This window comes from Sorex fumeus, unplaced genomic scaffold, assembly GCF_029834395.1.
Source record: "Sorex fumeus unplaced genomic scaffold, SorFum_2.1 ptg000018l, whole genome shotgun sequence".
Classification (NCBI taxonomy): domain Eukaryota; kingdom Metazoa; phylum Chordata; class Mammalia; order Eulipotyphla; family Soricidae; genus Sorex; species Sorex fumeus.
The window spans coordinates 5,027,499-5,315,856 of record NW_026606075.1 but is presented as its reverse complement, the minus strand read 5'-3'; the positions used below and the strand labels follow the sequence as shown (position 1 = coordinate 5,315,856).

Genomic DNA, 288,358 nt, shown 5'->3' with positions numbered 1-288,358 from the left:
TTATATTATCATGACCTAAATATAAATATCATGGCTGGAGCCTGTGAGGTGGAAGCACAATTTATCCTACTGAAAATAGAGGCGGAAAGCATCAGCCCTAGTATCCTTGATACTAGAGTAGGGTTGCCATAGCAACTGGCTGAGTCACTAATGAAAAAAGAACAGTTGCGCGATGACTGGACTGACATTCTGTGACATTCTCTTATTTTACTGTAGCGCTAATGATGTCTTCAGTAGGAACGACAGAGAGAAAGGGTCTGACCTCTCTATTAAACCGGCAACTAGCTTGACACGCTCTGCCTTTAGCCTAATGAATGTGAATGTCTCTGTGAAAAATCTGCCATGGAGAAAAGCACTTTAGGAATTCAGCCTGATTCGTGGATGAAGCTTGTCGACTTCATGGTTCCTTCAGCACTGCCTCTTCTCTCCCCAAGTGAAGAGAGCGAGGAAGCAAATGAACCCCCAAAACAGAACAGGAAGAGAAAACAAAATGAGGGGAAGGAATGACAAGATGAGGCTAACCCATCACCAGTGATATGAAATGGGAAAAGCATAAAAAAATAGGAACAGCCCCTGCCCTCTCTGAAACGGTGGATCCACAAACAATTAATGCAAGAAAGCTGGGACTCGAGGAAGACAAAGGAAGCCTGAGAGAAACATGATTCAAGAGCTTCGTGATCCACACAGCCATGGCCGACCTGTTGCTCTCTGCAGAGCACTGAGGAGGCTCTTTGAAGGGCTGGAAAGAAAGACTCTGCAAGAATTGAAAGGTCTAGTGCTGAGGAAGGTGTAGCAAGAGTTAGCAGCTGAATAAAAGCATAGAGCTGGCGATGGCCACAAACCAGGTGTGCAAAAACCAGCCCATAAAGTACCACACACAGCAGAACCTGAAATCGATCCAATGAAAAATCACCACAACTTTGAAGTGCATATATGATTCGTCGATTGCCTCGAGCAGGCCCCAGTAACGTCTCCTTCATCCTAGCCCTGAGATTATATTCAAGGCTCTTTAGGAGAATGAGACCCATCATGTTACTGGTATTTGGCATATTGGGAACGACACAGGGAGTTTGCATATATGATTATGGTTTAAAAATAGAGGTCATGAAGGCACTGCCATTGAGTTTGTACACACAGCAATAATTTTTCATTTGTTTATGTTTGTTTTTCCAATGTACGTGCTTGCAAACATATAAACTTGTTTTGAGCCTAACATCATTTTGCATTCATCGGCACCAGAAGAGCCCCCAAGAAATGGCATCAGCATTTGCTGCAAATTACGTGGGAGTTTCTGAATTTGAGTGGAGGCATATACATCTCCTTATCAGCAGGTAAGAAGAGAGCTCATTCATTATTAAAAATGCCATGCAGCTACTCGCTTTCATCAGCATAGCACTCATTTTTCTCCCTCTCTGCTTTGAATCATGTTATTCCCCTCCTTGGGATCTCAATGTTCCACCTTCATCCTGCCACCCTCCCAGAGAAAAGTAGATGATGGTTCCCCACTGCAAATCAAATCAGGCCTAATTCTGTTCTGGGATTCGCCATGTCCTCCACAGTTTGGCCTCAGCCAAACATCCATCCACACATTTATTTATTTACCTCCTCCACAGTTGGGTCCTTCCCTCCTGCGAGACAGTCTCCTTGCCACTGCCATGGTGCCAACAACAGCCTGCTCTGGCAGGCCTGCTGCCTACATTCCCTTAAAAAAGGTCAAGCACCAGATCCTCCATAAACATTCCTTTAAATGGCTGCTGCTTCCGTGAATAGGAATTCTATGTGTTCTCGAGTATGTGTGTGCAAATGTGTGTGCATGTGTGCGTGCACATGTATACCTGTGTACGTGTGTGTGTGTGTGTGTGTGTGTGTGTGTACCAGAGAGCACAGGTCAGGTCCTATCTCTCTTGCAGGCACTGCATCCACCACAATGAGTTAAAGTATCACATCCCCCCAAAAAAAATCAAAAAAATAATAAGAAGAAAATAAAGTATTACATTCCCAGCTACAAAGATAGTCTGGAGGCATTCTAGGAGCTGCTCAGTTGGCTTATCTGCATGAGGTGGTTTGGAGCCAGACAATGTGGATGTTGTGGAGACCCCTGAGGATCCTGGAGTCTGGCTGAAGCCCTGGTTTGCAGAGCTGAGGTCCTCTGGAGGGCTACGTAGGGGAGGACTTGAGTCCTGGTTTAATCAGAGATGCTTTGCTCTTCTCTTTTCCATGGATTTGGACTTGCTGAATCTGGGCTAAAATTTCTTCTGGAGAAAGAGCAGGTTTATGATGGCTCAAAGTTTGGAAGTCTCTGTTCCAAACTTTGAGCCTGTAGCGTTCGAAGTGGGGAAGAGCAAGAAGACCTTTGGTTCTAAATGGAAACTGGACTGAGGCCAGAAAGTCCAGTGGATCGCTTTGTCCCCCGGAAGCCCTTGACTACCATGAACCCTTGACAGATGGACTTTCATCTACTTGTTTGCTGTTAAAAGACGGAAGGTGAAGGTGGTTGGTTATCACTTACATAGAAGAACAGGCTGGGAGAGTGCCGGCATTACATGCTGCATTTTACTCAAAAGCAAAGTGCTTCCTTCTTCCTTCTCTGTGCTTTCATCTTGTTGTCGTGGGGTTGTTTACTTTTTCCACTTGCTGCACTGGGTGGGGGGGAGGGGGGGCGTTGTAAAGCACCTGTAAACAGGCATCTGAAACGACAGAACAGCTCCGAACCTCTCTGATAACTAAATCTATATCTATTTAGAATGTTGTTAGCAAAAGCCAAGCAGAAGGGATCCTGGGAGTTTTATGAAAGGGAATAATATATGTATGAGACATCGGCTCAGAAACAGCCTTTGTTGTTGTGTCAGAGCCAGAAATAGAAGCCTTGCAGGCACAAAGCAGCAGTGACACTCTGTGCAGACCGAGTCTGCTCCGGACACCAGAAACCCCAGACTACCCCCGCCTCAGCTGTGGCTGCTTCACATTTGAGGCGAATGAACAAAAGACACTCCCCCTGGGCTGCCCGATGCCAAATCGATACCAACCAACACCATGGAAAAGCTCCCTGCTGAAATTGACGTTCAGAAAACATCTCTAATGTTCCAGATCCATAAAGGAGCAACTCCGACATGGCTCTGGCTGGAGTCTCTGCTCCTGCCACTGAAGTGTGACATGAATGGCCACAGAGTCTTGTCAGAGTAGGGACACACTGAGATTCCCATGGATCTAGGTGTAAAGTCTGGCTCAGCCACTGAAGACAGATGAACAGTAACCAGGAATGATTATTCTTTTATTCCCTGCAACTCACACATTTGTGACACATTTACACAGTGGGACACGAGAACCACGTCCACAGAGGCCAACGGGTCCTGTTGCCTTTGGCAGCCATGTCTTTTGGGCAAGTCCCACTGTGTGTTCCTTGCTCCAGACATGCCTATTAGACAGTGCCCCTCCCTGAACATTCAGTTCATCCTCTCCATTTCTGCTCCATCTTCCATTTCCCCTTTTATGATTCTCGGTGTCTTGGGTTTTACTAACTGAGGAATACGAGGATTTGGGAAGGTATCCTTCAGAGGAACTAAAACTCTCACAAAGGTCATAAATATGTCCTAGATAGTGACAGCGCAACCTCTGCTCCAGTGAACTATCTCCTGACGCCTATATAAGCAGCCACAGGTGTCTTCCTTTGGGCACCTGTCAGCACTATTTGACTCTGAATAGAACCGTTCACTGCCTGCCTACCCTCTCATATGTGCACAGAGAAAATTTCCCCTATGAGTCAGTAAACTAGACAGCTGATTATGGCTCTGGGCTGACTTCACCTGTTTCCTTCATGAAAAACAGGTGACACTTGGCTCTCAGTCACATTTCTCACTCTACTTCCATCTGACTGACATCACAGTGACAAGTCATATCTTCATATTCAACAAAAGTACATTTATGACTTGGTCTAAAATTGGAAGCTCACTTGTGAGTGTTGAACAGACTGCAGTTGGAAGCCACAAGTGTATTGACTGCCTGCTTCACAATATTGTGATACTTTTAAGATCCTTGCGGGAGGGGGAGGCAGGGAGGCGGGAGGGAAGCTTCGATCCTGTTCCCTATTATATGTCAGCTGCTAAACAGTACACACTAGAAAAGATGAATAAAGTCCATTTCAAGACCCTTAAGAATAGCAAATACTATTAAAACATTCACAAACGCACAAACACACACACACACACCATCTTGCTTGCTGGTGAAGGACTGACCTTTGTTGATCATAAAGCGAAGATCTGGAATACTGCCACAGGGGACAACGCAATAGAACTGAGTTGGAAAACTCAGGAGAAAATATTGATTAGTTGGCTTTAGAAAGACCTGAAACTCAAAGGACCACTGATTATCAAGGCAAACTTAAGCAGGGAGAGGGAATGAGGGGAAAACTCAAGGGCAAATATAGAGGGATAAAAAGGGAGACCTGGAGGTCAACTACTTGGTAAGAACCATTCTACATTAAATACAATATAAAGATTAAAGGGACACAAGACATGTGTTAAGTACACTACAAGTGTCCCCTGTAGCACTTCTTTATGCAACTTCAGTAAAGGTTTGAATTGGATTTTATTCCTTTGAGAGAACTATCAAAATGGTTTTACTTTTGAAGACAATACTGTGGAAACTGACCAAGGTGACCCAAGTTTATATGGCTTAAATACAGAAGGTGTTTTATAATATCCCAGTAAAGTGGAGAAATAAGTCTAGGAGACCCATACACCTATGCTATCATGAGCCCAAAATTTCTGTGTCAGACCAGAGAAATAGTATCGCTGGTAAAGCACTTGACTTGCATGTAGCTGAACCAGTTCCATCCCTGGCACCAAAGCCCCTCCAGGAATGATCCCTGAGTACAGAGCCAAGAGTAAACTGAGCATGGCCATGTATGGCCCCAAATCAAAATTAAAAATTCAATGTCAATAAAAAAAGATCTTTAAGTAGCAGTGTCTGGTGATTCCCGTACATTTGAGCAATGCTAGGCATCTGAGGGCTTAGGGGTTTGAATATGAGGTCGACACGCTGGGCAAGCCTACATTCCAAAACTCAGAGTAGAAGCAACAAAGCTGAACTCCCACAATCCATTGTGCACATACACGGGTCTTTCAAAGAAGTAGCTTGGTAGTTTGGTGGTTTCAAAGTGTTCTAGGGCCAATCTGCTTCCCCAGGGATACTTGAATTGCCTAAGCAGTCATTGAGCAAAGTCATCTTACAGGATAAATTTTCTGATGCCAATACCCAGCCTAAGAAGAGAAATGGAATGCCAATCTCGGATCTCCAGAAGATTGCTTGCTTCCTCACATCCTTCCAGTCTCTTCAATGGTACCCTTCACTGAAGGGTATGTTCATTTTAACTAAAGCAGCACCTCATGGCACCCTATGTGTCCCTTCTCCATTTTACTTCCTTTATAAAGCACTGAAAGTCTCTTTCATATTACACATATTTTCTGGTTTCTTAGTCACCTCCCTACAACGAAAGTAAATTAGACAAGCAATAAAATTGTTCTGTTTACTAATGCATCCAAAAACAGTGGCTACCATTAGAGTAGTTGAATATAATAACCCAGGATTAATTTGTAAATAAATTATTGATTGGAATTAATGAATTACTAATAAGGAAACAAATGAAAGAGTAGAACAGTTATACTATAGCACCAATGGCAGCTAGATGTTTTTAAAAATATTTAATATGTAAATCTAGATCCAACTCTATCAGGTTAGTGTTGCTTTTTGAGCTGATATGTGGAAACTGAAGATGAGGTTAGCTAAATAATTTTTCCCAAAACAATACTGGATGAGGAAATGCACTGTAGTAAAGGGGGAATGTCTATATCACTCTTGACCCTTGTGCTTAGAGAGAAGGACAGTGAAGGAAATAAATCAAGCAGGGGAGAAAGAAAAAGAGAGCAAGACTTAATGGGGGAAGGGCTGGAGCAATAGCACAGTGGGTAGGGCATTTGCCTTGCACGCGGCGGACCCAGGTTCGATTCCCATCATCCCATGTGGTCCCCTGAGAACCGCCAGGAGTGATTCTGAGTGCAGAGCCAGGAGTAACCCCTGTGCATTGCCAGATGTGATCCAAAAGGGGGAAAAAAAGAAAGAAAAAAAAACAATTGATGGGAGAACAGGGATCTGGTTTTAGTTACATTAGTGATGTGGGAGAGTGGTATAGCCATATATAGCCATATATTCAAAACACAGACTCAATGACATTGAAAACCTTAGATCTAAGATGGAATTTTTTAATGTGCCTATAAAGTTGACAGGCAGGGCATGGGATGGGGGACTGTGGAAGTGAGCTATGTGAACATTGGTGGAGGAAAGCGGCATTGGTGATGAGATTGGTGTTGAAATATTATATGCCTAAAACTCAACTATCAATAACTTTTTAAATCACAGTTCTTTAATTAAATTTTAAAAATTATTTTAAAATAACCTAGTTCTTTCAGATCATATGATTTATGGGTTTTTCCCCTTTTTTTTTCTTAGGGGGACTGGACTGGAGTAGGTAGGCAAAATCTACTCCCTGAGATTCTCAGCTGTCATGTCTGTGGGTAATGCTGGGAGACACTAGGGTTTCACAGCATGGTACCTGGGGACCCAGGAGGTTCTAGGAAGCAGACTCAAACATGTGCTTTTGTTTGAGTTATCTGTTTGGCCTCAATTTGCATTATCTTTTTAATGACACTTCGCTTCATACAACAGCTGTAGGTGAGTTTATTTAATATCCATCAAAGCTGCAGCCCTGAAGATAGGTTTAAGGGAAATCATTCAATGACCTTTTTGAATGTGCTGAACTTTGGTATATCTAGATCATAGGGAACTTCAACAACCCCTTCCAGCTCCATCTGATGTGCATGTCAAACAAGCTTGCTTTAGGCTGCCTGGTTGAGAAGAAGGCTTCCCTGCTTGTCTTTTCCCTCAGACAGGTACCATCCATGGGGCAGCCATGAGTCTGTCAGAGCTGAAGAGTGGTGGGTGGTTGGGAGATCTAGCAGCAGACATAGCTCACTGCCCCTGCACAGGCTGATGCGAGTCGGTGACAAAATAAGCAAAAAGTATTAACATCTAATATTCACTATCGTGAAATGAATAACAAGTGTGTTCAGGACAATACAGAAATCGGGCAGGGAGTTGAGTCGTGGCAGGAACATTTTTCTTGATAATTAACTGCTAAGGATAAAGCTATGATACTAGAGGTCAGAGGGACCAAGCTGGTGAAGATAATTACTTAGTTGTCAAGTCTATCTTACAAGGTGATTTTTTTTCTAAAACCTGCTTGGTTTATGCCCTTGGACTGTGCCCTGGTGGTGATGACTCAGAGGGGTGAAAGGCAGATGGTTCTCAATCACATCTTCAAGGGGAGCTCCCAGCAAGATGGAAATCTGAAACTTGAGGCAGCTGAAGTTGCCTTGCGATGATTTAACATCTCTTCTTTGGCTTTTTTATTTGTTCTTACTGAGGGATAGTTTCCATTAGTTGGTAGGCACAACTCATTAAGATTCAGTCTGATGAATGTGGACAAATGCATAGACCAGTGTGCAAACAAGGTGAAAAATATTGAAGTCAACTTAGTCAACTTGACTTCGACATTTTTCATCTTAGGCTAAACAGACAGAACAGTGGGTAATGGGCTTATAGTAGAACCCTGGTGCCATGAGTGGTTCCTTGAGCATCACCAGGCATGGCTCTTGAGTACAGAGTCAGGAGTAATCCCTGAATGCTGCTGCTAGGACCAAAAGCAAAAACAAGCAAAACTGACAAAAAACTTAGAAAGCTCTTTTCTCCAGGATAATCCCACCAGCTACTTCCTCAAGTACCACTATTCTGATTTCTATCACGTTAGTTTTGTTTTGATTGCTCTTGAATGTTCTATGACTGGAGTAATTAAGAATATACTTTTGCATTAATACCCAAGAATAGCTGAGATCAACACCAGGAGGATTACTCCATAGCTTAGAGGCCAGCCAGGCATTCTAGGGGAGAGGGCAGCTCAGATAGAGAAGGGAGCACCAGGTAGAGGGTGTTTGGAGGATCCTCCCAGGAGGGGAGATGCATGTTGAAAGTAGACTGTGGACTGAACATGTTTGCCACTCAAAGCCTCTTTTGCAGACCAAAACACTCAAAAGGAGAGAGAGAACACAAGGGATTGCCCTGCCACAGAGGCAGGGTGAGATGGGAGGGATGGGGGTGGGAGGGATATTATCCATGGTGGTGGAAAATGGGCACTGGTGGAGGGATGGGTATTTGATCATTGTATAATCGAAACCCAAGCACAAAAAATTGTAAATCTATGACTGTACCTCATGGTGTTTTACTAAAAATAAAAAATAAATTAAAAAAAAAAGAATATACTTTTGCTCTCTCACCTCTTTTAATCATGTTTTTGAGATTTTTTACTTATTTTCATAATTTCATACTTTGGACAAACTTGCAGGCTATCGAATGTAGCCTGCCCACAGGGCAGCGTCTGGCAAACTCCCCGTGGCCTACCAAATATGCCAAATACCAGTAACAATGATGGGTCTCATTCTCCTAAAGAGCCGTGAATATAATCTCAGGGCTAGGATGAAAGAGAGGTTACTGGGGCCTGCTCGAGGCAATCGACGATTAACAGGATGATGAAATGAAAAAATGAAATTTCATAATTATACATTATTTCTATTTCATTTGTTTAAATTCTTAATAAATTTAGAATAAAAATAATTTTTATTATCCAAACCTTCATATAGTAACTTATTTTTAAATTAGACCAATAGGCTCTACATGTTGGTAGTTTCTTTGTATGGGGACACTCCCAGTGTTGCCTGAACAGGAAATACTCTGAGACCACCAGGGTTCCCTCCCCTGGGTGGTGCTGGGGTGGGTATATGTGCTATCAAGGATCCAATACAGCACCTCAAACATTCAAGGCTTGTGTTCCAAACTGAGCCATATTCCAAGTTCCAAACTGGGTTTTGGTGGTTTTCCTCTATTCTAAATATTAGTCATTGTAGAACATAAAGTTTGCAAATACTTCACCTATTTTATTGCTCCTCTTTTCATCATTAACCATGACTTTGACAAAACAATAGTTTTTATTTTGATGAGGTACTGTTTGATTAATTTTTCCTTTTATGAATTTTTCTTACTGTGTCAAGTCTAAGAATTTTTTACTTAGCTCTAGCCCTAACTGTAGTATTATGTCCTGACTCAAAAATTTATCTCTTTGCTTATGAATCTCCAATTGCTTCCCCAACGTTTGTTGAAAAAGGCTATTGTTCCTCCATTAAGGTGTTTTTGTCCCTAGTCAGAAAAACTAGGTCAACAAAATTGTGTGAGCCTATTTCTAGATTTTCTGTTATGCTGGTAGACATAGTTAACTACCTCTCTCACCCTGCCTTTGCTTTTCTAAATAAACAGTAGAATAAGCTTGTCTGTCATTAATTAGCTAATTTTTCATTAATAAATTTGATAAAATTTTTCTAAAAACTGCACCAGACATGGAAGGAATTGCAATATTTATTGTTGAGTTTTCTAATTTAGAAATACATAATCCCTCAGTGTATTTGGGTCTTTTTTTTCTTTCTTTTATCACATGCATATTTAAATATTTTAAGTGGAGGGTAGGCTACATTAGGCAATGTTCAGATGGTAAGTCTGCTCTGTGCTCAGGCATCACTCCTGGAACTAAACTGGGGTTGGCCACATCCAAGACAAGTGCCTTAACTCCTGCTCTATCTTTCTGACCTCAAGGATTTTGATTTTCAAGTAAATATATTGCATTTTATTTTAAATTTAGCTTTATATGTCACTTTTATGTTATAGTACATAAAATATAGTATATTCAATATGTTATCGTATATAAAAATGAGAACATTTGTGGCTTAAGGTCATAGATTCTTTCTTCCATGACCTTATTTACTCACTAGTTTGGGGCGGGGGGAGGAGAAATTGGATGACTTTCTCAATATTCTCTACATAATCATACATCATCTGCAAGCACAATTAGTTTCATTTATTCCTTTTCAAATATGTGCTCCTATTTTATTTTCCCAACTTTTTGAAATGGCTCAAAGTTTTAGTAGTGTGTCATGTCAGCGGGCTAGAGCGATAGTACAATGGGTAGGGCATTTGCCTTGCAAGCGGCCAACATGGCCTTCCCGAGTTCCATTCCTCCGCCCCTCTTGGAGAGCCTGGCAAGCTACCAAGAGTATCTTGCCCACACGGCAAAGTCTGGTGAGCTACCTGTGCCGTATTCGATATGCCAAACACAATAACAATTGTCACAATGGAGACGTTACTGGGCCCACTCGAGCAAATCGATGAACAACAGGAGGACAGTGACAGTGACAGCGACATATGTCAGTACTGAGAATAGATATCTCTTGCTTGGGGTCTTGGAGGGAAAAAACATTTAGTTCCACACAAGTAATATGCCAGTGGATTGTTGTAGATTCTCCTTGTCAAGTACCCTAACTTAATGAAAGTTTTTACCACAAATGGGTATTGGCTTTTGTCAAATGCTTTTGTGTCCCAGATGACACGACTATGTGATTTTTCTTCATTTGCTTCATTTTTCTTCATTTGCATCAAATGGGCTGGAGCGATAGCACAGCGGTAGGGTGTTTGCCTTGCACACAGCCAACATGGCTGACCCGAGTTCGATTCCTCTGCCCCTCTCGGAGAGCCCGGCAAGCTGCCAAGAGTATCTCGCCCACAAGGCAGAGCCTGGCAAGCTCCCCGTGGCGTATTCGATATGCCAAACACAGTAACAACAAATTTTCCAATGGAGACGTTACTGGGCCCGCTCAAGCAAATCAACGAACAACGGGAGGGCCTTTACCTTTACCTTTACCTTTACCTTTGCATCAAATCTATTAGTATGATGGGTTATATTAATTGAATTTGCAATGTAGAGCCAATCTTGCATACCTGGAATACAGTCATTTGGTCATGGTATATAATTCTCTTAAATTATCTTTAGATATAATTTTCTAGTATCTTTCTGAGGAATATTTTAATTTAAATTTATTATAGTTTGGTTTATAGTTTATTTTTGTACTGTTTTTGTCTGGATTTGCTCGAGAGTAATAAAACTGATAACAATGAGCTGAAACATACTACTTATTATTATATTTTATAAAAAATAGTGTGTAAAATTGTTTTTTGATTACCTTTTAAGTGTTTTTACAACTCTCTAGCTAAACATACAAATATAGAGATTTCCTTTTACATAAAACTTTACATTATGAATTAAATTTCTTTCATGATTTTGAAGTCATTCAAATCTTTTATTTCATTTCTGTTAGTTTTTATTAGGTTTTGAGAAATTGATCAATTTATTTTGAAGTGTCAAATTTACGGGTATTAAGTTGCTTCACTTAATTTTTAATTCACATATTGTTTTAATGAAGCAGGACTTGAGTGACATATCATTCAAATATTGCCTTGCCATCATGTCTGAAATTTTTATTTAAAAATCAACTCCAAAAACAGTCTTTCATAAGCTGTAAATGGGGTCAGCTTGCCTGTGAGGTCTGGGCCACATCTGACAGTACTCAAAGGCTATTCATGTGCTCAGGAGTGATTTCAGAGAATGCTTGGGGGACCAAATGTGGTGTTGTGACCAAAACTGGGATTGCCCATATCCAAATAGAGCACCTACTCTATTTCCTCTCATTGTCTCCAAATTGGGAAGAGGAGTCACTGTGACAGGATCATCCTATAAGTACCAGTGGTCCAGTTACTATGGGCAGGGAGCCCCTGGTCACAGACACTTCATAGACGGGTTATGACCAGATCCTTCTTGCCAATCCTGTGTAGAAACCTCGAATCTGCAAGGAGGGTGATCTTCAGCCCTGCAGAGCAAAGTACTTCTGGGCCACTCTTAATTGTATTTTAGGTACCATGGTGATAAACAGTGTTAACTGTCTTGGGGTTTTTTGTGTGTGTTTTGTTTTGGAGCCATTCCCAGCAGTGCTCAGGAATCACTCCTACTGGGGACTATATTGGTGCCACGGACTGAAGCCAGGTCAGTCACATGCAAGTCAAGCACTCTACTCACTGTACTATCACTCTGACTCCAACTGTAATGGTTTTGATGAACAAATTCTTATGCCTTCACCACCACCAAAATACCCAAGACCCTCTACCACTGCTCTATGTCTCCTTTAGACTGTCCTTTCTTTGAATCTTACTACCTGCATTGTATGTTAATCTCAGTTTTGCAATTAAAGGCCAAGATTTGTCCTTATTTGATAATGTCTAGAATAGCATTTTTCAACTTTGTGCCATGAGGTCCCTCATGGGCCCTCAGGATATTCCAAAGGGACCACAGGTGAAGATTATATAAATGGGGAGCTGCACATGATATAGGCCAAATAGTAGGCTAGGGAGTCCACAGGAATAAAATAGGAAAAGAGGGAGTCACAGTGGAGAAAAGGTTGAGAGACATCTGTGTATAACAAGGACCATTCAAGAAAATCATGAAAAAATGAATCTGCAGATATGATAAGACAAGAGAGTTTGAGCTTAGACACTAAGCTTTGAATGGTTATAGAAAGGTTAACCTTTAATGAGCAAAGATCCCTTCAAAATTAATAATATGACCATTCAAAATTAGTTATTTAACAATAACCACATGCACACATATGGGCGCATACACAAAACACAGAAGACCACAGGGAATAAACATATGAAAGGATGTCTCCCCACAGCAGGAGTCCTGGCATGCAAATCAAAACAACAAAGTGAGTTTATTTTCCCCTCAATTAGTGAATAGGCAAAAGTTCAAAAGCTTGATAAAACCACTGAAAAAACAGGCATTGCCTTACCTTTTTTGGAATATATTTATAATTTTATTAATACTATAATTATTCTTTTTTTATAAATCTCAGAAAAAGTTTATTTTTTTTAGTGAAACAACATGAGGTACAGTTATAGACTTACAAATTTTTGTGCTTGGGTTTCAGTTATACAATGATCAAGTACCCATCCCTCCACCAGTGCCCATCCTCCACCACCATGGGTCCCAGCATCCCTCCCACCCCCAGTCCCCCCATCACACCCTGCCTCTGTGGCAGGGCATTCCCTTTTGTTCTCTCCCTCTTATTGGGTGTTGTGGTTTGCAAGAGAGGCATTGAGTGGCAATCATGTTCTGTCTATGGTCTACTTTCAGCATGCTTCTACCATCCTGGGAGGATCCTCCCAACACCCTTTATTTGGTGCTCCCTTCTCTATCTGAGCTTCCTTTTCCCCTAGCACATGTGGCTGGCCTCCAAGTCATGGAGCAAAATTCCTGGTACTAATCTCGGCCACTCCTGGGTGTTAGTCTCCCATTTTGTTACTTTATGTTCCCCAGATGAATGCAACCTTTCTGTGTCTATCCCGTTCTTTCTTAACTCATTTTGCTTAACATGATACTTTCCATGTAGTACCACTTGTATATAAATTTCATGACTTCATCTTTTCTAACAGCTAGATAGTACTCCATTGTGTAAATGTATCAGAGTTTCTTTAACCAGTCATCTGTTCTTGGGCACTCAGGTTTTTTCCAGATTCTGGCTATTATAAAGAGTGCTGCAAAGAACAAACGAGTGCAGCTGTCACTTTGACTATACGTTTTTGCCTCTCTGGGATATATTCCCAGGAGTGGTATTGCTGGGTTAAATGGGAGATCAAATTCTAATTTTTTGAGAGTCGTCCATACTGTTTTCCAAAAGGGCTGAACCAGTCGGCATTCAAACCAGCAGTGAAGGAGGGTCCCTTTCTCACCACATCCATGCCAGCACCGGTTGCTTTTGTTCTTTTGGATGTGGGCCAGTCTTTGTTGTGTGAAATGATATCTCATTGTTGTTTTGATCTGCAAAACAACAATGAGCATTTTCTCATGTGCCTTTTAGCCATTTGTATTTCTTCTTTGTGAAAGTTTCTATTCATTTCATCTCCCATTTTTTTTATGGGGTTGGGTGTTTTCTTCTTGTGGAGTTCAACTAGTACCTTCTATATCCTTTTTATCAATCCCATGTCGGATGTGTATTTGGCGAATATCCTTTCCCATTCTGTAGACTGTCTTTGTATTTTGGTCACTGTTTCTTTTGAGGTGCAGAAGCTTCTTAGTTTAAGATAGTCCCATTTGTCTATTTCTGTTTTCATTTGCTTGGCCAGTGGCGTGACATCTTTGAAGATACCATTAGCTTCAATATCATGGAGGGTTTTGCCAACTTTGTCTTCAATGAACTTTATGGATTCTGGTCTGATGTTGAGGTCATTAATCCATTTTGATCTTACTTTTGTGCATGGTGTTAGGCAGAGATCTGAGCCCACTTTTTTGAATGTAGCCGTCCAGTTTTGCCAGCACAATTTGTTAAAGGGGTTTTCCTTGCTCCACTTCACTTTTCTTGCCCCTTATCGAAGATTAGATGATCATATGCTTGGGAAGAGATGTCAGTATATTCAACTCTGTTCCATTGGTGTACAGTTCTGCCTTTATTCCATACCATGCTGTTTTAATTATTACTGCTTTGTAGTAGAGCTTGAAGTTAGGGAGGTTGATTCCTCCCATTTTCTTTTTCCCAAGAATTGCTTTAGCTATTTGTGGAGATTTATTGTTCCATATAAATTTCAGGAGTGTTTGCTCCAATTCTTTGAAGAATGTCATGGGTATCCTGCCCACAGGGCAGAGTCTGGCAAACTCCCTGTGGCCTACCAAATATGCCAAATACCAGTAACAATGATGGGTCTCATTCTCCTAAAGAGCCGTGAATATAATCTCAGGGCTAGGATGAAAGAGACGTTACTGGGGCCTGCTCGAGGCAATCGACGATTAACAGGATGATGAAATGAAATGGGTATCCTTATAGGGATCGCATTGAATTTATACAGTGCTTTGGGAAGTATTGCTATTTTAACAACGTTAATTTTCCCCAGCCATGAACAGGGGATATTTTTCCATTTCCTCGTGTCCTCTTTTATTTCCTGAAATAGCGTTTTGTGGTTTTCTTTGTACCGGTCCTTTACTTCCTTAGTTAAGCTGATTCCTAGGCACTTGATTTTCTTGATTCACAATTGTGAATGGGATTGTTTTCTTCATGTCACTTTCTTCTCTTTCACTATTTACGTATAGGAAAGTCATGGATTTTTGGGTATTGATTTTATAGCCTGCCACTTTACTATACAAGTCTATTGTTTCTAGGAGTTTCTTTGTAGAGGTTTTAGGGTTCTCTAGTCATAGTATCATATCATCTGCAAATAGTGAGAACTTGATTTCTTCCTTCCCTACCTGGATTCCCTTTAATATCTCTTTTCTTGCCAATTCACTATTGCAAGTACTTCCAGCACTATACTGAACAGTAGTGGAGAGAGTGGGCATCCTTGTCTCATCCCTGATCTTAGAGGGAAGGCTCTCAGTTTTTCCACATTGAGGATGATATTTGCTGTAGGTTTGTGGTAAATGGCTTTAACTATATTAAGGAAAGTCTCCTCTATCTCCATTTTGGAGAGGGTTTTCATCATAAATTGGTGCTGGATCTTGTAAAATGCTTTCTCTGGATCTATTGCTATGATCATTTGGTTTTTATCTTTTATTTTATTGATATGATGGATTATGTTGATTGACTCCCTAATGTTGAACCATCCTTGGATCCCCGGGATGAATCCCACTTGGTCATGGTGTATAATCTTTTTGATGAGTTGCTGAATTCTATTTGCTAGTATTGTGTTGAGAATCTTCGCATCTGTGTTTATCAGGGATATCGGCCTGTAGTTTTCTTTTCTTGTGATGTCTTTGTTTCCTTTTGGTATTAGAGAGATATGGGCTTTATAGAAATTGTTTGGGAGAGTTTCTGCTTTTCCAATTTCCTGGAAAAGCTTGAGAAGAACTGGAAGTAGGTCCTCTTTAAATGTTTGGAAAAATTCACTAGGAATCCATCTGGACCTGGGCTTTTGTTTTTGGGAAGACTTTTGATTACAGTTTCAATTTCCTTGATGTGAATAGGTCTATTCAGGTATTCTATATCTTCTTGATTCAGCTTTGGGAGATGATAGGAATCCAGGAATTTATCCATTTCTTCTAGGTTCTCTTGTTTCGTGGCATAAAGACTTTCAAAGTAGTCTCTGATGATCGTTTGAATTTCTTTGGTTTCTGTTGTGATATCCCCATTCTTATTTCTGATTTGATTTATTAGGGTTCTCTCTCTCTCTCTGTTTATTTGTGAGTGTTGCTAGTGGTTTATCTATCTTATTAATTTTCTTGAAGAACCAGTTCTTGGTTTCATTGATCTTTCGGATTGTTTCTTTGGTTTCCATGTCGTTGATTTCTGCTCTAAGTTTTAGGATCTCTTTCCTTCTGCCCAATTTGGGCTCTTTCTGTTGATCCTTTTCTAAGATCCTGAGCTGTGATGTCAAGTTGTTTATGTGCATCCTTTCTTCTGTCCTGAGATATGCTTGCAGAGCTATAAATTTTCTCCTTAAAACAGCTATCGCTGCATCCCATAAGTTCTGGAAGCTCGTGTCTTTGTTCTCATTAGTTTCCAAGTATCTCTTGATTTCGTCCTTGATTTCCTTCCTTATCCACTCGTTGTTCAGCACTGAGTTGTTTAATTTCCAGGTGTTTGATTTGGTTCTCCGTGTCTGTGTGTGATTCACTTCTATTCTCAGTGCATCATGGTCTGAAAAGATTGTTGATACTATTTCTATCTTCCTGATTCTATTTAGGTATGTTTTGTGGCCTAGGACATGGTCTATTTTGGAAAATGTTTTGTGTGCACTGGAGAAGAATGTGTATTCTTTCTTTTGGGGGTATAAATCCCTGTTTAGGTCTATAAGCCCTTTCTCTTCTATTTCTTCTTTCAATGCCAATGTTTCCTTGCTGAGTTTTGTTCTTGTTGATCTATCCAGAGGAGATAAGGCGATGTTGAAATCTCCAGCTACTATTGTGTTGGTAGCAATGTCCTCCTTAAAATCTGTTAGCAGTTGTTTTAAATATTTAGCTGTTCCGTCATTAGGTGTGTATACATTTAAGAGTGTGATTTCTTCCTGTTGTAGATATCCCTTGATGAAGAGAAAATAGCCTTCGCTGTCCCTTCTAATATTTTCCAATGCGAAATTAATGCTGTCAGATACTAGTATGGCCACTCCAGCTTTTTTGAGGGAGCTGTTTGCTTGCAGGATTGTTTTCCATCCTTTAACTTTGAGTCTGTGTTTGCTCTGGCTATTGAGATGGGTTTCTTGTAGGCAGAAGAATGTTGGGTTCTGTCTCTGAATCCGTTTTTCCACTCTGTGTCTCTTAATTGGTGAATTTAGACCGTTGACATTGAGAGAGATTATTGTTATGGGGTTTTGTGTCATCTTTCTTTGAGGGTCTGTTGAGGTTGTAGGGTTTGTCTTGTCTTATAGTAGCCCCTTTAGCCCTTGTTTTAGGTTTGGGCTTGAATCAATGAAGTTCCTGAACTGATGTTTGTCTAGAAAATAATGTACCATTCCTTCGATTTCGAGTGAGAGTTTAGCTGGATATAGTATTCTTGGTCAAGCATTCATTTCAGTGAGTTTTTTCACTATATCTCGCCACTGCCTTTGGGCCTGGAGGGTTTCCTCTGATAGATCTGCTGTGAATCTAAGGGGTGCTCCTTTGTATGTGATTTCCTTCTTTGCCCTTGCTGCTTGCAGTATTGTATCTCTATCAGCAGCATCAATCATTCTAACTATGATATGTCTTGGAGTTTTTTTTGTTGGGGTCTCTTTTAGCTGGTACCCTTTGGGCTCCTTGAACCTGAGTGGCTGCATTATGGAGCTCTGGGAATTTTTCAGCAATGATTTGTTTGACCATGTTTTTTTCATTGGGATTGTTTCCCTGAGCTTCCGGTAGTCCAATGATTCTAATGTTGTTCCTCTTGGAATCATCTCCTAGGACTCTGATTCGTTCTTGAGCTATTTTGAGGTCCCTTGCCACTGTTTGTTGTTGCCTGTTGGCTTGGTGCAGCTGATCTTCCAGCTCACTGATTCTCTTTTCAGCTACGGACATTCTATTGTTGAGAGAAGAGACTAAGTTTTTCATTTCATCTACAGAATCTTTTAATCGTGACAATTCTGCTCTCATTTCTTCACGTAATTTGTCTATTTTTTCTGTCATGTTACTGGATATCTGTCTGACTGTTTCATTGAGTTGATTGAACATCTTCATGACTTCATATCTGAATTCTATGTCAGAGTGGTCCCTTAGGTGAGCAGTATGGACAGAGAATTCTGGATTCTTTTCATTGTCCTCCCAATGTGGTGGGGATTTGCGTTGTTTTTTCATATTGCTGTGTAGGTTGGGGACTAGGTTCCTTAGGGACTAGGTTCCTTATATGGCTAAACTACCTGCGGCTGCATGGTGGCTGCCCCTGAAAAATAGGCCACGCCCACTTCCACAGAGGTCACGCCCATTGGTGAAGAGGCCACGCCCCCACAGGAACCTGGGTTTGGGAGGAGATCAGCACAGCGTGAGGAGTGAAGAGAAGAAGGCAGAAGGTCACAGCTGCTTTTCTCCAGGCGTCTAGGAAGACGCCTTGGGTCCCGCAGGGAGAGATCCAAGTCCCAGGTTCAATTACCGGCGAATGAACTGACCTGGATTTGGGATGAGATCAGCGCAGCGTGAGGAGTGAAGAGCGCCTTACCTTTTTGATGAAATATAAATTGCTACAATATTTTTTAAAAAGTAACCCAGCACTCTATTAAAACTCTAATTCCCCTTGTAAGAATATTCTCTAATGAAAGAAATCCCAAGTAACAGATGCACTCAGGTGTTTGCTGCAGGACCGTTAGCAGGAGAAAGTCCGGGAAATAAGCCACATGTCCATCCACTGGTAATCAACTAATTGTGCCCTGTGCCATGTAAAAGAGTATTTTTTTACAGTATCTTAATAATTTATTGTATTTGTTGCTATTGAGTGTTTTTTTTTATTAGTGAAACACCATGAGGTACAGTTGTAGATTTACAATTTTTTGTGCTTGGGTTTCGATTATACAATGATCAGATACCCATCCCTCCACCAGTGCCCATTTTCCAGGTCTCCAGCCTTCCAAAAGCGTGGGCAGCTAATAGGGAGCATCTCTGCTTCCAGGGGTGCGGTGATGAGAGGAAGCTCTTGGGCTGGATTGCTCATCAGAGATGATCAGAAATGTCCTGGGACCTTAGAGTGCGGGACTTCTGTCTGCATTATCTCTGGGCCTCCCTCCCACTCGAAAGTTCTCTAAGTCTGAAAAATGGAACTGTAACCCTCAGTGAAAGAAGTAAACTGTAAAGAAGAAAGGCAAGTTTTCCAACATGTTTGTTTTGGTTTTTAATCTGGTCCCGAGTTTTAGAGCTGGGCCTTGGTAAGCAGCTTGATGGGGAGGAGGAGTGTTTACTCCCACGCAGAGAAGCCACCGATCAAAACCATTTCGTGTGGACACATACTCAATTTTAAAAGATGACTATTGGTTAGCTTGTCCCGAACTGTTCAAACAAGATCCATATTCTGAAAATGCCTCTTTTATATTCACAGTCACTAACGGAAAGTGACTAATTTGTGACTGGGCAGGAGCACGGCGTCAAACGCCCTGAGCATATGGATAAGTGACTCTCTGTGTGTCTGAGGTGGATGGCGCTGACGCCTGGACCAGCCCCAGGAGCGTGGGCCAGCATAAATGTGCTCAGGAAGGAGAGATGGGCTCATTATGTGCACAGGGGAGGGAGGCCCACCCGCATCAACCGCCCTCTGTGACCTGCCATCTGTGACTCTTCCTCCAGGGGCTCAGAGACCCCAAAGCCATTATTACATGTGCTTAAAATATGTTTCAATGGTCATTTAAAAACTCTAATGAAAGAATCTCCTGTAAACATATTCAAATGTGATTTCTCCCAAGTCCTAACATACTGGAAACCAGCAAAGTAAGAATGTGCGTTCTGTTTTGGCTCTTTAGTAAGTAAATAGTCTACGTGGACAAGCATAAAATAAGTATGTAGATAAAATTCTGGATCAGATCAGGGATGTGGCTCCACAGAAGAGCATGTGCCTGGCAGTGTGTGGGACCCTGCTTACATCCCTACTCCTCAGCATGTCCTGCATGTGGCCCTGGTACAAACCCCGACCCCAGCCACTGGGGGTAGTGCTGCTGACCCCAAAGCATCACTAGAACTGAGGCCCACAACAAGCATTTTCTAAAACCCACATCACTTACCTTACGCTCACTCCAATTTTTAGAAAATAGGGCTGGAGTGATAGCACAGCGCGTAGGGCGTTTGCCTTGCATTTGGCCGACACGGCTGACCTGAGTTTGATTTCTCCACCCCTCTTGGAGAGCCCAGCAAGCTACCAAGACTATCTTGCCCACACGACAAAACCTGGCAAGCTACCTGTGACGTATTCAATATGCCAGACACAGTAACAAATCTCACAACGTTACTGGGCCCTCTTGAGCAAATCGACGAACAATGGGAGGACAGTGACAGTGACAGTGAAGGAGATGTAGAAAGTAGGGAATTATCCTACCACTTTTGATCATCTCCAACCTAAATCACATGTCAGGGAAGACAGAAAAGCTAAAGAGGAATCAGTGAAAGCCAAGAAATGAGAATAGTTGATAGCTCTGTTTCTCAATTCTCTAAGTGGTCCTCACTGACTTTAATTGAGTTTGGGAATAAAATATGGTTGGGGCCGCACCCAACTGTGCTTAGGATTTGCTCCTGGCTCTGTGCTGAGGGATCACTTCTGGCGGGATTCAGGGGACCACTTAGGATGCTGCCTTGTGCAAGGGAAGTGTCCTACCTGCTGTATTATCTCTCCAGCCTCCTCAATTCCTTTAACTTTAGATCAGCCCTCCCACCCACACATCTTAGAAGTAAAGGAGTTTTTCATTCCCTTTGTCACATCATAGTTACACATTAAGTCATATCTTGTTCCTTTCGGAATCTGATCTTCTTTCATCTGTGTTTGAACCACACTGACTCCTGGCTGTGCACAGGGCTTACTCCTGGCTCTGCACTCAAGGATTACTCCTGGAGAGCTTGGGGATCATATGGGATGCTGGGGATCGTACCTGGGTCAGCTGCACACAAAACAAGCACTCACCTGCTGTACTGTCTCTCCAGCTCCAGAATCGGATCCTCTTTTCCTTTCTTTGGCCTTACGTTTGACTGTTATTTTGTAGGGAGAGGTAGTTGAGAGTTAAATGGAACATTCTTGATTAATGCAAAGTTTGTAACTTCCATGGAAGCTTCTGTTCAAGGGATGAGTTCTACTAAAAACACAAAATTATTGTTTCACTGCAAGCATATGTTGATAATTAAATGAACTCTTAGGAAATGTTAGGCACAGGGTCTGAAATTTGAGTCTTAAAGTTCTGCCATCTTTAAGTCAAGTCTAGTATGAGTCGCCACCACTTCCCTCTCTGAAAGATGGGGATTAAAACGGTACTGTTAGCAACATTGGTGATACAAATTGAGTATGAGGACGGCAAGACGAAACATAAAACTCAGCACCATGTCTAGCATCTCGCCAACGTTAGTGGGAGACACTATAAGTTGTTACTGTCATTTACTCTGAGAAGTAGGGTTAGCAAAAGAAATCTGAGGCCCCCAAAAAAAGGAGTTCCAAGAAGTGCTATCATGTATACCAGCAACATGGCATATGACTTTTTCATTTTTTATTTCATTTAAAAAAAAAACTCTGTAAATAGAGGCCAAGTTTTGAGAAGGTATCAAACAGCAAGTAATGGGAACAAAGCAATGAGGGAGTGATTAGGAGCCAGTATTTTTTTACCCCAATAAATACTTTATTTCCTGTCATAGTTGTAAGGCAGAGCTATTAAAGTTAATAAGGGGCTTTCTTCTCATTGCTTTAATAAATGCAAAATTCTTATGTTCCCTAGATGAACATTCCCCATGCATTCAACTCCTCTAATGTTTATTTTGTGTAAATATGTAAGACAATTCGCTGTGCCTGCACTGTGAAGTAGATAAGGAAAGGATCTCAGCAAAAAGGTGTTAATTGAGCAAGAAAATGAAACAAAAGCACCACAGATATTTTAACAGACAATGTAGTCTTGGTAATCAATCACCCAGCTGCCAGAGAGCTGAGGCATCATAGAGAAAGGAGCTGAGGCATCATAGAGTAAGGCAGTATGGGAAATAGCTCTCACATCTGGACTAGGGGATGCCAGACTGACTCTATGGTCCCCAGAAATAAACTGGAGTTAGGAGGAGACCTTGAAACTAGACCCACTGGAAGAAACTGGGGGTGCTGTTGGCATTTACGAACCAGCATGAGGAACCTGTTTCTATCCAGGCTGACTCTAAAGCTGAAAACAGGATCCCAGGTGGGAGAGTCAAGCTTAGGAAGCACCTCTGGGGTCAAAGTGCATGCCAGCAGGCAAATACTCTCCCTTTCAGACAAGTCACTGTCTTCTATCACCCCCTTCATAAGAACTAGCTGGTGAAATATTCCATCACTCTAGATGGGTTTGGAACTGAAAAAGAATAGTTGACTACTATTCCAAGACATTTTATGTCTTAGAGGGTTGATATCAAGAAGTGAAATTGTTTGATCATAGGGTAACTCTATTCCTACTTTTCCGAGAACTCTCCATATCGTTTTCCAGAAGGATTGAACCAGAAAACATTCCCACAAGCAGTGGATGAGAATTCCTTTCTCATCACATCCCCACTAACACAGATCATTTCCAATAAACATATATACAGAAATATACATGTACATGTATATGTACGTATACACACACATATATATACATATTCATGTATGCACACATATGCGACATTCTCACTGGTAAAAGAAAATATCTCATTGCCATCTTGTTTCAGATTTCCCTGATGATGATGAGCATTTTCATGTTTCGATTAGCCATCATCTTTCATCATGTTCATTTTCTTCCCCAATTTTTTAAATTTTTTTATGAGTGCTTTATATATCTTGAATATTAAACCCTTATTTGATGTGTTGACCACACATTCTTTCTTCCCACCCATTTAGTTAGCTTGTGTTTCTTTTGCCGTGCATTTCTGCATTTGATGTAGTCTCATTTGTTTATTTTTGTTCTGTTAACTGTCAGTAAAGTCAGATCACTGAAAACAAATTTGAGTCCAAACCTCAGAGCACCTTTTCTTTTAGACACCTATGATTATAGCACCATGAGTTACAATTCATATTAGGGTTTCATGCACAAACATTCCTACACTACACCCACCAGCGTGTCTGCTTCCTTCCACCATTGTCTCAGAGTCCCCCAGCAACCCACTTCTCCCTCATCCTCCATGAATAGCCCAATTCAAGTTCTACAAAAAAAATCATTTCAATGAGTTGTGTTAGACCAGAAATAACCATGACAGAGAAGTTTTAAATGTTGCAGCTGATAAGAAATATCATAATACAAATGGGTTAAAAAAGATTTTGATAAAACCATAAATGCTAAATCCATAAAGAAAAATGGAAAATATATGTCCCAGTGTGGGCTTTTGTTATTAGAATCCAGGTACTCAATAGCATCAGAAAGAAGATTTTGCTGTAGCAACAGTGTGGAGAGGAAGATAGCTCAGGTGAGGAAGTTGGAAACCCAGGTACCACTTGGCAGAAGATTCATAAAAGCAGTCATTCCCACAGAAACACCATCTCCATTCCTATGTTCATTTTAGCACTATTCACCATAGTCAGAATCTGGAAGCAACCTGAGTGCCTAAGAACAGACAAATGGATAAAGAAACTATGGCACATATATGCAATAGAGTACTATGCAACTGTAAGGAAAAATGGAAGTCATGAAATTTGCAGATAATTGGATGGAGATAGAGATATTCTGAGTGAAATGAGTCAGAAGAAAAGTGATTGCATTCATTTGTGGTATAGGACGTTTGCCTTGCACGCAGCCGACCCAGTTAACCCGGATTCAATTCTTCCACCCCTCTCAGAGAGCCTGACAAGCTACCAAGAGTATTTTGACTGCACGGCAGAGCCTGGCAAGCTACCTGTGACCATTCAATATGCCAAACACAGTAACAACAAGTCTCAAAATGGAGACGTTACTAGTGCATGCTCAAGCAAATCAATGAACAATGGGAGGACAGTCCTACAGTGCTACATAGTAGAAGAATAATATCCATGGCCTGGAAAATTAGGGGTTAGGAGGACTGGTCAATGGTTGGAACTAACCACAGTGTGTGGGGGGCTGAGAGTAGGTAAGATAGAGAAGAGACCAGTATGACAATAATAGCTGGGAATGATCATGTTGGACAAGATCTGAGAGTTATAAGTAGGCAAGGGATATTCTGATAATCTTTCAGTATCAATGTTGCAAACCACAATGCCCAAAAGAGAGAGAGAATGAGAGAGAGAAGAAGAAGAAGAAGAAGAAGAAGAAGAAGAAGAAGAAGAAGAAGAGGAAGAGGAAGAGGAAGAGGAAGAGGAAGAAGAAGAAGAAAAGTGCCTGCCAAGAAGTAGGAGGGGATGAGAGGTGGGGAGTGATGGGAGGGAACCTGGGGCCATGGTGCTGGGAAATGTACACTGGTGGAGTGATGATGTACACTGGTGGAGGGATGGGTGTTGGAACACTGTATGATCAAAATTCAATCATGAACCGCCTTGTAAGGTTCTAGCTCACGGTGATTCAATAAAAAGTATTTTTTAAAAAGCAGTAATTCTTCAAGGAGTCCACATAGCAATCACCCAGATCCTACAACCATGATCAAAGTGATGAACAAAAGATTGCTGGTCCAAAGGAGTAGTACCGATATAAGTCACTGTAAATAAATGCCTGTAGAAGTAGCAGGGTTAATTCAGCTGGCGAAGAGGACGCTAACCTTTACCAGGTGACTGCTATGTGGTAATCAGTTGCTATACATGTCAATTCCTCTCTGTATTTCTTTCTGGTTTCCTCTCTGTTTTCCAGTGTTAATTCCAAACACAAACCCTGACTTATTTTGTACCACTATACAACAGATGAGGAAATAGAAAGTAAATTGGGCTATGAAACATGTTCAAGATAACCAAGCTTAAAAGAAAAAGAAAAAGAAAGAAAATCTACCTTCTGGGCTGGAGCAATTTGCCTTGCACACAGCCGACCCAGGTTCGATTTCCAGCATCCCATATAGTCCCCTGAGCCCCGCCAGGGGTAATTCCTGAGTGCAGAGCCAGGAGTAACCCCTGTGCATCGCTGGATGTGATCCCAAAAAAGCAACAACAACAAAAAAAGAAAACCTCCCTTCAGATCCAGATTTATTGGAGTTTAAAACAAAGTCTTTCTCCTGGGTTGTGTTGTCTGTGACTTTATGCTCGTTTCTTTCCATGATTGCTCTGACTGTTTAAGCAAGAGTTTTGTTTAGAGAAAATAAGATAATCTTTCTCAATTCACCACATTAGATGGAAAGGTTTGTAAAGCAGCTCTTTGCTATGAGAAGATTTAAAAGCCATCTATTATGCTATTGGAAATAACATCTCGGTGGCACAATTTGGATTTGGCAGGTGCTTAGATTTGGCAAAATCTCTACCGTGCTGATGAGACTAAACATTCTGTTACTCAAAAGGCAAGAAGATAAGGCTGAGGGCCCTAGACACTTGCCTTGCACATGAGTGACCTCAGTTTAAATTCCCAACACCACATGCAGTCCCCTAAGCACTTCCAGGAGTGATGTCCTGAGCACAGAGTTGGAAGCAAGCCCTGAGCATTGCCAGGCATGGTCTCCCCCACAAAATAAAGCTAGACTTGAAAGTAGTTTGGGGAAGAGAACAGATTAATACCTCCTCATTAGTGAAAGGATAGTTATGCTGGGGAGTATCACTGTATCACTGTCCTCCCGTTGTTCATCGATTTGCTCGAGTGGGCACCAGTAATGTCTCCATTGTGAGACTTGTTGTTACTGTGTTTGGCATATCATGGGGAGCTTGTCAGGCCCTGCTGTGCAGTTAGGATACTCTCAGTAGCCTGCTGGGTTCTCTAAGAGTGAGAACTAGACAATAAGAGCTCGCGCCCCCGCATTCTGGGAGCCTGGTTTTATAGTCTCTGGATCCCAGCCGTTGAAGGGGTCACATGGCACTGGGGGCAGTTGGTGGATGTAACTACCTAGCTACTGGACCATGGGGGATCTGGGTTGAGAAGGCCTTGTCCTGATCCATTCAAGCTTGGAGATCTCAGCCTCAGGTTCCGCACACCTGTGTTCCTCTGCCGGTTCCTTCATGTGGGGAGTATAGTAGAGAAAAATTAAAAATATTTCTGAATTGATGCGTCCGGACCCCGCAGTAGGTTACAGTCGCCGGGCCACCCCAGGGGGGAAAGGGTGCTGTCCCTCCGCCTGCTTCCCCCTGGCACCTCGGTGGCCATCATCCTCCAGAGGCCATTGGACAGTCAGGTTTGGGCCTGCAGTGACGAGACATTTTGGGCCTCACAGGATGGGAGTGTAGCCGGTCCTGTCCTCCCCACCCCAATGAGACCCCAAGTCATCATCCATGAACGGCCTTTCTGGCTCCTGATCAAGCTGCTTAACAGCCATGATCACAGAGACTCAGGAGAAAATCTCGGAACCCAGCAGGTTTTGGAAGAAATCCCTCCAGATTTAAGTGTTAAAATTTCGGAATTCAAAATCGTGCAGCCACTACTGCAGCCATGCAACATCATATGTTATTCATAACCAGCAATAGAAAACAAATTGTCTACTGTTGCCTTTTCAGCAGATCTGAGTGTTGGGGTAAAATCCCAAATAATAATGGTGGGTCTGGTGTCAAAATATTGAATGTGATCAAAGTAGAGAGAGAGTAATGTGGAAATCATCTGCCCCACAGGTAGGGGGAGGGTGTGGGATGGGGGGATACTGGGGTTTTTGGTGGTGGAGAATGGGCACTGGTGAAGGTACGGGTGTTTCATTGTATGACCGAGACTTAGACCCAAAAGCTTTGTAACTGCTCTCATGGTGATTCAATAAATAAAATTATAAAGAATGAAAAAAAAAGTAAGGTGGAGTTCATGCACAATTCAATCAGCTAATCAGTGGCTGAATAAATGGCAGTACTCCTACATTAAAAAAAATTTAAAAAAAGAAATATTTCTGAATTGTTACTTAGGTAAGTTGCTAAATGTGTTTCAGAGTAATCTCTATGATCAGAGAATCATAAGACAAATGATCATTTCTTTGATTTATAATAAATATTTAGCATTAAAAAGATATATAGAAAATTAGTAAGAACAACAAGCAAAATTAAGATCATGAAAAACCTAAAATTTTAGCTCTGTGTCCCTGTTTCTATAATTTTTATTTGTATTTATATCTATTTTTTTATGGAGACCTCACCAGTAGTTTGGGATGGGGAAACCAGGAAACAATCCCAGGGTACTTAGGCAACACAGTTCAATTCTCAGACTCAGTGAAGCCAACCAGTGATACACAAATCTGGAGGGTGCTGGAGCCTGCCAGAAACAAATCCAGTTTGTTCAGGCCATAAGGTTTCGGGGATCAAAGTGGAGGCCTCAAGCATGCAAAGCAGACAGGATCAGTAGGCTATTCCCCCTGGTCCTGCAAGTGAGCACGGAATAAAATAAGAAGTATCTAATTCAAAGATTCTTTAAAGAGATGGTGATTTACAAGGGAAGAGGATATTGTGGGAGGAATGAGTAGGCAGGTCAAACTGAGAGTGTGCTGACAAGAAGCTTAGTGGTGGTAAGTGGTAAAGCAAATATATATATATATATATATATATATATATATATATACATACATACATATATATATATCTCAAGGTGTAAAACTAAACTGAACATAGACATATTGTGAGCCAATGCAATAAAATGTCATGAAATAAATAAAATTAGAAATATTATGGAATCTCTGCTTAGCTATTTCAGAAAGTTCTGTTTTTGTTGCTGGTTTCTTTTGTTTGTTTGGTTGGTTTTTGGTTTTTTTTTGGGGGGGGGGGGTAACACCCGGTGGCACTCAGGGCTAAATCCTGGCTCAGTACTCTGTGACCATTCCTAGCAGAGTCAGGGGACCGTATAGTGTGCCAGGGACCAAACCCCTGTCATCTGCATGCAAGGCAAGTGCCCTACCTGCAGTACTACCTCTCCTGCCTCAGAAAAGCTCCTGCCCCCAAAAACTTCAAAGATTTTTATGATAAATTGTCTTTCTAGAGGAACCATCACTACGAGGGCCTGCAGGCAGTTCGGTTGTCACGGAACAGGTGGAGCTCAGCTTTCTTTTTCTTATTGGAGCTCAAGCTGTCCAGACTTTTGTTCCATCATCCAGCCAGATACAAGCATAATTACCTGAACTGTAATCACTTCATAGAAAATAATAGGCCCGCTCCTCTCTGGAAAGAAAGATGGCAGCCGCACGGGAGCCTTGTGGACAGCAGGTTTGAGCCGGGGGTGGTGGGAGCGGCAGGGACCTCATGGGAAGGGGGACGTTGTGGGCCGTCCCTCACGCCCGACTGAGGTCGCCAGCTGCCCCCCACGAGCGGCTCTCCGGCACGGCCACGACTCCAGAGCACAGAAACCAATCTCTTAACTATCTAACTTTTAATAGAAATTCTTCCAGGGTCAATAAGTAAAATAGCAGAAATCCAAAACCGCACGGCCACTATTGCGGCCGCGCGACATCATTTTATTCTTAAACCAAGCTGTAGAAAGCAAATCATTTCACAACGCTGTTTCAGCATATCTGATTGGGGGGGGTCGTAAACTCTAAACAATAATTGTGCATCTTCTATCGAAACAATGTATCTAGTCAAAGTAGATAGAGTATTAACTAGAACTCATCTGCCTCACAGGAATTGGGAGGGGTGGAAGGTGGGGTTCTATTGGGGTTCGCGGTTAAAAATAAGTATTGGTAAAGGGAAATGTGTTTGATACTTACAGGACTGAGACCTAAACCCGAAAGCTCTTTTCCCACAGTGATTCAATAAAGAAATAAATTATAAAAAAAAAAAGAAAATAATATCTCCTGAAGTGCTTTATTTATTCTCCTAAGAAAATCTTTACAATTAAAGTGCATGTTATAACACATGCTCAATTCTTATTTTCTTGATAAAAATAAGATATAATTCCATGGGGTTTTGTTATTTGATAACTGTAGTACTCTGTGTCTGATTTTTTCAGTGCAGATTATTTTAAAAGTTGCCTTTTACCAACTAGATAAACTAGATAAAATTATAGTATGGCAGTCAGAAAATGATTTACATTCAGTTCCCAAGAAAGTAATAAATTTACACTCTGAAGCATGAAATCTGATTGCCCTTTCCTGTAATGTAAAACACCATGTACTACAACTTATTGACTATCAAATCACTCAACCAGAATCAAAACATTTTGTTCCATGATATCTCTGTACAGTCTTCAAAGGAAGGATTGATGTAAAATCAATCAATTGTTTACTTTGTACAGAGAAAACCCTGATCAATTTTTCAGTTCTGTTTAGACAAAGTATTTCCATAAACAGGTAATAAAATGCATGCTTCACTTTCTTGTTTGAGGTTTTGGGGTCTTGTTGTTGCTCTTGCTTCGGAACTACACTGAGTACAGCTCTCGGAGATTGCTCAGAAGACCATGTGGTCCCAGAGACCAGACCCAAGGATCCCTCATGCAAAGCAAGTGCCCGCATTTTGAACTATCTCACCAGCCAGTGCACATCACTTTCATAGTTACTAATTAATTTGTTGGGTTATTTGGTTTTCTGGAAGCATCCATCTGTGCTCAGGGCTTACTCCTGGCTCTGTTCTCAGAGATTACTCCTGGAGGACCCTTCAGACCACAAGGGATGCCAGGAATTGAACCCAAGTCAGACACATGCAAGGCAAGCACCCTACCCACTATCCTATCTCTGCAGACCCTCACTCCCATAGTTTATTTTACTCACATGCCTCACAGGTTTTAGGCCTCCACATTAAATTTGTTTGCCTTCCCACATGTTTTTTTTATTTGGTGAATTATGAAGTTAGACAACATTTTCTTTTCCAGTTTTTCAACTTATTACTGCTACTACCAAAGATATTTTAATTCAGAAAACTTTATACTACTTTAAATATAGCACATTTCTAAATAATGTCAAAGTGACTCCCTACTTATTAATTTGTATTCAAACCTCTAAAATTTATGCTCATTTCATAAAGATTGATAGGTTAAATTGCTAAATATTCAGTAACCTTTCAAAATGATTGAAGGAATGAATCTTATGTATATAAACACATTTGTAATAATGTTACAAATTGCCATAATTTGAATTTTGAGGTCTACTTCATTTTAAATGTGATAGCATTGCAATGTGCTCTTCTTAAAAATCATTATACGTATATAAAATATATACATTTTTATATTTTTATTTTTAAAATGTTGGGAATTTATTTCCTCTTAAATTATAATGTTTCTGAATTTATCTTAACTTCACTTTTGGCACTTGCCTAAGTCTTTTTTTCACATTTTACTTTAAGTTTGTTTTCATTTGGAAATGGAATATAACACCTATAGTCTTGAACTTGCATTTATTGGCAATTGGATAGAAAAAAATCTAGAGCAAAAGTTTAAATCACAATGTAAGGATAAAAGGATATTTTGTTTAAACACAGTACCCAAAAGAAGAGAGAGAGAGAACAAGGGGGAATGCCCTGCCACAGAGGCAGGGTGGGATGGGGGGGTGGGGGGTGGGAGGGATGCTGGGACCCGTGGTGGTGGAGGATGGGCACTGGTGGAGGGATGGGTACTTGATCATTGTATAACTGAAACCCAAGCACGAAAATTTATAAGTCTATAACTGTACCTCATGGTGTTTCACTAATAAAATAAATAAAAAAAATTTTAAAAAAAGAATATTTTGTTTAAGGTCAAGTGATTCTACATTAATATAGCCTCTATATCAGGGACCAAAAGAAAATAACTACTTAAATTATGTTTTCTCTGAGTACAATCAATCTCGTACATAAGACTTGCTCAAATTTACTATTCTCTACAAAGAACAGAGTACTCTACACTCCAAAAAAGTGTTGTTTGTAAAAGTAACTATCACTTATAGTCACTTTCAAATAGGCTCTTGAGTGTTTTCAAGATCATCATTTGAAACTTTTAATAATGGATATATATATTTATTTACATATTGATCCAGGGCAAATTTCATCAAATAGGACGGTTGAATTCAAAATAGATTGTATTCAGCTTAATCAATGACTGAATAAATAGCAGTACTCCTACATTATTACAAAAAAAAAAAGAAAGAGAGATTGTATTATAATGTTTCTGATATCCTGGTAACTAATACTCAAAGTGAAGAAATGTCATGAATGTTATAATGCTTTAAAATTATATTGTTCTAATTATTTTGTAGCGCAAGTTGGTTAATAAATCACCCACTCCCTTCTTATACAAAATCGTAAAATATGGTCCGTGAACCAGAGTGTCTTCATAGGGAGCTTTTTAGAAAGGCAGAATCTCATGCCTACTCAGTCAGAATAAAAATGTTTGTTGTTATTTCTTGTTTGGGGCTATACCTGACTATGCTCAAGAATCACTCCTGGAGGAGGCTGGGGACCATATTTGGTGACAGGATAGAAATGTGGTTCATAGAAAGAAAAGCAGGTGCCTTCACCCCTGTTATCACTCCCTGGCTCCATGAATTGGCAATGCAAATGAGATTCTTTGGTAATTCATATGCATATTAAGTATTGTCTTTGTGTGTGCTTGACGGAGGAGGGTGTGGTACCCATCCAATACTGGGGACCCTGAGGTCCCAGAGATTTTAGATCATCTGGGTGAGCAGCTCAACACAAGGTCCTGAGGATACCACAGTGTGGCTCAAACCCTGCAGTGCAAAAATTGCCATGCCCCCTGCAACCCTTAAGCCCCTACCTTCCCCCCAGCCCCACATCCTGCCAGTGCCCAGGGTCAAACCAGGGTCTGCAGCATGCAAGGCATATATTACTTCTTTGGCTCCCTGCATATTAAAGTTCAGAAACTGTTGGACTGGTTAGTATTGATCCTTGGAGAATGTTCTTCTGTCCTACGGCAGAAGGAGGCAAGTGCGCTCCTGTAAGGACTCAGTTCTTAAGGCAGAGATTCAGACTGGTGAGGCAGAATTCCTAAGTAGTCAGCACGTTAACCCCAGAGTGCATCTATGCCTTGTGATTTTCTGTGGATGGTACTGTGTTGGAAAAGATAGCAAATCATCACTCCATGATGGAACATTCTGAAGAAAAGTACTAGAGAAGAAAAGTAAATAGAAGGAAATAGAACTGGGGAAGTTAAAGCTCCTGAGAACAGATCAAGGGTGTGGAATCTAAAATGCACTGTCCTCCCATTGTTCATCCATTTGCTCAAGCGGGCCCAGTAACATTATGAGACTCGTTACTGTTTTTGGCATATTGAATACAACACGGGTAGCTTGCCATGCTTTGTTGTGTTGGCAAGCAGAGCAGGTAGGGCGTTTGCCTTGCACACAGCTAACCTGAGTTCGATTCCTTCATTCCTCTTGGAGAGTCCAGCTAGCTACCGAGAATATCCCGCCCGCACAGCAGAGCCTGGCAAGCTCCCCGTGGCGTATTTGCTATGCCAAAAACAGTAACAATAAGTCTCACAATGGAGATATTACTGGTACCCGCTCTAGCAAATCGATGAACAACGGAAGACAATGCTACAGTAGAATCTAAAACAAGGTGGGAAATTTGCTTCAGTTCTCAAACTCATTGTAAAGTTGGATATAAATGGGGCCGGAGACATCTACCACAAGCCTACAGCAAGCATCATCCTCAATGGGGAAAAACTGAGAGCCTTCCCTCTAAGATCAGGGATGAGACAAGGATGTCCACTCTGTCCACTACTGTTCAATATAGTACTGGAAGTACTTGCAATAGCGATTAGGCAGGAAAAAGATATTAAGGGCATCCAGGTAGGAAAGGAAGAAATCAAGCTCTCACTATTCACAGATGATATGATACTATACTTAGAGAACCCTAAAACCTCTACCAAGAAACTCCTAGAAACAATAGGCTTGTATAGTAAAGTTGCAGGCTATAAAATCAATACCCAAAAGTCCATGGCTTTCCTATATGCAAATAGTGAAAGAGAAGAAAGTGACATGACGAAAACAATCCCATTCACAATTGTGCCCCAGAAAATCAAGTACCTAGGAATCAGCTTAACTAAGGAAGTAAAGGACCTGTACAAAGAAAATTACAAACCGCTACTTCAGAAAATAAAAGAGGATATGAGGAAATGGAAAAATATCCCCTGTTCATGGATCGGGAGAATTAACATTGTCAAAATGGCAATACTTCCCAAAGCACTGTATAAATTCAATGTGATCCCTATTAGGATACCCATGACATTCTTCAAAGAAGTGGAGCAAACACTCCTGAATTTTATATGGAACAATAAGCCCCCACGAATAGCTAAAGCAATTCTTGAGAAAAAGAAAATGGGAGGAATCAACCTCCCTAACTTCAAACTTTACTACAAAGCAGTAATAATTAAAACAGCATGGTACTGGAACAAAGGCAGAGCCACAGACCAATGGAACAGGGTTGAATATACTGACATCTACCCCCAAGCATACGAGCATCTAATCCTCGATAAGGGGGCAAGAAAAGTGAAGTGGAGCAAGGAAAACCCCTATAACAAATTGTGCTGGCAAAACTGGATGGCTACATGCAAAAAAGTGGGCTCAGATCTCTGCCTAACTCCGTGTACAAAAGTAAGATCAAAGTGGATTAGAGACCTCAACATCAGGACGGAATCCATAAGGTACATTGAAGACGAGGTTGGCAAAACCCTCCACGACACTGAAGCTAACGGTATATTCAAAGATGAGACACCACTGGCCAAGCAAGTGAAAACAGAAGTAGACAAATAGGACTATCTTAAACTAAGAAGCTTCTGCACCTCAAAAGCAACAGTGACCAAAATACAAAGACAGTCTACAGAATGGAAAAGGACATTCACAATAACCATCTGATAAGGGGTTGATATCAAGGATATGCAAAGCACTGGTTGAACTCCACAAGAAGAAAACATCCAACCCCATCAAAAAATGGGGCGATGAAATGAACAGAAACTTTCCCAAAGAAGAAATCTGAATGGCTGAAAGGCACATGAGAAAATGCTCAGGGAGATGCAGATCAAAACCACAATGAGATATCATCTCACACCACAGAGACTGACCCACATCCAAAGAACAAAAGCAACCGATGTTGGCATGGATGTAGCAAGAAAGGGACCCTCCTTCACTGGTGGTGGGAATGCCGACTGGTTCAGCCCTTTTGGAAAACAGTAAGGACAATTCTCAAAAAATTAGAAATTGAGCTCCCATTTGAACCAGGAATAACACTCCTGGGAATATATCCCAGAGAGGAAAAAAAGTACAGTCAAAATGACATCTGCAATTCTATGTTCATTGCTGCACTGTTCACAATAGCCAAAATTCGGAAAAACCCCGAGTGCCCGAGAACAGATGACTGGTTAAAGAAACTTTGGTACATTTACACAATAGAGTACTATGTACTGTTAGAAAAGATGAAGTCATGAAATTTACATACAAGTAGTACTACATGGAAAGTATCATGTTAAGCGAAATGACTCAGAAAGAAAGGGATAGACATAGAAAGATTGCATTCATCTTGGGAACATAAAGTAACAAAATAGGAGACTAACACCCAAGAATGGCCGAGATTAATACCAAGAATTGTACTCCATGGCTTGGAGGCCAACCACACATGCTAGGGGAAAAGGGAGCTCAGATAAAGAAGGGAACACCAAATAAATGGTGTTGGGAGGATCCTCCCAGGATGGGAGAAGCATGCTGAAAGTAGACTATGGACCAAACATGATTGTCGCCCATTGCCTCTTTTGCAAACCACAACACCCAAGAGGAGAGAGAGAACAAAAGGGAATACCCTGCCACAGAGGCACGGTGGGATAGGGGGGTGGGGGGGATACTGGGATCTGTGGTGGTGGGAAATGGGCACTGGTGGAGGGATGGGTATTTGATCACTGTATAATTGAAACCCAAACACAAAATTTGTAAGTCTACAACTGTACCTCATGATATCTCACTAATAAAAATTTTTTTAAAAAATGGGCCCGACGAGATAGGAGAGATAGGACAGCGTGCTTGTCTTGCAAGCAGCCATCCTGAGTCTGATCCCCAGCACCCCAAATGGTTTCCCAAGTCAGCCAGGTATAATCCCTGAGCACAGAGCCAGGAGTAAGACTTGAGCATTGCAGAGTGTGTCCACCCAAAAACACAACAGCAAGAGCAACAACAAAAATATATAGGACTTATACAAACAGCAAATTGTGTTGGGAGAATAGTTCCTGACTGATTTTCCTTCTGTAGTTCTTGCTTTCAAATAAAACACTTTTACCCAACACTCAGTATAAAATTGTTCAGTCACAAATCCCTGACAATACCAGAAGGATTACTGAATAATAATAATAATAGATTATAAAACAAATTAGCAAAAATTCATTCCTCCTAACCAAATTTAGCAAAGCATTTGATTCATGTTCAGAGAGTATGGCTTAGAGGTTGATACAAGGACCCAACTCTATAACATTGACAATCTCATTGACACTGTGCTTCAAATTTTCTCAGTTAATATTTTAACTCTCACATCTTTCTTTAAGGTTTGCCTTTCTGAATATGCACCTTTTTCATTTTAAAGGGACCAGGGAAGCAATCCTAGTTGATCTTACCTCAGGGCGGAGAAATGATTTCAAGTTTTCTGCTGGAGCTTCCTTCCACCAATTCCTCCTCCTTATAATTATCAGAGACCCTGCAAGAGTGCAGCCCTTTCATGTTGCTTTTCTGCTTATGCTGCTCAAGTGTAATCACAGGCTTTCTAGTCAGCTCAGTCTTTCTTTTGGCACTTATATCCCTTTCAGATTTTGTGAGACTCAGATTCCTTTGCTGACCCATGCCCAGCTGCATTACAACCACATCAGAGAGTTGGAGTTCCCCCCAGTGGGAAACGCCTTATTAATTAGACCACTCTATCACTGCTGTTTCAACTATAATGTGCTCCTCCACTCCCATGGCTTAACCTTGGTCATCCTGAAGCTGACAATTCAGCATCATCTTCACATGAAGACCTTTCTCTGCCCTTCTAGCGAAGTGTCCTATGGACTCCTGTGTATGTTTTTATCCTAGGATTTCTCCAGGGCTACTGGGATGGAGCGATAGCACTTCGGGTAGGGGGTTTGCCTGCAGGTGGCCAACCCTGGTTCGATTCCTTCATCCCTCTCGGAGAGCCCAGCAAGCTACTGAGAGTATACTGCCCGCACGGCAGAGCCTGGCAAGCTCCCCATGGCATATTCAATACGCCAAAAGTAACAAGTCTCACAATGGAGATCTTACTGGTGTCTGCTTGAGCAAATCGATGAACAACGGGACAAGAGTGCTACAGTGCTACTGTCACTTAATCACTTACTTAATCACTTAACTTCCCGTTAGTCATCGATTTGCTCGAGCGGGCGCCAGTAATGTCTCCATTTGTCCCTGTCGCGTGCTAGTGTAGCCCAATGGCATCTGTTCGCTCTGGGAACATGAAGAGCCTCAAGCCGATTGTTCATGATCTTGATGAAGAAGTCTGACCATCTGGTAGGTGGGCGGCCATGCAGTCTTTTGACATCCCGTGGAATCCAGTCGGTAACAGCTCTAGTCCAGCGGTCGTCTTTAAATCTCATTACGTGACCAGCCCATCTGATTTTCGACACCTTGGCAAATAAGACAGTGTCCCTGATTCTTGATCGTCGACGGATGTCAGAACTCCGGATTCTTTCTCTCATTTGAGCGAAACGTGATATTCCAAGCATAGCTCTTTCAATTCCTCTTTGGGAGACCCGAATAGCATTCTCATCCTGTTTGCATAGGGCCCAGGTCTCTGAGGCATATGTTAATGCAGGAAGAACAGTGAAATCAAAGAGATGTGCCCGGAGCCGGAGGTTCTTCGTCCTCTTAGCTATTTCTTCGACGTTCTTGAAGGCGTTCCAAGCCGCTCTCTTCCTCCTGCGCAGCTCGGGTGCCAGGTCATTTGTCATGTTGACTTCTCGACCTAGGTACACATAGCTGTTGCATTCGGAGATGGTCGTTCCATTGAGAGCGAATGGGGCGTCAGGAACAAGGCTGTTTCTCATAAACATTGTCTTCGTAAGATTCAGCTGTAGTCCTACCTTTCCATGGTCAAAGTCGGCCAGCATTTGTGCCGCTTGGCTGATGTTTGGTGTTATTAAAACAATGTCATCAGCAAAGCGGAGGTGGTGTAGTTGCCGACCATCTATCTTCACTCCCATTCCTTCCCATTCCAGTCGTCGCATGATGTTCTCGAGGGTAGCACTGAAGAGTTTCAGTGAAATGGTATCACCCTGCCGCACCCCTCTCTTGACATCAACAATCACTTCTTTGTAGAATGGTGAGATCCTGGTAGTGAATCTGCAATAGAGCTCACGGAGGATCCTGATGTATTGGGCTTGAATGCCCTGATTGGCTAGGGCTTCAATGACCGCTTCCGTCTCAACAGAATCAAAGGCCTTCTTTAAATCAATGAACGTTAAGCAGAGCGGCATCTTGAGCTCCCGAGTGGCAGGCAGTGGTGGCCACATTATGGCCAGGAAGTGGTGGACAATCTGTGTGGTTGCACTGAACCCTGTTCTCTGAAGCCCTCCATGCTTTACGTTAATGTCCTGCTGTCCTTACCGCAAGAATTTTAGTAATTTGGAGTACAGACGTAAGGTGCTTGCCTTGGTTGTGGCCTACTCAGGTTTGATTGCCAGCACTGCATATGGTTCCTTGAGCACTATCAAGTTGAAAAATTTTGTCTTTGAATTTGTGATTTTAAGTGAAACTCAACAAGACATAGGGCATTTGCCTAAGCAGAGAAGCTTTGTGCCAGCCGTTCCTTACTGCCCCACTCAACCAAAACGGGTATATCTCATGGGACTGGAGTCACAGTACAGAGGTTAGGGTATTGGCCTTACTTGTGGCCGACCCAGGTTCAGTCTCTGGCATCCCATCCCTGAGCATAGCCAGGTCTGGCCCCAAAACCTAAATAGATACATAAATAAAAACTGGTGCATCACCGGCACAGAATCCCAGTGCCTTTGCAGTCATGAGACCTTAGGCAAAATCAAAATAAATGCAAGCTAATCGTGTTACATTAATTACTGAACTGACAGTGACACTTACAAGCCCAAGAGAACGCTCTTTTTATCCCAACTGACCCTCGTTTTGAATGGGGAACAAAGACAAAGCCATTCAAAGAACCAAAAAGGGGCAAGGAACGCAATTGTTCCTTCTGCATCAGTCAGTCACTTATATAGAAAATGATACCAAAGAGGTAGGGAAGCTCATTGTTCCACTCATTTCAGTCATTATCTACCAGTAAGGTGAAGGGAGAGAGTGTCGGTGAGGGCAAACATACCAAGAAAGGAAATGAAAACTGTGAAGTTATCATGTCTACTTTCAAGTAAAAACAAAATGGTACAATTATACAATTTCAGTGATTTTGAATATGAGGTAAATGCTATCATATTTTCACTTAAAACTGGTAATGCATAATAACATATAGATGGATGAAAAACTTATGATAATAATTTAAATGTTTTAATTTTTCTTTACTTAGAATGATATTAAACACTTTAAAAACATCATGCAGAATCATTTTTACATTTCAGTGCTGGTAATAGGTTGTCTAGACTGCTGTTTTGAACAGGACCTTCAACACTTGCATTTTTCAGCAGAATCTTCACACCAAGGACCTAACCCTTATTATAATTTGTTCACTATTTATATACCAAATTACATTGAAAAAATTTTGAAGCTAGTGACTGTATTTTTATCTTGATATCCCCAAGGCTTATTTGTCAGACTCTCAAAAGACAGAATTAAAAACGACAATTAAAGCTGATTTTTAGATCTTTTAAGGACTTATTTGCTTCTTTCCTTATGAAATTTCAGGGAGGGTTCAGCTTCATAACTCTGTATGCATGTGGTATCACATTTCCTATCAATAAAGTCCCAGCATTATTTCGTAGCTGACTCTCATTTCCTGCTCTTAACAACTACCTCAAGTTCCATCCATTTTGTCCCACAAAGCACCCTTTCATCTTTGTAGTGGATGAGTAAGAGTCCATTGGACATATATTCCAAAACTTCTTCAACATTTCCAAAAAGGAGTGAAAACAGAAGCTCATTTATTTCCAGGATATATTCCTATCAATATAACCCTCATCAAGCATATCACATCTTGAATGTACTGGTGTCGAGTAAGAGAGTAAAACCCGTCCCCAAGCAATTGGTGTTGATTTTTGAACACCTGTTGGATTTGTGCTAGGTTTGGTGAGAGATTCATACTGTGCTTTGGAGTCATTCCTGAGACATGGCTACTCATGTAAAGACAGAGGATAAACTGTACCTAAGGCCCAGGTTTGCAGGAGACACTGCACTCAGACATCCCAGGGGCCAGGAGAAGTAATCACGATGCCAGTGCCAATTCTTATCTAGGTAGAAAACTTCTGTTCTTCATGGGTATCTCCTGTGGCTCAAGGTAAGCCAGGATAGTCTTAACATAACTGGCCTTAGCTACCAGCCCAGGCAGTGGCCTAGTTCCTCAGAGTCCCACCAAGGATGTACTGTCTGGAAAGTATTACACATGTAATGGGCCCTGGGGAAATTGGGAATCAGCAGAACTCCAGGTCCAGGAGAGAAGGCTGAAAACACAATCATGATCCTAGTCTTGCTTGCTGGAATCAAAGAGTATTACAGAATCAGACTTCAGGCTACAGGACAGTTGGTCCTCTGAGAGGCTGATTTTACTTCTCCAATCCTTTTTGACTTCTCGTGACACTTAAAATAGGAACACCATTATTTGGCTTTTATATGGTGGGCGAATCCAATTCCATTTTGTGTCATATGAATTGATCTTGTCTCAAGCCAACTAAAAGTTCCCTAGGTTTGGTGAATTCTCTCTAGGTTTGTCCCTCTATCCCACTGAAATCATTTCCTTGGCATCAGATCACATTCTCCTCAGCTAAACTTAATACCCAGAGGTCCTGTGTCACTCACCAATTTAGTGGTTCAGCCCTCCAAATCCTTGCATATTTGTTCTCCATTCCACTCTTTACCTGGATGTTTAATGAGGACAGACTCAGTCCAGTACTTATGAGACCACAAAAAGGCAACAAATAGGCATATTCCCCCTAAGAGTGTGGAATGGAGGGAAGACCAGTGTGGTAAACTGACTAACACCCCTCCAATCCTGTCCATGATCGAATCCCTAGAACCTGTAACTATCACCTTCTTTGGTCAAAGGAACTGCAGATCAGGTGAAAGTTGTGGAGTGCGAAATTGTCATGCCTAATCTAGTGGTATGGAAGAAGCCCTTCTAAAAGGATACAGGAGCCGGAGTCAGCATAACAGTGGACATGAGACTAAGTGGCACACTCTGAAGACAAAGGTAGCCAACACAAGAACCCCCGAAAGCTTTTTTTGAAAAAAGGTAGAGAAATAGATTCTCCCTTCAGAGCCTCTGGAAGGAATCACCTTGACAACATTTTCACTTCAGGACAACCACACTGAGTTTGGGCCCTTAAGATCTCAAAACAATAAAGGAATAGATGTAAGTTGTTTTCAGCCTCTGGGTGTGCAGTGATTTGATTCAGCAGCAAACAAACAGCGGCACTAAGAAACAGATGCTGTGCTGAAAGTAGACTATAGAGAAAACATGACTGTCATCCATTGCCTCTTTTGCAAACCACAATACCCAATAAGAGAGAGAGAACAAAAGGGAATGCCCTGCCACAGAGGCAGGGTGGGATGGGGTGTATGGGGGGTGGGAGGGATACTGGGATCCGTGGTGGTGGGAAATGGGCACTGGTGGAGGGATGGGTATTTGATCATTGTATAATTGAAACCCAAGCACAAAAATTTGTAAGTCTACAACTGTACCTCATGATGTCGCAATAATAAAAATTTAAAAAATAAATAAATAAGTAAATAAATAAATAAAAAGATACCCCCCGCCCAAAAAAGAAAGAAACAGATGCTGGGCTCCAGTCCTCTTGGTGATTACTGTCACCGTACCTCATGACCCAACGTTGCCAAGCATTTGGCAGAACTTGCTGTGAGGTTCTCTTTCTTCTGTGTTCCATGTGAATCACAGCAGCTGCTTCAAGACAAGCCACAGAGACTGGAAGTTCAAATCAATGAGCCCTCTGTTAAAAGCCCTAAGATGCCAACAAGCTTTGGATAGGTCAAGGGGCGCCCCACCGGGCTTGGTGTAGTGAGAGGCTTCTCTTCCTGGCTGACAGATGGCAGCCTTGCCCTGTGCTCTCACATGCTGGATCATCGCAGCTGAGTATTTGTCTCTGAATATGGATGCAGTCCTATCAGAAAGGACTACTGTCTAATTAATTTAGGTTTAATTAAATCCTAAAAAAAAAAAGGTATATCCAGGGACAGCGGGACAGCTCAATGGGATAGAGTGCATGTTTTGCAAAGAGGAACTGTGAAGAGGGAAGAAAAAAAGAAAGAAAGAAAGAAAGAAAGAAAGAAAGAAAGAAAGAAAGAAAGAAAGAAAGAGGAAGGGAGGGAGGGAGGGAGGGAGGGAGGGAGGAAGGAAGGAAGGAAGGAAGGAAGGAAGGAAGGAAGGAAGGAAGGAAGGAAGGAAGGAAGGAAGGGAGAAAATGAATCAAGATGGGGTCACCTTTTACTTTTAGGGTCAGTGACTTCATATTAATCATCATTATAAAGACCACATCAGCAAGTATTACAAAAAATACTTGCTGAACGCTTTCTAATTCCCTTACATTCTCATACGGTCTCAAGGTTCCTAAAGCAACAACCACCCATGAATTTACCCATCTAAGAAAGAGGAAACCAGGATGAACCTTCCCACCTTTTCCTCTCTGTGGGTAAAATGCTAATTGCAGAAAGTATGAAAGAGAAAATATCTTTGTTAAAAGACATATAGGGCTGCAGACTAGATGCAATGCCACAAACTGGAATGGGTCTCAGGCAGTCCGAAGGCTCCTGTTCCAGCTCCACGCAGTGCCAAGGGAGGGCCTTTGATTACCACCGACTGGAGAGCTTAGTCTTCTATCACTTTCAGTGACGTCAGCAGCAGAGACAGCCTTCGCCTTCCAACCTCACACTCCTTCATTAGTTTGCTCTGACTCACCCTCCTCATATCCTGCAACCTAATAAACCTTCCAAGGGCTGATTTATCTTTCCACAGACTGTTCTAACACTAAGCCACTGTCTTCTTCCTTCTTTATTTCTTACCAAATAATTATCGAATGCCTCCTCTGTGCAAGGCCATTCATACATGCTTTCACTCAGGCCTCCTTGTAACCCAGCTTGAACAGACTTCCTTCCTCTTTAAATGGATCAAAGCAAAGATCCCTCTTTAAATAGGTTTGGCACTCTTTTTTTTTATTGAATCACTGTGAGATAGTCACAAAGCTTTCATGACTGAGTTTCAGCCATGCAATGATTGAACACCCATCCCTCCACTACCACTGTACATTTCCCATCACCAATGTCCCCAATATTCCTCTCACCACTCCCACATAACCCCACCCCCTGCCTCTATGGCAGACAATTTCCCCCATACCCTCTCTCTACTTTGGGGCTTCATGGTTTGCAATACAGATACTGAGTGGCCATCATGTTTGGTCCTTTATCTATATTCAGAACGTATCTCCCATCCTGAGCCATCTCTCTAATCATCATTGGCACTCTTGAATTCTCCCAGTGCGTACTGGGAGGGAAGAGAAGAGGAAGCAAGGAGGAAGGAGGAAGAGAGAAGGAAGGAGGGGTAAAGGCGGCATCCATCGTCTGAACCACTTCCAGCTGATCCTCCCTGTCAGGCCCTTCTCATTCTCTAAAACAAATGTTCAGGGAATTGGTTGTCATTGGAACTTGTACAATTTCCTTGGTGAGAACTGGCTGCACCAGCTGTTTGGTTGTACCTAGCATAGAGAAACTGTGGAGTGAAATCTTATAAACTCTTGTTCCTTGTGAAGTTCAGAGTCAGCTGAAAGAAACTGAAAACTGAAAGAGATTTTCCTTTGCTGTTGATTTTATTTTGCCCCAGATGCACTAGAAAAGGCTTGTTCAACATGGACGAGGAGGATTGGTCCCCAGTTGAAAGCCCGCTCAGGTGCTGGGGGAGAAGGCAGTTGAGACAGAGAAGGAACCGCCATGGCAATGATCGTTGGGAATGATCACTCTGGGTAAGAACTGTGTGTGCTGAGAGGAGGTAAAGTAACAGAAAGGATAATCTCTTGGTATCTGTATTGCAAACCATAATGCCCAAAAGATGAGGAAGAGGGAAAGGGGGTGGGGGAAGTGCCTGCCATGGAGAGAGCATGGAGGTGGGGGTGGGGGTGCTGGCAGCAGGAAAATTGGAAACCTTGGTGTGGGGGTGGGAAATGTACCTTAGTGGAGGGATGGGTGATGGAACATTGGAGGACTGAAGCCTGATCATGAACAGCTTTGTAACTATGCATCTCACAATGACTCAATTTTTTAAAAATGGAAATAAAAGACCCCAGAGATTTGTGTCACCTTTCTTCCATAGATTTCTCTCCATTCATTATGAGGCAGGCCCCAGTTCGGCCCATGGGTCAACTAGTGACCAGCACTGCCAGGCCAGAGAGGGCCATCAGCCCCACCCATCACAGCACTGGAAGAACAAGCACTCTTCCTGCTTCTTCTTCTTTATTTTTCATTTTATTTTTTATTAGTGAAACACCATGAGGTACAGTTGTAGACTTACAAACTTTCGTGCTTGGGTTTCAGCCATACAATGATCGAGTACCCATCCCTCCACCAGTGCCCATTCTCCACCACCAATGATCCCAGTAGCCCTCCCCTCCCCACTCAATCTCCCCCCACCCCACCCCGCCTTTGTGGCAGGGCATTCCCTTTTGCTCTCTCTTTCCTTTAGGGTGTTGTATTTTGCAATATAGGTATTGAGTAGCCATTGTGTTCGGTCTATAGTTTACTTTCAGCACGCATCTGCATAGAACATAGAAGTGCAGATGTCATTTTGACTGTACATTTTTGCCTCTCTGGGATATATTCCCAGGAGTGGTATTGCTGGGTCAAATGGGAGCTCAATTTCTAATTTTTTGAGAATCGTCCTTACTGTTTTCCAAAAGGGCTGAACCAGTCGGCATTCCCACCGCCAGTGAAGGAGGGTCCCTTTCTTGCCACATCCACGCCAACACCGGTTGCTTTTGTTCTTTGGATGTGGGTCAGTCTCTGTGGTGTGAGATATCTCATTGTTGTTTTGATCTGCATCTCCCTGAGCATTTTCTCATGTGCCTTTCAGCCATTCAGATTTCTTCTTTGGGAAAGTTTCTGTTCATTTCATCGCCCCATTTTTTGATGGGGTTGGATGTTTTCTTCTTGTGGAGTTCAACCAGTGCTTTGCATATCCTTGATATCAACCCCTTATCAGATGGTTATTGGGTGAATGCCCTTTCCCATTCTGTAGACTGTCTTTGTATTTTGGTCACTGTTGCTTTTGAGGTGCAGAAGCTTCTTAGTTTAAGATAGTCCTATTTGTCTATCTCTGTTTTCACTTGCTTGGCCAGTGGCGTCTCATCTTTGAATATACCGTTAGCTTCAGTGTCGTGGAGGGTTTTGCCAACCTTGTCTTCAATGTACATTATGGATTCCGGCCTGATGTTGAGGTCTTTAATCCATTTTGATCTGACTTTTGTACATGGTGTTAGGCAGAGATCTGAGCCCAATTTTTTGCATGTAGCCGTCCAGTTTTGCCAGCAAAATTTGTTATAGGGGTTTTCCTTGCTCCACTTCACTTTTCTTGCCCCCTTATCGAGGATTAGATGCTCGTATGCTTGGGGGTAGATGTCAGTATATTCAACCCTGTTCCATTGGTCTGTGGCTCTGCCTTTGTTCCAGTACCATGCTGTTTTAATTATTACTGCTTTGTAGTAGAGTTTGAGGTTAGGGAGGTTGATTCCTCCCATTTTCTTTTTCCCAATAATTGCTTTAGCTATTCGTGGGGGCTTATTGTTCCATATGAATTTCAGGAGAGTTTGCTCCATTTCTTTGAAGAATGTCATGGGTATCGTTATAGGGACCACATTGAATTTGTACAATGCCTTTGGGAGTATTGTAATTTTGACAATGTTAACTTCTCTTTCTTTAGAGGAACCCCTTGATTTTTCCAGGAAGGCAGCCAATGGTCTGGTTCTACTTCCTTTCTTTCTCCTGGTAGTCTTTGAGCTGGACCACAGGAGCTGGGTACCTCAGGGAAAAAATAACAAATAGTTTCTTATTCTGTTTTTTCCCCTTTTTTTTTGCTGTTGTTTGGTTGGTTTGGGGGCCACACTTGGTGATGCTCAGGGTTTACTCCAGGCTTTGAGCTCAAAGAGCACTCTTGGTGGTGGTGGTGTTCAGGGGACCATTTTTAGTACCGGGAAAGAACGGGCATAGAAGGCAAGCCCTTTACCCAAGTTCTCTGGCCCTCTATTCTGTCTTTCTATGAGGGAAAGTGAAAATAATCACTGTTATGGAGTGAATCTTTATGTCCCTCCCTGATTCGTAAGTTGAAACTTTACCATTTGATGTCTTAGGAGGAGAGAGTGTCGGGAAGTAAGACTGGGGGCAAGGGGTGGGGATTAGATGGAAGACCAGGATAGTTTCCCCAGCAGAGAATTACCATCTCCTTTCTGCCCTCTGCCAGGGGGCACAGGACTAGAAATTCTATCCTCTGCCAGCAGTGAAGGGTACAGAGCAGAACTGCTCAAGATGATCTCTTGACTTTCAGCCTCTGTTGCATGGAAAAAGACCTGCTGTTGTTTTGAAGGTATTTTGTTATAACAGCCCAAGGTGATTAAGAGAATCACTCATCTACAACTCTCACGAGACTTTTCAAGTTATGGTTATGTTTAGAACAAATGTTTAAGTTGTCAAATAAATGCATGATGTTAAAATCATTTCATTTCATTTCATTTCATCATCCTGTTATTCGTCGATTGCCTCGAGCAGGCCCCAGTAACTTCTCTTTCATCCTAGCCCTGAGATTATATTCACGGCTCTTTAGGAGAATGAGACCCATCATTGTTACTGGTATTTGGCATATTGGGTACGACACGGGGAGTTTGCCAGACTCTGCCCTGTGGGCAGGCTACATTTGATAGCCTGCGAGTTTGTCCAAAGTAGGAATGAGATAATAAGATGTCATAAAAGATGTCCTGATAAGATGACGCGCGGCCGCAAATGCTAAATGTTAAAATCAGGGTTTAATAAAAATCTGTCTTCACTTAGTGGCTCAGAGAAGAAAGGTTTGGGGACTCATGTCCAGTCTGCCTCCGTGCTGATTTGTAGTCACTGCTGTTCCCACTGTTGAAATCAGTGTAGGTGGGAGAATTTAGTCTCTCAGTGCAGGACTCAGAGGGATAACCACTTTTAAATTGGCTTTAAATCTGTGAAATCTGAATTAAAGCACATATCTAAGTCAACTCAAAAGAAACCCATCTGAGATCATATTGACCTACTTCTCACTCAGGTTCAATGAGAAGTTGGAATCTCACATATTATTTCCAAACTCTATTCCCCACCTACTCTTCTAGAATCTCCACCGCCAATTCATTCTAGATGTCTCTGTCTACATTGCCTCCACCCAGAGCACTCCCCAGAGCCTGAGAATTTAAAGTGGGGTCACATGGGAGGTAAAGACATGTTTGCAGAGTCTGGGGGTACCCCTCACCAGCATCTCTGACTTATGGTCAGCCAGTAAAACAGGGAGCCAGAGACAGAGTGACACAAATTTCCCTTCTTGTGCACCAGAGGGAAACTTTCCTCTTCCTTTGTATTTTTTCTTTCAAAGAGCTCATTTGATCCTGGCCCTTCCTCTTCTCAAACATTCCACTTTATATTATTGCTGTACTGGGCTTGGGTTTTAAAAATACTTCAAGACTGCAGACTGCAGGTTTGAAGTGATTCAGATCATTTCTTGCAGATGAAATGACTAAATCTGGCTTAATGAGGATGCACAGGCACTAGTGAGACCAAATATCCAAGAAAAAATAATCGCGGTGTCTGATGGTCAAGGGTAGAAGACACGAGTCTCACCTATATGCATGATGGCTGACCAAGAATAAAGTCTCTCTATACCAGAAGGAAGTTCTTCACCAGAGAGAAATTTCTTAACAGGAGTTTGGGGAGGTGAGTCGAGGAAGTAGCAGAAGCAGAGATGGAAAGTTAAGTAAAAGGAGGAGGGGAAAAAAGTAAACAATACATTTGTATTGAGCACCTAGATTTAGGATGCCTGGCGGCTGAAACTCAGTCACATTTATCTGGAGAAAAGCTTAAGGCTTAAGCGTCAAGGAAGTTAGAGGGGAAAAAATTCATTATTCACTGATTATTGGATATTTCAAAGAGTTGCAAATTTCAGGTGTTTTTTTTCTAAAGCTTGAAGTCTTAAGCAGTCCCAGAGAAATTGTGAACAATGAAAAGATCCCGAAACCTACTTGCCCCGCACCTTCTTTGAATGTTAGTCTCTGTATTCCTCCAGATTTCTCTTACCATTTTTGTGTATCTGCCCCATCTCCCCTTTAGCTCTTCATCTTTTCCTTCGCATTTCTGCCTCTTCCCCCTCTCTCCCTGGCCTCTCTGTTGTCTAAAGGGTTCTCTCCCATTTCTTGAGGATACTTCTCATTCTTGGGCTTTTGCTTTTGACATCTCCTCCTTCCCAACCTGCCTTCCCTTCCATTCTTCTCTTCCCTTTGTCCTTACTTCCATTCTTTAATCAGCGCAAAATGGAGAGGAGATGCATTTATGAGAGTTTACTTTGCTTATTGTATTTTGTTCTATTTTCATTATAGATGTGTCTTGAGGCTTTCTTGTTTGTTTAATGAAAGGAAATAGCTAAACAATCTGGTCTTGCCTATGTCCTTCGGTTGATTGTTTTCTCCAGTGTTCTGTAGACTTGGTAGAAAATAAAGGCTCTCCAAGCCCAGGATTTTGTGTAGATGGTTACCAGGGAAACAAAAGATTCTCTGATAAGTTTTACTTGAAAGATTTGTTTGAATCTCCCTGGTATTTAACTGAAAAAGAGAAAAGAAAGAGAAAAAGTTACAAACAGTTGTTTTATAAATTAGATTATTAATCAAAAAATACAGACATATTACAGTGAAAATAGAAATTTAGCTTCATTATATAGAATTTGGAGATGGTTTCCTGGAGCTGACATTGATCTTTCTATTATATTAGTTTTCTAATGTGCCTATATTTCACCTTTCTTTTGTGAATCTGAAAGTTCCAGAAAATATATTACTCTTCATAAACCAAATTCAAAGCATTTATCATAGTTCTTACTGTCCTGTCAAATACTAAAGTCCCTGTTGACATCTAAAGTCCATTGAGAGGGGCTGGAGCAATAGTATAGTGGGTCAGGTGCTGTCCTTGCATGTGGCCAACCTGGGCTTGATATCCAACATCCTATATGGGTCCCCAACAGCACCACCACCACCAGGAGTAATTTCTAAGTGTAAACCCAGGAGTAACCACATGAGCATCATCGGGTGGGTTCCAATAAATAAAACAAAAAAAATAATTTTAAATAAAACTAACTGAGAAACTTACCAGCATTTGATGAGCACTATAATGCGAATTACTCCTGTTTCTATCATAGAGCAAGGATTCCTGCCACCTAGCGTCTTAATAAAGAACTGTAGTAAGAATCCACTTGGGTTCTTTCAAACTTCTCTTTCAGTTTCCAACTCTTCTCCATGGCAGGCAACTATGAGAAGTGCTTCAGCTGACTGCTTCCTTGCCCAGCAGAATTCTGCCATCATTGTTTTCAGGGGCCCTCCCCACATAGATGTAAGAATACCCAAATGAGCTCTGACACAGAATTCCATGGGAAAGAAAAGAACAGCTGAGAGTGCTGGAAACCAGTACATAAAGTACGTACAGTGAACGTGACACTGTCACCTCAACATTCATTATATTTAGAGATTCCGACCACATTTTTAATTTAACATTTCAAAAATGTTTGTATACTACTAGTTGAACATGGAGAGAGTGGTGTCGTTAAAGATGATCAGGGTAAGTTTACCTGAACAAGAGGCATTGAGTGAGACCCAAATACTGAAAGCATACCATGTATAAAAGTATGGGGGAAAGCTCCCCCAGATAGAGGCATAAAATAATGCAAAGACTCTACAAGAAGGGGGTCCAAACTGCCCTTAGGGCTAGAGGAAGGATAATGTATATTCTCAGAGTTGCAAAACGATGAATCAGAGGTAGAATGGTGTTTTGTTCACTAGAAATTCAGAGCATGGAAAAAAAATCTACCTGCAAGGTTTACATCTGGAAATCAGTGCCTAATGAAAATAGATTTACTCGAGTTCTTTCTGGTTGCAGAAATCTAAATAAAACCCAATTAAGATGAAGCAGTGGTGAGGACAGAGAGGGGCTCTTTCAACACTTCCTCCTGATTCCTTGAGAATCAATGCTGTTATATTGCTTCGACTAGCTGTATGGAATCATCCTCAGCCTGAAAATAAAGATTTAGGCTGGTAATTTCATTCCTACCCAGAGGAAAAGGAGAAATATCAAGAATACAAGCCATGCATACTTCATGCTCAGCTGTACAAGCAGGATTCTCTGGAGGATTCTCTGGAGTACAAGCAAAGTAAGTGTGCATTTGTTCTGACTTTTAACTTTTTCGAAATGAATAAAATGTTAACCTTTTACAAAACAAATAAAAAATGTTTATTGGTGGCAGGATTTGGGCCACACCTGGAGGTGCTCAGTTGCTGCTCGCTCGGTGCTGGGTGGTCACTTCTGTTGGTGCTCAGGGGCCATGCACTGGGAGGGGCCAGCCTCTTGCACTCAGACCCATGCTTCAGCCCACTCAGCACCTCCCTGACCAAAACATTTTTCGAGTGAGAAAATAACCACGAATTCCCAAGAAACTATGTTAATAAGTATTTTGAAGATAAATATCTTCATAAAAAGCAGCTCTTATTTACAAGAAGGTTGTAAACAAGAAAATTGGATATGCATCATCATCCATCGTATGTTAAACAGTAGATTAGGTTTAGAGACTTTGGGGCTTTACTTCTACTATTATATCTAGTTACTGTGCTACGTAAACTAAGTGGGCTGTTGTTGTTGTTATTGTTTTGGGTCACACGTAGCATTACTCAGGGCTTAACTCCTAGCTCTCTGCTCAAGGATCACTCCTGGTGATACTCAGGGTGGTTCTGGTGAATGCCAGGATCAGCAACATACAAGGGTCCTAACCCCTGTACCAGCTCTCTGGCTCCAGATTTAGTGTCTCAATAGCATCATCTCCTGACTATGCTAATTCTATTCATTAACTTCCTTAGTTCAGCTTGTTAATAACATAGCTTTCAGGTATCTTAGATAAAGTTGCTCTTGTGGGTGAGATTAAAAATTATGAGCCTCTACAAGCATAGCTCGAGTGTGCGGGAACCAGGACTTTTCCTCCAAACTGCCGGGACCTTCCCGGCTCCCAGGTAACCTCTGATTCCGGAAGTCATGCCCACAACCCGCCCCCCAGCCCTATCTTTACAGCACACAGCTGCATAGAAGAAAGGCTGGGGGGGGGGGGGGACTCCACAGCTCCCAATAGGAGAGAGAGAACAAAAGGGAATGCCTTGCCACAGCGACAGGGTGGGTGGGGGTGGGGGTAGGTGGGATACTGGGATCTGTGGTGGTGGGAAATGGTCACTGGTGGAGGGATGGGTATTCAAAATAAATAAATAAATTTTTAAAAAAGATTTAGGAATGCACTAAAAAAATACAGTAATACTTTTGAATAAAGAATACTCTTTGGCACAAAAAAAAAATTATGTCCCATTAGAAAGACTGCACTCATCTGGGGAATATAAAGTAACAGAGACAAACATGGCCCCTGCACTGGGAGAGACAAACACCCAAGAATAGCTGAGATAAGATAATAGATAAGATAATAGCTGCTCCACGACTTGGAAGCCAGGAGCACATGGTGAGGGGAAAGGAAGCTCAGATAGAGAAGGGAACACCAAGTAAAAGGTGTTTGGAGAACTCGCTTGGGATGCGAGATGCATGCTGAAAGTAAACTATAGACCGAACATGATGGCCACTTAATACCTCTATGGCAAACCACAACACCCTAAAAGAAAGAGCAAAAGGGAATGCCCTGCCACAAAGGAGGGGTGGGGAGGAGATGGAGTGGAGGGGTGAGACGGCTACTGGGATCATTGGTGGTGGAGAATGGGCACTGGTGGAGAGATGGGTACTCGATCATTGTATAACTGAAACCCAGGCACGAAAGTTTGTAAGTCTACAACTGTACCTCATGGTGTTTCACTAAAAAAAAAATAATATATATATATATATATATATATATATATATATGTCCCAAATATCTAAGATCAATGATCATTCTATCATTTATTTGGTTTTTTATTTCATTTTTTTTAATTTTACTGAATCACCGTGAGATAGTTACAAGCTTTCATGTTTGGGTTACAATCAGAGAGAGAGAGAGAGAGAGAGAGAGAGAGAGCGCTTTCAGCCCCAGGAAGCCCTGCAGTATGGATTTTCCTGGGCCCTGGAAAGGCTTCCTTGACCCAGGTGCCGATGGAAACCTCACTGACGTCTCACCCTTACTCTGCAGTGTGATATGCTTCCTGTGTGGTCCTGCACCCACAACCAGCAGCATCAGCATGGTGGGGACACTGGTTAGAAATGCAAAACCTGGGGCCAGAGCCACAGTACAGAGTGGAGGGTGTTTGCCTTGCATGCAGCTGACCTGAATTCAATCCCCTGCATCCCATATAGTCCCCTGAATTTGCCTGGAGTAATTCCTGAGCACAGAGCCAGGAGTAACCTCTGAGCATCGCCGAGTATCACCCCCACAAAAAGCAAAAACAAAAAATGCAAAAGCTCCCCAGATTTGCTGGATCGGAGGTGGGGCACCAGAAGCTGTTTCCCCTCCCACCCCCTCCGCCCTGCATGATTCTGCTCCAGTTTAAGAGACTCACTTAGCACACGGTCCAGGGGCCTCCCCAACAGAAGAGGTCAATGTCTGTAAGAGAGTCACATTCTTTTCTCACTCATCAGGATGAGGTGTCAGAGTTCAACTCCTAACACAAGTCTCCGGTCCCCCTCAGGAAAGAAATTCAAGCCAACTTCTAGGCTGTACTTGTTAAATCTCTGGGGCAACACTTTTTCCACATTTACATTTTAGCTGCATATGAATAGATTCTTTCCTTTGTTTAAGTGCTAACTCAGGAAGGGATCAGTTTTGTTTGTTTGTTCATTTGTTTTGCAAGGAATTTTCTCAATCTCTTCAGCTAGTATTTGGAGCAAATGACTTCATTTCTAAGAGCTTTGTTTCCTGATGAATGAAAGGGCATGAGGTTACCTGTGTCTGCCTTATTGGATGTTTGCAGTACATGTCTTGTAATCAGTATATAAACACTACCCAATAGTATGCTGGTCCCCATTAAGGTCTCAGCTTTTAATGATAATATAAAACCCTTGCAGATTTTTTTTTTTGCTTTTTCGGTCACACCTGGCGATACACAGGGATTACTCCTGGCTCTGCATTCAGGAATTACCCCTGGTGGTGCTCAGGGGACCATATGGGATACTGGGAATTGAACCCAAGTCGGTTGCGTGCAAGGCAAACATTCTACCCACTGTGCTATCGCTCCAGCCTTGCTAGCAGATTTTTGAAGAAGAGTAAACCTTGAGTAAAATCATTGGAATTTTGTGGGGTTCTCTATAAAACATTCAATGCAGGTTTTTCTTTCATAATTTAGCTTGTATATAAATCACCCAAGGATCTTATTAACTGCACAATGTCAAATCTGTGTATCTGCAATTGGAAATTGGAACTATGCATGTCCAATATTCTCCCAAGGGCTTCCCCCTCCTTGTCCAATTTAAAGCATTACGTTTTTATTTTGGAATCATTCCAATGTCAAAAAGCATTAGCTGTTGGAATGGGAGACTAACACCCAAGAACAGTAGAGATAAGTACCAGGAGGATTACTCCACAGCTTAGAAGCCGGCCTCACATGCTGGGGTAAAAGGCAGCTCAGATAGAGAGCGGACCACCAAGTAAAGGGTGCTTGTGATGTCGGTGGGCCCCACGGGTGACTTATGTGAAGTGGGGAGGAGAAAGACGGTTACTTTCTCCCCACCCGCCTCTGCCACCCGGGACCCTGGGTAGGCTAGGACCGGTAAAGTCTGCAGTGAGCACCTGCTCGGCACGGGCCTAAGCCCCGCCAGCCCCACAAGGTGGCCGTCAAGCCACACCTGAAGTCCGCTTGATCTTCTCGGCACGGGAGTTAATCCCCGCCACCCGATTGCTCGGGGAGACACGGACTCAAGTTGGGGCGAGAATTTGCTCTTCGCAGGAAAGGAGAGACCAGTCCCAAGCCTTACCCGAGGTTTCTGGGGTTCTTGTCTCGCTCGCAGAAAAGAATTTCAGGAGTAGACGAGCAGTGAAGTAACAGGTTTTATTTGGAGGCTTTTGGAAAGGGAGAGAAAGGGATAAGCAGATAGTAAGAGAGAGAGTAACGCGTCCAGAGGGAATGCGGGCTTCTCCGAGGGTGGAGAGAGCCCCAGGTGGGCTCTCGAGTTGGCTCTTATAGATCCTTCTGACTCAGAATGTTCTGGAATCTCCTTGGGGCTGGGTCGCTGGAGTTAACCGGATTGAAAGAGGGGTTCGAGAATCTTCTGACTTGGAATGGCCTGGAACCTCCTTGGGGCTGGGTCACTGGAGTTAACCGGATTGAAAGGGGGGTTCGAGAATCTTCTGACTTGGAATGTCCTGGAATCTCCTTGGGGCTGGGTCGCTGGAGTCAACCGGATTGAAAGGGGGTTCTCGGAAAGGAGGAATTTCATGGGGAGGAGGCCCATATCTTCAGGGTCTGGGGATGGTCTTATCAAGTCTTTATTCTCTGTGTCCACAGGGTGGGTCGGTCCTAGAATTCTTCTTCTATGAGACTTTGTTTCATTGCAGAGAGCCTTTCCCTATCTACCTGCCTACATCACTTGGAGGACCCACTAGGGATGGGAGATCCGTGCTGAAAGTAGACTATAGACTGAACACGATGGCCACTCAATACGTCTATTGCAAACAACTACACCGAAAGGAGAGAGAGAGCAAAAGGGAATGCCCTGCCACAGTAGCGGGTGGGGTGGGGTGGGGTGGGGGGAAGGGTGGGAGTAGTGGGAGAGATGCTGGGACCATAGGTGAAGGAGAATGGGAACTGGTGGAGGGATGGGTACTCAATCGCTGTATGACTGAAACGCAAGCATGAAAGTTTGTAAGTCTGTAATAATACCTCACAGTGATTCACTAATAAAAAAATTTTTTTTAAAAAATTAGCCGTTACATTGAGACTCCCAGAACCCCTTTGTTTTTAATAACAAAGATTTTAAATACTTGGAGAATTCTGAAGTAGGTGGAGAGTAAGTGAAATCTGTGTCTTTCCAAAGAGTTCATTAGGAGATGTACCTATTCTTAGTTGCTTTATTTCAGTGTAAAGCAGACAGGGATTATCTTTCCACTCATTTTAATGAGCAGCTTCCCCTTCATCATCTGTGGTTTTCTTCAACTGTTCCCACTTCCCTTCTACCTGAAATACCCTTCCTTCTCCTCTTTATTTGCTCAGACCCTAGCCTGATCTCAAAGCCCAGCTCTTTGGGGAGCTATCTCGCTCTCAACACAGAATCGCTCATTATACAACGTTCACTGCACAGAGGAACAGCAGCAACCCAAAACCATTCACCCGCCAGTGACCATTAGCCTTCAGTACCACTTAAAAAGACTATGAGTTTATTCTAATCTCATGTAGTAGGACAATATGGGCCTTGATTTTTTGGAATCGACTCTGTAATAGTCAGAATATGTAAGGCTATTTTGCATGTTTTTTTTTTTAAATCTCCAGATTTCATCATCGTAGAGTTGTCAAGGCTTGTTTCTCACTTTCATCAAAATTAAACACAAGACCAGGGACTTTCATGAAGGAGCTGGAGAGACAGTACAGCAGGGAAGGTGCTCGCCTTGCATGTAGGTGACCATGGTTTGATCCCCAGGTTTTGGGGTGGACCCCCAAGCCTTGCGAGGAGCAAGCCCTGGAAGGTCCCAAAATAGCAAACAAAAAGACTAAGCTATCCTGAAGTCTCTGCTTCAAACATCAATTCAGAGCCTCAGGGTCCGCTGACAGGGTGATTACAACATCCTGGAGCTCTTTGCTAGGGGCTGAGGATGAGGGACCCTTGCTTGGGAGGCCTATGGTCATGAAAGGAGTAAGTTCCACGTCCCTTCAGCCAAACATAGTGCTGGAGGACCCATCAGTGGCCTAGAACAGCTGCCTCACGAGGAACGCCCATGCACCTGAGTCCACTGCATGCCCCAAACATGATTCCAACAACTATTGTATGAGTTTGGCGGCTCTGCGCCTGTAGTCCCCTGGGCTGCAAGTGAGTTCCACCACGCAGTACCCCAGTATGTGCGAGCCCCACCAGGGATGCACTCAACAACAACAAAAACTGCGAGTGCTCTGGCCAGGAGGTGAGTGTGGGAGGCATGCCAAGCCCCACTGCAGGAGCTTCAAACCCTGGTTTCTGATTCAGCTGAGGAGAGCGCCCCCTGGCGGGGTCGTGTGCAAGCGCAACCACTCAAGAGAATGCAACTTGGGTCTGACTTGGGGGCGTCGGTCAGCCAACACACCTGCAGTGCACCTACTCTCCACTCCATACCTTGGTGTGCCCCCTCAGCTCCATGTCAGGCGTGTCCCAAATATTGCAGCCACACAGACAACAGTGATGGGCAGGAGGAACGGGTGAGGAATTAAAAAAAAATAGTTAAATAAAGAGGGACTAAAATCAATGAAATGAAGTAAAATAAAATCAGTGAAATGCAGATGAGGTCCAGCCAACTACAAGCAGGATCTAGCCGGTCTGTGTGCCAGGTCCACAGCATCATACCTGGGGGCACCAACCGGCCAGGTACATCACTTAATCACTTAATCACTTAACTTCCCGTTAGTCGTCGATTTGCTCGAGCGGGCGCCAGTAACGTCTCCATTTGTCCCTGTCGCGTGCTAGTGTAGCCCAATGGCATCTGTTCGCTCTGGGAACATGAAGGGCCTCAAACCGATCGTTCATGATCTTGACGAAGAAGTCTGACCATCTGGTAGGTGGGCGGCCACGTGGTCTTTTGACATCCCGTGGAATCCAGTCGGTAACAGCTCTAGTCCAACGGTCGTCTTTAAATCTCATTACGTGACCAGCCCATCTGATTTTCGACACCTTGGCAAATGAGACAGCGTCCCTGATCCTTGATCGTCGACGGATGTCAGAACTCCAGATTCGTTCTCTCATTTGAGTGAAACGTGATATTCTAAGCATAGCTCTTTCTATTCTTCTTTGGGAGACCTGAATGGCGTTCTCATCTTGTTTGCGTAGGGCCCAGGTCTCTGAGGCATATGTTAATGCAGGAAGAACAGTGGAATCAAAGAGATGTGCCCGGAGCCGGAGGTTCTTCATCCTCTTAGCTATTTCTTCGACGTTCTTGAAGGCGTTCCAAGCCGCTCTCTTCCTCCTGTGCAGCTCGGGTGCCAGGTACATCATGTCCTTGGAAACCTAGGCAGCACTTCATTGAAGAGCTGGGAGTGGGGCTTAAGGAGAAATTGTGCACAGGGGACACACTGGGCCTTCAGCGCAGCATATGGAGTCTGTGGCGGGCAGCGCTGCCCATAACCAGCTCATAACCAGCCTCAACCAATTCTGTCAGCTCCCTAGGTGCAAGAAACAAAGTGAAGCCCGACTCAGAGTCCGCATCTTGGCAGAGACTCAGCTCAGAAAGCCTGGTTTCTGAAAGGGGGCCACCGTTTGTGGCACTTGGCCAAGATCAAGTTCTCTCCCAGAGAGCGTCCTCATGCTAGCAATGCAAGCCAGAAAGCAGTCTGCTGAGGGTGATGCTAAGAGGGGCTCCCAGAATACTTTAGTTGTGTTTGGCAAGGCATGGTGGGATTGCTTTGAAGGGGACGACCCCTGATGCAGACTTTGTGTTACACAGATTGTCTCTCTCCTGCCTCCTCTTCCTGACTTTCCCCCCCTCTCACCCCACCTCTGTCTCTCCCCTTTTCTTCTCCATTTCACAGATGGTAGGAACCAGGCGTTCTTTCCTTTGTAAAACCTCACACCACCTCCAGCAAGAAGATTTTTGCCCAACCACTGAGAGTGCCAGGATAAGTCATCGGTTGATAAATATGCCTTGTAGACATGTTGATAAGAGGAAATGGATTAAGCTGATGTAGCAGATATTTCAAGGCGAAACATTTTAAAATTCCCTCCCAATGATATTGAAGATCAAAGTCAATTCTTTGAAAGAATGGCAATCCTCTTCCATCATTAAAACAGGCATATTTAAATATGTACCATTCAGTTTATGTACTTTCCTTCTAAATTATTTCAAATGTATAAAATTCCTGAAATGTTATTTTTTAAGTATCCCCTGTTAACCTTAAAATATTAGGCAATAAAGATTTTATTCAATTATCTGTGTATTCTTATAGGAATGTCATTGTGCCAACTTTTCCAGAAGTAACTTCTATTCTAAGTTTGAGGTTTGTTATTCAGATTGCTGTATTATTTTTCAATTCATATGAATATATATTAAAAAATTTTAATTCTACATTTTAGGCTTGAAAAAGTTATAAAAAGAATTTTGTTGATTGTGCCTTTATTTTACCTCTCATTAGACTGAGATGTGCCATTTACTATTAGGTCCAGAATCTGCAAGACCACACAAGGCAACAAGCTTTGGAGTATAAAGTTTTATTTGGCACAAGTCAAGCTAGCTCTGAGTTCAGAAAGCCAGGAAAGCTGGAAAAGCTGACCAGTCAGGGTCATCCCCTCTAGTAAGAGAGTGACCCCTTTTTTGTTCTCAAACCTTTTTATCCCCAATTTCCACAAGTTGCCTAATTCTTGGTGGTCTAGGTAACTTCCTGGTGACCTTTCACTTGATTGGCTGCCTCCAACTGGTTTGTGTTGGGCAAGTGCCATGTCAAAATCCTATTGGTTGTTATCATCTAGGGGTTCATATCTCATCTGTCTCAGAACTGACCGACCGCAGAAGGTTTCCACATTCTGCTGTGTATCAGGGTTTCTAGCTAATTCTGTAATCCTGAGATATGCCTCAGGAGATTTGTACACGGTCATGGCTGTACAAATTTTACACGAAGCAAGCTTTGGGTGCAGAATAGCTGCCACTTCAAAATGGGGGTGCTTCTGCTGTAGTACTGTCACTGTAGCACTGTCCTCCCCTTGTTCATCGATTTGCTCGAGTGGGCCCAGTAACGTCTCCACTGTGAGACTTGTTGTTACTGTGTTTGGCATATGGACTATGTCGTGGGTAGCTTGCCAGGCTTTGCTGTGCTGGCGAAATACTCTTGGTAGCTTGCCGGGCTCTCCTAGAGGGGTGGAGGAATCGAACCCAGCTCGGCTGGGCCGGCGGCTTGCAAGGCAAATGCTCTACCACTGTGCTATTGACTTCTAGAGGTGCTTCTGCTATGCTGAATAATACCTATTTTCTCTGGCAGTCGTGGGGAGGGCCCTACACTACTCCATTTATTTCAACTGCATATGAGAAAAATCAGGGTGGAGGGAGCTGGCGGTGCTTGGGAGCTCACCTGGTCATGCCCGGGGACCAAACACAGTGTGGTGACTTGAACCATTGCCGTAGCTGCAGCCACAGGCATGGCAAATGTCTTAACTCTCTGGCCCTAACAAATGTATTTATTTTGCGATATTAATAAACTTTGAAGCTGTTACCAGATTTTAATTTTTATAAGAAAACCTTTAACAAAGTTCTCCTAAGTTCTTGAACTTTCCAGCAAGGCTGTGGCATCCAGAGGTGAGGCTTCAAATTGCAAAGCCAGAGCAAATGGCCCTTCAGTGGTGCTCGGCTGCTTTTTATCTGGCACTGGCATCCCTAGGGGATTCTTAGGCTTCCATACCGGCTATCGGCATACCTGAGCTGGTTGTGCATTTACTACCTTATTTTTGCTTCCATTTTCGGTGGGAAGGGAGGCTTGGGGCCACACCCTGCAGTGCTTAATGCTTCATCTTGTGTCTGCCCTCTAGGTTCATTCAGGGCAGGGCTCAGGAGACCATTTGTTGGTGTTGAGGGTTGGGGGGAAAGGGGTGCATTGATCAAACCAAGGCTGTGTGCAAGGCAAACATCCTACTAACTGTACTGTCACTCTTACCTTTTTTTTTTTTCTAAATTTGCTCTCTGCTTTTAAGTGCTAATACAGAGCATAACTATGAAAATCTGTGTGCCCCCCTCCCCTCACACACACATTTATAAAACTATTTTATGTACCCTTTTTGTTTTGTTTTGAGGCCACACCCAGTGGTGCTCAGGGTTTACTCCTGGCTCTGTGCTCAGGGGACTAGATAGGGTGTCAGGGGTTGAACCTAGGTTGGCCACGTGCAAGGTAAATACTCTACCCCCTGTACTATCACTCCAGCTCAGATTTTATAAATTCTAATCACATCCTTTGTTCCCTAGTAAAGTAAAAGTAAAGGCCCTCCCGTTGATCGTCGATTTGCTCGAGCGGGCCCAGTAATGTCTCCATTGGAGACTTTGTTGTTACTGTGTTTGGCATATCGAATACTCTCGGTAGCTTGCCGGGCTGCATTATAAAACCTCCTCTCAAATTATCTGCCAAAGAGACAGGGAGAGGGTTTGGCTGTGGGGGTTGGAATATTGGGGATATTGGTGCTGGAAAATGTGCCCTGGTGGACGGACGGGTGTTCGATCATTGTATGACTGAAACTCAAACATGAAAGGTTTGTAACTGTATCTCACGGTGATTCAATTAAAAATTAATTAATTAAGTAAAGCCTCCTCTCAATCTGATTTTTGTCTTTTCACTCCATTGATGGTGTCTTCATTCACATATATTCTAAATTTTAAAGTAATCAAGTGCATCAAAATTTCTTACTTGGGCTGGAGCGATAGCACAGCGGTAGGGCGTTTGCCTTGCACGCAGCCAACATGGCCGACCCGAGTTCGATTCCTCCGCCCCTCTCGGAGAGCCCGGCAAGCTGCCGAGAGTATCTCGCTCGCGCGGCAGAGCCTGGCAAGCTCCCCGTGATGTATTCGATATGCCAGACACAGTAACAACAAAGTCTCCAATGGAGACGTTACTGGGCCCGCTCGAGCAAATCGATGATCAATGGGAGGGCCTTTACAATAGTTTTGACTATTGTTTAATATATTCTTCCCTACCCTGAGATCATGGAGAGACAATTTTGCATAATCTCCAAAGTTTTCAGTTTTGCTTTATATCTTAAGATCTTTAATCAATCTAGAAATAATTTAATTTTGTGCGTATCACAAAGAGACTTGACTGCATTTCTGTGTATGTGCAGTTTTTCCACGGAGATAGCCGATTATTGTCGGGACACTTACAGATTAGCTCAGACACTTTCTATTGACTTATAATGCCACCAGGTCCTATGTCCAATTGCCTGAGCTGTGTGCCCTTGCCAGTGTGTCCTCCTGGTGCACTCACATGTGACAGCACACTGCCTTCACTACTGCTTCTATAGTCAATAATAAGTGTAGTAAATGCTACTAGTTTTATAGTAAATAATCTTACTGTCTGAGAGGGTGACTCCTTCACTGGTTATTATCTTTTAAAACTATGAAAGCTATTCTTATCCCCTTTCTTTTACCTAAATTGTAAAATCAACTTGTCAAGCTCAACAAAAATCCCCGCTGAAGTTATAATTTGAATTGCATTAGAGCTGGTTCATTGACAAAGACTGACAGTCTTACTCTATTCGGCCTTCCTTTCCTTTCCTCTCTCAGTCTTTGGAGCCTTTTCAAATGGTTTTCAGTAAATTATCATACTTTTTTCATCAGTGTGTACCTTTTGTTAGTTTTAATGCTAGGCCCCTTCTGTTCTTTGTCACTACTGTTTATATCAATTGTGTTTTCAGTTTAAGCTCTCATAATCCTAAGAGTAAAGGTAAAGGCCCTCCTGTTGATCGTTGATTTGCTCGAGCGGGCCCAGTAACGTCTCCATTGGAGACTTTGTTGTTACTGTGTCTGGCATATCGAATACTCTCGGTAGCTTGCCGGGCTCTCCGAGAGGGGCAGAGGAATCGAACTCGGGTCGGCCATGTTGGCCGCTTGTAAGGCAAACGCCCTACCCGCTGTGCTATCGACAACAAAGTCTCCAATGGAGACGTTACTGGGCCCGCTCGAGCAAATCCTAAGAGTTGGGTATTTTCATATCTATTGCAGAGCCTGGCAAGCTACCCAGGGCATATTCTATATGCCAAAAACAGTAACAACAACAACAGGTTCTATTCCCCTGGCCCTGAAAGAGCCCCTGATACAGCAGCATTGGGAAAGACGAGTAAGAAGAGGCTGCTAAAAATCTCAGGGTTGGGACGAATGGAAACGTTTCTGGCGCCTGCTCAAGTAAATTGACGGATAATGGGATGACAGTGATACAGTGATTTGATATGTAATAATCGTCAAGTTCAGCAAGACAATGTCTCTGAGTTAGAGACCCACATGTGACAGGGATGGGGGACAGCTTAGCTGCTGTCTAACACTGAATCCACGCACAGAAGCCCCAGTCTGCACTGTCAGGTGACAGCTGATTTCATCTGTAGCATTTGTCAATAAAGCAGCAGAAGCGAGTGCAAAGGGACGAAGCTTGACAAGTAGCAGAAAGCTTGTCTCCTAGGAGAGACATGCAGAACGGTGTTCTCAAATGCTGATGTCTACATCACCAGCCAAGGGATCCGAACAGGCTGATATTAGATCCAGTCGGTCTGACACTCCAGTTTTCCAAGTTTTCTTTCACTTGGGGATTCACAAATACCCTGCAGCAAACTCCGGCATCTTTTCCCAATCACACACATTTTGTTCATGCAATATCAGGTGCCTTATAGTGTTTGTCAGTATTGTTGCTCTCCTCTACGTTTGCTATTTAAAGCCTCATGATCTATCCATCGTTGGTTGACTGAGAAAGATCGATTCATTCAGAAAGAGTAGATATTTTCGCAAACGTCCAGGAAGTGCCAAGATCGCTGCTCCACGGAACCCACTTTGAGAACCATTGCTCCAGCCTCCTCACACTCGTGACCCTTTCTCTCATTAACTGTGACTGAAGGCAGTATCGCCGGCAGAGGGCAGCAGATGCCCAGCTTTCCCCTGGCTTCTGACAGGCCTGACAGATGATTTCCAGGGCTGACCTGTCCCCTGGCTCCCACAGCCGTGGGCTTTGCTACCCTCTGCAGGATTCCCATCAGGAGCCTCCAGCTGGGATCAGTGTGAGGCCTCAGGCTTCCCCCAACGCTCTGATTTCAAGAGGCTTTTAAGTGCCAGGGAGACTGTTTTTCATCAATGTTCAGCTGAGATCTTCAGGAGAGGGAGGCTCACTCGGACCTGCTGGGCAGGAAGCAAGAGGAGGAAATGAATCACGGCTGGAAAGGAAGATCCTTCAGGCCCAGAAAGTCTAAGCGCAGCTCAGAAGTCCAGGGAAAATCTGGCTGTGGCTTCGTTGCAGAGCAGGTCCAGCTTGTACCAACGTGCCTCTCACCCTCCCTGCTCAGTTCTTCCTTTTTCTTTTCCAACTGGGAAAACAAATGTCTATCATGAAAAGAAAAGTTCATCCTCTGAGTTTCCAAAGTGAAAAGCTCCACCTCGGTAAGAATCATGGACTTGGACCCAACTGGGCAGTGAGCCAGAGTGGGGCCTTGCAGGGGGGAGGCTGGGTTTAGGCCCCACCTTGGGGCGTGTGCGGAGCAATGCCAGGAACCCCCCAGGCACCAAGCCAGGAGTCACCTCGGAGCAGTGCCAAGAAGGTCCCCAAAGTCAAACAACAACATTAGACTTTTGACTCTTAAGTGCTCCAAAGTATAGGCCCAGAGAGGTGGGCGTGGGGTCAGCATGTCGACCTTGGGTTTTCTTGAAGCTAACTGAAGCTTTTGTGTCCTCCACCATCTCCTGAGGACCCCCTCCTGGGACTCGCCCTCACTATGCCTGTACCACCTCGGGCTCTCAGATGGTCCCCTCAGGAGGACAAAGGAACACATGGGGCAAGAGCTGAGCAGACAGAAGGAGTTTGGGCTGCATTGCTGGACACAGACAGAGGCCCGTGGAGGAGCTGGTCACTGGGGGGGACACTTGTGACTGTGTCCTATTACAGACTTGGAAAGTGTTTGCTGAGAAAAGAAGAGAGAATCTGTGTCCCTCAGGCGCAAGAACGTACAGGGGGCCAAAGTGCAAGGGCCAGCTCATGGCTCAGAGCAGGACAGGGCTCAGGTGTGTGTGTAGCCTGCAGTCTGCCTGCTCCCGCCCCAGCTCGGAGCATGGTCCTCTGAAACTCATTGGCTGCAGTCCTGGGGGGCTCCCAGTGCCACCAAGGGCTTCCCAGGAAATCTTGGGCACCACAAGCCTGAAGCAGCACTATATCCTCTGTGCCCGACTGGGACACTAACCCAGGAGACAGAACCACAGGGAGGGCCCCAGGCCTCCTGAGCACTGCTGGGGAGCGTTCCCACTGACCCCTGCAAAGGAGGCAGCTCAGCTTCCAGTGGTCCATCTCATCTTATAGCCAGACTGTGCCCACCTCACAAGGGAGACAGGCCTCTTGGCAGAGGTCTGGTGTGTGGGGACTTCCTCTCAGCCCTCACCAGCTAGGCCGGCATCACTGGGTGTTTCAGAGTGAGGGCATCTGACTCCCCAGCAAGACCGGGCAGCACCTCTCAGGGCACGTCCTCCTCCCAGGTCTCTGTGAAGGACATCCTGAGGTGTTTCAGATAGACAGAGCTGGGGGACAGAGACGGACACTTCAGCAGGTCAGCAAGCTCAGAACTGAGGCTCTCCACCACTGGGTGTCCACACTCAGAGTCTCCAGGCTTCACTTCGGCTCTGTGAAAACATGACCAATACCCAAGGAAAGCACCCGCAACGAGAAGCCAGCACCTAGGAGGGCCAGTAGCTCCTAGAAGAAGAAAGCCGGGCCCTGTACTCTGTGAGCCGGTCCTCCCCTCATCCTCTCAGGTCACCATTTCTGCTGCAGGGCTGCCTCACGCTCCTTCTACCACCCTTCGTGACTTCCCATGGTTCTTTGAAGGCTGCAAAATCAACGCCTGAATCACAGACTAACACAGTGGTTAGGTTGCTGCTATGAAACTTAACATGAAACAGTACACTTTTTATAAAGAACAAAAATTCTGAATTAATTAACCAGCGGTTTGCAACCAATTTTTGGTTCATAGACTTCCTCGAGAACATAGTAAAGATTGCAGGCTCTGTATCTCATTCAGGAAAACACACACACACACACACACACACACACACCTGATTTAGGCACCTCTGACAGACCAACAAAAGAAAGAATGAGAGGATGTGTACCAGTGGGTGGAAGATTTGAGTTCAAGTGCTAGTTACTGGGTCCGTTTCCAAAGGATATTGTATGAGGATTTAAAATACCAAGAGCATGGGGTTGGAGCTATAGCACAGCGAGTGGGGCATTTGCCTTGCACGCAGCCTACCCGGGTTCGATTTCCAGCATCCCATATGGTCCCCTGAGCACTGCCAAGACTAATTCCTGAGTGCATGAGCCAGGAGTAACCCCTGTATATCGGCGGGTGTGACCCAAAAAGCCCCCCCGCAAAAAAAATAAAATAAAAATTTTTAAAAAGACCCAGAGCAGAGGCCAGAGTGATATTTCAGAGATTTAGACTGTCACCTTACACACCGCTGACCTAAGTTTGATTTCCCACTATCACACCCCTGAGCAGTGACAGGAGTGATCCCTGAGCACAGAACCAGAATTAATCTGACCACCAGAAAACAAAAATAATTTTTTAAAATAAGAATAAAAAGACCTATAGCATAAGTTTTTCACCTGATGGGGGTTTTGTGGTTTCCTTTGTTCTTTTAAGAGTGTGTAACTTCACAGTTGTTTCTCAACTCTATATTGAAATTATCTTCTGAAGACAGCTAAGAACACTGAAGAACAGAAGCTGTTCTTTTTTTTCCTGCATTTTTTGCCCATGACTCACATAGGAAATATGGGATGAGCATTGACCTTTCACCTCCTGGCTTAGAAGAGGTGATGTGGTAGTGATTGATTGCCAATGGAAAAATAAATCTTTCAGGGTAATTTCCAACCTGCCCAAGAAGGAGTAAATCATTTTGGCCTAGTTGCTATCTGCAAGCAGGAGCTGAGATGTCTCATGAATATTTTCAAAAGCACCTATAAAACCCCCGCCAAATATTTTCTCCCAACTATTTTTCTATGGACATGTAATTCTCTTAAAGATTCAGGTTCATCTTAGAAGGATAATCAATAAACTAAATAACACTTTCAGCTAAAAATAGCAAGAGGAAGTAAGCACTGGACTTGGCTACCCAAATGAAAGCTCTGAATAATGATGAAAGTGAATCTCATTGATCAGATAGACCCACTTCCTACAGGGAACCTGTTTACTTGGGGAAAACACTGAAAACCAATGAACTGGGGATATATCCTTTTTTTTTTTTTTTTGGTTTGCTTATGTGTTTGTTTTTGTTTGAATCTGTGCTCAGGAATCACTTCCTGGTAGGGCTGAGAGGATCATATAAAGTGCAGAGGAACAAGCTAGGGTTGGCCAATTGTCAGGTAAGCACCCCACCCGCTTGCCTATCATTCTGGCCTTGGTATATTCATTTTAAACTGAAAGAATCAAGCGAAGAATCGATTCAAAGGGGGAAAAGCAAAATTTGAAATGAATAAGCAATGCAGAGCCTGGCAAGCTACCCATGGCGTATGCAATATGCCAAAAACAGTAACAAGAATGGGTCTCATTCCCCTCAACCTGAAAGAGACTCCAATACCTTTGGGAAAGACAAGTAAGGAGAAGCTGCTAAAATCTCAGGGCTGACGGGTATTCTAGGGGAAAGGATAGTTCAGATAGAGAAGGGAGCACCAAATGGAGGGTGTTTGGAGGATCCTCCCAGAAGGGGAGATGCAGGTTGAAAGTAGACTGGACTGAACATGTTTGCCACTCAATGCCTCTTTTGCTGACCACAACACCCAAAAGGAGAGAGAGAACACAAGGGATCGCCCTGCCACAGAGGCAGGGTGGGATGGGAGGGATGGGGGTGGGAGGGATATTATCCATGGTGGTGGAAAATGGGCACTGGTGGAGGGATGGGTGTTTGATCATGGTATGACCGAAATCCAAGCACAAAAATTTGCAAATCTACAACTGTACCTCATGGTGTTTCACTAATAAAAAAAAAAAAATCTCAGGGCTGGGACAAATGGAGATGTTACTGGTGCCCGCTCGAGTAAATCGATGAACAATGAGATGACAGTGATACAGTGAAGCAATTGCCACTTGCTGGCTCATCCTTTGCAGAGCTCTCTATAAAGAGATGACCCCCTCCCCTTGCCTCACCCCACCCCCAACCAAACAACAGCAGCCACTGGCAGACATAAGCTCTGGTGGAGAAAAAGCACTTAGGGTTATTTCCTGAATTCAAAGAAGTCGTTTCCAACTGCATCTCTTAGTGGAATGCCTCATTACATGAGCAATGCACATCGTTTTCCCCTCACGTACTGTGTCTCAGCTCTCTCACAAATTGCATCATTTCCCATGCATCACAATCATTTTTGATAGCCTGATGCACTTAACTTCTGGAGCTGTGTCTTCTGACAGGTCAGAGTCTAAAACTCAATAATAACATTTATTATTATATATATTAGCTCCACAGCAATCAGCAAGGTGAGCATTTACAGTTAACAGACGATGCAAAATTGATAGTACAGCGCATGCATGGGGTTGAGTGTGAAGCGGTTCGATTCGTTCTTTCAAAGGTCCATCCAGATCATAAGAGCAGTTCTCAAATGGAGGGCCCACTTTGAACCAGACACTCTATACGTAGCTAATGCTCAGATTCTCATTTAGTTCTCCCATCAACACTCTAGGGGAATGTTTATACCCCCATATTCTGAAAGAGGACAGTACAATTCACATTCTTACTGTGGAACATCGGTGTTTAAATATGGATCTGTCAAATAAAAATCAATTCTCTTTTTCCGCCCAGGGGTAGTTGTCTCCTGAAGCTCAAGCAGAAGGTCCGGATACCTTTATTCTGACATTGTTTTGGCAGATCTGCTTGCAAGAAGAGGAGAAAACTATTAGAGTCTTGTTTCTAGGATCACAATAATTTTATGAGTTTTCAATAAAATCTAAGCTATAGTATTTTAGCCAGATCAACCCAAAACTTTCTGTATATTTTTCTAGCTTATAGCTAGAGCCATATGTTACCTATGTTCTGTACAAGGGTGCTTTACAAATGTTTATAGGAATAATGAGGATGGAAAAAACAACATACTCAAAGAAACTCTCTTCTGATGAGCTGCCATATGGTATGAGTGTGGTGTGTGTGTGTGTGTGTGTGTGTGTTTCTGCCCATATGTGTGTTATAAGCAGACCTTTCTTTGGAAAAGAGGCAACTATTCTTAGTAATGTCTCAAAAAACATGACAGTGAACAAGTTTAGAAAATTCTGGCAAAATACATTTGTCATTCCAATTCTTTAACCAAACACTCTGCACATATCTAGTTTGATTTTTATAGATGTATGTGATGATCTGGAAAGAATTATGCCAGAATTATAACAGGAGTAGCCAATGAGTGATAGAATTCCAAGTGATTTTTTTAGTTTTTTTCGTATTTTTTAAAAAATAAATGACTCTAACAATATAATTCCCCTCAAAACTAGTATTTCTAGGGGTTGGAGAGTTAGTATAGGGTTAAGGAACTTGCTTTGCATGGGAAAATGCTGGTACAATGCCAGCACCTCAGCTGGTCCAACAACACACTTAAGTGTCACTCCTGAGCACCAATCCAGAAACAGCCCTTGAGCATCACTGGGTTCCCCAAAATATAATGTTTTTGGTGGGCACAAGAATTTCCAAAACATGGAATGAAACTCTGGAGATACAGTCTCTATCACTGAATCTCTTAGTATTATATTTGTCATTAATAATAAAGACAATGGGGCCGGAGCAATAGCACAGTGGGTATGGCGTTTGCCTTGCATGCGGTCAACCTGGGTTCGATCCCCGGCATCCCATATGGTCCCCCGAGCACTCCCAGGAGTAATTCCTGAGTGCAGAGCCAGGAGTAACCCCTGAGCATCACCGTGTGTGACCCAAAAAGCAAAAAATAATAATAATAAGTAAAAAATAAAGATAACTAATATCTCTACCACCTTTTCATTAGTTAGAAAGATAAATTTGTCTTTCAAAGGGGAAATAGTCAAAGACTTAATCAGTATGACTCAGCATCATTTAATAAACATTCTCGTTTCTTTGTCTGACTTTGTGTTCCCTTGTTGCAGAATTATTTCTAGACATAGGACTTCATGGTGTCATTTTGGTTCTCTATTTCCATGGCAACATGGATTCAGGGAAAAGCTCTCGCTGTCTGTGCTCTTTGTTATTTGTGAGCTTTACAGATGCTCAGCCCTTCTAAGTTAGTAAGGTTGTGTCCCTGTGGGACTGTCTCATTTGTTATAAATACTCGAAGCAGGAGTGAGATTCAGTTTTGGTTCCCAGAATTCAACATTCATGTCTATGATTCTATTTAATAACAGGTGCAATTTTGAAAAATAGAGTATTGCTAATCCAAATTCATCTCATTTTCCACAATAGTTCTCTCTTCAAAGATGATAGAGAAAAAATATTTTTAGGAATACTAGTTAAACTGAGGGTCCCAAACTTACTTGATCCACCATTGCCTTTTCAGAAAACCACAACAACAAAAATCACTCTGCCTTCTCCCTTTTGGAAATCAATCTCCTTTAAAACAACAAAGAGAAAGTGCCCCTACCCAATCACACCAGAGGATCCCCAACTGCCTGGAACCATTCCTGAACCCCACAGGCAGAATCCCCACTCTGAAAAACAGGCTTAGAGCAGGATGATGGCGATGCTTCTAGGCAAGGGTCTAAAGTCTCAAGCCCACCATACCTGGAGAATAAAACATGAATATCCTATCATTCGAACTCAAATTGGATTGAGCAAAATGTGGTCCAGGATTCTCTTCCTGTAATGTTTTCCTGTTGAAAAATAGCAAGGAAGATATTTTAAAAGCCATGAGGCAGGTTTCTAATCTCATTTTAAAACAATCTCTGTCATCGTGAGTAATTCCCCCTCATCTCTATGCATTCAGTTTCTCATCAGGAAAATACTCTGAGCTAATAAAAGGAAAAAAACAGATAGAAACGTGAGTGAAAACACACATACATATCACAGAAAAGAAACATTACCTCTATCCCCACTCAAATTCAATGTCTCAGAAAGAAAAAGTAATGAGGTCACCTTGTCATAGACCAAGAACTCATGTTCTTAGACCCCAAAGCACTTCCAGACTATCATTTACTTGGGATTAACAAAGTGTGTTTCTAGCCCCCCATATCCAGATGGCTGGGAGAGACACAAGCTGGCTTATCTTGTGGTTCATTAAATATGACTCACATTCCTCTAGGCATTCTGGATGTGGTTCTGGAAGTTCAGAATAAAACAGCCCTTCTGTTGGTACTTGGGTGGCCAGCATAGTATGATAACGTACACTTTGAAGAGATGTAAAATCGTACCCCCTTAATATATACATTCTTATAAACCAATATTACCTCAATTTAAAATAAACAAACAGGGGCTGGAGCGAGAGCACAGCGGGTAGAGTGTTTGCCTTGCACACGGCCGGCCAGAGTTCAATTCCCAGCATCCCATATGTGCCCCTGAGCACCGCCAGGAGTTAATTCCTGAGTGCAGAGCCAGGAGTACCCCCCGTGCATTGCCGGGTGTGACACAAAAAGGTAAAAATAAAATAAAACAAACAAACAAATTTTTGAAAAAACCATCTCTCTCTTCTGCCACTCACTCCAGTCGATTTTTTGAGAAGAAAAGAAATTTGTTCGGAAGTATCTGGGGTTTGGAGACATACTTGTCTCCAAAGGATTTAAGGAGTTAAGACACCTGTCCTTACATGTGGCAGACCCCAGTTTAATCCCAGACACCACTTAGGATCCCCGCAAGTACCACGGGGTGCAACTCCTGAGCACAAAGCCAGGAATAGTCTCTAAGTACTATATACATATATTTATTCATTTATTTATTTATTTTTAAATAATAAAAGGTATTTGGGTATTTGTGTGAATCCCAAGTAAATGATAGTCTGGAAGTTCTTTGGGGTCCAAGAACATGAGTTCTTGGTCTATGACAAGGTGTCCTCATTACATTTTCTTTCTGACATTCTAAGAGGGCCAGTCTTGAGAAGACTATCTATTTACATTTTATTTTTTCTGGAAATTTCTAAACCAGGGGGGGAAATAACTATCACAAATCAATTCTGCCAGTTAAGAAAGTGGGTCCTAGGCTATAATTTGAGCAATTAAGGAAAGGCACAGGGGCTCCCGGGTCCTGGATTTGGAGAAGATCCCTACAATCTGCAGATGAGTCTATAAGGAACAAAACCAGCCACACCACCCCTGCCCCTTCCTGTTAAAACTCCAGGGCCTCAGAGAAAACTGGTTACAATCTCTTTTCTGTGGTTTTTCCATCAAAATGGAATATTCTAGTTCTTTTAGCTGTCAATTTGCTATCAAGGAATTCCAGTCAGCATCGGGTTTGCAAATGACCAATTCTGCGTTCATAACTGGTACAATTTAAAAAAAAAAGCAATTCCTGATCTGCTTTATAGTTAGTTATTTGGGATGGATAGGTGGACCACACCCAGAGATGCTCAGGGGCTATGCCTGGCTCTGTTCTCAGGAGTGACCCCAGGCAGTGCTCAGGTGATTGAATGTGATACTGGGGACTCTAACCAGGGTGACAGCTGCCACCGCCACATGCATGGCAAATGCCTTCCCTCCTGTGCTCTCTCTCTCTCTGGTCCTACCTATATTAGATTTTGCTAAGGAATATATGACCAAGTCTTTGCTCCACTAAAGAGAATGGCTAAATAAAGGATGATATTGTGAGTCTTCCCCCAAACCAAGGCTATTCTTACACTTTTAAGATAAAAAGAATGACCTTGTTGCATTGTTAAATGTATGTCTTTTTTTTTATGAACAATGGCTATGGTGCATCATTTTATCTCTTTCAAATATCACTACCTTACAGAATTCTCTACTGATACTCATTTTTGTAGAATTTGGGGGGCTTATATCTGGCATATCGAATACTCTCGGTAGCTTGCCGGGCTCTCCGAGAGGGGCAGAGGAATCGAACTCGGGTCGGCCATGTTGGCTGCGTGCAAGGCAGACGCCCTACCCGCTGTGCTATCCAGACACAGTAACAACAAAGTCTCCAATGCAGACGTTACTGGGCCCCCTCGAGCAAATCGATGATCAATGGGAGGGCCTTTACTTTACTTTACTTTACTTTACTTTATTTTACTTTACTTTACTTGGGGGGCTTAACTTACTAGTCTGGGAAACTCCAAAATCTGGGATCTTCCATGTGAAACATACTTGAAAAAAGTAAAAAAAAAAATTTGGAGATCTGCCCTGGGCATCAGGATGCCCTCCTGCATCCAGCCCTCACACACCTGCCCAGCAGAGTGGACGCGGAGCTGAGGGCCAGCTTTCGAGTGCTTTCCTTCCCATTCCACTGACTTTGGATGTCTTCCCACCAGAGGAGAAGGAAAGATTTTTATTTCCTTGATTGCCATCCAAGACTCTGCTGTGAGAACGAATGTCTGCAGAAAGAGAAAGTAAAACTCCCCTTTCTTACACAAACTTTAGAAACGAAACAACACATCTCTTTCAGCCTGGTCATTTTTTTTCCTCCAAGAAACTCTCCTTTTAAAGGAACTGAGTAGAACACTGAACTTTTCCTTTGTTTTATTATTGGTATCTCCTTCACCACAGGAAGCTCCCATTTGTAAGGGGATGCACTAGATGATTTTGGTGGTTCAAAGACTCTATTTTTTTAAGAAATGAATTACTTTTGCAGATCAGATCCTTACTAAGGGCTGCCTTGCCTGGAATTCCAAAGGGTGGCCCTTGCTTCTGGGAAGAGATGTCCTTGGAGGTAGATTGGAGTGGCAGAAGGCCATCTTCAGCCGGGCAGTGAGTTGGAATTGGGTCAGGAACGTTGCTGTTTTGGGTTTCAGGAGGAAGAATTGGGTCTGAGGAAATCCAGTCTTTGGACAGTGAAGGAGAGTGTGTGAGAGGGAAGAGAAGCTGCTCTTTTCGCCAGGAGGGACTCAGTCAGTACTCACAGGGCTGGCTGCTCCCACCATGGGTGCACTCTTACTGACTTCGAAGGAGTGCAGCCTCCGTAAAGAAAGTGTGACTACCCTCTCGTTGCAGGGAGGCTTGGGTTTGGCCTGGTCTTTGCCAGGCCTGCACCATAGCTCCCTCTGCTTCTAGCCACAAGTAGAACCTTTTGGTTTGGGGATCCCTTCAGCTGTGCACAGAGGAAGCTATTCCACTGGGGCTCAAACCTAGGACCCCTGCACCTATTGGAGACATCTCAACCCACACAATTGCATCTTATAAGTATCTCGTTCCACAAACTGCCGCTCCTTTTCTGAGAATAGAAGCCGCTCCCAAAGCATCACACCTTCTGCCAAGAGGGCGGGTTGACACCATGCCTCAGTTTCTCTCGGCTACTTGGTAGCATAGTTTAGAAAGGCCAAGCCAGACCAGCCAATTTGATTTCAGACTCTGAAATTTCATTTTTCCTCCTCCTACAAGCCTTCCCTCAGGCAGCCCGTTCATTTCCTGTCTTTATAATCCTCTTTGGGGCAGCGAAGGCAGAAACGGGTCAGGGGTTAAGGTGCCCTCCTTGCGCAGAACCAGGAATAACCCCGAAGCACTACTTGGGTGAGGTCTCAAAAGCCCAAATAATAATTTATTTTGTTTATGGCCACACCAGGTCATACTCAGGGCTGACCCCTGGCTCTGTGCTCAGGGTTTATTCTTGGCAGGCTTGGGGGCCTATATGTGGTCCCAGGTCAGCTGTGTGCAAGGCAAACGCCCTGCCCACTGTACTATCACTCCAGCTCTCCCAAATAATCCTGTCACTATCACTGTCCTCCCGTTGTTCATGGATTTGTTGGAGCGGGCCCAATAATGTCTCCGTTGTAACAATTGTTACTGTGTTTGGTATATCGAATACGCCAGAGGTAGCTTGCCTGGCTTTGCCGTGTGGCCGAGATACTCTCAGTAGCTTTCCAGGCTCTCTGAGAGGGGCAGAGGAATCAAACTTGGGTTGGCCATGTTGTCCGCTTGCAAGGAAAACGCCCTACCCGCTGTGACATCACTCCAGCCCTGTTAACAATCAAAGTATACAAATAACCTAAACGTAACAAAATAAAAAAAAAATAAAAAAAATAAGAAGAGTATTTGAATAGATTTTTCTCCAATAAAGTCATCCTGGTGACCAGTAGGCATATGAAAAAAACCCATCATTGATCATCAGGGAATGCAATAAGACATCACCTTACATCTGTGGGAATGGCTTATACTGGGGGTCGGAGAGATAGCGTAGCAGGAAGGGCACTTGTCTTGCACACAGCCAACCCAAGTTTGATCCCCAGCATCCCATGTTGTCCCCCGAGCCTGCCAAGAGTGATCCCTGACACTGGTGGAAAGATAAGTGCTGGAATACTGTATGGCTGAAACCTGATCATGAACAGCTTTGTAAGGGTCTCACAGTGAATCAATAAAAAAGTAAATAAATAAAAAGTGATCCCTGAACACAGAGCCAGAAATAAGCCCTGAGCACAGCTATGTGTGACCCAGAAAGCCATTAACAACACAAAAAGTTTAGACTGAACTTAGATTTCAATTTTCTTCTGATTGGTCCAATCATAAAAATACATCAGTATTCACCCTCTGGTTTACCAAGCACAGCGGTAGGGCGTTCGCCTTACAAGCGGCCAACACGGCTGACCCGGGTTCGATTCCTCCGCCCCTCTTGGAGAGCCCGGCAAGCTACCGAGAGTATCTCGCCCACACAGCAGAGCCTGGCAAGCTCCCCGTGACGTATTCGATATGCCAGACACAGTAACAACAAAGTCTCCAATGGAGACGTTACTGGGCCCGCTTGAGCAAATCGACGATCAACGGGAGGGCCTTTACTTAACAATAACAATAATAATAATAATAATAATAATTAGAAGATAAGAAAGAGCCTGCATGACTGCCTTCAAGAAATTCCCCTTCCCTGGCCCTTTGTGCAGCCCCGAGCAGGTTAGCCAGGTACCGCAGGCTTATCCATGTTGACTTTGGCACATACGGGTTTCTTTTGCTGTAAATCATGGACACAGAGTTAAACCCTAGCAGAGTCTGACCAGTGCAGCCCAGGAATTGTGGATAAGGCTAGATAGGATCTAATTCAGAGCAAGACCAAGCCAGACTGCTCTGGACCTGAGGAGACTTGATCTGCCTGTCAGATGCTCTTTCTGCTGCTCGATTCAGCTTTCCGAAGCGGGTGCAGAGATCAAGACCGGGACTGGAGCTGGAGTACAGTGGTAGGACATTTGCCTTGCACGCAGCTCACTCAGGTTCAATCCCCAGCATCACATATGGTATCCTGAGCACCTCCAGCAATAATTTCTGAGTGCAGAGCCAGGAGTAACCCTGAGTATTGCCAGGTGTGACCCAAAAAGGGGGAAAAAAAAATAAAGACTGACCTGAGAAATGCCCAAGTCCTCATGTTTACAAAGTTATGCTGACTCCCTGGCTTTGAAATTGAGATTTTGTGATTGTGTGAGCCTGGGGAGCTGCAGGTCAAGTGTCCTAGAGCTGCCATGTCACTGAGGTCCAGCCAGTCTGAGCCCTGCTGGTATGGAGTCCAAGTTCATTAGGCCAGAGCAGAATCTGGGAATTGTGGTCTGTGTGTCCATTAACAGCTACTGGTAATCTGCTTTTGGTCAGCTGGGACTTGCTCTCACTACTGATGGCCAAAGTTCAGCAGAACACAGTATGGATGCTCATCCTGGATTATGGTGAGCAAAGTGGCAGGTGGAGTGACTATAGACCCTGTGTGTTTGAGTGTGGCATTTAAGCAGGTCTGAGAGATGTTAGGTGGCCATAGGGCACAGTCCCTACTAGCTCATGTTTGAAAAGGCCTCTAGGGCTATCTGTCCATTGATTATCTGGAGGCCACAGGTGCCTTTGCACCAGCTTTGAAGGATTTGAGTGGCACAACCCAGAGCCATTGAGCTAGTGTGTGGTCAAGAATATCTCTAAGTCAAATTCATTTAACCAAGGTGACGAGGTCTCTCTCGATCAGAAATGCCCCAGAACCCTAGATGAACTGATTGGAAGGTTCTGGCTGGCCATCACTGTCACTTGGAAGTCTGACATCTGTCCAACCCTTGGCTGGCTGCCAGTGTTTTGGGAGCTGCAGTGGCTGGGCTCAACTGAGTAAGAGGCTGGGTTAAGTGAATGTCAGCCTGAAGACAGTGCTTAGCTGCAGACCTGGAGGGTGGGCCTTCCCGGGAGTGGCCCCTGCTCTCCACTGCACAGTTCCCACTGTGTTGTCAGGAACAGCAGATACTACCTGTGCCAGGCCTGCATGCTCTCACCCTCCCTTGCCACACCATGCTTGAGCTTGCGTGGGGCTCTTCTCTGGGTCCTCCTCTTCATTGGGGCCCTCCTCCATGTAAGCACTCTGACTCTGGACTCCCTGACCATCTCTGCAGTGCTTCAAAGTCACCGAGCCCCCATTTCCATCTGTCCACTGCTGTCCTCAGACCCACAGAGTTGCCCGATTGCGTGACAGACAGACAAGTTCCATTTACTTCCCTGCTAGTGCTCGGGTCAAGGTCTGCACTCAGTCCTTCCCTCAGTGTAGGGTGGGCGGTGGGGGAATGTTCACTCTCCTCCTTTTATCCCCGAACAATATTTTAAAGGTCCATCAAAGTTCACTGGAGTTGTGGCATGATGACGGACTTCCTTCTTCGTGGCTAAGCTGTAGTCTACAATATATATCCACTAAGTTTTACTTGTCTTCTGATGGGCATTTGAAATTTTTTTACACTTTTTTGACTACTGTGAATAATGCTACCTGAAACATTTGTGTACAAGTTTTTCTATGGATATCTGTTTTCACTCTCACAGGTGTACATCCAGGAATTACTGAGTCACGAGGTCATTCTATGGTTCTGGAGGAACTGCCTACGTAGTTTCCACTCTGGCTATGCTATTTTATATTCCCACCAATATGTGTATTTCACCTTCTCCACATTCTCATTCACAGTTGTCATTATTTATTCATTACAATTGTCATCATTGTTGTTATTGTTATACCATTTTTATGGGAACTCGGGTCGGCCATGTTGGCTGCGTGCAAGGCAGACGCCCTACCCGCTGTGCTATCGCTCCAGCCCTGCTATCGCTGGAGCGATAGCACAGTGGGTAGGGCGTTCGCCTTCCAAGCGGCCAACATGGCCGATCCGAGTTCGATTCCTCCGCCCCTCTCGGAGAGCCCGGCAAGCTACCGAGAGTATTCGATATGCCAGACACAGTAACAACAAAGTCTCCAATGGAGACGTTACTGGGCCCGCTCGAGCAAATCGACGATCAACGGGAGGGCCTTTACCTTTACCTTTTATTTTTATGGGAGGAAATTATTCACTTCACAGTCCTGACTTGTATTTCCCTAGTGGCTAATAATGTAGACCACACATTTTCATTCTTGTCAACTGTATAATCTTCTTTCATTAAATGCTATCTAAGCCCATCACTAATTTCTTAGATTTTTAGGTTTACATTTTTGCTTATGTGAAACTTGTCCAGCCCCTCACCTTCTTCAGGTGAGAATCAATAACATACTGTTATTCAGCTGTCATATACTATATACTTGTATTATAATAGCCATCATATTCACCACATATGCCAAAAGGCTAAGTCTGGATGATGTCAATTTCCCTGACTTATGGGCAGACACGATGTTCCATTCAGGTTTTTAGTCTCTCGGAACTAGGACGTGTCACACAATCGAAGCTCAGTGAACATCATGGAATTTATACAGAGGAAATAGTTGACCACATTGAGGCTTTTCAGTAAGACAGAAAAGCTCAGTTAGGAATGCGAGGGAGAGTAGGGGAGACAATAAGACTGGAGATGTAAGTGAATCTTTCTTTTTTTCCTTTCTTCTTTCTTTCTTTCTTTCTTTCTTTCTTTCTTTCTTTCTTCCTTCCTTCCTTCCTTCCTTCTTTCTCTTTCCTTCTTCTTTCTTTTTTCTTTCCTTCTTTCTTTCTTTCTCCTTCCTTCCTCCCTTCCTTCCTTTCTTTATTTCCTTCTTTCTTTCCTTTTCTCTTCTTTCTCTTCAAATTGAATCACCATGAGACAGTTACAAAGTGTTTCAGTTCTATGATGTTCAAGCACTTCTTCCTTTACCAGTATATATTTCCTGCCACGAGTGTCCCCAGTTTGCTCCCACACCCCCAAGTCCCAGCCTACCTCTGTGACTAACATTTCTCTCTCTCTCTTTCTTTCTTTCTTTCTTTCTTTCTTTCTTTCTTTCTTTCTTTCTTTCTTTCTTTCGTCCTTTTAGGCACTGTGGGTTGCAATGCGGTTACTGAAAGGGAATCATGTATATCACTTTACCTCCTTTTAGCACCCAGTTCTTGTCCAGAATGTTTATTTCCTACTGTCATTGTCATAGTGGTCTCTTTTATGTCCTAACCACAATCCCCTGTCACAGTCCCTTGTCCCCCTCCACATGGTAAGCTTACTGCTATGGACCAGTACTCCTTGACCTCATTTCTATTGTCTTTGGATATCATTCTCATACTACTCTTTTTTTAATATCCATAAATGAATATTCTCTGTGTCCATCTATGCATAAGCAAATTTTGTTACTTCATTTTTCTAAAGTCTTTATAGTATTCCATTGTGTAGATGTACCAGAGTTTCTTTATCCACTTATCTGCTCTTGGGCACTTGTGTTGCTTCCAGATTCTTACTGTGACTAGTGTGTAGGTAAATATTCCACCTCTAATATTTTCCTCTCCACATAAGTGGAGGAAAATGAGAGGAAGTCTCTACCAGCATTTGGGGAAGATTATTAAAGATCTAGTCTCAGGGTAGTCAGCCATAAGATTTTCTGCAAGGAAATTTCTGAAATTTGGTTGTGAAGAAGTGAGTGTAACATTGATTGATATGTTCAAAAATCGTAAAAAAATAAAAGAATGTGAGAAGTGTTGGGAATGAACGTTGCTTGGGACTTAGTAGCTTAAGTTTTGAGGAAAAACAATAAATAAGTTGGTGAGATAGAACAGCTAGTAGGTTGCTTGCCTTGCATGTAGTAAACCCAGATTCAATCCCCAGGATCCCATATTGTTCCCCGAGCCCACTAGGAGTGATCTCTGAGCATAGAGTTGAGTAGGCCCTGAACAATTCCAGAAAAATGGCCCAAAACACAAGAAAAACAAAGTAGGTGGGATGATATTTGAGTTTTTAGACATCAACAGCATAGACCAAAATTGCAAAGTATCGGATATAAAGAAAGACTATGTGATTTGAGGAGATAATTTAGCAAAAGAATTAGCTTCAGTTCAAAACATGTTGTACCTTGGTCATTCTGGAATATTTTAAGTGAGGTTCCATTGAAAAAAATCTATTCCTGTCTTTTTAATCCTAGTCAGTCTTCTCTAGTTGTGTAGTTAATTGGAATAACTCATAACTCATTCTAATTCATCCTAATCCCCTCAAAGCAGTTAGGCAAATGAAGAGAGATTATGTCTCTGTTTCTTTAAAATGTCTAAGTTCAGACTAACTTGGTAGCACAAATTTCTTGAACAAATTACAGTTAATGCCAAGGTTGTGTTGACTATATTTAGTACTGATTTCCTAAAGAACAAAAAACAAAATATTCATATCAGATATACACACATATTTATAGCAGTGTGTACATTTTTTCATTTTCTTCTTTATTGTGTTTTTGTATAAGTATAATGTTTGTCATGAGTCATAAAAAGTAGAAAGGCCTCAGAATATTCTTTATACCTTGTTTTGTGCTCATTATCTGTTTTTCAGAAAATTTAGCTTCTACACTGTAGATTGCTGTAAAAACTGTATGGAAATATGGACTGAGATCTATCATAGGTGTTGGCTGTTCCTTCCCTTCTCTTTCAATACACTGTTTGCCTTGCAAACCCATCAGTTAAACTGGGTCAAACAGGTTGAACTCTTGGCCTTTAATAGGGAACCACAAAACTGAAATTAACAAGGAGAGGAGCTCCTTTTTCTGAATGCAAGGCTGTATTCTGAACCCTAAAAGTAAAATATTTTAGTTGTCCCCTCTTTGAAAATGAGATGCAGTGAGTCCAGCACAGTTTACATGTTTGGTCAATTTCTAACAGTCTCCCAGTACTATAAGCTATTAATCCTTTTAAACTTTTAGGAGTAATTCGTGCTTTTGATTAAGCTTCGAGCATAAAAATAAGGCCTTTATTTGTAGTTAAAAACAAATATTTTCATTCCACTTATGCATTGTGCACTTAAGTGGTGGGAGTAGTTTAGAAATTCATTGGGCAAAATTTCTTTACTTAAAAAATTCATTCTAGTGCATAGAGATGGCTCAATAGATTGGACACATGCTTTGCATGCCAGAGTCCTGGGACTAATCCCCAATACAGGATGGTTCCCTAGCACTGGTGGGAGCAATCCCTAAAACAAAACAAGAATTCCACAGTCTAGGCTAGGAGTATTGTCAGTGCATCTCTCACATGTGTGATACTCTGAGTTTGACACTCAGCAGCACAAAATCAGCCATCCCCATCCTCCCAAACAATCCACTTAGAAATATGAATAGTAAGGGTGGAGCTATAGCACAGCGGGTAGGGTGTTTGCCTTGCACGCGGCTGACCCAGGTTCAATTCCCAGCATCCCAGATGGTCCCCTGAGTACCGCCAGGAGTAATTCCTCAGTGCATGAGCCAGGAGTAACCCCTGTTCATCGCTGGGTATGACCAGGAAAGAAAGAAAGAAAGAAAGAAAGAAAGAAAGAAAGAAAGAAAGAAAGGAAGGAAGGAAGGAAGGAAGGAAGGAAGGAAGGAAGGAAGGAAGATGGATGGTATATTGTGCTATAAATCACAGAGCAAGTCTTTGATCACTGGGTAGATGATGACACTGTGGGTGGATGGATTCCCTAAGAGGAAGACTATGCCAGGCCAGAACTGTTTATATGAGGAACCAGGAAGATGTCTCAAGTTGTGAGTACATACTTAGTGTGTGAGCTGTTGGGCTCAATACTTGGCTCCCAGCCAGAACAATGGGTGTGACCCCTCGTAAATATTTTTAAATGGTTAGAGAAATAGTTCAATGGGCTGAAGTACTTACTTTGCATGCAGGTTCAATTCCTAGCACTGTGGGTCCCTTGAACACCACCAAGAGCAACTCAGGCAGCAAGTTAGGAGATCCCCGAGGTTGGCCTCAAACAAAAAAATAAAATAGAAAGGAAGAAAGAGTCATATGAGCAGAAACATAATACATGGATGTAGGTCTTGATTTTTAGCAAAGTAAGGCGTTGTCAAGGGAAAATTTTTGACCTGAGTGAGGCATTTCTGTTTGGGAATTATGGGGAAACAATAGGGACAGGAACTTCAGGCTTTCCTGTTCTGTTCGTACAAGTCCAGGCTGTTTTTCAGTTTAGTTTGGTTTTGAAGAGGAGATGGAAAAGCCTAGACACAATCACTCTCTGCATGGATTGGGAACTAGGTACTATTTTTAGAATCAAGATGCTGGTGAGTTGTTGAATGGTTTGATTTCATCGGCTAGGTTGTAGCAGGACAAGATGGTGCAAAGCATCCCAGACTGGTTTAAAGCTATATTTTAAAGTTTCCAGACACAAAGATTGCTATCTCCTTGGTAACTCTACAACTCCAAAACAACATTCACATCGAAAATCTTCCCTGCAGTGCACTTACGTTGTTCACACTGTGACTGAAACCTTTAGCATTTGTTTCACCCTCTTGGAAATCAGGAACAGCTGTCCCTGCTCCGTTTCACTAGCTACCCTGAGACCAGGCTCCTGCCATTCAGATGTCTTTCTCAAATATTAAATGACCCACAGCTGTAATTACTTCGAAAATCGCTTCTGCTTCAGGTTATTTGAAAGATTCTTCAACTTGGTTCTTAATAGATTTAGCTGGTTGAAAGTTTTTCCCAGCGTAGATTCCCCATTGTTTCCCCTATCATCCTTTCTTCTCCTTGTCTCATAAAAGTCTGGTTTCTCTCAATACTCATGTTTAATCTTAGAAATGTAAATTCCTGTTGGCCTGGGGCCATCCAACCCTAGATGAGGCTTCAATTCTCAGCTTTATCTCACTATGACTGACTCTTCTTATCTGCAGAAAGATAATAATAATAATACAAAGTTCAGAAATATGCTGGATGGGAATTATAAGAAGTACTGCCTGTTGAGATGGTCACATAGAAAGCAGTTATTAGTCGCTATTAAGGCTTCACTCTATTATATGGTGGCCCTGTGACAGCCTTTCTCAGGGTATTTTTTTTCCATCTGCTAATAAATACAAAACCTGTCTTACGGGTCAGTGTAAAATTAAATAAATCAGTTATGTTGAGCTCCTGACACAGTGGCACTCAGTGAATGGGATTATGATGTGGGGGAAACTAGGGCATTCATAAAGAAGTATCCATCCTTATACCAAAGGGAATTCTGATTTTAGCTTATTTATAAGCATTTTGAAGTTACAGATGGTGGGAGGGGGGACATCTGAGGGTAGGAAAAATGGTTGGGAGTGGCCAAAGTATTAGGCAAGGCAGGTGCCTGTACCAAAAATAGGCTGGACCTTTTGTCCAGGCGTTTTAGCGAACATATCCAAGACATACCTCTAAGAGGTATAATGCAGGATTCTGTATCTCTAGTCCAGCTCTTCATTGGAAAAGAACTTGACCTCCGTTAGAGGATCTTGAGACTACCCCAAATACCTTGAGTAATTTGTGTCAAAATATAGCATATTGGGTCTACACAAGGCAGATAAAGTTTATTCCTTTCCTTAATTTTAAAAATAAGTTTGGAGCAATAGCACAGCAGGTAAGGCATTGCCTTGCTCGCAGCCGACCTGGCTGACCCAGGTTCAATTCCTCCGCCCCTCCAAGAGAGACCCGAAAGCTACGAAGAGTATCTTACCCGCATCGCAAAGCCTGGCAAGCTACCTGTGACGTATTCGATATGCCAAACACAGTAACAAGAGTCACAATGGAGAAGTTACTGGGCCTGCTCGAGCAAATCGATGAACAACGGGAGGACAGTGACAGTGACAGCTACAGCACAAACTGGGGCCCAGCCAGTCTTTGCTAACAAACTCAGTGAGGACACTAAAAGCAGCCCAAGTCCTCACGGCATCACAGTGAACCTATATAGACCATCACCTGCCCTAAGGAAGAGTCTACTTTCCAGGGACTCTTGGGTTCATAGGCTTGATGTTTCGCATCAGCTTCAGCTAATTTTACAGTTTTATTCAAGTAAAGACACACCTTTAGCCACTGCATGTCTCTCTAGCCCTTCTGCAGATCATCTGCACTCTACTACAGCTCCCGGGGAGATTTTTAACCAAAATGCAGCAACCTGACACTGAGGATTTTGTTCCTTTCTAGGCACCCTGTCATGGTTGAGGGGCCCCAGTTGGAGCTTTTTCATCCTTTAATATTTAATGTACTTCTAGGTTCTTGGTCCTTTCTCGTTGAGGATGTCCACATCCATCATCAGTAGATGCTATAGTCCCCGTTATGTAACTCCTAGCTGGAACGGTTCATCCAGAGGGTTTTCTCGGTAGTATATCAGTCTAAACACCTTCTAGTTAGGGAACAGAAACAGTCATCATTGGGTGAAAGATACATTGATGGAACGAATGAAAATGAGATGCAATGGAAATGGAAATGACTGGTTTTTGTGTGGTAAGCCATATCAGGATGTACAGAAAGCAAATGAGGACTATGAAAAGCAGCATTTCCGAGGAAGTTCTGCAGTTTCAACTGTAGGCATTAACTTGGGATCAAGTGAGAGGGCACCAAGATCTCTCTCCAAACTCACAGAGACCACACTCCTGCTCTATTCTGGGGGAATATTCCAAGTCTCCAAGATTCATTTGTGATTCTCAGGACATATAAAACCATGTTCGAAAAAGCAATGATTTTTCTTGGGTTTTTTTCTGTGGTCTGTTTCTTTGGATTGGCTTTCTTCACCTATGGGCAAGCACATGGTAACAGCAGTCAGAAGACTTATAAAGGACCATTTTCCCCGCATCCTGACATTTAAGGAACTACTGTTTGGGCATTTTCACTCACAAAACAGAACAATTAGTTTTGCAGAATTTCCTGAGGACATCTGGATGGGCACTATTTAGGTCTTGTTAACTGAGAAGAGGACCACCTGGTATCCAACAGCTTAAAATAAGTTTGTTTTGGAAAGTACCAGACAGAAATGTGATGGAAGTCCTTTAAATGCCCAGAAATGTCCTGGAATTCATTTCTATGCCCATAACTTCTATCAAAAGTTGCCTTAATAACTACCTACAGAATCATTTCTTAATCTTCTGCATGATCTCTGTTGATCATATTTCTTTTTCAATATTACTTATAGAAATACGTAGGTACAGATATAGTTAGAAAAGGTAAGAAATGCAGGCTCAAAATATTAACAGCAGTGAATATAGTTTTCCAGAAGGTTTCTTAAATAATTTTCTCTACTTTACAAATATACAATGTTTCATCTTATCCATGGAATATATCTAAAGCTACCCAGTGGATTACTGAACCCTAATAGTACCAAATCCTATGTGTATTGTGTGTACAATTTTTTCCTAACCATAATGCGTACAATTATCTTTAATTTATAGATTAAGCACATTAAACATTTTTAGTACAGTAATAAGTCATGTGAATATGATCTCTCTACATACATATTTATTTTGCTGTTTATAATATTTTCACAACACAGTTCAAGTAGCTGAAACTAGAGAAAGCAATGTCATGTATTAGGGGATAATACAGTCTTCAACAACATATTCTTGTTTTTATAATAAATAACTTAAAAACTGGGGTGTGACGGGTTTGGGGCCACACCTATTGGTGCTCAGGACTTACTTTTGACAGCACTTTAGGGACCGTACATGGTATGAGAGATCAAACCAAGGGCCAGCCACATACAACCACTATGCTCTCTCTCTCTCTGATTCCAATAGAACAACTTTGGAAAGAATTATATAGAGTTGGAAAACTGCATTTTGACTAGATCCAGTAAGTATCAGATAGATATAGAAAAGACATATAAATTGATCAAGAATTCTGAAACTGCTGCACACAGAAGCTAAGACTGAATGAGTCAATAATGGTGGCAGATGATGGGATACAGTTTTCTCATTTTTGTACTAAAAAGTTATAGATAAGCTAGGGATAAGACTAGAATGAATCATGTGCTGTGATGTAGACTAGGTGACAGCTGTACGAACCACTTATACTCAATATAGTTACAGGTGGACACTGTCACACTGTCCTCCCGTTGTTCATCGATTTGCTCAAGCAGGCCCAGTAACGTCTCCATTGTGACAATTGTTACTGTGCTTGGCATATCAAATATGATATGTTCTGTGTTTGGCTTATTGAATATGTCATGAGCAGCTTGCCAGGCTTTGCCATGCGGGAGAGATAATCTCGGTAGCTTGCTGGGCTCTCCGAGAGGGGCGGAGGAATTGAACTCGGGTCGGCCATGTTGGCTGCTTGCAAGGCAAACGCCCTACCCACTGTGCTATCGCTCCAGCCCAGTTACAGGAGGACAGATACAATAATGACAGCAGGCATGACCATAACTGTGGATTAGTATACATGAATATATTTCCAGCTCTGCTCTGGACACAATGGCACCCTGGCAGCAATGATCAAAACCAGCTTCCAGATCATGGTATCAAATACCATTTTCCAACAAAAGGAATCAGAGTTCAGGCTGGAGAGATAGTACAGGGTTAAAACAATTTTGCAACAGCCAACCTGGGTCCTATCCCCTGCACCACATATGATCCTTTGAGCCCAATCAGGAGATATCCCTGAGTGTGGAGCCAAGTGTAAATCCTGAGTACAGCCAGGTGTGACCCAAGAACTTAGGAAAAAAGCAATCTTGGAGCTCCTTGCAGAGATGACTAATTCAAGTACTATAGCAGGAAACACAAGGCGTAAACCTGGAGGGCATGACATTGTCAGAAAGTGAAGAATATAAAAAACAAACTTGGAGCTGATCTGAAAAGTTTCCAATGTCTAAAAAGAATGATTTGGAAGACAAAATAAGTAAAGTAGCCTTAGCTCTAACCCAAGGAAGTTTTTTTTTAAATCCACAAGTCTATCCTGATATAATAAATAGTAGAGGAGAAAGACAACATCCCAGACAGAAGGACTTTAGCTAAGTTCTGTAGATATTCTTTCTAAAAGAAGTGGACCTCAACTCTTCTACCCTGGACAGTGGGCTGTAGCTAATATTTTCTCCTTCCAAAGAATGTAGAAATGTGCAAAAAAAAGTAACCGTACAGTGGAGGGACCTGGCAAACACAACAGTGGGTGAATAAGATCCACATCATCAGTGATGTGTTACGTTGATAAGATACAGAAGAACAAAGGCCTTGCCTGTGTGAGGCCCTGGGTTTGAACCCTAGTACTAGAGGAGAAGAACAAAAAACTCCCTTCACTTCTTTGATGCCTTTCACTTCTCCAAATGCACAATTCCAGATTGGACAAACATCATCAGACACACGCAAAGTGAGGAACAACATTTGGATCCCTGAGCAAGAGTCCTCAAATACATCAAGATCATCAAAAAGAATTTAAAAAGGCTGAGAAGCTCTAATGGTATACCTGAGCCTTACTGGGCAGGTGACTAAATGCAGTGCAGCACCTGATATGAGATCCTAGGAATGCAAAGAGAATCAGAATATAAGACAACTACTTGTAAATATTAGGAAAGTAGAATCGAGAACTGGGTTTGCTTTCCAGTAACATTCCAGTGTGGGATCATCAGGTGTGAAGAGGGCACCAAGGTAAAATACATCAAAAGAGGGAAGTCCTGGACAGGAACTAGCTATCTTATCCCTGCAACATTTCTGCAAACCCGATATAGCCCTAGATGCTTGAAAAAAATTGCACTGTAGGACTGTCCTCCCGTTGTTCATCGATTTGCTCAGGCGGGCACCAGTAACGTCTCCATGGTGAGACTTGTTACTGACTTTGGCATATAGAATATGCCACAAGGAGCCTGCCAAGCTCTGCCCTGCGGGCGGGATACTCTCAGTAGCTTTCCAGTCTGTCTGAGAGGGACGGAGGAATTGAACCCGGTTGGGCCAGAGTAATAGTATAATAGGCAGGGCACTTGTCTTGCATGTAGCTGACCCAAATTCAATCCCCAACACCGCATAGGGTCCTCTGAACCCAGCCAGCAATAATTCCTGAACTCAGAGCTGGGAGTATGCTCTAAGAACTGACAATTGTACCTTTTATCCAAAAAAACAAACAAACAAGCAAAAAAAATAATAAATCAGGAATGTATTTTCATTTATTTATCCGAAATAAAATTTCTGTAGAGAAGCAAATAGCAGAGCCACGTAAACACCAAAATGAACAGGCCTTCAATTTGCTGGAAACCATCATATTTTGAGGATGGGTACCCCAAATGGTGTTTAAGAGACCTAGGCTCCCTTCCAGGGATCCCTGACCCACTGGGCAAATGGTTTAATGCAAAGGCTTGAGAATGCGGTGTCAAAAATTACTCAGGCCCCCCAGGAAGTGCTCAGGGGGATTCCAGGACTGTACTGCCATGCTAAGGGGACTGAGGATCAAACCACAGATGGCTACATACAATACGTGCACCTGAACCACAGCGCAAACTCTCTATCATCATACTTTAACAATTCATCCTAGTAAGTAAGACATAAGAGATTTTGGGCCAACAAAGCTATGTTCAAATCCCAGCTCTGCTGCTTATGTAACTGTGCAAGTTACGTAACCACTCTGAACCTCAATTCCTTTATGTATTTCCTGCCAATATTAAAACTGATGGACTGTTTCCTAGGGTTATTCTGAAGACCAAGTGAGGTGTGATTTAAACAATTAGCACAGTGTCTTGGATACAATAATCATGCAAGAAATGTTGGTTGCGATGATTCCATTACTTTTATCATTGCCATTAATAATTTTTTCGATCCAAAATATTATCTGGATAGAAGCAAACCATTTTGACTGGACCCCAGGTCAGAAGCAGAGGCTAAATCCAGGTTGATAAATGTTCACACCTGTTCCCACTCAGCCAGCATTTAGACTTTCTCTAGACCTTTCTCAACATAAGGCCAAATGCCCCCTGCTTGAAGAAAACTACTATAGACCAGAGGTTGATAGCTGATTAGTGCATTAGACCCTACATTTGACTGCACCGACACCAAGAAATCATTATAATGTATCAATTCACAAAAACAGAGTGCTTTTTCTTTACAATAGCCAGAACCTGGAAGAAACCTGAATGCCCAAGAACAGATGACTGGTTAAAGAAAATTTGGTTCATCTACACAATGGAGTACTATGTAGCTGTTAGAAAAGATGAAGTCATGAAATTTATATACAAGTGGTACAACATGGAAAGTATCATGCTAAGCGAAATGAGTCAGAAAGAGAGGGATAGACATAGAAAGATTGCATTCATCTGGGGGATATAAAGTAACAAAGTATGAGATTAATACCCAAGAATAGCTGAGATCAACACCAGGAGGATTACTCCATAGCTTAGAGGCCAGCCAGGCATTCTAGGGGAAAGGGCAGCTCAGATAGAGAAAGGAGCACCAAATAAAGGGTGTTTGGAGGATCCTCCCAGGAGGGGAGATGCATGTTGAAAGTAGACTATGGACTGAACATGTTTGCCACTCAATGCCTCTTTTGCAGACCACAACACCCAAAAGCAGAGAGATAACAAAAGGGAATGCCCTGCCACAGAGGCAGGGTGAGATGGGAGGGATGGGGGTGGGAGGGATATTATCCATGGTGGTGGAAAATGGGCACTGGTGGAGGGATGGGTATTTGATCATTGTATAATCGAAACCCAAGCACAAAAAATTGTAAATCTACAACTGTACCTCATGATGTTTCACTAAAAATAAAAAATAAATTAAAAAAAAACAGAGTGCTTTTATAATTTCCTCAGGAAATTAGGATTTGGGATCTTTTTGTTGTAGTGGTTTGCCTCTGCGCTGATGGAGTGGCTGGTTATTTCCCTGGCATTTGCTAGGTAACAAGGAAAACAAGTTTGGAATGTGTCCACGGAAATGAGTCCACCAAGCTCAAAGTCCTAAAGTGTTTCCATCTAGGGATAGCCACATGCCCAATCCAGCCCTTGAGACCTGGAGGCGAGGCAGGAAACTGAGTCACACAATTAAGCCTTCTGGCTGACAACCACATTTCTGACAATCAAGCCTCAGTCATACGCCCTGGCTTCTTTCTTCTGACTTCCATTCTTCTCTTGCTCAGTAACATTTTATTGAGTTCATTTTCTATTTTAAAAGTTTAGCATCCCAATTTTCTCCACAGCAAACAACTTGCTTCGCATACTTAACAAAGCCAGATTAATCTCTCAATGAGTTTCTGTCTGTAATTTTTTCAAGACAAAGTGATTCACAGGAATTAACTTTTATGAGTATTTTAGCTACGTGCTGATGACATGGGCATTTTCAAATTAATACTCTCCTCCATTCTGTACATTCTAATCCAGCTTCCCACTCAAAACGCAGTCATCTCCATTTCCTTTACACCTCGCCTTCATTAGTTCTATCAGTGTATCTTTCACCCAATAATAACTGTTTCTTGTCCCATATCCAGTGTTCAGACTACTAGATTGAGAAAACCCCATTTCTTGACTACAGAGAAGAAGAAACCACAATTGGTCATCAATGTGAGTCATCCAGGCTTCTACCACCACACCCAAAGCACAGGAGAACGCAAAGGCTTCACTTATATTTAACCAAGAAAATAAAGCCATAAAGTAGAGCAAGACCTTACACACCAACATTGGCAAATCATCTCTCTATCATTAAAATTCTGTTTCTCTTCACTTTCTGAGCACTCCCCGCACCCCACCTTTCTCCTGATAGTCCTGATCTTTCTGGTTGTAGAATTCAGAATTCATTTGTTTGAGAAAAGGTATTTCTTTATTTGCAATATATTTAAAAGTGCTTACTTTTGTTTGTTTATTTTTCACACCCAAAAGATTCTCTGATTTGGAAAGGACAGAGTTAAATACAAGTTCCCAGCATGGTTGGAGCCTTTGAAATGTCCACCCAGCCCATTCCAATTCCTCATTCTCTAGTCTAGAATCTGAGAGATTAAGAGGACTTCCTATTGTATAGACCCCCTTAGGGTCCCCTGAGCCTGCCAGGAGTGTTCCCTGAGAACAGGGGCAGCCAGTTGTAAGCCCTGAGTGCCACCAGGAGTGGCCCAAAACAAGCAAGCAAGCAAATTCTGAACATTTTTTTAGTATCATTTGATATGTAATAGAAAAATTTCTGGGAGATCAGAACAGGAAGGAGACAAGGTAGGACAGAGTGGTTGGTCTTGAAGAACACACAGGACTTCGCTCATCGAGAACATGATCACTGAAGAGACTCCAAAAAAAAAAAATTACATGAGAGAAGGAGGAAGGAAGCACCATCAGCCATCACGCAAAGATCTCCCAGAGAAGAGAGTGGGTATGACCCCTCCCCAAAAAATAAATAAAAAGATTCAAACTAACAATATATTAATAAATCAGTAGATTAACTGGATGTTGGGAGTTGGGGGTAATGTTTTAGTTCCATTTGTTCAGTTTCATGTTTTCCAGCTCATGTGTGCTGAATCATTTTTATGATAAATCACAATACAAATAATAAAAAGGATAACCCTAAACTCCTCAATCTGCCTTCTAAAGATATTTTTTTTCTTTTTGCGTCACACCCTGCAGTACTCAGGGGTTACTTATGGCTCTGCAAGGCTCAGGTGATCATATGACATGCCAGGAATCCAACCCTGGTTGGCTGCCTGCAAGGGAAGAACCCTACCTGCTGTCCCTCTGACCCTCCTTTCTAAAGATTTATATGATTTGAGTCTTCCCAAACTTTTGCATCAACCTAGATGACTTGAATTGTTTTATTCCTATTGATTTGTGTAAGCATCCACTTTCAAATTTATTGTGACGTATTTAATATTCAGGTTACATTTTCTTGAGTTTGTTTTTTCCTAAACTTCATTCCATTTCCCTAATTCTGATATACCAGCGAGTCATACATTGGGTGACTTCCCCCTTCATCTCTCTCCTGACCTTCCTTGATGCTGTTCTGATGCTGGAGTCACGCACACACACACACACATGGCATCAGGCAAAGATCTCACAGAGGATGTGCCTGCATGCTTGGCTAGAGTGTTTGCATGGGTTGCAAACATTTCTGTTTTGGTGTTGCACAGGAATGGTGCAACTGGCCACAGTACGTGCCTGTGTTTTTAGGGCCTTACTGGGTGGTACAAAGGTATATCCTCTTCCACACTGGTTGAGGCATGGAGGTAATTGCACAGGGCACAGGGGTCTGCAAAAAGCAGGTCTGCCAGAACTGTGCTTGGTGCATGTGGAAGCACCAGTGACCCAGCTCACAGCCTCATCCTTGAAGGAGAGATGTTAGCCACTGAGTGATCTTCTGGCCCTCTGTTTAGCTTATTCTAAGTAGCGTTTGAGTGGCCAAGGAATTGTGTGTGCTCTGTGAAACAAGTGTGTTCCTGCAGTGGTCAGTGGACAGATGATGCAATGGTCAGTAAAAACAGTGGTCAGTATATGCAGTGGTCAGTAGATGCAATGGTCTGTAGTTGCAGTGGTCAGTAGATGCAGTGGTCAATAGATGTAGTGGTCAGTGGATGCAGTGGTCAGTGGATGCAGTGGTCAGTGGATGCAGTGGTCTATTTCTTGACTCAACTCCTTGTGATCACTATTTCTGTCAATAGTTTTTTTTTTTGCCCTGGGATACTTCAGGTATCACTTCTTATATTTACATTACATCATTTTCATACAGGCTAGACAATCACCTGCCCAGATGATGCATGCTATGTGTGGCTCTTAAAATCCATAAGTTTGATTTTGCTCATTTCATGAGAGTGTTTGGCCAAGTGCTGGGTGTCAGGAGAAGCTGTGGCAACTGGGATGTTCAGGTGGAGGCATCCCAGAGGAGTCACCTAAGTATGTGCTTCCATTATTGTGGGTGTGCCAGGAACTGGTTGCATCTGAACTTCATTTCTAATTAAGCACAGTGGATGAATCAGCTGCTCTGCTTTATTTTCCATCACTCCCTCCTTTCTACATTTTAGTGGGACACTTTTAAATGAGCCAGAATAGTATTAAATCAATAATCTTTGCTTCAAAATACCCATATCACTCTCAATTCCATGTTTCCCCTCATATGTGTCTTATAACCAGGACATTCTAACTGCAGACTCTGTGTAGAAAACTCTGTAACCATCTGATACAATATTCTTTTTTTTAATTTTTTTTTCTGATACAATATTCTAGCCATAGCTTGAAGAGACCTTGAATGCATCTAGATTTGAGTGGTCTGAATCGCATCTGCTTAGGACTCATTGTCTGACCTCTGCTCAGGTCACTCCAGCAGGTAGGAGTAAACCTTGATGAAAGACTTGGGCTCTGGACTCAGTTAAATATAGGTCTGAATCACAACTCTGTTTCTTAGTTGTGAGCCCTAATGCAATGCGCAGGTTCTCTTTGAAACTCAGTATCCTTATCTGTAAAAGGAAGCTATTAATTCCCACCTGACAGGATTATGATGTTTACATGCATGTGATACCATCCTTGTGATCTAAGGCACTGATTGAGCACCTGTCTCTATCAGATCTCTGTTCTACATCTTCATAAGAGAAGAAATGAATATAAAGCAATAGGAAAGCTGGGACTCTGCAAGGATAGAGGGCTGGACTAGAAATCCATCCCCAGAACTGGGATGCCAGAGACATGGGAGCTATCACAGGCAGTAAAAAATATGTTTTGCATATGTGCAAGTATTCCTTCCATTCCCAGCACCCTGTGTATCTATTCTCAACCCCAGGGTTCCCTGAACATTGCCAGGCCTGAAATCTTTCCTCAACCTTTCTCTCCTTCCTCCTTTTAAGAGATTTTGTCTATTTGGAAAACAGTAACGACCATTTTGAGTAATTTTTCTTTCCTCTGCCCATCTTCCAATACACCCCCCCCCACACACACACACACTCCAGTTAGGTAAACTTGAGGTAGGAAGACAAATCACAAATATGAAAAAAATATCCCAGACCCATCAATAGATGGAGAAAGTGAAGTACAGAACTATGCAAGTCTATAAAGTAATTTAATAAAGCAGTTTTGAGAAGAAACACAGTAAGTGAAATAGTATGATTACTCATATTTTTCCAAATTCCATGTCATGATTTTTTTATTTCTAGTAAATGATAAATGCAAGGAGAAATTATTTATATCTTTTCTCTAGGAAACAGTGTACTGGCCAGGATAGCTATAGACTGCAGCCAACCAGAAATCTGAAGTTTCAGTGGTGATTATGTCAAGTACAATTCTATTTCCTAAAAAGGCCAGGTCCAGCTACTCTCCAGAGCAGCTTGCTTTCAAGTGGCCTATGATTTCATCCCGGAGAAAACAGTATCATCTCATCTTGGAAACCCTACAGCAAAGAGAAAGAGTAGAAATGCTATCACTATTGCTCGATGCTTCCACCTCCAAGTGACCCACAGTGACACTACCTGCCCATTGACACAAACTACTCACAAAGCCCATCTAATTACTGAGGTGTCTGGGAAATGTGTGGGAGCACATGGGCATCTGGTGAGCATTAAATGTCTGTCATGGACTGAAGGCAGAGATAAAAAGCCAGGCTCTGCCCCTGTGTAATTGTTGTGTACATACATCACTCTGTAATTTAACTTCTCTGTAATGCTGTTCCTTCTACTCTAAAACAGGACAGTAATAGCATCTCACTTACCATGTTGTTGTAGAGATTATATGAGCTTATTTAATAAAATCATCTAGAACAATGTCAAGAACAGAGAAACTATTCAGTGTCTGTTAGCTCTTGTATTGCCATGATTATCATCTAACTTGTTGTCTACTTTGCTTGGTCTTTTATCGGTGAGGGGCAACACCCAACAATACTCAGGGGTAACTCCTGGCTCTGCATTCAGGAATCACTTCTGATTCATGGGGGACCATATGGGATGCTGGAGATTGAACCCGACTGGCCAGATGAAAGGTAATGTCCCTCCAATCCTGTCTACCTGGCTTGGGAAACCTCCACTGCCTCTCATGACTTAAAGCTTTGATATACAAGCTAAGAGACACACATCAGATGTGAATATACCTTTTTACCTTTTACCTTTTTGCATACCCACTATGTGGATATGCTTTATAGTGTGTAGAATACAAAATGGCACAGCTCCATTTAACTGATCAGAAGGTGGCTCCGACGCTGCTTTGTTGGGTGAAGCCCACATAGCTAGCACTGGGCAGAAGATTAGACTCAAATTCTCAAAACTCATTGGAGTTGCTCTCCCTGACTGCAGACTGAGTTGTCAAGGCAGATAGCAGAGTGGTGAAGGGGCATGACCTGGGTCACAGAGTAGATGAATGAAGGAAAACGAGTTCAAAATCTAACTCTTTGGCTCTGGTTATTGAGGGAAGACCAACAACAAGGGGTCCCAAGATATCGGCTACTTTCCCAGTCCCAAATTCAGTATCCTTCCAAGGCAGGGGAAATCCAACCATATCTGTGGAAATGAAATGTCAACTCCAGAGAGCTGTCAGACTCAAGAACACATGCTGCTGCGGAAATCACAGGGACAGAACCATACAACCCAGGGTCCTTCTCAGAAACCAAGGATGAACAAGGGGAGTCCAAGACTCACAAATATTTTTAAAAATCAAGCTATGAGAAACCAAACCTTCTATCCTCTTCAAAGCCTTTAAGTAACTGTAGAAGAATAAACTGTGAGGTCTACCGAGAGAGCTCAAGTGGCTGAACACATGTTTTGCATGTGGGAGGCCTGGGTTAAATCCCTGGTACCACATATGGTCCCCTCAGTACTGCCAGGAGTGACTTCTCGAGCATGGAGCCAGGAGTAACTACAGAGTACTGCTGGATGTAGCCCCAAACTGAAGAATACATGAATAAATAGATAAAATATGTGAAGTTGGTATCTCTATAGCATAAAACCTTTGAGTATAGGCGATCTTAGAGGGTTCAAAGTCATCACTGGAGTGGAGAGGTTTCTTCTCTACTTCCTTCTATTGCACCAGCATTGTCTGATGAGTACCCGGCTAGAAACGCGTCCTGATAAATAAGACTAGGGATGCTGTACTCTCATGTGCTCACACTCTTCTAGGCCCTGGGAGAGATGGGTGAGAAAGATGAAGTCCCTCCTCTATCAGACAGCTATTTTTGCGAACTGATGGATTTCTGGCTCTGTGCTATCACGGAGGAGTGAACATATACAACAGCTATATGGAGAGTGCTACATAGATACATAAAAGTATCTAGGTATGAATATGTGCATATATGGTATATGTAAGGATATGCAAATATTATGTTTCATGTGTGTTGAATGCTGATTTTCTTTAGCACTATGGCACTGTCATTGTTCATCAACTTGCTCAAGTGGGCGCCAGTAAAGTCTCCATTCGTCCCAGCCCTGAGATTTTAACAGTCTCTCCTCTCCTTCCCAATTCTGATGTATTGAAGCCTCTTTCAGGGTCAGGGGAATGAGACCTATTATTGTCACTATTTTTGGCATATCGAATACGCCACAGGTACCTTGCAAGGCTCTGCTGTGCAATTTTTTTTAAATGACAAAAAAGTTTGTTTGTTTGGTTGGTTGGTTGGTTGATTGGTTGGTTGGTTTTTGGCCACACTGACTGTGTCAGGGCTTTTTCCTGGCTCTGAGTCTAGAGATAACTCCTGGGGGTGCTTGGATGCTGGGAATTAAACCAGGGTCAGTTCAGTATAAGGTAAAATCTGTACTGTCTCACCAACCTCAAATAAACTCTCTGAAGAGAAGCCCTCTTCCATGAGTGGTGATGAAAGTAATCACAGTCACGATCATGATCATCCTGTTGTTCATCGACTGCCTCGAGCAGGCCCCAGTAACGTCTCCTTTGTCCTAGCCTTGAGATTCTAAAAAGTGCCACATTCAAGGCTCTTTCAGGGTTAGGAGAATGAGACCCATCATTGTTACTGGTATTTGGCATATTGGGTACGCCACGGGGAGTTTGCCAGACTCTGCCGTGTGGGCAGGTTACATTTGGTAGCCTACCAGGTTGTCCAAAGCAAGAATAAGATAATAAGATGTTGCGCAGCCACATGTGTGGCCGCACGCTTCTGGGAGCTGGGTTTTATAGTCTCTGGGTCTTGGCCCTTGATGGGATTACACAGCGCCGGGGGAGGGGGGGGCGGAGGGGGGCAGGCAGTTGGTGGGTGTAATGCCAACAGACTAGAAGATGTGGGATCTGGGTGGAGGAGGCCCCAGTTCCAATCTGAGCAGGCTTGGAGATCTCAGCCCCGGGACCCGCATGCCTTTGTTTCTCTGCTGATATCTTCATGAGTGTGGAGAGTGGTCTCAGTATGGTTGTGGCTGGTTCTGGAGGTCTTCGGCTGCCAGGGCTCTGCTCGGGGCAAGGAGGGAAACTCAATCTGCCCCCCCTCTAAGGGGCCCCAGGGAGGACAGAAGGAAGTGGGGGCAGGAGGGAGAGAGAGAGAGAGAGAGAGAGAGAGAGAGAGAGAGAGAACAAAAGGGAATGCCCTGCCACAGAGGCAGGGTGGGATGGGGGGACGGGGGTGGGAGGGATGCTGGACCCGTGGTGGTGGAGAATGGGCACTGGTGGGGGGATGGGTACTTGATTATTGTATAACTGAAACCCAAGCACAAAAATTTGTAAGTCTACAACTGTACCTTATGGTGTTTCACTAATAAAAAAAAGGGAAAAAAATAAAATATCTTTATACCTTGGTTTCAAAAAAAAAAGATGTAAAATGAAGAGAACCCACACACACACACACTGTATTTTCCCATGTTTATTCTTAGAGACAGCCAGTATTTACAATGTGTGTGTGTGTGTGTGTGTGTGTGTTTGTATGTGTGTGCATGCGCATACACATTTGATGCTACAGCTAAAATCGAGGGCCTGGACCCACAGGCCAAGGCAGGTGAGCTATATTCCAGGCCCCTATGTGCAATATTTCAATGGATCATTCCAAAAATAGCCTGTATAAATAACCCATCCATCCTTAGTTATATTGAAAACATAAAAAAGTTAGAGCCTCCTAAAGTTTTTGCATACTAAATATCTTGCAAATTCATTCCACGTGAGTTTATAGAAATCTAGCATTTCAACATCTACACAGCAGGCACTTAATTGATTGTTTCATGCTTCTCATACTATGTTTTATTATTCCCTGCAGGTGACTATTTAGCTGATTTTCAGTATTTCAGTATTACAAATCATGATGTAATGACCTTTCTTTTTATTTGCTTGCTTGAAGTTATACCCTGTGGTGCTCAGGAGTTTCTCCAGGGTCTGTGCTTGGGGAACATTCCTGGTGAGATTCAGAGGACCAAAAGCAGTGACTGGGATCCAGAGATCGAAAAATCTAGGCTGTCAGTATGCAAGGCAAGTTCCTTTCCTGCTCTGCTATCTCTCAGGCTCTGTAATCAATATTTTTGTGTTTCGGGCATGTACATCTACAAGTATATTTATTGGAGTAAAATCAGTAATGAAAAGAAACATCTAATTTAAACGTTTTGACATGAATTTGCTAAATTGTCAACCAAAATTGTTACATCAATTTCCCCCTCAGCATTGTAAAATAATACCTACTTATCTACAATATTGCTAGTGCCGTGTACTATTACTCTTGTTTATTTTTTCCCAACTCAATAAGATAAAATGATATCTTATGTGACTCTACTATGATTTCTCTTATTTTGAATTAGACTGCAACATAACTCCACATGTTAATAAGCCATTTGTATTCCTTTTTCTGTGAATTCTCTAAGTTCTTTTGTGATATTTCTGTGGGATTGTTGGTTCTTTTATTTATTTATTTGATTTTTTAATGTTGTATTTAAACACTTTCTATGATGAGTTAATTTTTTACTACAGTCAGATTTAATTTTACTTCTAGATTTAGGTTTTATATCATATTTTACCTTTTATTTTGGGGCTGCCCATACCTAGCTGTGCTCAGGGTTCACCCCTGGTGGGACTCAGGAACCACATGGGATAGCAGAGATCAAGCCTAGCTCGTCGGCTGCACGCAAGACAAGGGCCTGACCAACTCTACTGTCCCTCCGTCTCCTTTATGTCATACTTTAGAAAGAGTTTTCCAATCTATGATTATAGAAAATACTCTCCCAGATTGTCTCCTGACAATTATGGACCTTGAAATGCTTTTCAATGTTTTTTCACTCTTTGACATTTTAAACCGAAAAATAGCTACTTAAGAAGAGTTGTATGAACTCCCATTTTACCTCTTAGAAATTGCCTGTTATGTTGCCTCGTACATGTAATTTGGAGGACTGAAATGTGGGAAAAAATCAATTTTGTATAGAGAAAAAATGTATGCCAATTGCAGTAATCTTTGGAACTCTTACAAGTGGGTACAATATTGGGACAAATGAAATCATTATAATTTTGACATTTAAAAATGTAATTGACAGGCTAGAGAGATAGTACAGGGGTAGGGCACTTGCCTTGCACATGGGCTGACCCGGGTTTGATCCCTAGCACCACATATGGTCCCTCAAGCACCGCCAGCAGTAATTCCTGAGTGCAGAGGCAGGAATAACCCTATGCACTGCCAGGTGTGGCCCCAAAAACAATAAAAACAAAACATAATAGACTTAGAATTAAAGTCTAGAAAGGGATTCTGGGATATAGTCCAATGGGGTTGGATTCCCACCACCATCTGGTCCCCTGACCACTGTCACTGCGGCCCTGGCTGACCCCAGCAACCCAGAGTGGCCAGTAGCTCCACCTCCTCAGGCTCTGTGCTGAACCACAAGCCCAGTGGGCAGAATTGCAGGTGGGACCCCAATTCCCGAGCACCACTTTACAGGCTCCCGCTGAACTCGAACAGGAAGGGAGAGCTTGTAGTTGTCAGGGAGGACCCTGGCAGAAACCCTCCCTAAAGGAGGCAAATCCCGAAACTCTCATGCATCCGCAGGGGTGTGACAAGAAGGAAACTCCATAAGAAGCTGCACCCTGCCCCCTGCGTCCCTGCGTCCCAGGCCCCAGTCTACAGCTCCACCCTCTCTGTGGGAAACCACCAGATAAACTCAAATGAAGGACAGACACAATGCCAACGGCTGAGCAGTTCTCCTCACCACTGTCACGATCACAGAAAAGGGGGAGTATGGTACATGGCCACACCAACGAGGGAGGCCACAGAGGACCATCAGGGGCCTCGTGGCTACCATGTGGACCCCGGACAGGAAGAACAAATGTATGTCACTCCTATCATGGGTGGACTCCCACACCGGCAGGAGTTTGGCCAGTAATAGGTTAGAAGTAAGAGAACAGTTTGAGTTTTCAGGATTTTTTGTTGCTGGTGATTGTATTCAATCAGGCCCTCACAGGTGTGAGGCAAGCATTCTGTCAGACTCCTGGCTTCTCCATTTTGACAAGGTGTTGTGGTGATCTGAGATAGTAACATTTGGAGACCCAAATGGAAATCCTATATACACCGCAATTTTCAAGAAAACTGAGCCATTTTCCCATACGAAGTTCTAATAGAAAAGTCATTTTACAGTTAGAAAGAGTTTTCTGAGAACAACCACCTCAAAAATATCTGAGATAATTTTTTTTATAGAAACTGTGGTAGCTAATATTTTGGAGAAAAGCACACTGAGGGGTGGTCAGGGGCTACTCCCAGCTCTGTGCTCTGGATTGACTCCTGGATCTGTGCACAGGGCTGTCTCCTGGCTTTGTGCTCAGAGCTCATTCCTTGGTCTGTGCTCAGGGAACACTCCTGGCAGGGCTCAGGGGGCCATATATGGTGCTAAGGATTGACCCAGGTTAACCGCACTCAAGGCAACCACCCTGCCCATTGTATTATCTCTCTGACCCTGATCATATTTTTTTAATTATTTAAAAAATTTCGTTGTGCTGTTGGAGATTGAATCCAGGGCCTCACACAGGTAAGGCATGTATTATACCACTGGCAACACTCCTCAAACCCCGGAAGCATTATTTTTATATTATCCAGACGACTCTAAAGAACATATAGCTAAATCACCTTGGAAATTTCTTCTTATTTTGAAATATAATCATTAGGATATTATGCATTCATCCATATGATTGCATGGATGAATTACTTTAAGAGTTTATTTGTACATAGCAAAGGCATTCACGGTCACGGTCACCGTTGTTCATCGATTTGCTCGAGCGGGCCCAGTACCGTCTCCATTGGAGACTTTGTTGTTACTGTGTTTGGCATATCGAATACATCACGGGGAGCTTGCCAGGCTCTGCCATGCGGGCGAGATACTCTCGGTAGCTTGCCAGGCTCTCCGAGAGGGGCGGAGGAATGGAACTCAGGTCAGACATGTTGGCTGCGTGTAAGGCAAACGCCTTACCCACTATGCTATCACTCCAACCCCACATGGCTAAGAATAAATACAAAATATTGTTTAGGTGTACATATCAGAGTAATAAGTCAAATGCTAACAGCCTCATGGAGCAGTTTTGGGATCTCTGAATCTTAGCTCCCTAGGAATTTCCTAGATAAAGAATTGTCACTGTCTTCCAACTGTTCATCGATTTGCTTGAGTGGACACCAGTAACATCTCTATTGTGAGACTTGTTACTGTGTCTGGCATATCGAATACGTCACGGGGAGCTTGCCAGGCTTTGCCGTGCAGGTGGGATACTCTTAGTAGTTTGCTGGGCTCTCTGAGAGGCGCGGAGAAATTGAACCTTGATCGGCCCAGGTCGGCCACATGCAAGGCAAACGCCCTATCTACCCGCTGTGCTATCTATCGCTCCAGCCCAGATAAAGAACAACATATGGAAAACAAAAGTTCCTGCCACCAAGGATGAAATGAAAGAATCTATGCAAAAGTCTTAAAACAGTCTTTAGTACAGAGTCAGACCTATATGGACTTGATTGATTTACTGCCATTGTCAATGTTTAGTGTCTCTGACCCCTCCCATGCCTGGTCTATTGCTTTATTATGGAAGGAGAAAGTTAATAATGAAAAGACCTGTTATTAGCTTCTTATTCTGTCAATGATTTTACTGGGGTTGAACTAAGCTCCAGGTACAGTTTCTAGTTCTGTAAGACAAGTCTGGTCCTCGTCATCATAGAGTCTAGTGGTGCATTTGCCTATACCAAGAGTCAAAAAACCATATTAATATTCACAATGATTTCATCTATATAGTTCCCTCTGAGAAGAATCACATCACCGCAGATGGAAAGAAGAACAGTAAGTACACAGTACAAAGTCTTCTGACTTGTGTATGGAGATATATAGAAAAAAAATTAAGACCGTAGAAAGAATGTAAGGTGAGATGATTTAATTTTTTAATAAAAATTTTATTTTTTTCTGTATCTTTGAACTGTGCACACGTTCAGCTGTTTTCAATTGCAGTAAAGGGATAGCTGCCAAGATGAAAACACTTTAGCTACTTTTGAACACTGGATCATTGCTTCTTTTTTTTTAACAATTTTTTTTATTAAAAAATTTTTTAATAGTGAGACATCATGAGGTACAGTTGCAGACTTACACATTTTTGTGCTTGGGTTTCAATTATACAATGATCAAATACCCATCCCTCCACCAGTGCCCATTTCCCACCACCACGGATCCCAGTATCCCTCCCACCCCCCTCCCCCACATCCCACCCTGTCTCTGTGGCAGGGCATTCCCCTCTGTTCTCTCTCTCCTTTTGGGTGTTGTGGTTTGCAAAAGAAACATTGAGTGGCAATCATGTTTGGTCTATAGTCTACTTTCAGCATGCTTCTCCCATCCTGGGAGGGGGATCACTGCTTCTTAAAAATAAAATCTATGCTGAGGAGTGGTCCAGGAGAATCTAGGATTTTCCATCAGCTGTTAAGAGTTATGATGCAGGGGAAAGCTACCGTTCAGGAGCCTGTAAAGAAGATCAAGAAAGGAGCCAGAGCAACCTAATCCCAGATCAGGGTGAGCAGCCATCAAAAAATTGGCTATAAGGATGAAGTGTCACAATGTTGCTGGGTGAATGACCCTGCCAGAGCACCGAGTTTAATAACTGAGCTCTCCTTAGAGATTTATACTCTAAACTTGAGAAAATTAGCAAGAGTTATAGATGAAGGCTAGCAGGGGGTGGTCCAGACCTATTCCAGCCATGTCTGGGCTGGACATAATAGGACTAGTCAAATTTAATAAATACTATGTTGCTTCCCTTATTTCTAATCATGCTTAGTGGTCACAGACATGCTGATTCTTCTTTTTTTTTAATTAGTGAAACACCATGAGGTACAGTCGTAGATCTATAAATTTTTATGCTTGGGTTTCGGTTATACAATGATCAAATACCCATCCCTCCACCAGTGCCCATTTTCCACCACCATGGATAATATCCCTCCCCCCTATTCCACCCTGCCTCTGTGGGAGGGCATTCCCCTCTGTTCTCTCTCTCCTTTTGGGTGTTGTGGTTTGCAAAAGAGGCATTGAGTGGCAATCATGTTTGGTCTAGAGTCTACTCTCAGCACGCATCTCCTAACCTGGGAGGATCCTCCCAACACCCTTTATTTGGTGCTCCCTTCTCTATCTGAGCTGCCCTTTCCTCTAGAATGCCCGACTGGCCACTAAGCTATGGAGTAATCCTCCTGGTGCTGATCTCAGCTATTCTTAGGTATTAATCTCATATTTTGTTACTTTATGTCCCCCAGATGAATGCAATCTTTCTATGTCTATCCCTCTCTTTCTGACTCATTTCGCTTAACATGATACTTTCCATGTTGTACCACTTGTATGCAAATTTCATGGCTTCATCTTTTCTGACAGCTACATAGTACTCCATTGTGTAGATGTACCAAAGTTTCTTTAACCAGTCATCTGTTCTTGGGCATTCAGGTTTCTTCCAGTTTCTGGCTATTGTAAAGAGTGCTGCAATGAATAAACAAGTGCAGATGTCACTTCGACTATACATTTTTGCCTCTCTGGGATATATTCCCAGGAGTGGTATTGCTGGGTCAAATGGGAGCTCAATTTCTAATCAGACATGCTGATTCTTCTATGCATTTATATAGTAGTGTCGACAGCTTAGCTGCTCTGAGAGACAAATTGATCTCTGTAATTCCTCTTGAGTACAAAAGTCATTTGCAAGAAGTGGAAGGGTGCTGGAGAAAGAGCAAAGCATATAGGATGCTTCCTTTGCATGTGCCAGTGGACCCGGGTTTGATCCCCAGCATTCCATCGGGTCACCTGAGCCCCTCCAAGAGTGATTCCTGAGTGCAGTCAGGAGTAACCCCCGAGCTTCACTGGGTTTGTTCCCCCTCTTCCCAAAAGACGTGGGAGTAATTTAATTAAAAGGATAATATTTTTAAACCTGATTCTTGGTTATATAGCAAATCGGCAGCAGACTTTCTCAATCTTTGTTTCTTCTTCTCTCTCTCTCTTTTTTTTTTTTTTGCTTTTTGGGTCACACCTGGCGATTCACAGGGATTACTCCTGGCTCTTCACTCAGGACTTACTCCTGGCGGTGCTGAGGGTGCTCAGGGGACCATATGGGATGCTGGGAACCAAACCTGGGTCGGCTGCATGCAAAGCAAATGCCCTACCTGCTGTGCTATCGCTCCAGCCCCAATCTTTGTTTCTTCTTTGATTATTTGAGAGGGTTGGCCATGAGTGGGATGGGATGAGCTCTGAGTCCCCTTCAGGAATCAAAGTTCCCACCCAGTTCCTGGAGTGCCACCAGCAGAGGGCACACATTTCTCAGCCCACTTTGCATGTTTCTAATATCAGGGGGTAACCTCCTTTCCCTCAAGACAAGTTCTCTTTCTTTCCGCCGATAGAATTGGTAAATTCAGCCTTATAAATGAGACTCAGAAAAGCCCCTCTCTTTTGCATTGCCTGCATGGTTACCTAAGGCTCCTTCCAGGATGAAGCACCCCCATTTCCTCTCCCTTTGTCAATTCTTCCCTTCCCTCACCAAATCGCTCTCTAGTAAAGTCCCTCAAGATATAGGATCTCAGTCCTCTGTGTTTTATACACATGCCAGCAGGGCATTTTGTAGAGCAGGACAAGGTATTTTGCAGGTGTTTACTACTTGGTTGGGTTTTGGTTTGGAGGCCACACCGGGCAGTGCTCAGAGCTTACTCAGAGCTCAGGAATCACTCCTGGTAGGCTTTGGGGACCATAGGCTGTGGCCTGGGATCAGACCTGGATAGGCACATGGAAGGCATGTGACTAACAGCTGTATTACCTCTCCAGCCCCATGTTCTCCTCTCTGGAGGGACACTAAAAAAGGAGAAATAAAACCTGAGGGCATAGCTGTGAGTACGTGTGACTCAAGTCATGGACAGCAATCACGAATTCATATGTTGCATATTCTCCTCCATCTCTTCCTCAGCCTACCCCTTTCTCCCTGCCCCCCCCCACACACACCCACTCCCACGGTGCTCAGGCCCCTGAGCTCTGAGAAGCTTCATCTGCCCCAGCTGCTTGGGCGGCACCTATGAACAAGGGGGCTTTATTCCTCACAGTTCTGGAGACTGCAATGAGTGAGCAGGGGTTTGCACAGATAGGTGAAGTTCCTTCCCTGGGAGTGCTCTGTCCCTTGTGACCTCACACAGAGGACAGGCAAGGGGCTTCTTACCCCTTCTATGCACGGTTTCCTCTCATTCAGGAGAGCTGTGCCCTCCTTCCCCTTACTTTTGTGACTATTACCTCTCAGGGAACCCATCTCCTGATACCATCCGGTCCAGGTTAGAGGTTGAACAAAGTAATTGGTTCATCTGGGACAGAGTGAGAATGTGAGATCCAACCCATTCAAGACGTGGTTCCTAACCACTGGCCTACCCACCCTGCCCCTCCCCCACCCATAGACCCCCTTACACAGCAGCCTGCTGAGGAAGCACATTTAAAGCACCCCTAGGGCTCACGTGGAGACCAAAACCTGGTCAGGTAGCTTAGGGGGGTGAGTAAGAGAAGCTGAAAATAAGAGGGTAGCAGGGATCATTCCATGCTGCCAATCACCCCGAGCATAGCTGATTTTGGCCTTGAATCCAGCCTTTCTCACTGCAGCTGTTCTGCCAGCGTCCTCAGGCCAGTGCAGAGTGCCAGGCATAGTCACAGTTTCATTCTCTGTCGGGTCTGATCACCGTGGTGGGCCAGGTTGCCTTGTCCTGACTGCTACGAGCCACTTCCACCCCTAGCCTGGGGTGCTGTTTTTAGGAGGGCCAAAGACTGGAGGAATGCACGCTGGACAACAACAGCTGCCCAGCAAGGAGCATGACCGGTCACCCATCCCTGCTCGGGATCTCATCCCGCCTCCAAATGCGCCTCTCCCAGCCTGCCTGCTGAGGACACAGCCGAGCAGAGTCCAGCACGCCTGAGACCCGGCTGTTTGCAGATCAGGCTGGGCCACGTGTTCACGGGCGACGCCCGCGCCAGCCACGCCGGGCTGCAGAATTCCCGTCCCGGGGCGCGCCCTCCCCGCCCCTGCAGACAAGGGTCCCGAGCCCCGGGGCTCTGCTGAGACCCTGGGTGGGGCGTGCAGAGACGAGCCGGGGCTCCGGGCGGCGACACCTCGGGCGGGGCGTGCACGGGTGGCCCGGGGTGGGGCGTGCACGGGTGGCCCGGGGTGGGGCGTGCACGGGTGGCCCGGGGTGGGGTGCGCAGGGGGGCCCGGGGTGGGGTGCGCAGGGGGGCCGGGGGCAGGGCAGAGCCCGGGGCCGCGGCCGTAGGAAGGGGAGGGCCCAGCGGGCGAGGGGCCCCTCCCGGAGAAGCTGCCTCCCGGGGCCGCCTCCGCCCTCCGCTGCCCGTCGCGCCATGTCTCAGCCGGGCTCCGCGCCCGCCGCCTCCCCGCGGCCCCCGCGAGCGGCCGCCGCCCGCCGCGACCCGCAGGTGAGTGGGCTGGGGTCGCGCTCCGGGCCCAGCCGGTGGGCGCCGCGGTCGGGCAGGTGCCTGCGTCCCGCGGGCTGCGCGGGCCGCGCCGGGAAGGCTGGCGGGCCGGGGGCGAAAGGAGGCGGAGAGCGGGCGAGAGTCCTGGGGACCCCGCAGAGGGGGAGACGCGCTCGGGTGGGCGGCGGGACCCGGGGTTCGACGTAAAGGCGGGGCCGCGGGCTGCGGCCGCCGCGCTTAGAATTTCCCCCGCCCTGTCGACGCGGGGCGCGGTCAGGGGGCGGGGCCACGGGGAGGGGCGGGGCCGCAAGGAGAGGCGGGGCCTCCCGGCGTAAGCTCTTGCTCAGCCAGCCAGTCCCCATCGCAGGGTGGGCCTTGAGGGCGGGGCCACGGCGGAGGGGCGGGGCCCCCCGGAGAAAGCTCATCCTCCGCCGGCCCTGCCTCATCGCGGGCGGGGCTTGGAGGCGGGGCCGCAAGGAAGGGGCGGGGCCTCCCGGAGTAAACTTCCTCAGCCAGCCAGTCCCCATTGCAGGGTGGGCCTTGAGGGCGGGGCCACGGCGGAGGGGCGGGGCCTCCCGGAGAAAGCTCATCCTCCGCCGGCCCTGCCTCATCGCGGGGCGGGGTTTGGGGGCGGGGCCGCAAGGGAGAGGCGGGGCCTCCCGGCGTAAGCTCTTGCTCAGCCAGCCAGTCCCCATCGCAGGGTGGGTCTTGAGGGCGGGGTCACGGCGGAGGGGCGGGGCCTCCCGGAGAAAGCTCATCCTCCGCCGGCCCTGCCTCATCGCGGGGCGGGGTTTGGGGGCGGGGCCGCAAGGGAGAGGCGGGGCCTCCCGGCGTAAGCTCTTGCTCAGCCAGCCAGTCCCCATCGCAGGGTGGGCCTTGAGGGCGGGGCCACGGCGGAGGGGCGGGGCCCCCCGGAGAAAACTCATCCTCTGCTGGCCCTGCCTCATCGCGGGCGGGGCTTGGGGGCGGGGCCGCAAGGAAGGGGCGGGGCCTCCCGGAGTAAACTCTTCCTCAGCCAGCCAGTCCCCATCGCAGGGTGGGCCTTGAGGGCGGGGCCACGGCGGAGGGGCGGGGCCTCCCGGAGAAAACTCTTCCTCAGCCAGCCAGTCCCCATCGCAGGGTGGGCCTTGAGGGCGGGGTCACGGCGGGGGGGGCGGGGCCTCCCGGAGAAAACATCCTCAGTCGGCCCTGCCTCATCGCGGGGCGGGGTTTGGGGGCGGGGCCGCAAGGGAGAGGCGGGGCCTCCCGGCGTAAGCTCTTGCTCAGCCAGCCAGTCCCCATCGCAGGGTGGGCCTTGAGGGCGGGGCCACGGGGGAGGGGCGGGGCCTCCCGGAGAAAGCTCATCCTCAGTCGGCCCTTCCTCATCGCGGGCGGGGCTTGGGGGCGGGGCCGCAAGGAAGGGGCGGGACCTCCCGGCATAAGCTCTTCCTCAGCCAGCCAGTCCCCATCGCAGGGTGGGCCTTGGGGGCGGGACCCCGAGGGAAGGTCGGGGTCTCCAGTAGTAAGCTCTTCCTCAGCCGGCCCACCCTTATCGCGGGGAAAGGCTTGGAGGGCGGGGCCGGCAGGGGGCGTGGCCCTCCGGAGTAAACTTTTCCTCAGCCAGCCAGTCCCCGTGGCGCAGTGGGGCTTGGCGGGCGGGGCCGGCAAGGGGGCGTGGCCTTCCGGAGTAAACGGGGCTTGGAGGGCGGGGCCAATAGGGGGCGTGGCTTGCCGGAGTCAGCGAGCCCTTCCCCATCGCGGAGTCTGAGGCGCCGGACCAAGAAGAGGGCGGGGACTTCCGGAGTAAGAACTTAGGCAGCCCTGGCTCTTTGTGGGGCGGGGTCTGGGGGCGGGACCCTGAGGGGGCGGGGTCTTTCCGAGTAAGAACTTCAGCTAGCCCTTTCCGGTCGCGGGGCGGGGCCAGCCTGTGGGCGGAGCAGAAGGGAGGGGCGCGGCCCTCCCTGTCCCCGCCCCCGCAGGCCCGCCCCCGGCAGCCGTGAGCAGCGGCTATAGGGTCGGAGCGAGCCGGGGGCGGGGCCAGTGGGCGGGCGGGGCTGCTCTGACCCCGCCCCGGGCCCCGCCCCTCCGGCAGCTGCTAGACGCGGCCGGGCCCCGAGCCTGGCAGTCCAGGGCTGGCTGCCTGCGAGCCCCGCGCCCTTCGCACCGCGCGCCGTGTTGTCGCAGGGTCCCCGGCCGGACGACTTCGGAGCACCCCGGCAGTCGCCATGGCTTTCGCGAGCTGGTGGTACAAGACGGTAAATGGGCACGATCGCGCCTGGGGAGGCCGGGAGGGAAGAAGGTTTCGCTTTGCCCCCGGAGCGTGCAGGCGGGGCGTGGCCGGGACTTTGGGTGGGACTGGGCAGGGGCCGGCGCGACCTCCGACTTAGGCTGGGGAGAGGCGGAGACGCCTCGCCGAGGTCTGTGCGGACGCGGGCGGGCGTGTGGCTCGCCGGGGTCGTGCTCGCGGTCGGGCGGAGCTGCAGCGGTGGCTGGAGGAATTCTGCCTCTGCGCGCGGGTTCCTGCAGGAGCCCCTTGGAAAGGGCGCGGTCCAGGGTCCAAGGCTTCCCGCAGCGGTTGTTGGGCGGGTCTTGCCCAATGCAAAGCAAAAGCCCACGGGGTGAGAGCAGCTGAGTCCCGGTCCCTCGAGACAAGGCGGAGAGATGCCCCGTATTCTGTTCCTTGGAAGACCAAGGTGACCTGTTTTAGCTCCCTGGATGTTCGTCCAGCGAATTGGACTGGACGCCCAGGCAAGCTGGCACCTGTGGTACTTTGCAACCAGGAAGCATGGTTTGACCAACATCCGATTGCTGTCCCCGAAATACCTACAAGTGCACTGGGTGGTGCAAATTAAAAAGTTTTGTTAAGTGCACCTCTTTCCCTGGGCATTACTGGGGGAAAGCCAGGGTGTCCAAATCAGGTTCTCTATAGAGAGAAATCTTGTGTTGGAATCAATAAACTGTCATTCATCAATGACCATTTACTAGCACCTTCTGTGTGTGTACCAGGCACAGGACTAGCTTCCAGGAGCACCATGGAGAAGTCAGAGTTGTTTGCATTTTTTTGTTTGGGGGTCACATTGGCGTTGCTCAGGGCTTACCCCCAACTCTGTGCTCTAGGTAACTATCACTTCTGTCGGGGTTCTGGGGACCCTATGATGTGTCACCAAGAATGGAACCTGTTTCGCTGTGCTCAAGGCAACGGAATTAGTGATATCTCTCCAACCCCCTTTGTTCTGCAAAGGCAATCAGCCAACCCTTGAACTCTGCTTTTATATGTGAGAAACAGGCAGAAATAAAAAAAAAAGGAACCCCATAAAGTTTGGCGAAATTGAATTAGAGTCTAGAGTGTGATTAGGAATTCCAGTTTTCCTGGAAATATTTTGCTGTGAATGTTTGCCTTTTCTACACTTTTTGAAATAGAGCTATTGATGTGGTATAAGCAAAAGTTTGCTTTGAGTCATTATTGATCCAAGGCTCTTATCAAGAAAGATCCCATGAATCACCTCTAGATGTTCTCAGTGGTGCAGAGTTGACCTTAGACTTATTCCAAACTCATGACTCTCTAAAGGAAGTTAAAAGGCCCTCCCGTTGTTCATCGATTTGTTCGAGCGGGCCCAGTAACATCTCCATTGGAGACTTTGTTGTTACTGTGTTTGGCATATCGAATACATCACTGGTAGCTTGCCAGGCTCTGCCGTGCGGGTGAGATACTCTCGGTAGCTTGCCAGGCTCTCCGAGAGGGGCGGAGGAATCGAACTCGGGTCGAAAAAAGGAAGTTATGCTGTAATAATTAGATGAAGATGGTTTAAAACTCTGCTTTTAGCTCTGTCCTGCCAAAAATCTCTGGAGGAATTGATTTGGGGGTTATGATAAAAATCATTGTTCTAGAATCAGCAACATACCGTGATCACAGATCAACATGTTGCAGTAGAAACATAGTGTGAGCCATGTATGGAATTTTCATTTTTTAGTGGAATTTTCACATCAGCAAAAGCTAAAGGAAGCAAGTGACAGTATTGCCAGCAATATATTTTACTTAACTATATCCCAAATATTCTTCCAACATATAATGGCTGAGACCTTTTGCATTTTATTTTTCATGTATGTTTTATATTCCCATTCAATTCATTCTTGCCACATTTCAAGTGCTTAACAGCATAATGATCTGTGCCTATGATGTTGGACAGATGACTCAACACATGAGTTCCTAGCCCTTTTTTTAATCTTTGAGGTCACACCTGGAGGTGCTCAGGATCTGCTCTTAGCTCTGTGCTCAAGGATCTTTCCTGTGGGGCTTGGAAGACAAAATAGAGTGCTAGGGATCAAACCCAATGCAAGGCAAGCACCCTACCCCCTGTATCATCACTCTGGCTCTCTGTCTTTGATTGTTGGCTGTGAAAGGGTTATCACAGATTATTTGTAAATCAAATGAAAGTTATGGGCTTTTTTCCTACAGCACAATGCATATATATATAAAAGTTCATCCACAAATTCCCTTAAAGCTCTATGGAATCATCTTCTATTTTTTTTTCTCTCCTACGCCACTTTTTGGTAAATTTTATAATCACGCTATCTTTAGTAGGATCTTTTAAATAGTGGGAAAAAATAACTTCAGAGTTATCTGTAGAGTAATAAAGCACCTGGTGTGTACCAGGTGCTGTATTAGCCTCCAAGTGCACCATCTCTCCACCAGGAAAAATCAGGGTTGTTGACTAATTTAGACCTAACTTCAGAGTTTTCAGATTAAATTTCATTTTTGAGTACTGCATAAAACAGAGGTCTATTTTATGTTTGCCACACAAAAAGCCAAGTCAATGAAATATTACCATATGTAATTTTCCATTTTGAATATTTCAGTATCATTGATCTCACTGATCTCACCGTCTGTAGAATTTGGTAAGGGGGGGGGACCCCAAAGCTAAATTTGAAGAACATGTGATAAGCATCTTAAAGATGAAGTATGAAGGAGAGTAAATTTAGTTTATGGCAGTGATCATACCCCTGAGTCACCCGTGGACTCTATCAGGCCACAATAATTAAAGGTGTTTCTCAGTTTAATTAGACCTACAGGCCCCATGGCAGTGTGATTAAGGAACCCCAATCATTTGGACGCTTTGTCATTGTGGCCAGTCTAGAAAGAGTGTCCCTGACAAAACCGGCACCTCGGCTGCTGTGATGTGCAGGGGCAAGCGAGTCCAAGAGAAGGTTCCAGGCACTGGGATCTCAAAGTCACACTCAACCTTGCTGTCTTGGTCGGCAGCCTCTGGTTTGGTTTAGAGTAGCATTTGATGACACTGTTCTTCTCATCACTTTCCACACTTCTGGAAAGCTAATTAGAGTCTACAAAATGCTTCTTAAAGGACGATGTCCATTGTTGGGCCAAACACAGGAAACGGTCATTTGAGATTTCAGGGTGAATTGATGGATGGGTTAGTTAGATAGGGTTGTCTTAGAAAATGGGATCGCTCTGAGAAGCTGAGTTTTCATTTGTTATTTCCTTAAATTTTTAGAAATTTTTGTAACATACACCTAACAAAATTTGCCAATGGATGAGGAGGTAGTTAAGCAATCAAGCACTGGCCTGGCATGATTCCCTGGCATAAGTAAATAAACGAATAAAATGTATCACCTTTGCCCGTTTAAGCGAATTGAGATCAGTGGAATTCAGTACACTCTTTTACATGTCTGTATGGACATGACCAGAAGGTTTTGTCTTACAAAACTGAAATACTATGTTCATTAGACAATACAGCCCCATTTAATTTACACATATACATTTTGTATACATAATTTTCCATACAAAAACAAACAAAAAGTTATTTTCCTATGTTATTTATCTTTCCATTTTCTTTTCCCAATTTCTTCTCTGTCTTCAAACCTTCACCAGTGACTCTCTCTCTCTTTTTTTTTTTATTAGTGAATCACCGTGAGGTACAGTTATAGGCTTACAAACTTTCATGCTTGCCTTTCAGTCACACAATGATCAAGTACCCATCCCTCCACCAGTGCCCATTTCCCACCACCAGTGGTCCCAGCATCCCTCCACCCTACCCCGCCTCTGTGGCAGAGCATTCCCTTGTGCTCTTTCTCTCTTTTGGGTGTTGTGGTTAGCAATAGATGTATTAAGTGGCCATCATGTTTGGTCTACAGTCCACTTTCAGCCCACATCTCCCATCCTCAGCGGGTCCTCTTAGCACCTATTACTTGGTGGTCCCTTCTCTTTCTGAGCTGCTTTTTCCCCCCAGCATGTGAGGCCGGCTTCTAAGCTGTGGAGTGATCCTTCTGGTACTTATCTCTACTATTTTTGGGTGTTAGTCTCCCACTCTGTTACTTTATATTCCACAAATGAGTGCAATCTTTCTATGTCTGTCTCTCTCTTTCTGACTCATTTCACTTAATATAATATTGTCCATGTTGATCTACCTATATGAAAATTTCATGACTTTATCTTTTCTAACAGCTGCATAGTATTCCATTGTGTAGATGTATCAAAGTTTCTTTAACCAGTCTTCTGTTCTCAGACACTTGGGTTTTTTCCAGATTTTGTCTATTGTAAACAATGCTGTACCTCCACTGTCTTTAGAACACTTAGTAGCTCTACCACCTGGTCTTCTGGGGACAGTTTTTGCATAGTGCTTTTTCTCTTTTGGACCTCCCATGATGTTTATTTATGCGCTTTATGATTTGTTGGTGAAACTGGCTATTTGAGTCTAACAATGTAGTAACTCTGAATTTGAGATTCTTCATCCACCCCTGAAATTTGATGTCTTCATTTGTTTTTAGTGCCGGTTGTTGAACTGTCTCCCTGCAAGAGTCTAACTAAAGTGTACATTTGAGGTCTTGGTCTTTTCTGAACCCAGTCTTTTGCTGTGCAATTATGGGTATTTTGTTTTGTTTTGTTTTGTGGCCACACAATCAGTTATCAGGGATTACTCCTGGTTCTGTGTTCAGTGATCACTCCTGATAAGGCCCTGGGGACCATATTGGGTATTAGGAATTGAACCCAGCATACAAGCAAGTGCCCTACCCTCTGTAATATTTCTCCAGCTCTAGGGGTATTTTCTTTCTTTCTTTCTTTCTTTCTTTTTAAATTTTTATTAGTGAAACACCATGAGGTACAGTTGTAGACGTACAAATTTTTGTGCTTGGGTTTCGGTTATACCATGATTGAGTTCCCATCTCTCCACCAGTGCCATTCTCCACCTCAAATGCTCCCAATACCCCTCCCACCCTCCATCCCCCATCCCACCCCACCCCTGTGGCAGGACATTCCCTTTTGTTTTCTCTCTCCTTTTGGGTGCTTTAGTTTGCAAAAGAGGCATTGAGTGTCAGTTATGTTTGGTCTGTAGTCTACTTTCAGCATGCATCTCTCATCCTGGGTGGACCTTCCCAACACCCTTTATTTGGTGCTCCCTTCTCTATTACCCAGGGAGTTCTACAACCCTCCACAGAGGAGAGGAGACAAAACCTATGAAATCAGTGTTTTTCAATAAGAAAAGTGCAAATGATAAATACCCACTCCAACCAACAGGGAAGAGAAGGGAAGGGGAGGGAGGTGAGAGACAGGAAGGTAAAGGGGTCTTAGGTTAGTTACTGAGAAGTATATGGGATTCATTTTTGATTGTAGACAAGGCAGAGCACAAAAACAAACTGGCAATAAGTAAAGATGCTCACAGTGGCTTTTTCACCTGCCATATGCCAGGCTCAGTGCTGGGAGAGGAAAAATTATGCATTGACCATACTTGGTCTTTTCTGCCCTTTTTCCTAGAGAAAACTACAGCTGAGCGATAGTACCGGGGATAGGGCATTTGCCTTCAATGTGGCCAAACTGGGTTCGATTCCCAGCATCCCATATGGTCCCCTGAGCACCGCCAGGAGTAATTCCTGAGTGCAGAGCCAGGAGTAACCCCTGTGCATTGCCAGGTGTGACCCAAAAAGCAAGAAAAAAAAAAAAAACCAACTACAGGCGCATTAGAATGACTGCTACAATCGCAGCAGCGTAACTTGAAGCTATCATGATGCCTTGATTGACTTAATCAAGACAATGATTAAGAAAATTCAGAAATTCCTCACTGTGGGTGGATCTGAATCTGTAACCTGACAGGAAGGGTGGACCAGGCGAAGACCTTTGCTCAGCAGGGCCACTGGAGGTCATCCACGGAACAAGTACATGTGAGGAATGGATGTGCATGGAGGTGGGAGGAGCAAAGGCTTAGGAAAAATCTGACCTGTCCATCCATCACTAACATCCCTTCCAGGGATGTCCCCAGGAGGGCGATGCTAGATTTTTCTAGTATGAATGAACATGTTTATAGAGAAACAGTGATGCCATCATGGAAAGCTAGGCTTTTCATGTTCTATTAATCATTCTCTTCACACCTCACACACAATGAACATTCACTGATGTTTAGGCTTTTGTGGTTTGTTTGTTTTGGCTATCTTCAGCAGTGCTCAGTGTGTTCCTCTGACTCTGCACTCAGGTCCTTGCTGGTGGTGCTCAGAGGACCATGAGGGGTGCTAACCCAGGTTGACTGCATACAGGCAAGCACTCTGCCGTTGTACCATCTCTCCAGCCCCATAATCACCAATTTTTAAAACATAGACCACAAGTTTTGCATTCTTTGTATCAAAATAAAGAAAAAAGAATAGGATATTGCTTTTGAATGATGCTATGGAGGTACATTTTCTTCACAGAAAAGAATTCTAAATTTTTCAAAACTATCTTAGATGCAAGAACAATGCCCTAACCTCATGTTCCCATCATTTGTGTTTAGTGATTATCAACATTATAACACAAAAGGCTCTATGGAAATCTTAACCTCACACACACACACACACTCATATACCTTCTCACATACCTACACAGGTACTCAAACACAGACACACTCACAGACACACATGAAACAATCATATATACTCAATGCACACACATATAGACATACATTTACACACATGTATATCCTTCCAAAGTATCTCTAAGTATAGTATTTGTATATTTGTCATCTCTGTGACCAGATTGATGTCGATTGTTTGGAAAACAAATTCTCTATATCCTTGGATTCCATACAGAGATGTGAATCTAAGTGTCTAAATTCACAGTGACACAACCGACTCAAAAGTAAACAATCACTTCTCAAATGGGCCTGATTCATATTTAGGAAAAAAATTAAAATCTAAATTCTCTGCTCTTTTATCTACAGCCTTAGAAAATAAAATATTTAAATCTGTGCTTCTCATTCATTTTACCATCTTGTGGTTTGGCACAGTCAGATTGATGCCAGCAAAAAAAAAAAGGGAATGGGCTCAAATAGCAAGGAACACGGGCTTCAGCTGGTTTCCTCTGAGGCCAGGTAGAGGGATAGGAGCCATCGCTGCAATGGACAAGAAGAAAACAGGCAGGATTGATTAGCACTGGATCTCATCACCTCTCACTCCATGCCCTTGTGGTCCTGTATGAGTTTGTTTGGGATGGAATGCAGAGAGTTGGTGACAATGGTATTGGAGGGCACCAGGGGGCCCAGTGGGGGGTGGCAGCGATGGAGAGATTAGATCTTGCAGGAGCTGCTGCCCTTCCTCAAGTGGAAGGACCACGCAGGGGAGGGGGAGACGTCTGGTTCCCACCTGCCACCTCAAGTCTGAATACAAACTCTGTGCTAGGGTGTGAGGGAGTCTAGAAGTCCCCTGAGTTTGTGTTGGGTGCTGAGTGCTGAGTGCACTGATGAGGCCTGCAGATAGCTGTGGTACTGGGATCCCCAGGCACCTGGAAACAAGGCCTTCTGGATTTGGCCGGGGCTGGGGCAGCACCAATATGCTTTTTCCAGGCTTCAGTGACTGAGCTGCCGCTCTGGGTGTCCTTGCCAGCATCCATCCCCTGGCCCTGTCTCCAAGTCAAAGAGGGAAGTCGCTCAGATTGTCTTGAAATCAACCCTACTATTGTTTTAAAAAGAAACAAACAAAACAGCACCACGCTTCTATTTGGAAATCATTCACCAACCATGCAATTCCCTCACGAAATCATTTAATCCACTCTCTTCCGTAGTATCTCTGCAGGGAGGTGCCAGTCTCCCCTAATTTATAAGGTTTTTCTCTCTCTCCACCCCCTCCAAGAAACACTATCACTTATTCATACCTTCATCCATTTTTAATAGAGCAAAGACATTGCAGAAGCACATCACATCTGCTCCTCTTTGCCAGCAGGCCTTGGCTTTGCAGACGCCTAGCTTCCTTCTGTCTTCTTTCTTCTTTTGGAGTAAACATGGGCTTGGTTTTATTCCGTTCTGTGTTCTGTGGCGGTGTCAGGGTGGAGCGGGGCGCAGAAGGGAGATTGCCCCCATGCCCCAAAGCCACGCCTGAACAGCACTGGGGAGCTGGACTCCTGCCGCAAGTCCTGAACATCTACCATCAGCTTCCTCACAGGCTTGTTTAGGGATGTGCTGTGGCCCCAGGTTTGAAGCAGATAAACGCTGTCTCCTGGAGTTGGGGTGCAGGACAGTTGTTACGGCACCACACATGGTGATGCAGGGGTGGCAGTTGTTTGGGAAATTACTCCACTTGGTTGGAGGACAGGAAGGTCCTTTCTCTGTTCCCAGCTCCCCCAGCATGTCTCATCTCTGCCCATCATCTTAGCTCTCTGTGCAGTTCCAGGCTTTGGCAGCTGTAGACTCCTATGAATCCCAGTGAGAATTTGCCCAAGATACGGTCAGGGCAATAGCCCAGCTATAAAGTTGTCAGTTACTGAGGACTGGATGGCATTAAGGACCACTTATAAATTCTTAGCAAAATGGTGCTATTAAAGTTGGGTAGGGAAAAGTCTCCAGTGTAAGGAGATGCTTGGTGAAATATTTAGGCATAGAGTTTCAGGATATCTGTCATTTATTTTATAATATAGGTATATATGTACTAATATGGTGATTATCCTTATATAACTATCTATAATAACTAGGCCCAGCTATCCTAAATGTGCAAAACACAGGGAAAAATTATACTGACTCTTAAGTGGTAACAATATCAACGTTCATTGTCCTACCCCTTCAACTTTTCTAAATGTCAGAACAAATTTGTAGTCAAAATTCAACAAAACGACTCCAGAAACTGAACAAATATTACCTATAATGCTACCCCCAAATGTCAGACGACTTTGTGTTCTTTATTTAGGTAATTATACTTTTGTGTATTGTAACAAAACTTTCTATTGAGAACAGACATTTCTTTTGAAGGCACAAAGCAAGAATTCTTCTGAAACATAATTTTGACCCAGAATTTTGAAACCCATTATGCATCTCACTCCCAAACTATTGTTTGAGCCTTCATGACACTGAAGGAAGGATCGGGGGGATTTATTTTTACTTGCTAATTCATGTAGAATCAGTGCTAATTTGAGCTATAACTGGTGGTGCTGGGGTTGGGGATATCAGAGTCTATGTTGGGGTTGCAGATGGGACACGTGTGCTTCCCCACCGAGCTTGCTCCCACCCCTTTGACTATTTCAGTGAAGCAAGTAGCTGATGCTGTTGGCTAGTCAAGGCGTGAAATTTTGAAATAAGTGTTAAAAATGTTCAAAGGAAAATAACTAGGCCTGGGAGGTGGCTCAAAGGACTGAAGCAAATGCTTTACACACTTGAGTCTGCATGCTCTCCCGAGCGCTGTGCTGAGATCGAGCTCTGAGCATTGCTGGGTGTGGCCCCCAAAACCAAATGGAGTGGGGGGTTCTGTTTACATCTTTTTCTCTCTCCCTCTTGGTCACTTTCTCTTTCTGTCTGTCTCTGTCTGTCTCTGTCTCTGTCTGTCTCTGTCTCTGTCTCTCTGTCTCTGTCTCTCTCTCTCTCTCTCTCTGTCTCTCTCTCTCCCTCTCTCTCCCTCCCCTTCCTTTTTTATCAGCACCCAGCAGTACCCAGAGGCTGACCCTGGGGCTGCCTCATGAAAAGCATGTGTCCAGCCTCGATTCATCTCTCTGGCTCTGTATGCCTGATCTTAAGGGAGAAAGAGCTGTCTGCCCTCACCGTGTGGGAATAAACCCTCATATAGATTTTGGCGTCCGCAGGAAGTCGCGTGGGACCTGTCTAGGAGCCAGTGTCTCTGTTTCCCCACTTAGGAAATGAAATAATGATACCTCCCAACCAGCAAATGAGGCCCCCAGAGCCGCATGCTCCGCCTGTCGTGGGCGTGCTATTATTACCCATGTCTGATCTGAAAAAGATACAGAGCCGAGATAGTAAGTGACTAGAATACCCTGGTGCTGAGTGGACCAGTTCTGGACAGAGAGTGCTGGGAAGTCTCCATCGTTATAGACCTGTCAGGCTCAGCAGCTCTCCCCTGGCCTTCGGGACTCTGCACACCAGGGATTCCAAAACTGCCTCATAGCTCCGAGCACTGGTGCATGCTTGGACCTTAGATCATTCCTTGTTCTTAAGATCCATCAATTACTTCCTGCTGGTTACTCTGCTGGTGGGCGAATAACCCTTAGGCTGAGCAACCCTCCAGAGCAGCCTCCCTCACCTGGAGGGCTGCTGTGTGGCCGCTCTTTCTGCCTTCACTCCTGAGGGCCTCTTCTGGAAATTCCTCTTCACAAGTGACTATTTCCTGGTTTTTCATGCAAAGAACGTTGAAGGAGAGATTTTGGCCACAAATCTGATATTTCTAGAACTTTTTGTTTTGGTAGGAACCCAAGCAGTGCCAGTGAGCCACTTCAGGCCATCCACGGACAGCCTGACCCGAAGTTCAGTGCTCAGGCTGAGGCTATGAAGCTGTTTGGCCATGTGGTGCTCGGGGCCTCTAGGTTGCACCTGACCGGGACTGGGGGCTCTAGGATTGCACCTGGCCAGAGCTGAGGCTCTAGGCTGTATCTGGCCAGGGCGGAGGGTGCTAGGCTGCACCTGGCTGGTGCTTGTGGCTCTAGGCTGCACCTAGCTGGTGCATGGGATGTGCAGTATAAGATTTCTAATCTTCTGCATGCAAAGAGTGTGCTCCTGACCACGGAGCTACCTCCCCAGGCCCTCCATCCTCCCTTTATGCTAAGGGACTATTATCTTGGACTTTGTCATGCATGACACAGTGACCACAGCCTCCCAGCCACAAAGCCTGCTTGTAAACTCTTCCCAGTGGGTGGCCAGTCCCTATGTGAAAGGCTCCCCAGTGACTTCCTGCTCTGGGTTCTGCTTCCCTGAGGGTCCTCCCTCTCCTTCTCGCTTTCCTGTGCTGTTGGTGTGCGATGCCCCGATGCCCAGGTGGTGACACAGCAGCAGCTCACTCATCTTCATCACAGTTTCCATCACTCATCTCCATGGCCACCATCAGGTGAATATGCCTTTTTTTTTTTCAGTCCCCAAACTGGTTTCTAACCTTAGAAAAAGCTCCACATAGTGACCACACCTGTTTTTAACAATAACAGAAACATTTGGCGTGAAATCCGAGACAAAGACATGATGAAATCTGATGCCTGCCTGGTGGCTGGCTGTGGTGCTCCATGGCTTCATGGGCTTCACTGCATGCAGGCTCGCCAGTGCTCACGCTTCTCAGTGGAGGTCTCAGCTGGGGATGCGGTGCAGCTGGGCTGGCTCTGGCTTAAGGGCTTGCACCCTGCTGGGGCACGTGCCCGTCATGTCTCTTAAGCTGTGGTGCTGTCTTTTGTGGCATCCGCACACACCTGTGTGTAGTGTCAGAGCTGCTGGGACCATGCTTGATGCATGTGGGACCCGGAATTTGAACTCGTGACCACACTGAGCCCTGTGCTCTCCCTTCAGGCCCCTTGGGGAGTCCAGTTGTAAAAACCATTTGTATGTGGGTATCAAATGAGAATGTATGTTAGCAGGTGGAGGCATAGATCACCATTGCCCCCAGAGTATAGGGAGAAGGGAAGAAATAGAGGGACAGGGAAGAGGAGAAGGGATAGATGAGAAGCAACAGGGCAGGGATCGAAGGGATCCAGGTGTGTTTAGTGGTGGGAAGGGACAGCAGAGTTAAATAGCCAAACCACAGAATCAACACCACTGAAATCATGAGACCCAAGCCTCAATAAACAAATTTAAGAGGTGTCTGTCAAGGTGGCACGGGGCTGGTGTGGGCTGTAGGGGAGAGAACCTGGGAACACGGGTGAAGGGACGTTTACACGGGTGGCGGGATTGGTCATGGAACCTTGTATGCCAAAAACCCAACTCTGAATAGCTTTGTAATTCACGGTGCTTTAGTAAAATAAAATTGGGAGAGGGAGGAGGAAGAATGTATGTGGATACTAGAGAACTCGCCATCTCTGTTACCTTCGTTCTTTTTCATTCACATGGTCCCACCCACCTCAATCCAGGCTGTGATGCTGCCCAAGGGGAGGGGGTGAGACTTTGTAGTTTGGCTTTGCTGAAGGTGCACAGGGTGGGCTCAGGATGAGCTTTCTCCCCTGTGGACTGGGGACGTCCCAGGCATGCTCAGGAGTCCCCAGGGGCCCTGCAGGTGGTTCTCGGCCGCTGCAGGTAACGCAGCCCGGCTGGCAGTTGGATGCAAGGACTAGAGTATGTAGAGCAGCTCAGGGCCTGTGGGGCTGGGGCCACAGGGCCACCCTGGCAGTGCTGGGGCCTCAGATTCCACCTATGATGCCTACGGGGTCGTGCAGTGCCTGTATCAAACCCCCATCAGCGCCCCAGCCCCAGCAATGAACTTCGTAGTTTCTGAGATTTAGACTTCCGGTTTCCATTGTCGTGCATAGCCCACAGTGTGTCTGAAATGAAAGGATTCTTTGTGCCCTTCTTTTTAGTAACATACACAATTTTTTAATTTCTCTAGCAAATTCAATAGCGTTCCTGACTCATGTTACCCTATTATCAAAATAAATGAGCCCCGAAGCCACTGAGAGCTTTTGTGGCACATCAAGGCATTCACATCATCCCTGCGAGAACAACCATTGTTTCTGGGTGCAATTCTGAAGGCCAGATTGAGCCAAAGGTTCCTGCCCGCCATGCTCCTTCTTGTCTGCATTGGTGAAGGCCCTGGGTCTGGTCAATGTTCCAGCAGTGGTGAATATTCCCTGGGAGGCCCAGGGGGCCCCGGGGACACTCATGGCCTAGCAAGGCTGTGTCCTGCCCAGATTCAGGCTGCCAGGAGGCTTCCCTGCACCTCTGGGCTCAACACAGTCCTTAGCTGCGCCCACCCCCCCCATCCATTCGGACCAGATGCCTCCCACGAAGACAGCTGGGGCTTCAGTTACACCCACATTTAGTGGGAGCCGAGATGCCGGCTTGGGATTGCTGTCCCGACTGATTCATTACCCCCTAATGAAGGTCTGCAGGGTCCCTGGAATCATGGCACGATCACATTCTCATGAGGAAGATTATAGCACCTGGTTTTTAAAGTCTGTGCATTTGCCCTTGGGATTAAGTGACAGGACACTATCTCTATCACCTCCTTCTTTTAACACTACCTTTTCTCTTTTTAAAATATTTTCTAGCATGTCAATGAAAAAAACAATGGATTGTCTTCCAAACCGGGAGAGAAGAAAAGCACCGATGAGGTAAATTTCAAAAAAACAGAGTTTCTTTTCTCTCTCTCTCTCTCTCTCTCTCTCTCTCTCTCTCTCTCTCTTGCTTTTAAACGGCGGATTCTGGCTCACTTTCAAACTATGAACTCTGACTTGGAGCTTGAAGGAAGGAGAGCACAAAGAGGGCCCGCTGAAATATTGGCCTGCTGAGATTTAACTGTGATTGAATTCCAGTTACATGAAAATCATTGAAAATCTAAAGAAAACAAAGTGTTCCTGGAGGAGGAAAGTTTGGAAACAGTTTCTATTTAAAAATTAATCTCCATGGTTGTAGATTTAAAGGAGAAAACCAAGAGAAAGCAGAAAAGGAAATGGTTTTGTGTGGCGGCAGAGATAGCCTGGCTTAACTAGTCGTTCGAGTTCAGAAACGTAAAGGACAGCGAGTGAGAAGGATTTTTTTTTAAATTTTATTGAATCACTGTGAGAGTTACAAGCTTCATGTTTGGGTTACAATCACACAATGGTCAAACACCCATCCCTCCACCAGTGCACATTCCCCACCACCAATATCCCCAATATACCCCCCCTTTCCCACCCTCCCCCTGCCTCCATGGCAGACATGATTCCCCATAATCTCATAATCTCTCTCTACTTTTGGTCATTATGGTTTGCAATACAGACACTGAGAGGGTATCCTGTTTGGTCCTTCATCCACTTTCTGCACACATCTCCCATCTGGACCAATTCTTCCAGCCATTTTTATTTTTTTTTTATTTTTTATTTTTTTTTGGCAATCCTGAGAAGGATTTTTTTATTTGGGCGGGCTCTGTGAAATACTAGTAGAATGGAATCTCCCCACTTGCAGATGAGTTTGTTTTCTTTCTTCTTGTATGTGTTGGGCCACCCCTGCTGGCGTTCAGGGACTGTTCCGTACTTGGTTCTTAGGGGTCACGCGCCCTCATGCTCAGGGGACCAGATGGTGCTGGTCTGGAGCCCGGGCCTTCTGCTTTCGGCCGGCCTGTGAAGCTCTTGCCGCTGAGCTGGGGGTTCTTTGGTTTGTGCGTTTCTCCTGTCACTGCATCATGCCCCACGTACACAGAAATAGGGCCAGTTCTCCCTGGACAGCCACAGGACCTTGCCAGGCTGGATTTGCCCTCCGTTAGCTGACTTCCATGTTCAGGGTCTCAGCAGACGAGTTCACTCCCTCAGTTCAGAGAGCCTGTGTCATTTCTAGCCTGTAAAACTGCCAGGTCCTGAAAGGCAGGTAGAACTTTAGAAAACGTGTAAAAAATATCAACATGCATGGAGACCTGCGTGGCTAGAACCTGCTCTGAATTGCACTCAGGGTTACTCCTCTGCTTTTCACCCTTCTCCCCTCTACCAGCGCCTGTGAGACTGGAACTGAGCTCGTGTTTTATGTTCATTCATGGATTTTTTTTTTTTTTGCTTTTTGGGTCACACCCGGCGATGCACAGGGGTTCCTCCTGGCTCTGCGCTCAGGAATTACCCCTGGTGGTGCTCAGGGGACCATATGGGATGCTGGGAATTGAACCCGGGTCGGCCGCATGCAAGGCAAACGCCCTACCCGCTGTGCTATTGCTCCAGCCCCCATTCATGGATTTTTTTTTAAGAGTTATCTTGGCAGTTCTGCGGGTCCGTGTGGTCCCAGGGACTAACTCAGGGTCTTGCACCTATGTGTGTTCTCTATCACCTTATCCCTGCTCCCTTGAGGTCATACCTTACTAAACAGATTTGTGCTGATTTCATACCCATGAAAAGCAAATTTATACCATTCACTCCCTGACTCAACTCTACTACCTATCAAATAATTTCGTTTTTGAAGACAATCACATTTCTTTGCTCTCCAAATAAGGAATAACGATTTTTGGATGTAAATTCTGTTAATATTAATCAATATTTTGTTATTTTTCCTCCAAAAGAAATCATTTACAGTAGTGGTCAAGAAGATAGTAGGCTCATCCTTAGAGCATCATTCTTATCATCCAACCCTTTATGTTGCTACATAATACTTGAAGTTCTAATACTATTTCTCCAATGTAGGGAAGTCACAGTTTAGGGAACAGCTCTCTCTACGTTCGGTTTCTACCTAAAGCAGTTTTAGAGTCTGCATTATTAGGAACCTTTCGAAGACCTTGGGAAGACTTATGAGGGGCTGTTCCCGGTAGAGCCCAGGAGAAATATAGCTTTCCTCATCAGCAGAAACAGGCTGTATGATCCATCTGCTGTGGGAAGGCTGAACTTCCACCTGAAGAAGATGGAATTTTTCTTCTTTTTCAGCAGTTCCAATTTCAAGAAATTCCAATACTGTTTCATAACCCTGCTGAGAAATACGGACTTCCAACTCCTGCATCTGTGCCAGAGACTAGCTGCTCCTCAGTTCTGCCTCATCCCAGCCAGCACAGGCCAAGGAGAACAGAGGCTATGTGCTGCCCCTGTGGTGGAGAGATCCGTGTAGGCGGAGATAGCAGGGTGTTCATTATCTCCCAGTTCTGCCCACATCTAGGTGCTAGGGTGGGCAGGCAGTGGGCTGGTGGCTGCGTAAATTGAGCCCATAGGATGTCCGCAGAGAGTCATGCTTTTTTTTTTTTTTAACTCTTTGGGTCACACCCGGTGATGCTTAGGGGCTAACTCCTGGCTCTGCACTCAGGAATTACTCCTGGAGGTGCTCGGGGGAGCATATGGAATGCTGGGAATTGAAATCGGGTCAGCTATGTGCAAGGCAAACACCCTACCCGCTGTGCTATTGCTCCAGCCCCGTCTCTCATGCTTTTTGTCATGTGCAAATAAGTCACCAATAAGATGCTTTGTCTACAGAGAAGATTCAAGAAAAGCACTTTGCATCGGTACCACTGTGGTCTTTGTGTTCATGGTTCTGAAGTCATGTGTAGTCTGCACTTGTTCCATGCCAGGCCTACTCGCATCTTCTCTTCCTCCTGGTGTTAGCAGGGAAGGCATTCCCCAATGGACACTTTCTCCCCAAAACTTTCTGGTTTCTGTCACTGTTGAAGATGAAGTGAGATTAAGAAGCTTTTTCTTGGCTTGAATGAGCCATCTTCAAACTGGCTTCTGCCTCCAGTTTACATTGTCCCCCAAATATAAACAAATATTCTGGTTTGGCTTCCGAGGGTTTAAGCAGGTACTGAGACAAATTTAGTCTGAACATATTTGGTTTCTGTCCTCCATGTATTTCTTGGCACTTTTTCCTGTTGGATTTCATCTGGAGGTGCAGGAAAAAGGTTACAGAAGAGGACGTTATAACCAAGAGAAAATTTGATTCGGGTTCTATAAGAGCCACTGTCGCTTGGTCACTTGTGAATATCTGAAGTTGAGTTCAGCTGTGAACTTCAGAGCTTTCCACCCTGCCATTAAGTTTTCCTTTTTTACCAAACGACTCCTACACAACTAGCTAATCCTGCATGTCTGGAGAAACTTTGGTAGACTCTCTCCACTAAAATGTCACTGCCCATATTGCACTAGCAACGTCTTACTTTGAGGATGTACTCGAGGAAATGTCAGTGAGAATGTCTTTGTTTATGCGAATCACTATGGCTTGGTTAAGTCCTGCTCAGATATTGAGGAATTTTTGGACCCAATGTTGCATGGACTATCCAAGATCAAATGACTATAGACAGGAAAAAGGAAGATGGAAACATTTAACCTCAGAATCTTTAAATACAGCCGGATGCAGACGGCCTTCCAAACCTGCAATCACATCTATTTAAAGTGCCTCACTGACGCATGAGGCCACAGTAAGGGACTGTGAGCACATCAGCAACATGCTTCAGCATGGTTCTGAGGGGTAGGAAGCACAGGATGGGTATATCTTACAAGCCAATTCTAATAAATTAAAAGTTAATGAAGAGGGGCCAGAGTGATACTACAGTGGGGAGGGTATTTGGTGACCCAGGGTTTGAAATCTGGCATCCCTTATGGTCTCCCAAGCCTGCCAAGAGTAATTCCTGAGTGCACAGTCAGAGTAACCCCTGAGCATCACTAGGTGTGGCCCAATCTCTCCAAAGTTAATAAAGAATAATATAAATATGAAATATATAAAACAAACAAACACTGTCCTCCCGTTGTTCATCGATTTGCTCGAGCGGGCCCAGTAACGTGTCCATCGTGAGACTTGTTGTTACTGTGTTTGGCATATTGAATACATCACGGGGAGCTTGCCAGGCTTTGCAGTGCGGGTGAGATACTCTCGGTAGCTTGCCGGACTCTCCGAGAGGGGTGGAGGAATCGAACCCATCTTGGCCGGGCTGGCTTCGTGCAAGGCAAACGCCCTACCACTGTGCTATATATATAAATAGATTAGAAAATTGTGCCTTAAAATAAAAGATGTTTTCCCGCTTTCTACCCTCCCCCTCCCTTCTTCCTTCCCTCCCTCCTTTCCTTTCTTTCTTTCTCCTTTCTTTCTTTCTTTCTTCCTGGCTATGCACTCAGGAATTACTCCTAGTGGTGCTTGGGAGACCATATGGGATGCCAAGATTGAATCTGAATCAGCCCACCTGCAGGGCAATTACCTTACTCACTGTATTCTCTCCAGCCCTGAGATACGTTTAGTTTTTCATTGGTGGCTTTCCTTTTCCCAGTATTGACTTCTTCTGTCTAAAAATGCATAAATAATGTATTGAATGACGCCAACATTTTAAAATTTGTTCCTCATTTTTTTCCTTAGTGACATCTATCTCTTTTAATCACAAGGGCAATCTGTGCTTCTAATTTTTCTTTATGCCTGAATTTTAGTATGATCCGTTAATAGTTACTAAAACTCAAGCCAGGGAGCTAGCTCGAGGGCCGGTGTGCACATCAAGTCCCCCATCCCCAGGCCCCATGGGGCCGCAATCACTTCTTAGCACCTGAGTGTGTCCAGACACATACACACACTCACACACATATTTATGCAAGCACACACATACTTATACACACATACACACACTCACACATACATAGTTATATACACATATACTCACACACATCTCCACGTGCACACACATTCGTATACTCACACTCACACACACACAGTTACCAGTGTCACTATCTATACAATTATGAATACACGATAATTCCACACTAATAAGAATAAACATAAAAGTGTAATTATTAATTGTCATTCCTGGGTTCTTTCCTACAAATCGAGCCTCCAATTCCTGAGTGTTCTAATTGGAATTCAAGGAACAGAATTTTTTGAGCCTTTAGTACATTCCAGAAATGTATTTCTCTGAAGTGTGAACTTAGCAAATGCAGTTTTGAAGAAAACATTCCTCATAGGAAATCAAAAGCTAAAATGATCTCAGAATCATTCCCCACTTTTGGTTTCACTTAGTCCTTAGGATAAAAATTGCTTCTGTGTTATAGCCTTTTAATCACATTTCCTGCTTATTTTTTAAAAAAAAACACAAGATTCTATAAAATCTGGAGCTATGCATTGCTCTTATTCACTCATAAAAATGGAACAGAAAGTTGACTGACTACATTTTAAAGTGATATATTTAAAAGCTAATAAGGGTTCTTACTGCAAGCCACAAAGACAAGAGCTTGCTGAAATTTGTGTCAGATGTGATGACATGAGTTCACCCAGCTGCGAATTGTACAGTGCAGGAGACCTCCAGTGGTGGGAAGGAGGCTGCGGGCCAGTGTTCAAAAGAAAGACGGAATGAAGTATTTCTTATCTCAGCAGAGATAATGCTTTGTGGCTTTATCTTCTGAAATAGTGTGCATGTGTGTTTTAAAACACACATGGGGCTTGGTTTTGAGACCATATCTTTCCAATTGCCCTGAGTCAGAAGAGTAAGATTTTTAGGGACAGCCCTTTGCTTTTTGTCAAAGGAGTTAGGGGCATGGAGGGAAACTAAGTCATGACAGAGTGAGCCACAAGGAGCAGAGTTCTTCTGATTCCTAGTCAACACAGTCCTTGTAGATACAAAAGTCACTCAAGGACTTTCACTGGCAGTGATGTGCAGACAATGAATGATCGGAAACAAAGCATATTCAGAAGTGTCTACTGCGGTGTGTTATGAAGGCCTTTGTGTCTGGGATGTTTCATCTGATAGGTGAAAATTCTATATCATAGTGTGTATCAGTGACAAGACTTGTTCATTAGGGCCTCTCATGCTTGGTAGGGCTCCCTGCTGCTCTGCCTCAGTGAGCATATTCTGTTACACTTCTGTTAATAGAAGCAACCCATGCTGATTTGCAGACTACTTGCAACCACGATGTAAAGAAACGTTTGTGAATAAGAGTAAGAGTGTTAAAATTGCCGGGGTTGGGCAATCTGTCTATCTTTTTGACAGGTAGTCTTTTTCTAAACATCATTTACCAATAAGCATGTGTTTTCATGTGCAAACATCATATACTTCTTGCCATTTTACAGGATGATGGTTAAATAATAAAATTGGTTTGTTAAAAATTTTGCCAAAACATATTTCTGATGAGAGCTTTCTTTTCTGAATAGCACTACATTTTGTGAAGTGTAAGAGACCATGGGTTTAAAAATGCACCAATTGGAATCAATTCAATTAGTTCACCCTGACCAAAGCACTCTTACAGTGCTTTTCAGATGCTTCTGTATGCAAGAAGTATGAAGCAGGAAAGAAAATAGTAACTTCAGAACCATAAAAACCAGAGTAGTCTGAAAATCTGAAAATTTAAGATTGTTCAAATGCTTAATTCCACCTTTGCATTCAGAGCACAAACAGACACTTCATTCTTTCTGCCTGAATCTTTTTTTTCCCCCTAAAATCAATATTATCCTGACTGGTAGCCTTCCAATATGTATGAAATATGATGAAGTTTTGGTAGTTTCAACAGTTCTAATCTCTATTAGGAGGCTACACATTTATCTTGCTTCTAAGGATAGTCGAACAATGTCTTGAAGTTCCTGAAGATAGTACAGCAAACAGGTCTTCAAAAGTGTCTTGGACAAGTATTTGAGTATCTCAGCGGCCTAACCACTGAGGATTTTGATATTTATTTAATGAGAAAGTTGTTGTGCTTGTTAAAGTCTGTCTCACAGTAATTCAATTAAAAAGTTTTTTAAAAAAGTTTTGTTTTTTTTTTTAAAAAGAAAGTTGTGCATTTGTTTGCTGAGAAATCCTGTGACCTGCCTGAGTGTGTTCTGGACCATAATAGATAGACCATCCAGATAGAGGGCCCTGCACCTTAACTTTCCTAAGGCTCTGTTGGGGGTGTGGGCGTGCTCTGGTGGAAAGGAGATACTTGTCAACATGGCCATCTGCAGAAGAGTTATGGGGTTGCAGAGCCTCTGTTTAGCTTTGGGCAGGGACAGATGCAGGTGGAACGATTTCACTGGAAATATTTATGAGGCAGGAATCTAAAAACACCATCCAAGAGAGTCCAAGAGATTGCAACGGATGTCACGCACTTGCCTTGCGTGCAACTGACCGGGGTTCGATCTAGCACCACATACTGTTCCCCAAACTTCTCCAGGGGTGATCCCTGAGCACAGAGTCAGGAGTAAGACCTGAGCGCCACAGGGTGTAGTCCCCAACTTCTCTCCACTCCCACCCAAAACCTATCTCCCCTCATTCTTCTACCTGCGGACTCTCTCATGGTATCAGTGTAAGGACTGGCAGCTCTGCCAAGCAGTAAATAAATAACAGTTGTTTTCTATCTGTCTACACCTGCAGCCAGTGCTGGTTATTGCACGTAGGACCTTCCTTGTGCTTGACCCCTTCCCCACTTTCATTGTTCTACAGCAGTAGGGCATTTGCCTTGGACGCAGCCAACATTGCCGACCCGAGTTCGATTCCTCTGCCCCTCTCGGAGAGCCCGGCAAGCTACCAAAAGTATCTCGCCTACATGGCAGAGCCTGGCAAGCTACCCGTGACGTATTCGATATGCCAGACACAGTAACAACAAAGTCTCCAATGAAGACGTTACTGGGCCCACTCGAGCAAATCGATGAACAACGGGAGGATAGTGACAGTGACAGTTCCTTAATCATGAGTAATGGCGAGCACTTTTTCATATGCTCTTTGCCATGCGGATGTCCTTGTTGGGGAAGTGTCTGTTCTTCTCCTCGACCCTTTTATAGATAGAGGCATTGGATTCACATCCTTGTACATTGAGTGGTGGTATGACACTGAATTCTGCTCTTCTTCAAGATTGAATAATGAGCAGTTGGGAGTTTATCGACATGGTTTTCCTTTTCAACATTTATGTAGTTTGGGCAAAGGTATGAATAAGTTAGAATCGGGTTCATTTTTGCGCCTAGTTTATTAATGTGCTTATTTAACTTGAGAAGATATTTGAAGCGATGCAAGAATATTTACTTGGCCACATTGTGAAGCTGTTCTCCCTCACTAAAACTGATCTTTTCTATTTTCAAGAAAAGAGCAACAAGCTTTGGAAGCAGTCAGCCCTCCAGAGGCCATGCTGGTGCCGCCCCAGGTCCCAGGGTAAGTCATTTCTGTTTGTGAAAATACTGGGTGCTAGTCACTATTCGGAGCTGAGAGCCGGTGTCGTTTCACTTCTGGGGACAACACGGTTGGATAATCGAAAACCTTCCCAAACTGCATCTCATTTGCCCTGACATACAGAAACGTGCATTTTCAATAATCTGATCAGGGTCCTTGGCATGCTCACCCACATATGATCAAGTATTCTTCGGGGATGAAATACTTCAAAGCTTTGCACCTTATAAAAACCACTAAAGTTTGCCCTTTCAAGATAAGAAATCATAACCCTAGCTGGTAGTTTTTAATATATGATAGTTATGTTAAGCCCTTTTAGGTATATGTCTTCCAATATGTTTAAGATAATCAGAAAACATACCCTAACACATGCTTGCTCTACAACTGTTTTAAACAATCAATTTATCCTTTAAAACCAGCAACTCGGGGCCTGGAATGATAGTACAGGTGGTAGGGTGTTCACCTTGCATGTGGCTGACACGGGTTCGATCCCCAGCATCTTATATGGCCCCTTGAGCACCACTAGGAGTAATTTCTGAATGCAGAGCCAGGAGTAACCCCTGAGCATTGCCGGGTATGACCCAAAAAGCGGTACTACTAGCTCTTTGGTCCAAGACTGTAAACTTTGAAGAAAGATGTCAAGACATTTAGGAAGAGTATCAGCACAAAGCCAGGCTTTACTGTTTTAGCAAGTCCAGCTGATGCTCCCTGGGAGGGTTCCCACTTACTGGAGGGCGCAAATTCACCGCAGGTCCGCAGAGCACTTAGCCCTGAGTTCAGCATCTATCGGATGCAGAGAAAATAGACTTCTGCTCAGATTATTCTGGGGAGTCAGCCACTCCCTGTGGTGCTTGGAGGCCACTAGGACTGCAACCAGCAGGCCTGTGGGACTGAGGACTACGGGGGTTCACCCATACCATAACTGAGCTCCACCTGGAGCTGCATTCCTGCCACTCCCACTGCCCCCCCCCCCCCCCACCTCTGACTTTCTTCTCAATACTCCGGTCTGTTGTTTGGACATGTCCAACTAAAGATAATTTTCTAAGCATATGGAAATTAAAAAAAAAATTCAAGTGAGTCACTATAAGATACAGTTACAAAGCTTTCCTGTTTGAGTTTCAGTCATACAGTGATTGAACACCCAACCCTTCACCAGTGCACATATTCTAACACCAATGTCCCCAATATTCCCCTCATCCTACCCCTCCCCCTGACTGTATGGTAGATAATCTCCCCCACACTCTCTTTTATATCACTTCTTACGAATAGCACGCGATGTCGCACAGCCGAAAGGGTGGCTATGTGTTCCTGTAATTCCAAGATTTTAGCTAATTAGGGTCTGGAGAAATCTCTGCAGTGAGCTGCTCAGTTCAGAGATTCTTTTGAGTGTCTCTGGATCATGGCCATTATGGAGCTTAAGTAGCAGCCAGAGGTAGTTTGTAGGCTTGACCTTCAGGGTCCCATGGGGGGGTGGGGGGATGAAAGGGACTGGGCTATCCCCTAACCCTTGAGGCCTGGAGTTTAGCATGTGGAATATTATCAGTATGGTACCTCAGCTTGGCTTCTACCTGGGATGCTTCTGAAAATGAGATGCAGAATGAGCGAGATTCCAAGCCAATATTACCAGGGTTGTTGCTTCCTAAAATTTCAGAGCACAGTGTGAATGTCCACTTGGCTGTATGGAAAAATTGGACTCTTCTTTACCTGGGGGTGAGGGGCGGGAGATAGTACTAGGATTGAAGCACTTATCTAGCATGTGGTCGACCCAGATTTGATCCCCAGCACCACATGGTTCCCTGAGCACCACTGATGCATCCGTGGAGGCTCCAGAGCCACTGTGGGGACAGAGGTGTCCCTGGCACCACAGGACCCAGCCCTGCATTTTTGTCCCCTTGCACTGAACCTGATTGCTGAGAATCACCGGAAGGGGCCCTGGGGTTCCCAAGCACTTTTTGGAAGTCTGCACCCTGCAAAATCCCCAGATTCATCCTGCCTTCGGAGAAGAGAGATTAGAGAGACAGTGGCCCTCAAGCCCACCCTGTTGGGAATCTGGCAGGGTTGGAGCTGGAGCCCGAGAGGTTTTGGCCACATGTTCAGCATTTTAGTATTTAGTGGCAAACGTGACATCTCCTTGGCTTCTAGCTACTGTCCCTGCACATGTTCTTCCCCACTATAATTTCCTGATTTACTTCCCTTCCGGTGTTAAAATCTGAATACTTTCTTTGGGGTCTTGCTTTTTTCCTTTTCGTTTCTTTGACTCTTCAGAGTGAAGAAGAAGATGACCATTTCTTTGCTTTTTTTTTTTTTCAACTCTCGACTGGAAGGGCTTTAACTTGGTGTCATCATTAATAAATTGTGTAAGAGTATATGTGTGAGTGTGAGTGAATGTGTGAGCACAAGTGTGAGCGTTTGAGTTTGTGTGAGTGTGAGAGTGTATGTATGTGAGGGCATATGTGTGTGAGCGTGTGTGAATGGGCGTGAGAGTATATGGAAGTATGTGAGTGTATGTGAATGAGAATGTGTGCATATTATGAATGATTCGGAGTGTGTGAGTGTGTGAGTGAGAGTGTGGGAGTGTGGGAGTGAGTGAGGATGAGTGTGTGAGACTGTGTGAGAAAGTTTGTGAGAGTTCGTGTGTGAGAGAATGTGTGAGAGTTTGTGAGTACGTGGGAGTGTGAGAGTGTGAGAGTTTGTGAGAGAGTGAGAGCATGTGAGTGTGAGTGTATGAGGGTGAGAGTGTGTGAGTATTTGAGTGTCTGAGAGTGTGTGTGTGTGAGTGTGAGTGTATGAGGGTGAGAGTGTGTGAGTATTTGAGTGTCTGAGAGTGTGTGTGTGTGAGTGTGTGAGAGTGAGTGTGTGAGAGTGTGAGAGATTTTGTGAGAGTGAGAGTGTGTGAGTATGATTGTGTGAGAGAGTTTGTGAGAGAGTGAGAGTGTGTGGGAATGTGTGTGTGTGAGTGTGAGTGTGTGAGAGTGTGTGAGTGTGTGAGGCGGGGTGTCACGCACATGAGGCTTGTGCAGCTCTGCTGAGCTACATTCCAGCCTCAGTATCCATTTTACCAAATCATCATTCCCAGGCATCATTTAGAAAAACTTGGGGACAGTGACACTGGTGGTCCCTGGAAGCCTTTTATTATAGGCAGGACAATATTCTCCCAACACATTCAGATATAATTAGCCTTGACAGTCAGCCCTGGGTTTCTGGCTCAGGTTGGACACATCCCACTTGAGTCAAGTAAGCAGTCATGTTATCCTTGTGATTAAAACCTCAGAGTCGGGCTTAAGGCACACATTTCTTTCAAGCTCATGTGTGAGCCGTGTGTTGCAGAGTGGCTGCCAGCGATGGATTATGCGAGTTCTGAGCAAATGAGCGCGTGTGTCCTCCAGTAGAATCACTTAGCCAGGCACTTCTGGAATTGGGATTTCAGGAGTGTTTCAGGGATAGAGATATGCCCAGTGCAAAGGAAATGTAAGATGTGAGTGCCAGAGTGCAAGCTTTGATGACGGAATGAGGAAAGGCACTGAGGCTGCAGCAGCTGGAGAGATTCAGAGCAGATAACTGGAGCTCTCATGGCTGGTCCATCATGCGTGTTGATTGCTGGACTTGCTCCCTCAGCCTCGTCCAGACCCAGCCTGGATGTGTGTGCAGATTTTTCCTGCAGAAGGCCACAGCTGTGGGACACTGGCCAGGGCCGTTCATTCCCCCTGGGGCTCGCTCTGACAAGCAGAGCATCTTGGGCGTGGCGGGACCCTGTGGAAAAGCCCTCGAGGCCCCCGTGGAGGAATGTGGCCCAGACGATGCCAACGGTACTCCTGTGTTCTCAAGGTCCAGTGCTAGCAACCTTGCTGCGGCCTGTCTCAAAGCTTGCAAAGCCTCTTCCTTGCTTGCAAAGTCCTGGTGGCTGGGGCTTCCTCGCCGGCTACGTTAGCTGCTCGGTGTCCCATGGACCCGCCAGGAAGGAGTCGGGTGGGAATGATCTGGATCTTTGGGGAGGTCGCCCTGCTCCGGGTGAGAGTCTCAGCACAGCTGCCAGCAGACAGGCGGGGAAGGAAAACAGGAAGCCCACAGGGAACTGAAGGGAAATCACAGCAGGCCCTGCAGAGGGGGATAAAAAGCCTCTTGCCCGCAGCTGCTGGGAGAAGCCAGCTAGAGGGGGCAGGAAGCAGCTTTGCTGTGCTGGGTCCTGGGGCTCCCATGAACACCTGCATTCCTGTGCGCCCAGAGCCCTCCCTGCTGCCTTCCTCCCCCCTCCCCCCCAAGACAGGAGCTGGGGCCGCAAAGGTCTGTCCTGGAAGACGCCTGGACTTGTGAGGGGAAGCTGCACGGCCAACAGCAAAGCATCTTAGTTTGGACAACCATGCGCACATTTTATTTTTGTCAAATTATTATTTTATTTCTGATATTTGTTTGTTTGGGGGGGTCACCCCCTGGTGGTGCTCAGTGTTTACTCTGGTCTCTGTGCCCAGGGGTCACCCCTGCTGGTGCTTGGGGAACTGTTTGGGGCATGGGGATTGAACTGGGATCAGCTGCATGCAAAATAAGTTCTCTATCCGCTATATCATATTTGCCCCCTCTTTAAAAATGTATTATCTATTTCTTTTTCAAACTTTTAATCACAGTGATAAAGAGGGGACAGGAGGACTGTTCCATTTATTATCTATTTCTAATGTGAGTAATGGTCCCCAGTACCCCCCACCAAAGTTCACTGTCATCCAACACCCAAATACCCTTCTGCCGACTGTCCCCACATCTTCCTTCTGCAAACTATCCATTCGTCACACCTGTTTCACATATGAATGGAATCACCTGGCTAATATCTCTACTTCCGTATTCATTGTATTCAGCACAACTGCCCAGGTTTGTCCATTTGATCACAGAGGGCAGAGTTTCTGTGCAGTACAGATCTCCACTGAGTATATGTGCATGGGTTCTTGATCCAGGCATCTGCTGTTGTCCATTTGGGTTGATTTGTGTGTGTGTGTTGTGTGTGTGTGTGTGTGTGTGTGTGTGACTCACTGTGAGATACAGTTACAAAGCTTTCATGTTTGAGATTCAGCCATACAATGATCAAACACCCATCCCTCCACCAGTGCACATTTTCCACCACCAATGTCCCCAGTATCCCCCCACCCCCACCCCAACCCAGTCCTCACCCTGCCTCTATGGCAGACAATTTCCCCAATATTCTCTCTCTACTTTGGGCATTATAGTTTGCTCAAATTTTCCCACCACCATTCAAGCCTGCCTATCAGGTGCGTCACTAGATAATTTATTCTGTATTGCACACTTTGAATATGAGAGGTCATATTCTGGAATTCTTCTGGAATTCTAAGATTGTAAATGGTTGGGTTCCAGAGACATCTCTGTAGGCACTAATACCTTTTGGAGTTCAACTGGGAGTCTCTGGGCCAGGGCTGTTGGTGTGCTGCGATGGCACCCAGAGGCAGATTGTGGGCATGGCAGCCAGGGTGCCCAGCAGGCGGGGAGCCGGGGAGGGACACGGCCTGGAGACTTAGTCCTGGAACCCACATACCCAGAACTTGCTTGTGGAAGCTCGTGATTGCTGGGGTTCCATCTGAAGTGCCAGGGAGAGAACAACTGCTCCATCTGGGGTGTCCCAGTGAAATTGGCTCAGTCTGGGGTCCTGAGATATGGTTGATTTGTATTTTGATTACAGTGAGCAATGCATGTGCCCATATTTATATATGCCATAAAATGCAAGAAAACAAAATCATGCAACTTGTCACTACCTGGATGGAAGTGAAGGGGACCAGACTGAGTGAAATTGGGCAGGGCAGGCACAGGTGCAGAATGATCTCTCCTATGTGGGATATAAAGAAGCACAGATGGGAATAACAAACGGCCAGTGACAGTTGAGACTGAGAACTGGTCTACAGAACTAGACTCACCCCCAGGCCTGGGGTTTGGGACAGCTGAAAGAAGACCCTGAGATAGTGGTGGATGGCGCACGTTGGAAAATTGCATGCATGAAACCCTGTTGTTTATAGTAGCACAGAAACCTGGTGCCTCAAAAGAGAAGAAACTATCACTTAAGCTCACGGTTCCATGTGTAGTTTTGCTTGAGACAAGGCGAAATTAAAGGTTAAAAAGTTAATTTGAAAAAACTACATTAAGCAAATGTCACATTGTGTTAGCATGTGCATGTTGGATTAGTGAAATTTCTGTTCTTACAAGCCTGGTTAAGGAAGGCCGGGATGAGACTTTTCTTTCTCACAGGCTCCCAGTAGATGCCATTACTGCTGGTATGTTACCCACACTCTGGGGAGCAAGGATGCAGAATTATGCTAACTATTCTTTTATACTACTTGAACCTTAAGTCACATACACTGACTGGAAATTTTATTCATTCATTCATCATCCTGTTATTCGTCGATTGCCTCGAGCAGGCCCCAGTAACGTCTCCTTCATCCTAGCCCTGAGATTATATTCAAGGCTCTTTAGGAGAATGAGACCCATCATTGTTACTGGTATTTGGCATATTTGGTAGGCCACGGGGAGTTTGCCAGACTCTGCCCTGTGGGCAGGCTACATTCGATAGCCTGCAAGTTTGTCCAAAGTAGGAATGAGATAATAAGATGTCATAAAAAGATGTCCTGATAAGACGTCGCTTGGCCACGCAGTTCTGGGAGCTGGATTTTATAGTCTCTGAGTCTTGGCCGTTGATGGGATTACACGGCGCCAGGGGGCCAGGTGGTGGGTGTGACCCCCGCCTACTGGAATTTGGAGGATCTGGGTGGAGGATGCTCGATTCCAATCCGAGTAGGCTTGGAGATCTCGGCCCCGGAACCCACGTGGCTTTGTCCCTCTGCCAGTACCTTCATGTGTACAGTGACTGGAAATGGCTGTTGAAAATGAAAATTCTTTGGACGGGAGAGATAGCACAGCAAGTAAGGGACTTGCTTTGCACATGACTGACCCCTGGTCCCTGGCACCGCATCTGGTCCCCTGAGCACTACCAGGAGTGACCGTTGAGCACAGAGCCAGGAGAAAGCCCTGATCACAGCCAAATGTGACCCCAAAACAAAAACAAAAAAAGAAAAAAACTCTTAGGTTACAAACCAAGAAACGGATTGATGGGGGGGGGGGGGGCACTGCACAGGTTTTCTGTGCTTACTAGACACCCCCCTGGCATCAGAGACTGGCACGCAGATGGCATCCTTGAGGAAGGATGCACTTGGCAGGCACAGTGACGGTGCTGCCCGTCAGGGAGCAGGAACCTCTCTCTGAAGAAGGGAGGTGCTCTACGCTCACCCTGCCGGGGAAAGACCTTCGGAAAAATTCATTTCATAACTGGGTGCTTACTCATCTGTACTCTGCCTGAGCCCAGAAATACCAGGCCTCCCTGTGGCAGATAAGCCACCAACACTTCCTTATTGGGGTGTGGCCCTGCAAGTCCTCTGAAGCCCTGGCGGCAGAAGTGAAGTCCTCGGAGATAAACTGAGGTTTAGTTAAAAAACAAAGACCAGAAAGCAAGTGCTTGATAAATCAAAGTAAACTCTTTAAGGGACATTTTAATTTGGAATTTTATTCCTGCTTCTTAATGATTTTGGTCTTGGGGCCACACCTGCAGTGTTCAAGGCTCACTCCTGGCTCTGTTTAACAGGATATTTAAGGACAGGGTCTGCTCAGGGAAGAAGCTCTGGAAGGGACTGTGTGCATACTTCGGTCCCTGGCAAGCGTGATCTTCCCCCAATTCTCCCTGCCCCCCAACCCCCCCAGAAAGAAACCCAACTACCAGGAGCCACCCTCAAGACCAAAGCTGGGGTCAGAGTGATAGTTCAGTGAGTAGGGCGCTTGTCTTGCATTGTGGCCCACCTGGGTTTGATCCCTGGCATCCCATATGGTCCCTCAAGCCCACCAGGGGGCCTCCTGAAAACAGAGCCAGAGGTAACCCTTGAACACCAGCAGGTGTGCCCCCCCAAAAAATAAAAGAAAACAATAACAGAAAAGAACAGAGCTGGGAGTAACTTCTGGCCCCAGGTGTGTCCCGCCCCTTCCCCCAACAAACAAAATTAAAAATCCAAAACTAACCAAACAAAAAGTTCAAAGAATTCTTACTCTACCAGCTTTACTTTGAAAACAGTCTCTTCAGTTGTTTTGTTTGGGGGCCACTTCCGATACTGTTCAGGACTTACTCCTGCTTACTGCTGCCCAAGAGTAGCTCCTGCTGGTGCTCAGGGACCATAGTGCTGGAAGTGGGACCTGAGTCTGCCACATGCAAGTTCTCTCTCCCCCCAAGCCCCACATTCACCCTATCCCCTCATTCCCACTTTGCTTAAAGTGAAAATGAAAATAGGTGGTAGGTGGTGAGGGTCACATCCCCGGGGGAGTCAGAGGGACTCTCCTCAGTGGGAACAGGTCCATAATGCAGCAGGCGGCGCTTCCTTGGCTGATGGCAGCTTTGAGTCATCACTTGGCTGTCACTGGCCAGGCCCGAGGTCTGTGTTCTCAGCCCTGACTCTAGGACCTCCCTCCCCATCTGGCTTCTCTGCCTGCAGCCTTGGTTGCAGTTGGTTTAGGGATCTGGAGAAAGTGGGCTTTTCCATATTTCATCTAAAATTGTATAATGTCACTTCAGTTGACATTCTAAAAGAAGGACAATAGTTGTCCTTTTTGGGAGGGAAGGGGGGCACACCCAGCAGAGGTAACTCCTGGCTCTGCCCTCAGTAATCACTGCTGGTGGGCTCCAAAGACCATATGGAATGCCAGGGATCAAATCCAGATCAGCTGCATGCAAGGAAAATGCTGTAGTATTTCTCCATCCCCAAGAAGAATAAGAGCTGTTCTTATAGAAGAGGTAAAGGTAAAGGCCCTCCCGTGGATCGTCGATTTGCTCGAGTGGGCCCAGTAACGTCTCCATTGGAGACTTTGTTGTTACTGTGTTTGGCATATCGAATACTCTCGGTAGCTTGCCGGGCTCTCAGTTCTTATTCTTCTATATCCTATACTATTTTTTCTATAAGAATAGAAAGGTGTTTCCTTTTCTCCTGCATACAGCAGTATGGATTCATGAATTATTTTTTAAATGACTTAAATATACTCACTTTATTTACTTTAACCTTTTGGCCATACTCAGAGGTGCTCAGAGATCACCCCTGGCAGTGTTCAAAGGCCCATATGTGGTCAAGGAGCACAAGGCAGGCGCCTTGTCCCTGGACTACCAATCCAACCCTCTGTACTCTCATTTATTTTGGTGTTCCCAGTCGTGACAGTATATAATAGTAATGGAGCAGAATTTTGATCGCTAAGTGGTAAGGAGTTAAAGTTCTTGCTTTGTTTGTTGCATGAGGCAGGGCTCCTGGTTTCATCCCCGACACAGCATAGGGAGGCACTGCCGGGGTCCTGAACGCAGAGCCAGGAAGGGTCCCCAGGTATCAGCAGGAGGAGGTGGACAAACTCCAAATAAATGGATTTATTGAAAAAAGTTAAAATCGTGCAAAGGCACATTGGAAGGGACTGCAGAACCTTGAGGGTGAGCACCGAGTCACTGTAGTTTGGGAAGAGGGCTTTGGAATCCCTGAGTGCGCCGAGCATCGCGCCTGCCCCCACCCCCCTGTGCAGGAAAGGAGGGGTGACCGTGGGAGGGTCCTCAGAGAGCAGCCCCCAAGGATCCTCACGGGCAGGGGTGGATGGCGGGGCAGATTCTTCAGCACCCGGGACCACGCCGACCTGGAGGAGGGAGCGGTGCCTGCGAGGACCCCCCGCCCCGCCGCCCCTAGCCCCGCCCCTCACCGCCCGCCGCGCCCCGCCCCGCCCCGAACCCGCAGTTCTTCAGCCACTACCCTGGCCCCGCCCACCGCATTTAGCCCCGCCCCTATCGCGCGCCCCGCCCCGCCGCTCTAGCCCCGCCCCTCCCCGCTCTTAAGCCACAGTCCTAGCCCCGCCCTTCTCCCGCCACGCCCCGAACCCGCAGTTCTTCAGCCACTACCCTGGCTCCACCCACCGCATTTAGCCCCGCCCCTATCGCCCGCCGCGCCACGCCCCGCCGCTCTAGCCCCGACCCGCCCCTCGCCGCTCTTCAGCCACAGTGCTAGCCCCGCCCCTCCGCGATTAGCCCCGCCCCTCTCCCGCCGCGCCACGCCCCGTCGCCCTAGCCCCGCCCCGCCCCTCGCCGCTCTCCAGCCAGTCCTAGCCCCGCCCCTCCGCGCTTAGCCCCGCCTCTCTCCCGCCGCGCCCCGCCACGCCCCGAACCCGCAGTTCCTCAGCCACTACTCTGGCTCCGCCCGCCGCAGTTAGCCCCGCCCCTATCGCCCGCCGCCCTAGCCCCGCCGCTCTAGCCCCGCCCCTCCCCGCCCCTCGCCGCTCTTCAGCCATAGCCCTAGACCCGCCCCTCCGCGCTTAGCCCCACCTCTATCGCCCGCCGCCCTAGCCCCGCCGCTCTAGCTCCGCCCCGCCCCGCCCCTCTCCCGCCGCCCTAGCCCCGCCCCGCCCCGCCCCTCGCCGCTCTCCAGCCACAGTCCCAGCCCCGCCCTCTCCCGCCGCGCCCCGCCCCTCTCCCGCCGCGCCCCGGCCCGCCCCGCGCTGGGCTGCGTCCCCGGGCTCGGAAGTGAGCGGCCGAGGGCCGGGTCCGCGAGGGGCCGGGAAGCCGCGCCGAGACTCGGGCAGCCGCGCGCACGTGAGTACCGGCCGCCTCGCCCCGTCGGCTCCGGCTCCGGCTCTGGCCTCCGGGCTCGGGTCCGGCTCGAGGGCCCCGAACTCGGGCCCCGGCTCCCCCTGCGCCCCGCCCCCCGCGCCGTGCTCCGGCCGCCGAGTCGCCGCGCAGGTTGGCCCCGGGTCGCGCCTCGGTCGCGGCCCCTCCCTGCGTGGGCGCCGCGTCGACGGGCCGGGCCAGTGGCCGGGGCCTGCTCGGGCGCTCGGCTTTGCGGGGCGCGACCCCCGCTCCCGTGGCCGGGGCCTGCTCGGGCGCTCGGCTTTGCGGGGCGCGACCCCCGCTCCGCCCCGCGTGGCCCGGCTGCGGGTGAACTCAGGCGGCGGGGGGCTCCCCCCCCACCCGGTGACCCCACTGCCGAGCGAACTCAGGCTGCGGGGCCCCGCCGCCCCGCCCTCCCCGTGACCCCACTGCAGAGCAGGCTCTGGCTGGCTGCAGGGCCTCCGCTCCCCGGACCCTGACCCCCTGCAGAGCGAACTCAGGCTGCGGGGCCCCGCCGCCCCCCACCCCCACCCCCACCCCGTCGCACGGCACGGCGAGCCCAGGCCGCAGGGCCCCCGAGCCTGGCCGGTGCTGGCAGGGTGCGGCGCGGCGCCGCTCGCCCTGGCCCCGCGTCCTGGCACCGCCTGGGCTGCTGTTGCAGGAGCCTTTGGGCTGGGAGTTGCCTGCGGCTGTCGGGAGGGCGGGGGCGGGGGTGCCCCCTGCGGTGCCAGCCCCGGGAGCTCCCCTCTGGCGTTTGCAGCTTCTGCAGGCGAAGCCGTGCCCAGGAAGGCTCCTCCGAGGCAAGATCGAGCCCGGTGCCCCCGCCGCTGCCTGGCACCAGCCGCTGCAGCCCGGCGCCGGCTCTCCAAGTCCCTGCCTGGCCTTGCTGGGCGTGGCGCCGGCCGGCCAAAGGGGGAACTGGATTTCGCTTTGTTTTTGTTTTGGGCCACGTCCCGCAGGCGGTGTTGCTGGCTGTACTCCTGACTCTGTGCCCCCGGATCCAACCCCGCTGGCTCAGGGGACCAAATCGGGTGCCCGGCGTGAAACCCGGGTCACCAGTGTGCAAGGCGAGTGTCTTGGGTGATGCACCCTCTCTCCTTGGCCTCCCATCCCCGGTCACAGTTTCAAGGGCGAGTTACAACATCTCTTCTTAGACATGCATGGGCTTCTGACAAGTCCCTATGTTTGGACTTTGTAGGTGTGGGTGAGACCACGGGCAACCCCACTGCTAACAGGTAGGAGGGTCTGCATGCAGCTGCTGGCCCCTGTCCACGTGGGCTCTGATCGCACTCGCGGATAATAGGCATTAGAAAGTACCAGTGATAGATTGGGGATGGTGGTGAGTGGGACATGCTTGAGGCATAATCTGTATTAGAGCAGTTCTTTTTTTTTGATTTTTATTAGTGAAACACGATGAGGTACAGTTGAGGACTGAAACGTTTTTGTGCTTGGGTTTCAGTTACACAATGATTGAGTACCCATCCCTCCACCAGTGCCCATTCCCCGCCTCCAATGCTCCCGGAATCCCTCCCATCCCCCTCACCACCCCCATTCCACCTCACCCCTGTGGCAGGGCATTCGCTTTTGTTCTCTCTCTCCTTTTGGGTGCTGAGGTTTGCAAAAGAGGCATTGAGTGGCAAACATGTTCGGTCTAGAGTCGACTTTCAGCATGCATCTCCCATCCTGGGAGGATCCTCACAGCACCCTTTACTTGGTATTCCCTTCTCTCTCTGAACTGTCTTTTCCCCTAGCATGTGCGGCTGGCCTTCAGGCCATGGAGTGAACCTCCTGGTACTTATCTCGACTATTCTTGGATGTTAGTCTCCTGTTTTGTTACTTTATATTCTCCAGGCGAATGCAATCTGTCTATGTCTTTCTCTTCCTGACTCATTTCTCTTAGCATGATACGTTCCATGTAGTACCACTTGTATGTAAATTTCATGACTTCTTCTTTTCTAACAACTGCATAGTACTCCATTGTGTAGATGTACCAGAGTTTCTTTATGCAGTCATCTGTTCTCGGGCACTCAGGTTTTTTCCAGATTCTGGCTATTGTAAAGAGTGCTGCAATGAACAAATAAGTGCAGATGTCACTTCGACTATACTTTTTTGCCTCTCTGGGATATATTCCCAGGAGTGATATTGCTGGATCAAATGGGAGCTCAATTTCTAATTTTTTGAGAATCGTCCATACTGTTTTCCAGAAGGGCTGTACCAGTCGGCATTCCCACCAGCCGTGAAGGAGGGTCCCTTTTTCACCACATCTGTGCCAACACAGGTTGCTTTTGTTCTTTTGGATGTAGGCCAGTCTCTGTGGTGTGAGATGATATCTCATTGTTATTTTGATCTGCATCTCCCTGATGACTAGTGATGCAGAACATTATCTCATGTTCCTTTTAGCCATTCGGATTTCTTCTTTGAGAAAGTTTCTGTTCATTTCATCACCCCATTTTTTGATGGGGTTGGATGTTTTCTTCTTGTGGAGTTCAAGTAGTGCTTTGTATATCCTTGATATCAACCCCTTATCAGATGGGTATTGGGTGAATATCCTTTCCCATTCTGTAGACTGTCTCTGTATTCTGGTTATTGTATCTTTTGAGGTGCAGAAGCTTCTTAATTTAAGATAGTCCTATTTGTTGATCTCTTTTTCCACTTGCACGATCAGTTGATTTTTGTCTTTGAAGATTCCTTTAGCCTCAATATTATGGAGGGTTTTGCTGACCTTGTCTTCAATGCACCTTATGGATTTTGACCTGATGTTGAGATCTTTAATCCATTCTGATCTGACTTTTGTGCATGGCGTTAGGTCGAGGTCTAAGCCCATTATTTTGCATGTGGTTGTCCAGTTTTTCCGGCACCGTTTGTTGAAGAGGCTTTCCTTGCTCCACTTCACATATCTTGCTACCCTACCAAAGATTAGATGTTCATACACTTGGGGTTGTGTGTACGGATATCCCACCCTATTCATTGGTCTGCGGCCCTGCCTTTGTTCCAGTACCATGCGGTTTTAATTATTACCACTTTGTAGTAGAGTTTGAGGTTGGGGAGGGTAATGCCTCCCCACGTCTTTTTCCCAAGAATTGCTTTAGCTATTCATGGACGTTTGTTGTTCCATATGAATTTCAGGAGTGCTTGATCGATTTCTTTGAAGAATTTCATGGGTATCCTTTTAGGGACTGCATTGAATCTGTATAATGCTTTGGGGAGTATTGCCATTTTGACAATGTTAATTCTTCCTATCCATGAGCAGGGGATGTGTTTCCTTTTCCTCAGGACCTCTTTTATTTCATGGTGTAGGATTTTGTAGTTTTCATTGTAGAGATCCTTTACCTCTTTAGTTAGGCTGATTCCGAGGTATTTGATATTCTGGGGCACTATCGTGAACGGGATTGTTTTTTTTTCCCTGTCACTTTCCTCTGTCTCATTATTTGTGTATAGGAAGGCCACAGATTTTTGGGCATTAATTTTATAGCCTGCGACTTTACTGTACAAGTCTATTGTTTCTAGGAGTTTCTTGGTAGAGGATTTAGGATTCTCGAGATATAGTATCATATCATCTGTGAATTCTGAGAGCTTGATTTCTTCCTTTGCTATCTGGATGCCTTTAATGTCTTTTTCTTGCCTAATCACTATTGCAAGTACTTCCAGTACTATATTGAACAGAAGTGGTGATAGTGTGTATCCTTGTCTTTTCCCTGATCTTAGAGGGAATTAATTTAATTAATTTTTCCCCATTAAGGAAAATGCTTGCCATGTGTTTGTCATAGATGGCTTTGACTATCTTGAGGAAAGTTCCTCCAAAACCCATTTGGTGAGAGTTTTCATCATAAATGGGCGCTGAATCTTGTCAGAAGCTTTCTCTGCATCTATTGATATAATCATGTGGTTTTTATCTTTACTTTGGTTGATATGATGGATTATGTTGATTGATTTCTGAATGTTAAACCATCCTTGCATCCCCCGAATGAATCCCACTTGGTCATGGTGTATAATCTTTTCGATGTGTTGTTGGATCCTATTTGCTAATATTTTGTTGAGGATGTTCACATCCATTTTTCATCAGGGATATTGGCCTGTAGTTTTCTTTGTTGGTGGTGTCTTTGTTTGCTTTTGGTATTAGGGAGATATGTGCCTCATAGAAGCTATTTGGGAGAGTTCCTTTTTTTTCAATTTCCTGGAAAAGCTTGAGGAGAGCTGGCAAAAGGTCTTCTTTAAATGTTTGGAAGAATTCAGTAGTGAATCCGTCTGGGCCAGGGATTTTGTTTTTGGGAAGACTTTTGATTACAGTTTCAATTTCCTTGTTATGAGTGGGTCTATTCAGGTATTCCAAGTCTTCTTAGTTCACTCTTGGGAGATTATAGGAATCCAGGAATTTATCCATTTCTTCTACGTTCTCTTGTTTCATGGCATAGAGACTCTCAAAGTAGTCTCTGATGATCTTTTGAATTACATTGGTTTCTGTTGTGATGTCCCCTTTTTCATTTCTGATTCAGTATTAGGGTTCTCTCTCTCTCTCTCTCTCTCTCTCTCTCTCTCTCTCTCTCTTTCTTTGTGAGTCTTGTGAGTGGTTTATCAATCTTGTTTAGTTTCTCAAAGAACCAGCTCTTGGTTTCATTAACCTTTCAAATTGTTTTTTGGGTTTCCTTGTTGTTAATTTCGGCTCTAAGTTTTATTATTTCTTTCCCTCGTTTCCCTTATTTATTTGTGACCCTTCTTTTTGTAGCTTTTCTATTTCTGCTCTCATTTCTTTCTGTATTTTCTCGACTATCCGTTCCACTGTTTCTTTAATTTCTTCCTTTAATTCTCTAGATGTCTCCTACATTGATTCTTTGAGTAGTTCCTTGAACATCCTCAGCATTTCATCTCGGAATTCTTTATCTGAGCGAGCATATGTGTGGGCAACCCCTGTTGAGGATTCAGGGCTCTTTTCTTTGTCCTCTACTCGTAGTGGAAATTCGCGCTGTTTTTTTCATGCTGTTGTGGTTGTCTAGAGGTAAAACCTTGGCATTCACTAGCACTGTTCCCTCTTATCGTGGGAAAGGATTCCGAATAAGAATGGTGATCACGCTTCTCCCTTTCTCGAATCTGTCCTTCCTCTCAGTTGTTCTGTGGCTTATGACGGGCATCTAGTCAAGTGTTGGAGGAGGCGCTGGCTTGTATTGGGCTCGTGCAGCTTCTTGCGTCCTGGTCTTTTGTTAGAATTGGAGTGGGGCAGTGGATTATTGTTGTATTGTAGTTGAGGCAGCCAGGATTTTCCCCACAGAATTAGGTGATGAAGGCTGGGATGTGAGTCGAGCGTGCTGGGAGTGGGAACTATAACTTGAGGGTGCCCAGGCAGCCCCTTGCCACGCAGAAGGTCAAGCCCACTTTGAGGAGGGCACGCCCATTACGTGGAGGCCACGCCCCCAGCCGGTCCCAGGGCCGGGCTGACCTAGGAACCAGCAGAGGGTGGGGCCTTGAAGAGGTGGGTGGGAGGTCCCGAGTAACTTGGGCAGGTGTTCCCCAAAGTCTCCTCTGGCTGCCAGGCCGGGGAGTCCTGGCGCCTGAAAAGGGCCTCTCACTCGGGGCTCCCCAACGAACCCGCCAGAGCAGCTTTAATTTATTCGGGAATGACTGTGTTCTGAACACATTGAGTATTTTATGTGGGTAGTGATAGTGCATCTTTGAGATAAATACTCACGTCCAAATTGCAAGCCAAGAAGGAGCCTGAACCCTTAACCACTTTACCATTGGATTGCTAGGAAGGCAGTGAACAGTTCTCCTTAAAATAGCCACAAAAAAATCAGCATCAGTGCATTAGTTAAGATTTACTGCAAATTCCTTTCAGTTTCCTTTGCTGGTCTAGTCAGTTTAGCTCATTTCTTCCATTCTTAGAATTCCACCTTTTCCTGGAAGTCAGGATTCACATCTTCATACCCCAAGCACCTGCACACACACCAGCTACACAGCATTTGCTCAGGAAATGCCATTGCACTGATGGAGATGGGACTTCATGTGAAGAGACCCCTAGGGGGGAGGGGCTGGAGAGAGAGCTGGGTCCATGTAGCACAGTACCTGCTAGGTAAAGTACTGTTGACTTTGTTCCTAGGATTTACAAGAACTTGGTCTCTGCCTGTCCTTTAGCTAACAGTTAAAGAGCAGCTAGCTAATCGCGTCCCAGGATGTAGCTTAAGTGGTAGAGCTTACGCCTCATATGGCCATGGCCGTGGGTTCAGCCCCAACATTAGAAGACCTGGCAGGCCCCAGCACCTCTGCCGTGGCCTCACCACTAGTAAGAACGAAGTCCCTGCTGTGAGGTAGTCAGGTGAGCTGTGCACAGAGTCCAGCCCCGTTCCCCCCCCCCCCCCCCAGGTATGACCCTCCTGGACAGGCTGCGAGTGGGGGTGGGGGTGCTAGTGTTCCCCAGTGTGCTACAGGATCTTGGGCAGCACTGCTGCATGCGTGGACCTTGCCCTGAGCCATCTGTCCCCTGTGGCCAGGTACCCCCAGGAGCCCCCCCCTCACCCTCCGAAAAATGAAAGGAAAAAGAGCAGGAAGGAAGGAGATCAGTAAGGAGCTCTGGTCCGTGAACTGGAAACCTGCTCTGGGTGGGGACTGGAAGAGAAGGTGGCCCATCGGGGGCTGTGGGAGTGTGGCAGGGTCACTGGCATACCCTCCATAGGCACAGGACCGAGGGCCAGGCCTGGGGACCTCCTGGGTTTCATGTATCTGGAAGTGGACTTTAAGAATGGGGGCTCTGAGAGGGTCGATGGGACCAGTGCAGTGCAGGAGATGCAGCTGCTGTGGGAGTATGCGGGTGCCACTGTTGGGTGGGGTGCAGAGTCATCTTTGAGAGGGGTGGGGCCGGCCGCCCCCAAGCCTGACCCTTCTCTTTCTCTGTCCTCACCCTCTCCCGCCACACAGCTCTCAGCTGTGCTGTGAGGGATCAGCACGGATTATTCTGGGCTCCCCCAAAGCTGCCTGACCCCTGTCCCCACACAGACTGGACCAGGTCCCATCAGACTCCACAGCACCTGGGCCTGTTTGACCCTAGGCTGTATGGCTCAGTGGCTCCGTCTAAACTCCACGTGGGCTTCTGGGGTCGGCCCAGCCCTGGGAGCTCCGTGCCCGCAATGGTCCATTCCCTGCTCCTGGGCTTCCCGGCCTCCAAGGCCACACTGCTCAGCTCTCTCACCTATTCCCGGCCTCTGCTCTTGCTTCGGGGGCCGTGTGTCCTTAGCAAGATAAGGAACGCCTCTGCTCACCCTTTATCACCCTCGCCGTACTGAACGATGGGTGCCCCCAAACAGTGCAAGCTCCTGTTCGTGACCGTTACACAGGGCTGTTCCTGGCCTGCCGGGCTGGCAGTGGCTGTGCTGGCCGATCTAGTTCCTAAACGTTTCTTTGCCATGCTTCGAACAAATAGAGCTAACTTGTTTTATTTGGAGAAGAGTTTCTTAAATGTTGAAAAGAGGGTGGGGTCTGTTTGGTTTGGTTTGGATTTGGGGCCACACCTGGGAGTGCTCCTTTTGGACTCTGTGCTCAGGAATCACTCCAGGCACTGCACAGGGAGCTGATCATATGTGGGGTCGGAGATTGAACCCAGAGCCACAGGATGCAAAAGAAGCTGCTTAGTTGCTGTCCTGTCTCTCTTGAGTGTTTTCCTTTTTTTTTTTTTTTTTAAAAAAAAGCTTTTTTGCTACTGAATCACTGTGAGATAGACCCTTACAAAGCTGTTCATGATTGAATTTCAGTCATACAGTGTTCCAGCACCCATCCCTCCACCAGGGTACATTTCCTAGTACCAATGTCCCCAGGTTCCTTTCCTCCCATCACTCCCATCCCTGCCTGCCTCTATGGCAGGCTCTTTTCTTCTCTCTGTCTGTCTGTCTGTCTGTCTGTCTGTCTGTCTGTCTCTCTTCCCCCCACCCTCCTCTTGGGCGTTTGGGCATGGTGGTTTGCAATATTGATTCTGAAAGGTTATCAGGAATATCCCTTTGCACTCGGTTCTTGTCCAGCATGATCATTCCCAGCTATAATGGTCATGCCGGTCTCTTGTCTGTCTTACCCACCCTCAGCCCCACATACACTTGTGATTAGATCCACCCAGTGACCAGTCTTCCTAACCTCTGTTTTCCCTGGCCATGGATATTAGTCTTCTACTTACTTTTCCAACACACTTATAATTTCCCTTGTTCTTGGGCCCCCTGGTCCATATTGGTCACAGTGGGTACGATGTTGATAAGTGGGGAAGGGAGTATTATCCGCAGCCTGGAAGCTTGTCCTGCCGATGTGCTGTTAGCAACTAAAGACAGGGGCAAAGCAAGGCCCCGCTGGGTGCAGGGCTGTGTTCGGTACTCTGTGTCTCCTTAGGGAAGAGAAGGTTGCTGAGACTGGAGGTCTGTGAGTTGGTTCTACACTAACGTCCGGCCCTCTGCAGTTCTTCTCCTGGCGACGTGCTGAGCCGCTTGGGATTCTCTTTGGTGTCTCTTGATCTGTGGCCTGGAGAGTATCTGCATCAGGTTCATGGGGGACACTCAGAAGGGGAGGTTCTCAGACCCCACCTCTCAGTGGGCCCCCGTGGGATCACAGAGGAATGGTTTCACGGGGGCTCCGGAGAAGCTAATACTCCTGTTTAATCCCAACTACTTTAAGGAGTGAGTCAGTGTATGCAGAGCTGGTCTGTCTTCTGACCTTTGTGAGACGTTGGTGGGGATTGCGGCCGAGCACGCAGTTCAACCAAGTGTAGTCGAGGCCGAGATATTCATTCCATCCCAAGCAAGTGCCTGATCCCTCCCAGTTCCAGTCTAAGTCTCTGCATGCTCTCGAAGCCAGCTTTGTAGGTGAACCTTGGTTATGATTGAGACTCCCTGCCCGGATGTCTTCAGTTTAACCTCAGCCCTTGCCTTGGAGTGTCCAGCTTTGCTCCCGCGAGAGGAGGTGGGTCAGGAGGGAGAGGCGTCGGCTGTTCCTAGGGCTGGCTCCGGCCCATCTCTGGCCTCTCGATCACCTCCAGCATCAGAGAAGGGCACAGAGGAAGAAGCAGAGAGCGCTCGTGCGGCCTCAGTCGCGTATGTGCTCATTTGTATACAATAAGAACAAATACACATTCTTGTAGTGAAATGGCAGTTGGGAGAGAGTAGAGAGGGAAGGTTCTGGCATGCAGCTGGCTAGGCTTGATCTCCAGCACTGCATATGGTTCCCTGATCCTGGAGCACGGAGCCAGGAGTCAGTCCTGAGTACCACTAGGTGTGGCCCCGCCTCTTCTCCAGTTGTGTTAGTATCCAGCCAGGGAAGTAAAGTGATTGTCTAGAGCCCCATTGCTATGACCGATCTGCATCAAAGCCCGGGGTTGTGCACATTCTCGTGCTAATACTACATCAGAAACAGTGCTCACACGCCTGTAGACTTGTGTCTTCTCATAGGATTTTATTTACGAAAAGACGGATGAGGTTGGGGTGGCCCAGTCTGTAGGAAGCATGGAAATTGGTGGCCGGAATTGTGTTGTTCACGCCCTCTAAACCAACCTGGGTAGCTCCCCGCGAAAGACCTGATCTCAGTGTCTGCTGCCTTGGGCTTTTGTTATCCTCCGGCTATGATTCTTTCTGTCCTGCCAATGAGAGAAAGGAACTTCTGGACCCCTAAGCAGCCTGAGCTGCTGCTGGTCATCATTATATCAGCACCAGGAATTCTCCTTTGAAAATAGACAAGAGTGAACACTTCGGAGAAGTGGTTCTGTGAAACTATTTGATCATGGTAGTGTGGTCTGATTTCTTTCTCTTTTGTTTCGGTGGTGCTTGTTGAGTTACCCCCAGGTGAAAGTATGACTAGCCGATTTGTCCCAGGAGAAGAGAAGTGCCAGGAGAGAACAATAAAGGATAGAAAACAAAGGCCATCTCTCTGGCCGCTGTCCCAACATCTATTCATTTGTTTTGTGTGTTTTGTTTTTGGGCCACACCAGTTTCATACTTAGGAATTACTCCTATGTGCTTAGACCTTAGTGCCCAGTGCTTGGTGCTCAGTACTTGGGGGACTATACGGGATGCCAGGGATTGAACCCAGGTCACCCTCTTTGCAAGGCAAGCACCTTACCCAAGTTACTATCTCTCCAGCCCTTCTTCTAAAGTTATTATTATTTTTTTTTTGCTTTTTGGGTCACACCCAGCTATGCACAGGGGTTACTCCTGGCTCTTAACTCAGGAATTACTCCTGGCGGTGCTCAGGGGACCATATGGGATGCTGGGAATCGAACCAGCTCTGCCGCGTGCAAGTCAAATGCCTTACCCGCTGTGCTGTCGCTCCAGCCCCTCTTTTTTTTTTTTTTTTTTTTTTTTTTTTTTTGGTTTTTGGGTCACACCCGGCGATGCTCAGGGGTTACTCCTGGCTCATGCACTCAGGAATTGCTCCTGGCGGTGCTCGGGGGACCGTATGGGGTGCTGGGAATCGAACCTGTGTTGGTCATGTTGGCTGCGTGCAAGGCAAACGCCCTACCCGCTATGCTATCGGTCCAGCCCCCAGCCCCTCTTTTAAAGTTCTTTAATTGTTCACTTTTGTTTTTATTTATTTCCTATAATTCACGCTGTTGTGGGCAGCAGGGCTTCAGGCAGGCACTGTTCCCACCTCCAGTTCCACCACCCTGTATTCCTGTCAGTTTGAAAGTAGCTGAAGCAGTGGTTCTTAATGTCAGGGAGTTGCAGCTTTGTTATTCATTTATTTATTTATTATTTATTTTATAATTTTTTTGATTCAGGGCTTGTACCTGGTGGTGCTCAGAGCTTGCTCAGAGGTTACTCCTGGATCTGAGCTCTGGGATCACTCCTGGGGTGCAGGGGAATGAACTGGGTCAGCCGTGTGCTGGGCGAGCACCTGAGCCCTATTTTTTCCCGTCTGGCTTGTAACTTCTTAGGCTATCACCCCTTTTTCCCCCCTTGTAAGTCTCCACGTATCCTGTGCCTGCCTGGAGAAGCTGCTTAGCTGAGGTGTCAAAGCCCGCCACACTCCTTCCTGGCTGATGTGATGTTCACCACCAACAGTTAACCGTGAACATTCTCACCACCAAATGTTGAAGGAATTAAGAATTTCTGCATGTTTTGCAGGCTGCTTCAGTGATTAGACCCTAGCAACCAGTCCCCCTTCATATTATACAAATCAGTTACTTTCCGTGTGATATCTGACTCCAGTCTTGAGTTTTAAGATGGCCAGTGAGTGAATCACTGTTTGAAACTTGAGCCGAATCCACATCACTGAGAAACAGTGTGAGTAATTAAAGCAGTTGCATGATAATTGGATCACCAAGGACAATTTAGTTTCAGTTGCCTATTGAATTTGAGCCTTCACTCAGTTTCAGGAAATGTTTAATCACTGCAGTGCTGAGTGCAGAGTGGTTCTCAGTGTTCTTATGGCTGGGCAGGATTCCCAGCCCAACAAATTGAAATTGTTTCCTTCTCCAGATCTCTGGCAATTGAGTTTACATTTCCAAAAATTAAACACGCTGGACACTCATCTCCACGTCTTCAATTAAAATCTTGGGAAGATACTCAGATTTGGACAGTGGCAAGTCCCATCTTCGTTGTAGATAGGTGCGGTAGATCTAGTTAGACGTGACTTCTCCACGTTGTTTTATCGACCAGTGAATTGAAGATATGCCTGCCATTCATAGTGAACCGACAGACAATAGAAAACAATCAAAAGAGTAGTCAAGAACATTCTAACTGAGGGTGAAAATAGTTCTAGAATGTGCTAAGGTTAGGAGGTTTCTTAGCTTGAATGTCACTTGTAGAAGTCTCAGGATCTATGTAATTGCAAGCAAAGGGGAAGAAGAAAAATCCATCTTTTATTATTACTGAACAAGTGCCAAGTGGCTTATATAGGATTTCATTTGACCTTCTCAAGAGTTTCATATTTTGTGACGTGGTAAGGGGTTGTTAGGACAGTTCCATAAGTGAAGACCATAAGGATAAAATAACTTGGCCCAGGTCACGCAGGTAACAAGAGAGTATTTGATTCTAAAGCTCATTTCAGAGCACCTGCCTTACACAATGCCACTCCATTGTTTACATCTAAGAAGGCTGACTGACTGTATCTAAATTCAGAAGACTCCTAGGAGCCATTGTCCCCGTGTCTATTGTCATGCTCAGTATTTAAAATTTTTTGAGCCTCTTTCTAAGGAATAAAGTTTCCTGCCTGTGTGAAAGGGCTTATTGTACACTGCTTTGAGTTAACTAGTCCTTTGACTAGTTTCTTTAGATATTTTGTTTGGTATTAGAGAATGAATAAGGTGAGAATTTTAAGCTGCCACATTAAATATTACATAACTAAAACACCCCTTACAATGTAGACCGTAGCATCTTTGCTTAGGCTGAAGACCATTAGGGATATTCATATTTTTTGCATCAATTTCAATTTGAAATCCGTTCTTTTGTCATTGAAATTGATTTTGTTTTTGTATTTTGGGGGACACAGCCTGACTGTGCTCAGGGGTCACTCTTGGTGGTGTTTTGGGGACCATATGTGATGCCGAATTGAACTTGGATCAGCTGTGTGCAAGCAAAGAGCCCCGCCCGCTGTATTACCTCTCTGGCCTTTCATTCAAACTTCATCCTTGGAAAAATGAAATACAATGGCAGAATACTGTTTTTATTCTCATTTTACAATTGAGGAAACAGATGCAGGGCAGTTAAGGAATTTGCGTCTCAGCCTCTTGGTGGTGGCGAAGCAGAACTTGGATGTCTGACACCAGACCTTTTTCTCTCCAGCGAACAGTACCGCCTGTTCAGTATTTACAAAGATTAAATTTGCTGTCGTTGATTTTTGTGAGATTCTTTTCTTTGTCTGGCTTTGGTTTCTTGTGGGGTGGGGACTGCTAAGGGGATTCTCCTGGCTCAGTGCTCAGTCCTAGAGGTGCCCGGGGACCTTGTAGTCCTAGGCTCACACCCAGACCCTCTCATGCAGAGTCTGCTCTCAGCCCCTGGTGCTCTCAGAATCCTCTCAGTGGCATTTTATTATTTCAGCCCGATTTCTGCTCTGATTATTTGAGAATCAGCTGGTGAAATGAGAAGTGCCTCAGTCTTCACGTCATTCAGATGCTTTCAAGTGCTTCACTGAGAGGCTTTAAATGATCACGTCAAAGATGTGGCCATTGTGTGCTTGGTTCTCAGTATTTCTCCTCAGCTCCCTCTCACTTTCTGTCGGAGACATTTTTAAGTCCATCAACCCGCAGAGATTGAAGCTGGCAGCTGGTGTTATAACTAAAGGGCCCACAAAAGTTCTGATGTTATCTGACTCTCTTTGGCCTATGCCTAAGGAATGAATTTGAATGCACCTTGGAACCCAAGATGAAAGACTGAGACAATTGTTTGGCAGGGCATGGAATATTTGCTATTACATAATCAACTTCATCAATAATGTGGAGCGCTTTGATGACTCAGAGTCTTTTCTGATTGTACACATAATCTTGCTACCTAGAAACCTATTCCTGTAATTGACTGGAACACAGACCCGAACAAGCCAGCATTTGAAACAAAAGAAAATGCCACAACATAAATAAAATAAAATATGGTCCTTTTTTTTTTTTTGGAAAGAAAAACAGCATTAATGTGCAACGTTCCCAAAGCAGTGCCTGGCTCGGTACTGTTCTCTCTGAGAAAGAAAAACTTTGAGTTAGCATTCAGTGGATAGAAACAATGGCTATTGGCTGCCTCCTTTGCAAACTACAGCACTCAAAAGGAGAGAGAGAACAAAAGGCAGGGTGGGATGGGAGGGATGGGGGGATGGTGGGAGGGGTACTGGGATCAGTGGTGGTGGAAAATGGGCACTGGTGGAGGGATGGGTACCCGATCATTGTATAATTGAAACCCAAGCACAAAAATTTGTAAGTCTACAACTGTACCTCCTTGTATGGCCACAACTGTACCTCAAGGTGTCTCACTAAGAAACATTAAAAAAAGAAGAAGAAACAACGGCTATTGACATCCAGAGAGATGGTATAGCCGGGTAGGGCATTTGCTTTGCATGCAGCGTGCCCGGATTTGATCCCCGGCACCCCATAAGTTCCCAGCGCTCTGCCAGGCATGATCCCTGAGTGCTGAGCTAGGGGTAAGTCCTGAGCACCACCGGGTGTGGCTACCCCCTCCCCGCCTCATTTTTTAAAAATTTTATTTTAAAAAAGAAACAGTCACTCTTGGTATTTACACGTTAATGAAAACCTCTACTATTTACTCACTCACCGTAGCCGGGCACCAAGCCAAACACTTTGTGAACACAGTTAATCCCCACTGTCATCTCAGATATTCCCATTCAACAAGTAGGAAACTCCAATTTGGAAGGCGAAGTCGTCTGGCTTGGAGTTACTCAGCCAGAATTAGACCCGGATCTGTGGATCTGTGAGACAGCAGAGAACAGCCTCCTGCTTCCCACGGGCCTCTCGCTGCATGTCATTCCAGCGCCTTCTCTCACGTGTGTTATTGACGCTGCAGAAGGACACAGAATCCCCCAGCCCGCCCCACTGCCGCTGAGGAAACCGGCTCTGGGGTTAACACAGTCTCCCCACTAGTCAAGGCCAGTCTCTCCTCATGCCTGAGGCTCCCGTTGTCCTGAGCTGGGGTGACTCACAGAGGCCCAGGGAGTGTCCTGTGGACAGACCTTTCCCCGTGGGGAGCAGATGAGGAACATCTGCTCTCGTTTCCGGTCCCGTTTCCCTACTTCGGCCCGGCAGCCAGAGTCAGCTATCCTTGGAATTTGTTCGTGTGTCAGAGGCAGCAGCCCTGCTCCTCAGAGGCTTGAGTGCTACTGCAGAAAAATAGCTGCTCTCCCCTCTCTGATGACTCATCTAGGCCAAGTGGTTTGCTGCTCTTGCCCAAGTCGTTATCCAACCCCCCCCCCCCCCAATAAAACGCCCCAAAACCAGACTGGAGAAATTGAGGTTCACAGCACTTGGAAAATGACCCGGTTACTTGGTAGCAGGGAGGGTGGGCCTCATGCCCACTGACAGTTCTGTGCAGGGCTTTGGGCTGAGTCAAGGGCGGGTGTGGCCAGCCTGCTGGGCGGCTGGGATCGGGTCTCTCCTCCGCTGTGGCTATTGTTCTGGTTGCCAGGCAGCCTTTGCATGTTTATTTTGAGGTCTGCCCACGTGTTACGCCAGAGGTCAGGATTCCATGTACGAGTCACTTCCCTGAGCAATTAGAGCTGAGGCCTCTATTTTTATCCGAAATCTGTGTCCCCTTGAACAGCTCTCATTGCCCCATCCAGTCTACTGAGCCGTGAGAGAATCCTCTTCTCCCTCCGCCCGCCCCCCTCGGTGCTGAGAGGAGTTTGTCTTTGTCTGACTGCCCCCCTAGAAAAGGCTCTCAGTCTAAACTATCAATTAGATCAGTTCAGGCTCAACTGAAATGACTCCCTATCCCAGCTTCCGGCTCCAATTTTAAAGAAAATACAAACATTTAACCGTTTCATTCGTTTGGTTTTTGGATTACACCCAGTGCTACTCAGGGTTTACTCCTGGCCCTGTGCTCGGGGATCCGTCCTGGTGAGGCTGGGGGACCATGAGGGGCGCCCACGGTCTAATTAGGTGGACTGCATGCAAGCAAGTGTCCTCCCTGCTGTACTATCCCTCAGTCCCACTCTTTATATATGTATATATATTTTTGGTAAGGGAGTCAACCTGTTCCAGCAGAACATTCATGGATACTGGTATCATTATCTGGTAAAATCCTCGCTCCGCCATGTCTTAACTGGGAGCATTTCGGTATCGTTCAGGTTGGGGCTTTACAGGCTGTAAGTGAAATCACATCTCTCAAGCGCCTGTCATGGGTCTTAGCACCCACCGAGCTCAGAGCACAGTCAGTACTGAAGAAGACAGTCCTCTTCTCTTCTGGGAAGCCTTTGCCAAGCGCCTCTCAAGCCCAGGCCTCAGAAGTCTCCCTCTTTGGTGCTCTTCAAACATCAGTGTGTGCCAGGACCTTCCCACTACCTAGTACCACACCCGTGCAGGCCGGGTGTGGCATGGTGCCCTGACCAGCCTCCTTCTCCCTGGGATGTGACTCAACCTCGTTTGCCGATGAGTCGCTCTTACCTTTCACCAGAACCAGGCCTCTGTGTTATGGTTCAACATTGCCTCTGTGAGCTGGCTGGGTGGTGCTTTAAAATCACTATTATTGAACGAAACCATGCAGTTTGCAGCAACACGAATGGAACTAGGGTTTGCGTGCCGAGTGAAGTGCGTTGGTAGGAAATGCACCTACAGAAAGATCTCTCATATGTGGGATTTAAAGACAGCAAGGTAGCTACAAGGGAGAGGCTGTGAGATGGGAGAACTGATTCACACAGGGATTTGGGGGAGAGGGGCTTGAGAGGAAGTGTATCGGGGTCCTTGGGAGAGGGAGAGGTACATTGGAGGTGAAGTTGGTGGGCTCCCTCGGGTGGCTTACGAGGTGGAGAGGAGAGAGAGAGGGTTACTCTCTCCAGATCCGCCTCTGCCACCCAGGACTGGCTGGGAAGACTCGGACTCGGGCTGGAGCGAGGATTTGCTCTTTGCGGGAATGGGGCATCAGTCCTAGGCTTTGCCAGGGCTTGTGGCTCTTGTCTTCATCGCAGAAAGGAATTTCAGGAAAGCAGTGAGGACAGATTTTATTTGGGGTTCCTTTAGAAAGGGGAAGGAAGGAGAGAAAACGAGAGAGCAGTGTGCTCAAGGGAGGAGACGGGCTTCTGCAAAAGTGGAGAGCCCCAGGACACATCTCAGGAGGGGAGATGCGGGCGACACATGTGCTCAGGCACCACATGTGCTTGGCCATGTGGACACATGGGCTTGGGCAGCATATGCGCGCCCTTCCTTTGTTCAAGGTGGCCTTTATAGGGTTTCTCTAACCTGCCCTCACAGGGCTTTCTACCTAGGTAAGAGTTCGTTGCTAGGGAGATTGCCTTGGTCTGGAGTTTCTCAGCAGAGGTGGGGGTCACTCAGATGTCATGAGTCTCCTTCAGGTCCTTACTTGCAGTCTCTGTTTCTGCTGAAGTTTGTGTCTGCTGAAGGTCCAGCCTCCACAAGGTCTGTCACTGGCACCAGGGAGATCTTACCAGGCCTAGGCCTTAGTTCTTGCAGCTTCTGTATTATTGGATTTATTACCACTCAGAAATTCCATTGCCATGGGCCGTTTCCTCTCTACCTGCCTGCCTCCGTGATGGGTGTGGTGTTGGAATTATGTGCATGAGAAACCAGCATTGTCAGCCACAGAATCTAGAGAAAAACATTTAAAAATAAATCACCATTCCTGTGTATAGTAAGGAGAGACATGGCAGGAATGGATTTGATGATGCCATGAACAACAGAGAGACTTTAACATCCAGGCTTTCAATTCCTGCCATGAATAACGCATCATCACGGGACAGGCATGTAACTTGAGCTCAAGGAACTACCCCGAAGTGGGTTCCTTGTTCTTGGAGGTCTTCAGCTCATTCCCTCAAAGAATCCCATCACCGCCCCCCCCCCCCCCCGCCAGGTGTCACAGAGGAAGCAACCCAGGCGTATGTGCATGTGGGGGGCGTGTGGGGGGGTATGTTTATGTGTACACGTGTGTGTGTGTGTGTGTTTGTGCCTGCACGTGTGTGGTCACAGTGTTACGGTTTCGGGTTGATAGCAGTGATGCAATGGTTGGATGTTCACATGACATAATTCTGACTAGTTTTCCATCTTGCGTTCAGCACAGTTGCCCTAGTTTTCCACAAAATCAAACTCCAGGTGCTGGGCTTGGGTTAGCAATGCGCTCTCAGATCTCCACATGTACAGAGTCTTGCCTGTGTTTGACAGATCCAGTGAAGCAACTGCCATGGTCCAGATTGTGGGACTGTCTCAGCGCCCTCCTGGGGTTGGAGCTTGGGTCTCCTAGGTCCTGTGAGGGAAGAGTTTTGGTTTGTAGACCTGTCATTTCCGAGCACTCATGATGGAGTATGTGATTGAGAGTTCTATGGCTCAGAAACCATTCTTTTGCTTTGTGATGTATCTAGCAAAGTGCATTTTAATAGTTAAAAAGGAGTTGATTGGGGCTGGAGAGATAGCACAGCGGGTAGGGCGTTTGCCTTGCATGCGGCCGACCCGGGTTCAATTCCCAGCATCCCATAAGGTCCCCTGAGCACCACCAGGAGTAACTCCTGAGTGCAGAGCCAGGAGTAACCCCCGTGCATCGCCGGGTGTGACCCAAAAAGCCAAAAAAAAAAAAAAAGGAGTTGATTTCAGATTTTTTTTTTAAATTTTAGGAGCATTCTTCTATTTGTTTTGTGTTTTGTCCAAGCTGCACTAGCATTTGGGTCTGACTGGACTCTCCTAACAGCTCTGTGTGGTGTGGGTGTTTCACAGTCCACTGGCCTGTGAGCTCTGAGGCCCTTGGGGGCAGTTACCTGAAGCTTCAGGCTTCTCTTAACCAAGATCTTGATTCCAGCTTTTAAAACCAAGTCAGGCACAGCAGAGAGCTAGAGGTGAAGGCACTTGCCTTGCGTGGCCAACCCCAGATCGATCCCCTGCCCCCACCCAAGGTCCCCTGAGCCTGCCAGGAGTGATTCCTAAGCACAGGGCAGGAGTGGCCCCAAACCAAAGAAAATAGACAAACAGGTTAGCTTCACTCTTGGCCAGAGACCCCCGAGCTGGGGGCGGGTGTGAGCGGTGGTTTCCTCAGCCCCGTGCTTTCATGTCCTCAGCACTGTGCTGGGCGTGGGGCTGGCCCCACCTCTCAGGTATTCCCTGGCTGCTTGGGCGAGATCTCGAGTGTCCTCGGAAGAGGCTCCGTCACCCTCCAGCACAGGCTGCGTGACTCAGGGCTTGAGGGAGGACAGACCCAGAAGGCAAAGAGAGCCGGCGCTGACGCGGGTGCTGGCGGCGAGCTGAGTCTTCCAGGTGAGGCCAGGGGTGCTCCGGCTTTGTAGGGAAGAGAAAGGTGCGAGGAGAGAGGGGGCAGGAATGTGATGGGGAACCTCCCCCACCCACCCCCCCCCCCCCCCCCCACGCTGCACCATGCCCCCGCCGAGCACTGTGGCTCCTGAGTTCCTCCACATTCACTCCTTTTCCTGTGGCAGGGAGATGGGGGGGCTGGGGGGACTCAGACTCCACCTATTGGATTGAACCCGGGTTGACCCTAAATTGTTCTGGAATCAGTGCTGCAAGGGAATGATGATCACGCTTCTCAGAGTCTCTCTCTGTCTCTCTCTGTCTCTCTCTCTTGCTCGATCTCTCGCTCTCTCCCTCTCTGGATCTCTGTGGAATCGGCGGCTTCGAATGAAGGATGGAGTCGCTCGCGTTTGGCAGAAAACACGGGTCTTTCCTCGAGAGATCGTGTTTGAGCCGGGCTGTGGAGCCCGTGGGGCTGGGGAGGATGGCTCGGGCCTGTCCAAAGGGGTCGGACTGGAGAGGAGGGGGAGGGAGGGCGGAGGGAAACGCCTGGAGGGCGTGAAGGACCGGGGCGTGGTGGACGCAGGCCCAGGCCAGGAGTGTGGGAGCAGCAGGAGGTGACTCACGAAGGCGCCCCCGCATGACCTCATGCTGCGGTGGCGGGCCCCAGGCTCCAGGTGAGGGAAGGCCGGGCTGGAGCCTGCCGGGGCCTCAGCACCGTCGGTGATGTCCCGGGTGGCTCACTTGAATCAGAGAGGAGAGAAAGACGGTCGCCTTCTCCCACTCTGCCTCCGCCACCTGGGACCTGCTGGGAAGACTAGGACTGGTAACATCTGCGATGAGCCCCGGCTGGCCGCGGGCCCGGACAGCCCCACCAGGTGGCCCTTAGGCCACGCCTGAAGTCCGCTGAGTCTTCTCGGCACCCGATTTCTTGGGGAGCCACGGATTCAGGTTGGAGCAAGGATTTGCCCTTCGCAGGAAAGGAGAGGCCAGTCCCAGGCCTTCCCAGGGTGTTGGGGGTTCTTGTCTCGCCTCGCAGAAAAGAATTTCAGCGTCGATGAGCAGCGAAATAAAACAGGTTTTATTTGGAGGTTTTGAAAGAAAGGAGGGGGAGAAAGTGGGAGAGGGAGGCACCCAAGGGAGAGTTGTGGGCCCTGAATGACCTTTACGACAGCTTTGTGCTTATTCTTAGGGGTACCTTAGTCTGGAGTTTTCTGAGGGTCGATCAGGTATTGTATCAAAGGAACAGCTGTGACGTTTCTGGTGAATCTCTTTCAAGTCCTTAATTGTGTGTCTGTCTCTGTAGGGGTCCAGCCTTTTCAGGGCTCTTTACTGACTGGTGCCTGGTGAGGGTCCTATTAGGCCTTAGTTCCTGTTTTCTGCAAGGTTGGCTTTCCCAGCTTCAGGGCAATTACTTCCCAGGAAATTTTCTGCTGTTGCCTTGGGAGGGGGTCTTCCCTATCTGCCTGCCTGCCTGCCTACATCAATGGGAGGTAGGAGGCGTGAGTGGGGGGTGGGGAGGTGCCCCCTGGTGGGTCAGAGATGGGGATGAGGGTGTGGGACGGTGAGCGTGCAGGGAGAGCACTGCAGGTGGAGGACTCGGAGAACAGGGAGCAGTCGGGAGAGGCTTTGCAGAGGAGACAGGGAGGCTGGGGAGGGCTCAGGGTCAGGGAGGGTGGGCCAGGTGTGAGTGACACTCGTGACCCCGGGGGACTCTCAGACAGGGCAGGTGTCAGAGGATGGAGCAGCCTGGTCTGGGCGAAGCAGCAGTTCAGGCTCCTGCAGGGGAGGGGGAGGGAATGGAGGGTGGAGAAGAGACTGGAGTTAGAGGGTGGAGGGAAGTGTCCCACCCGCAGGAGAGGGGAGGGGAGAGGCAGGGGGAGGGTTTCTGCAGCAGCCTGGCAGGTCCTGGAAGAAGCTGTGTCCTCAGAGGCCAGCAGGGCAGGGCCCTCATGGCGGCAGTGGAGAGGGCAGGAGCGCAGAAAGATTTCCATCCAGTTTGATTCCCGCAGCAGAGTGGAGGCACTGCCTGGGGCTGCCTCTGCCGGCCCCATCCACTCCTGCCCTCAGCCTGGTACGCACCTGGCCCAGCACTCAGCTCGGGGAACACCTGGCCCAGGTGTGGGGTCTGCACGCTGGAAGAGGAGCTTTGACAGGGACGGCAGCGCGGGAGCCTGTTGGGTCACTGTGGGCACAGTGCCAGGCTGGGAGCGGGATTGCCCTGGACAGAGGGATATCGGGGGTGGGAGGCAGAAGGCTCCAGCCCGTGGGACCTTTGAGGGTGGAGGAAGCTCATGGTAGACTGGTATGGATAGACAATGGATGATGATAGTTGATAGATGGGTAATAGATGGTATGTAGTAGATGATCGATATACAGATTAATAATGTGCGTATATGTACTTCATGAGGAAATAGGTACTTCCATCTCGCCATGACGTAAGAATAAATGGGCCCAGGTGCTCTGTGCTGTGAGCTGGCATCTGGGAGGCCTTGGCTCTTACTGGGAAAAGAAAGTGATTCCCGTTTCCCAGGGCTGAACACAGGCGCCTCCCGCTCCGGGCCCACTGGCTCCCTGCAGCAAGCTTCCGGCATCCTTGCTGTGACGAGCCAACACGTCTGAAGAGATTTCAGTGCACAGTGCCAGAAGTGAGATGCCGCATGTGGACTCTTCACAAAACCAAAATTTAATTTCAGTCTTCTCTTTCCGGGCTGCCTGGCTGGCTTCGGTGAGAACGGGTCGATTCTGACGCTCTTGGGTACATGAACCAGCTTGACAGAGCGTCGGGGCTACTGCAGGTGGGCCAGGGAGATGGGCCGGGGGGGGGGCTCATGGACTCGGGCGTTCGTGCCCCGCCTCTGCTAGAGCAGCTTGGCCCGCTGTGAGTCTGCCTGGTGGGCCAGGCTATCCCTTGGATCTCCTCAGCGTCTTTCAGAGCAGTGGAGGGTGGGTGGTTGGCACCCGGCACAGCAACGCACCTTTCCTTTCGGTTCCGTTCATTCACTGCTGTATGAGGTACAGAAATTATTTCACGAAAGGTGCTATTTGTTTCATGAAGGTGCTAATTACTTAATGAAAGGTGCTGTTTGTTATTTATTCATAAACAGCAAGTAGCAAAATGTGTCTCTACAGCTGAAATAATAGTGGGGAGCACTGTGGTCAGCCACAGCCGAGTGGTTTCACGGGGGCTGGGATTACTTCCTTTATTCCCGTCCTCACGGAGGAACTGTCTTAATTTGGGGTTGGAAACCTTCAGTGTCTGAGTGAGTGATGGGTCTGGACTGAGGGAGGGGAGGCCCAGAGCCCTCAGCCCGATGCTCTTGGTAACTTGCTACCGGCCGGACCACAGCTGCCCCCATGGCAGGGGCCTGTTCTGGGTGGGCCTGGGAAACTCAGGTCCTTGCTAGGGTTGGAGGCTCACGCTGAGTTTTCTAGAGATCCAGTAGTCAGGTAGGCTGAAAGGCCCAAGGTAGCTCTGTGATCGCAGGAAGGTTTGCGTAAGTGTGCCAGGTAGGTTGGGAGCCTAAGGCAGCTCTGTGATTGAAGGAAGGTTTGTGTAAGTGTGCTTTCTTGGGGCTGGAAGGTGGCACAGCAGTTAGGACACGTGGGTGGCAAGCGCCTGACCCGGGTTTGATACCTGATATCACATGGTCCCTGAGCATCACTTGGTGTGCCCTGGACGCCCGGGGTGGCTGGGCTGGCTGGTGTCCCCGCAACCCTGGGCCCTGTACAGGGCTGGTGCCTGGTTGCCGGAGAATCCCCAGTGGGGGCTCCAGACCTCTTGAGTGCCACGTGACGGCCCTCCTCTTGCAAAAACAGTTTTGGCCTGAGGATTTGAGGTTTGAAAGGCAGTTGCAGGTAGAGTATTCTTTGCAGGCTTTTTGTGGTTGAAAGGAACCCCAGGGGCAGGGCGTAGCAAAGCAGAGGAAGAGTGTGAATGGAGAATTGTACCCGCGAGTCCAATCTGTCACGTGGACAGAGCAACCCCCACAAATGGGAAGAATCCTCAGTGGACAGCGATGCTCACGTGCTGGGCCGTGCATTTGGTGGGGGGCGGTCAGCGTTGGAATCCATTCTCCACCATGAGAGGTCGTGAGGAGGACCCTCCTGTGGGCCACGGGTGTGCGTTCCTCTGTGTGTGTGTGTGTGTGTGTGTGTGTGTGTGTGTGTGTGTGTGTGTGTGTCCCCGCAGTCTCAGTATATCCAAGCCTTGGCTTTTACCGGAATGAATCCCCGATGGCTCTCAATGAAGGAGATCTGGTGGGGAAGATGATGTTGGTTGTGGGCACTAGGACTCCATGGGGGTGGGGGTGGCAGTCGTGGGGTGCGGGGCTGGCAGCGACGGGCTCATGCCTCACTGGGACTCAGCCTCAGCAGTGACTCAGGGCCAGGCCCCGGGGCGGGGCCGGGTACAGTTGGCAGGTCAGCAGCTTCTTCCCGACAGGCTGTCACTGAAGACGGCCGCCAGTGCCACACAGAGGCTCAAGTGTTGGGAGCTGGTTTTTTTTTTCTGTTTTTTTTTTGGGGGGGGGCCACACCCAGGGGTGCTCAGCGTTTACTCCTTTCTCTGCGCTCAGGGGTCACTCCTGGCAGGCTCAGGGGACCATGTATATGGACCATCTGGGTGCAGAGTATCGAACCTGGGTGGACTGGCCCACGGCGGAGGCTGATGTGAGCTGGAGCTGGATTGGCAGAGGTGGGGCGGTGACTTCAGTGCTCGATGCAGAGTGTAGCAGCAAAGCATCTCGACACGTGTCCTTCTGCATGTTGGGGACAGGAGGGGCTGAACCCGCTGCCTGTATGCATTCCTCAGAAGGGGTTTCTCTGGAGGAATTTCATCTTTGTTCCTCACCCTGGACCTCTGGGGAGGAGCAGGGTGAGCCGGGTAACGTCCCTGAGCTTTCCTTCTTCGGGACCCCGCATGGTGCTACGTCCATTGGGTCAAATCTAGGTTCTGTCCCATCTTGCACAATAGTTCAGGAGTAGCTTTTTCTTGGTTTGGGGGTCACACTTGGCAGTGCCCAGGTGCTACTCTGTGCTCTGGGCAACACACAGTGCCAGGGATCCAGCCTTAGAGCTCGCCACATACAAGGCAAGTGCCTTAACCCCTGTGCTGGCTCTGGCCCCTATTACAGGAATGATTTATTAGCAATTAATGTGTATAATATGCCTGTAGCATGCCAGGTGTATTATATTCACATTATCCCAAGTCGTTACAGCCCTAAGAAGTAGACGGTGTCCTCCCCTGTGTATGTCCTGGAAAACTCTGGTGTCAGGTCAGCAGGCTAACAGTTGGTAGAGCTCACATTCCCAAAGACAGTGTTCCCCAGACACATAACTGGGATCTCTAACAGCATTCACCGACGCCCTCAGAGGCCAGGGTAATCATTGCCTTCTTTTTTTTTTTCCTTTTTGGGTCACACCTGGCGATGCAGAGGTTCCTGCACTGGCTCTGCACTCAGGAGTTACTCCTGGCGGTGCTCAGGGGACCTTATGGGATGCTGGGAATCGAACCCGGGTCGGCTGCGTGCAAGGCATACGCCCTACCCGCTGTGCTATCTCTCCAGCCCCAATCATTGCCTTCTAAAGAGAAGTGTTGAGAGAAGCTGCAGGCCGTAACATCACAGTCAAGCCCCCTCCCCCAGGACAGTTAGCAAGGGACACCCACAGCTCTGGAACCCGTCGGGGGCCAGTCCCCCGCCTTTCACATCGCACCCACCTGCTGGGCTTGTGTGGGAGAGAGTCTCTGTGCAGGGGGCCACGCCCCGGGGAAGAGTGAAGAGCAGGTTTACCTGGGCACGTAGGTAAAGCCAGTTGTAGGTTAGCTAGAGTGACGCTTCTCCTTCCTTCCTGTCTAGGTGTCATCTTCCTCTGCCGCCACCAGCCGGTTCTCCAGCATGAATTCCACAGAACCCAAGGTATGACGTTTCCTCCCTGGCTCCCTTGGGTGAGCGCCTCTAAGGTGGGGCTTCCACATGTACAGCAGACATCGACCCAATGTTGATGCACGGAGAGTGTGTTTGGGAAGCTGAGGGAGGGAGGTGAGCACTCTCTTCCTCATCCCTTAGGGTCTTTGGGAGCTGACTCGGCTTCCCTGAGTCCTCGGAGGTGCCCCCTTATCGACAGCCCTCCGTGGCGGTCTCTTGGCATCTTTATCGCAGAGTCACTGACGGGGGGGATTCCCGAGAAAGAAGGGATGGCTGAGGGGCATCGCCACGTGGAGTGAGCCCAGCTCTGAGGTGCCGTGGGGTCCCTACACCCTCCCCCATAGGCAGCGCTCTGAGCTCCTGGGGAGTCCTTTGGGTGCAGGAGTGTGGAAAGGCATTCTCATCATGCGTTCACTACTTCTTACGTGCCAGCAGTCTTCTTCCTGGGGCGTTTTGATGTCAAAGTCTGGGGACGAAGACCCGAAGTTCTCAGGTGCCTCTGAAGGCTGCCCCGGCCCCATCACTCGTGGGACTCCAGTAGGAAACCACCAACACCCCTTTCCTCTCTGGCACCGTGGTTCCCCCCGCTCCTGTGGGGAGCCGAGGCCATCATTTAGAACTAGCACCCATGTTGAGTGTTGTTGAGAAATTCTGTGGCCTCATCCTGAATTTTGTTATTGCTTTAATTCTTTTAGTGGGGGCACACTGGAGGTGCTCAGGGCTGACGCCTGCCTCTTAGCTCAGGGATCACTCCTGGCGGTGCTCAGGATACCATATGGAGAGCCAGGGATCGAACCCTGGTCGGCCACACTAAGTCCAGTGTCCTCCCCGCTGTACTATGGCTTCAGCCTTCTTGTTGTTTTTAAAGACAGTGCTCTTAAATTTGCAACGGAGCATTCACTTTTCAATTTTATTTTCAACTCTAAAATTGTTTGCGTGTAGAATTGGACATGCTCTTTCGGTTTCTCGGTGTCTTCTCATCTGATCCGTAGCCAGTCCAGGGGATATGTGGTTGCCTGTTTATACTGTGCTAAGTTAGACACGGGATCTTGATATCAAAATCAGCTTAAAACCATGGAAGGGGCATTTGTCCCCAGAAAAGAGTTTGCCGTGGCCTTGAGAGTCCTTGAAAACTAAAGAGGGACAGAAAATCGAGCTGGAAAGACGGAGCCCCTTGTTCTTTTGCTTTGCCTGTGACCCGCTGTTCGATCCCAGAAGACCCCCTCCCCTCAGCTGAGGGCCGATGCCTGTTTAAAGCACCTGCTGGCCACAACAAGGGTCAGCAAACTCTTCCGGCATGAGAACTGCTGGGGGAGAGGCAGAGACAGAGACACAGAAGGGAGATTGGTGTGAGAATGGGAGAGAGAGAAGACAGGGACAAGCATGAGGGAGAGCACGAGCAGGAGGCCAGCATGAGAGAGAGAGGGAGAGAGAGAGAGGGAGAGTGAGAGAGAGGGAGAGAGAGAGGGAGAGAGAGAGGGAGGGAGAGTGAGAGAGGGAGAGAGAGAGGGAGAGAGAGAGGGAGAGAGAGAGGGAGAGAGAGAGGGAGAGAGAGGGAGAGGGAGAGAGAGAGAGGGAGGGAGGGAGAGAGAGAGGGAGAGAGAGAGGGAGGGAGGGAGAGAGAGGGAGAGAGAGGGAGAGTGAGAGAGAGGGAGAGGGAGAGAGAGGGAGAGAAAGAGGGAGGGAGAAAGAGGGAGAGAGGGAGGGGGACATCGAAGGAGGCCAGCATGAGAGAGAGAGAGAGCAAGGGGGGGGAGGTAGCTCAGGGGAGAGACGAGCAGGAGGGCTGAGCCCCCTGCAGCAATGTGGCTTGGGCTGTGGGCTCTGAGACTTCCCTCCCTGGGAGCGTCCCTGCCCTCCCAGGTTACCCCTCGCTGCTGCTGCCGTTGGCACAGGGTGGGGACCAGCCTTCCCGGAGAGTTGGACGGATTTGAGCAGCCCCATTTTGCCAGTGTTCGAACTGCTCCGGGAAAGGTGCTGGTTCATCGGTCATGCAGGCTCCCGGTCTGAGTGGGTCCAGCGTGTCAGAGGGGACAGCCCCGGGCCAGCTGCATCTCTTGCCCATGGTACATTAGCTGTGGCCATCGTGCTGCCGGGTGGGGACATGTGGGTGAGTGAGTCGTTTCTAATGAGGCTCGGGCCTGACCTGCTGTCCTGAGCCTGCCCACGGTCACGCTGGCGCCCTTTTAACCCCAAGTCCTGTGTCTGCAGTCGGGCGGAGGGTGCCGATGGCACCACAGCCGAGTCGTGGCAGTGCCAGCCCCTCCTGGATTCCAGTGGGCACTGGCTGGCATGAGAAAAACAGCTGTGTGCAGAGGCAGAAACAGTCGGCCCAGGCCCACCGTGGGTGTCCTTGGGGACCGAGTTAGCTGTGTTTGCTCTTTCTCGTGTGTAACCCGGGGGGGGGGGGGTGACAATGGGAGCAGCAGCAGCAGTCACAGTGATACTCACCTTGGACAGTTATTTTGAGCACTAGAGACTTGGCACAGGGACAGAGTTCCAGGCAGGTCCTAAGAGGTGATCAGTAAACCTTGGTTATTACTGTCAGTCTTGACTACATCCAGAAGCCTCGCCATTGCCAGAAATAAATGTAGGAAATGTGTTACTGATGACTGGCTGACAGGTCATTTGTATAAGCTGCTTCTTGTTGGGAATGTACAGTCCATTACAAGTCACTTGTGTCCCTGCGTAGACGGTCTTAATTGCACTGTTGAGGTCTTCCATGCAACATTATGATTGCGAAATCATAAAATTAGAATCTACCAGTAGATTCCAAGCACTGACATACCAGCTGGTTTCTTTCCCTGGTCAAGCATTTAATGAACTGCATCTGTGGGCTGATGAGAGCATACTGCTGGGAGGGCATTAGCACGCAGCCAGCCCAACTCTGGTCCCAGCACCACATACATCACCTGAGCACAAAGCCAGGAGTAAGCTCTGAGCACTGCTGGGTGTGCCCCAAACCCAAACATAAATAAATGAAGTATATTTATATTAACTCAAAAGAACATAGTAGCGTGTACTGTGTCCTATGTACTCATTAGCAGGGATCTAGTCTGAAAGAATCCATAATGTGTTAATTTTTTCTCGTGAATATCATGAACTAAAGGAGTGCTTTTCTCATCATGTACCTTGTTTCTCCTTCACCGAACAATACGTATGTTAGTATAACAAGGGTCCATGGAGTGAGGGACATGTACATCTTCATGTTCAAAGCACAAGCCTTGTAAAGGAAAGATGGGGCAAACCTCCAGATAGGGAAATAAAAAAGATAGGAGTTACCAATACCTCCAAGAAATGGCAGGAAGCACTTGACCTAACTTTGAATCTCCTAACTTTGAAAAATTCATAAGTTGTTGGAGCAAGCTTCAGCCCTGTTTTTGTGGCTTGCCTTTCCTAAGAATCTGTGTGCATAAGGGATGTTGTCTTAGACACAGGTAATGTTTGGTTGGTAAATTATGCAAAACCTTCTTAAAAAAGAGCTGAAGTCAAAACCTAAATCATTATCTGATTGTGATAGATTGGACCTCTAGATTTTTTTTAATTTAATTTTTATAAGGCTGGAGTGATAGCACAGCGGTAGGGCGTTTGCCTTGTGCGCAGCCGGCCCGGCTGAGCCGGGTTCGATTCCTCGGCCCCTCTTGGAGAGCCTGGCAAGCTACCGAGAGTATCTCGCCCTCACGGCAAAGCCTGGCACGCTGCCTTTGACATATTCAATATGCCAAACACAGTAACAACAAGTCTCACAATGGAGACGTTACTGGGCCCGCTCAAGCAAATCGATGAACAACGGGAGGACAATGCAGTGCTGTAAATTTTTATAAAGTTGTTCACAATTTATTACATTCAATATTCCAGCACCAATCCCACCACATTATACCATCCCACAACCATTATTTCAAATTTTCCCACCACCACCCAAACCTGCCCCCAAAGCAGGTGCTAAATAATTTATTTTGAATTGCTTGTTATGAATAAATAAATAAGGCCCTCCCGTTGATCATCGATTTGCTCGAGCGGGCCCAGCAACGTCTCCATTGGAGACTTTGTTGTTACTGTGTTTGGCATATCGAATACGTCATGGGGAGCTTGCCAGGCTCTGCCGTGCAGGCGAGATGCTCTCGGTAGCTTGCCAGGCTCTCCGAGAGGGGCGGAGGAATCGAACTCGGGTCGGCCATGTTGGCCGCCTGTAAGGTGAACGCCCTACCCGCTGTGCTATCGCTCCAGCTTGTTATGAATAATCTGCTAAAAATGATCCAAAAAAGTTTCCTTAGAGGAAAATGTGTAAAATTGTTGTATCTCACCCTGGAGCCATTAAGCCCTTGCATAAGAGATAGATACTAACATGTGGTTACAGGTTGAGCCTTGTGTGCTAATATATTTTTAATCAAAATCGGTCGCCTTCTACTTTGCATCTCAACTAATATGGTGTGCTACTCCTAGTACATCAGTGGTGTAGAGTATGAGATGTTGCACAGCTGCAAGTCGGCCACACGCTCCAGGAATTCCAAAATTTTAAATAAGGCGATGCAGCTGGCGTTAAATTTTTCACTGGATGGTGACTTTGGGGTCTGGGGGCATCTCTGCAGCTTGTTGCTCTCTTCTGAGACTTATTTATCAGTCTCTAGATTGTGGCTATTGATGAGCTTGTATGGCACTAAGAAGCAGTTTGTGGGCATGACTGCCAAGCTACCAGAAGCACAGGGAGATGGAAGGGGGTCGCCCATTTCTGACTCTGTGCAAACCTGGAGATTTCAGTCACAAAACCTGCATACCTGGGTTTTTCCAGCAGAATCATTCATGGATGAAGTTAGTCTGAGCAGCCTGTGGAGATCAGCCATGAGCATGATGGCAGTCGGATTCTGGAGCTTTTCGGCTACCAGGGCTCTGTTCAGGTGGGCGGTGGGCTCACCTCCCCTCCTCCTGGGTGCCCTGGATGCACTCAGCCTGGTGCAGGGTCTGGAGGCATCTCTGCAGCTTGTTGTTCTCTGGGCCCCTAGATTTTTGTTGTGAGTAAAAACCCATACCCTGTTTACAAAACTGTTTTAAGATTCTGTTGTCACTGTGGTAGCACTGTAGCACTGTCCTCCCGTTGTTCATCGATTTCCTCAAGCGGGCCCAGTAATGTCTCCAGTGTGAGACTCGTTGATACTGTGCTTGGCATGTTGAATACCTCACGGGTAAGCTTGCTAGGCTTTGCCGTGTGGGCGAGATACTCTCATTAACTACCTGCTGGGCTCTCCGAGAGGGGCGGAGGAATCGAACCTGGCTCGGCCGGGCCAGCCCCGTGCAAGGCAAACGCCCTACTGCCGTGCTATCGCTCCAGCCCTGCGGTATGTAGAATGTTGGATGAGGAAGTATATTGTAGTAACGGGGGGAATTCCTAGATCGCCCTTGGCCCCAGAGCTTGGGGAGTAGGACAGAGAAGGACAGAAGGGGGGAGGAACAAGAGAAAGGGAAGTAAGGGGAGGGGGGACATGGGTTAGTGAGACTGTGACGTGGGGGAGTGTTGTAGCCATACATCCAAACACAGACTCAGCAACGCTGCGAGCATGAGGTCTAAGCCACAACCACTGGAACTTGGCAGTGTGCCTGTCAAGGTGACAGGCAGGCTTGGGGTGTGGGTTGGAGTGGGGAGGGAATTTGGAACACTGGTAAGGGGAAGTTGACACTGGTGATGGGATTGGTGTGAAAATATTAACCATCAACAAGTTTGTACAGCACAGTTGTTTACATTTGGAAAAATTGAAAAAGCAAACAGAAAAGGATAGTGCTGTCAGATGTTCAGAGCAGGTTTGGTGCATCTCCGATCCCTGTGGTCAGAACCAGATGTTGGAAGCAGGGGAGCCACTCAAGCAGACCACAGGGAGCAGGGCCAGGAAGGGGCAGGAAGGGATTTCGTTGCAGGCTGCCCACCCTGCCTTCGAGTGGCTCTTCCCGTGGGGTTCAGTCCAGTGAGTTCCTTTTGGGTTCTGGGCACGCTGTTGCCATGCATGGACCTGGAGAAGTCTGTGTCATAGACCCCAAAGAACCTACTGGGTACGGACGGTCTACTTTCAGATAGCGGGGGAAACTGAAAGCCCAAGCAGCTTCCTGCCCCTGAAGACATTGGTGGGCCCTAAAATACTTGCCGGGAGCTTAGAATTGGAGCACTGACCCCTTGGTGGAACTCGAGCCATAAATCTGGAGAGAGGTAGTCAATAGTCAATAGATGCAGTCAGGAGGCCAGTAGTATGATGATGGGCCTGGTGGGCATTAACAGTCAGCCCCTGTCCACACATGCCTCGGGTCAGATGAAACCAAGAACTGGGGCTGTGCTCTCACACTAGGCCCCTCCAGGCAGCCAGCAGATGGAAGGACCACATTCTCCTCACAAGAAAAGACACAGAAAGCAGGTGATGTGGTTCGCGATGCCGGCCGTGGGGGGGCGTTTCCGCTCACTAATGGCCACTGCTCTGCATGTGCCCGTCTCAGCTTCCAGGTGCCCGGCCACCACACACCCACTCTCGGCACTCAGAGTCCTCTCACTGCTTTCTCTGCGCTTCACGCAGACGCGGGAGGTCAGGCTCGTGGCCTTGAAGAAGGGGGCGGGGGACACTCTTGTTTTGCTTATGCACTGGCTGCTATTTGTAGTAATCAACCTTTTTGGACCTTCGATGCGCAGAGTAAGATGCCAGCTGTGTTCGTCTGAAAGGAACAGGCAGTTAGCAGAGAGTTCCAATTCTGAGTCAAATGTAGGAAGCTCAACTCATGACTTTACAATGATGTTAGAATCATCCTTTTAAAGCTTTCAAACTTGAAGAAAATATATTATAAACTTTGTAAACCATGTTCATTCTTTCGCCTGCCCTCATCTTTTTCCTTTCTTCCTCCTTTTTTTTTTCCTTGATTTTTCTGATTTTAGACTGTAAAGACAGAACCCGAGAAGAAGTCACAGTCAACAAAGGTAAGCGATTTCACCGAGCTAGTGTGGTACTTGGATCCTTTGTGAAAATAATGAATGATCAACTTTCTCCTTTGCTGCCACTGAATGGCAAAAAAAAAAAAAATACTTAATTTGGGATTTCTCTAAAGCCAAATGCTGTTCAGATAAGTGTATGATAGTATGTATGTGAGATCAGTATATTTCCGAAGGCATTTTGAGCAAGCCTTGATTTTTGTTATAGGTAAAGTGATTTTTCAAAGAGGAAGCTGAGCTAGAGTGATAGTGTAGAGAAGAGAGCACCTACTCTTTGCATGCAGCTAACTCAGGTTCAACCCCCAGTACCCCATCTGGTCCCCTGAGCCTGCGGGGGTGGTCCCAGAGTGTAGAGCCAGGAGTAAGCCCTGAGCACTATTGGGTGTGGCCCCAAACCAGAAACCCTCCCCACCAAAAAGTGAAGAATAAACAATATGGGCTGGAGCGCTTGCCACGCACACAACTGACCGGGGTCCTCTCCCTGGCACCCCATAGGGTCCCCTGAGCCCATCAGGAGTGATCCCTAGTACAGAGCAGGAGAATGCCCTGAGCACCTCCGAGTATATCCTGGAAACCAAAACAAAATAAAGAGCGGGTTCAAATGAGAAAAAGACAAAGGGTCATAAGTATTGGATTACTTTAAAGACGAGCAATCCAGGGCCCAGGGAGATAGGACAGGAGTCAAGGCTCTTGCCTTGCAGGCAGTCGACCTGGGTTTGATCTTCCAACATTCCGTATGGCCCCCTGAGCCCTACGAGCAGAGATCCCTGAGCACAGAACCAGGACGAAACCCTGAGCACTGCTGGGTGTGTACCCCTCCCCCAAGTCCCCCACCCATGCTCCCCCCAAAAAAGTCCACAAAGATTTGGAGAGGAAATCTGTCTGTGGAAACCAGCACTTGGGCTCCGCTGGGTTCTTCACACCATGTGGTCTGGGTTGGTGGGCATAATTATCAGTTATTCTGGGGCCCCGTTTCTGTGGCTCTCTAGACAGACAGTCATTTCGTGTCCACATGGGTCAGAGCTCAGGGCGTCTACAAGTGGCATTGCACGGTCCTGCTCCCTCTGGCACAGGGAGCCGGCAGAGGCTGGACTGCAGAAGATCCACGGAGAGTACGGCCTCTGGGGGTGGGAGGAGCTGACCAGCGGGTGAGGGCCACGCCAGCCTGTGGTGATGAGGCCCCTCAGCTTTTGTGGAAGGTCACTTGGGGGTCACTTGTTCCGCTGGAAGCATTCGTGAAGTCTGTAGCTCTCATCTTCTTGTCCAGATTTAAATGCTTTCATTTCTCTTCCCAAACTAAGAATTTAGTTTCTGATGATCCTCTTCTCAATGAGCAAGACAAAGAAAAATGTATTACTTAATTCAAAGATAGATAATATGCTCTGTGCCTGGCAAAGGAGTTTTTTCTTTTTGTTTGTTTGTTTTTGAGTAGGGTCAGGTTTTGAGACCACACCCAGCAGTGCTAAGGGCTTATTCCTGGCTCTGTGTTCAGGGATCTTTCCTGGCAGTGCTAAGGGGATTTTTTTCAGTACCAGGGATTGAACAGGTTAGCCGCATACGAGGTAAGCACCTTAAACCCTGTATGTACCGTCTCGCTAGCCCCAAAAGGAGATTTTTAAAAAATCCATTCATTGATGAGAAAGCAGGGTCCCCTTTCTCCAAACCAAGTGGACACAGTGGTCATTTGACAGCCCTTGGATGGGCCTGCACTTCCCATCGACAGCAGTGATGAAAATAGCTGCTGATTCAGACATAGTTCCCGGATCTGAAAAGTCGTTTCAGATGACACAGTGCATTTCTCGCTATTCTTTGATTAAGGTCCCTACCGACTGGTGGCGGGATCACCATTGGCCAGATCGTGCAGGCCAATTCCAGGAGAGCAGATGGTCCATGTGGAGTCTGTGTGATGCAGCTTGTTTTGCAAATAAGGAAACAGTGGGCCCCACTCTAACTGAGTTTTTGTCTTTTGAAATTCACAGCCATCTGCACTTCGTGAGAAAAAGGCCAAAGAAACAGAAACGAAGGAACACAAGGAGGTAAACCACGCCTTAGACCTGAAAGCCATTCGGCAAGGTTTCTGTGTGGGCGCGGGGGGACCGAGTTTAGAACCCATCCCTCAGGACCAGGGGCCCGGGTGGGAAGGGCTGGGATTTGCTTTTCCGGCCGAAGGGCGCCACCGCGTGGTAGCGCCCAGTCGTGTAGTTCGTTTGTGGCGCTCTGCCTGGTCTTCCAGGGTGTGGCTCCATGCAAAGTGGGAGTATCTCGCCTGAGAGCAGCCAAAGCTGAGCCCGCTGAGCCGACCCCCGACGCTGCGTGAGCGGCTCCCCCAGGGAAGGGAGGCGCTTGCCGCAGTGCTCCAGCCTGCCGTGTTGTGTTTTCAGCCCGAGCATGCAGCAGCAGCCGGCGACCAGCGGGCCCCTAGTGGACACGCAGCGTCCAGCTCAAGTGAGCAGCCGCCGCCGCCGGAGAAATCTGCAAAACCAAAGGTGAGCGGAGCAGTCGGCAGAGAGGAAAGCTGGGGCATCAGAGAGGAACATGCCCCAGGGCTGCCATCGCTTTGGCCGGCAGAGACTCCATGTGGCCGTCCACTGCCTAGAGGCGCCTCCAGAAGGGCCCAGGCAAGGCCCGAGGAAGCCCGATTTCTGGGGGGCCCTGCTGGGGCCTCCCCATTCCCGACACTGCAGGACTGAGGTCCCCAGCGGCCCCCAGGCAGGCAGGGAGCTCAGGCCTGCTCCTCCCCAGTACAGGAACCCCTGGGGCCTGACGGTTGCTTCACACAAGGGTTTGGAATTAAAGAAATTTGAGAGGGGGCAGGGCAAGGGGCGGGGAGGGACACTGCACGCATGAACCCCCATCAAGGACGTCAGCGATGGCAGCGGAGATCAAATCACGCACGGGAGCGCGAGGGTCTGTGTGGTTGGCTTGGGCTTGTGGAGCCAGAGTATTCCAGCAGGGAGCAAGTTTCCAGAGCAGCAGGCCCAGCTGGGGGTGGGATCAGCCTTTCTGAGAACTTCCCCTTTAAGAGGCCAGGGCTGGCCTGGTCCTGTCTGAGCCCCTGGTTTGGGGTCCACCCCTCCCAGGCAGCCCAGGTGTATCATGTTCAAATCCTTTTTTTTTTTTTTTTTTATCTTTTTTAAATAATAGTTGTCTTTCATACTGTGGAGGGAAACGGGTGTTGGTGGCAGGATCAGTGATTGAACATTGCATTTCAAAATCCCAGCTGAATAACTTTATAACTTATGGTGCTTGAATAAAGTAAAATTGGGAGGGGGGGGTTAAAGGAGAAAAAATAATACTGGTCTTCCATTATGAACATGATTATTGAAATTTTTTTAATTAGGTGGCAGCAATTGAGTATTTCATAGAATATTTCACCGAAAATCTAACTTTCTAAACTTCTCTTGAAAATCGAGAGTCAGGCCAGAGTGATAGTCCAGCGGGTGTGGTGTGGCATTTACCTTGCACATTGCCGGCCTGGATTTAATCCCGGCATCCTATATGATGCCCCAAGCACTGCCAGGAGGGATTCCTGAGTGCAGAGCCAGGAGTAACTCCTGAGCGTTACCAGGTGTGACCACCCCCCCCCCCCAAACTAAAAAATATATATATTTTAAAAACTTAAAAAGGTAAAGATGATCTAGAGTTCCTGGTAATGGGACCCCCAGGACAAGGATTGGCTGTTGTTCCCCACACAAGACCCCCCCCACCCCCACCCCGCTGTGTCCTGGAAACACACAGGCCTGTGGCCAGGGGCCTCGGGGCCTGGCTCACCTGTCAGAAGGTGCAACGCACCTTGGAAGGAGGAATGAACTCTTGGCTTTTCCCGAGAAGGGTCACAGGACAGGCCCACTTGGGAACCTCTGCTCTAGAAGATGTCCTTGAGGGTGGATAGTGGCACTGGACTTGTGCCCTCAAAAAGCCCCCCAGGGGTCCTGCATCCTGACACTCTCCTGCCCCCACCCATAGGTGAAACCCCAGGATGCCCCGACTGCGGGGAAACAGAGTGCGGTCGCGGCTGTGTCTGCATCCAGCAGAACCGATGATAAGGTGAGTGTGAAGTGACTGTGGTCAGGTGTCCTTTATGAGAGATGCCAACAGCTCCTGCCGCCCCAGGCCCCGGATGCTGCCACGCCAGATAATTGTGTGTGGCTGAACCGTGCTGTGCGGGTGAGGGCTTCTGTCAGTAGCACGGGTGTGGCAGTGAGAGAGGGGGCCACATTCCAGCATAGCTGGGCGCTTCACACATTCAGGCCGAGATTCCAGGGCCTTGTCTGGAGGTGTCCTCCCGTGAGTCACCTGGGAGTCGCCTCCGGGTCTGCCATTAGTACAGGTTGAGCTACAGAGCACTGCAGTGAGCGCGCACTCAGCCTTCCCTGCGGACAGCAGTGGCCCCACCACCTGCAGATCACGAGAAGTGCCAGAGCCCGGCTGGGTGTGTGGGGCCAACATAGTGCTCTCGGGAGGAGCTCCTGTGCCCCACAGGTCAAGCCTGGGCCTGGCTTCCTTTCCTGGAGCCACTGCTCTGAGCCCGGCAGTGCAGGCAGCAGCCCCTGGTAATCTCTATCCAGACCATGCAGTCAGCCGCCAGGCAGGGCCCAGCTCCCCAAGGCGTCTGCGAGAAAGCCAACAAGGAAATCTTTATGGAATTTTGAAAGTGGGCTAGATCCTCATTCATTCATTCATTCATCATCCTGTTATTCGTCGATTGCCTCGAGCAGGCCCCAGTAATGTCTCCTTCATCCTGGCCCTGAGATTATATTCAAGGCTCTTTAGGAGAATGAGACCCATCATTGTTACTGGTATTTGGCATATTGGCGACACCACGGGGAGTTTGCCAGACTCTGCCCTGTGGGCAGGCTACATTCGGTAACCTGCCAGTTTGTCCAAAGTAGGAATGAGATAATAAGATGTCATAAAAAGATGTCCTGATAAGCCCTTATCAGGGCTGGATCCTAAGCCCTTGCCTTTCCAAATGAGAGCAGATCATCCTGACAGCTAGAGGTCCGGGAAATTTATCGGATAAACGTGCATCCCGCTGGGGCTGGAGCAAAGCCATAGGGGTGAAGGCACTAAACCTTGCCGCTTCCGACCCCAGTTCTGTGGTGACCCGGAACCGCATCTCACCCTCCAGTATGGCCAGGGGTCCAGCCTGGGCACCACTGTTCAGGGGAAGCAAGACGGCCTGGGAGTGGGTGGGGGATAGGAAAGCCATAGTGGAGGGGAGGGTAACAGTCAGGTCAGGCTGCTGAGAGAGAGAGAGAGAGCGGGGGCATGCACGACCCCACCCCCCAACTGCTGGTTCCAGAAAGAACTCATGGGTATTGCAGGATGGCTGGAGGCCCAAGCAGAGTCACTGGGACAGAGCCAAGCACTCAGCAGACCTGCACCGTCTTTTCTGTGTGCTCCGGGGAAGGTGCCTGATGTTCTGAGCCGTGCTCTGTCTGCGAGCTGGGAGTGGGAACAGCAGCAGCACATCATGCACCGGGGTGTCTGGACCGCAGGGACGAGGAGGAGCTCACACCAGAGGCTGGGCTAGTGCTGACCCCTGTGTGGGTGTGTGAGGTGTGTTTTCTTTCTTTCTAAACACCTACCAGAAAAAAGAAAACAAATCATCGGCATCGGCTGTGCCCGCTGAATCAGCACCAGGCGAACCATCTGGGAAGGTAAGAAGGTGCAGGGGTCCCTTCCCCGAATTGTGCTCCTCCCCTTGAAAGCCGAAGCCGACAGCAAAGCCGACTGACGGTGACAGGAGGGTGGAGCGCCCTTCCCTCTACTCACTCCTCTGAGGCCACACGCACAGAGTAGCTGTCAGCTCTCCCAAGTCCCAGCCTCGTGTTTTATAAACTCGTCAAGTGCGCAGAGAAAGCTAAGGTGAAAGAACAGGTAGCGGTGCTTGGGGCCGAGGCCCGTGTGGAGATGTGCTTACCAGGGGTTTGGGGGGGGGGGGGGTTCTTTGTGGGATTCTGCCACTAGCACTGTCCTGTAGCCCTGTTCTTCTGTTGTTCATCGAGTTGCTCAAGCGAGTGCCAGTAATGTCTCCATTGTGAGACTTGTTACTGTTTGGGGCATCTCGAATACACCACGGGGAGCTTGCCAGACTCTGCTGGGCAGGCGGGATGCTCTCCGTAGCTTGCCGGGCTCTCCGAGAGGGGCGGAGGAATCAAACCCAGGTCGACCGCGTACAGGGCAAATGCCCTACCCGCTGTGTTCCCGCCCAGCGATTTATGGGGACAACCCTGGAAAATCCTTGATGGGCAGTAGTGGCCGAGGCGTGTGCTGTTCACCCATGTGTAACAACATGATCTGGGCTGCGTTTTGTGCTGTCACGTTCATTTGTCCACATAACTATTGCCTTTCAATTTCCTAAAATGATGGCCCGATTTGCTGACTGGTACCGAGATCTCTCGTAACACAGCTTTTTCATCTCTGTGTGTGCCTGTGTTCACAGCCACCCCGTGCCACAGCGCAGACTGGGCCATGTGTACGAGAGCCCCTGAGTTGCGGCTGCTCCACACCCCAGCCACAACCCTAAATGTTTCCCATCCAGACCTTGTCCTCCGGAACTCTAACTGCGGTCTGCTAAAGGCCAAATTTTGCTGTCTGAAGAACTTTCTGGTGTATGACGGTAGGGCGTTTGCCTTGCATGCGGCTGGCCTGGGTTCAATTCCCTTGCCCCTCTTGGAGAGCCCGGCAAGCGATCGAGAGTATCTCGTCCTCATGGCAAAGCCTGGCAAGCTACTCTAGACGTGTTCGGTATGCCAAACGCTGTAACAACAAGTCCCACAATGGTGACGTTATTTGCTCGAGCAAATCGATGAGCAACGGGAGGACAGTGACAGTGACAGTGGTGTGTTTCTTCATAGCACGCCTTTCTTGTGTTTTGGCCATCCTGAGCGACGTGTGCCAAGTGGCGTTTGAATATCCCTCTCTTCCGTTTCCAGTCAGGCATGGATGCTGCTCTGGATGACCTCATAGACACTTTGGGGACGCCTGAGGGAGTCACTGAAGACGACTCCGCGTACACGGGACCCGAAGTTTCAGTATGTGACGCAAAGATCCACACTTAGTGGGTGCGGGGCTTAATGTTGCTGTGTCAGGGGCGGAGACTGTGTGTGTTGGAAGTAGCTGTTCCGTGGCCAGTGAGCCAGCGGGCATCGTTGTCTGTGATGATGACCATGGGGCACAGCGTGCCGGCGCCCGAAGACTCACTCTTTCTCCGTCAGGTTTAGGTTCCGTTCGATTTCCGGATATTTCCAACTCGGACTTGAAAGTGAGAGTTGGGAATATCCGGATTTTGATGGCTGGATTTACAGTACTTCATCTCTATTTCGATGCCTAAAAATAATTCCAAGGCAAGACTATTATGTTCCTTGTTATTTTAAAAAAGTAGGCGTCATGTTTGAGGTTTCCTTTGGCCTCCCACCCCCTTCTCAGTACCTACCCCCGCTGGAATCTCCCTTCTTTAAGCATGAAAATCCCGTCCCTCCTTTCACCCCCAGTTGCCCCTGGGGCTTTTCACCCACTCCTGGCTTGGTGGAGGTGGAAAAAACAGCACAGTCGGCAGAAAGAAAGCGTTTGTGACAGACAGAACAAAGGGTTTGGTTCCAGAATTCATGTTGATAAATTTATTTATTTCGGTTTGGGGACCACACCTCCTGGTGTTCGGGTCTTCCTTATGGCTCTGCATTCAGGTGTCATTCGTGGGAGCACTGAAACGTGTGTGGTGCTGGGGATTAAGCCCGGGTCAGCTGCATCCAAGGCAAGAGGCCTTCCTGCTGTGCGGTCTCTCTGGCTTCAGTGTGAAAAATTCATTACACTGAGGAAAAAAGACAATCTACCAGGATGTTTAAGAGAAAATGTGAAATTATTAAAAGAAGATCTTCTGCAGTGTGGTTTCCCAAACCTCGTAATTATATTTCATTACGCATCGTAAAGTCAGAATCACTGGCACTGTCCTATTGTTCATCGATTTGCTCGAGCGGGCCCAGTAACGTCTCCATCGTGAGACTTTGTTGTTACTGTGTCTGGCATATCGAATACAGCACGGGGAGCTTGCCAGGCTCTGCCGTGTGGGCGAGATACTCTCAGTAGCCTGCTTCGCTCTCCGAGAGGGGCGGAGGAATCAAACCTCCATTGGCCGGGTCGGCCGCATGCAAGGCAAACGCCCTCTCCGCTGTGCTATTGCTCCAGCCCAAACAAAATCATACTAAACATAAAATGACCCCCGAGCCCACCGCTACCACTTGTAGAGGTTTGGGTGTTTTCTAGCATTACATGTGGGTCAAACCACTTAAAAAGGAGTGTTCGTTTAATTCCAGAGTCTGACAGTTATGTGGAGTGTTGTTTGATGATTTCTGCCTTTCTTAGTATGCATGTTTATAATAGAGTATAATTTTGGTCACAGAGCACACATATGAAATTCTTCGCTAATCAGCTCCGCGTGTGTGTGTGTGTGTGTGTGTGTGTGTTTTGTTTTGTTCTAGGATCCAATGACTTCGAAGTACATAGAGGAATTGGGTAAAAGAGAAGTCACAATACCTCCAAAGTATAGGGAGCTTTTGGCTGTAAGTTTGTCGCTTTGTCGTCTTTATTAAAATGTTTTGGCACATTCACCCTTTTGAAATTAAAATGTGTGTGGGTGTGTGGGCGGGTGGTTGGCCTCACACTGGCCCGGTGTTCCTTTGTTGGGGCTGCGTGCCTGATTGTCACAGCCTGGTTCCCTCTGTGACCAGCAGGAAGAGTCTGCTCAGGTGTGTCCTCGAGGGGCTGAGGCCCGGGCCAGTGCCTGAATCTTCCTGGCCCACATGGGGGCCCAGGGTTCCTTCTGTGGAGAAACACTGTGTTGGAGATCAGTGCTTCCACCCGCCTTTCCTGGACCAAATTCCTGGTGGAAAGGCATAGTCTCTGGGACTCGGAACTGGGGCTAGGGGCCTCACGTACAGATTTTAGGAGGCTCTGAAATCTAGCCCGCAGCCTTCCAAGAGTGTGTGTCACTGATAGATAGCAAGGAGGAATATTCCCTGCTCAAACGCATCCCACTGTGATTCGTTTCAGAAAACAGAAGGGGTGGCGGGCCCTCCTGCAGACGCCGCGGTAAGTCCCCATGAACCCTTCCCTGTGCTGATGGCGCGTGTCTCGGGTGGGATTCTGCGGGGCTTGAGGCCAGGCTCCTCTCTAAACAGATGAAGCTTCTCCCTATTGAGAGAGGGGGCTGGGCATGGGGCTTATTGGTGGGTCTTTGGTTTCTCGTGTAGCGTTCTTGAGAGGGAGAAGAATGGAGACAGACTTTAGGATCCAGTGCACGTTGATCCAAACAGGACCAGAGTGGAAGCACAGCAGGCGGCGGGGGCAGGGTGCTTGCCTTGCATGCAGCTAACCCAATTTGATCTCTAGTATCCCATGCAGTCCCTGGAGCCCAGCAGGAGTAAGCCCTGAGTGCAGAGCCAGGAGTAGCCCCTCAGCGCCACCAGGGGTGACCCCTGCCCGAAAAGGTCTGGGGCAGACCTTGTGACAAAGTGTGGTGCGCTCAGGGAGGGCTGGGCCGTCTCGTCTGTGTCCCGCAGCTGCCACTGGCCCATCCCGTTAGCAGTGGGGGAGTGGCAGGTGTGCACTCTTGGTTGGCTTTCATGACGCCGTGTGTCTCCCCCTAGGCACCAGTGGGGCCTGACGAGGCCATTGACGCGCTGTCCTCTGATTTCACCTGCAGTCCTGCCGCTGGTGGCCAGGAGGAGGTATTGCTTTCAGCGGGGTGGGGAGGTGGGTGGGGCAGGCCATTGGAAACCGCCTCCCATGCCAGAATCCAGACAGTGTGAGGCTGCCACCGCTACAGTGACACAGCCCACCCGCCCGTATTTCAGCCTTTTCCTTCTGTGTCTCAGAAACCCTCCGGAGAGGTGTTAAAGGCTCAGTCTGCCAAGGTGATCCGAAGTGCCGCTCCTCCCCACGAGAAGAAGAGGAAGGTGGAGAAGGTACCAGGCTGATGCTTTGCAAGGCATCTGGGTTCCCGCAGTGCCCGGCTTTGCTGAGGCCTGTCCATGCTTTGGGGTAACCCCACAGTGAAAGGCACCCGGGTCCCCCCAGAGCCCGGCTTTGCCGAGGCCTGGCTCTGCTTTGAGGTAATCCCCGCAGTGAAAGGCACCTGGGTCCCCCCGGAGCCCGGCTTTGTCGAGGCCTGGTGCTGCTTTGGGGTAATCCCTGCAGTGAAAGGCACCAGGACCCCTAGAGCCTGGCTTTGCCGAGGCTTGGCGATGCTTTGAGGTAATCCCATGTGTAAGGCATTCAGGTACCCCCAGAGCCCGGCTTTGCTGAGGCCTGGCTCTGCTTTGGGGTTATCCCCGCAGTGAAAGGCACCTGGGTACCCCCGGAGCCCGGCTTTGCTGAGGCCTGGTGCTGCTTTGGGGTAATCCTTGCAGTGAAAGGCACCAGGACCCCTAGAGCCTGGCTTTGCCGAGGCTTGGCGATGCTTTGAGGTAATCCCATGTGAAAGGCATTCGGGTACCCCCAGAGCCCGGCTTTGCTGAGGCCTGTCCATGTTTTGGGGTAACCCCACAGTGAAAGGCACCCGGGTCCCCCCCAGAGCCCGGCTTTGCTGAGGCCTGGCTCTGCTTTGAGGTAATCCCCGCAGTGAAAGGCACCTGGGTCCCCCCGGGGCCCGGCTTTGTCGAGGCCTGGCGCTGCTTTGGGGTAATCCCTGCAGTGAAAGGCACCAGGACCCCTAGAGCCTGGCTTTGCCGAGGCTTGGCGATGCTTTGAGGTAATCCCATGTGTAAGGCATTCAGGTACCCCCAGAGCCCGGCTTTGCTGAGGCCTGGCTCTGCTTTGGGGTTATCCCCGCAGTGAAAGGCACCTGGGTACCCCCGGAGCCCGGCTTTGCTGAGGCCTGGTGCTGCTTTGGGGTAATCCTTGCAGTGAAAGGCACCAGGACCCCTAGAGCCTGGCTTTGCCGAGGCTTGGCGATGCTTTGAGGTAATCCCATGTGAAAGGCATTCGGGTACCCCCAGAGCCCGGCTTTGCTGAGGCCTGTCCATGTTTTGGGGTAACCCCACAGTGAAAGGCACCCGGGTCCCCCCCAGAGCCCGGCTTTGCTGAGGCCTGGCTCTGCTTTGAGGTAATCCCCGCAGTGAAAGGCACCTGGGTCCCCCCGGGGCCCGGCTTTGTCGAGGCCTGGCGCTGCTTTGGGGGTCACCTCACAGTGCTCACACGGCTGGGGAGCATCTTCCCTCACTGTGGTCTGTGCGGCGCCGTGGGGCGGAGAGCTGGGTGCTGCTGCCCCCATGCTGGGAGGATAAATGCTTCTTGGCCTCTGCCCCTGCTCCTGGGTGGTTCCAGCTCTGTTCTCGGTCCTGACGTGGGTCCCCTCACTGTGGCAGCATGCCAGGGGTATCATGCTCTGGGAACACAGAGTCTCGCCCTTAGTTTCCTAACCTGGGATAAGCCCGGGGTCCCTGGGCCGTGCTTCCCGGGCTGGGGAGGGCAGGGGTGCCAGGAAGATGGGGGCAGTTCAAGAAGCCCATTTCTGGAGGGCTGGGTGGTTTGCCTACCCTGGAAGGAGGAACCGTCTGGGAAGCTGGGCACTGCCCACAGTGGTTGGGGACGTGCTTGTCAAGAGCCCTGAGGCTGGGCCCCGCCCGCCTGCCTGTGGACTGACCGTTGCTTTTTATCTGCCTTCTGGGAGCTCTGGGTGCCACACCCTGCAGGGAAGGGTGGTGGTGGGGGGGTCCCTTGGGGCCTCGGGCCTCTGGAAGGCAGTGGTGGGGCTCTTGGGCATCCCCTGCCGCCGCCCCCCGCCTGCCGCTCTGCTCTCTGGACAGCCTCGTCCCGAGGCGTCTCTGAAAACAGGGTCTCAGGAGGAGAAGGAGCAAGCCCCATCTCTGCAGGTGGCCCAGATAAGAGTCAGCTCCCGCTCTGCTGAGTAAGGGGGCGGCGCCGGCCCGGCAGCTGTGCCCGCTCTGGGGCTGGCAGCTCTGTTCCTTCTGTGCTGGCTCTGCCAGGCCAGGGCTGCTGTGCGCCGAGGGCCAGGGGAGAGCGGAGGGGCTTCTCGGACGCCCAGAATGTTCCTTTCCCGCAGGAGGCCATGAGCGACCAGGCCCTGGACGCACTCTCAGAGTCTCTGGGCAGCCGCGAGCCGGACCCCGAGCTGGACCTCAGCTCCCTGCGGGAGGTGGCCGAGGTAGGATGCGGAACTGAGGGTGGACACAGGGCCCTGCAGGCTGGCACGGCCAGTGCTCACTCCCGAGTCTGCTGTCCAGAGAGACCACTCACAGGGTGCCTCAGTGACCTGCCAGAGCAGATACCATGGGTCAGGCTGTGGGCAGGAGGCTCCTGTGGGCAGGGCTTTCGGGAGGGGTGCAGGCAGTGTCGGGGGTTGAGGGCCCGCAGAGCCCAGCACGTTCAGTGCAGCTTGAGCCCCGCACCCCCCAGGGTCTGCCAGGGCCTCCTGAGCCTAACCAGCCATTCCCACACAGAACTGTCCCCCAGGTGGGATTTCCAAGCCAGGGAAGGGCCAGCGCCGGCGGCAGTGGGTCCAGGTGTCCTGTGCGCAGGGAGGGGAGTGGCCACTGGCGCTGTCACAAAGACCTGCCCTCTGTCACTTCCTGCCCTGAGCCCCCGGGGAAGGGGCGTCTCCGGGTGCCCCGGCAGCCTGCCTGAGCCTGGGCCCTTCCCTGCTCCAACTATGGGCCAGTTTCTCTCCTCCACTTTCCTCGAGGACCCGTCCAGCGAGCTGTGGCAGGACCAGCTCCGTGACGGCGAGCACAAGGGTGCAGGAGAAGGAATCCTTGTCCTCTCGGACCAAGTAACACGGGGGGCCAGGCCCTGGCATTGAGCCCCCGTGGGTGTGGGAGCGGGCAGCTGCAGGGCGCTGTGTATGCAGGAGGGTCCAGGCCAGGGGGGCTGCTCCAGCTAGCAATGCAGAGAGGGACGGGGAGACGTAAGTCCAGCAGTGAAGCCAAAAGCGTCCCATAGAAAGGACCGTGCAGGGCTGAAGGGCATCGGGGGGTCCTCCTCTCGCATAGCCCCCCGTGCTGGGTCTGGCCTAGCAACCCATAAATGTGAGAAATGGAAAGAAGCCAAGCCTTGCGAAACAGTTTGATTAGTGGCCCGGGGGCTGCTGGCACATGGGGACGCTAACTGTCCTCTGGGAAGCCACCGCAGTGGTGACTGAGATCTGGACAAGAACGCGTCCCCTCTTACACCCGCTAGCGTTGCTCTGTCCCAAGCCTGGCCCCGGGGCTGCGATTTGTCTTGATTTAACCGCATACCAGCATGAGCCACCAGCCATCCCTGGCAGCAGGCTCAGTCTACTGTTGCAGGGAGCTCTGTGTTGAGTCTGTCTCTCAGGCCCCTGGTTCCTCTGCGGAGTCTGTCGGGCCAAGTGGGGGGCCACTGTCTGAGCATCAAGGTCACAATCTCACCTTGGTGGAGGGACCCGGAAGGTAGCAGGGTTCGGGCGCTGGCCTCGCATGTGGCCGACCCTGGCTCGATCCTCACCACAGAGGACCCCCCTGCTCCCCCTGAGCATTATAGAGAGAACACTTGATTTCAGCCTCCAGAAAAGTCCCTGGATCGTCGAAAGCCTCAGTAGAATGTGTCTTTAATGAACTAAATCACTTGGTGGAAAGCTTCATTCCCCGCTGGGAGCAGCGGTGGTGGTTAGAGCTGAGCTCACCCGTGGGACCCTCCCCCACCACAGCCGTGCCTTGTCCGCAGGATCTGCTTAGTCCGTGCTTTGAGGGAGGGCTGGAGTATTGCAAACCATGGATCTTTGGGCCATGAGTTGCCTACAGTGCAGATGCATTTTAAATGTCAGTGCCCCTGCCCCCACCACCCCTCGAATATCTAATGCTTTGATGGCTCACTGAATCCTGTTAACTCCTGAAGGGAGTTCTCTTTTTGTTTGGTTTTAACACATTGGTGCCCACACACTGCTGGTGGCTTGGACGAGCTTCGTTGGCGCAAGTCACAGTGGCGACCCAGAGTAACACTGGGTCGTGATGTGTAGGTTTCCGGTGTATGGCGTTCTGTAGCCACACCTGCTGGCCAGCAGAAGTCACCCCCTGTCCCGCCACACCTTCAACCTCGTCCAGGGCACCTGCCCCTCCCCCCTCTATCTCTGTCGAGAGCCTCGCATGTCCTTATGCTCTGGTTCAGTGTCCATTCGCACGTTCAGCTCACTTACCTTCTGCATGTCAGTGAAATCGTAAGGGGCCCTTTTCAGAGAGATGAAGCCAGGTCCAGCAGGACAGCCAGGTTGGGGTGAGGAGGGGGCGCGTCTCCCCTCTCCGAACTGGATTTTACCAGTATGAGAACCCTCTTCTCCCCCTAGTAACTGTCTGGCCCAAAGAATCCTGCTTCACAGTGAGCTTGGCGAGGCCATCGGGAGAGCCAACATGAGGGAGATCACTGTGAGCCCCATGTGTAACTCAGAAAATGAGCCAGCATGGGGTGCCCCTGAGCACAGGGCAGGTCAGCCCCCCGGTTCCAGCTAGGCTTCGTCCCTGAATCCTGGCTGGGCTCAGCCCCCTCCTCCCCACCCATCCTGTTTGGGCTCAGCCCCCCAGGTGCTGACTGGGGTCAGCTTCCTGGATCCTGGCTGGGGTCAGAATCCCCCAGTCCTGGCTGGACTCGTTCCCCCCAATCCTGGCCGAGAGGCCTCTGCTCACCCCACACGCCCCCACAGCCACTTAGCCCAGTGCCCTGCTTGCTGCTCAGCTCACTGTGATGTGTCCTGTGCCGGCCAGGGGCTAACATCCGTCTCCCCCTTGTCCTTAGGCAAAAGCCAAAGAGGAGAAAGTGAAGAAGTGCGGGGAGGAGGATGAAACCGTCCCATCCGAGTACAGGCTGAGAGCAGCCACGGTAAGGCAGTGCCCGCCCGCCTCCTGCGCTCCTGGGTCACCCGGCCCTGTGGCCCCCAGGGACCTGCCTCTCCTGCCTCGGTGACGCGGGAAACACTGTCACTGCTGCTGCTTCTGGGCTGCTCAGGAAGAGCTTCCGGGACAGGAGAGAAGGGCCCTGAGCCCTGCCAGGCGTGAGCCAGAACAGAGCCAGGAGTGTCCCTGAGCGCAGAGCCAGGATTAGCCCCAGCACCAGGTGTGACCCCAAATCTGTCACTGTCACTGTCCTCCCGTTATTCATCGATTTGCTCGAGCGGGCACCAGTAATGTCTCACAACAAATTGTGAGACTTACTGTTACTGTTTTTGGCATATAGAATACGTCACAGGGAGCTTGCCAGGCTTTGCCGTGTGGGCGCGATACTCTCAGTAGCTTGCTGGGCTCTCTGAGAGAGGCGGAGGAATCAAACCCGGGTCAGCCGCGTACAAGGCAAACGCCCTACCTGCTGTGCTATCACTCCAGTCCTGGCCCCAAATCCACGAAAAAAAAAAAAAAAGACCTTGAGAGGACCCAATGCAATGCTTTGGGGCCAGAGATAGCACAGGGCCACGCGCCTGCCTGGTATGCAGTCATCCTAGTTCGAGTCCCGCTCTCGCCACGACTGAGTCCTGAGCACCACTGCCTGTGGCCCCCAAAACTATAGCCAAAGAGTTCCCTGAGTAGTGACACCGTGAAAACCTCCCAGACTGGAGTGTCCCCTCTGGTCCACGGTGCTGACAAAGATCTTGACTCCAGCGGAAGGACCCACAGGAGAGCAGCTCTCACTCCGATCCTTCTCATTCCACCCCCCGCAGTGGATCCTTTGTTTGACGTCACTGTACAAAGATGTAGCCTAACCAAGGACCCGCAGTGCAGGGGGCTTTGTTCCAGTGGGTTTGGGTTGGAGATATGGAAGGCAATTCTATCTGCAGCTAGTCTTTGAAATACATAAACATGTCTGCAAAGAACAGGATGGAAAAATCATTGAGTTCTACGCGTTGTTTGGTATGGATGGTGCCTCACATGGAGAAGTAATCTGAATTGGAACGCCTCATATCCTAAGCTAAAATAAAATGGTAGAATGATGTCTCTTCCCTCTTCAGGCTGGGGAAATTCAGACTTTAAATCCTTAATTAATGTAATGTTACCCTTTTTGCCAGCAGATTTTTTCTATAAATTCTATTCCCGTGGTCAATTGATGGATTCTTTCTTCATTAACCTTAAAAGAAAATTACACATGCGTTATATATGATAATGGCACTTGGGCTTTTGATTTTTTTCAAGTCAATTCCTTATTCTGATAGTTTGCAAACAAAAAAAAGTTTGAACTGGGAATTTATTCAAAAGTAAGATAAAAAAAAAAAAAACAAGGTTTTCTTTTCCTATCCTGAAAGACCTTGAGATAAATTTAATGGGGCAAGAAAACAAAAATATACTATTTCATTTTCAGTAAGTCTTTTTTTTTTTTTTCATTTGTAGGATAAAGATGGAAAACCACTATTGCCAAAGCCGGAGGAAAAATCCAAGGTTAGGAAATGAGCTTTCTATAAATACTTTCAATGAAAATAACTGTGGCACTATAATGTGATACAGAGCTTCAGGAAATAAGTTTTTATGACACTTAAAAGCCAGTGAACCTGTAAAATTTCACCATGGAGACTTTCTTGTGTGCCAGGGCAGAGCTGAGAGAGGGACTGCCTGTTAGCATGACTGACTCCTGTCGCTGACTCATGCCTCCTTGTCTTAATCATGATCTTCCTTCTGAGTTCTTGAAGCCTCTTCATTGCACATCAGGGGTTAATGTCCACGAGTTCCTTAAATTAGCGTTAATTCTAATCATGACCCTGCCATTCTTTTCTGCCACCTCTGCCCGGACCGGCAGTATTACCTGCTGTGGTGACCCTAAGCATTGCCTATTGTGATAATACTAAGTCGCAGATGTGTATTCATTACTTCGGCATTGCTGCCCCTTGCCTGTTTTCACTTGCATCCTCACTGAGTGAGGAAGGCAGAGTGATGCGGCCCATTTCACAGGTGAAGAAGCTGACCCGCCATCCGCACTCAGCGGCCCCAGGCGGGACGCAGAGCTCAGGCCTTTTTCACAGGCCAGCTTCTGCGTGGTGAGCCATTCGGTCCCAGGTTGCTGCTCCTGGGCTTCCACGGGTGTAGCCCCCCCCGGGAACATGGCCGGGAAGAGAGTTCCTTACCAAACTCTAGAGTTCAGGCTGTTTCCTCTGACTCATTCTGAGGGACGTGATTAGGAAGGAGAAGGGAAAAGTCACGTGAGGAAGGCTGTGTAGGTCTTCATCCACAGGACAGGCCATGTTATTTGGATAAAATTCTTCTCAAATGGGGATCTCAGGAGATCTTATTTTTGGTCAAGGCAGCGTTCACTTGCACGATTGTCCATATGTCTTAGGGATGCAGTGTCCTACCTTTTCCAAACACGTCCAGCCCGCTGCACTGCCAGAATACTGGTATATCTCTACGACAGTCCACTGGCCTAAACAGGCCCTCAGCTTCCTGGTGGTGCAGAGGAATATGTTTAATATTTCGTATTTCTATCCAGAGAGGCAAAACACACCCTTGGCAAATTAGTTTTGGGCTTTCGATGCTGCCTAACATCAGTGAACTTGTAAAGATTCTCTGCAGAAATGTTTTTTTGACAGTGAAAACCACTCCTTCATCTATTCTGTGTCTGGTCTTACAGCCACTCAGTGAATCAGAACTCATCGATGAACTCTCTGCAGATTTTGATTCATCCAAACGGAAAGAAGAAAAACAGAAGCCAATTGAAAAAACAAAAGTATGTGTCTTCTCTCTCTTTCTTCCTCTCTTTCCCCTCTCTCTCTCTCTCTCTCTCTCACACACACACACACACACACACACACTCACACGCACATACACACTCACACATGCACACACACACACACACACACACACACACACTGGTTTTGATTTTCCTCGGTGTTGTATCTGAAGATTCGTGGCAGGATTGATCAGGTGATCAGGTGCCAGATGCCTTAATGCCATCTGAAGTCCCTGCTGCCAAGTCCTGCCATGGCCTGAGTATGCTACCTCCTCCAAGCTGAGCCTGGGGCTGCGCTGGCCTGTGAACCCCGGAACCCTACCTCCAGGGAAGCCCGAGTCATGCTTCCCTTGGTGACGGTTGGTGCCCATGTGTCATGGCCCCTAAGGATGGTGGCTCTGTCTGTGATCTCTGGCCAGCCTGGCTCACGCCTCCTCCCCAGGCCTGGCCTGGCCATCCTCTCCTCCCACCCTCAGGAGCATCTGTCCTGCAGGGCCCAGGTTCCTGCTGAATCTTCCTTCCTTCCTGCCCCCATGTGTTTCCAGTCACTGAACGGTCCTGTAGAAGCCTCATTCCAGCTCTGCTAAGATCTTATCACCGTTTTTTTCCTCCCACACTTTATTTTTTATTTATTTTTATTAGATTTTTTTTTAATGAATCGCCATGAGGTACAGTTACAGATTTACAAACTTTCGTGCTTGCGTTTCAGTCATACAATGATTGGGTACCCATCCCTCCACCAGTGCCCATTCTCCACCACCGATGATCCCAGTATGCCTTCCACCATCCCCCGAATCCCCCCGTCCTGCCTCTGTGGCAGGCACATTTCCTTTTACTCTCCCACAGTTTACTTAAACAACATGGTTTACAGAGTTGTTCATGATGCTGTGTTACAGGCATTAATATTCCAACCCCAATCCCACCACCATGGTCCCCTTCCTTCCACCATTGTCTCTATTTTACCAAACACCCCTCAAGCCTGCTCCCATAGCAGGCTTCACGTCGATTTATCATATATTGCATGTCACCACTAAATGGCTAGTGGAATAATCGAAAAATATTTCCATAGAAGAAAGTCTGAAAATTGTATCTTAACAGTAAGTCCTTGTCTGAAAGTCTCCTAAGCTGTTGTTGCAGGTCGAGGCTTTTGTGTTGATGTTTTTGTTGGTCAGGTTGGTTGGCCTCTGCATTCTATCTCACCCAATCTGCTGTGCTCCTGCTGGGATGTCAGTACTGCAGAGTCTGGAGATGTCGCTCCAGAAAGTCCAGAATATGTAACTGGGCAGCCCAGCCCGGAGCCTGGGGTGGCTTTGGGGCATGAGTGCAGCTGCCAAGGCTGCGTTAGGGCAAGTGCTGGCCCCAGAGGTCTCAGCTGGGCGTAGGTGTCTGAGAACTCGAATCTCCCTCTCCAGGCCCTGCCCTACCCACTCAGTACCCTGGGCTCCACTGGGCCCCTGCGGGCTTTGGGTCCAGAGTTTCAGCTCTCTCGCTCTGCACTTGTGCTTGTTTGAAGCAGATCAGTTCCTCGAACAGAGATGTGACCCCTAGTTAGTGACCTCTTTTGAATACAAGGCCTTGAACTTTGTTCTGACTGTTGGGTCATACCTGGCAGTGCTCAGTGCTCAGGGCTGGCTTGTGCCAGGGAGCAAACCCGACCCTCCCACATATGTGCAGAGCATGCCCTCGGCCCACGGAGGCATCTCTCAGCACTACCAGGTCTTTGAGAAATGGTGAGTTCAGACGTTTTGTTAGAAATTTTACTCTCAGCTTAGACTGCAGCTTGGCCCAGAATTTCTAATTTAGTGCATTTTGAGGGGAGTGGCAAGAATTTGCATTCTAGCCAGGTCCTTCATAATGCTGGAGTGGCCTGCCGGGGATGACCCTTTGAGGACCCCTGGGGTGAGATTAGTCCCTGTTCCCGGTGGCATGTGCTAGGGCTGTGGCATGTTTGGGGCAAGTGGATGCCAAGGCCCCGCATTGCTCCAGCATCCCTTCCTGCCCCTGCCCCGCTATGGCCCTGCTCCCTAGACCTGAGCACTGGCCATCAGGATGACTTCTTGACCAAGCATCTCTTCAGGGCCCAGGGCGGGGCTGAGGGTGATACTTGATGAAAAGCAAAGATGCTTTTACGTAAAATAGATTTTGTAATGGCCCATGGCAGTCATTCAACAACAAATTAGTATCAGAAATAGCAATGGCTCCTGCAATTGGAGAGCAGTGTGTTCTCAGGCAGAGTGTTGCATAGTTTGATGCAGTTAAAAAGCCCATGTCAGCTCTGGAGACGTGGGCACTGTCATTTGGCAGACGTAGAAGCAGGGTCTCAGACACAGATAAGGAACATCCGCAAGGTCAGGAGTCTGGCCAGAGGCCGTCAGTGAAAGGAGCTGAGGTCTCAGCAACCTCAGGCATCGCGAGAGCCCTGCTCACAGCTTCCAGTTAGCAGAGGCCCGTGTTGGCCTGCAGGTGCTCCCAGCCAGCTCCTTTCTGATATTTCCCGTTGTGTCTGGTTTTTCCTGCAGGAACCTCGGGCCAGCGCCCCCAAACCAGTGGTGGAGACGGTGCCACGGGCCTCTCTCTGCAGTATCCAGGCGGCCCCCGCCAAGCCGGCGCCCGCGGTGAGTGATCCCTGGGCCGCTCCTCCCTCCTGAGAGTCCTGATGGTGGTTCTTGGGCTGCGGGGCTGTGCTGGAACCTTCTCTGACTGCTGCGAGGCTGCGTCTTCCTCTGAGGTGGTCTCTAGTTCCCAAGTGACTGGGGGTGCTCCTGCCTTTCCCAGCCGCCCCTCCCAGGCCTCAGCCTCATGGACGGTGCCTTTGACCCTCTGCCAAGTCACCCTTGCTTCCCCCACTGCCATGCTTTCGTGGGAAGGACCAGTCCGGGCTCTGTGCACGATGTTTCCTGTAGATTTGGTTTCTGTCAGCCGCCAGGGTCTTTGAGAGCAGAGACCAGTGCTGGGCTGTCGCTGTAGGCTTGGTCACTCAGCATTGGGCTTGTTTGGGAAGCTTCGCAGGAGCTTCTTGTGAACTTCCCTCTCTAAAGTTGGTTCCAGGGCCAGAGAGAGAGTACAGCAGGGGGGCGCTTGCCTTGCACGTGGCGGACCCGGGTCTGATCCCCAGCATCCCTGATGGTCCCCCAAGCCCTCCAGGAGTGATCCCCTGAGAACAGAGCCAAGAGTGGCCTCCTCCAGAAAAGAAGGGATGTTAGCTGGTCTGGTCACTTCTGTTCTGGAGGGAAATGACACTGAGTTGTCCCTGGACAGTCCACGTAAACTTCATAGCCTTTGGCAGAAATGGACTCTTCCCTTCTGGCAGGGTTTTAGATCTGATGGGGGGACAGGTCACAGTGAATGAGGCCCAGGGGCAAGGGTAGGCCGCAGAGGCCCCTGGTAGACTCTCACTCTTAGAAAAGGACCTTGAGAAAGTGGCATCAGGGGGTCCTGAGTCCCTGGAAGTGGGTGCCCCCCATCTCGGGCAGTCTTGGTGGTGCTCAGGGAAGGGACCTCGGGTTGGGGCGCTCTCAGACTGTCACTCATTCACTGTGGGTTCCACGACTGGGCAGCAGGCCATGATGGCATTATGGGGTCGTCTGGGGAGAGGGGGTATGGTGGGGGGGTTCTCTGGCCACACCCAGGCAGCTGGAGGCTCTGGCCTGCACCCATCTGGGGACACCCTGTCCTCGGGCTGACCAGAGCTGGGGACTCCCTGTCCATTCAGGGCTGGACGCCAGAGAGGATCAGCTGGGGGCACGGGGGATGGGGGCGGGGGGACACAGTGGCAGAGTCTGAACTTGGCGCCTTGTGTCTGCCAGGCAGGTGCCCCCAGCTCATCCCTGGCCCTAAGAGTTGACGTGGTTTTAACTGAGAGTCTCTGGTTTCCCTCCGCCCTGTGATTGGTGGTTTCGTGCACAGACTGCCCCCATCCACACCCCGCCCCGTCCTCACGGCTGTGTCAGGTCACCCCCTCCTACCCCCAAGCTCAGTTCTCTGACCCGCTCTCAGCCTCGCTTACTTTTGGCAGCTTGTTGTTCCCTTGCTTTGTTTCTTTTGTGTGTGTTTGTGGGCCACACTGGGAGAAGCTCAGGGCTTACTCCTGGCCCTGCACTCAGGAATCACTCCCGGCAGTGCTCGGGGACCCACGTGGGGTGGCAGGATCGAGCCCCGGTTGACCGCATGCAAGGCCAGCACTCTCCCCTCTGCACGCTCTCTCTAGTCCCCGTGCTGTATTTCTTTATATCCCACTGTCGAAGATGGTTCTGTCTATCCCTCTCGTAATCGGCATTGCACAGCACAATAGCTCTCCAGTTCCACCTGTGTAGCAGCAGATTGCATGATTTCATCTTTCCGTCATGTATCTATACCTCAGATTCTTTCTAGCTGTCTGTTCTAAACTTGATTCTAATTGCTAACTCATCATCAAAAGATGCACGGAGGCCAGAGAGGTAATACAGGATGTGGGACATTTGTCTTAAACGTGGCCAACTCCAGGGCAGGGACCAACCCCAATACCACATATAGTCCCCCGAGCACTGAGCCAGGATTCATCCCTGAGCCCACATAGGTGTGGCCCGTCCTCCCCAAACACACACAATAGAGAGATTACATGTGGGCCAGAGAGGCAGCTTTGAGCACTGGAGCTTGGGCCTCACTTGGGTGAAGCCGGAGCACCGTGCGGACCCGCGAACACTGCTAAGGGTGCCTCTAGCAGCCCCCTAAACAGTCAAGAGAGGAAAAGATGCCTCCAGCCTCTCGTGCTGCTGAGGTAAGGCTACGCCTGTGATCTGGGCCATCCCTGTCTTCAGAGGGTGCCCCTGCTGTGCTTTCAGAAGGCCGGGATGTCCGACGAAGCTGTGGATGCCCTGGCGGGGAGCCTGAGCAGGAGGGAGGAGGACCCCGAAGAGAGCCAGCCTGCCGAGGACCGCGTCCAGGTGAGGGCGACTCGAAGCTTCCCTGGAGCCCTGACCTGGCCCGCGCCCTGCAGAGATCCCATGAGAGCACCCCCAGCCCCACGTTCTCTCCGGCATGTCCTGTTTGTCCCTGGTGTGGAAAGGGGGGGTGTTTGAGCGTGGCCGGTGGACGGGCCACACGCCAAGCTCTCTGCGCTGGCCTTGCTCCTGCTCCCGGGAGACGCCCTTTAGCATCGCTGCCGCAGGGAGGCGGTTACGGCTCACAGGCCCTCGAAGGCTCCATGGAGGAGGGGTCAGGGAGGGAGCGCAGGGCAGGCGTTTGCCTGGCACCCCGACATCCCAGTGGTGTCCTAAGTGCCCCCAGGAGGAAGCCCTGGGCACCATGGGGGAGTCCCCAGAAAACTCTCCTCCTGGGCCCCGGCCTCAGCTCATGGGGATGCTCCTGGGTGGCCGACACGCTTCGATCCTCCCTCAGGAGAAAGCCGAGGAGGAGGATCGCGAGAAGCTTGGTGAGAAGGAAGAGACAATCCCTCCGGACTACAGGCTTGAAGAGGTCACGGTGAGCTGGCCTTTCCCCGTCTGGTTTTCACCTTGAATCCCCTGAAAGGAGAGACATGGTGACAGACCGCAGCTGGGCACGTCGGCCCGAGTGAGGCCCCGGTTCAGTCCCCAGCACCGCAAAGACAAATGAGCGGAATCCGCTTTGGCCCACCCTGCCACGCCGACCTGGGCCGCCACCACCTGGCGCGAGGCGGCTGAACCCTGTTTCCTCCCCTGCACAGGACGAGCCTGGAAAACCCGCCCCGCGCCCTGCGTCCCGAGACCCGCTCTCCGTAAGTTCCCCCCACCGGTGTCTGCTCTTCTCACCTGGTCCCCTGGCAGCCGGGAAGGGCCTGGTATTGCCCGGTGGCCCCCGGGGGGCATGTGCCGGCAGTCCCCACGTGCCTGGAGAGGGGTGTCCCTGCTCACCTCTGCCCCACCTCTTGCAGCCCATGAGTGATGATTTCCTCCTGGACGCCCTGTCTAAAGACTTTGATGGCTCTGCCACCAGTGCGCCTCTCGTAAGTTGGGACTTGTGATGTCAGCTCCTTACCTGGGGGTGGCGAAAAAAGAAGTGGGACCTTGCGACATGGAGCCCAGGAGATGGTCACCAAAGCGAGGATCCTCGCCCCAGCCTGGCTTCTAGAGAGGCCGCTGGTCTCCAGCTTTAGTGCAGGAGAAATGGCCTGAAACCAAGCTGCTGTACTGTGAGCAGGCAACTGCCAGGCTCCCGGGAGAGAGAGGGGCACCCTTATCCCAAATCATTCTTTTATTTGTTTTTAGTTTGGGGGGTAAAGGTAAAGGCCCTCCCGTTGATCGTCGATTTGCTCGAGCGGGCCCAGTAACGTCTCCATTGGAGACTTTGTTGTGACTGTGTCTGGCATATCGAACACGTCACGGGGAGCTTGCCAGGCTCTGCCGTGCGGGCGAGATACTCTCGGTAGCTGGCCGGGCTCTCCGAGAGGGGCGGAGGAATCGAACTCGGGCCATACCCAGAGGTGCTCAGGGCTTACTCTTGGTCTGCACTCAGAAATTACTCTTGGAAAGCTCCGGGAGCCATATGTGGTGCTGGGGATCGAACCCGGGTTGGTTACGTTCTAGGCAAATGCCCTACCCACTGTACTATTGCTCTGACCCCCTTCTGGGTCATTTCTAAGACAACTTGATCTGCTCTAGTCCTCTGATTGGTCATTTTCCATATTTCCTTCCAATAACATATAGATATAATACATAACATACAAGATGCCCATATCAGTATATATGATTGATGTTCTATGTTACATATGATATATTTGGAAGAATGAATTTCTCTCACAGGATTGTGTTATTAGCAATTACCATGTCTCCTTCCCTAACACTGGACGTTCTGGGCTTTTAAGGCAAACATCAGTTGTAAGTCAGGGTTTTTAGACTTAGCTGCTATGAAACCTTATTTTTAGGCTCCACTTTATCTGTGTACAGAAATTATTCACTTGTTCAGCAATTAAGCATCCCATAGTCAGAAAATCATATTACAGAGTATTATATAAAATACGAAGAGCCAGTTAATTGGGTTCGTGTAAAAGATGCATCTCAAATTTTACATACACTCATAAATTAAATTAAATTCTCCAGGAATACATTATGCCTTTAATGTGTTCAAAGAATTTAGTTTCAAGAATCAAATATTCAGCTATGCAGTTTGTAGGTCGTGGCATTTCTCATCTAAATGAAGTATGAAAAGTTGATTTTATTCTTGTTTCTGCTTAATGGCGTGTGAAAGAATAACACAACAAAGAAATGACTATCTAATTGTAAAAAATACATTTTGTAGAGAATACATTTGCAGACCGCAGTACTTTTGTTGACATCTTATTAATAGACTAGAAAGTTTAGTTCTCTAATGTGATCTGTGAGACATTTGCAAGGAAAACTGACAGGAGAAACGAACAAGAAAACAACAGAAGGAATTAGGAGATTAAGCACTGGAGGCAGTTTTATTAGCTCTCTTAAAGGAATGACGCCAATTCTCTGGAGTAGGCTAGTTCATTAAAATGGAAGTATTTTATGTGACTCAATAGAAATATTCTAAAATGCATTTGCAAAGATGCACGGAAGTATGGAAAATACTGAAAAACATTTCAAAATAAAAATGCCTTTTGGTATTGCGGGGGAAAATAAACCAAACTGAACACCAAGATTCATCTTATAATGATTAAAAAAGATAGGGTTTCAGAAAGGGAAACAGTCATACTGGAGAAAAATGAAGAAATAAACATGAATAACAGATGAGGTCCAGTTTCAAAAAGAGAAAGATCATTAGTGAGACTGGAGCAGTGGTACATTTAGTAAGAGGGCACTTGCCTGGTACATGGCGGACCCAGCTTCAATCCCTGGCACTCTGTATGGCCCCCAAGCCCCTCCAGGAATAAGCACGAGGAATTGCCAGGTGGGGCCCATAAAACAGAAGGGGGGGGAAAGGAAGGAGTTCAGGAAGAATTTATAATAAGATGTTATTTAACATTAATAAAAAGAAGTAAAACTGAAACCCTGTGCCATTACAAGTGCCATGAGATCATTTTACTTCTGCTATATGATCATAATTGAAAATTTAGGAGAAGCTGGAGCAATAGTTCAGGGGGGAGGGTGTTTGCCTTGTACACAGTCAAACTGGGTTCCATCCCCAGCATCCCATGTGGTCCCCTGAGCACCGCCAGGAGAATTTCTGAGGTAACCCCTGAGCACCTCCGGATATGACCCAAAAGAGAAGAAAGGAAAGGAAGGAAGGGAGGGAGGGAAAGAAGAAAGGAAGAGAGGAAAAAAGGAAGGAAAGAAAGAGAGAGAAGAGAAGAGAGAGAGGAATCCCAGCAGAGGATCACGTGCCGGGCGTGGGAACAGGCTGCCTCGGGCTGTGTCTGTGCACCCGGCGTCCGGAGCACCTGTCGGGATAGGTCTGTGGGCCCTTCACTTCCCTCTCCTTGCTGCCCCCTGCAGTGACCAGGGCAGACCCACACATGACAAGTCCTCAGCAGGCTCCCACTTCTGGGTATGGTACTGGCATGCTTTTGTGGCGCTCACACACATTCTGGTGGCAGTGCTCACAGGGGGTGCGCCTCTCGCCGTGGTACTCCCGCACGCTCAGGTACAGTGCTCACACACCAGTCCTGGTGCTCAGTGACGCCCAGGAGTGATGGGTGCCTGCAGTCAGACGCTCTGTTGCTGCTGGGACAGCTCTCAGGGCCTGTGGGAGGCACCAGGGAGCAGGCACAGGGCCTGGTAGCCTGGTACGTTAGTCCCTGGAGTCATTCCCGAATTTCTTGCAGCATCTACTGATGGTGAGAAGATAGCCAGTACCAAAAAAAAAAGTTTTTTTTTAATTTTTATACTTGTGCAGAGTCACCAGTTTCATCAAAGAGAACTGAAAGAGAGCCTCAATGCATCGTAGTGAATAAAGCATGAAACTGTTATCAGATTATTGAACACTTAGAATAATAAGTGTGAATTAGAAATAGAAATCCATATAGGATCCTGTGGGGAACAGGCCAGAGCGATAGCACAGGGATGAGGTAGTTGCCTTGTAAAAACTGACCTAGGGTTTGATAACTGGTGCCGCTGAGCGCTGCCTGGAATGATCCCTGAGCATCACTGGGCGTATCGCCACCCGCAACAAAACAAAACAAAAAATAAAATAAATAAAACCCAAAGTTCTATGGAATGGGAAATAGAGTACACTGCTTTGAAGAGTGTACTACTATGTACCCACCGGATCAAGAGAAACATACTCAGAAGAAAGCTTTAGAGCTGGGGCTGGGGAGATGCTACAGTGGGCGGGGCTATTGCCTTGCTCGCAGCCAGCTGGAATCCTATCCCCAGCATCCTGTAGGGGCCCCTGAGTACCACCCGCCGTGACTCCAAAATGAGCAAGAACAAAAAAGATGATTAAGAGCTTTATTAAGTAAGGGTAGCATGGGTTTAATTTTACATAGAGCATGCTGTTGATAAAAATATCCCCCCCCCCTCTTTTTTTTTTCAACCCAAGAAATTGGATGAAGGAAAACTTTCTGCTGCTGTCTCCGAAGTGGTTTCCCAGAGCTCGGCGTCCGCCACGCATACGGCAGGCCCGCCCCCACCCGCTCCGGTAAGCCCCTGGGCAGAAATAGAGGGCCTGCTCTCAGCAGGTGGAGATTAAGTTGTTTGGAACATCACGTCGGGCACCTCTTTCAGAAAAGACCTGGGTCAGTTTGGGGCTTGACGGAGGGTATCTGAAACAGCACAATGGCCATGCAACGGGAAGCCTTTGTGGGCGCTCTCCGTGTCAGAGTCGCACATCCCCTCGTATCTGTCGCTGTTGGCTCTGAAAAGGCCCGTTGCTTCCCAGAAGATTGTCTTCCTCCTAGACCCGCCAACACGTGCCGTAGACAGGGCCCATTACTTAAGCTCATTTTACTAAATGCCTGTGTTCAGAGCTGCGCTCCCCTAACCCCGCACGCCGTGCCACAGGGCGGTGTGCCCGTTCACAACTCCCCAGATCAGTAGAAAGAAAAAGACCCGAGCATCAACGTTGCTCGAATTACGTGCTCTTTCTGAGGCAAGACCCGGAGACCCACAGTTTTACAGACTTCTTGACGAAATTTCCGCCTAGTATCAAATTGGACATTACCAAGGAGACCACATGCAGCACATCGAGGTGACGAGACTGTCCCTCGTCAGAGCCCAGCCCCCTGCCGCAGAGCGAAGACACGCTGAGACATTGTCAGCTCTGCTTCTTGTCCGTGTGATGTGGCGGTAGAGCTGGCTCCATGCCGTCATCTGACATGCTCGTGAATTCCCACCCTGTTGGGTTAGCCCAGGAGCATCTGAAAGGGCCAGAGGCCCAGATGACAGAGCCCAGGCCCGGCTCCCCCATGAGCAGCCTGAGCTCTGGCAAAGCACTGAAGCCTGTGAGATGTGGTGTGCGTGTGTGCGTGCTGAAGCCCCGGAGCAGCAAGAGACTGACCTGGGCCCGTCTGCCCCTGGCCTTTGCTTCTGAAGTTAAGCTCAAGACAGGCTGTCCACATTGAGGCTGTTAGTAGACACCTCATGCAGAAGAGTGTTTCAGAATCCCATATTCCCTGTCACTTTTCCCAATAGCCCAGTTTTCATATTTTATTGCAACTAGCCAGGAATCTCTCTCTGCACGGACTCTCTCCGGAGTCGGAGTAAACTAAGTGACTAGAGTTTGTGTGCGTTTTCTTTGTTAGGGATGTTCGTCTGGACACAGACACACATAGCAAGGTGCTTTCATATAAGCTTCCTGAGAAATGGGGCCAGGAACCTCACCTTTTCTGTTTTCTCGGAGGAGAGAGACAGTGCAGGGCAGAGCCAGGGGCATGTATGTGTGTGCGTGAGTGTGTGTTTGCATGTGCGTGCGTGTGTTTGTGCGTGTGTGCACGCGCACGCAGTGACGGAGGGAGGGGCACCCAGGCCTGCCACCCACCAGCCCGCCTTCCCAGGCCAAGTCCCACGAGCTTATGGAAGTCTCCGTGGCAGTCACAGGGCCACACTCCAGCAGGCGGCTTCGTGCAACCAGTCAGAACCTAATTCCGATTTCATTTTTAGCAGCCTGACAACAAAGCACTTGACGATGCCCTGGATCAACTTTCTGACAGTCTAGGGAAAAGGCAGCCGGATCCAGATGACGGCAAGCCCATGGAGGACAAAGTCAAGGTACAAGGGGGAAAAAAATCACAGGCGATAATTACTGGTGTATTGTGCGTGTTGTGTGTAGCCCAGCATGTACCCCCTGCAGTACGGGCGACTGGCCAACTGTGATTGTCAGGAGTCAGGAAACAGCTGGAGAACTAACATGCGCTGTCCCTGGGCTCTCGGCCATGGTCAGGGTGCAGGTGTAGGCCAGGCCTACTGTATTCATCTTCTCCTACGTTAACCCTGCTGGTGCGACACACACACACACACACGTGCTGTTTGCGGCGACTGTGTTCTGTACTCATTGTAGCCGGTCACTCAGCTGAGGGGTGTCCAGCAGCTTCTATACTGTCCTGACACCGTGTGCACACACCCTACATGCTCCAGCAGGAGTTCAGACCATGCTCAAGTGTGTCTGCAAGACACGCCAGGACTCTCCATCTTCTGTACCCCGTGGACACCTGCTTATTTGTTTATACTGAGGCACTGCGTGTTATCATTGGGGACCCTCAGAGGTGCCAGGAACAATTCCTGGTGATCCTCCACCAACTGGACAATCAGTTCATTGCAAGGACCCAAGGATGCGGTGTACCGGGGATGGCCTGGATGATTCCAGCCATGCTCAGGGTCTCCAGGGCCACACCTGATGATGCTCAGGGCACCGAAGGTTCTGGGGATCAAACTAGGGTCTGCCACATGCCAGGCAAGCACCTTAACCCTTGTACACATCTCTCCTGCCCTGGCACATTAATAATCAAGTGCCAACCTAGGAAGCAACTAAGTCTAAACTATTACATTAACGTTTTAAAGAATTCTTAATTCTTGATTGGGTCATCATCTTAGAAATACTCATTTTGGGTCCAAAGAGGTAGTAAAGCAGGTAAAGTCCTTGCCTTGTACACAGTCAAGCCAAGTGCAGTCCCCAGGAATCCTATGTGGTCCTGTCAGGAGTAAACCCTGAGCACTGCTGGGTATGGCCCCACCCTCCCCCGAAGAGATATGAAGTATATCCGTATTTGAAAATAGGGATTATTCGTGAAACAAAACCCGTCTCCAAAAGATAATAGCATACATTTGCATTTTTCAAAAGTGGCTAGTTCAGCCTCTGGGAGGGACTTGCTGGACCCCTGTGCCAGCAGTCATGGCCTCAGGCTGCACTGGGGGGGGGGGGGGTGCCTGCAGTCTGTTCGCTTAGAGAGAGCAGACCTGAGGTCTGGCAGGCACTCACGGGCTCCTAAGCAGTGCCGGGTGCCCACACCTCCCTTCCCCCACTCCCCACACACACACATAGGCCCTGCACAGCGACGCATCCTCAAACCTTCACAGTGAACTGCCAGCCCCCAGAGTGTCTTTCAAGTAAAGAGTAGATTGCAGGCAGGTTGAATAACTTCTTTTCTGCACATGGGTTGGTCAGTGCAGGAGTCTCTGGACAGGTCCACAACCGTGGTCTCTGGCACTGAGGGCAGTGGCCACACCTCACAGTGACCCATCCCTCTCAGGCACCAGTGCCTCCATGCCGGGCACAGCGCCTCAGTGCTGTGTGGGAAACTCAGCTCCTACAGAAATAGCTCCTTTAGGGAGGTTCTTTCTCACCAGTAGAATATCACAGACATCCCTTACATCCCATCCTTTGGCTCAAGAAATAAAAACGGGCCCTCCACAAGGACCACCAAGTCTGCTGTGCAGGGTGGGGTAAGTCGGGTGCAGAAAGGTTGAAGAGTGCGAGGGGAGGGGAGTGACCCTGGCTTCTGTCTTTTTGACTGTTCTAGGAAAAAGCCAAAGCTGAACATAGAGACAAACTGGGAGAAAGAGATGACACCATTCCCCCGGAGTACAGACACCTCTTAGATAACGATGATAAGGTAAGAGAAGGTGCGTGTTTCTCGAACCCTGCTGCAGAGCCTAGGAGCTGACCGGCCGGCCGGGCTCATGGGCAGTAACGTTAAAAATACCTCAGGATTGATTGCTCTGTGTGCCCCAAGGAGCAGGTCAGAAACCCGCTGCCTAAGTGTGCCGGAAGGTATGGAATAAATGTCCAGCTGCCCCTCCCTACACCTGTGGACCCCGTCCCCTGCCTCCGCCGGTAATGGACAGTAATCCCAAAGCAGGCGCCCAGAGGAATTCTCTGCAGAGCAGACACTGCAGGGAAAGTCCCCGTTTCAGGAGAGCACAGAGGGGCCAGGACTACTGAGACAGTCAACAGGGCGAGTAATATGGCGTCTCTGAAGACTCAGGGCTCCCCTTCCTCCCTCCCTCCCTCCTGCATGCACCCCACCAGCACAGCTGAGAGTAGAGACAGGCAGAAGACCACGCCCCCAGACCCAGACCCTGTCCTGCCTCAGGACATCCATCTGGGGGCTCAGACACGAAAGCAGGTCTCTTCAGTCTCCCTCCCACTCGCACCCCTGAGATGGTGAGTGGCCTCTCCAGGGCTATCTGTAAATAAAAAACGTGTCCTAGCCCTGGTGATACCTTTAGTGACCGCGTGCAATAGAGCTCTGTTACTTTCTGCCACGTTTTCGGTAGATTACAGCACACCAATGGCAGAAAGCTCCTATACTGACTCGCCTTCCAGACCAGACCCTTTGAATGCATTTTCCTCAAGGCCTTTGATTCAGTTTTGTGCCAGTTGTTAAGCAGAATGGGCAGAGACATCGTAGGGACCCAGACATAAGTCATTGCCAACCTCTACCCCATCTCGTCCAAGTGGGGCAGTTGGGTAGTTGGTTCTGTACATGCCCACTGTACCCTGAGGATTTCCCCAGAGATACACAGTTCACAAGTCGCCTGCCTTGCTTTTCAGAGCAAACCAGCGAAGCCCTCTCCGAAGAAGTCCCCGGCATCCAAGGTAAACTCGGGAATCCCGTGTCTCTGTAATGACGCGCTCGCTCTAAGCATGCTCCAGGTGAAAAGTGTGGGCTCACACCCCTGCTTCCTACCACGTGTGCCTGGCCCCACGCCCTGCCTGTTGCTCAGTGCTTGTACCTAAGCACCCTCCATCTCCTTCGGCCCTCACTGCCTCCTACTCTCAGGATTCTGCGGCCCCGAGGATGGGAGCAGCTTATGTAGAGCAGAGGGAATGGATCCCAGCATCACGCCCTGTCTCCTTCCCAGTGCCCTGAGTTTGTTAGGAAGAGGATGTCGTGGGATTTGGGGGGGATTGTTTTTGTTTGGTTTGGTTCCTTTGGGATTTGGGCACTGGTAGGTGCTCACTCCTGGTTCAGTGCTCAAGGATCTCTCCTCTGTGCTGGGGGACCATATGTGGTGCCAGGAATCAACCCCGGGCTCACTTTGTGCAAGACGCATGCCATACCCATGGTACTGTCTCTGGCCCCGAGTTTTGTTTTTGCGGGGGTTGTCACCTGCAGTGCTCAGGGGCTACTCCTGGCTCTGTGCTGGGATGGGGCTCGGGGTACTCCTGACAGTGCTCAGGAAACTAGGGATCAAACTGGGGCCACATGCAAGACAAGTTCCTAAAGCCCTAGCACTGTCCCTCTAGCCCAAGGGCTGTGTCTTGTGGTTGTTTTCTTTTTCTTAGTTTGGTTTTGGGGCCACATCCAGCGATGCTCAGGGCTTCCTCCTGGCTCTGTATCCGGGACTCACTCCCGGAGGTGCTTGAGGGACCATATGGGTATCGGAGATAGAACCCGGGCCGGCTGCCTGCAAGAAGCGCCCTCCCCACTGTACTGTGCCTCCATCCCGTTTTCTTAAACATTCCCTTTGAAGCGATGTGTCAAATGTGTCACCTTGTGCTTCTTTACCAATGGTGGGTTTTTATTCACGATCTCAGAAACCGACCAGTGATCAAGACGCCATCGACGCCCTCTCGGGGGACTTCGACAACTGTCCCACCACTGCCCAGACCTCTGAGAACACAGCAGCTAAGGTACCTACGCCGTCCCACATGGCCTCCTGTGAGCATACAGCACACACATGCACACACATGCGCACACACACGTTTCAGGTCAGAAAGGAAGTTGGTGCTACCACAGAGAACTTGTAGACAGAGAGATTGCCTCGAGCAGGCCCCAATAACGTCTCCTTCATCCTAGCCCTGAGATTATATTCAAGGCTCTTTAGGAGAATGAGACCCATCATTGTTACTGGTACTTGGCATATTGGGTACGCCACGGGGAGTTTGCCAGACTCTGCCCTGTGGGCAGGCTACATTCGATAGCCTGCAAGTTTGTCCAAAGTAGGAATGAGATAATAAGATGTCATAAAAAAGATGTCCTGATAAGATGTCGTGGTTCCGGGAGCTGGATTTTATAGTCTCTGAGTCTTGGCCGTTGATGGGATTACACGGCGCCAGGGGGCCAGGTGGTGGGTGTGACCCCCGCCTACAGAGAGAAGAGTCTTCTAATTCTGCATCCTTCTCAGCCTCTGCTTGGTGTATTCCTGGGCCTGCTTCATGCGCGTCCTGTGTCAGACCCTGTGTAAGTGCTTCCGTGTCGTAGTGTAGTCACTGTGGCACTACCCCATGCAGCCAGGGTGGCACTGGGTCCTTCAGGATGAAAACAGTGGGGTTGGGCCAGACCCTCCCTGCCTGCATCCCTGCAGCCCACCATGCCCAGCAGACAGCCATTTATGTCACATCTCCCCAGGGCCCAGTTGGTGGTCTGTGCCTGACCTTCCCCCTCTCCCACCACTGCTGCCGCGCTGGGCTCTGTCCGGCAGGGTGACCGTTGAACAGGCCACTGACCCACAGACCGCTGCCTCCTGGGAAGTCAGCAGGAGAGGCGAGGCCTGCTCTAGGTCTCTCCAGAGGAATTAATGCTCCAGAACCGTTCGTTTGCTGTTGGACTTGGGGATATTTTGTGGTGGTGGTGGTGGTGGTTTTGTTTGAGCACCCGGGGATGCTCAAGACTTACTCCTGGCTCTGTGCTCAGGGAGCACGCCTGCTGGTGCTCTGCGGACCTTACGGGATGCCGGAGATCAAATCTGGATCAGCCACCTGCAAGCCAAACACCTGCCCCCTGTACTGTCTCTTTGGCCCCTGCTATCATTTCACTCATGCCTTTTGAGCTGGCATGTTTCTATCTGTGTGCCGTGCCTGGCCACCGTTCTCTCTCTGATGCTGAAACCAGGACCTGGTGTTCTCATGGTGCCAGCCCTGGGCCAGGCAGGTCCCCGAGTGGTCAGGGCCCTGCAGAGCAGGTGGGTCTGGCCCCAGGAACCCCCGGTGTGGCCCTGTATACCCCACACCTTGGAACTGGAGAAGCCTGAGCTCCATTGTGTCATGGGGAGGGCCCCCCATCCCCTTGAGTGCTTCTTGGGGGGCTCCCACACGCCGCAGCACCAGCCCTGGTAGGAACGAGCTTCTCTGATGAGCTCACTAAGGATCTGAGAGGCAGAGCATCTGTCTTGCCGGGTCTTCCTCCTCCTTTTCGTCCTTTCTGCCTCCTCCCTGCAGCGCGTCTGTGTCTGGGCTCCATTGTTACCGCGGCGGGAACCCCAGTGTCGCTTTATTGAACTAGACTGAAGAAAAGTCTGCGCTGATGTGAGGCACCCCCTAGTTAATTAGCTGGACTCGTGAGAGCAATATCCCCATGACGTGTCTTTGCTTTAGGACAAAGACAAGAAGGCTGCCTCCCACTCCAAAGCCCCCAAGCACGGGGGCAAGGCGAAGAGCTCTGCCAAGGTAAGCGGAGCAGTAGGCAGACCGCCTGTTACACGGAGCCTCTTTGCTGTCCTCTGTCGCTTAGGAGAAGCTCCTTTGAGGCCTTTACCTATCCTCTGGGGCGCGCCTTGCTATGGAAATGGAAGCTTTAAGCACTTTACGTTCACCTTAAATGAACCTTCCTAACAGTCCGCTGTTCCTATGCTCCCTGTTCTGGTGGATTAGAAACCCCGCTGAGTCCCCCATGCTCTGGAGAAGGCCGCAGTGTGGACAGACACGCTCTCGATTCCGGCCCTGCTGTAGCTGCTCCCTCCACCTGAGGGAGGCAAAGGAAACCACCCCCAAAGAGAGAAGACAAAACAAACAAGCACCACCCCTGGCAGAAACAGCGTCTGGTTCAGCATTCACACCCAGAACACAGGAGATTCCTTCAGCACATTACCGCAGGGCAACACCGCCTGCTTCTGGGGTGGATCCTCCTTTTCCCAAGGGGAGGGGGTCCCAGCCAGGGGAGGCCTGTGGAGAGACTGAGCAGCATAAGGGTCAGAGAAATACACATGGGAGACCTCACCACGCCCGCATCAGGGTCTCTGCGTTGCCAGGACAGGACAGAAAGCTGGCCGGCACCTTCTGGAATGAGCCGTTGTCACAACCAGACATCGCTTCGAGGACACGGCAGCTCGGCTACTGGTCTTGCAGCGGGCGGGTGGGCCCTCTGATCTGTGTATCTGAAGGTGGGTGCAGGCGCCCCCAGGACGACGCAACGCACATGGCAGCTGGACCCAGAGTGTGGTGCCAGTGTTCGCAGCAGGCAGTGCCGGGCGGCACAGGAGCCAGGCGTGTCAGCAGCAGCAGCCCAGGGCAGGAGCGAGGCCACTCTCTGCCCCTGGGTGATGTCTGCCACAGAGGGCACCGGAGGCCCCAGAATTGGAGCTGTCTGGTTTGGCCCAGTGAAGGAGAGGCAGAGATCCTGGGGCCTCGTGTGCCCCAGCCAGCCCCGCCACACGGAGAAGAGCCACACTGCCCACCTAGACTTGGTGCCAGGCACTGCTGCTCCTGCCCAGGTGTGCTGGCAACAGCAAGAGGAAACTCACTGCTCGAGTGTGCAGGGACCAAGGTCACAGTCTGTAGGCAGGGTCTGACTGGACTGCAGGCCAGAAGGGACAGCAACGTGACTATCCCCCTGGATCCCAACCCCCAGCCCAGTCAGCTGGATTCCCAACATACACAGACACACACACCATATGCACAGACACACACACACAGACACACACACACACACACACACACACACACAGAGTCTCTGTCCCTCCAGGCAAAACTAAAGCCACAACACCACCTGCTGGTAAAGAAAAGGCAGCACCATTTTGGTTAACATACCCAGGATAAAATCTGTAATGCAGAAATTACAGCAAAATGGAAATGCTAATATAGAATGATAAAGTGAAAATTAAATATTTGGGGGATCAAGTGAACAGGTACTTTGAAAGAGATTATTTGATAAATAAAAGCAAAGACTAACAAATGGATTACATCAAACCAAAAATTTTTTTCATAATAAAATAAACCCAAACAAAAACAAAAATGGCAACTAACCGACTTGGAAAATAGATTTGTAACTAATTCATACATCTGACGAGATTAGTATATACACACACACACACACACAAATATATCTATATATAAATAACTATATCAACTCAACGACAAAACACCCAATTTCAAAAAGAGCAGAAGATTTGAATAGGCAGTTGATCATTGTGATTGTTCTTTATTTAGACGCCACAATTTGCAAAGCTGATGGGAACAGTCTCAGGCATTCAGTGTTCCAGCTCTGAACACATCACCAGTGTCAGCGTCCCTGCAGCATTGACTCGAGTTTCTCTCCCTCTTTCACCCCTGTGAATAGTCACTTTTCTAAAGAAGACAGATGACTGACAAGCACGTGGGGAAAAAATGCTCATTGCTTATTAAAGAAATGCAGAGAAAAGTCACAGTGAGATATCACCTCATTCCTAGGAAAACATCACGTATCATAAAGACAAGAGAGTTGTTGGTGGCCCCCCTCTCACGTGGGGAGAATACAAAATGTGTCAACTCAGTGAAAATTAGGGAGATCCCTTCACAAAGTCAAAAACCTTATCATGTGGCCCAGCCTATGCTGCCTATTGGATATTCTGGATTCCTATTAGAGCATCATGCAGACTCTTCATTGGAATGGGTAAATACAAACCTATGTTCACTGCAGCATTATGCACAATAACCAAGAAATGGAAGCAACTTAAGTGCCCACCGCCTATGAAATTTATGGTTAGATAAAGGGATGGTATATGCATGTGTGTACACCTGTGTATCTGCCTGCTGCTGCTCTGCTATTGAAAATGAAGAGGATGAAATCTTGTTATTTGCAGTATCATGGATAGACCTCGAAGTGACTTGACTAAGTGAACTAATTCTGGACTACTGCACATCTGTGTGCAATTAAGAGAAACGAAGCAAATGAACAGTAGAGACAGCAGATTGGTCTAGGAGAGCCAAATTCTGGACCTCCGAGAGGGAGAAGTAGGCAGTGAAGGATTAGAACAGTTGGCTGTTGGTGGATGGCAACGGACCTTTGTGCCCAGCCCAGAGTGGACTCTGACACTTGAAGAAATGTGAAGCTGATCACCTAAAACTCATGTCGTGCTGTGAACCAGTGCCGCCTCTGTTTTACAAACTGTGGGTGAGGGTGTGGAGAAAAGAGAATATTTGTGTTCTCTCGGTAGGAATGTGAATTCGTTCAGCTACTATAGAAAGAAGTATCCAGGTCTCTCATAAATAAAAATAGAGCTGCCATATTATCTAACGATTTCACTTTTGGGGTGAAAGAAAACATACTGGAGACCATGTGCTCATTGTGGCATTTTTATAAAAACCAAGATAAAGGACAGCCGAAGTGTCCGTCAGCGAATGAACAGTTAGGGGAAAATGCTGTATATGTATACAAAATGGAATATCATTCCATGAAATGGAAGTCTCACCGTTTGCAGCAACATTCATGAGGGCATTATACCAAGTAAAACAAGTCAGAAGGAAATAGAGTGTGATCGTCCTTCCACGTGGAATCTGAAAAAAAAGAAAGAAAGAACTCCTTGGTTGGTGGTTGCAAGAGGTAGGGGCTGGGGGGGAGAGGGGCATGTGGAGAGGAAATGAGGGGTACAGAAAGTCAGAAGGACAAACTTCCACTTGTAAAACTGGCCTGAGCAAGAGTCTCTAAGAGTACATCTGAAATGCTATCACTGTAAAATGTTACGAAGATAACAACTAAACTCACCCTGAAAATCATTTTACAGTTCATGCAGCCAAATAACTGAGGTATACCTGCAGCCTGTCTCACCTGCCAATAACAGCACCTACAAAACCCGTAAAAGATGTAGGAGACTGGATTGATAAATGACTTGCTCGTGCCATTATAGCACAACTAGATTATATGTTTAATTTTAGCTATGCAAAGTGCATGACAAGCTCCAGAACGACTGAAAGAAAAACTCAGAAGCGCATCTGCTGAGTCAACAGGTTAACCGGCCCCCGGGCCTCCGCGTGCTGGAGAGGAACGGCTGAGTGCGGGGTGGGCAGACAGACAGCACTGTGCCAGAAACTAAAAGCGTGTTCCACCTGCAATTACCTTTTTTTTTTTTTCCTTGAAAGTCAGGATAAAATATTTACAGTCACCAAAGATTATTTCCAGGTGATTATCTGAAGAGGAAGAACTTGGTATCTACCTGAATTTAAAAAGGCATCTAGATGGGGGACCAGGCGTTTTCCGAGACTCGCTGTCCACCCTGGATTCTGAGAAGTCTGTTTCCTTCTGTGTTTCTTCTAACTGATCAGTTTTTGTTGTCATTGTGGGGGCTGCACCCACAAGTGCTCCGGGCTTGCTTCTGGCTCTCTGCTCAGCTTAATCCCAATAGGCTCTGGGGGATTGAACTGGGATCAGCCTGCTCCACCATCTCTGCATGCCCAGGTGGATCAGTTTCTTGGCTCGGTGCAGACGACCAAAGGCTTCCTGACGATTATGCTTCTCTGTTTTAGAACAAGGAAGAAACTCCCAAGCCCAAAGCTGATGACAAAAATACAAGTTAAAGTCGACACTATTTGGTAAGTTGAGTGCTTGTTTCCAGTTGCTTCTGGAGTACTTGGCGCTCGTAAAGTGCACGTGGCCCGTTCTAGAGAGCCATTCCCTGAACCCTCGCTGGGTTATGTAGAAGCAGCCACCTCAGAATCAGGAGTCCTTGCAGGGGTCAGGGCCAGCTCGTACAAGAAAATGGCTATCAGGGCTGAGCACTCTTGACTCTGACACCAAGTGCTCTCCCTGTAGCTCTCTGCTGGTCCTGCAAAGTTAGTGTGTTACCCCTGAGTGGAAACTCTTTAAGACGTTGGCGGTGTCTGCGATATCAAGTCCTGAGGAAGCTGGGGTTGAGGGTGGGCAGAAACCATTTATGGAAGCAAGGGCAAAGGAAGAGACCAGCTCGTTTGGTCTTATTTTTGGAATGTAAAATATAGCGTTTACCCCCACGCCCCTAAAGTAAGCATTCCTAGGAAAACTTTCCTAACTCCAACGCCCAAGTCAAGGAAGTAAACCACCTACTGACACGGAGTTTTTCAGCATTCCTACCCCCCACTTAGCCTTCATTTCAGGTAGCACCTAAAACCTTCAGTAACAGACTTGGGTCCAAAGCCGTTATATGCACACAGCCTGCAGGATGGACTTGGGTAGCAGTTTGGTGGGTGGGACCCCTCAGGCCGCCCTGGGCACACTCCCAGGGATCAGCGCCACCATCTGCAGGTTTCTTGGTTGGCACAAACACACGCTAGTGGAGAGCGCTCTGAAAGGGAAGTGGCACAAGGCCGAGCTTCGCAGAGAAGGAGAAAGTCACATGGGCCCCTCTGTAGTGACAGAAAGATCATATACAGGAAGGGCGAGAGCTCCATCACTTCCTGTAACGAGGGGAGGTGTGCTCTCTAGAATTCTCCTAAAGATTTCCCCTGCCATCACTTTTGTCATGATTTCTATGAGTAATCCGCCCTCTTGCAGGGCCAGGGTTGGAATCTGGGCCTCAGACATGCAGGCACTTTGCCTGGTGCCAGACCCCAGGCTCTTAGCAGCCCACCCCTTACTTGTAGGAAATGCCTTGTTGTTTCTTTATACAGAACTTTTGCTGAAATGCTGCAAAGAAGTGAGATTGCATACCAAGTGATTCGCTGTGTTGTTTTGAATTTTTCAGGGACTCGGCACATAAAATCTTCAGCTGGTGGATGGTGACTTGAAGAACAAAAGACTTTGACAACAGAACATTTTCCGGGGCGGCTTTGAGACAGTGATATTTGTTGAGACTTTTGGCATCGTAAACATTGATATTTTTTTTTTCCTGAAAAGGAAAAAAAAAGTGTCTGGTTCACCTGTGTTACATTGAGTATTGATAAACTGAATTTTTAAAAATTGCCTTCAGTTAGAAAGAATTTTATATTTTTAAGAGATATATTTGCTATAGTTTCTTAAGGCAACTCCAGAAACCAAAGCTAAAATCTTTGCAAACTTTTGCACATTCTCCACACAGTGCCTGTCCATCTCCCGTGGGTTTCGGTTTCTCTTCCCTGTGGTTGGCAGTCCCAAAGCAATGCTTCAGACCTTGTTCAGTGTTCTGAGTTCTCATCACCCCTTTCCTCTTGGGCTTTTGAACTGTATATAATATTTTCTTTGGGTGAATGTTTATAAGTCAAGCAAAACATTGTATATCGGGCACATATCTCCCCTCGGGCTGCTAATAATAAACATATCTACTCCCTGGGCACGCCAGCAAGCTCGCCCTCTCCTGCTTGCCGTCTTCTTTGTTAGAGGTTGGGACTCTCTTGCACCTTAGAGACAGCACAGAACATCCAGAGACTTGAATCAAGTCAGGAGAAGAGCAAAATGCAGAAGACGGTCACTGCAGAGAAATCCCAGAAAGAAGCTAAAACATCTAATTCTCGGAATATTCAGATGCTTGAACTCCCTTGGTCCATACCATTATTGGGTTGGACTTCCTGTTTTCTAGACATAAAACCTGCTACATACTTGTTTACAGACATTGCCACTTGAGTCTTTGCACTGCAGAGCACCTGTCTGCCTTTACGGGAAACAGCTTTGCCTAATATGAAAACAATTTGCACTTTGACAAATCAACCTATATCGGAAATGTAGAACTGCTTTACCCTCACACCACAGTTTAAAGCCTGGACTTTTAACGTACTCCTTTTGACTAATTTCTCTGAAGTTTGGTCTCAAGAAGTTCCCTTGCAACACCAGGCATATGGGCTGGGAGAAGGCTTCTGGGGGCACAGACTTGGGAGTGGAGGAGCCCCGGGCTTGATTCTGGGCACCACCGGGAACACCCCTGGGAGCAGCCCCTGAGTTGAGCACGGCCCCCAAATAAACATAACAAAAGTCATGGGCATACCTAAGAGGTTACTTAAAGCACTTAACCCACTTTGAACCTCTTGCCCATCAGAGATGTAGGCTCGCTGTTACTATAAATCCGTCAACTCTCAGTGTTAGTGTGACCTAACAGAACTTCTCAAGGCATTAAGAAAAGATGCTTTTGCTAAGAGATTGTATCTAGTCATCTACTTTTTCCATTTGAGTGGCATAAAGTTGTTTGATTGGTGAATATAATTGAACTCTTTGATACTGTGGGTTGAGTTTGCAGGGATATGGTGACAGTATTGATGGTTTGCTTACCTAGATCAATGTATTTTTAAGTGACAATATTAAAATTGAGAAACACAAGACATACCTATGAAAGTACAAAATTTGTACTTTGACACTTATTTAAGGTACTTTGACATTTATTTAAGGTACTTTGTAAATGCCTTATTAGAAATGTCACTAAGACATACATTGTGTTTGCCCATAATGAGAGATGATGTGAGTACATGATCTATATTAGTCCTTTTTTACCCATATAGTTAGAAATAGATGATTGCAGGTAAATGCTTAGAGGGAACTAATTTTCTATTACCAGAAAGGTTTCTGTACCTCGTGTGGCAATGCTGTGTCTTCTGAGAAAACAGGCTTCTCTAACGTAAAGGAAGATGGGTTCCTCAGGTGATCCAAACTATGACTATCTCCATGTTTTATTAATCAAAATATAAAATACAATTAAATAAAAATATTTTACATTGAAACACTTGGCTTTGTATGGTTTTATTTTCTGGAAAATACCTGAGAGTAAAAATATATTAGTGAGTTGTATTATTTCTCAAACCATTAAACCCAACAACGTTATGCATATGGAACCATAAAGTTTTATATCCAGATAAGTCAGCTTTATCTACAGTATATTAGACCACCTATGACCACTTTTTAATTCTCAATATATTCCTTTTTTGTTTTTATTTGGGGGCCACACCTGGCAGTGTGCAGGGCTTGCTTCTGGCTCAGCATTCGGGGATCACTCCCACAAGCTCAGAGACCATATGAGGATCGAAACCTGGCCGGCCACATGCAAGGCAAATGCCGTACCCACTATACTCTCTCTCAATCCCTCAATATATTCCGTTATATATTCCTAAATCTCTGTTATTGAAAAAAAAATCATGATTAGAATTCAGAGACATTTTCCTCAGGAAACTTTTAAGACTAGATTTTATCTAGTTTATTTTGATTGGCCACACCTGCCTGTGCTCTGCTCAGGGCTTGCTCCTGACTCTGCATTCAGGGTGCTCAGGGGACCACATGGGGTGCCAGGGACTGAACCCCAGTTGTTTGAGCACAAGACAAGTACCCTAACCACTATACTATCGCTCCAGCCCTCAATTAGCAAATATTTAGCAAATACCTTTGTTTTCACATCGCAGTATCTTCTGTTGTGATTCTGCTGCAACTTGTGGGTAATAAATGCCCAGAATAGGTGACTGGGACTAATGGAGAAGTATGTCAGGGTCACACTGAAATGGAAGTCCCTCCTCTGACCTCAGTGACACCCACTGTGAGGGGCCCTGAGGAGGAGGCATGATGCTCCCACTGGAGCTCTGAGGAGCTGTGTAGGAGTGTCCTCCCTGCCCTCCCGTGTCCCGAGGAGTGGCTGGCTGGCTGGTAAAAGCCAGGGTCCCACTTCACCCTGTCCTGAGGGGACAACTTTCTTGCCAATGCCAGATGAGCCGGAGCCTAGAGGCACCCAGGGGATAGGAAGTAGCCTGACCTATCACCCCAGCTCCCGGTCCTCAGCCCAGAGTCCGATGCCCAGGCTGGGAAGAGAAAGGGACCTCGAACCTGACACCACTGTGTGTGCGCTGTTTTTCTTTTTCTGTAGGACTCCCAGGAGCAGATGGTGAAGGACAAACACATTGGCATGGGGAGATGGGGTGGAGGTTCGTGGGGTACAGAAAAGGGGCCAGGGGGTATACAGGTCCATCCACACCACTGCCGGGCAGGTACCCCCAAACAAGGACAATGAGAAGAGTAAGAGCAAGACTTCCAGGGGTCTCATTTCCTTCAGTGTTTCACAGAGGGGCCCCCAGGCCGGACCCTGTGTGAGACGCGCGTGTACCCGGGTCTGCGCCTTCTCTGGGTAGCCTTGTCACAGATGCTAGTACACAGTCTCAGTGAAAAGCTTCAGTCCTAAGGAGGAGCGAGAAGATGGGTAGGGGGGGAGAGATTGTTAGGGAGACAGATGGGGGGCAGAGGGGATGGGGAGAGGAAGGGAGAGTGTGGGGATGAGGGTGGGGGTGGGTATGAATGAGGGGGGTGACGAGAGGGACTGGGAGAAAGACCAAGCACGTGTGTTGCTCCCCACAATGCAACTGAGTCATTCCACCTTGTGCCTCTTGCGCCCCACCCCCACCCCCGCCCCTCAACCCTGGGCTGGCGTGAACAGATACACAAGGACTCAGCAGTGGAAGTTTGGGCCATTTATTTGCAAGGAAGCTGATCTCTTTGTGACCGGAAATAGGCCATCAGAACTTAACTCTTGCTTAGTCAATTAATTAACCAGTGGTACTACTGGTGTCATCTTGTCACCAATCTCTCAGATTTCAGGTGTCAAGTGAGGGCTTTTTGTCCTCAGTGGTCGGGAATCTGTCGCTTGGATTTACTTTATGGGTCAATTTTTATAAACAAAACACATGGTTGCAATAACCTATCGAAGAAAAAATAACACCAGGCTTGCCACAGGCAAGATCATATGAATAAGCTGAAGGAAGTGTCTTCAGCCCAAGCCGAAGCCAACCATCTCTAATTGGAAATTATGCACATTCAACAGAATCATTGTGCTCGAAAATCACGGGAAGCAGCAAGAAGCCAATGGTTACAGTCTTTCAAGCTTTTTATTTTGAAGCCACACTCTGATTTTATCAAAATTCTTGTCCATCCAACGTATATTTTCCTCAATGGTTTCAATTGTTTGTTGGACACATCGCAGCTGAGAACCATTTTCTTTCAGAGAACTGAAGAATCCTTTTACCTTGTGAGGGGGAGAAAAATGAGTTTTAAAACATCTGTTTTATTAAGCAAATATACCTTCAGGCTAGTTAAGAGAACCAAAACCAAAATTCCGGTGTTTGTCAGAGTTGTCTCAAGAAGGCACCTCCAGGTGTCTGGAGGGGATCACATGCACAGAAACGTAGGCTAAGTGAAATGAGCTCATGCTAAGGAGGTAGAGTTTGGGGGTGTTGCTTCTCTGATTGGGGGGGGGTCTCTTTCTTTTTCTGCTTCTATGTTATTTATCTACAGTCGTCAGTTTCTGAAAGACTTCACTGTTTACCATTTATTTTAGAAGAATTAAGGTTTAATTGTGCATGTCAGTCTCAGCCAATCAAATGAGCATGTTTCAAACATGATAGGTCAAAAGCAGGATGCTCAGTGTGTCATCTTTGCCAAGCAAAAACGTCCAAGCCACCGACATGCCGTTGTCCATGGGCTTGGCCTTGTGTGGTGCTAGAAACGCCATAGGAACGGGCAGCAAGGCAAGGGGGTGATGCCGGAATGTGGCCATATGCGCTTTTATCCTAGTGCACCATTTTCTTCCCTCACAATAAAATTCACACACGTTTCATCCAGGTCTCAAAAAGGGAAGAGAATCTTGGCTCAATCTTGAAAAGCGTTTCTTCATTGGGTATCTGGACCCTGCTGAGTTCCCATCTGAACCTCATCACAGTACCGACCACTGTGCTGCTCCGCCTTGCCTTTCCCCATCCATTTCCCAGCAATCATCCACCCATCATCAGTTTTTGTTTGTTTTTGGTTTTCAGTCACACCAGGTAGTGCTCGGGGCGCCTACTCCTGGCTCTAGGCTCAGGGATCACTCCCAGTGGTGCTAAGGGGACCATACATAGCAGGTACTAGGGATCAAACTGGGATCAGCCTCATGCAAGACAAGCACTCTACCCACTGTGCTATCACACTGGCCTCCATCAGGTTTTGATTTTGCATACAGGAAGCAAATCTAGGCCAAGATGTATTATTTAGTATAGATCCTAGAGAGTTTATTCCTTAAAAACCCATGCCATAATATCATGTAAGTTTGGGAAAAGAAATGAAGTACCGGTCTTGAAAAAAATCAAATTCTGAGTCAGTTATGTAGGTAGGGCATTTGCCTTGTATGCAGACCCCCAGAACCCCATGTGGTCGCCTGAACCATGCCAGGAGTAATCCCTGAGCACAACCAGCTGTGGCCCAATAAATAACAATGCTCACGGTCACGGTCCTCCCGTTGTTCATCGATTTGCTCGAGCGGGCCCAGTAACGTCTCCATTGGAGACTTTGTTGTTTCTGTGTCTGGCATATCGAATACGTCACGGGGAGCTTGCCAGGCTCTGCCGTGCGGGCGAGATACTCTCAGTAGCTTGCCGGGCTCTCCGAGAGGGGCGGAGGAATCGAACTCCAGTCAGTAAGGCAAATGCCCTACTATTAAATCCCACTTTTACGTGTAAGGCAAATGCCCTACTATTAAATCCCACTTTTACGTGATGTAGAGTCATTTTAAAGGTATCTCTCAGTCCAACTTCCAATGGACTTAAAGCCCCTTTGTTACGACCTACAATGCATTAGCCTTCCTTGCTATTCTGCCTTTAATCACAAGCTACTGTTTCATGCTCTCAACACTCAAGGCTTACTGACAGCCAATGAAACATCTCGGTACACCCTTCAGGAGCTGAACCACATCAGTAATTTTTCTAAATGGCCAGGTTACTTCACTGGCCCTGAAGAAGGCATCATGAGAATACCACTAAAACCAGTGGTAATAAAGATGGATGTTAATCCTTATACTTTGACCCCAAATTGTCTCTTCTGCTTTCATCTGCTGGAAAACCCATTCTCTTGAGTATCAGACTCAACCCATCTGCTTAGTTATGGCCATTTCCTCTGGATCTTATTCATCCATCTGCGTTCATCACTGTGCCAGACTATGAGGATGAGGCGGCCAGCCAGGCAGGGCCTGGCTTCAGGGAGCTTCCATCGGCCCCGAGACAGCAGTAAACAGTAGCACCTGCCACACTGCTGGGAAGAAAGTCCCCGAGCCCTGAATGTCTCTGTTCTCGACTCTCTCCTGCCTCATTGCCATCAAGATCTGCTCAGCTGTGGGGAGGGTTGATGACACCAGAACCTGGGACCCGGAAAGGATCAAAATTGAGCCTATCCTGAAAAGAGCTGGCGGCAACGAAGCCCGGCAGAGAAACTATTTGGAAGCAGGAGAGGACAAGTGGCCGGTAGGTGGCAGCCCGGAGCAGGGCACGTCTCGGCCCTGTGCCCAGGGCACCAGGCGTGGACTCTAGTTCCAAGGGCAGTGGAGCTCTGGAGGAGTGAGGGCGATTTTCACTTTAGAATGTGACAGATGCTCTCTAGATTTGCTGGTGAACATTTACCTGCCTGCATTTAAATTTGAAATGTATCAACAGCATGACAGTTAACCTCAGAAATGAGAAGTGTTCAGACGCAGTGGGCTACTTTGTGGGAGCAATCAAGTGACCAAGTGCAGTGACTTGATTTAATAAAACCATCTACAGAGACAGGGGGGATGAGGGGATGGGGGTGGGAGGGATATTATCCATGGTGGTGGAAAATGGGCACTGGTGGAGGGATGGGTATCTGATCATTGTATAATTGAAACCAAAGCACAAAAAATTGTAAATTTACAACTGTAAAAAAAAAATAAAATAAAATAAAGGGAAAAATATATATATATAAAAAAATAAAAATAAAACCGTCTAAGAGTTGCCGCTATGAATGTTTTCACCCGAACATTAACCCTCATCTTTGCCTGACTTGCCTTCATGAATTATTATGCAATAAGTTGATGTTCCAACACTCAAGAATAATATAGCACCGTAAGCACTGCCCCCCCCCCCCGTTGTTCATCGATTTGCTCGAGTGGGTCCAGTAACGTCGCCATCGTGAGACTTGTTGTTACTGTGTTTGGCATATCCGATACGTCACAGGTAGCTTGCCAGGCTCTGCCGTGCGGGCGAGATACTCTCGGTAGCTTGCCGGGCTCTCCGAGAGGGGCAGAGGAATCAAACCCAGCTCAGCCCGGCTGGCCGCAAGCAAGGCAAACGCCCTACCGCTGTGCTATCGCTCCAGCCTGAGAATAATACAATAATAATAATAATAATAATAACACATGGGAAAACTAAAAAAGTTACAATTCACTAAATTGTGTACTGATGCTATTTTAGTTTTTTTTAAAGCATGCTCCATCATCAAAGAAAAATTAATAAGAAATGGTATCACCCTGAACAGTGTTTTGTCCCTGATAAGGAGGCAGAATTGAAGCAAGTTAGGGGGCTGTCCTGTAGCCTACGTAATAGAATATCTCATAGTCACACAGCCTGTGTGATGAGATATCCCAGAGCCTGTAGCCTGTATGATGGGATATCCCAGAGCCCGTAGCCTGTATGATGGGATATCCCAGAGCCTGTAGCCTATATGATGGGATATCCCAGAGCCTGTAGCCTATATGATGGGATATCCCGGAGCCTGTTGCTTTTATGATGGGATATCCTAATGGACGGGCAAGATGGGAGACAAACTTGGATGGTGGGCAGAGAAGTAACTTCGGTAAACTGCCAGGCGGAGGGCAACAGTGTGGGAGATACTGAGCCAGCCTCGGAAGGACTCAGGGCAATGCCTCCATTCTGTTTGGCTTTTTTGAATTTTTGAGCCCACACCCCACAATGCTTTGTACTCACACCTGGCTCTGCACTCTCTAGGGGACCATCTAGGTACAGGGCTGCACCCCTGTCAGCCCCGTGCAGGGCAAGCTCCCTCGGGCTCTCTATGGCCCAGTGATGCCTGTATTGGAGGGTTGTAGAGGCCAGCGCTGGGCGCTCTCTCAGCCTCCTCCCTTTCCGTGCCCTTCCTGGGGACCTGCCACCGAGCACCAGCGTCTCTGCTCTCAGCGTTTTCCCACACAATCCCGTTAACCAGATGTCCTGTGGATGACAGCGCCTCCCTCCCTGTTCATGACCTCCTCCTCACCTCATGCACTGTCAGGGCAGGGAACTCTGACACGGGCTCATTTCCCAACAGCTACCTTCCCGGTAGGTTTTCTGTTAAGTTATTGTTGTGGAGGTCCCCAGGACCACGGTCTCTAGTGCTTGGGGCTCAAACCCCTGGTGGAACCCAGGTCTCACACATGCTCAGCCTGTGCTGTCCCACGTCAGCCACCGCCCGGGCCCCCAGCAGGATCTAAGCTCTGTGCGGGCAGGGCCTTGTCCACACTGTTCATGTCATAGCCTGGAACCAAAAAGCTCTTCCTGCCTTGCACCTGAGGGGCAATCGCCCGGCTGTCTATGGATTGCCTATCTGGCCCAAGTTCGTGGCAACTCTTAGTCAGCACTCGGTGTGTGGCTGCCACAGACCTCAGGAGAATTCCAGCCCCAGGTGTGGGGTGCTGTCGGCTCTTTCCATGCCTGCAGGAAACAGGTGCAGGATAGGAATGTAGCCGCCCTCCCCATCCCGTCTCCAAAGCACTGCGTGGTGGGTTCCCACACCAGGTCTGAGGAGGACCTCGACTTTTGTCTAAATGGGGGCCACTTGACAAGGCCCGCAAAATGCGTTCTGCTACTTTAATGGGGAAACCACTGATGGACAAGGGACAAAGCACAGTCAACCCTCACAGCAAATTCCTGTTCAAGATGAAGAGCAAATGCTGCCTTTAAGCTCTTCTCTCTGCTGCATGTTCCTGGGGGCCCTGAGTGGGTCATGGTCGCAGAGCCCCATAAGCACCGTTGCTAGCTGGGGAGTCTCAAACCTGCACAGGGGCCGGGAGCACTGGGCCACCTGGTAAAGGTGCACTGGGAGACGTCGGAGTTCCAGGTGCAGGACCTGCTCCCTGGAGACTCAGATGCCTCCTGGCTCCCTCATGCCAGGCAGAAGGAAAGCACACACTGCTTGCCCATTTGCCATGATTGCTGGGAAGCACTGGGGTAAGTTTAGCAGCAGATGAATTCTCCTCGGACTAGGTCCCGACTAAATTACCTCTTTCCTCTCTGCAGATGCTATTCTTTTTTTTTTTCTTTTTGGGTCACACCCAGCAATGCTCAGGGGTTACTCCTGGCTCCGCACTCAGGAATTACTCCTGGAGGTGCTTGGGGGACCACATGGGATGCCAGGGATCGAACCCAGGTCGGCTGCATGCAAGGCAAATGCCCTACCTGCTGTACTATCACTCTGGCCCCTGCAGATGCTGTTCTTGATTTTAACATTTCTCTTATAAACAGGCCCAATAAGGAATGCTGAATCCTTTCTGAAAGCAGATGGTGTGTAAGTCACAGGCCATCCCAAGCTGGGGCGGGGGTGGGGGGTGCAGACTGGAGGCTGCAGCTCTGCCTCTCACGATAGTGACATCCCTCAACAGGGTGCCAGGCACGCAGCGTGAGCTCGCCGTTTTGTAAGGGCAGGGTGACAGCTTCCTTGTGTGGGGGACAACGTAGAGCTCACTGTCTTTGACTGTCTGCTGGTTCCCAGCCCTGGCACAGGCTTTAATCCACTTCTAACTCATCCCTCCTGGCAGTATTTGGCCTGATGTTTATTAGTAAATGTCACTTAAGTTTAAAAAATTTTTTTTTCTTTTTTTTTTTACCTCTTCAAGCCGCGCTGGTGTGGAGAATTGATTTGTTGTTCCCATTACCATGTAGCTTATAGAAGGTGAGCCAAGTTCAAACCTAGAAATGGAGATAGTCAAAAGGTATGAGGATGAGGAAATATTTGCTCAACATGCTTTAAGCGCATGTTAAAGGCATTTAGTTAAAAACCTGTTAGGCCTGCAAAGGTCTCAGGCATGACCCCTATCACCCCTATCCCAGCAGGTTAGAGCCAAAACTGACTCTAACAAAAGGTGGCAAAACTCCAAGGGCAGAATCAGAGATTGGGGCAAGAACAGCCACAGGTCAATCCCTTGCTCCCAGTCCCAATCAAAACCCTTCAGACTAGTCACTGGTGGTGTTTGGACAGTGAGGGCAAAACCAGAACAGAAGTGGGTTAACATTTCCAGCCCATACAGTTTTTATTAACTATTTCCAGCCCATACAGTTTTTATTAACTATTTCCAGCCCATACAGTTTGTATTAACTACTTACTTTTGTACAAGTTTATTCCAATTTTCCCTCAGAAACTGCCAAGCTATTGGATATCCCACTGGATTTCTGCCAATAGCTGTAAGAATACCTGGAAACTCCTGAGTTTTTATTATATCTCCCTTAAAACTTTGATCGAGTAGCCTGAAGTGATTAAGAAAAGAAATATTAGCAGTGAATAAGCCATAAAATAAATGACTTCAATCATTCTGAAAGGGAAAAGCAAGTCTGTCAATAATAAAGACAAAAACCATACATTCGTAGCCAGAGATACATCAGAACAGCCAACACTGAGAAAGTCCATGCAACATCCATCCCTATATTTGCTCATAAGAACCACTAAGAAAGGTCACTCTAGTCTATATGAAGTATGTGGTCATTTCTGAAACACATAAATGTTTCTTCCTTAAATATTTTCCCAGACACCTGCTTCTCCTGAATAACCAACAATGCGCCTCAGCTGTGTGCCCACATTTCTAACTGTCCCCAAGCCCAATGGGCAAGTCCTGCTCACAAGCACAAAACCTATGCCCTCGGGGCTGCTCTGCTAAATTCCTTCCGGCCTGTGAGCAGGGATGAGTCACTCACCACTGCAGCTTCTCCTGATTGGGGCTAATGCAGAGGGCAAACTCAATTTGGTCCTTCTCAGTGCTGGACAAAGACGACTGGTACTTCCTGTAGAGGAATTCCCAGCCTTCAGGGTCCTGGGCCCCCACAGCAAACACGGCCATAGTCACGTCATTGGGCAGACTGAGGAAAGAGCACGCAGTGAGAGGTGAGACGCAGGGACTGTGGCTGCATGCACAGAGGCACACAGTTACTGTTTCCACAATCCAGAAGTATGTCGGGAAGTACCAACACCCGCAACGCCTTCTTCCCTTCAGTGTTGTTACAGGAAAGAGGCAGGAGGAAGTATCTCAAGTCTCGAGTTCCGTTAGACTGCATCTGTCACCACTACTGCAAACATAGAGCCTAAACTTTAATCAATAAGTGTTTAAGAAAAAAAAAAAGACAGTGGTGTGGCCAGGGAGGTAGTACAGCAGACAGGGTTTCCTATATGCGGCTGGCCTGGGTTCAAGCCCTAGTACCCCATAGGCTCTCCCAAGCCCCACAAGGAATGGTCCCTGAGCACAGAGCCAGGATTAAGTCCTGAGCACAACTTGGTGTGTTCCCACAACCAAAATAAATAAAAATCCAGTAGTGGAGTGATGCGGGGACTTTAATGACGTAATATGATGACTTAGATCAAATGTATAATGTATATCAGAACTAAAAACATTAATACTATTGAAGCCAAGTCACCTTGGCTTTAAAAGTATGATTTTTTTAAAAAATTTTAATAAAATGAGATTAGGTTGTAAGCAACTTTCCCAAGAGAATCAAATGAAACGCTGCTATGATAAATATCTATGTGTCTAACATACTTTCTCTGATGTAGGTGACTTTATAGGTGGGTGCTTTTCTTGGGGGAAGGTGATGTTTGGGCCACACCCAGTGGTGCTCAAAACCATCTCCAAGGAAGGGTGGCGGGGGAAACTTGTCATCTTTGCTCCCAGCGTTTCACTGCCGATGACGGGAGGCAGAACGCTACACTTTGGGGGCACATCAGCTATCGATGCCACACACCTCCAGTTCCCATTGGCGCCCTTCCACTCCCTGAAGAGGCCCTGGGCCCTCTGCACGCAGGGCTGGTACTTGCGCACGCAGGCGAGCAGGAGGAGCTGGCTCCGCAGCATCCGCTCTGAGACGGAGCCCTCGTCTGTCCAGGTCTGCCTGTCGATGAGGTTCTGCAGCAGCCGGATGAGGAAGGCCTGAGGGAAGAGAGGAAGCAAACACTCATCCTCAGAAGGACCCGAGCACACCTCCAGGAGAACCTCCAGCACACGGACTTGGCTCTTGAAAATAGCCCTGACTGCAAAAATGTGTAGTCGAAGTGACATCTGCACTTGCTTGTTCATTGCAGCACTCTTTACAATAGCCAGAAACTGGAAGAAACCTGAATGCCCAAGAACAGATGACTGGTTCAAGAAACTTTGGTACATCTACACAATGGAGTACTATGTAGCTGTTAGAAAAGATGAAGTCATGAAATTTACATACAAGTGGTACAACATGGAAAGTATCATGCTAAGCGAAATGAGTCAGAAAGAGAGGGATAGACATAGAAAGATTGCATTCATCTGGGGGATATAAAGTAACAAAGTATGAGATTAATACCCAAGAATAGCTGAGATCAGCACCAGGAGGATTACTCCATAGCTTAGTGGCCAGCTGGGTATCCTAGAGGAAAGGGCAGTTCAGATAGAGAAGGGAGCACCAAATAAAGGATGTTTGGAGGATCCTCCCAGGAGGGGAGATGCATGTCGAAAGTAGACTATGGACTGAACATGTTTGCCACTCAATGCCTCTTTTGCAGACCACAACACCCAAAAGGAGAGAGAGAACACAGGGGATTGCCCTGCCACAGAGACAGGGGGGATGGGGGGATGGGGGTGGGAGGGATATTATCCATGGTGGTGGAAAATGGGCACTGGTGGAGGGATGGGTATCTGATCATTGTATAATTGAAACCCAAGCACAAAAAATTGTAAATCTACAACGGTAAAAAATAAATAAATAAATAAATAAAATTTAAAAAAAAAGAAAATAGCCTTGACTTTTTTTTTTTTTTTGCTTTTTTGCTTTTTGTTGGGAGGTCAATTCAGTGATGCTCAGGGGTCACTCCTGGATCTGCACTCAGTAATCACTCCTGGCGGTGCTTGGGGGAGGGATCATATGGGATGCTGGGAATTGAACCCAGGTCCACTGCCTACAAGGCAAATGACCTACCTGCTGTGCTATGGCTCAGGTCTCTAGCCTTGAGTCTTGATTCGAGATCACTCACCTCTGTGGCCCACTTCTATTACATTTGTGAAGGGTCAAGAAGAAAAATGGACTTAGTATTTTGTGTAACAATTCTTAAGATAACCTTGGCTTACTCTATATAACTGGAAAGCATGATGAATGGGAAATTTTATACAAAAGAAAAGTTCTCAGTACTAAATTTAGAGAACAAAGCAACACCATGATATCTTGCCAGACAACGATTTGAGGCCTCATTCTTATGTACATGGATCCTAGAACACCTTAATAATATAACATTAAATTATCTATATTCTAATTGTACATCCCCAAGTCCAGTGGGCAAGTCCTGCTTACAAGCACAAAACCAGATGCCCTTGGGGCTGCTGTGCAAAATCCCTCCAGCCTGTGAAGAGGAAAGAGTATAGTATTGTAAAGAGTATTAGAAGTAAGATAAAGTAAAGGACTTATGTAAAAAGGCAGTAGCAAGTCCTTGAAAATTAGGTATAGGGACCAGAGCAATAGTACAGTGGGTAGGGCATTTGCCTTGCACGCGGCTGACCAAAGTTCAAACCCTGACATCCCATATGGTCTCCCAAGCACTGCCAGGAGTAATTCCTGAGCATTCCTTGGGTTATGAAAAAAAAGAAAAAGAGAGAGAGAGAGAAAAGAAAATTAGGTACAAATTCTAACACTGCCATGTCTATTTTTAATGCTAAAATGAAGCCAACATCTCTGCTATTCAAATATTGAATTAATTTTTATCTTAATACACAAAATTGTAAGACCTCTTTCCAACACTCATTCAAATTGAAATCAGTTAGATAATAATTTATTTCTGGCCTTTACCTTGAATTGAGTTTCCACTTCATTCATATCTCTTTTCTCCATTAATTTGTACATAGGTATCAGCTCATTCAGCCCTTGGAACACGGGCATGATTTCAGTTTCATGCTTCAAGTACAGGGTTAAATCCAAGGCTTTCTCAATGGATAGTCTTCCGATGCTGATCAAAAGACACCATGATTAGCAGTTGACAAGGAAACCAGTGTTGACTTTAAAAGACCTACCAATCTTACAGCAAAAACATCTCTTTAGTTATCCTGTTACCATAGCCCATTGACACTGAGGAGAAACTTCCTCACAGGGTAATAGAGCCAGAGCTAACACAGAGTGGAGATACTGGGCTTCAGAAGACCCTCAGGGAAACTGAAGCATGTCAGTCTGCCCTTTCATGGAGTACTGATTGTGTGGAATTATAAGTGGCATGGGGGTCAAAACATCCTCATCCCCACTTAACAAGGAACCTGAATGTAGCTGTTCACAGTTCATTACAGAGGGCTGGTGTCAACACCTGGGCAGAGGTGGAGTGTCCATGCTCCAGAGGGAGCATCCACAATGGGCAGTGCTGTTGGGCCAGAGAGATAGTACAGTGGGCAGGACACCTGCCTTGCATTCAGTCAGCCCAAGTTTTATCTCCGGCACCTCGTATGGTTCCCTGGGCCACCGCGAGTGATCCCGGAGCTCCTCTGGGTATAGCCCAGACACACAAAAAACAAAGAAAAAGAAAAAAGAAATAGGCCAGACCCTACCATCATGTCGTTTTGCTTTTTCCCTTCTCAAGCGACCCATAGTGATGGAAAAGTCTCCACAAGAGAGAACCCAACATTTAGAGTTGGGTCATGGAGGCTGGGGAGAACTACAGTTCCTCTTTCCCACCAACTGAGTCCCATGAGGACTTCAGGTCTGACTTAATATTGAAGAAGTTTGCATTATGGGTTTGCAGATTACTGATTTAAAAACTGGTATCAAAGGGTAGGAATGTGGATGTATTCACTCTCTTGTCAACCTCTCCAAGATCTTTTGGTTGGCATACCCCAATTAAGTAAAAGTAAAGTAAAAGTAAAGGCCCTCCCGTTGATCATCGATTTGCTTGAGCGGGCCCAGTAATGTCTCCATTGGAGACTTCATTGTTACTGTGTTTGGCATATCGAATACATCACGGGGAGCTTGCCAGGCTCTGCCGTGTGGGGAAGATACTCTCGGTAGCTTGCCGGGCTCTCCGAGAGGGGTGGAGGAATTGAACTCGGGTCAGCCATGTTGGCTGCGTGCAAGGCAAACGCCCTACCACTGTGCTATGGCTCCATGGGCTGGAGCCATAGCACAGCGGTAGGGTGTTTGCCTTACATGCTGCCAACATGGCCCACACGGCAGAGCCTGGCAAGCCACCCGTGATGTATTCGATATGCCAAACACAGTAACAACAAAATCCCCAATGGAGACGTTACTGGGCCCGCTCGAGCAAATCGATGAACAACAGGAGGGCCTTTACCTTTGGGGTTGGAGCAATAGCACAGCGGGTAGGGTATACGCCAATTAAAAGTGGAATAAACCTCATGCATCCCTTTTAGAGGGGGAGTTAAAAAAAAGTCCCTTGTTAAAGTCAAAGATGTACTTCAGGGTTGGGTGGAGGTGCAACAGGGAGAACATACTGGACTCGAGTCCCAGCACCACGTGACTCCCAAACACTTCACAGGGCAGCACAGCCAGGGGGTCCCCAGCAATATGGGGCCTGGGCAGCACCACATCCTCGAGCGTTACAGTGACCTGCCCAGTCCAGTTGGCTGAGAATCACAGGAGACCCCAGAAATGTGACACAAACAACTTGAGTCTTAGCCACCTGGTCTTCTAAGCTTTCAAGGTAGAATCTGCAGGGGTGACTCCTGGTAACTCAGAGAAGTGCTGGGGAGAGGCTGGCGGAGGGCACGGGGTTCCCTGTTTCCTAAGCCATGCCTGGTGCAGTTGCTAATGGAAAGATGAAAATACAGATTCCTTCCTTCGGGGCACTCAGCAGACTTAGGCAGGTCAAACATGAGGCTAAACACAACCGTGCAGAGCTAGAAGAACCTAAGGGAAAGTACCCCACCACTGCTCACTAGCAATCGATCATCTCCAACAGGGAACGCCAAAGAGCCAACAGTGACAGCTGCCCCCACAGAGACCGAGCCTGGAGCAGCAGCAGGCGTTACCTGACAAGCTGGAATGCATTGTTGATGAGGCTGGCCCGGTCATTGCTGCTGATGGCTGTGTGGCCGCCTTCTAAAAGGCCAGTCAAAGAATCCCATCCATCATCCTCATAATGCACGATGTAATAGCCGTTCATGCCCATGTTGAATTTGATCCATTCTACCTCTTCTGGGAGGGTGAGCACATCTGGAGTAGAGAAAATCAATCAAGCTCTCCTTTAACAGAGGGAAGTTTTTATGACCACAGAAAATGGACAAAGAAACAGAAGGAGAGTTTAACACTGGACAATTTTAACACTGAAATGAGTTTCATATTGAACACTTATTTCTCATAGACACCAGAGAACAGTATCCAATAGACAAAAGCCAATGGTAGCTTTAAGCAAAAATTTGGAGAGATTTATGATCTATGGAAAGCTTGCGGCCATGTTTTGAGCAAAACATATGACATAATTCAGCAATGCTAACAATGGGAATGTTAGTAATTCCTCTGTTTCAGCATTACATAACTCAACTAGTTTAATATCAATCTGGCAAGATATTAATCCCGTTTTTTGCAATTAGATTGTATCTGCAAACTATTGAAGGCTGAGGATAAATTTTTTCCCAGTCCTTTTACTTCAAGCCAAGATAAATTTAAAATCATGCTGACCACTCTCTCCACTACTGTTCAATATAGTACCGGAAGTACTTGCAATAGTGATTAGGCAAGAAAAAGATATTAAGGGCATCCAGGTGGGAAAGGAAGAAATCAAGCTCTCACTATTCGCAGATGATATGATACTAAACTTAGAGAACCCTAAAACTTCTACCAAGAAACTCCTAGAAACAATAGACTTGTATAGTAAAGTTTCAGGCTATAAAATCAATAACCAAAAGTTCATGGCTTTCCTATATGCAAACAGTGAGAGAGAAGAAAGTGACATGAAGAAAACAATCCCATTCACAATTGTGCCCCAGAAAATCAAGTACCTAGGAATCAGCTTAACTAAAGGAAGTGAAGGACCTGTACAAAGAAAACTACAAACCACTAATTCAGGAAATAAAACAGGACACAAAGAAGTGGAAAAATATCCCCTGTTCATGGATCGGGAGAATTAACATTGTCAAAATGGCAATACTTCCCAAAGCACTGTACAAATTCAATGCGATCCCTATTAAGATACCCATGACATTCTTCAAAGAAATGGAGCAAACACTCCTGAAATTTATATGGAACAATAAGCCCCCACAAGTAGCTAAAACAATTCTTGGGGAAAATAAAATGGGAGAAATCAACCTCCCTAACTTCAAACTCTACTACAAAGCAGTAATAATTAAAACAGCATGGTACTGGAACAAAGGCAGAGCTGTAGAACAATGGAACAGGGTTGAATATACTGACGTTCCCCCCCCCCCCAGGCATATGATAATCTAATCTTCCATAAGGGGGCAAGAAAAGTGAAATGGAGCAAGGAAAGCCTCTTTAACAAATTTTGCTGGCAAAACTGGACAGCTGCATGCAAAAAAGTGGGCTCAGATCTCTGCCTAACGCCATGTACAAAAGTAAGATCAAAATGGATTAAAGACCTCAACATCAGACCAGAATCCATAAGGTACATTGAAGACAAAGTTGGCAAAACCCTCCATGACACTGAAGCTAATGGTATCTTCAAAGATGTCATGCCACTGGCCAAGCAAGTGAAAACAGAGATAGACAAATGGGGCTATCTTAAACTAAGAAGCTTCTGCACCTCAAAAGAAACAGTGACCAAAATACAAAGACAGTCTACAGAATGGAAAAGGATATTCGCTGAAGACACATCCAACAAGAGACTGATATCAAGGATATACAAGGTACTGATTGAACTCCACAAGAAGAAAACATCCAACCCCATCACAAAATGGGGCGACGAAATGAACAGAAACCTTCTCAAAGAAGAAATCCAAATGGCTAAAAGGCACATGAGAAAATGCTCTACATCATTAATCATCAGGGAGATGCAGATCAAAACCACAATGAGATATCATTTCACGCCACAGAGACTGGCCCACATCCAAAAGAACAAAAGCAACTGATGCTGGCGCGGATGTGGCGAGAAAGGGACACTCCTTCACTGCTGGTGGGAATGCTGACTGGCTCAGCCCTTTTGGAAAACAGTATGGACGATTCTCAAAAAATTAGAAATTGAGCTCCCATTTGACCCAGCAATACCACTCCTGGGAATATACCCCAGAGAGGCAAAAATGTGTAGTCGAAGTGACATCTGCACTTGTTTGTTCATTGCAGCACTCTTTACAATAGCCAGAAACTGGAAGAAACCTGAATGCCCGAGAACAGATGACTGGTTAAAGAAACTTTGGTACATCTACACAATGGAGTACTATGTAGCTGTTAGAAAAGATGAAGTCATGAAATTTACATACAAGTGGTACAACATGGAAAGTATCATGCTAAGCGAAATGAGTCAGAAAGGGAGGGATAGACATAGAAAGATCGCATTCATCTGGGGAACATAAAGTAACAAAATAGGAGACGAACACCCAAGAGTGGCCGAGATTAGTACTAGGAGGTTTGCTCCATGGCTTGGACGCCAGCCACACATGCTAGGGGAAAAGGCAGCTCAGATAGAGAAGGGAGCACCAAATAAAGGGTGTTGGGAGGATCCTCCCAGGATGGGAGAAGCATGCTGAAAGTAGACTCTAGACCGAACAGGATTGCCACTCAATGCCTCTTTTGCAAACCACAGCACCCAAAAGGAGAGAGAGAACAAAAGGGAATGCCCTGCCACAGAGGCAGGGTGGGATGGGGGATGGGGGGTAAGAGGGATGCTGGGACCCGTGGTGGTAGAGGATGGGCGCTGGTAGAGGGATGGGTACTTGATCATTGTATAACTGAAACCCAAGCACAAAAATTTATAAGTCGGGGGTATGGTGCCGCCAGCAGGTCAATCTGTACCTGTGAGGCGAGTGCATCAGCAGCCCCATGGCGCCTTCAGACTTTCAGATACCCCAAAATTGCTGCTGTGCCTTTGGCCAGAGCCAAAAAACTTGGGGCAAAGTTTACCAAGAAAGTAAACGGCCAAAAGTTAGGTATGTGGGAAACACACCCACAAACTATCTCCGGCTCAGCTATATAATTGGAGGCAAGGCCTCTCTGGTTCCTGATTGAACTGCTTAACAGCCATGATCCCAGAGACTCAGAAACAAATCTCAAAACCCAGCAGCTTTTGGCAGAAATGTGTCCAACCCCTGCAGTAGGTTATCGGTGCTGGGCCAACCCAGGTGGGAATAGGTTTCATGCCTTGGCCTGTTCCCCCTGGCGGACCGGTGACCACCATCCTCCAGAGGCCACTGGACAGTCAGGTTTGGGACTGCAGTGACGAGACATTTTGGGCCTCACGGGATGGGGATAGAGCCGGTCCTGTCCTCCCCACACCAACGAGACCCCAAGTCATTTCCCACAAACGGCCTCTCTGGCCCCTGATCAAGCTGCTTGATGGCCATGATCCCAGCGACTCAGAAACAAATCTTGAAAAGCAGCGGCTTTTGGCAGAAATGCATCCGGACCCCACAGTAGGTTACTGTCGCCAGGCCACCCCAGCGGGGAAAGAGTGTTGTCACTCTGCCTGCTCCCCCTTGGCGGATCATTGGCCATCATCCTCCAGAGGCCATTGGACAGTCAGGTTTGGGCCCGCAGTGACGAGACATTTTGGGCCTCACAGGATGGGGGTGGAGCCGGTCCTGTCCTCCCCACCCCAATGAGACCCCAAGTCATCGCCCACAAACGGCCTTTCTGGCTCCTGATCAAGCTGTTTAACGGCCATGATCCCAGAGACTCAGGAACAAATCTCAGAACCCAGCAGGTTTTGGCAGAAATCCCTCCAGATTTAAGTGTTAAAATTTCAGAATTTCAAAATCGCGTGGCCACTACTGCAGCCACGCGACATCATATGTTATTCATAACCAGCATTAGAGAGCAAATTGTCTACTGTTGCCTTTTCAGCAGATCTGAGTGTTGGGGTAAAATCTCAAATAATAATGGTGGGTCTGGTGTCAAAATATTGAATGTGATCAAAGTAGAGAGAGAGAGTAATGTGGAAATCATCTGCCCCACAGGTAGGGGGAGGGTGCGGGTTGGGGGTATACTGGGATTTTTGGTGGTGGAGAATGGGCACTGGTGAAGGTACGGGTATTTCATTGTATGACCGAGACTTAGACCTGAAAGCTTTGTAACTGCTTTCATGGTGATTCAATAAATAAAATTATAAAAAATAAAAAAAAAGTAAGGTGGAGTTCATTCACAATTCAATCAGCTAATCAGTGGCTGAATAAATAGTACTCCTACATTAAAAATAAATAAATAAATAAATATTTGCACTTTGAGTAAAAAAAAAATTGTAAGTCTACAACTGTACCTCATGGTGTTTCACTAATAAAAATTAAAAAATAAAAAAAATAAAATAAAATCACGCTGAGTGAAGTGAGTAAGAAGAGAGACATACATAGAATCATTGCACTCATTTGTGGAATATTGAAAAACATAGTATGAGACCAATAACCAGGGACAGAAGAAACAGGGGCCAGGAGGACTGGTTGGAAGCTTGCCACAAGTGTGTAGGGGTCAGAGGGTAGTTAGAATAGAGAAGGGACCACTATGAGAAAAATAGTTGGAAATGATCATTCTGGAGAAGAACTCAGTGCTGAATGGGGGTAAAGGGATATACATGATAATCTCTCAGAACCTGTGCTAAAAACCATAATGCCAAATAGGGAAGAGAGAGAGAGAGAGAGAGAGAGAGAGAGAGAGAGAGAGAGAGAGAGAGAGGAAAAGTGCCTGTCATAGAGGCAGGCAGGGGGTAGAGATGGCAGGCTGCAGGGTGGAAGGGAAACTGGGATCATTGGTGGTGGGAAATGTATACTGGTGAAGGAATGGGTGTTGGAATATTATGACGAAAACGCAATCATGAACAAGTTTTAACTGTGAAAAAATATAACAATTGGACTGAAAAATAAAAGAAGAAAGAAAAGAACCTCTGTCTCTTAATCCCACACATTTCCAAGTTCCTTCTTGAATTTGCTTAGTTATTTCCACAATAACTTACCTGTTTTTGATGTAAGCAAAAATCTTTGGACAGAGTCTGATTTGCTGGTAATGTATGTCAAAGGGACATGCCACAGGTACCTGAAGAAAGGATGGAACATCACACATGAGAGTCTCATACAAGGGTGAAAGAAATCCTGCTAGTCCAGGCACTGGCTGGGCAAGAGAGGGCGGGCACAGAACTTTGATGGCCCAGGGTTCAAAGTGTTACCGGCCTGGATGCCAGATTCCCTGGGCTGCTGGCTTGGAGATGATTCATCCTTGGGAGAACCCAGTGAATGAGATTAACACTGAGATGAGGAGAATATGGCAAGAAAAAACCTACAGTGGCCCTGCCTGCCTGCCGGCCATGACTCCTGCCTTATCTCTAATCAACAGCAATGGCACAAGAGGCATTCAAAAAGAGTATATCACCTCTTTGCCCTGCCACAGAGGCAGGGTGAGATGGGAGGGATGGGGGGTGGGAGGGATATTACCCATGGTGGTGGAAAATGGGCACTGGTGGAGGGATGGGTATTTGATCATTGTATAATCGAAACCCAAGCACAAAAAATTGTAAATCTACAACTGTACCTCATGGTGTTTCATTAAAAATAATAATAAAATAATATATAAAATCTCCAAAAAAAAAAGCACATCACCTCTTCTGGGCAATTTCTGCCAGCAATACCAAACACAAACTAAGGGTGATTCTGAAGAAACAGCAGAAAGCCTAAATCAAAGGCAAGACTCAGGATCTCTTATGGAATTCTGAACCAGTAACTTTCTTCTGGTCATGAAGATATTAGAATGATTAGAAAACATCAATGTAGCATGATATCAAGTTCTTTTCACAATGTTGATATGTGCACCATGGTTGTATAAGTGAATGCTTCTAATTTTTAGGAAATGCCACGAAATACTTAGAGGTAAGGGTTCACTTGATTATTTCGTTGCATAATAATTTACCTGTTTCTGCCATCAGCAAAAATCTTTGGACAGAGTTTTATTTTTTGGTAAAGAATGTCAAAGGATACTGCCAATGTATTCTCAAGCAGTTTAAAGACATTATGGCAAGCAAAGAGGATAGAAAGATGAGAGATATAGGCCTGAAGATCAGCATAAAATTGCATGTGTGAGGTCTTGGGTGAATTCCCAGCGTTTGAAAAAATGTTAAGGGCACTGGATGGATAGTCCAGTGTGGAAGGCATTTGCCTTGCACACAGCCAACCAGTGTTCAATCCCTAGAACCTATCTGGTCCCCTGAGCACCTCCAGGAGTGATTCCTGAGTGCAGAGCCAGGAGTAACTCCCGAGCATCACCAGGTGTGACCCAAAAAGCAAAAAAAAAAAAAAATTTTTTTAAAAACCCAAAAGGGAGAAATTTGTACAATAAATAAATATGTAAATTATTTGATTTATATTTTATATGAAATTTTAATGAGAAATTAAATATTATCAATGATATTTATTTATATTATATATGATAGGATATATATATATATAGCTAGGGCATTATATATGAATATAAGTGAAATATATATGGAGAGGGTGAAACAAATGTAGTAGAGAGTTCTATATAATACAAATGTAAAGAGTGCATGGGAATTCTTCGTATTCTCCTACAACTTCCCAAGACTAATACAATAAAACATAAAAATATTGTTTATCATGTTGGTCTTTTAACATAAAAGTCTGGGGATTTTCATATAGCTCAAAGGGCTAGTGTACGTGCTTTACATGGAAGGGGGCCACATGCCATCCCAGCACTCACAGTCCCAGCCCAGAAGCACTGGGTATGACCCAAGTGCAAAAGCGTTTGTTTTTTTAAAATTTAATTACTAGTCAGGGTCAATGATGCTGCAGCATCTCATTTCCAAAGATGTTCTTCTGCCACTTCGAGCACAGAGTCCAGGATCTAAGCCAGAATTTCAGAGAACACAATCGAGTCTCTCATAACTCCCTGAAACCAACTAAAAGTTTCTGTCCTTAGCTCCACATGCTGGGCACTGCTGTATTTAAGTAGCAATCACTTAGACTGAAGCTGATTTCAAGCCTGTAACAAAAATTCCCATATATTAAAACAAAACCATAATGAAATATTTCTTCACAGCCAGCCATCCTGAGATAAGGTCTTGTGCCACCTCCAGCTGCTGGGTAAATGGCACAGCATCTAAGTCAACCCTCCAGGATGCAGACTCCACTCAAGAACTTTGGTGAGGAGGGGCTCTGCTTCTGAAAACGGTCTTAGCCTCCCAGCCTTACCCGGTCTCCGCGGCGCCTTCCTGGCCCTTCATGTAGTGCTCCTGCCTCACGTGAACCTGGCGCCCCTTCACCGTGACACTAATCAGGGGGAAGCCCTTCTGCAGCGTCCAGGTGTTCATCATGCTCTTCACATCCAGGCTCTCCTGCCGCCAGTGCTGGATGACACAGAAATAGAGACGTGCGTGACAACAGCCCTCAGAAAGCAAACCCAGCTTGTTCTCCTGGAGCCCTGCTGTGGGCAGCCCTGTGAAGCGCTTCCATCTCCTTCTCTGCCCCCAACACCAGCCCTGTCCTGCTCCCATCCCTTACTGATGCCACCCAAAGCGCCTCCCAGTGCTGACATTCTCTTCCTTATGTGTCATCTTCAGAGAAAGGACTATATCTGGTAGTACTGGGCATAGCTTGGGTATGGCACTAGGCACAAAGCAGGCAAGTGGATGGATGGATGGATGGATGGATGGATGGATGGATGGATGGATGGATGGATAAATGGATGGATGGATGGATGGATGGATAGACAGATGGATGGATGGATGGATGGATGGATGGATGGATGGATGGATGGGTGGCTGGCTGGATGGATAAATGGATGGATGGATGGATGGATGGATGGATGGATGGACGGACGGACGGATGGATCATGGATTAGCTTAAGACAGGTGGATAAATGGATGGGTGGGTGATGGATGAAGAAAGATATGGAGAAAGTGGACAGGTGTTCAACACCTGCTTGACTCTATCGGCTCTTCAAACAAGAAAGATGAATTTAAGAGTTTATGCTCCCAAAGTGATCTGCCCAAAAAAAAGAATGCAGCCCATAATCAATCAATATAAGTTTGCCAAAGGTATTTCTGTGGGGAGGAGATTGGTAATACAGAAGGACAGTATGCATGGGATGAACTGATACATGATAACTCTCCTGAATTTTTCTTTGAGCCCATAACTCATTGAGAAGAGTTAAGTATTTAAAAATAAACAAGCTTTTAAAAATATTTAAGAACTAGGGGCTGGAGAGAGAGCACAACGGATAGGCGTTTGCCTTGCATGAGGCCAACCCAGGTTCAATACCCAGCGTCCCATATGGTCCCCCAAGCACCACCAGGAGTAATTCCTGAATGCAGAGTCAGGAGTAACCTCTGTACATTGCCAGGTGTGACCCAAAAATTCAAAAAAAGAAAACATTTAAGAACTACTATAAAAGAATGAAATATGCTACCAGGAAAATCTGCAAGCTTCTGAACCACCTCCAAAAGTAAAGTCAAGAAAATAAAAATAGGGCAAATAAAATCGTGTTGAATCTCTAGTCTCACCCTCCGTTGCCTACGAACATATTCGCGTCTAGATAAACAAACCATATTGCTTTATGACTCTGAGGCTATAAATTTTTTGGCAACTTAGCACTTAAAAATATAAGTTAGAGCTAAATATAAATTCCAGCTCTGCACCTCACTTACCATATGCCTTTGCCCTTTATTCTCCCATTTACAAAAACAAGGATAATAGCAGCCTGTGCGTATGTTTACTGCCAAGAGCAAAGAAGCTACTATGTAATCACACAGCAGTGCCTGACACACACCTGTTCCTGACACACAGAATGCTGAGGAGTGCTAGCTGCATTCTGCATTTTCCATGATTGGGGAAAAACAAACACAGGGGTATGAATCTGAGTGATCAATCTTGGTTGGGATCTGCTTCACCCGCCTCAGGAAGACATCATAGGTTCACTGCTATAATATAAAATCCCCTGCTGAGAAACTTAAAAACAACTAACTAGTACCAACAGACAGTCTCATCTAGGGTGAAGAGGCATCAGCAAGGGCCTCAGAAGTTGGCTCGGAGCTTCATGAATCGGGAGTAAAAGAGTATGCTTAAGGATGAACGCACGTCGATGAAAACTTACAGAGGCTGAAGATGTATGTTGGCCAATAGAGCAAAAGCCATCCATCCCTTGCGTGCTGCCATCTGTAGGACAAATCTGGAAACCGGAAATAAACATCACTCTTCTCTTAGCACAAAACCCAGCGGTCTCCTCCCAGAGCGATTAGCAGGGTGAGTGCGAACCTGAACAACCGAAAACCGATCAACCCCAAAAGCAGAGGCACACACAACCAGACTCACGCTCGCCAGGCTGTCCCACAGGTCCTCGTTCCTGGTGTTTTTATAGCTGAACTTCTGGAGGTAGTGTATGATGCCACTTTTGAATGCATCGGCACCGAGGTAATCCCTAAGCATATTCAGAATACAAGCGCCCTGCAAAGGGAAAGCAAATAATCGTTAGCGATGGTGTGGTCGCGTTATTTCGGCAGAGCTGTTGGAAAAGACAACTACAGTAATATTTCCAGTATCTGGGGATTTAAAGCAACTATTGGAGAAAGTGAGTTAGACCTGGGCCTCTCTAGGGAGGGGACCGGCCGGGCCTGTGATGGTCTCTCACCAGCCCCGCCCCACTGGGTCCAGGTAGGAAGATAGTGTGTGTATTAGCCACCGGACATTGGGTCACCATGGGGCCTCCCCACTTCTACACCAGGGAAGGGCTTGGCAGCTGCAGGTATAATCAGGGGTAGAAACAGAAATGAGGGCCAGGAAAGACCTGGAGGGGCTCAGAGGCCTTGGCGGGCCAGAGGAACAGGATGGGTGGGTTGGAATTCTGAGTATTCTCAGCTCTCCCATCCTGCAGATCACCAGGCCCAGTTCGAAGCTCGGGGCTGACAAGTGACATTAATAAGGATGAGAAAGAAAGCATCAGTAGTTCTCCTCTCACACTTTCGGTGGAAACACGAGAGCAAGTACTTCTATGCTGGCCACAAATACAACGACAGCCAGGTGCAATGATAAACGTCCCTTCTATGTGCACTTAGAAGACAACGGAAGGGAAAGTGGGCAAGGGCCATCATTTCAAAAAGGAGCTGACTCAACTCCAGTTGCTTTGCCAGGAAAGGCCACAGAATGGCCAGACTCCTCTCCCTGGCCCAAGAGGCGCCAGAGCATGGACTTAACCTCCAATCTCCCTAGAGGATGGCTGGAGGTGGGCTGCACGTGCCAGGCTGCGGTTAAACTCCTTGCGCAGGGCAAGACTTTGCTGTTCAACAGATTGAGTCATTTCTGAAGAAACTGAAACGGAAACCACACAGGAGTTGGTATTTCTACTTGTTCGGAGTGGATACTCAACCCAGGCCTCTGTGTTGAGAGAAATCAAGGTATCTGCAGGCCACTGATTTACATCTTTTAACAGAGTAAATTTAAAAAAAAAAAGGCTGTAAGCTGAAGGATCACAAAATAAATGGCTAATCAGACATCAAAGGCATTAATCCCAGGCAGAAGAAATTCAATCTGGGTGACCCCCAGGAAAGAGAAAGAGACCTCACAACCTTGCTCTGCCCGACAGACCCATTGACCTTCTGGGCCCGGAACCAGTTACCTTTATATAAGAAACATCATCAAACATCTCACGAATCTCAGAGGGGTTCTCCACTGGCGTGGACACAGGGTGTGAGGAATTCAGCGCGTCCACCTCCATGGCGTGAAAGCACTTGCCAAAGAAATAATCTCCCTGTTGTGCCAGGAAGGAAAATGATCATTCATGACTCTCACTCAGGTGAGAAAGTTTGATCTGGGGTAACAGGCTCACACTTCAAATTTCTGGTTCAACCTAGTCTATATTTATGGAACTATAAAACAGAATCAAATCTTTTCTATTTGAAACAAAATAAAAATTTTTAAACAGCATCTGAGAAATAATAAGTTCAGATAACAGGTTCACACTTCAAATTTCTGGTTTAACCTAGTCTATATTTATGGAACTATAAAACGGAATTGAATCTTTTCTATTCAAAACAAAATAAAAAATTTTAAACAGCATCTGATAAATAATAAGTTCAGATACACTCATTTTAAATACACATAATTTTTTAGAATAATGATAATTTCATATTAACTTCAAAACCACTACACCTATCGCTACAACTGAGAAAATGACCAAACTGTATAAATGTATGTGATGTCAACATCGCCAATATTACCTCCTCTATTATAAAGCAAACAAAGTTTAGTTATAAAATTATGTAGTGGGGCCAGAGAGATAGTACAATAGGTAGGGCATTTGCCCTGAATAAGACTGACCCGGGTTCGATCCCTGGCATCCCACATGGTCCCCCAAACAGCACCAGGAGCAATTCCTGAGGCAGTTCCAGGAGTAACCCCTGAGCATCACTGGGTGTGGTGTTGCAACACAAAAAACAAAACAACAAAAAAATATATAGTAAAAAAAAGTTGAAATGGAGGACAAATTCCAACTATTACCTGCTTAGGCCATATCACCAAAGAGAATAAAATGCATACATATAAAAATGTTATTAGTAAAGATTATGTGGAAACATGGGACAATATTTATGATATATTGTAGTAAAATAATGTTTTACATGTTATAGTACATAAGTTATAGATACATAACAGGAAGAGAAAATTGTAAATAAATATACAAAAATTAAAATCATAGACGGGTAAAGGATTACTTACATAAATTTCAATGTTATCTCATGTGATTTTTCACAAATGTATGATTTTTAAAATAAACATGCAGAGGTCCTAAATTTGTGACTTAGGTTCATATGCAATTGAATTGCACATGCAGTTAAATATAACTCATTTTATTTGTATGAGTATGGCCCTATTAAAATAGTAATTACCTATATCTCATAATTTTTTAGTGAGCAACCTGGGGTTAGGGACATTATATGCGATCAATAACTGATCATTATTACCACCTATCTTATTTTAAAGAACAATAAAAATTTCAGGATAAAAACAGACCCATGATCTGGCTTAGAAATAATTCTGTGATATTTCTGAAATTAACTTATATTTTGGAAATCTGATTTAATTTCTAATCTCCCTAGGAAATGCTTCAGCTATAAATTCTATAATGAAAGATAAGTACATTCTTTCCAGCAGCCCTGAATAAAATAAAAGACTGAATATACTAGAGTGAAAAATAATATGCTTCTTACAACTCTCAGCTCTGGATGAGTCACGCTGACAGACACAAACTCCATAAACTTGGCAAATCCTTCATTGAGCCACAAGTCATTCCACCATTCCATAGTGACCAGGTTCCCGAACCACTGAAAGCAAAGATTGCTCAGATTATTCATGCATTTCCATGGAAACAGGATTATTCTTATAATCATGAACATCAGGCATACAGAAGAAAATTAAATTTGTATTTATAATGTTCAGCATATGAACTTTAACATATTTGAAGAACTAATATTTTAACAAACTGAGAAAGAAAAACTTTGCAGTATGCATTATAAAATATGATGCTTGGTGTTTGAAAGACAGCTTTTTCCTATGGAGGTAAGGACCAACTATACAATTCTCATATTGATACGAATAAGCCAGATTCCCTTAGAACAATGCCAGTGTCGTTCAATTCCACTTTTCAAGAGCATGATTGAGCTTGCATACCTGGTGAGCAAGTTCGTGGGATACAGTCATGGTGATGCCAAGCTTACTGGAAGCTGAAGATTTCTGAGCATCAAACAACAGAGCCGATTCTCTGTATGTTGTCAGTCCCCAGTTCTCCATAGCACCAGACTGAAAGTCAGGAATGGCTGCAAGATCTTTGAAAGGAAGCAAAAATACACTGTGACAAACCTCTAAGCTAGGGCCAGAGAGACAGCATAATGGGTAAGGTGCTTGCCTTGCATGAGGCTGACCCACTTCAATCCCCAGCAGCCAATAGAGTTCTCAAAGCCCTGTCAGGAGTGACCCCTGAGCACTGAGCACAGAGTAAGACCTGTGGGTCCTCAACCCCCTCCCCCCAAAAAGAGACAAGTAAGATTCACTCTCAAACCTGTAAGCTCTACTTTCCCAAATACGCTTTCAAAATAGAAGTGGGTAGAGACCAAAACCCTTCAGCTTAACTCTCTGTGCTAAAGCAGAACATTCTAGACTGGACAAACTTTCCATAATAAAGAAAAAGGGCCTTGATAATGTGTCCTCAATCATCTTACTGCTGTGTGACAATGTAAGACCTGTGTCTAGCCTTCCTGACTGCATTTCCAATGTTTTCATAAATTTACAGGTGGAATAAAGTTAATAGTTTCCTCAACTTGCACACTTGATTTTGGATATCTGAGACCCAGCAAGCTGAAAACTCAAATCATCATACAACAAACTCATGTAGGAAAAAAGATGCAGACTTTTCTCATGCTGAATAAATTTATCATTTAAAATTATTTTACTGGGAAGGAGCAGAGGCAAACTATATGTGTATATTATAACATATACATACATACAAAATATATATGTATATTATACATAATAAACATATATATATACACATATTGTTTTTTATTGAGGTGGCCAGAAATATGGTTGACTCAATGGTAAAGTGAACCCATGAAGCCTGGATTCAATGCATGAAACCACTAAGAGAAAAACTGTTGAGGACCTGGACAATAGTACAGTGGGTAGGTCATTGGCCTGCACACAGCCCACCCAGGTTCAATTCTCAGTATCCCATATCCCATATGGAACCTCGAGCCCTAAGGAGTAAGCCCTAAGCGCACACACACACACACACACACACACACACACACACACACACACACACACAAATTAGAAGGCAAAATAAAATGCAGGCCACATCTCAGAAGCAGTCTCCAAATGTGATTCACTTTCTAAAAACCATGTGGAGGGTCCTGCAGGGGGTCGATGGCCATTCCAGTCAGGCACAGGAATGCCCAAGGAGGACACAGTCTCAGCTGTGCTCAGGGACATCGATGACTTGCAATACCCACACGAAAGCCTCTACCTTGTTTGGGTAAGGGATACGGGATGCTGAAATAGTCCTCATAAAATTCGAGAAGAGTCACAGCAGCGTCCAGTGCATAATGGGCCTGGTCGATCTTCTCTGGCACAGCGTATATGGACACCTGAGGAGAAAGACGCATGGAAGACTGAGACCATCAGTTTCCTCCTGGGGGACGTGATGCCAATCTTCAAGGCAATAGAGCGATCTAGTTCTTGTTCTAGTGTGGCCCTTTCTTCTGATAGGTCTTCTATCAGAACAACGGCAAATGCTATGTGGCATCCCAAAAGGTGCCTTTTGCCAGTGTACTTGAGCTCACATGAAAAGGTGACAGAGGCTGACACCGAAGGGAGGATGAGATACCAGGAAGGCAGCAAAGCATCACAGTCCAGCATCTAGTACAGACCCGAGCAGTTCTCACTGTACTGAGGGATTTGGGTGAGGAGAAGAAATTCAGAGACTTCCTGAGCTATAGGGGTTTATCCACACCTGCATAAAGAGGTTCCCTAAGGGCGAAAACCAGAGGCTGAAGCAATAGGACAATGGGTAGGGCACCTGGCTCCACACAGCCAACCCAGGTTCGATCACAGCATCCTATATGGTCCCCAGAGCCCCACCAGGAGTAATTCCTGAGTGCATAGTCAAGGGTAAATCCTGAGCATTTCCAAGTGTGGCTCCCAAACCATTAAATAATAAGAACTAGAAATAAATACTTCCCTCCTCAAATGCTAGAAAGGGGTTAGAGCAATAGTACAGCAGGTAGGCAGGGTGTTTGCCTTGCGTGCAGTTGGACTGGTCCAATCCCTTGCAAACTATAGGGTCCCCCAAGCACCACTAGGAGTAATTCCTGAGCACAGACCCAGGAAACCCCTGAGCATCTCCAGGTATGGGAAAGAGAGAGAGAGAGGGAGAGGGAGAAGGAGAGGGAGAAAGAGAGAGAGAGAGAGAGAGAGAGAGAGAGAGAGAGAGAGAGAGAGAGAGAGAGAGAAGAGGTGCCTGCCATAAAGGCAGGCTGGGGTAAAGGGTGATTTGGGAAAGGGAAACTAGGTACGTTGGTGGTAGGAAACGTACACTGGTGGAGGGATGGGTGTTGGAACATTGTATGTCTGAAACCCAATTATGAACACTTTTGTGATGCTCTATCTCCCAGTGATTCAATAAAATAAAAAATTAATATGAAGAAAACCTCAGAACAGAGTTCTCCTCAAAATAATAAATAGCTGTCTCCTTGAGTTTGGTTAACTTGCAATGGCGACTCACAGAACTCAAATATTTTACTCTATCACCAGTGTATTTTAAGTGGATCTAACTCAGAAATAGCTGTGTAAAAAGATGCTTAGGACCACCGGGAAATGGTGTGGTCCTTCCGTGGCCTCTCCAGACTCCACTCTCTCAACAGCCCTGGGGCTCACTAGCCCAGAAGTTCCCTGGACTTATCCTTTTAGATCCTGAAGGAAGCTTCATCACACTGGTGCGACTGATTTTATCAGTAGCCTTGGACATTGAACACAATCTCTAGCTGGAAGGGGATTAGGGTGTGAAAGTCCAGCTATCTACTCATGTGACTGATTCCAGGTACCATCCCCTTTCTCTGCTTACCCAGGGTTTTCCCAAGTCACCTTATATAATGAGATAGCTTTACCTTCATGTAGGAAATTCCCTGGGTTTTAGGTGCTCTCTGTGCCAGAATCAGGACAAAAACTGAGTATTGATTTCTTATTATAAACTAGAGTATGAAAGAGATAATATAAGAAGTCATAAAGGACACACAAGTGGGCAAATCACCGGGTGGCTGTTTTTGTCTACAGCTTCATAGTTAAATTCAGTTGTTCCTCTAAGTCAATATTCTAAGCATCATCTTCAAATCTCCACGTATGTGGGTAGACACTATAGATACAAGAAGCCTCAGCACTGTAAGAACTCAAAGAAGCAATTCAGCAAAGATGTTCTTGTCATTCAGACCTGAAGAAAATCACAGTGACATACAGTGTCCATCCCTGCTCCCCAGAGAGACCAGTGGTTTCATTCAGAGCTACAGGATAGGTTGGGATGGGTTGTTTGCTACATGATGAACAACAGACAAAGGGAAAATGCTCCTTGAAACAAGATCTTTTTCTCCAGCATTCTGAGACACCTAGTTCAAATGCTCTGCCTGGAGCATTTTAACACAGCAAGCAGATGGTCCCAACCTCTTCCCTTCCTAAAGCCAGAAATCCCCTGCTCCATTAGTCAGCAGCATTCACGGTGCAACCGCACAGAGCTAAAGCCAGAAGTAACCTGAGAAAGCACTGCAACATCTAATCCAACGTATATACCCTTTTCAAAAGCATTATCCAGGATCTAGAGATGCAGTTCAGGGGTCTTGCATCTGGCCCACCCAGTACAGGCCCTGGCTCATTTCCCCAAATCAATGGGTGCAGCCCTGCCAAGGTGACCCAATTATCCTTAGCACAGTGGGGCCTGAGCAGTTTTCTCAGTTGTACAAGAATTTCCCAGAAGATTCCAGGGGCCATCTGAGCAATACCTGGGAGTCCTCCATGAAAGAAAAGAGTAAAACACGTCCCAAGAGAGCAGGGGCAAAGTCAGAGAATCGCTCTGTACCAGGATGAGATGCTTCACAGGTTTCTGCTTTAGAACCCACTGACATTCTGAGTATCAGTGACAACGAGGTGACTAGCCATCTGGCCTGCCCTGGACTATAGCCTGTAGGATTTCTAGCCTCAAAATCAGGACATTCCTAGGTTGAGCAGGACCAGTTAGTCACCCAGTTTGACTAGTATGATATCCCAGCTTCACCTTGACTCCGCTCTTGGTCATCTTGCTGACAGACTTAAAATCTGAAATGATGAAGGCCACCAGGTATGTGCTCATCTTCACAGTGACATCAAAATGGTCTTCAATGAGTTCTTCCGTAAGAGTTATGGATTTCACCTACAGTCAAAATAATTTCAATTATCTGATTATTCTATTATCCAATACACCAAACACATTGTGTAAAGAGGAATCCCTAATAAACCTTTTGAAAATAGATATGGTACAGCATTTGCATAATTATTGAAAATTTCCACTCCCAATTATGATACCCAATCATGAATGGCTTTGTAATACTCTATCTCAGTGATTCAATAAAATCAGACAATATCTGATTGTCATTTGGATATTGAAGCCAATCTACTCAATGTCTTTCTTCCACTTTGAGATAGAGTTCACATAACCCTCATATTCACCATTTTAAAGTCTAGGACTTTAAACAATTTTTAACAATTTTATTTGGGATTGCCAACCCTCTCTGTATAATTTCTTCCACATATTTCAAGAGATTACAAACTGACTCAGATTTGGAATTTGAGGATTAACATGGATGGGACAAAGCAAAACAATGATTGCTAATTTTGCCAAGACAGCTGTCTTATCCTTAACTACAAATATAAGAATTCCCTGGAAATACAGTCTATCATTTGTTACAAGTAATTTTTTACAGAGAAAATAATTATGTATGATCTGAAAAAGTGCTTGCCATTTCCCTATGACAATGGAAAGTAACTTGTGCCAGGTCTAACTTTAACTCGTCCATACTGACTTGCCTCATTGGCATGAGTTTTTTGTTGTGTTGAGGTGTTTGGGGCTGGGGCCTTCACCTGGCAATGCTGGAGGTTGGGGTCAGGGTGGAGGAATTGAACTCAGGAATTTCAAACCTACAAAACATGTCCTGTCATGTGAGCCACATTCTCCTCCATGGAACCAGTTTTGACATCAGTCAAGGAGTAGCTATGTAGAGCAATGAGTGACAAGGGTGTGTCTAAGCTGCTCCTGAGGAAGAAAGCTTAGGAGCCTGTGGACAAGCCTCACCGAGGCAAGGTCCAGACGAGGAGCAGCCAGTCCTGCCCCTGGAGCCTGTGTTCATGCCAGCACCTTCCCCATGCCTGTCTCTGTCTGTCTCAACTGCCCCTCCTCACTCTTTGGTCATTCCCGAGACTCAACTCGGAGATTTACTAATGAAGGACTCCCAAATGATCTGCTTCCTTTTAAAATGCCTCCGACCCCACACACCATAATCTCCATGTCTGCAGTTGTGCTAATTATTAGGAAGTAAGTGACTTCGAATGTAAAGACGAATAACTCCAACCCTCTTGCCATGTCCCAGGACCTAACTTCCTAAACTACGGGTCACAACCCCAAGCAGGGTAACTTTAGAAATATATGCTTTATTGTTATTTTCAAGCCACACAACTGAGCTTACCTGGGGTCTTAGGGAGGGAGGTTGGGAGGGGTGTGGGGGACATTGGTGGAGGAAAGCAGGCATGCTGGTGGCAGATATCATGCTGGAATGATGTGTGCAGGAAACCACCACTGACAGTGTTGTAAACTAAGGTACCTCAGCAGAAATGGGAGGGAGAAACATGAGTGCCCCAGAGTTGCTGTATGTCACTAGGAGAACACAGTTCACCTGATTTTCCTTTCCATTTTTGACTCATATTAACATGTTCTTTTACTTTGTTTCTTTTTATTTCAGAATCATAGAATAAGTGCCACTTACTGAACAGTTATATTCCTTTGGTGCGGTCATTTCACCTCGCTTCATTCACCTACAGTTTGAAACTGAAGGATAACAGTTTCTTTTATGTTTTACTTTTATTTATTTATTCTGTTTGGTTTTGGGTCACACCTGGCGAAGCGGAGGGGTTACTCCTGGATCTGTACTCAGGAATTACTCCTGTTGGTGCCTGGGAGACCATGTAAGACGCCAAGGTTAAACCCAGCTCGGCTGTGTGTAAGGCAAGTATCCTACCCGCTATATTATTGCTCCGGCCCAGGTAACAGTTTCCCGAAGGGGGATTAAGTGTCTTACTATTTCTTCCCTTTGGACCACAATATTTGGAAAAGATTACTGCTTTTCTCTCAGCCCAGGAAAGCATGTACCTTGATGAGTTAGTACGACTACCTAGTCCTCTTATATGCCATATTAAGATGATGAAACGGACTGTGCTGGAAATAGACTCATCTTCCAAGCATTTGCTTTAAACTCTTTTGAAAAGATCATATGAGAAAACGCACACGGCCCTGAGTTCAGCCCTCAACACCACAACCTCAAAGCAAGGCTGGGTGGGGCTGCTATGAAATAAGCGATGAATTAAGGGCACTGAGAAAGGGGAAGTGCTTTGTTGGGAGAAAGGGGAAGAGCTCTGTACGGACCTTCTCAGTACCCCTGGCCTCAATTCTCACCAGCTCCTCTCGGCACATCCCGCTCCTAGTGTCATTCTCACTGCAGGAGTTTGACACAATTTTACCCTGTATCTATAAGCAAACTGTTTCTGGAAACAAAAGGCTGAGAATCACAGTCAGCTCCCTGCCAGGCAGCTGAAGGAACAAAGAGGGGTTCTAAGTTGAGTGTCACTGAGTTGATGGCAGGGAAGAGGGCCTGTGGGCTTCTCCCGACTCACCAGTGGCATGTTGGAGAGTGCCAGGTGCTGCGGCTCCCTTCTGATCTTGATTAAAAAACTTGCTTTGAAGGCAGGTTCATCAAAACAGGGGAAAGCCATTCTGGCAGCAGTAGGTTCAAACTGTGTGGAAGCAAGCACCCTGAAATGATGGAACAAGAGATAAGAGCACAGGACAAAGTGTCAGGGACTCTGAAATCGGCGTTTGTTCTGGAGCCACACTTGCTGGTGCTCAGGACTTGCTGCTGCTCTGTGTTCAGGGATCACTGCTTGAAGGGCTCAGGTGGTACCGGGCGGAGCCGGGAATCAAATCCAGGTCAGCTGTGTGCCAGTACCTGATGGACCATGTCTCTGGCCCCTGAGTTTACTTTTAATTCCTAAAGCTGTCATATGATTGATGCATTTCACTACAATATAAATATTTTGATAGGAGCTACCAAAGGCAACATTTTAAAAAACACAGGCAAATGGTGAAAACGGAGTAGCATTTCTGCAATAGTGGACGGCTTTTAAGCCAACTAAAACAAGGGAGGAGGGTCTCTACAATGCTTTTAACCAATATAAAAACATTTCTTCTAATCAGCTTGTTATAACTTGGTTTAGCACAACAAGAACTGTGCTACACACAAAACGATGTTGAAGCCTTAATCTCTAGAGTCTATAGATGGAACTACACTTGAAAATAGGGTTTTTGCAGGTGAAATCAAGTTGAGAGAAGACCAATATGAACGGTGTCCTACTACGAAGAGGGAAGTCCGGAGACTGAGTATGTACGAACAGAGACAGAGAGCACAGTACCACAGGAGCAAGCTGGCGGGTCTCAACGCCAATGGCCACCAGCATTGAAGAGGAGGGAAGGAAGATTCCTATTCAAGACAGGAGCCAGGGAGGATCTACTCAGAGACGGGAGCACAGGGAGGATCTACTCAGAGATAGGAGCACAGAGAGGATCTACTCAGAGATGAGAGCACAGGGAGAATCTACCCAGATGGGAGCACAGGGCGGATCTACTCAGAGATGAGAGCACAGGGAGAATCTACCCAGATGGGAGCACAGGGAGGATCTACTCAGAGACAGAGCACAGGGAGGATCTACTCAGAGATGGGAGCACAGGGAGGATCTACCCAGATAAGAACACAGGGAGGGTCTACTCAGACAGGTGCACAGGGAGGACCTACTCAGAGATGGGAGCACAGAGAGGATCTACTCAGACAGGAACATACGGAGGATCTACTCAGAGATCGGAACATAGAGGATCTACTCAGAGATGGGAGCACAAGGAGGATCTACCCAGACAGGAGCACAGGGAGGATCTACTCAGAGATGGAGCACTGATCACTGCCACCCATAGTTTGGAATTTTTGTCTTGCATCTCTCAATTCCTGTGATCTGTTTCTGCTCTGCTCAGTCATTTAGCTCATGCTCTTTGGTAAGACTTTTGACTCCACACCCTTCATGATGATGCAGTTTGGGAATGGGGAGCCCAGTCAGTGTTGAGAACAATGTATGCCCAGGACCTGCTCTCTCTACAGACCATCTTGCTTAGCTGTGGCTTGCCAAGAATGTGTCGACATTTAGTAAGAACTTACTGTACTTCACTATTATAGCAGTCCTAGGAAATGAACACATAGGCTAAAAAAAATAAAAAATCTCACCATTTATTGGGCTGGGGCTAAGGATCAAGTGATAGAGCCCAAGGTGGCAGCTGCCCTGGTGTGGCCTAAACCCGACAGCACAACTTGTATTGATCCATTTTTTGAAAAAATAGTTTGAGCCAGAGGTAGCACAGGGTAAGGTGCTTGTCTTGCATGGTTTAGCCCAGCATCATACACCTGCATGCTGCCAGCAGGGATCCCTAAGCACAAGGCCCTGAGAATTGCCAAACAGAACTCCCTACAAAAACAAACACACGAACAAAATAAGATAAAAATAAAAATGCTCCTAATATCACCAGATCTGATGAAGTGAAGAGCGAGGTTCAACTCTGATCGAGCAGAAGCATAAGATTAAAACACTATGGGGGGAAAAAAAAAGAGATTAAGAAACAAAACAAGGAGAGAAATCTTTGGCTATTTTCAGCTCTCCAAAGACACAAAAGCAGAACCAAAGAGAGAATTCCATCCTCAAGCGAGCATTCAAGGACAAGCTCCCTAGAAGAAAGCAAACTCAGGGGCTGGAGGGTAGGGTCTCTGCTCTGCATGCAACCAACCAGGCTCGATCCCCAGTACAACTAATGGTCCCTTGAGCCTACCAGGAGTGACCCCTGAGTGTGGAGCCAGGACTAAGCTCTGAGCATCTCCAAGGTGTCACTACCTCCCAAAATCAAATTTAAAAATAAAATAAACTGAGTGTGAGCAGGACTTTGAAACCACCTCGACAACGTACCTCAACTCGCCATCCTGGGTCCGGTAGGTGCTTTTATAGAAGCCGTGGAAGCTCTCCGAGAGGTTGCCGGCATACTGGATGGCGACCGTGTACAGGCGCCCAGCGAGCAAGGGCTGCGAGGCCAGCAGGGCGAGCTGCTCGTGCTCCGGGTGCTCCAGCACCCTCAGGGGGCTTTCCGCTTCTCCCTCTCCAGTGCCCATCCGGAGGGTGGCCTGAGAGATGCGCAGGTGCTGGCTGTGCAGGATGATGGTGCTGGTGGGCTCGGTGCTGGTCACCTGGATCTCCACAGTGCCCTCAAAGGTCAGAGTGGAGAGGTTGGCGTGGATCATGAGGTCGTAGTGGAGTGGGGTGACATGCTCTGGAAGTCGCATTTTATTCCAAGGAAAGGGTGTTCCCTCCTCAGCATTTGGAGAGGCAGCGTCTATGCTCTGTGCCCAGGAAGGGGCTGGTACCATCAGGAGAACCAACAGCCAACACGGGAGGAAGGGCACGCCGAGTGCCGTCAGCTGGTGGTCAGCCATGACAGTTGCTAGGATAACCTAGAGGCCTAGAAACAGCAAGGACCCCAAAGAAAGAAAGAACACAAAGTCAGGGAAATAGTAAGATGATGGGATTTTGTGATTTTTTTCCCTCTGGAGTCAACATACGGATAAACACTTAGAAAAGCGATTGATCTTTTCCTAATATTCCCCAGATACTAGGTATGAAAGTAATGACCTTCCCTGTGTCATGAATAAAAGAAAGAAGTTTCTAGTCAGCCACAATCAGCACCATCCCTCCAGCCTCACAAGACCAAAAGCCCAACCTGCCTTTCACTCTTTGCCTGAGGGTTCTCGGCTGAGAGCCACAAAATTCTGCCTAAGCACTTACCCAGAGCACTCACTCTGGGGACATTCAGGAAACCTGGTTCAGAAAACAGACCAAGAGGGACTCAAGACAACATCAGATAAATTTCTGATCTGGTGACCACCCCACCCACACTGGGTCGGGGGTGATTCGGCACCCAGCCTGGGGGTCAGATGTTGACAAAGCTGAACTGCACCTAGTTCTCTAAGCCCCTCACTTTCGTAGAACTTGTGTCAATCTCAAAGTGTCAACTTGCACTGCAAGGCAGGTGAGGTGTTCATGCTGCCAGTCCGGAGGCGAGGAGACAGGAGTCTGGATTTCACAGTGTAGGCCAGGCAAGATCCATCTTGCTTCCTTCCACACTTACCAAGGAGAGAATTCCTCAGATACAGAGACAGGGACCAGATAGATGGTACCGTGGGGGAAACACTGCCTTGGACACAGAAAACTCAGGTTCAATCCCTGATACCTCTTACAGTCCCCTGAGCCCTGCTGGAGTGACTCCTCAGCATAGAGATAGGAGGAACTCCTGACCTCTACTGAATGTGGCCCAGCCCCCACCCTGTCCCCCTCCCCCCCACAAAAAAAAGAAACCATGGAAAGTGTACCAAGGAGACTTCGATCCAGAATAGCAAGACAGGGAAAGGCAAATCCATAACAATCTAAGCAGCATGCATCTACCACCGAGATCTGCCATGCCTAAACTTAATTTACTAGACATTAAGTCAGGAACGACTAAAGTATTTATGCTTATTCTCAGGACTACTGGTGACAAACATGAATCGTGGGGACTCCCCTAATCATCCCGGCACATGGGTTGAGTGCTACACGTAAGACAAGAGTGCCAAGCACACCAAATTGCTCCCTCCAGGTCACAAATTCTAGGACAAGAAAATTCAAATGCAAGTACGAAAATGGCAGGGAGCTATGGGGGCTGTCTGGGCAGTAATAATGGACATGGGTGTATGTTTGGGAGGGAGGGAGTGAGTGCCTTGGGACTTAGCCTTGAGAGCAGTCTAGGAGGACCGGGCAGATTGGGAAGCAAAGGGGGGTGGGCAGTGAGGGGCTTGCGGGAGGAGATCAGGCCAGGGGCACAGCTCAAAGAAAGGAGGAGGCTGTGTGGGAATCCACAGGGACACCTGTCCCAAGGGAAGGAAGGAGGTTAAGCTCCAAGCAGCCTGGGAGTCGTCCTATAGGCGGCATTTTATTCTATATATTTGTACTTTATCCCATATATTTGCATCATTAAAAAATTTTTTGTAGGGGGGACATACCAAGCTGTGCACGGGACTTAACCCCTGCTCTACACTCCAGCATCACTCCTGATGGTGCTTGGGGGACCATATTGGGTGCTGGGGATTGAACCTGAGTAAACTGCTTGCGAGACAAGATGACTGCATGCCTTACCCAGTGTACTATCAGTCCAGCCCTTGCACCTTGTTTTAAAGGCCAGGTGACAGGAAAGAAATATGAACTTCCAGGAGCTGGCAATCCACACCCAGAGACCCAAACTTGACTTCATCCTTTTAGATCAAGTCGCTTTTGTCAGGGGTGTTTTCCAGGAGGCCAGTGACCCAGGTGGGCACAGCTAGTCATCCTGATTCCCATACTGTGGTACAGGAGATTCTCCCTCCATGTCAGTGGTTCGGCTGCCACAATTGGGAAGTCCTCAGGAAAATTAACTGGGAACTGATGGTGATGGACTCGGGATATCAGACTCTTCTCAAAGCTCCCAGAATTTCTTTGGAAAAGCCAGGCTGAGAAGCTCCCAGATAATCCTCGTCACACCCTGGTCTCTCCTTTAAGCCACTGTGGAGGGATACAAAGCTTTTCCTGCTACTGACCATCACTTCCCTCCCACTCCCTCACCCTGTCAGGGGTACCGCTCAGCCCCAGAGACACCCTGCAGGATACACAGAGAGGAAAGCCAAGAGGGCGGCAGCAACCATTGAGAACCTGCTTCCCAGTTTAAAGGCAGAAGAGAGATGTGAACAGGGAGAACAAGTTCTGTCTGTTTCGTGTGTGTGTGGGAGTGTGTGAGAACCAGTGGAAGAATCTCCAACCCACTGAGGGTTGATGCAATCTGGAGTGAAATGGTGAAGGAAGGCATCACGACGGTCAGCTTCTGGGGCAGAATTTCAGGGCAGGGACTAGGTGATGGCCTTCACGGGCGAGGTGGGATGCTGCCCCTCGGAACTGAACCTAGTGGGGAAGGTGGCTAAAGGGGTGTCTAGGGTGGAGGGCCCATTCTCCAAGACGGGAGGTCGTCCAGAGAAAGCAGCCTATTCAGGTAGGTGAGAATTCTAAGTCCCGAGTATTCCAACATTCCAAGAGAGTTGAAAACTCCAAGGCATCGGCAAGGGCACCTCACATCCAAGGTTCTGCAGCGGTGATTCAGGAGGGGAGAAGACCAAAGAAGCTGTGTCTCAGGAAGGATGAAACATCAGAGAAATAAGATGGCACATGTAGCATAGCCAGCATAAATGTCAGAGTACTTCTGACTTATATGATCAGATATGTACACAAACACACACACACACACACAAGCACACACGCACGCACAAACACACTCACACATATAAATTTCCTTCTGAGAGAGCAAAAAGGAATGCCCTGCCACAGAGGCGGGGTGGGGTAGGGGGGACGGGATGGGGGTGGTAGGAGGGATACTGGATCATTGATGGTGGAGAATGGGCCCTGGTGGAGGGATGGGAACTCGAACATTGTATGACTGAAACGTAAGCATGAAAGTTTGCAAATCTGCAACTCTATCTCACGGTGATTCATTAAAAAATAAAATGAAATAAAAATAAATTTCTTTTCTGAAAGTCTAAACCACGCTGCCTTTGCCGTATGACCTTGGACCGGTTCATCAGTCTCATTTCCCTCATGAAAAGGGTATAGTGAAAGTAAAAGCAAAAGGGGCCCCTCTCTACACCATCCGGTAAGTATGAATAAGCTGCAAGATGATTGGTAGTTGGCTGGGCGACCTGATTGCTTGTTCCGTGTGACCAATCAGGTTGATGGTGGCCACGCACGTTGGTGTCAGGCCTAAGCAACCGGAAGGCAGGGGTGAGACTGGTACAGTAGATAATTCCAGGCCTTGTGCTCTGGCAATGGCGTGCAGGAAAAGAAAAGCGGCCGCTGGGAGGAGATGCTGAGGAGAAATTGCTGTGGAAAGGGAGCTCTGGGGGGACTGGGAACCTCTTGGCCGCTATCCATGAGAAACCAGAGCTAGCTGCTGTCCATAACAGCAGCACTCATGGGACAGCAGTGGAGGTCAGAGGCGCTGAAACCATCCCCGTCACTCAGCCCACAAGCACATGTCACAGTTCCATGATGAGGGGAGGGTTCCGCCCAGCAGATCTCACCTCGCAGACTTGACCACCCCTCTATGGCGGGCCAAAGAGGAAGAGGGACCAGAAGGCATAGAGAGATGGGGAGACGGGCAGGGTGAGACTCCGTACCCACCACTGCTTCCCTAAAGCTGCAAAGTGTTGGGACGGGGAGTCCCGGAGCTCCTCGGGCTTTGGGTTCTCTTCACCTGAGGATCTGGGGTGCCAGCACTCTAGTCCTCTGTGCCCTCTTCCCAAGGCCACTGACAGCTGCAGCCTGTGTTGGCTGTGTTGGAAGGGCCACGCAGTGAGGTGCCCATGCTGGCACCCCAGCAAGGAACAGAGAACTCGGCAAGGAAGGGCACTTCTACAAAGTCCACACAAACAGGGAGACCTGCTATCAGCCAGGAAAGACAGGGGGAAAGCCAGGCAGGCTGCTTTACACTGGGGGCTGGGGCTCCCAGGAAAGTCTCAGGCTAGCTAGGTAAGGGCAGACAGAATTTCCCAGACACGGAGATGGCAAGAATATCTGTGGAGTTAGTGGCAGACTACAGAGCAAGAAGCAGATGCAGTGGAAAGATTCACGGTGACAGGCAGGCCCAGTGCTGGGGCGGGGGAGGGGGGGTCTGCTACACTAGAACCGCAATGGCAAATGCCTGCATCTTGGGATCCACATCATCCTTTAAGAAAATCAGATCAGGCTGGGCAAGAGAAATAGGACCCCAGGGCAGCAGGTAGGATGTTTGCCTTGCACAGGGTCAAGCCCTGATACCTGAGCACAGAGAAAGGAATGAGCCCTGAGCACCCGGAGTGGAAGAATAGGGTGAGGGAAGAGGAGGGAGAGAGAGAGAGAGAGGAAGAGAGAGATGGAAAGGGAGAAGGAAGGAAGGAAGGGAGAGAGGGAGGCAGGCAGGGAGGGAGGGAGGGAGGGAAGGAATGAGGGAAGAAAGAGACGTTACCACGGGGTCCATGAAGACTACAAAGGAGAGAAGTTCAGGGCTGGTGGTCTACCCACGGTGGGAGAGGAGGTTTATGGAATCACCCACATCCTCGGTAGGGAGCGAGCACGTGGCAGGATTTTCCTCCCCTCTCCACACCTCCCTAGAGCACTCTGGAGAACCCGGCCAAGTTGGGGTAGGAGGCATGGGGGCTTTTCATTTGCCCTCACACCCAATAACTTTCTGAAAAGCCTGGTCACGGCCAGAGCAAAGGGGCGGCCAACGGCTGGCCAGAAACACAGGACAACTGTTTGCAAGACATGCATGTCCAGAAAGGACAGCGAGCGGCCGCGACAGCTGGGACTCCAAGGGCCGGCCCTGACCCGGGTAGTCAACGCGGTCACGGCCGTCCGTTTCTCCAGCAACCGTCCGCCAGGGGCCCTGGACCCGCCGTCCACCCTCGCTCCTGGGCACACCGCGGTGGCAGGGGACCTGCGGCCCGGGGAGACCCGGGGCGCACGGCCCGAAGCCAGAGCACCGAGCCTAGCCGGAGCCGGGCCGGGAGTCGGGAGCGGGGACTCGGCGGGACCGGAACACGGGACCGGAACCCGAGCGCAGAGCCCGGAACCGGAGCTCTGGGCCCCGAGCCAGAGCTCAGAACCTGAGCCCAGAGCCGGGAAGCGGAACGCGAGGCCCGGAGCTCGGAACCGGAGCCGGAGCGCAGAGCCCGGTACCAGGATCCGGAGCGCGGAGCCTGGTACCAGGACCCGGAGCGCGGAGCCCGGTACCAGGACCCGGAGCGCGGAGCCCGGTACCAGGACCCGGAGCGCAGAGCCCAGAACCGGAGCCGGAGCGCGGGACCCGGAGCGCAGAGCCCGGTACCGGGACCCGGAGCGCGGAGCCCGGTACCGGGACCCGGAGCGCGGAGCCCGGTACCGGGACCCGGAGCGCGGAGCCCGGTACCGGGACCCGGAGCGCAGAGCCCAGAACCGGAGCCGGAGCGCGGGGCCCGGAGCGCAGAGCCCGGTACCAGGACCCGGAGCGCAGAGCCCGGAACCGGAGCCGGAGCGCGGGGCCCGGAGCGCAGAGCCCGGTACCAGGACCCGGAGCGCGGAGCCCGGTACCGGGACCCGGAGCCCAGAGCCCGGAACCGGAGCCGGAGCGCGGGACCCGGAGCGCAGAGCCCGGTACCAGGACCCGGAGCGCGGAGCCCGGTACCAGGACCCGGAGCGCAGAGCCCGGAACCGGAGCCGGAGCGCGGGGCCCGGAGCGCAGAGCCCGGTACCAGGACCCGGAGCGCGGAGCCCGGTACCAGGACCCGGAGCGCAGAGCCCGGAACCGGAGCCGGAGCGCGGGACCCGGAGCGCAGAGCCCGGTACCAGGACCCGGAGCGCGGAGCCCGGTACCAGGACCCGGAGCGCAGAGCCCGGAACCGGAGCCGGAGCGCGGGGCCCGGAGCGCAGAGCCCGGTACCAGGACCCGGAGCGCGGGGCCCGGAGCGCGGGGCCCGGAGCCGGACCCAGAGCAGGGCTGGGCGGCCCCGGCCGCGGCGGGAGCAGGGGGAGAAGGAGGAGGGGACCCGCCGCGACCCCCGCCCCGGCTCCCGCGCGTACCTGCCGCCGGCCCGAGCGCCCGCTGCCGCCTCCGCCGCGTCGCGGGCGCCGAAAGTGAAAGCGGGGCCCGGAGCGTCCCCGACCGCGCGCCGCACCCAGAGGGACGCGGGCACGCGGCCGCCGGCCCGGCCGTGAATCAGTGTCACACGGAAACGGTTTCCAGCGGGCTCTGGCCCAGCAGCGTTTGGAAATCCCGGAGGGCAGGTGAGACCAGTGGGGTACCTGTCCCCACCCGCACCCGCCTCCGCCCTGGACACGCCCGAGCAGGGGGACCAGGTCCCAAGAGCGCCCGTCATCCCGCCTCTGCAGATGGGCAGTGAGCTCTGGGCCGTCTGGGGAAGAAGCCGACTGCCACCCTGCAGGGTCTCAAGCTTTCAGGGACTGGGACCCCAGGCCACCTGGGCTGAGGAAGGAGCTTGTGCAAGGCCCACAGAACTTTCCCATCGCGACCAGGCGCACTTGGTCTGGTTGCTGGAGTTTGCAGTGGCCGCTCCCCAAGCTAAGTCGTTTGAAGGTGTGGTCTGGATGCGCAGTGAGCAGTCACAAGGCATGGTGACATCAAGCCATTCGGGAAAGCTGGAATGCGCCTGGAGCTGGAGGAGGTCACGTTAAGCGAAGTTAGTCAAGGGTGACTGCTAGATGTTCTCACTGATCTGTGGTCCAAAGAATAACGTGCAGGGAATGCATGGTGTCAAAGATGGGCAAACCCACCCATGGATGTATAGAAATGGGAAATGTCAGGGGAGCAGAAAAATAGGAGGAGGAGCAAGAAGAGGAGGTCTGGAAGTAACATAAAGGGGGGGGGGGAAAGCGTTGGACTTGTCTGTTATGGAGAGATGAAGCATCTGTATTTATTCAAAATCACTACACCCAACACTACTATAAGCATGTGACTCGACCCACTATAATTAAACTTGAAAACGTGCCTGACGAGGTTTAGGTTTGAGGCCGGAAATAAACTGGTGGAGGTAAGTTGGCACTGCTGGTGGGGTTAGAGTCGGAACGTGATATGCCTGAAACGCCACTGTCAACGATGTTATAAATCATGGTGTCTAAATAAAAATGTAAAATGTCTTTATCTTGGTTCCACTTGGAACTTTAGGACCACTTTTTATATATGGGAAGTACCAAAGAGTCCATCTTTATCAACAGCTGAGGGGAAATGAGGTCAGATGTGCGAGAAACAAGTTACATTTGGGAGAATGTGCTGGACATTGGGTACATTAGGTCTTTCTCCTCACCTCCAGAGCCTCGGTTCTCCTAAACCCTGTGGATCCCAGGCACTGTGACAGTACTTCCTGTTTCTCTTTATTTTTTGTATGTTTGGGGTTTGTGGTCACACAGTGCTCAGTGGGGAGGCATTGCTTATGGGGTGTCAGGGATGATACCCAGCCCTGTAGTCAAGCATGCTCCAGCCCACTTGCCGCCCTGGAAAAGTATTTTCCTCAATCCCCTGCCCTACATCTATGCCTCCTTCAGAAGAACTATCATATTTTGTTCTGTATATTCTTTCCAGTTAAGGACTTCTTTTTCGGTTTTGGTCCACACCTGACAGTGTGTAGGGATCACTCATGGCAAGACATGTGAGGTTTCCTGATCAAAACCAGGTCAGCCACAAGCAAGACAAGTGCCTTATCCACTGTACTGTCTTTAGGTTTGTTAAGGACATTTTTGTACTTATCTTGACAGCCTGACCTCCCCCCACTTCCCAGTACTCCTGGAAGCTCTGGCAGTCACCCCCATGATCCAACTCCAGCACTACCACCTTCAACTCAAGCTCTACTTCTGGTCTTGCTTCAGAGACCCATAAGTAAATCTCAAAAGTGATCAAAAGCCTCAGTTAATCTCAGATTCCACGTGGCTGAACAGACGAAGGTAAATCAGAATGGCATGGGTTAGTCTGGTGCCTGCCCAAGCAGAGCCCCCAAAAGCTGCTTGCTTCCATAATCCAAAATCGCCACCATTCCCCTGGCCCGACTCCACTCTCTCAGGATAGACCTCACCGAATATAGTCTACTAAAAATTCAGGCATGCAGGTTTTGTGACTGAAATCACCATGCTTCTTTGGAGTCAGGTTGGACTACCGCCTCCCACCTCCTTGTACTTCCGGAAGACTCAGCACTCACATTCACACCCCAGAGCAGCCACTCAATTGAAAAGCTCTCTCAGCCTTACCATCCTGATAAAAATACTGAATGCCCTGAACAGACACCATGACCTCTTAGCACCTGTGTTGCAAACCATAATGCACAAAAGGAAAAGGAGAAAGAGAGCAAGAAGGAAAGTGCCTTTCACAGAGAGAGGCTGGGGTGGGGGGATGGGATGTTGGGTAATGGTGGCAGGGACACAGGACAAAAAAAGTACACCGGTGGAGGGATGGCTGCTAGAGCATAGTATGACTGAAACCCAATTATGAACAGCTTTATAATGGTCTATCATGAATATTCAATTAAAAATTGTTTAAAACTTTAAAAAAGGTAACATGGAGTTCATGCCCAATTCAATCGGCATAATCAATGGCCGAATACATAGCAGTACTCCTACATTAAAAATAATGATAAAATAAAATTAACAGCCTGTCCCCAAACTCAACAAAAATGGGATCAAGAGAGTTTTTCCACTATAATCCAACAAAAACCAAGGACTGTTTTTGTTGTTTGGGGACCACACCTGGAAGTTCTCAGGGATTACTCCTTGCTTCCTGCTCAGGGATCAACCACTCCTGGTGGCTCTGGGGACCCTATGTGGTGTCATGGATTGAACCCGGGTCAGCCACAAGTAAGGCAATTTACCCTGTCCTACAGCTCAAGGAATCAAGGAGTTGAAGATAGCGTGTTTTTTCTTGGTGCTAGTGTTAGGAATGTGATGGTGATGGAGGGCATCACTCTGGCCTCCAGCAGTCGTGATGGGTGCCTTTCCCTTAGATGAAAACTTGGGCAGTGAATCAAGTATTTTGCTTTCCTTAATGGTTGCTTTGGGATGTGACGGCTTCCCTTTAGTTTCTAGTACAGTGTTTTCTGAAATACCAGTGACTTTGAGGATGACAGTTGCACAATACACTACACCTCCTTTTGCCCTCTCTATGGTAGCAGAGAGTAGAGAAGGTGGGAACCGGAATGACCAAAGGAACCTCAGTGGAAAGAAACTGAATCGTGAGTAAGGAGGGAGCTGAGACCACTCCACACAGCTTCGAGACTGTTCCCCCTCAGTAGCTCTCTGTAGCGCAGACCTCAGGCTCAAAGTAGCCCCCAAAGTCCTGTTCATAGTTCAAGCACTTGGTAGGCACAGCAATCAAAGGCAGGATTTGACCAACTTCCCTTCTGGTTCCAAAGCTCTGGTGGGAATCAAAGGGTACAAGCTTTGGAGTGAGGACTTTAAACTTGAAAGTATCCAGGTGTGAGGGTGGTGAGATCAGCATTTAGCACCGACCCAGCTTAGGAAAAGGATTAGAAGCAAGCAGGAAGAAAGGGCATATTAGATTTGTTGATTAGACACAGTGCTGAGTGATATTTACATCAGCTGTGTATAAAAGCTTGCGAATCTTTGCAGCAATCCTGTGCTGTACCTATTATGCTTTACAGGTGAGACACATAAGACAGACTGATGAGTTTCCCAAAGTCAAAATGAAAATAAGAGGTGAAGCCTCTAAATCTGATCTCTCTGGAGTCATTTTGATTAAAGGATGCATTTTGGTCACCAATACCACAGTGTCCTTCGATAGCTGGTCTTCGATTCCTGTCTCTCTGCCTCCCATTTCTTTGCACTTTTCCAGCAAATCCCTATGCACTTCCTATCCTAAAGCCCCTTCCTGGAACCAGCAAACGTTCCCCGAGTGACAGAGCAACCTCAAGGCATCAGCAGTCTGTAGCTCCCTCAGATACACATTGTTCATGGGACAGGGGAGTTTCTGCCGTGGAGGCAGCTCCAAATTCTGCAGCCTTCTGAAACCAGCAGCCCTCTGAAACCAGAGTCCAAAAAAGCAGCTCGGCGGATATGAGAGTCTCAGCAGTTGCTTGTTCTCACCTCTTTCATTTTTGCTTTCTCTGGAACTGGCTTTGTTGCAGAGCAGATTCTTGATTGCAGGGCACTGCCCTCTCTGTCCATTTCTGTCCCAGTGTCCTCATTCTAGAACAACAGGATGGTGACACAGTTGGAACAGTGAGATGCAATCTCTGTAAAAACTTTCAAACCTCACCTGCAGAGGAGTGTCACTGGGCATCTAACCCTGGTCCCTGTTTTTGATGATTAATCAAATGGTATTGATTTTTTTTTTTTTGAGCGGGCTTGCACTTCACAAGCAGGTCCGCGGGTGGGGGGATGGGAAAGTCTGGGGATGGGAAAGATGGTGTCACTATCCTCTTAAGAAAATCCAGAATCAGGGATATTGATATTCTTTTTGGTTTTATTCATTTTTGGATCACACTCAACAATGTTCAGGGATTACTACTGACTCTGCACTCAGGAATCACTCCTGGCAGGGCTCAGGGAACCATGTGGGGTGTCGGGGATTGGACTCGAGTCAGCCGTGTGCAAGGCAAGTGCCTTACCTACTGTACTATCTCTCAGGACTGATATTACTGTTCTTGAAAACCAACTTCAGGCACTGTAGAAGCCCATGGAGGTGTCTCAGGGACCACAAAACCTGTGGGTACAGAGGAGTTTGACTTTGGGGAGCAGCTGGCAGAATCTGAATAGGAGTGGTTAGAGCAATAGCCGCATGGGCTGAGCACATGCTTTGCTGGCATAAGGCCCAGGTTCCTCTCCAGCACCGCATATGGTCCTCTGAGCATCTCCAGGAATGATCCCTGAGACGGATATCCCCTGAGCATCACTGGGTGTGAACCGCCCAACTAAAGCAAGAACAACATAGAAGACCAGAGTGGATGAGCTGTCCTACTTCCTCTATGTTAGTCTGCTTTCCTCATCATTAATTAAATGTAAGGTTTTTTTTGGCAGGGGGAGGTGCCCACACCTGGTAGTGCTCAGGGCTTACTGCTGGCAGGGCTCAGGGGATTGTATGTGATGGCAGGAATGGAACCTGAACCAATCATGTGCAAGGCAATTGTGCTGCCCACTGTACTATCTCTCTGGCCCCCCAGGTAAAATTTTGCATCGAAAGGATAACAGTAACTGGCAAGTTGGCAGCAGCAGAAGAGAAATGGACCAGATGTTGATTATCATGGACCAAAAGCTAATAAGGATGACTTGATTCAATGAACAGGGCAAAACCACATACCACTTAACCAAAGTCTAGAATCAAACGTGCATGTATTGGGGCCAGAGCAGTGTGTTGGTCATTTCTTTGCAGGTGGCCATTTCTCTCCAGCACCCCATGTGGTCTGTCGAACCTGCCAGGAGTGATCCCTGCATGTGAACCAAGAGTAGGCCCTGAGCACTCAGGCATCAGCAGTCCATGTCTCCTTTGGATACACATTGCTTACCGGACAGGGGAGCTTCTGCCACAGAGGCAGCTCCGAACTCTGCAGTCTTCTGAAACCAGCAGCCCTGTGGCCCAAAAACCAAACAAAAAACTGTGTATGTACATCTGTACCTATACTTATAGCTACATTTTAAAAACTGGTCTGTCATAGCCCAAAGGAGAGCATGTTGAAAGGGCTTGAGTCTGAGGCGGGCTTGCTCCTGGTCTCTCATATCTGGGATTAAGACCCCTGAAAATCCTTGCAATGTTTGGGTCTCTCGCTGGCACTCTGCTGGACCATCCGTTGCGGTGTGTTTGCATGTTACGCGTCCTATCATGGAAGTCAGCTGCAAGTGATGTTGACTGTTTCACATCCCGGTGAGGACCAGCCAGTGCAGACTTGGCCACACTTTCCTGCCCAACAACCTGGGAGACCCCAGAGCCTCACTTGGGGGATGCAGAGCCTTTGCCGCTCTGCCCCAGGGGGTCTCTGCCCTAGAGAACTCTGATTGTCACTGGGTGAGGGAAACTGATGTCACACCATGAGGACCATGGTCCTGAGGAACAATTTAGATAGCTCTAGGACTAATTATGTGGGTCCCATTTCCCTCCCTTCCCAGACTTCTGTTCAGTATATATCCCTATCACTTATTTGGCAGCTTGTGCTGCCAAATATTATTATTTGGTACGGTAGTGACAGGCCCCAGGGAACCCCCTCTCTGCCCCTCTCAGAGCATGAGGGTCAGTCCCAAGCCACTATTTCTATCGCCATTGTTTTTCTTTCTGCTCATTTACCAAGGAAATACATCACCATAAACATGCTTCCCAATTTTCATTTTCTCCATTACGAATGAAACTGAGCACAACCCCAGACATATGTTACTTAGATGGTTCTCTTTTCATTCCCTCTTTTGAGAATTGCCTGTTCATGCTTACTGTCTATTCACATACAGGAAAACCATTCCTTGGTTATGTAAAAGTTCTTGACGATGAACAAGAGAAGTCTATAAATTCTATTAAAAATGTAAAATATCGCCATTAGTTTTGCGCTCAAGTTTCCAAATGATTCCACTATAGATCTAGACAGATTGTGGCAGTTTTTTAAACATCCTGGTCTGTGGTCACTATACTTCTCTGAGACAAAGGGAATTTACCAGACACTGAATATCTAAGCAAATCTTGGTTCAGAAAACTCGGTATTCTTGATGATGACTCTCTCTGTCCCAGAAACTATATAAATTGTGAATTATCCAAGCAAGAGGGTCCAGGTTCTATGCATACACCAAACTGGATAATAAAAATACTGACATTAAATCATAGCATGATGTTTCCAAACAGTTCTCAAGCCTTCTCTGGTACTGGGAATGATCAAGGGAAGGAAGAAAGCACTCAGTGTTGGCACATGCTTCAGTCAGCTAGTTTGCCATGCACTCAGTACAGCGGGGGCGCCCGCCACTCTGGGGAGAGGGATGGGAGGGCTTGGGTAACTAAGACCTAATCATCAGGGTACACAGACACCAGAAGACTTTCATAGCATCGAAGTATGTGAGGGACTTTATGTGTACTGACTTTATCCTCTCATTCTCCTAACCCTGAAAAAGCTTTGAATATGGCACTTTAAAAAAAAAAAATCTCAGGGCTAGGACGAAGAAGACGTTACTGGCACCTGCTCGAGGCAATCGACGAACAACAGGGTGGTCGTGATCGTGGTCGTGACTTTATCCTCAATGATCGGGAATCTCTCCTCATTTGGAGCCTGTAATTCCTCAGCAATACAATTCCAAATAATCTGGGTTTTAGGAAATCACTCATTCATTGCCAATTGAAATGACAGCATTCCTGATGGTGAAACTTTAGTTATGCTTTTTCATGATTGTAAACAAACTCTCTCAGTCCCCTTGGATCTCATCCCAAATAACTTAAATACATGCATGCAGAGAATATTGTTCAATAGGAAATTTCTCATTTTTAAAAAATATACAAAATAAAATTCAATGGATGTAAAAATTCAGTCTGAGTTTGTTTGCAGCATTGCATGTTATAGCAATTCTACAGGCATGGAGACTTCTTTTGAATTTTGTTAAATCCACAAATACTTTTCACAAGGAAGGAATCTCAGCCATGGTTTTCCCTATGGCCATAAGTGGTCATTTCTCTGAAATGTCTTATCTTTCTAACCGAATCCACCCCATCACTGTCATCTTCTGATCCATTTGAATCCAGTGACACTTGATCATTTTAAATTTTGTGGAAACAGACATTATAATTTTAAAAATTCCCAGGCTAATAGAATAATCAGCATAATATCAAATTAAAGAAAACACTGGGGAGTAGAATTAAAGCAATTACAACATGTGGTTCCATTTCCTTGAGGGAAAACTGCCTTCGAAATTAATGATGATTCTTTTCTTTGTAATGCTTTTGTATGAATTTTTGAATAAGTAATGTATGCCCAGTACACAAAAGGCAAAGTATACAAAATGGCATGTAAGGAAAGCAAGTATCTCTTGCCAGTGAAAATGTTCTTATTGTTGGTGGAGTATGAGCCAGTCTGGAGAGCAAATAGGACAGTGAGATTGAAAGAGCCCAACTTAATGAGAGACTGGATAAATTGGGTTAGTTCTTCTGTGCGTAACAAGTGAAAATCTTGGAAATCCTATGGACAACAGTTAAAATTTCTTGGAAATTAAAAAAAAAGAGTTCTGGGCCAAAGCGAGATAGTCCAGCAGGCGGGGCATTTGTTTGCCTTGCATGTGGTCAACCTGGGTTCCAACTCTAGCATCCCATATGGTCCCCTGGCACCGCAGGAATGATTCCTGAGTGCCCATTCAGGAGTAATCCCTGAGCATTACCAGGTGTGGCAAAAATAAAAAATAAAAATAGGAATCCTAACAAAGAGCTAACAAGATTTGAGGATGGTCATTTCTGATCATGGTTTGTTTTTTCTTTCCACTGGGGGACTTGTGAGACCCATCATTGTTACTGGTATTTGGCATATTTGGTGCACCACGGGGAGTTTGCCAGACTCTGCCCTGTGGGCAGGCTATATTCCATAGCCTGCAAGTTTGTCCAGATGTTCTGATAAGATGTCGCGCGGCCGCGAATGCGGCCGCGCGGTTCCAGGATCTGCATTTTGTAGTCTCTGAGTCTTGGCCGCTGATGGGATTACACGGCGCCAGGGGGCCAGGTGGTGGGTGTGACCCCCGCCTACTGGAATTTGGAGGATCTGGGTGGAGGATGCTCGACTCCAATTCGAGTAGGCTTGGAGATCTCGGCCCCGGAACCCGCGTGGCTTTGTCCCTCTGCCAGTACCTTCATGTGTGCGGAGAGTGGTCTCAGCATGGTGGTGGCTGGTCCTGGAGGTCTTCGGCTGCTGGAGCCCTGGTCGGGGTGGGGAGGAAAGCTCAACCCGCTCCCCTCCAAGGGACCCCGGTGAGGAACAGCCAGGCGCAGGGGCAGGAGACTGACTGCACTGGTCTCGTCCGGGATCTGCATTTTGTAGTCTCTGAGTCTTGGCCGCTGATGGGTCTCATTCTCCTAAATAGCCTTGAATATAATCTCAGGGCTAGGATGAAAGAGACGTTACTGGGGCCTGCTCGAGGCAATCGACGATTAACAGGGGGACTTGTGGGTTTTGGGCTGCACCCTGCAATGCTCAGGGATGACATAGTACTGGAGATGGAGTGTCTTATATCCTGAGCTCCCGCTCTGTACCCTCACTCTAAAAGACATTTTGAAAAATCTAGAGTGTGGGGTTTTTCAGAGGTGAGAATTTTTCCTGTGAGGAATGAAACCCACAGACTGAAGAATGATTCTGGGAGGGAAAAGGGTGCCCAGCGAGGCTACAGAGAGCTTAAGTTCCTAATGTAGGTCTTGTAATCAAATGATTACGCTGGCACTTGACAGAGAAGAATCAAAATCTACTTTGGAGGAAAATTACATCATCCTGGTCCTCATATTTTCTCTAGCTAAGACGTATAGAGTTGTATAGAGAGTATCCCGTCCGTACGGCAGAGCCTGGAAAGCTACCTGTAGCGTATTCAATATGCCAAAGATAGTAACAATAACGGGCCTCATTCCCCTGACCCTGAATGAGCCCCCAATACAGCAGCATTGGGAAGGACGAATAAGAACGTGACAGGGATGAATAGAGATGTTACTGGTGCCCGCTCGAGCAATGAACAATGGGACGACAAGTGATATAAGTGAAGTGAAGATGTGTAGACCAAAGATTTCTAGAGCTCTGTTAAGGTGTGTGACTTCAGAAAATAGCGTTGTGCAGTGGGATATTTATTCTGGATAGCAATGACTGAAAATTGGGAATAATCCAAAAGACCATTGATGAACTGGGATAGTCAGATAATTGGACACTGTAGAGCTGTCAAAAGATATGCACAATTACCACACCAACCGCTGTGCATAAGCATCACGAATGAAATAGCAAAAAACAAGACATGTGTCAGCAGATTACATATATTGTAATAATGATAAAGTACAAACCCAATAAAACTCATTAAGTTGTTTGGGAATATATCCTCATGTAGTCAAACTTGAAAGCAAGAGAGCAAAATTAAGTGTAGATTGCCCTGGGAAGAAAGGAAGGATGCTTCTGCTGTCTTGGCCTTTTCTCTTCAGAAACATCCTCCTATTGTGTGCTAGGCACACTGATTTGCTCTGGCAAGGCAAAATGTTTGTCCCTTGCAGATTCCGATAAAGGTCTGGGTTTGTGCAGTGGCTGTTCTCATCCATTTTTATTAATCCTTTTAGGATGCAGTGCCCTGTGATATCCTGAGAGAACTTGCAGCATCTCTCAAGCTCCCAACAGATAGATCAGTTGGTGGTAGCATAGTAGGTCTGCATAGGGAAATGCTGCCTCAGGAAGCAAACTGTGAAGGAGAGAAGCTGCTCACACCCATCCCCTTCCCGCCGCACCCCCCGCCCCCACAGCAGGAGCAGGTTGGAGTGACAGAGCTTTAATGCTGGGGAGTCAGATTTGTCTTATTGTTTTTGTTGTTATTGTCACAGCAAACCACATACATTATGCATGGCAATGTGAGTATTTTGATGGAAGTAATTAGAACTTAATGTTGTTGCACCAGGATAGAATCCAGGGCTTCACACTACACGTTGCTTAAATAGTTTGGTCACATGGCTCTTGGTCATGAAGAATAACTTACAAGTTCATTTGGCAGAATTTTCTTTTTTTCAAGTTCACGTCTCCTCTGTTCTCCCCTTTTCCTGTTCATCTTGGTCTTGTGATAAAAGAAAACATGCCCACCATTAATAAAGTCATGATATTCTTTGCTTATTATGGCAAAACTCTTGCCATTTCAAGTGAAGTTAGCCAAGGGGTACCCAAGTAATTAGATACAAAAAATTAAACTTAAAATCTTACACAGAGTTTCCCAGAACAGAGAATTATAAATTGTTAGTATCATGGGATGGGGAAGGAGGGGCAGTCCTCAGTAACTCAACAACGAAGTAATTCAGTTAAGGAAAAAATACCGGATTACCTCAATCTGCCACAAGAAGGTCCTCCAATTAATTATTATTTTTATTATTTTTATATCAGCGAGTGGGTCCCCAGCCTAGATCTACTGCCATTCATCTGACACCTCATTATTCTTTCTACTCTGAGTTTTCTCAGCTGTAAAGTGGAAAAAACCCATGCATAAAACAGTGGTGCATGGTGGGGATATTATTAATGTTGATTCCTTCCTTCATTTCAAGAGTTATCAGACCATATGCAGTATGAGGAAATTTAAATTAGTTGTTTAATTATGGTATAAGTGGAGTTCTAGCTTTGGTCACTGAAGGACTTTGGTCACTGAAGGCCATTGGGTCTCAGAGAAAGTGAACTTTCTAAATAAAAAGAAAGAAAGAAAATAAAGAAAGAAAATAATCACAAATGAAATAGCAAAAAACAAGACGTGTCAACAGATTACATATATTGTAATAATAATGACAAAGTACAAACCCAACAAAACTCATTAAATTGTTTGGGAATATATCCTCATGTAGTCAAACTTGAAAGCAAGAGAGCAAAATTTAGTGTATATAAATAATCTACACAAAATTAGGTGTAGATAAATAATCTACACTTGGGAAAATAATCAAAATAAAACCAATCAAAATGAGTGGTAACTACAATAATCAACAGGGAATATGAGGATTAGAAACATATGATGCTGTGTGAAGGAATCAAGTTATTTTTCCTTATCACTGTTACCATCAAATCAGTGATATAGTGTGTTAACACACACTACATCAATTATCAGGTGAGGATTAATTTCCATTCAATTTTTTATTATGAACTACAAATGTGGACAACACCAAGGAACTTAACACTTAATCACTTAACTTCCCGTTAGTCGTCGATTTGCTTGAGCGGGCGCCAGTAACGTCTCCATTTGTCCCTGTCGCGTGCTAGTGTAGCCCAATGGCATCTCTTCGCTCCGGGAACATGGAGGGCCTCAAACCGATCGTTCATGATCTTGACAAAGAAGTCTGACCATCTGGTAGGTGGGCGGCCACGCGGTCTCTTGACATCCCGTGGAATCCAATCAGTAACAGCTCTAGTCCAACGGTCGTCTTTAAATCTCATTACGTGACCAGCCCATCTGATTTTTGATGCCTTGGCAAACGAGACAGCGTCCCTGATTCTTGATCATCAACGGAGGTTGGAACTGAGGATTCTTTCTTTGATTTGAGTGAAACGTGTTATTCCAAGCATAGCTCTTTCTATTCTTCTTTGGGAGACCTGAATGGCGTTCTCATCTTGTTTGCGTAGGGCCCAGGTCTCTGAGGCATATGTTAATGCAGGAAGAACAGTGGAATCAAAGAGATGTGCCCGGAGCCGGAGGTTCTTCGTCCTCTTAGCTATTTCTTCGACATTCTTGAAGGCGTTCCAAGCCACTCTCTTCCTCCTGCGCAGCTCGGGTGCCAGGTCATTTCTCATGTTGACCTCTCGACCTAGGTACACATAGCTGTTGCATTCGGAGATGGTCGTTCCATTGAGAGCGAATGGGGCGTCAGGAACAAGGCTGTTTCTCATAAACATTGTCTTCGTAAGATTCAGCTGTAGTCCTACCTTTCCACACTCACGGTCAAAGTCGGCCAGCATTTGTGCCGCTTGGCTGATGTTTGGTGTTATTAAAACAATGTCATCAGCAAAGCGGAGGTGGTGTAGTTGCCGACCATCTATCTTCACTCCCATTCCTTCCCATTCCAGTCGTCGCATGATGTTCTCGAGGGTGGCACTGAAGAGTTTTGGTGAAATGGTATCACCCTGACGCACCCCTCTCTTGACATCAACGATCACTTCTTTGTAGAATGGTGAGATCCTGGTAGTGAATCCGCAATACAGCTCACGGAGGATCCTGATGTATTGGGCTTGAATTGTAGACACACCAAGGAACAGGAGATGGAAATTATCTACCATTACAACATTTTCAGATGTACCTGTTCAAACAGTCTGGTTCAGGAACTCTGAATTTACATTTTAAAAATACACCCAGCTATATCTCATCTTTGACCTTGGGCCTGGAGGGTTTCAGGAAAAACAAAGTCATGAAATTTGTTTATAAATGGATGGACTTGGAGAGTATCGTGCTAAGTGGAATGAGTCAGAGGGAGAGGAATAGACATAGAATTATCACACTCACTTGTGTATTAAATATATATATATATGTATATATCAAACTAATACCCAAGGGCAGTAGAAATGAGGGCTCGGAGGACTAGTCCATGGTTGGAAGCTTGCCACAAGTTGGTGGGGAGTGGTATTTAGGACAGAGAAGAAACCATTATGACAATGATAGTTGGAAATGATCACTCTGGACAAAAGCTGAGTGCTGAAAGGAGGTAAAGGAATATACATGATAACCTCTTAGTGCCTGTATCACAAACCACAAGAGAGAGAGAGAGAGAGGTACCTACATAGAGACAGATAGGAGGTTTGGAGTGTCCCAGAAGGAAACTGGGGACATTGGTCATGGGAAATGTGTACTGATGAAGATATGGGTGTTGGACCATTGTATGACTGAAACCCAATCATGAACAATTATGTATCTCACAGTGATTCAATTTAAAAAAATTAAAAGCACCCCAATTTAAAAAATAGCCAGCATGTGGGGGAAAAGGCAGCTCAGATAGAGAAAGGAACACCAAGTAAAGGATGTTGGGAGGACCCATTTGGGTTGAAAGATGCATGCCGAAAGTAGACTACAGACTGAACATGATGGTTGTTCAATACCTCTATTGCAAACCACAATGCCAAAAAGGAGAGAGAATGAAAGGGAATGCCCTGCTGCTGAGGCGGGGTGGGGTGGTGGGGCATAGGGCGGGGGTGGTGGGAAGGGTGCTGGGAACATTGGTGGGAGAGAATGGGCACTGGTGAGGGGAAGGGTAAACGATCATTGCATGATTGTGATGCAAACATGAAAGTTGGTAAGTTTGTAACTGTACCCCACGGTGATTCACTAATAAAAAAAATAATATATATCCAGCATGATTTGTATGCAGACAATCAGTTTAGAACTAAGGTAAGGCCTCCGGGTACTTGCTTCCAGATCTCCAAGAATATTGTGGGGCTGTTAGGAAAATTCTGGCGATTGGAAAGTTTGCTTTGACTGTCAGGGAAGAAGGTAAGGCTCCAGAATCATCTGTGGACTGGAAATAAATAATAGCATTTCCTACTGAGAAATGCAAAACTGCCCACTGTCCAAGCTAGAAAGCTCCAAGATAGCTCCAGTCTGACGGGAAAGGTCATCCAGATAATAACAAGAGCTTCTCAGGAATGTCTTGTGGGCTGACTGAATGATCCTTACCAAGTTGGAGGGCACCTCAGGGGCCTGTCAAGATCCCTGGGGTTGCTGAGGACAGGATTCTATCCTGTAAAGTAGCAGGAGTCCTACAAGACGATAAAAAACATAAAGGAAAGCCAGATAGAGGCTCAATTCCAGCTCTCTGGCTTGTGGTCAGATTTTTCTATTGTTTGACTCTTGACAACAACAATGAAATAGAGTACTCTTCTGTCTGGATAAGTTTATTTGTATGATATCATGAAAAGGAATGTCAGGTCTTTTTTCCTTTTAATTTTGAAATGGTGATTTGGTTACTTAGAATCTCTAAGTATTATTTTGAAGTGTGGTTTACAGTGTGCGCTTCCCTGATTGTAACCATGTTTTAAATATCACAGCAACAAATAAAACCCGAAACGAAACGAAACAAAACAAAAGTGATAGCAAGACTCGCTAGAACATAGGTTGGAGTTACTACAAACCTCTTTAGCTATGTCGGGGCTTCAAAAGGAGTCATCAGGTTTGTCAGGGCAAACCAGGACCTCTTTAAAATATCTAGGTAGGTGGATAGTTTCAAGGGGATCCATTTCCAGAATCTCAACTCCATCAAAACAGAACTGAGAACACAGCTGGAGGCGAGAAGTTGTGCAGAATCTCCCTTCTACATCCTCTCTTTCCTTTGACAAAGAAAGGTCATTGGCTCATGGCTAATCTCACAATTCTGTATTCCTAGGATGAGAGAGCCCCAATCTCACAATTCTGTATTCCTAGGATGAGAGAGTCCCAATTATGCAAAGAGAAATGAGCGAAAAATTGTGGGTATTGAGAAAATGAGTGCCTCTAAGTACAGGGTCACACATTCTTTCCCATTTCAAAGTAATTTCCAAATCTTTGCTAGTAAGAGAAATAAAGGCAAACCTAATTAATAGATTCTTTAAAATATATTTGGGAGATATACCTAGCAGTATTTGGGGGGCATTCCTGGTGCAGTGTTGGGGACTGAGGGCTGAGGGCTCTCCATAAAGCATGTACTCCAGCCCTTAGATCCGTCTCTCTATTCCCTGATGATGGTAGATTGTTCTACAATTTTTTGCATAAACATTGACAAGTAGTTTAAAGGATTCATTGACACTGTCACTGTCACTGTCCTCCCATTGCGGGCCCAGTAACGTCTCCATTGTGACGTGACGCTTGTTACTGAGTTTGGCATATCGAGTACGTCACGGGTAGCTTGCCAGGCTTTGCCGTGTGGGTGAGATACTCTCGGTAGCTTGCCAGGCTCTCCCAGAGGGGCAGAGGAATCGAACTCGGGTCGGCCATGTTGGCTGCTTGCAAGGCAAACGCCCTACCCGCTGTGCTATCGCTCCAGCCCTATTGACACTATAGGCATCAAATTCTTATGACATTCATATTCTACTGGACATATCTTTAAATGTAATGTGAGAATTTTAAATTTCAATAATTTCAACAGGCCAGAAACAAAAGTATTTGCAACTGTTAAAAATATTGAGGAATTTTAAGGGCCAGAGCAATAGCACAGCGGATAGGGCATTTGCCTTGCACATGGCCAACCCAGGTTCGATTCCCAGCATACCATATGGTCCCCCGAGCACCGCCAGGAGTAATTCCTGAGTGTAGAGCCAGGAGTAACCCCTGTGTATCTCCGGGTGTGACCCAAAAAGGAAAAAAAAAGAGGAATTTTAGATATTTGAAATTTAAATGGAGATTTAACATTTTAAATTATTGGAAAGGGCAAACTGTTTCAAACACTTTTACAGGACACAGCAGCAAAGCATTTAAAGCCTGAGAGTCCAGGAGTATTCTAACATCTGCCAATTATCGTACATATTGCCACAGCTCAGTGGGTAAGGCATTTGCCTTGCATGAGGCCAACCCGGGTTCAATTCCTCCGTCCCTCTCAGAGAGCCGGGCAAGCTACAGAGAGTATCCCGCCGGCACGTCAGAGCCTAGCAAGCTCTCCGTGGTGTATTTGATATGCCAAAAAAAACAGTGACAAGTCTCACAATGAAGACATTACTGGTGCCCGCTTGAACAAACAATGGGAGGACAGTGCTACACTGCTACATTGCCAGAGCTGTAGAAGTTAAGGCCCCAGACCAGCAGAGACCGGAACTGAGCAGCAGAGAAGTGACAAGTCCCTGGAATTCCAAGACAGCAGCTTGAGACATACATTTGATCTAAGTTCATTTCTCTCCCCAGTTTTGAGAAACCTGGTAGATCCCAGTGTAGGTTTATTTCTATCTAGGATTAGCAGAACTCTCACCTTGCTACCGACGTTCTTAAATCTGTGAGATAAGTGGCTAGCTTGATTGCCTCCTTATTGCTTTTTTTTTCCTCAAAAGAGTATTCATGATAGACAGGCATAAAAATAAAAACTGCTGCAGTTCAGCCTTGAAGTATCACCTACTTGTAACTTCCGTCATTCTTTCATTCATGGTTAGGATGGAAACTAAGGATCTGAAGAAGGTTCTGATGAGTTCACTGTCCTCCAAGGAGCTGCCTGTCAGCTGAGTGATTCAGGAACCAACAGAAGAAGGAAGGAAGGAAAGACTCCACAGAAGTAACCCCACAGGGAATTACTTATAAACCCTATGCTGCAAAGTGGCACATTTTCAAAGATAAAAGAGAGGTGACATGCTCTACCTACCATGACCCACCATAACATACACATGCTGAGAGTCCCCAACAGAGTCAGGAGTTCCTGGGACCCCCTCAGATTTGATGACTTGCTAGAATTATTCACAGAACCTAGAAAAGTACTATTCTTGGGATTGCAGTTTTTATTATAAAAAGATACAAATCCAGGAAGAACAAAATAAAGAAAAATAGGGACGAAATCTGAGTTGATCTCAAGCCCAGATTTTGCCAGTTGTGGTCATGGCACCATGCTCCCAGGGGTGCAGGCATCCAAACTTTTCACTGGTGTTTATTATGTGGGTGTGACTGACCCAATCATGGATCCATTCTGTAGTCAATCCCACTTGCCCTCTTCCCCGAGGCTTGCCTGGTGCGTCAAAGTCCCAGAACTCTAAACCCCTAATGGTTGTCTGGGATGACCAGGTTCTCTTCATAGTTAGCTCATTCTCAGCTTTTCTTACTTTGTTTTCAGCATTCCCTGTCGCCTCAGATGTGGGATGTTAAGATCCACAAGAAGGTAGCAGCAACGGGCCAATGGCAATACAACGGGAGAATGATGATCTACACAACTGAGTTGTGTGCATCTGTGTGTGTGTGTGAGGTGGGTTGGGATTCAATGGTGATTGGTGTGGTGCTGGAATTATGTGCACTACAAACCAATATTAATACATTGATATTCTATAAGTAAATTTCAAAACCTCAATAAAAATATAAAAACACAAAATATATAAATATAAATAATATATAAAAAAAAACAAAACAACAACCTGACGGCCTTCAGCATGATATTCATCTCAGTTGTTCTTAATGCTGTTTACTATTGAAATGATAAGGGCTGCAAGAGCGCTTTCTCAGATGAGATATGACTGGCACACAACATTATATACATTTTATTTTTTTTTATTTACTTTTTGCTTTTTGGGTCACACCCGGCGATGCTCTGGGGTTACTCTTGGCTCTGCACTCAGGAATAACTCCTGGCAGGGACCATATGGGCATATGGGATGCTGGGAATGGAATCCAGGTTAGCCGCGTGCAAGGCAATTGCCCGACCCATTGTGCTACTGCTCCAGCCCCCATATACATTTTAGATATGCAGTGTAATCCTGTGAAGCATGTGTAATAGTGAGTGGCTACCTCCATGGGCTGGAGCGATAGCACAGCGGTAGGGCGTTCGCCTTACAAGCGGCCAACATGGCCGACCCGAGTTCGATTCCTCCGCCCCTCTCGGAGAGCCCGGCAAGCTACCGAGAGTATTCGATGTGCCAGACACAGTAAAAACAAAGTCTCCAATGGAGACGTTACTGGGCCCGCTCGAGCAAATCGACGATCAACGGGAGGGCCTTTACCTTTACCTCCATGGAAACATCGACCACTGTATCTAATAACAGTTTTTTTCTTGCGATGATAATATATTCTCTTAGCATCTTTCAAACATGTGAAACAATATACACTACTCCTAGATGGCATTCACCCCGAACACATACCAATCCTCAGATAAAACAGTCTTGGTTTGGCGGGGCCCAAGCATTATTTTATTCCAAAATGGTTATATACTCGGCAAATGATTGTGATCCATAGGGTAGTGGGTCCTACCTGGCTATAGTCACTCTCACAGAAGAGAAAATCAGTTCTCCTCATTTCCTAATTTCTGGAATGCATTTAGGATGCAAACATATGGTCCAAAAAAAGAAACAGAAAATGCAGAAAGCTGAGTGTCCAGGCAGCTCATAAAGTTCTCCTCTGATTGGCAGGGCTTGCTCTGCCTTTTCGTTGGTTAGAGCCTGCCCAGATGGCCATAAATAATCAACACAGAATTGAATCCAAAACTCTAGAATTTGCTGTTTAGAACAACATTAGAGCTGAGTGCGAGTGTACTGTAGCTTTCACTGATTTTCTTGGTGTAAATTCACCCTGGCCAGTGTCAGACTAGCAATGTCATATCATTTGGTTTGTAGAAGTCCTGAAAATCTCACGATTTCCCCCAAAGTTACTCTGAATTGACCCAATACACCTCATGGAGTAGGGCCACTTTTTTTTTTGTCAGCCCTTCGGAGAAGAGTCTGGATACTTCCTGCCCCCTTCATTTCCCAGAGCTAATTAGAGGAACCCTCCAAAATTCCCTGAGATTGTCCTTCCTCACTTTCCTTCCATTCAATGTGTGCCTACTTAGGGAGGTGCTTAAAGCCTCTCCCGCATCCCCCTCCCCCGGACGCCAGCAGGGAACCCCAGGAGGGACCCCTGCCTGGCCAACTCGAAGGGAGTCTCCCACACCCCCCCACCTCGTGGATGCTAGATACCAGCAGGGGACCCCAGGCGAGACTGTGGCCTGGCTGACACAGGGGTGCTCTCCCGCATCCCCCTCATGGACGCCAGCAGGGGACCCTGGGGAGACCCCTGCCTGGCCTACATGAGGGGCCTCTCTTGCAACCCCCTCATGGATGCCAGCAGGGGATCCCAGGGAGGACCCCTGCCTGGCCTACATGAGGGAGCTCTTCCACACCCTCCCTCTTGTGTCCACAGTTTAAGCTAATCACAACCAAGTTTTGGTAGATGCAATAAAAAGAACCCAAGGTAACATGGGCACTTGTTAGTTCATATCTTAAGCTCTTACTGGAGTGAAGCAGATGCCTGAGAGAAGCAGAGAAATCTGTCCCGTCGAGGCCGGCGGGCAGAGTTCTGGGGGTACCCTGAGCAAGCAGTCTGTGGGATGACAGAAACCAGAGTGACTGAGGGGAGTACTGAGTTATTATCAGGCCTTTGACCTGCAGCACTACAGACACTCATCGTCTCCTGGGGAGAATCATGCAAGTATAAACCCTTTTTTTTTCTTTATGTAGGAGTACTGCTATTTATTCAGCCACTGATTAGCTAATCGAATTGTGCATGAACTCCACCTTACTTTTTTTTTCCATTTTTTTAAATAATTTTATTTATTGAATCACCGTGAAAGCAGTTACAAAGCTTTTGGGTCTAAGTCTCGGTCATACAACGAAACACCCGAACCTTCACCAGTGCCCGTTCTCCACTATCAAAAACCTCAGTATACCCCCTTCCCACACCCTCCCCCTACCTGTGGGGCAGATGATTTCCACATTACTCTCTCTCTACTTTGATTACATTCAATATTTTGACAGCAGACCCACCGTTATTATTTGAGATTTTACCCCAACACTCAGATCTGCTGAAAAGGCAACAGTAGACAATTTGTGTTCTATTGCTGGTTATGAATAACAGATGATGTCGCATGGCTGCAAATGCAAACCTTTTAAAGGGACTAAGGCTGGAGCGAGAGCAAGCTTTGCCTTGTGTGCAGCTGGTCACAATGGAGACGTTACTGGGCCTGCTCAAGCAAATAGATGAACAATTACTGGGCCTGCTCAAACAAATTGATTAACAACGGGAGGACAGTGCTACAGTGCTACAATGCTAAAGTCCCTCATCGAAGCTGCGTGTTTTTTTTTTTTTTTTATAAATTCTCACCTTCCATCCCATAAGGAGGCCAAGATATCCTACAGGGTCCGGGTTAGGGATGCTTCTGAGTGGACCAAGGAGGAAAGGCTGGGGTCAGCATCTCTAAAGGGGCCGTCATTGCTGAGACCCTCCAATGCCTCTGCAGGACCTGTGCATTCAGCAGGACAAACCGCGTACACAACGGGAGGGCAAAATCAAACCTGAGAAATGAGAGTGGAGAGTAAAATTGTCAAGAGAAAGTTTGGTTTCAGAAATATAAGACTATCCGAGGGAAAAACTAACTCTGTCGCTAACTCAGGCACTGTTTCCAAACTTAATGCTGTTGTTAATTAGATGCAAACCTTAATCTATTCCCTAGAAACTGAGCACCTCTGCTTGATCTTGATCACACCTACTTGCACAGTTTAAGGGGGTGGGGGTGAGTTTTTCTTATTTGGGGGCTTGGATCACACCACTGGGTGGGGGTAAAGGGAGTGATGGGTGGTGCACCCAGACTCCTGTACAGAATGCACCCACCGCCAGCCCTTCCTCAGCCCCATGATGACTTTCACTTATTTTTAAATTTTATGGTTTTTTTTTTTGGACCACGCCCAGCAATGCTCAGTTGGTACTCCTGGCTCTGCACTCAGGAATTGGTGCTCAGGGGACCATATGGGATGCCGGGATTCTAACTTGGTTCGGCGGCATGCAAGGCAAGCACTCTACCGGCTGTACCATTTCTCCAGCCCCATTTTTTTTTTAATGTTTAACTGAATCTAAGTATCTTTGCTACTCAACATTTTTATTCCTGGCAACATCGAAGGGCCCGGGAACCGTGGAGGGACACGAAGACCCGCCAGCACCTGCAGCAGAACCGTGGGGTTGGGGAGACTGAGGTATGCGCTGTGCAGGGGCTCCCCCCAGACGGTCACACCTGGAAGGGCCAGCCAGGCACGTCCAGAGGCCCAGGGGGTAGGCGACCTCCACCAGGCTGCTCGCCCTCTCCTCCCCACCTCCCCCGAGCCACTGGGAACCTGCGCCTCCTGCTGGGAATTACCTCTCCCCTCCTGCCAGATGCAGTTGCGTGTTTGCTTCCTGGGTGACCTGTCCGAGTGACCTGGGGACGCTTTGAACACCCCCCAATCTCCCCCCCACCCCCACCCCAATGCACAGCAGTGGAATCTGGATCTCCACTAGGGGGCGCTTGCAGTCAGCTTTTCTCACTCCCCGGCTGCTTCAACGCGCCTCCAGACTGGTCTACTCCAACAGTTCCTTGGCGTTTTTATTTTATTTTGTATTATTATTATTATTATTATTATTATTATTTAGTGAAGCACCATGAGGTACAGTTGTAGATTTACAATTTTTTTGTGCTTGGGTTTCGATTATACAATGATCAGATACCCATCCCTCCACCAGTGCCCATTTTCCACCACCATGGATAATATCCCTCCCACCCCCACCCCCCCATCCCCCCCTGCCTCTGTGGCAGGGCAATCCCCTGTGTTCTCTCTCTCCTTTTGGGTGTTGTGGTCTGCAAAAGAGGCATTGAGTGGCAAACATGTTCAGTCCATAGTCCACTTTCGACATGCATCTCCCCTCCTGGGAGGATCCTCCAAACACCCTTTATTTGGTGCTCCCTTCTCTATCTGAGCTGCCCTTTCCCCTAGCATGTGTGGCTGGCGTACAAGCCATGGAGCAAACCTCCTAGTACTAATCTCTGCCATACTTGGGTGTTAGTTTCCTATTTTGTTACTTTATGTTCCCCAGATGAATGCAATCTTTCTGTGTCTATCCCGCTCTTTCCGACTCATTTCGCTTAGCATGATACTTTCCGTGTTGTACCACTTGTATGTAAATTTCGTGACTTCATCCTTTCTGACAGCTACATAGTACTCCATTGTGTATTATTATTATTATTATTGTTATGGTTTAGGTACCGTGTTTGTAACAGCGCTAACGATCACAGTTTTAGTACAGTCCCCACACTTCACCACCACCAAGACCCAATCGCTCCCACCGAAATCCTCATATTAGTTGTGGTCCGACTCTTCATTTCCTACCCTCAGGCCCCTTTCCTTCCTTTTTTGGATTTTAATGTGCATCCACGACCGCTGGACTAGAGCTGTTATTGACTGGATTCCTCGGGATGTCAAAAGACCGCGTGGCCGCCCACCTACCAGATGGTCAGACTTCTTCGTGAAGATCATGAACGATCGGTTTGAGGCCCTTCATGTTCCCGGAGAGAACAGATGCCATTGGGCTACACTAGCACGCGACAAATGGAGACGTTACTGGCGCCCGCTCGAGCAAATCGCCGACTAACGGGAAGTTAAGTGATTAAGTGATTAATGTGCATCTAGTATCCCGTGGAGCATATTAATCCGCAGGTTGTGACTCCGTTGGTCCTATCTGTAGCTGAAGTTCTCCGTTTTTAGGCAGCCCCTTTAACCTGTCCTTGCCGCCAAGTCAGAATCTCACTGAGTTTATCTAATCCTTGTGAACAGTTTCACATTTCATTTCCTCCCCAAAGCCCCCAGTATCTCCTCCCCTAGACAGCAAAGCAGAAAGGAATCAATGTTAGGAACACAGAAATAGAGAGGGACTTTGATGGTGTTGTCGATTACGTAGATGGAAATCTGGAACAAATGATAAACCTAAGATCCTATTTGGAGTCTATAACGGGTCACTAGTGGTTCAGGAAAATGGTATATAAAATTAAAACCCAAATGAAACAAACATTGCTTAAAAGGTGTGCTGGACAAAGATATCTTCAAAGTCAATATTTAAGAGTAAGGAGAAATAAAGGTAAAGTAAAAGTAAAGACCCTCCCGTTGATCATCGATTTGCTCGAGCGGGCCCAGTAACGTCTCCATTGGAGACTTTGTTGTTACTGTGTCTGGCATATCGAATACATCACAGGGAGCTTGCCAGGCTCTGCCGTGCGGGCGAGATACTCTCGGTAGCTTGCTGGGCTCTCCGAGAGGGGCGGAGGAATCGAACTCGAATTGGCCATGCTGGCTGCGTGCAAGGCAAACGCCCTACCGCTGTGCTATCGCTCCAGCCCAGATAACCCATCTAATTTTCTACTAAATGTGTAATAAACCTTTGTGTCTTAGTTCAGTAATCTAATGGCTCTCCAGTGCTGCTGGTTTGACATGACTTCCGGTGAAATGATACTAAGTATAATTTCTGTGAAGCTCATTAATCACATAGATTGCTGACAATCAACTTATATCTATTTATTTGCTTATCTATTTATTTTTATTGAATCACCATGAGACACTCAACTTTTAAACCTTCTTTTATTTATTTTTGACCCAGACTACCATGGAGTGTGACCCCCAAACCAAAATCAATCAATAAAATAAAGTAAAGCTCCTTTGACTCTAAATACCATATTGAAATGTGTCCTGGTAATTACTCTTATCACTTCTATGGTGTGCTTGACAGCTTGTATTCCATCGAACCAGGATAGCAAGCTCTTTTAGCATCCTGTTCAAACTCTGTTAGGCAGGACTGCATGCCTTAAGGATTTATATTAGGGGAACAGGGACATAGTACAGTGTGTAGGGTGCGCCTACATACGCTGACCCAGGTTCAATCTCCGACATCCCATATGGTACCCGGAGCACTGCCAGGAGTAGTTGCTGAGCGCAGAACTAGCAGTAAACCTTGAGCATCGCCAGGTGTGGACTCAAGACCCCTCCCTAACCCCCCCCTTCCCACCAAGGTACTTTTAACTATTAGATATTATCATGGGACTAAAGGGTCATTTACTAATGTTTCTTGAAAAAAAAACCCAAAAATGAGTAATTCAATTTCTCAACCCTCTTTATCCTGATTTTTTCAACCTCTGGTGCACAGACACTTCCCCGAAGCTTCCCTATAACACCACCACACAGTAACTTTCCATGGAACTCAGCCTGTCAAAGGCTGCTGGAAACCTTTGGATGAATCATTGGTGGGGACACGGGGAGGAGCAGAAAACCGCCTGAGGCTCTCAATTCCTTTCACTTTCTGCTCACTCAGAAATATCTATTTGGAGATGTAACTAATACCCATAAAAGTACTTCCGATTAAAAGGAGTTTCAGGTAAGTAAAAGACCTGCATAATTAAAGCATGTTCCATTTTTAATTAGTGCTTTTAGTAATTAAGTCGTGATTATGGAGAGCCATCTTCAAATAATATTCCTTAGCGTTGAAGCATCTGTTTGAGAAGGGGCTGAACCTGGGTTCTTTGTGTGTGTGTGTGTGTGTGTGTGTGTGAAAGTTTATTTAAAAATATGATTTTTTAAAAATTTTTATTAGTAAAAAAATTAAAGAAAAATAAAAAAATAAAAATAAATAAATATTTTTATTAGTGAAACACCATGAGGTACAGTTGTAGACTTACAAATTTTTGTGCTTGGGTCTCAGTTATACAATGATCAAGTACCCATCCCTCCACAAGTGCCCATTCTCCACCACTACTGATCCCAGTATCCCTCCCACCCCCTCCCCGCCCACCCCACCTCTGTGGCAGGGCATTCCCTTTTGTTCTCTCTCTCCTTTTGGGTGCTGTGGTCTGCAAAAGAGGCATTGAGTGGCAATCATGTTCGGTCTACAGTCTACTTTCAGCATGTATCTCCCATCCTGGGAGGCTCCTCCCAACACCCTTTATAAAAATGTTTATTTTTGAATTAAATTATTTTATTGAATAACTATGAGATTCACAGTTACAAAATTGTTCACGATTGGATTTCAGTATACAATGTCCCAACACCTGTCCTTCACCAGTGCACACTTCCCACCACCAATGCTCCCAGTTTCCCTCCTACCACTGATCCCCAACCTGATTCTATGGCAAGCACTCTTCTCTCTCTCTTTCTTTCTCTCTCTCTCCCTTCCTTCCCTCTCTCTCTCTTTCTCTCTCTCTCTCTCCTTTACTCTCTCTGTCTCTCTGTGTGTATCTCTGTCTCTGCCTCTCTGTCTTTGTCTCTGTCTCTCTCTCTCTCTCTCCTTTTGGGCATTATGGTTTGCAATACAGGTACTGAAAGATTATCATGCACGTATATCCCTTTACCTCCTTTAAGAAAGGCAGCTCTGGAGACTGGAGAGACACTACAGCAGATAGATTGAACCCAGTAATATCCATGAGTGCAGAGGCAGGACTAAGTCCTGAGCACCACCAGGCATGGCTCCAAAACAAAAACAAAAAAATAAAAAGAAAGGAAGGGAGAGGTAATCAAACAAGCCAGACTCTTAAAGTGACAGGAACTGCACATGCATCTCCATGGGTAAAAAGATTGTGCACAATGGACAATAAAGGGTGGGTTTCGGTTTTGGAGTCACACCGGTGGTGCTCAGGGATCACTCCTGGCAGGCTTGGGGGACCATACAGAGTGCCAGAGATAGAACCTGGGTCAGATGTGTGCAAGGCAGACATCCAACCAGCTCTACTATCCTGGCCTAAGGGTAGGTTTTGGAAGGACGCTACTTCTCTAGAAAAAAAATCTGCAATCACAACCATATCCAATTCCATCCTGAGTTAAATAATCCATCTCTAAGTTTTGCCTCTCCCCCAGCCTTTGGGAGGGGTTGGGGGAAGCCACATCTTTCAGGGCCTATTCCTAACTCTGTTTTCAGGAGTGACCCCTGGAGATGTTCAGGGTCTGTATGTGGTGTCAGGGATTAAACTGGAATAGGCCTCAGGCAAGACAAGCACATTTTTAAAAAATCAAATAACTGTGAGCCACAGTTACAAAGCTTTTAAGTTGGAGTATCAGCCATACAATGATTGAACACCCATCCCTCCACCAGTATAGATTTTCGACCACCAATGTCCCCAATATCCCTCCCACCATTCCCACCCTGTCCCACTCCCCCCTCTGCCTCTATGGCAGACAATTTCCTTCTTAGTGTCTCTCTACTTTGGACATTATGGTTCACAGTAAAGATACTGAGAGGCCATCATGTTTGGTTCTTTATCTCCTTTCAGTACACATCTCCCATTCCAAGCGATACTTCCAACCATCATTGACTTAGTGATCTATTTTCTATACCAGTTGCGCTCTCCCCTAGCTCAAAAGGCAGGCTTCCAACTGTGAAGCAATCTTCCTGGCCTTAAGACATGCCCTTTCTTCCCTCCTGTACTATCTCTCTGGCTGAAACCCCACCTCCTCCCCCCAAAATATTGAGAACACACTCACCAACAGCTTTGTTACCCTTACTTTTCCCATCTGTACAATGGAAATAAAGCTATACAACCTTTCAAGCAAGTTGTGAGAACAAACAAGAGTCTGCAAAACACAGTACCAGGCTATTTAACAGGACTTAAAGGCCAATGAGAATCTATAGTCACTGATGCAAACAAGTACTACCTGTTTCATTCAACAAGTAGCCTATGAATATAAGCAAATAATGAAGGAGACTATAGCAATGGTTTTTCCCTTTTTCACACCTGCATCTCCCTGAGAACTGGCCCGCAGACCTGCAGTTAATAACCACTGTAGTACATCAGAGGTTTCCGACTCTTTTCATGTCTGCAGACTGGCACTAGTCTGGACCAGTTGTGGAAAACTCTCAGTCTACAGCCCTTAGTCTGACTTGCATTTGTAACTGACTCAGATGAACAGACTTGTACTTCTCATGGGAGATCAACGACATCAAGAAACGTCGGAGCTCTCCTGGTTTCTATTTTCATCATTTTTGTTCAAGTGACAAGTATGAACAATAACAATACATATGTGTTTCTGAAAAGCTTTGCGTCTTGCAAAAACCACACCTATAAAGAATTAGATGTGTGGAAAGAAAATTACATTAAGAGCAGACTATTTCAAACCATTGCCATTTTGGCATTTGGGCCCTAACTAGCCAAATAGGGTTCTAATTAGATCTTACCCTAACCCTGTAGCCTTTTATGCCGAAACTGTGTTTTCTTCCCTATTTACATGAATATCCTCAAAGACAGGAAATCCCCTAGAAATCAGTTGAGCCAAAACTTAAAACATGAAAAAGGCCAGGGAGGAAGGAGTTGGGGGGGTGGGGAAGAAGTGGATAGGAGGTCACAGGAACAAGGGTAAAAGGCCTCAGGTACACTGGTGGAGTAGAGGTGTGGTATTAGTATATATCTAAACCAAGGACCACCAGGATAAAGCATGGGCCCCAGCTAACAATAATTGATCTTAAAAATGTTCCCACCAAGGGGGCAGACTGCCGGGGTGGAAGGGAATCTGGAGACATCAGTGGAGGGAAGTTGACACGGGTGGTCGGATTGGTGTTGAAACATTGTATACTGCTACTCTATTATGATCACCTTTATAAACAGAGGTTCTGGAATAAAAATTTTATTTACATATCAATGCAATCTAACAATAGCCTTTGTATTAGTTTTCCTCAATATTGGCCAATACTCTCAGGTTTCGTAGTTTCTATGTGTAACTACCCAGATAGTTTATGTACAGCAGCAAATGCAAAAATGAATATTCTTATGAGGGTGCAGTTGGTTATTTTATTTTTGAGGTGTCAGGGGGTGGAACCCATGGCCTTCACACGTGCAAGGGGGATGTTCTGCTACTGAATTACCACCTTGGTCCTCTCATGGTTCTTGAAGTTCGCTATACAAGCCACGTTTTTCACAAAGGGAGAGCACTGCTGCAGGATATTAGCTTTTATTGTAATGTCTTGATATACTGTGAAACTCGTCCTCAACTTTGAGAAGCTTGGCTCCACTAACCACATTATCACGTTAACATGCACATGGATGTCTGCACTCACATAATTTGCATAAGACACTGACCGCCTTCTCCAGTCCGCAGATCATGTCCAATTAATCAAATAAGGGGGTTATTAGACGAGGTGGCTTGAATATCTTGACCTACATAAACAGATGAAAATATAAACCTGTAAAACATCTCCAGGTTAAGAAACAGAAACAACTCACGAACAGCCAAATAGGCCTTCTGAAATAAGGCCGTCATGTATGCCCTAGCCAATCAATCATGTTCTTGCTTTGCTTCAGCCCCCCCCTTCTCTACAAAAATATTTCCTCTGTGGGCCAGAGAGATGGAACAACAGGTAAAACAGTTGTTTGCACAGCCAACCTGGATTCAATGCCCACGCCCCATATGGTCCCCTGAGTACAGAGCCAGGAGTAAGTTCTGAGAACTGCTGGGCATGGCCCCAAAACCAAAATCAAAATCTTTCCTTTCACTCACATTAATGGGTGCTTAATTTCTTCCGGTTTATTTGTGCAACAGTCAACTGCCCAATTCAAGTCGACTGTTGGTCAAATAAACTTTCTAAGACAAGTTTCTTACATGTCTTTACTTTTTAAGTACTAGTAGATCAGCATCACAGAAACATATGCTGTAGCATCAATGTTATTATGATTCTTAAAAATGTGGTGGTGATACCGCCAAGTACTCTAGGTTGTGGGAAATTCCTTTCAAAGATGAGGAGTACCAAATGAACAAACGGTTGCAAAGTTGAACGAGTAGCCAAAGAAGCTGAGTTTCAGGATATATACTAACATCAAATGTCAACATTTCTGGAGCAAGATAGGATGCATGGCCCGCTTTTTTTCTTTTGTTTTTAATTTGGAGCCACACTGGTCAATGCTCAGGGGTTACTTCCGTCCCTGCATTCAGGTCTTGCTCCTGGCAGTGTTTGGAGAACCATAGGGGATGCCGGGGATTGAACCAGACTCAGCCTCATGCAAGGCAAATGCCCAATCTGCTGCTTTATAGATCTGGCCTGGCTTCACACATTTTTCGAGGCAATTATTTATCAGGAAATTTTTTTCAAGAAAAATTAACCTAGACGGACAGGTAGAGGTGAGACCAGATAAAGCTTCTAGGAAAGGGACATGAGGCGTCCCCTAAGAACTGACTTTAAATGAATATTTTCCTGGCTGAAGCGATAGCACAGCAGGTAGGGTGTTTGCCTTGCACCAGGGCAACCCGGGTTCGATTCCCAGAATCCCATATGGTCCCGTGAGCACCGCCAGGAGTAATTCTTGAGTGCAGAGAGCCAGGAATATCTCCTGTGCCTCGCCGGGTATGACCAAAAAAAATCAAGAAAAAAAAAAGAATATTTTCCTTAATTCACAGATACAGGGCACTTTGCTCCAGAGAAAATGGTGATGTCATCTCAAGACCCAGGTTCACCCCAGGATTGTGCAGGGCTCTCCCACCTCTGGCCTGCTTACCCAACAGCTTGGGACTCACTGAGATCTGCTGGCACAGACCATTGAGTCCCAAGACGCTCCATCATGGCTTTGTGGGCAAAAGGGAATAGGAAGACGCTGTCAGTTTTCAGTACTCCGGTTCTCTGGTAATTAATTCAAATCCAACTACTTTTTCTCGGGGGCGGAGGGCACAGCTGTGCTCACTCCTGGCTCTGCACTCAGGGATCACTCCTGGCTGGGGTCCGAGAACATACGGGGTGCCCAAGGTGAAACGTGGGTGGGCTGTATGCAAGGCAAAAGCCCTGCCCACCGTATGATGGCTCTGGCCCCGTTGGTGCATACTCAAACCTACATGTGTGCATGTGCATGGTAGTGGAATGAGGATGAGGAAAATCGTGTGGGTGTGTGCCTTCCTCCTGGCATCGGCCCACGCGTGCATGTGACCTTTCTCTCTGCCGTTCTGTCCTGCATATCTAAAACATCTACACGCCTGCACATGGCTTCCCCAGACCATGTCTCTCTAGCCCAGGATTTCTCAGCCTCCCATTCGTGAGCCTCTCCCGACCTTCTTCCTTCCTGTGCTTCATCTTCCAGTTGGTGTCTGTCTCTGGCCAGGACCCCTCATTGGTGTGATATTACCTGGGCTTGAAATGCTCCTCCAGACCACCTGGTCAACCTGGTCCTGACTGCTTCCTTAACCACTGGGAGACCACAGGTCGGCCCAGACCCAGCAGAGTGGGAAGACAGGTCTCTCAGCTGAGACTTATCTGCTGTGACATGGGGCATTGCAGGGGAAACGCCCCCTGAAGCCTCTGCCCCTCACACTTCCGGAGAAGGCGGGTGGGCAGCAAGCCGGGGGCAGCTGGAGTTTTCTTATCACCGAGACACCTGAGGGTCTCCTGTCCTCGCCGGCTGCAGATACCTCCACACAAGTTTAGAGCAACTCTTGAAAACCATTGGTTTGGAAAGGGACAAAGTCTTCCCCTTTCTGGTATATAAATCCATTTATGCCAATATTCTTTGAGCAACTTGACACCAACCTTTGCCCTAGAGTCAGCAAGTTCAACCCTCTCACTGCCTGCCCTGGTCCAGGGTGGGGACATTTGAAGTTCACTGCTCTCTGGAAGGACTCACAGCCTCTTCACTGCCCTCAGCCCAGGAGCTGCCTAGCGTGGCTGGAGGTCCATGACAGCCCCTCAGCCATGCTCCAGTCACCTCCTTTCCCCCCAGTGCCCACTCTGTCCTCTCTTAGATTGTCTTACCCCCTTCCCTCTCTTCCCCTCTTCCTCTCTCCCTCTGTCTGCCCTCTCCCTCTATGTACCCGCCTTTCTCCCACTCTCTACCCCTCTATCTCTCCCTCTCCCCTTTTTCTTTCTCATACTCTCTCTCTCCCAAATGACTTACATTAGTTTTTTCATTTTCCTAGCAGACTGCCTTTCCAGTCAGCTCGTTCCACCTCGCTCTAAGTCCCCTGGACCCCATCCTGCCATTCTGCCCTCCCCACATCCCTCCCCCTATCTTCACAGACTTTATAGCCCAGGCACCACCACAATTAATCCACAGAACCACTCATGTCCCCCCAAGTATATGTGTTCTTTGTCCTGCTTCTTCCCTTTGCTTTGGAAGTGAGCTTCACTTGCAGGCCACATTCCAGTCTGGGAGGACTCTGCATCCTGTCTCTTGCTGAGAGCAGACTGAATCCCCTCGGTGCCAAGGTTAGTGCCACAGGACTCAGAGCCTCTCGCCTTGCTGCTAGCACAGTGATTCCCAACAGGTAGCTGTTGTCTTTCGGTAGGATTGTTTCTTCTACCGGGAAAGTTCTCTGTGAGAGGAAATCACATTCTATAGTGGTTTTATCCTCACCATGAGAGCCCGGCAAGCTACCGAGAGTATTCGATATGCCAGACACAGTAACAACAAAGTCTCCAATGGAGACGTTACTGGGCCCGCTCGAGCAAATCGATGATCAACGGGAGGGCCTTTACTTTACTTACCGGGCTGGAGCGATAGCACAGTGGGTAGGGCGTTCGCCTTACATGCGGCCAACATGGCCGACCCGAGTTCGATTCCTCCGCCCCTCTCGGAGAGCCCGGCAAGCTACCGAGAGTATTCGATATGCCAGACACAGTAACAACAAAGTCTCCAATGGAGACGTTACTGGGCCCGCTCGAGCAAATCGACGATCAACGGGAGGGCCTTTACCTTTACTTTACTATGTAGCACAAAGTTCTGCACCTAGAAAAGTCTCAGTCAACTTTTGTACAATGAATTACAACAATAAAAAAGTACCAAAGTGGGGCTGGAGCAATAGCACAGCGGGTGGGGCATTTGCCTTGCACGCGGCTGACCTGGGTTCGATTCCCAGCATCCCATATGTTCCCTGAGCACTAACAGGAGTAATTCCTGAGTGCAGAGTCAGGAATAACCCCTGAACATTGCTGGATGTGACCCAAAAAGCATTTAAAAAAAAAGAGTAGCAAAGTGTGCAACACATCAGATGCAATCCTTAGAAGAGTTATACTATCAGAAATCCCATGCTCATAGACGAGAAAACTTAATGCACGCAAATTAATGCACACAAATTATGTGACTTTTCCAAAGCTACAGACCCAAGAATACAGGCATGAGTTTCACATCCAGGCCAATAAATTAACCCTAGTCCCTATAGAATTGCTACTCCCTATAGAGTAACTCGAGTTAAGTTAGGGATTGATCCATAATGGGAACACAGGATTGTTTGCAATTAGTTCAAAATAACCTTCCATTTAAAAGACATGGGACCAGAGAGAGTAAGCCAGTTGCATTAT

The 288,358-nt window shown here is 47.0% G+C and overlaps 2 protein-coding genes and 1 long non-coding RNA gene across 9 annotated transcripts in view; 1 reads left to right on the top strand and 2 right to left on the bottom strand.

Moving 5' to 3' along the window:
• Positions 1 to 105,127: 105,127 nt before the first annotated feature.
• On the top strand, positions 105,128 to 213,095 carry CAST (calpastatin). Of its 6 annotated transcripts, none has more exons than XM_056112396.1 (31): positions 105,128 to 105,219; positions 120,626 to 120,688; positions 129,028 to 129,096; positions 164,468 to 164,527; positions 171,441 to 171,482; positions 173,474 to 173,530; positions 173,876 to 173,980; positions 175,461 to 175,541; positions 177,089 to 177,157; positions 178,436 to 178,534; positions 179,978 to 180,058; positions 180,549 to 180,587; positions 181,145 to 181,225; positions 181,373 to 181,462; positions 183,562 to 183,663; positions 186,264 to 186,347; positions 187,844 to 187,891; positions 189,075 to 189,170; positions 191,693 to 191,788; positions 193,994 to 194,095; positions 194,550 to 194,633; positions 194,857 to 194,907; positions 195,064 to 195,135; positions 198,633 to 198,731; positions 200,195 to 200,299; positions 202,048 to 202,140; positions 203,082 to 203,126; positions 204,069 to 204,164; positions 205,848 to 205,919; positions 209,970 to 210,035; positions 211,163 to 213,095. In XM_056112396.1, the coding sequence occupies exons 1-30, from the start codon at positions 105,145 to 105,147 to the stop codon at positions 210,018 to 210,020; spliced, it is 2,307 nt and encodes a 768-aa protein (XP_055968371.1). In that variant the 5' UTR covers positions 105,128 to 105,144; the 3' UTR covers positions 210,021 to 210,035; positions 211,163 to 213,095. The 6 variants fall into 6 exon arrangements, with proteins under 6 accessions (XP_055968371.1, XP_055968370.1, XP_055968374.1 ...); XM_056112395.1 differs by having other exon boundaries at positions 200,192 to 200,299; XM_056112397.1 differs by lacking the exon at positions 105,128 to 105,219 and adding an exon at positions 107,338 to 107,450 and having other exon boundaries at positions 200,192 to 200,299.
• Positions 213,096 to 214,811: 1,716 nt separating this feature from the next.
• ERAP1 (endoplasmic reticulum aminopeptidase 1) lies at positions 214,812 to 256,264 on the bottom strand. 2 transcript variants are annotated; one of them, XM_056112393.1, is made up of 19 exons: positions 256,052 to 256,264; positions 249,320 to 249,866; positions 246,938 to 247,076; positions 244,293 to 244,427; positions 241,500 to 241,620; positions 240,149 to 240,303; positions 239,689 to 239,802; positions 238,101 to 238,232; positions 236,801 to 236,932; positions 236,583 to 236,657; positions 234,683 to 234,837; positions 232,441 to 232,520; positions 227,360 to 227,543; positions 225,180 to 225,336; positions 223,116 to 223,300; positions 222,078 to 222,239; positions 221,493 to 221,633; positions 220,997 to 221,078; positions 214,812 to 215,377 (listed from the first exon to the last, which is right to left on the bottom strand). In XM_056112393.1, exons 2-19 carry the CDS (start codon positions 249,838 to 249,840, stop codon positions 215,222 to 215,224), a joined length of 2,826 nt encoding a protein of 941 aa, XP_055968368.1. In that variant the 5' UTR covers positions 249,841 to 249,866; positions 256,052 to 256,264; the 3' UTR covers positions 214,812 to 215,221. The 2 variants fall into 2 exon arrangements, with proteins under 2 accessions (XP_055968368.1, XP_055968369.1); XM_056112394.1 differs by lacking the exon at positions 256,052 to 256,264 and adding an exon at positions 254,460 to 254,523.
• A 27,851-nt stretch (positions 256,265 to 284,115) lies between these two features.
• The window catches only part of LOC130021685 (uncharacterized), a 7,925-nt gene continuing 3,682 nt past the window's right edge, over positions 284,116 to 288,358 (bottom strand). The window contains exon 3 of the long non-coding RNA XR_008792190.1: positions 284,116 to 284,240. This is a non-coding gene — a long non-coding RNA (uncharacterized LOC130021685). The remainder of the gene's footprint in view (positions 284,241 to 288,358) is intronic.

What these genes read in the sequence shown, in the direction of transcription:
- CAST (XM_056112395.1), top strand. Translation starts at nt 105,145, where the DNA reads ATGTCTCAGCCGGGCTCCGCGCCCGCCGCCTCCCCGCGGCCCCCGCGA. An exon ending in AGAAATCTGCAAAACCAAAG is followed by an intron (nt 173,981 to 175,460) that starts GTGAGCGGAGCA and finishes CCCCACCCATAG; the next exon opens with GTGAAACCCCAGGATGCCCC. An exon ending in CCATGGAGGACAAAGTCAAG is followed by an intron (nt 200,300 to 202,047) that starts GTACAAGGGGGA and finishes TGACTGTTCTAG; the next exon opens with GAAAAAGCCAAAGCTGAACA.
- ERAP1 (XM_056112393.1), bottom strand. Translation starts at nt 249,840, where the DNA reads ATGGCTGACCACCAGCTGACGGCACTCGGCGTGCCCTTCCTCCCGTGT. An exon ending in ACCCAGGATGGCGAGTTGAG is followed by an intron (nt 247,077 to 249,319) that starts GTACGTTGTCGA and finishes CCATCATTTCAG; the next exon opens with GGTGCTTGCTTCCACACAGT. An exon ending in CACTCTCCAACATGCCACTG is followed by an intron (nt 244,428 to 246,937) that starts GTGAGTCGGGAG and finishes TTTTGACTGTAG; the next exon opens with GTGAAATCCATAACTCTTAC.